General features: G+C 51.6%; 1 protein-coding gene, 1 long non-coding RNA gene and 1 pseudogene across 10 annotated transcripts; 2 read left to right on the plus strand and 1 right to left on the minus strand.

Moving 5' to 3' along the window:
- Positions 1–34,116: 34,116 nt before the first annotated feature.
- Positions 34,117–234,955, plus strand: LOC118154718 (uncharacterized). 9 transcript variants are annotated; one of them, XR_013519432.1, is made up of 3 exons: positions 35,885–35,998; positions 57,538–57,685; positions 83,881–84,223. XR_013519432.1 is itself a non-coding variant. In XM_078329196.1 (2 exons), exon 2 carries the CDS (start codon positions 40,680–40,682, stop codon positions 41,847–41,849), a length of 1,170 nt encoding a protein of 389 aa, XP_078185322.1. In that variant the 5' UTR covers positions 35,885–35,998; positions 37,070–40,679. The 9 variants fall into 9 exon arrangements, 1 of the variants encoding a protein (XP_078185322.1); XR_013519433.1 differs by lacking the exon at positions 83,881–84,223 and adding an exon at positions 59,376–60,244; XR_004744951.3 differs by lacking the exon at positions 83,881–84,223 and adding an exon at positions 58,288–59,030.
- Positions 180,989–187,333, plus strand: LOC144576843 (uncharacterized). The gene is made up of 2 exons (XR_013519438.1): positions 180,989–181,234; positions 182,025–187,333. It is a non-coding gene; the product is annotated as an uncharacterized LOC144576843 (long non-coding RNA).
- On the minus strand, positions 220,631–220,754 carry LOC118154844 (U4 spliceosomal RNA; annotated as a pseudogene).
- Positions 234,956–279,539: the final 44,584 nt, after the last annotated feature.

Below are 279,539 nucleotides of genomic sequence, written 5' to 3' on the forward strand. Positions count from 1 at the left end.
GTGTCATCTGTGCCTGCACAGTTCCTGCTGTTGTGGCACTCAGAACTTCATTTATATCTTCCTCAGGAATTCTGTCAACTACCAGATCGCGTTGTGATTAACCCTTTCCTCCTGAGCCAGCCTGAGTGAATACTGTGGGCTGTGACTGAGAACGGTGCCCCATTTAATCACTTTACTGTTTTTACGATGGCCCCTCACATGGGTGTGCTCTTTCCAGAGGAGGAAGTTGACGGGCTGACGGAGGTAGGCGAATGGCACTGGTTGATGTTGAATATGCTGAAGCTCTTATTGTGACCAGTATCTAAAATATTTACTCTGAAGTTATTTATATATTTGAGAACTTGTTCAATTGAAAACTGATGTTACAGTTTCATTGAGTAAATAAATCTGGTTATTGCCGGTCCACTGGTTCCAGCTAAATAGTTGGCCACAGATAGTCTGATGGTGACAGTCACCAGGAAGCACCTGTTTTAGAGAAGCCTGTCTCTGTGCGGCCGGCATTCGGCTCACGCAGGAGCGTCTCTGAGGGCTTCCCTGGACCTGGATTTGGCTGTGAGAACGGATGTACAGCTTACTGCGTGGGAACCGGAAATGTTTAAGGGCCCACTCTGGTGGGCACACAGTGAACGACTGGTGGGTCCCCGTGAGAACCATCTCAGCAGCCTGTCGATTATTCCTCCTCCACGAGGGACTTCATTCTGTTTCTTAAGAGAAAATCCTTTCCCATGGAAGGCAAGGATTCCTTAGGGAAATGCATTCTAGTTGACAGCTCCTCTGGCTTCCCAAGAGGAGGGGAGGAGGCAGATGGGTGTGAAGGCTTTAGTTCTAGGGCAGACTTTTTGAAGGCTCCGTAAGTTACTGTGGTGTCCAAGTCTGCTGTCACCCAAACTTGGAAAGGAATTGGGCATTTCTGGTTTTGCATATTTATCATAAAAGAAAATCCATCAAGTTTATCCCTGAAGAGGACTTATGTGACTTATCCCATTAGAAACCCGAGTCCCTCGGTGGGACCCACCAAGGAGAGAAATCCATTTTGCAAATTGTTTATGGCCTTGAGCCAGGAAGGGCATTGGCTATGGGTGTGCTTCCGTCCACGCATGGAAACGCAGCTGGGAGCTGCAATGCATCACATTGCTCAAGTGCAGTTGTGTGGAAGACGTGGACCGTCCACGAACAGAAACGCAGCTAGGAGCTGCAATGCATCACATTGCTCAAGTGCAGCCGTGTGGAAGACGTGGACCATCCACACACGGAAACGCAGCTGGGAGCTGCAATGCATCACATTGCTCAAGTGCAGTTGTGTGGAAGACGTGGACCGTCCACACACGGAAACGCAGCTGGGAGCTGCAATGCATCACATTGCTCAAGTGCAGCCGTGTGGAAGACGTGGACCGTCCACACACGGAAACGCAGCTGGGAGCTGCAATGCATCACATTGCTCAAGTGCAGTTGTGTGGAAGTCGTGCACGCTCCTTTCCACCTGGATTTTGTAAGGAATCAGTGGACAAATTTAATCTGATGAAGAAGGGCATCATAAGGTTAAGTTGGGGTTTCGGATACCTTCTTTTGAAAAACAGTCAGTATTAATTAATTTCCAGAAAGTGTGCCTGGTACTGAGGATACAGAAGCCAAAAAGACACATCCCTGGACACCGGGAGGTGGGGTGTGACCAGAAAGCCGCTGTCACAGCTGTGAACAGAAATGAAGCCTTCGTTCTGGGTGAATCTCATTGCATTCTGAGGGACCTGCAACCCCTTTCTCCCATTAAACTTTCTCTAAGGACTGTGATTCACTGATCAGCCATCCCATGTCCCATGTCCTCGGCTGTCATCCCTGGTGGCCCTCTGCCACTGCTGCCTGGAGAAGATGGGTCCTTGCTGCACCCACCTGTGGAGCGCCTTCTCTCCAGCACACCAGCCAATCTTAGATCTCCGGGATCCCAGACCAAATGGAGGCAGCCCTTGGACAGTCCCCGGAGAGAATCCCTCGCCAGTTTTCCTACTTGTAAGGCTCACGAACCCACACATGGAATCTGTCTGGTGAGCATAATACACACCGCAGCTGAAAACCTTCTGAAGATGCGACACATTGTTGTGGGTGATTGAGCTTCACATTGTTTTGCCAATTCTCGAACAAATGGCCGGCCTCGTTTGGAACTTGCTTCTCTTTGTGGTTTAATAAAGCAGCAATCACACACCATGCGAGATAATGGAATGGTTGAATGCAGACTTGAATTATTTTATTTTATGGAGTCTTAATTAGATTTGTCATGTGGAGCTCCCAAGTACCAAATGGTTGCTTGATTTAGTGGGACCTGTTGTGGGGAGCGAGAGAATTGTAATTCTCCCATTCACAGGGCAAAGGCTGTTCCGAAGTTTGGCATATATCAAGTTACCAAACACCTTCCTGACACCGTGGGAGACCCGTGCCTGGGCTCCTTCTTATTTCTTTGCTCTGTTTTTTTACAGTTGCCTTTGCCGGACTCCTGGAGAGGAACGGTTCACCTTTTCAAGTTTCCTTATGAAAGTCATCATTGTTTTCTGTCAACCTGAGCTGAGACCGTGACAGCACCATGGGGCTGCTTCGGGAAGGTGTGGAGGGTCTCGGCCCCACCCACGTCCTGAGTCCTCCTCACCTCCCACCTTCCCCAGCCACGCCCTCCTGGAGCCACCATCAGAAGCTGCCAGCCCAGGGCAGGAGCTTGTGGATCAAACCCAGTTCAGGGCAGGTTCTGTGGGTAACTGGCCGCTGAGAGCATCTAAAGAATTAGGTTCCTGCTCCCATAATGACACCATTCTCAGTTGCCAGCACCCCAATGTGCTTTTCAGAGTGGGAGGGAAAGGGTGGACTTGGAGCCAGAGCCCCAGGGAGGTGTTTTGCACGTAAACTGGCACGCTGGGGAGGCATGGAGATGGGCAGCCCAGTCTGGCCCTGATGCCCGAACCCATCCCTCTTGTTCAAGGGCCTTTCCTCGTCACCTCCGGCCCGTCACACAGGCTGTGAGCACATCTCTTCCTCCCCCCGGCCTTGGCTTAGTCCTTCTCTGCTGCTAAAACAAAATGCCACACACTGGGTGCTTACACACATCAGCAACGTTTGTTTCAGTCTAGAGCTGGGAGGTCCCAGGTGAAAGCACCAGCAGATCTGGTGTCTGGTGAAGGCCCCATTTCTCATAGATGGCACCTTCTTACTGTGTCCTCATGTGGTGGCACTGACAACCATGTTCCCTCAGAGCTCTTTCAAAAGGGGACAATCTCATTCTTGAGGCTCCTCCTCCATGGCCTAATCACCTCCTGATACCGTTACCTGAGGGGTGAGGACCTCACCCTGCGAACGCTGAGGGAACGCAAACCTTCAGCCCACAGTGTCTGGCCAGCGTCACCCTCTTCGGCTTCCCTTTGGTGGCTTGGCGCTTGGACTCACAAGTTCCCGTGACGATATCTTGCTCTCTGACTTCACCCTGACCATGGCCATCTGTCGTCCATGATGCTGCCAGCGCAGGATGGAGCACGTCCTAGTCAAGTGTCTCCAGAGGACCCTTAGGTATGGATGGTGTGTGCAGCTCAGGGACCCCAGAAGGGAAGTGGGGAGTGATTTGGGGGAGGGACAGTGACCCTCCAGGGGGAGTACTGTAAGCACAGAAGGCACATGGGCGTTAATCCTCTGGGGGAAGTTCTAGGGAAAAGAACTATACTGGTGAGGGAGCTGGGGTATTTGTACCCCCTGCCTGTTAGTCACTGGTCACGTGCTGCACTGAAACACATTCATTTATTCTCCATGAGCGCCTCAAAAGGCCCTGCTCTGTGTTAGGGGCACAAGCTCCCCTGTCCAGCCTGAGATGGACCTGGTGTTCTCAGCCCACGTGCAGAGCCAGGAGGGTCAACAGGTCAACACACAGGACTGCATCCCCCTCTGGCTCAGCTTCCCAACTTGGCTGATGCCCCAGTGTGTGCAAGGGGGTCTTGCTCCATCTTCCAGGGTACGGCTTGTGGTACCAGTGGGTGAGTGTGGGTCTCTGAAAAGTCCACTTTCACCACAAAGGGCCCTGAGTGGCTGCAGGCTCTGGGTTCAATCCCAAGCTTCTCCATCCCCAGTGGGACTGTCTTCTCACCACCATGGCCAGGTGTGGTGACACCGCCCACCTCTTAGGGTTCTGGGAGGCTTGAGCTATATTTGTGTCATGTGTAAAGTGATATAATGTACACACATTATTATTTTTGTTATTACTTTGAATTCTGAGCTGCCTGCCCTTTGAAAATTCAGCAAGAAGCGGCCTGTGGTTGTCAGCTTCCAATATGGCCCCCATCCCTCCATCCCTGAGTGGCTCACAGGGACGATCTGGTGACTGAGGGTGATGGGACGTCACTTCTATGACTACATTGCAGAAGACACCTCTCGGATGCCCTCTCACCTTCCTGCCTCCCTTATGCTCGGGAAAGACAATTGCCAAGGAGAAGACCACAGAGTAAGGACAGAAACCCTCCTGCAAACAATCATGTGAGTGACTTGGAAGTGGATTTTCCAGCTGAAGTTGAGCCCACTGCTGACAGCTTGATGGAAACTTCAGGAGGGAGGGAGGGAGGGAGGGAGGGAGGGAGGGAGGGATGGAGGGAGGGAGGGAGGGAGGGAGGGAAGGAGGGAAGGAGGGAGGGAAGGAGGGAGGGAGGGAAGGAGGGAGGGAGGGAGGGAAGGAGGGAAGGAGGGAGAGAGGAAGAGAGAAAGAAAGACAAAAAAGAGAGAGAAAGGGAGGGAAGGAAGGAGGGAGGGAGAGGGAAGGAGGGAGGAAGGAAGGAAGGAAGGAAGGAAGGAAGGAAGGAAGGAAGGAAGGAAGGAAGGAAGGAAGGAGTTATGCAGCAGTAGATACTGAGACACAGCTCCAACAATGATGGATTCCAGTTGTAACTCACCATCTCATAAGCACACAGTCTATTAGAAGGTCGAGCTGCCACAGGAGCATGTCATGCAGGCCCTGTCCTCATCCTCCTGTCCCTTGAAGCCTTGCCTCTGGATAATCACCCCCTCACCCCTCACTAGGGTCCTTCTGCACCAGCTGCCATTTTCCAGCATGCCCCCTCCTCAACCTTCTGCACCTTTGCTGGTCCCAGAGCTGAGATGCTGGTCTCTGTCTGACGGCCTTCCATGCCCCCTCTGAGCCCACTCCCTTCACCCAAGGAGAACTTCCAGGAGCCCCAGGCAGAGTTAGCAGCCTTGGCCTCTGAGATCCAACAGCACATTGTGCAGACTCAGCGGTACCAGGTCTTCCGTGGAGAAGACGGCACGTGAGTGTACTTTACATGGGCTCTTGTTACCCCTGGCTCCTGGTGTTTGTGTCTGTTCAGTCTTCAGGGAAGCAGATTCTTCCACAGTCGAGGCTCAGATGAGACCATAGCCCTGGCTGACATTTTGATTGGAACCTTGTGAGATGCAAAGCTAAGCTGTGACCCCGACCCACAGAATGTTGAGACCGTGAGTGCTGCTGAAGCCTGTGAGGGTGTATAGTTTATTACGCCAGATAGATAATTAATAACATGCCTTATCAAGGCGGCAAATATAGTGTTATCAAAGTAACAGCAGCCAGCACATGCTCCTTCAGCCCTTTGCATGTCACCCTCTGGTCCAGCTGAAGTGAGACAATTTTACACGGCTTGTCACAGTCACTAGGAGCAGGTGTCCCTGTACATCTGAGCTCAGACTCCGGAATCCCGTGTGTGGAGCCCTGTCCCTCAGTGGCAGGAACACCATGCTCATAACTGTCCTTCCCTATGGCTCCATGGTCCCGTGGGCACAACGTGCACGAGAACGCTGCTCACTTTGTGGGGTTGCTGAGAAGATGACCCGAGTTAAGTGCTTAGAGTATTGCTCGGAAGACAGCAGTGACTCGTTCAGTATCTGGTGAACAGTCTCCTTATTTCTGTAGTGTTACAGCATCTGTCGGGGAGGGTAAGGACTCTGGGAGCTGCCATTCTTAAATGTTGAGAAGGAAACCCAGAGACTCCTTGGGGTGCCGCAGATGCCCAGAGGGGAGGCAGAGGGAGCTGGTGTCTGTGCTCAGGGTCTGGACTGACAGAGGTCAAGGATGCTTCTCTCTTGGCTCTTGCTTCACGGCGCTCTTGGCTGGGGCAAACCCCTTCTTTCCCCGCAGCTGATGCCCGCAAGTCCAAGTGGGTGAGACCCAGAGGCTGATGGAACGCGGCTCTGTCCTCCTGTGGTTCCCAGGGGTGTCCCGTGCCCTCCTCCTGGAAATCAGATGCCCAGAAAACTGACTGGAGGAGCCACTGGCCACTGAATGAGGCAAGGACATTCTTTAGGCAGTGTAAGTAACTGAATTGCCTGTGAATGTTAGAGACAAGCTTATGTAAAAAGTTGGTACGAGAGCTGTAATGAAAATGATTACAAGGTATAACAAGAAGACAAAAGTCACAGAGCCAGAAATTAAGGACACTAAACAGAGAAACAAAGAGCAAAGCATCGGACTGCAAATGGCAGGGTTCGGAGCCGCTGTGTAAACAGTGTCGAGCCTCGGGAAAAGCCCCGGGCTGCCTGCTGGGAAAGCTTATTGCTAGAATGTGCTTAGCCCAGTGGAAACAGAAACATTCTCCACATTGATCCAGGGTGGGAAAGCCAACTGAGGAGCTGTGTCTCTGCCTGACATGCTGGCCCGGCCACTCAAAGTCACCCAAAACGTGAGCAGGAGGCTCGGGCAGGTCACACTGCCTATCTGTGCCATCAGAACACACGGCCTGCAGGCACCAGGGAAGCGGAGGTGACAGAGCCGTCTCCTTGCTGTCCTTATCGGTGCAATGGAGATCCCCCGCTGTGTCCAGTCTCCCACCCAGACTCCCCTACGGAAAGACCCTCCATCTTCCACCAAATGCAAACCCAGCCCAGCACCTGGAGGAGACCTGCCCTGGGAATCCCAGGTTCTGGCTCCGAGTCTAAGCACTGTGCTGTGTGAGCTTGGCTAGGTCACTGTGCCACTGTGGGCCTTGGCTTCCTTATCAGCAAGACTGAGGGGTTAAGTTCCATCAGTTTATTCAACGTGGAGCCTGGAACCTGAGGATATCATCTGCTCTGAGGCTCCCCCCTGGGGGATTTTGACTTCCAACTCCTGACCTCGATGGTGTGACAGCAACTTCGGCCCTGGATCCACTCTGAAGGAAGCACATTTTTCTCTCTCCCCTCAAATTATAGGCCTTACCATACCTCCCGAGTCACATTACAGAAGTTTCCCCTCAGCACAGCCATCTGACATTTTACATTTAGTCATTAGAAATACATCGTGCATGAGGTTCACTCTGACCTCCTGATCCTCTTCCACTCTCCTAGTGTCCAGTGGGTTAGGAAAGGTGCACAGCCATGAGGAGCACGAGGCCATGGGACTCCGTGACTTGGTCTGAGTAAGGCAATGCCTGGACTGTAACTCAGGACCTGCTACCAGAGGACTGGTGACCCAGCCCTGCCCTGCCCCTTGCAAGTCCAACCTGAGAACTAAAAATAAAATCCTAAGCACCCCAACCACAGAAAAGACCCTCAGCTTGGCCAAGGGGACCCCAGGAAAACCTTGACATTGAGTTCCCAGCCATGATGCGCCTCTTTATGCCCGCTTCCTTCTGTGGTTTAGACACAACAGCTGACCAGCGTTAGTGTTAAAATAGAGACAGTAGGACCGCTGGATGGGCCGGGCGCGGTGGCTCACACCTGTAATCCCAGCACTTTGGGAGGCCAAGGCAGGCGGATCCCCTGAGGTCAGGAGTTCAAGATCAGCCTGACCAACACGGCAAAACCCTGCCTCTACTAAAAATACAAACTTTAGCCAGGCATGGTGGTGGGTGCCTGTTGCCCCAGATACTCAGGAGGTTGAGGCAGGAGAACGGTTTGAACCCAGGAGGCAGAGGTTCCGGTGAGCTGAGATTGTGCCACTGCACTGCAGCCGGGTGATCGAGTGAGACCCCATCTTAGAAAAGAAGGCTGGTGGATGGACTGTTTGTGTCAAGATATCAAATTGTGCCCTACACTTAAAAGATAAACTCTGTTCTAACTGCCTCAAGGTTTTTTCACTTCTTCTCTAGCAGCTAAAGGTACAGCGGCCTTGAGATGAACAAGATTAAAGCAGGTGCAGGTCACCCGCTGCCAGACACTGCCTCTCTGACCCCCTCGTCCGCCGGACCACAGCTGTGATTGGACAAGAGACCCATTTCAGTAACGTTCTCCTAATGAGAGACCGCGGAGCAGGACTGAGGTCACAGAGGCCACCCACGGAGTGCCTTCCTGACCCTGCTTCACCTCTAGATGCACAGGGCTCAATCGTAATGCATTTCACCATGTCTGCAGCCCACAGTGAACATGCATGTGTGTTTGATGCTATTCGTCAGGACCCCTTTGGTGGATGCTCACGGCTCCTCCTGCAGCCTGTTGAGTGTGTGTGTTCAGCCAGTCTGTTCAGCATGAAGCTCCTGCCCCACCCCACCTCCTCCTTTGCAGTACCTGCTTTTGAGTCTCAGTGGGAGGCTACATTTCCCAGCCTGTCGGGATGGCCACCTTGCAGGCTGTACACCTTTATAAGAAATAAAGTCTTCTTTTTAACTATGTAAGTTTGTGATTGTTTGTTCAGTTGGCATGGATTTTGATGTTCGTGGGGTAGAGCCATTCCAGGGTCCTGGGGGTCTGGTCACACACTTCAGCTGCACTGGTTTCCAACAACGGGGCCCAGAATCGAGCCCCCTGCTCTCAGCCCTGGCACTCCAGGCTTGTGTTTAGCTGTGGAACTGCCCCGAAGGTCATCGCCGGCTGCCTCTCACCACCAGCTCAGGAATCTCAGGTTATCTTTGGTACAAGCAAACTCTGACACGCGGCATGCATGCCAGGAACTCATCTAAAAAGCGCCCTCTGGAGAAACTGCAGCATTGAGGGGAAGCAGGGCAGGGTGGGGGAGGAAGCCAGGCAGGGTAGGGGAAGAAGCCAGAGAGGGCGAGTTCAGAAGATCCAGCCTCAGCCTGGTCCTGTGGAGCTCTGGGGGCAGAATTGTACCTTGGAGCGTGTCCTGCCGCCAGGTTGGAAAGCGAGGCCACCACACCCCTGCACGTGTCCTCAGTGGCTGAATGTGGATGTGAGCTCCCAGATACGCACCTCCAGGAGTCCTCTGGAGTTCACAGGCACAGGGCACAGAAGCCAGGGGCTGGGGCCTCAGCGTGTAGAGTATGGGGCCACTGGGTGATGAGCCATCAGTACCTGCCACCTGGCTTCACTCTGGGCTGGACACCGATGCCAGGCCACAGGTCCTGCCTCCCTCCTGCTTCTCTTCGTTGACCTCGTAAACTTTATTAACCCAACACTCCCAGAGACCCTCACCACCGATTAAAAGTAGGTTTTCTTTGCTAGTGAAGAACCCCTAAAACTGTGAACTGAAGGCTAACTTGTCATAGCAAAATGCTCCAAAAGGCAAGGAATCAAACTACTTTTGTTTCTTGTCCACAACAGTGGCTGAACATAAGCCCGATCCGTAGCACAGCACCCTGCAAATCAACACTCGGCTTAATTCCGGCCATCACTGTGCACGAGTACTCACCTAACAGCTTTGTGACGGGACCGTGGTGCCAGTGACAGGAGGAAGCTCGGCTGGGAGCAGGCAGGGGTCCCATCCAAGAACTAGTGAGCCGAGGGGAGCGGGAGCCTGGCCCGGACCTCCAGTGCCCACACAGCCCCTTCCACCTAGAATTTTAATGAGCTCTCCTCAGACCTGAAACTCCATCTCTCCAGTGTCAGGGCCAGTCTTGTGTGAACTGCAGTGAGGGAATCTTCGAGGGCTTCTGCAGGGTGGCGTCTGAACTCTGCCGTGAGAAGTAGCAGTGACCAGGATATGGGAAGAGGTGCTTTCCAGGCTGGGGAATATATGTGACCTGTCACAGGAGAGGAGTGTTCCCTGGAACTCTGGTGCATGATTCTTCACCAGGGAGAGGTAGAACCATGGGAGACCCCAGCGCCTCAAGCCCCTGTGCTGGGGGGGGCCGTGTCCGATGTCCGAGGAACAGAGGAAAGCAATGTGACCAACAGGCAGAGAGACGATTATGCATGCAACTTCAGCTCAAAGATGGAGCCACCGCAAAGCAGAGTGCTGACAATAATTATGTTAATGATATCATGGGCTACATAACAGCTCCCACATGTTCTGGGAAGAAATTACACATCCAGGCAGGTTCAAGCCCTTAAAAGTTAATTATACCAAATCTGAGACCCTCAATATAGGGCCTTCGCGTGTTTAGAGAGGGCAATGGCAAACGCAGAAAGATTTTTAATCTGATGTCGACCCATCCTCGAAATTACTATACCTAAGAGACGCTGTCGTTCCCCTGTGGTAAACATCCTTGAGGTTAATTGCCCTTCAGTGAAGAGTCAATTAGAAAAGGAAGCTCTCATCTTCCTTGTACAACTAAGCAGATTAAAACAAACATTTCAGACCCCAGCCCGAGCCAGGTTTGCAAAATAACACAGTCTTCTATTTCAGTATTTGTTAAAAAGAATAACTGGAAATGCCATGTGGAGCTGGACCGCAGAATGGTCTGGGGCTTTCTGAGGCCCCCATGGTAGGTCTGCCCCCTCTACCCACAGCCTGGCACTGCCTGGTCTGAGTGTGGCCCTGGAGCCCTTCTGCCAACTTCACTCCCCACCTTTTTGGCCGGTGGTCTGGGGGTCCTTATTCTCCCCATGTCCTTGCCTTTGCCCCTTTCTTCCACACCCTCCCCACCTCTTTGGCCGGTGGTCTGGGGGTCCTTTTTCTCCCCACGTCCTTGCCTTTGCCCCTTTCTTCCACACCCTCTTGGCCAACTTCTTCATTTCCTTGGGTTTTGGAGGTACTGTGAGTCCCCCCAGGAGGCTGGCATCCTTGGCCGGCCATCATGACAGCTGGCTGCTGTTGGCTGCAGCCTTCCAGGCACCTGCATGTGCAGAGAAAGCCCTTTCCCTTGTTGAGAGATCTTTGTGGACTCTGCTGGAGTGGAAATGGAAGCCGTGGCATTTGAGGGCAGAGCCAGGCCATCGGGCAGCCGATGTATTTAGTACAAGCAGACCCTGAGATGCAGCATGCATGCAAGGAATTCATCTAAAGAGTGTCCTCTGGAGAACCAGCAATGTTGAGTGGAAGCAGGGGAGGGGGGGGGAAACTAGCGAGGGCGATTTCAGGAGGAGATGCAGCCTCAGCCTGGTCCTGTCAGTGTGAGGGGATGTGTGGTGTGACGTGAGGTTTCTGTGGGCTCTGTGAAGTATTTGTGAGGTAAGATGTCTGCTCACTGTGAAAATGGGTGGTGTGTGTAATTGTGTGTGTGGTGTGGTGTGTGAAGTGATTCTGTGTGAGGTGTGCGTGATTGTGTGTGGGGTGTGTAGGGTGTGTGTGGTGTGTTGGGTGTGTGTGGTGTGATTGTGTGTGGCGTGCATGTGTGGGATGTGTGGGATGTTTGTGGTATGTGTGATTGTGATGTGTGTGTATATGTAGTGTGATTGTGTGTCTTGTGTGAGGTGCATATGTGGTGTGATTGTGTGTGGTGTGTATGTTGTGTGTGGTAGGTGTGGTATGTGTGATTGTGTGTCATGTGTATGTGTGTGGTGTGTGTGATTGTGTGTGTCACGTGTGTGGTGTTTGTGGTGTGTATGATTGTGTGTGGTGTGATTGTGAGGTGTCTGATATGTGTAGTGTGTGATTGTGTGTGTGGTGTATGGGGTGTGTGTGATTGTGGTGTGATTGTGTGGTGTGTTATTGTGTGTGGTGTATGGAGTGTGTGTGATTGTGTGTGTGTGGTTTGTGTGATTGTGGTGTGTGTGTATGTGTAGAGTGTGTGGAGTGTTTGTGTGTGTGATTGTGATGTGTGTGTAGTGTGTGAGGTGTGTGATTGTGTGTGATGTGTATGTGTGGGGTGTGTGGGGTTTGTGTGGTGTGTGATTGTGTGTGGGGTGTGTGAAGTGTGTGTGACTGTGTGTGGGATGTGGTTGTATGTGGTGTGTGTGATTGCATGTGGTGTGTGTGCTTGTGTGTGTAGTGTGATTGTGTGTAGTGTGTGAGGTGTCTGATTGTGTGTGGTGTGTATGTGTGGGGTGTGTGGGGTTTGTGTGGTGTGTGATTGTGTGTGGGGGTGTGGTGTGTGGGATTGTGTGTGTGTGCACAGAAGACATCCTGTTCTCACACCCTGACACGCCCTGCCCTTGGGCTAAGGATGGCATGGAGCTGTGGCTGCCGTCCCCAGGGAGCTGACCATCGTTTTCACGCACTGTAGCTTTGCCCTGTTGGAGCATCTGAGAGTCTGGAGAGATGGAACAGCTCTATTGAAGTGTAGCCGACAGGTGCACACGTTTGAAGTGCACAGTTTGGGACATTTGACGTCTGCGTCGCTGTTCCCAGGTGAAGCCATCCGTCCAGTCGTGACCACGAGCGCTCTTCCTGCCGCCCACTCTCCCTGGTGCCCCTGGGGGATCCCCGCCCTGCCTCAGGTTGCCCTGCTCCTCCCGTCCCCTGTCCACAGGCAATGGCTGATCTGCTCCTCACATCACAGATTAGCTTTCATTTTCTCGAAATGTCTGTAAAGAGAAACGCAGCATGAGCACTTTGTTCTTTTCTTGATTTTAAAAGGTAGTACATACAGATGTTCTGTTCTAGCATGCAGTTCCATGCATATTGACACGTGACTCGCTGCCATCGATTGCCTCAGCAGGCCCAAGATGCCACCTGCCCCCAGGTCCTTTTTTTTTTTTTCTTTTGTTGAGACAGAGTCTTGCTCTGTTGCCCAGGCTGGAGTGCAGTGGTGCAATCTTGGCTCACTGCCACCTCAGCCTCCTGGGTTCGAGAGGTTGTCCTGCCTCAGACTGTCGAGTAGCTGGGATTACAGGCGCCCGCCACCACGCCTGGCTAATTTTTTGTATTTTTAGTTGAGACAGGGTTTCACCACGGTGGCCAGGCTGGTCTTGAATTCCCGACTTCAGGCAATCTGCCCGCCTCGGCCTCCTAAAGTGCTGGGATGACGGATGTGAGCCACTGTGCCTGGCCTTAGGTATTTCTTTATGGTCACACGCTACCACCCCCAAGGCCCCCCGCCATCTGTTCTCCTCCACCATAGTTCTAACTCTTGAAAATGAGAATGGCATGTAAATGGAATCACACAGTAGGCAGCCTTTATGACCAGCTTCTTTCACCAACTCGTGCCTGGGAGGGTCGTTCACAAGGTTGTGTGCTTCGATGGTCTGGTGTGGTTGGTAGTTGCACTGTGTGGATACATGAAGTGTGTGGGTCTTTCGCGCACTGAAGGGCGTCTCGGCTATGCCAGGGTTTGAAGTTGGGAATATGGTCAGACATTGTGACTTTACCTTGCGGGGCACTGGACATCTCAGTGCTCCTATAAATATTCTTGAGCTCTGTTCTGGAAGGGGTTAAACTGCAAAGAACGTTCAGTCCTTTCGGTTCTTTCCTAGTTGTACCTTGGAGCGCGTCCTGCTTCCAGGTTGGAAAGTGAGGCCGCCACACCCCTGCACGTGTCGTCAGTGGCTCACTGTGGACGTGAGCTCCCGGATATGCACTTCCAGGAGTTCTCTGGAGTTCATGGGCACAAAGCCTTTGGAAGCAAAGCACATGGAAGCCAGGGGCCGGGGCTAATCTAGGGCTACTCTTGCCCTTCCTGAGGCAAAACAGCCTTTCTGAGCGCTTACCCAGTGTCGACCAGCATGGCATCCATGCAGCCAGCGGGAGCAGGAGCTGCACCGTCCTAGGTGCCTGCACATTGCCTCCTCCAGTTCTTTTGGGGGACTCTCAAGGGTCTCCTCACACACATGCTCTGATGAGATCTCAGCTCCAAGCCCAAGGGGAGCCTCTGCACGTTCTCCAGAATGTTCTCTCTGTGCAGTGAGCTCCTCTCACGGATCTGCTTGCTCCTACCAGCTGCGTTGGCCTCTCCAGAATCCACCTCCAGCTCCCAGGCTGTGCGCGGGACACTCTCCAGAGCCGATTGGGGCAGCCCGGGGGATACCTTGTTTGCTCCCCAGCCTGCAGCGGTCACTGTCCTTTCTCACCTACTGTCCACTGTCCTGAAAACCATCATTTCACATATGTTGTCCAGGCTTACAGTTATTTCAGGAGGGAGGAGAAGCCCTGTCCCGGTCACTCCATAGTGAGAAGGATAAACTTGGCTTCTTCAACTGCACGTCGGGGAGAGGAAAGCCAGTCTCCACCCTCCACGGTAGACGTGACGAGTGGGTTCCTGTCACTCCGAGAGAGGAAATGAATCAACGCTGTCCCTTCTCTTCACTGTGCTGGGAACAGCAGCTCCTGCCCTGTGGCTCCCAGCTCTTCATTCTCCTTCATTGTGTGACTTATCATGGCTGTAATTTTATGTTTATTTCCCACATAAACTCTGGAATTAGCTTGTCAAGTTCCTGCTGTGATTTTATTAGGATCACATCAAGGTCTCTAAAAATTATTAATGCAGCAGGTCTTCTGAAAATGGAGTTCTTCTCCAAGAAGAAGATAAATCTCGCCACATACTCCTGTCTTCTTTTCTGCACTCGTGTACGATAGTAAAGTTTTCTTAATGTGGTGTTGCAAGTTTCATGTTAAATTTATTCCTAGAGTTTTTTTTTTTTTGGTCTTTTCTTCCTTCATGTATTTCTTGCAGGTTATCACCTGTCTTAGTCTGTTGGGGCTGCTCTAAGCGAGTACCATAGGCTTGGGGAGCTTGTGAACAAGGGAAACTTACTTCTCACGGTTCTGGAGGTTGCAAGCTTAAGAGCAAGTGTCTCGGCAAGTTCAGTGACCGGTGAGGGCCACTTTCCGTGGGCAGGTTCAGGGACTGGTGAGGGCTGCTTCCCGTGGGCAGGTTCAGGGACTGGTGAGGGCCACTTCCCATGGGCAGGTTCAGGGACTGGTGAGGGCCACTTCCCATGGGCAGGTTCAGGGACTGGTGAGGGCCGCTTCCCGTGGGCAGGTTCAGGGACCGGTGAGGGCCACTTTCCGTGGGCAGGTTCAGGGACTGGTGAGGGCCGCTTCCCGTGGGCAGGTTCAGGGACCGGCGAGGGCCGCTTCCTGTTTGTAGATGATGCTTTCTCCCAGCGTCCTCACATGGTGGAAGGCATGAGAGGTCAGGCACTTCCATTTGTGGGGGTCTTGCCCTGATGACCTAATCACCCCAGAAGCCCTAGCTCCTACTACCGTCACTTGGGAGTTAGGACGCATAACATATGCATTTTGTGGGAACACAAACTTTTAGACTTTATATGATTAGCATAAGAACCTGGTATCCAGGACTTGAACTCAGATCCGGAATAAGTAAACTTAATAAACATTTATAAAACTCTCCACTTTAAATACACAGAATATACACTCTTATCAGTACCACATCACACCTACTCACAGGTTTAAATGAAATATTGGAAAAAAAAAACCTCGTATGCTAATTTTGTGACCAGCTGTTTCAATTACATTTTCAGCCGTATTTGCAGGTCATGAGCAAATAATGAGACCCCGCCGGCTTTCTCCCATGTGGCTCCGTTTTCTTAAGGCATCCATTAGCACATCTTAAAAAATGTTAAATGGCGGTGCTGCTGTGGGTAACCTTGCACGTTCTGAGCTTTAAGGAAGGTATTTATTTTGTTTTCCTATGAAGAGTCATTCTGGTTTTAATTTGATATAAACACTTTTGATGCTCTTAGGAAATATCCAAAATTCTGTTGTTGTTATTACTACTACTGATATTAAGTGTTTGAGGCCAGGATGGATATTGCATTTTACAGAGGGGCTTTCACAGTCTCTGGCGTAGAGACTTCCCAGTCTACCTAGATCAAGCAGCTCCATTTTCCCAGGTGCTCCTTCGTGAAGCAGCCCCATTTTCCCAGGTGCTCCTTCATACAGCAGCCCCATTTTCCCAGATGCTCCTTCGTGAAGCAGCCCCATTTTCCCAGGTGCTCCTTCATACAGCAGCCCCATTTTCCCAGGTGCTCCTTCGTGCAGCAGCCCCATTTTCCCAGGTGCTCCTTCATACAGCAGCCCCATTTTCCCAGGTGCTCCTTCGTGCAGCAGCCCCATTTTCCCAGGTGCTCCTTCATACAGCAGCCCCATTTTCCCAGATGCTACTTTGTGCAGCGGCCCCATTTTCCCAGGTGCTCCTTCGTGCAGCAGCCCCATTTTCCCAGGTGCTCCTTCGTGCAGCAGTCCCATTTTCCCAGGTGCTCCTTCATGCAGCACCCCATTTTTCCAGGTGCTCCATCGTGCAGCAGCCCCATTTTCCCAGGTGCTCCTTCCTGCAGCAGCCCCATTTTCCCAGGTCCTCCTTCATGCAGCTCAGTGTCTCTGGACATACACAAGCACCAAGCAAGGGCAGACTCTGCAGAGTGGGAGGAAGAAGGTGGCTGCCTGGGGCCTCAGGACCGACACAGCGGGGAGTCTGTTGGCTTCTTATTACCTCCAGCCTGGACCTGAAAATAGCCACAAATCAAAGAGGCACTCTGAGTAAAAAGCATGAGGTCCCCAAAAAGGACCCTGAGCAGGGCAGCCTAACAAATAGTAAGAAACCTTTTTGGTGTTACCTGCCCCACTCTAGCCAAACACCAACAGAAAATCTGCACGTCCCCCCACCTCAGTTTTCAAGAGGCTGAGTGGGACATTGATTTTTCATGCCACCACCACACACCCTGTCTTGGAGCAGCAGGCAGCCTGCTCAGATTCCCCTGTGCCAGGTGTGTAAGGTGGTGAGGGGGCCAGCAGGGAGCTGACCTTCCATTTCCCTTCAGACGAAAGAGGAGACTTTCTAGTTTCTCTGCTGGGGTGCACTGGTGTGGCCCAGCTAGCAGCTGGCTGTTTATTCCTTGCCCAGCAGAAGCAGATGGTGCTTTGAGTCCCAGGCTACCCTGGGTAGTACTAGTGTCACCACTGCTGAGTCTCCAATCCCACCTGGAATCAAGACTGAACATGGCAGCACAGGCTGGGGCTAGGGAGCTGCCACCTTCCCCGACTCTGGGTGTCACGAGGTCTAGTCAGGACCTGCACCTCCACAACTGCTTAGCAGCAGTGACCCTGAGAAAAGTTGAGGGGGGTAATTGTCACTGCTGTACCTCATCCCCCACCCTGGTGTCAGTGGGTCCCATGGGGAGCTGAGCTTCTGCCCCCATCCCATAGCAACAAAGGAGGCTGAGTCAGCCATCTCCTCCCTGTTTCCTGGCAGCTGGGCCTAGTGGGGAGCTGATCTTAACCCCAATTCAGAGATATTAAGGCAGTGAGAGTCAGAAAAGCATCCGTGGGGCTGGCAGGGTCTGAAGAGCTGGCCTGCACATCTGCAGTGTGGCACCGTGATGGCACCATGAGTTGGAACTCCATCTCTGCTCGGGGGCCCTGCAGGAAGCTACACGCACCTGACCCTCACGCTACAGAAAGATTAAATAGGACCCAGAGTTTCATCATATGGTGTTCAAGATGTATAGGAGATAACAGACAATGACTTGTCTTATCAAGAACCAGGAAAATCACAACTTCAGTGAGAAAAGAAAACCGACAGACATCAGCAGTGAGACGAAGCGGATGCAGGAACCACTTGAAAAGGATTTTAAAGCAGACATGATAAAGATGCTTCAACTAACAGTTACAAATGCTCTTGAAATGATTTATTTTAAAATCTCAGCAAATAAGTAGCCATTACAAAAAGAACCAAAGAAGATCTTAGAACCAACAAATACAGTGAGTGAAATAGAAACCTTGCTGGATGGACTGGATTGTAGAATGGAAGTGACCAAGAATGGAGTTAGTGAACTTGAGAATAACCAACGGAATTAGCACAATCTGAACGAGAGAGGGAAGACAGAATAACGGCCTGGAACAAGGCCTGAGATGGCTGCGTGGCAGAAATGAGAAGGTTGACATTTCTGTCACTGGAGTCCCAGAAAAAACGGAGAGACAGAAGGGGACCAAAAAAGTTCTCCAGAGCACAATGGCTGAAAAGTCTCCAAATCTGAGGAAAAACAAACTTACAGATTCGTAAGCTGAACAGACCCTAAATAGATTAAACACAGATACATATATGCCACGAAAGGGTGGGAAAATACATACCATACAGCCATTCATTTAAAAAAAATCAGGAGCAGGCTGGGCATAGTGGCTCACACTGGTAATCCCAGCACTTTGTGAGGTAGAGGCAAGGTGGATCACCTGAGGTCAGGAGTTCGAGACCAACCTGGCCAACATGGTGAAACCCTGTCTCTACTAAAAATACAAAAATTAGCCAGGTATGGTGGCATGCGCCTGTAATTCCAGCTACTTGGGAGGCTGAGGCAGGAGAATCACTTGAACCCAGAAGGTGGAGGTTGCAGAGAGCTGAGACTACGCCATTGCACTCCAGCCAGGGCAACAATATAGAAACTCTGTTTCAAAAAAAAAAAAGAAATCAGGAGTAGCTCTATTAATGTCAGGTAAAGACTTGAGATCAGAGAAAATTACTGGAGAGAAAGAGAAACATTGCATATTGACAACAGGATTGATCCCCAGGAAGCCATGAAATCCTAAATGAGCATGCACCGAACACAGAGCCTCAGAACACATGGAACAAAGCAGTGAGAACCCAAGGCAGAAAGAAACCCTCAGGTAGGAGTTGGAGCCGTCAGTATTTCACATTTAATAGTTGAAAAAAACTGTTTGACAAAACAAAAAAACCAACCAGAACAACAGAGCCAACTGATGGTATCTGAGTGAACACCGCACTCATGAGCAGCAGAATACATTTGTTCTTCAAGCAACCCTGGAGCTTTAACCAAGAGAGACTGTGGCCAATGCCTTCAAGCAAACTGCAATGAGTTTAAAACAACGGAAACCATGCACAACATGTTCTCCTACTATAATGGATCCAGCTAGATATCAGCACAAACAGACAGCAGGAAAATCGCCAGACACTTAGAATTCAAACAAAAGGCTTCGAAATAATTCATGGGTCAAAGAGACAGTCTCAAAAGAAATTTTTAAGAATACATAGAACTGAAGGAAAATAAAAACACAACATATAAAAAATGTGGGATGCAGCTGAGAGTAATTTTATAAATGTATACACGCTTACATTAGAATAGAGGAAAATCTCAAGTCAATACTCTAATTTCCCATCTTAAGAAACAAGAAAAAAGGAACAGAATAAACCCCAAATGACCTGAAGAAACGAAATAATAAGCACAGAAATCACTGCAGCTGCAAAGAAGAAAGCAATTGAACAAAAAATCAGCGAGGCACACGTCTGGTTCTTCGAAAAAAATCAATAACATTGATAAATCTCTAGCAAGACTGACTTACGTAAAAAGAGAGAAGACGTGAATCACCAACGTCAGGCGGACCAAAACTTGACAACATAGAAGAAATGGACCCATTTTTCATAAACCCCGAACTATCAAACTCCACAAGATGAACTAGACATCCTGAGTAGTCCCAAAATCATTAAAAAATTAAATCTGTAGTTAAAAATCTCGCAGCGACTATTGACAAAGGTCCAAAGTGACTGAACAGAAGTGCAGTTGTCAACCATGGCGCTGAAGCCACGGGAATCTGTGGGCAGAACACGTGGCCCTCAACCTTAACGCTACACAGAACCCAACTCCAGTCGCATCGCACATCCTGACGCAAAATGTAAACCTGTAAAAGGTTCAGGAAAGAAAATAGGTGAAAATCTTTGGGACCCAGGACAGGCCAAGAATGCTTACACTTGAGGCTAAAAGCAAAAAGGAAAAATGTGATAAGTGAGATTTCATCAGAGTTAAAACTTTTTGCTCTGGGAAGAGCATGAAAACAGAAGCTACTGAGTGAAATGAAATGGACATAAATGACCTATCTGACAAAAGGCTTGTGTCTAGACTATATGAAAAACCCAGTTACAAAATGGGCAAAGAACCGGCACTAAAGACAGCAGATAAGCGCATGAAGAGATGTTGACTGTCATCAGCCACTGGGGAAGCGCAGATTAAAACATGGTAAAAATCATGACACACTCTCAGTACGGCTAAAACAACAACAGCCAATGCCAGCAACACCGGATGCTGGTGAGGACGCGGGGAAGCCGCGTCATGACCTGTTGCTGGTGAGAGTGGGGAAGGGTCCAGCCACTCTGGAAACCACATTGGCGCCTTCTTATGAAACTAATCATCCTGCCATTGTACAGGTCAGCATCTGCACACTTCAGTGCTCGTCTCAGAGAAATGAAAACGTACACTCACACAAAACCTGTGCATGAATATGCGTCACAGTATTATCCGCCATAGCCAAAAACTGGAAACAACCCAGATCTCCTCAAAGAGGGGAACTGTGGTATAACCGACAATGCTCAACATGAAAAGGAACTGAACTAGTGATTCACACACCAGCTCGGGTGAATCTGCAGAGAATTACACTCAGTGGAAAAAGCTTATTCCCAATGTATTATTACACTTAGGTAATTTTTAAAATTATTTATTTGTTCTTGTTGTTGTTTTTCGAGATGGAGTTTTGTTCTTGTTGCCCAGTCTGGAGTGCAATGGCCCAATCTCAGCTCACTGCAGCCTCCACCTTCCAGGTTCAAGCAATTCTCCTGCCTCAGCCTCCTGAGTAGCTGGGATTACAGGCATGTGCCACCACACCCAGTTAATTTTGTGTTTTTAAAAGAGACAGGGTTTCTCCATGTTGGTCAGGTTGATCTTAAACTCCTGACCTCAGGTGATTCGTCCACCTCAGTCTCCCAAAGCGCTGGGATTACAGGCGTGAGCCACTGCACCCAGCTTGTTTGGTTTTTGAGATAGAGTTTCACTCTTCTTGCCCAGGCTGGAGTGCAATGGCGTGATCTCGGCTCACTGCAACCTCTGCCTCCCAGGTTCAAGTGATTCTCCTGCCACAACCTCCCTAAATAGCTTGAGCTTGGGAGGCAGAGGTTATAGTGAGCTGAGATCGTGCCACTGCATTCCAACCAGGGACACAGAGTGAGACCCTGTCTCAAAACACAGAAAAAAAATAGAACATGCCCATCACAAGAATCCCTCATACTATCCTTTTTAAACCAGACTTGCTTCCTCTTTCCCACCCACCCATCCCATCCCTGACCCCTGGAAACCACCAACCTGCAGGTGGCACGATCTCATCTCACTATAACCTCTGCCTCCTGAGCTCAAGCTATCCTGCCTCGGCCACCCAAGTAGCTGGGACTACAGGTGCACACCACCATGCCTAGCTAAGTACCTGGGACTACAGGTGCACACCACCGTGCCTAGCTAAGTACCTGGGACTACAGGTGCACACCACCGTGCCTAGCTGAGTACCTGGGACTACAGCTGCACACCACCGTGCCTAGCTGAGTACCTGGGACTACAGGTGCACACCACCGTGCCTAGCTGAGTACCTGGGACTACAGGTGCACACCACCGTGCCTAGCTGAGTACCTGGGACTACAGGTGCACACCACCGTGCCTAGCTGAGTACCTGGGACTACAGCTGCACACCACCGTGCCTAGCTGAGTACCTGGGACTACAGGTGCACACCACCGTGCCTAGCTGAGTACCTGGGACTACAGGTGCACACCACCGTGCCTAGCTGAGTACCTGGGACTACAGGTGCACACCACCGTGCCTAGCTGAGTACCTGGGACTACAGGTGCACACCACCATGCCTAGCTGACTTCCTGTATTTTCTGTTATTGTTGTAGAGATGAGGTCTCACTGTGTTGCTCACCTGTGCCTTCCAAAGTGCTGGGATTATAGGCGTGAGCCACGATGGCTGGCAGCAGACATCCTCTTTATTTTGGCTGCATCGACATCACTCTACTTAGCTGTGGTATCGTATTGGAGTTTTGTAGGACGTTACCATGGGGGAAACTGAGTAAAGGGGCACGTGGGTTTTCTCTGTGTTAGTTCTTACTACTGCATGTGAATCTACATTTCTAGATTTAAAAGTTTAACTTAAAAAATCAAAAGAGCTAACCAAATGGCTTTTGTCCAATGACCTATTTAATTGGCAAATTGTGAATAGAGCTCCTTGTGTGGACCAGTCTTTCTTCTGCAAATGGGCCCTGCTGTTTACAGTGCGTCCATGCCGTCCACGTGCTGTTCCGTTCTCCTTGTTTGTTTGTAATTTTCACAGTGATATTTCTGACTGCGGTTGGTCCAAAGCTTCTCTTTGTGTCTATTAGCTTTATGTGCTAGTTATGCTGCGTTTATACAAAGTATTCAGGTCGTTACTTTTCTGTCTATTCTCTGCAGCCGTGCAGAGAGCATCAGGCTGGTCTGTTCCTTGAAGCCTAGATATATTTATCCTTGTATTTCTTGAAGTTTTTGCTTTAAACATTTTAATGTAATATTACTTGTCACAGAAAAATCTTAGATGGTTACTGTAGACTGTTCCTTTTCTTGTTGTGTGTTTTCTTGTGGTTTTGCCTTTCCCGCCGTTCCTGGTCTCTACTCGGAGCCCCTTTGTCCAGATGCAGCTCATGTCTGACTGTGGCCTGTTGATGAGTTTTGGATTTAAACCCTGGGAAGTGTTTCTTTTCTGTTAATAAATGAGTTTCCTCATTTGTAGGTATTGATATACATGTATTTTTTTTCTACTTCTGTCATCTTATTTTGTCTTTTTAAGGATCATTTGGTTTAGTATAAACTCTGCGTGTGCGTGTGTAAATTTAATAGCTTGCATGCTTATAGTTTAGCCTCTATTTCTTAATGAAAATGTTAGATTTTATATCATCTCTCCTATCTCCAAGAAACTTATTTTCTTATCCTTCCTCCTAACTTACCTCCTTTCCTTTAGCCTTCCAATTTGGTTTATGCTATGTGTTTAATTTCCCGTGATTACCTTTATATAATTACACGAAATACTAAAATTCCTAGTACAGGCTGTATTTCCCTTATCCAAAATGCTCGAGACCAGAAATGATTCGGTTTTCTTCTTCTTCTTTTTTTTTTTTTTAGATTTTAGAATATTTGCATATATATAATGAGATGTCTCGGGAATGGAGCCCAAATCTAAACATAAAATTTGTTTATGATTCCTGTATCTTATATGCAGAGCCTGAGAGCAATTCTATACAATGTGTCATATAATTTTGTGCATGAAACAAAGCTTGTGCACATTGAACCATTAGAAAGCAAAGGTGCCACTATCTCAGCCACTGTGTGGACAGTCTGTGGTTGTGGCATCACCGTCCTTCCTGACTCTGCATTTATGTGTTACTGATAAGCCGCCATTTTCTTACAGTTACTGACACATAAGTACTTAACAGTAAAAAATAACAGGCCATTAACACAGTGAGAAAACACCACGTTCAGGGTATCTCAGCAGCACGGCAACCCCTGCACCAGCTTCTAAACCACGGCAGCGGCAAACAGTGGCAGCTATGGCGCTGCACTTTGATTGAAAGGTTGCTGTGTGCAGTATTTCTTTCAGGTGAGAAGGAACATCAGCAGCAGTTGCAGGGCCAGGCCATGGGTCCTCCCGGGATGCGGAGGGATTCTTTTTTTTTTTAATTTTTTATTGCATTTTAGGTTTTGGGGTACATGAGCAGAGCATGCAAGACAGTTGCATAGGTACACACATGGCAGTGTGTTTTGCTTCCTTTCTCCCCTTCACCCACATTTGGCATTTCTCCCCAGGCTATCCCTCCCCACCTCCCCCTCCCACTGGCCCTCCCCTTTTCCCCCCAATAGACCCCAGTGTTTAGTACTCCCCTTTCTGTGTCCATGTGTTCTCATTTTTCATCAACCGCCTATGAGTGAGAATATGCGGTGTTTCATTTTCTGTTCTTGTGTCAGTTTGCTGAGGATGATGTTCTCCAGATTCATCCATGTCCCTACAAACGACACGAACTCATCATTTCTGATTGCTGCATAATATTCCATGGTGTATATGTGCCACATTTTTCCAATCCAGTCTATTATCAATGGGCATTCCAGGTCTTTGCTATTGTAAACAGTGCTGCAATGAACATTCGTGTACATGTGTCCTTATAGTAGAACGATTTATAGTCTTTTGGATATATACCCAGTAATGGGATTGCTGGGTCAAATGGGATTTCTATTTCTAAGGCCTTGAGGAATCGCCACACTGTCTTCCACAATGGTTGAACTAATTTACACTCCCACCAACAGTGTAAAAGTGTTCCTATTTCTCCACATCCTCTCCAGCATCTGTTGTCTCCAGATTTTTTAATGATCGCCATTCTAACTGGCGTGAGATGGTATCTCAATGTGGTTTTGATTTGCATCTCTCTGATGACCAGTGACGATGAGCATTTTTTCATATGATTGTTGGCCTCATATATGTCTTCTTTCGTAAAGTGTCTTCATATATGTTTCCTCCGCAGTCATCCACCTCAGTGACTTTCTTTCTGTCTTAGAAGTCTCTCTTGGATTGCATAAACTGCCATGATTTCTTGCTCTGTTATAAATTCCTGTTGCTCCACTCATTCAAACTTTGATTGAAAGGTTGCTGTATGATATGAAAGGTTGTCACTTGCGCGTGGTGTCTGCAGGCACTCTTTTTTCTTTTCTTTTTTTTGAGACGGAATGCAATGGCGCGATCTCGGCTCACCGCAACCTCCGCCTCCTGGGTTCAGGCAATTCTCCTGCCTCAGCCTCCCGAGTAGCTGGGATTACAGGCACGCGCCACCATGCCCAGCTAATTTTTTTGTAATTTTAGTAGAGACGGGGTTTCACCATGTTGACCAGGAGGGTCTCGATCTCTTGACCTCGTGATCCACCCGCCTCGGCCTCCCAAAGTGCTGGGATTACAGGCGTGGGCCACCGCGCCCGGCCTGCAGGCACTCTTTCTGCAGTGTTAACAAGGCCACCTTCATCACCACTATTATCACAGTCACCTTGACGCATGACTTTTCCCTGTTTCACCATTGGTCCATGAATGAACAACTGGAGCCCCACTGCCCATGTTAAAGACTCGGACATCCACTTCCTCCAGCTTGCCGATGGACGGTGATGGTACATTTTTGGAAGGTGTAAGGAGGTCACACAAGTTTTCTCACTTGACATATGGAATCCTTGTTGATCATCGTCACTGACCACAGTCACACTCTGGAGGCCGTGCCGGGCATAACTGTGTCTTTGGTCACTGTGTTGCAGGCTGGCAGCAGCATATAACAGCCTTCATGCTGAGTTCCTTGTGAAAGCCTTGCACAGCTCTGTTTATTCTTCATTAATCTGAGGATACCGTGATCATGTGGCTGAGTTAGTGAGGTCATGTTTGTGGGAAAGGACATGGCATATGCATGATTTTTTATAAGAATTTCAGGCCGGGCACGGTGGCTCAAGCCTGTAATCCCAGCACTTTGGGAGGCCAAGGCGGGTGGATCACGAGGTCGAGAGATCGAGACCATCCTGGTCAACATGGTGAAACCCCGTCTCTACTAAAAATACAAAAATTAGCTGGGCATGGTGGTTGGTGCATGCCTGTAATCCCAGCTACTAAGGAGGCTGAGGCAGGAGAATTGCCTGAACCCAGGAGGCGGAGGTTGTGGTGAGCCGAGATGGCGCCATTGCACTCCAGCCTGGGTAACAAGAGTGATACTCCGTCTCAAAAAAAAAAAAAAGAATTTCAGCGGAAGGATGGGCAGAACAGTTCTTAGGGAATAACATCTCTCAGTGATCCAGCCCAGCTTCCCTGACGTGAGCACGAGGCACCGCTACAGAGTGTTTCTGAAACCAGTCAGAAGACATGTTCCTGGTGATCCATGCGTTTTTGTTAGCAAAATAAAACACTGGTAAGAAACTCACTCCTTAAAAATAATGAGGACGCAAGTTTACGCGTATACACGCCTGCGGCATCGCACATCCCAGCAAAGCCATTGTGTGCTTCCTGTGGGAGCTGTCTCTTCCGCAGTGGTCCGTGTTTTTCTCAGCCAATAAACCAAAACAGTGATGTTTCGTAAACATTACAGACTTTTTCTGGGCATAAGATTTTCACTAGTGCAGACCTTGGCAAACTCGTCAGGTCATCAGTGAATTTTTTTTTTTTTTGGCACTTTGTGAATAGCTGAGGATTGATCACCATAAACCTTTAAAAATTTAGCGCTTGGCGGGACACAGTGGCTCAGTGGCTCACGCCTGTAATCCCAGCACTTTGGGAGGCCAAGGTGGGTGGATCGCAAGGTCAGGACTTCCAGACCAGCCTGAGCAACATGGTGAAATTCCATGTCTACTAAAATTAGCATATACAAATACAAAATACAAAATTAGCCAGGCATGGTGGCGAGTCCCTGTAATCCCAGGTACTTCAAAGGCTGAGGCAGCAGAACTGCTTGAACCCGGGAGGTGGAGGTTGCAGCGAGCCGAGATCATGCTACTGCACTCCAGCCTGGGCAACACAGTGAGACCCTATCACCAAATATATATAGCGCTGTGTCTTTTCTTAAATTCCTGCAACTTGCCTGTTGGCTGTAACTGTTGGACCCTCTGATTTCGGTTTATTGTGATAGGTCTCCGCTCGTTTCATAATCAGCATAGCATTAAGTGGCCTGTGTTTGTTGTGACGCTGGCAGATCCTCTTGGTGAATACACAGTGGAGATCTGTGTTGTTGGCTTTAGGCAGTGGGCTCCCATTTGTCACCAGGCTATGCCCATCAGCTCTGTCATAAAACTTTACTAGCCTAACCTTCTCTTTCTTCACGTCAGGTTTGCTGTCATCCCAACACCCACACTTTTCTCTAAGTCATCCCACACTTACGCCATGAACGTATTTCCCCAAGAGCTGGACTTCGTGCTGGAAATCGATGCCTCCTCTTTTCTTATCACTGCTACCCAAAGGGGAACCTGTAGCTCTTTTTAATATTTTCAGCAGATCTTTACACCATAAAGCAGAGAATGAGAAAAAAATATAGTGAGTCATGCAGGTAGGTTTTGGCCCACGTGGGGCATCTGGGGAAACTGCTGTTGGCATGTCTAGCCTGCACACATGCCACTTTCTGAATCTTGTGGACCTGCTTGTGTGGGGGAATCTGGGTGTGTGCAGAGAAGATATTTCGCCACTGAAGGAGGATGGAGGGTCTTCTTCCCCTTGGGAATGCTGAGTAAACTGTTGTGCACCTGGGTTTTGACTGTGACCCGTCACACGAAGCCGGTGTGAAATTTTACACTGTGGCGTGGTGTCGGTTGCAGACTTTGAAGCGTCTCAGATTCCAGATTTTCAGATTAAAGATGCCCAAACTGTACTTGCTACATCAGTTTAAGTATCTAGGAGGTGGTTTAAGTATCTGTTTCCTGCCTCATCTCCTGTTACTCTTTTTGTTATGTCATTATTTCTTCATTGATGAAATTAATTTTACTCTGTAAATAATCTTCAGGTAGAAGTTTAGTTCTGCGTCTAAATTCAGCGTATCATCATTATTTAATATCCCTTTTCTTTGTCTCCTGCTTGGCTGGAGTCTGTCAAGATGGTTTCTCAAATTGAGCTCAGTGGTGCCATTCCTGAAGCCGTGGGTGTGAGAGAATGCCTGTCTGTTTTCTGTACATTTGAACAACGCTTCAGGGAGATGCTCTGCAGACATGAGAAGACACAGATTTAGGCTCATCCGTCCTCTGCTGCCAACCGAATCTCCACTTGTTTCTTTCCTGGAGCTCATAGAATTATTTATTTTTGAAACCCTGTGATTTTACTAAAATATGTTTATTTTGTATAATTTTTTTCTTGACCTATGGCGTTCCCCTTCACCAAGCAGCGTCGTCTTCTTTTATTGTAGTTCTCTTCTGTTTGCATTTTTAATTGTTCAGTTCTCTTGCTCTGTTCTCTTCCCCGGGAACAGCACGTGCGAGCGTTCTTGCCTGTCTTCCGGATCTGCTCTTTCCTTTCTCGTCGTCAGAGTTTTCGTTGTGTTCGTCCCGCTCTTGCCCCTTTCTGGTGTTTAGCAGCATCTGTCCTTTGTTTTCTCCACTGAAGCTTTTACTTCTGTATCTTCCTAACTTTCTCTTCCGTTTCTTTGTCTGGGCTCCAGGCCTTATTTTTCCTCTCGAAGACGGATTTTTTGCATCTCTTCTTGCTGTATTTGTTTCAAAGGGGTTTTGAATTTCCTGTGGCGTCAGGGAGGAGAGGTTCTCACGGTCCCGGCACGTTTCTGCGGAGGCTTTTCATTGCCTTCCCGGATGGTCACATTCAATGTCAGACCAAGGCAGGCAGGTGCACGGGGTCCTGACATGTGGAGGAGCGCAGGCGCCCCGCCCACCAGGCCTCGGTGCTCTTAATGCTGCGTTTGCTGCCGGGCCCCTGCCTCTGGCGTCTCCCGGCTGTGGGGTGCCAGGCGTCCCTCCATAGTCATGGCTTTGATTGAATCTTTTGGATCTGGCTTCTTCTTTTCATTGAAAACTGTTTTTACTGAAACTACTCTCTTTGAGCCAACCAGTGACTTTCTCTCACCATTTCTGGCGATTTCTTCCAACTCTCATGGCCTTCCCTGTGTCCCCAGCCCCCACCGTCAGGACTGTGGGCTTCCTTGCACTCTCTCCTTTGTCCTGCTGGTACAGCCCTGAACCTCCACTAAAGACCACAGGTCTCCTCCCTGACTTCTGCAAACAGCCGTTCTTCCTTCTGGCCTGGATGCTGTTACCCCACATGGTTAGTATTGCGACTCTCTGCTCCCTACCCTCTCCTCCCTCCTCTCCTCCCTTCCCTCCCCTCCCCTCCCTCCTCTCCTCTGCTCCCTCCCCTCCCTCCTCTCTCCTGCTCTCTTCCCTCCCCTCCCTCCTCAGTTCCATTCCCTCTCCTCCCTCCTTTCCTCTGCTCTCTTCCCTCCCTCCCTCCTCTCCTCTGCTCCCTCCCCTCCTTCCTCTCTTATGCTCTCTTCCCTCCCCTCCCTCCTCAGTTCCATTCCCTCTCCTCCCTCCTCTCCTCTGCTCCCTCCCCTCCGTCCTCTCTCCTGCTCTCTTCCCTCCCCTCCCTCCTCAGTTCCATTCCCTCTCCTCCCTCCTTTCCTCTGCTCTCTTCCCTCCCTCCCTCCCTCCTCTCCTCTGTCTCCCTCTCACTTTCCCCTTACTTCGCTCTAGTCTGTGCCCCTGGGAGCCCACGTGTTCACTTCCCTGCACCTCAGGCCTGGACTCGGGTGACCCACACCCCTTGTCCCTCGCCCCTTCTTTCTAAACCAGAACTTCTTGTCATCCACCCAGACTGTGACCCAATCTGGCCTCACCTTTTCCTTTCTTTGCTTCTTTTTTCTTTGAGTTTCACTTTTGTTGCCCAGTCTGAAGTGCCATGGAGCAAACTTGGCTCACTGCAACCTCTGCCTCCCGGGTTCAAGTGATTCTCCTGCCTCAGCCTCCCAAGTAGCTGGGATTACAGGCCTCTGTCACCACGCCCAGTTAATTTTTGCATTTTTAGTAGAGACGAGGTTTCACCGTGTTGGCCAGGCTGGTCTCCAACTCCTGACCTCAGGTGATGCACCTGCCTCAGCCTCCCAAAGTGCTGGGATGAGGGGCCTGAGCTCCCCACCCCCTGCCCAGGCCGGACCTCGTATTTCCTGTTTGATTCTCTCGACAGAACCTCTGTGTGGGGCCTCAGAGTTGACCGACCACACCCCTGCTCCACCCTAACCTTGTGTCTGAGTCAACCGGTTGTGGTTCCGATGTGTTGAGGATTTTGTCACTGTGTTTATTCCACCACGCCCTGTCTTTCCTTTCACACAGTTCCCACTCCAGTCCAGGTCCAGCTGGCCCGGTGGCTCCTCCCCACTGCCTGGTCTTCCCCCGCCCCTCCCACGCAGGCTCCAAATCCCTCATGGTGGGTTCTTTCTCCTAAAACATGGCTGGGCTCCACCCCTACCCTTAGACTAAGTGAAGCCGCACGAGGCCACTTTCTCCACTCTGGGGTTGGCCCTGGCTGTTTCCTCCTCGCTTCCCACTCTGCTCCCCGCTGTAGGGCTCACAGCCCCTCCTCCTCCTGCTGCTGCTCCTGATCCATCCTGAGCTCTAGCCCTCCCCACCTGAGACACCTCCCTCTGCCTCCCCATCAGAGGCGGGCATCCGTCCAGAGCCGGCTTCACCACCCAGGCTTGAGTTACCTCTCTACCTGGCCACCTACGGAGAGGCTCCCAGATGACTCACTTGGCAAGTACTGACAGACACCCTGTGGTGTGAGGCGGCATTGTTAACCTTGTTAAACTCCACATTCTGCGTCTCATCTCTTCCACAGATGGTCAGTGTTCTAGGGTGGGGACCTGCCACTGCTTTTTCCATATTCACAGAAATTCCTTTCACATGAAATGTGAGAACAGCGGTGGAAGCAGCAGCTGGATGTGGCTGACGAGACACTTCGTGCTGCACTGAGAAACGGGGACCGGGGCTGAGTCCACATGTGCCGTTTGTGGGGACGAGGTGCCTTCCCCGGTTTGCCGCTCACTGTTTCAAATTCTGCAACTCGACGCTGTTGTGGGCACGAAGTGAACGCCGGCATGTGTGAGACGGCGCTTTGTAAAACAGAAGGCACAGACCGAGTTTAGAACAGGAAGAGTCTACGCTGGATTGACGCAATTACCAAAAATAAAATGAGCTAAGGGTGTCGGGGATGAGCCATGGAACTTTTAATAATCACCATATTTTAGGCCTGTGCCTTTCTGCTTTGCATTCAAATGGCATCCATTTAAGAACAAAGAAGTCAAAGGTTTTAATGAACCCACGTGGACGTAAAGGTCACGGTGACCTTAGGGGCCTTATGTCGCAAGAAGTCTGGGAAAAAAGCTAAATTTCTTTTTTCACGGCAACATGATTCTCTTTTGGTGTCTACTGAAATAGGAAAGTTACAGTGAGATCTCCTCCGTGTTCTGAGGGCTTTCTGCCTCTCCCCGACCAGCGCGAGCCACGTCCTCATCTCTGCCTGTCTCTTTCTGCTTCGCAGGCAAGGCTGCCCTAGAAGCTCCCTCTTCAGAAAGCCTTTCTGACCTGCCTCCTCCGGAGTGTTTGTTTGTGATGTTTAACCACAATCCACACCATGGTAATTAGCTGTGATGTTTATGGGGCTGGAGGAACTTCTAGGGCGCAGCCAGGCTGGGTTCCCCGGTCGCCTTCCCAGGGCTTCCTCAGGGCATAGTATGGGGCATGTGCTGAGCACTGCCTAGCTCCGTCCTTTGTCCTTAGTTTTTCTTTCTAATCAAATTCTCTGGGGAAGTACGTCGCCACAATGTCCAAGGTTTAGTATTCAAATGAGGCAGACCAGGTAAACATATCCTCTCCGACTGTACCGAAATGAGGGGCTGGGCATATCCCCCATCTGAAAACAGCTGGACCCTGCGTGGATCTGGGCTTGTATGCTGGGAGTAAAGCTATCTGCATCTTAGAATGTCCCCCTGTAAGGAACAAAAGTCCGGCAGCATCCAAATCCCCCCTCCTTCCCAATATACTGTGACAGAGCGTTTATGATGCCCTGCTGGTGATGACCAGATGCTTGAAGAGGACCAGGTCAGACGCTTTGCTGAAGAAGCCACGTAGACACGGACGCTGTGGCCCCAGGAGCTGGCGGCACGGCCTGGCAGCACCACAGAGTCCTGCCCGCCTGCCCCGTCACCAGTGCCCTTTCTCTTCTTGAGTCAAGCTTTCACTTACTGTCAGCTGGAGGGTCCACGCCACAGCTAAATCCCCAGCTAGATGGTGCTAACTCCAGATGCCGCGACCCCCAGTGCTGGACTCACCATGAAAATGTCCAGTTTCATTATTAGCAAAGGAAATCAATGGTCAGTGAAACCCAAACAAAGCTCAGGGCTCCATGTGGCACAGCCTCTGCCTCCTGGGTCCGATTCTGACACCTTCAGGGCTCCATGTGGCACAGCCTCTGCCTCCTGGGTCCGATTCTGACACCTTCAGGGCTCCATGTGGCACAGCCTCTGCCTCCTGGGTCCGATTCTGACACCTTCAGGGCTCCATGTGGCACAGCCTCTGCCTCCTGGATCCGATTCTGACACCTTCAGGGCTCCATGTGGCACAGCCTCTGCCTCCTGGGTCCGATTCTGACACCTTCAGGGCTCCATGTGGCACAGCCTCTGCCTCCTGGGTCCGATTCTGACACCTTCAGGGCTCCATGTGGCACAGCCTCTGCCTCCTGGATCCGATTCTGACACCTTCAGGGCTCCATGTGGCACAGCCTCTGCCTCCTGGATCCGATTCTGACACCTTCAGGGCTCCATGTGGCACAGCCTCTGCCTCCTGGATCCGATTCTGACACCTTCAGGGCTCCATGTGGCACAGCCTCTGCCTCCTGGATCCGATTCTGACACCTTCAGGGCTCCATGTGGCACAGCCTCTGCCTCCTGGATCCGATTCTGACACCTTCAGGGCTCCATGTGGCACAGCCTCTGCCTCCTGGATCCGATTCTGACACCTTCAGGGCTCCATGTGGCACAGCCTCTGCCTCCTGGATCCGATTCTGACACCTTCAGGGCTCCATGTGGCACAGCCTCTGCCTCCTGGGTCCGATTCTGACACCTTCAGGGCTCCATGTGGCACAGCCTCTGCCTCCTGGGTCCGATTCTGACACCTTCAGGGCTCCATGTGGCACAGCCTCTGCCTCCTGGGTCCGATTCTGACAGCTTCAGGGCTCCATGTGGCACAGCCTCTGCCTCCTGGATCCGATTCTGACACCTTCAGGGCTCCATGTGGCACAGCCTCTGCCTCCTGGGTCCGATTCTGACACCTTCAGGGCTCCATGTGGCACAGCCTCTGCCTCCTGGGTCCGATTCTGACACCTTCAGGGCTCCATGTGGCACAGCCTCTGCCTCCTGGGTCCGATTCTGACACCTTCAGGGCTCCATGTGGCACAGCCTCTGCCTCCTGGGTCCGATTCTGACACCTTCAGGGCTCCATGTGGCACAGCCTCTGCCTCCTGGGTCCGATTCTGACACCTGCAGGGCTCCATGTGGCACAGCCTCTGCCTCCTGGGTCCGATTCTGACACCTTCAGGGCTCCATGTGGCACAGCCTCTGCCTCCTGGGTCCGATTCTGACACCTTCAGGGCTCCATGTGGCACAGCCTCTGCCTCCTGGGTCCGATTCTGACACCTTCAGGGCTCCATGTGGCACAGCCTCTGCCTACTGGATCCGATTCTGACACCTTCAGGGCTCCATGTGGCACAGCCTCTGCCTACTGGATCCGATTCTGACACCTTCAGGGCTCCATGTGGCACAGCCTCTGCCTACTGGATCCGATTCTGACACCTTCAGGGCTCCATGTGGCACAGCCTCTGCCTACTGGATCCGATTCTGACACCTTCAGGGCTCCATGTGGCACAGTCTCTGCCTCCTGGATCCGATTCTGACACCTTCAGGGCTCCATGTGGCACAGCCTCTGCCTCCTGGATCCGATTCTGACACCTTCAGGGCTCCATGTGGCACAGCCTCTGCCTCCTGCATCCGATTCTGACACCTTCAGGGCTCCATGTGGCACAGCCTCTGCCTACTGGATCCGATTCTGACACCTTCAGGGCTCCATGTGGCACAGCCTCTGCCTCCTGGATCCGATTCTGACACCTTCAGGGCTCCATGTGGCACAGTCTCTGCCTCCTGGATCCGATTCTGACACCTTCAGGGCTCCATGTGGCACAGCCTCTGCCTCCTGGGTCCGATTCTGACACCTTCAGGGCTCCATGTGGCACAGCCTCTGCCTCCTGGGTCCGATTCTGACACCTTCAGGGCTCCATGTGGCACAGCCTCTGCCTCCTGGGTCCGATTCTGACACCTTCAGATACAATGTATCTCTCAGGAGTATTTTTAAAGGGGCGAGGAGGAGGTGGGTGTGGCCCTTCCTGAAGAAACCCTCCTGAAAGCGCTCCTGACTGGTTTTCTTGCTCCCTGAAGGCCGTCCTGTCGCGTCAGCTCCTCCACTTCCCGTGCCTTTCCCGAGGGACTCGGCTGACACCCAACACGCACCAAGGGACTTTCGTTGCTGCAGCGACGAGGACCCGTCATCTCATGTTCATCACTCAACACTCTTCTTACAAGCCTCAGGCTGTTACTTGGTCTCCGCAGAGCAGAACTTGAGAGAGAACCAAAAACAAAATCCCTCCTTGGTCCTGGGTTATTCACTGGTGGAGTCTGTGCCTCTGCTAAGATGACCTTTCCAAACACCTGCTCTGCGCCAGAGCGTGGGCCCTGTGTCCAGCACACTAGCAGGCCCTTTGGAAACGGACAGGCATCATCACTGTCTTTTCACAATAAAGAAAGGTGAGGCGCCAGGGGAGTCATTAACTGCCCCAGACACCCAGCCAGTTAGTGGGGAAGCCGCGGTCCACCCAGGAGCCTTCAGGTGACTGTGCCACTCTCCAGCCAGCCATGGACCGAAACACGAAGAGAGATGACGTCCACGGAGGGCTCGTCCTGTTTTCATTACAGTTTCTGCCAATCTAAATAACTGACACTCCTGACTACTGAAGTGAAGGCAAAGAGGTGGGATGAAAAATGGGGTGCTTCGAATCAAAATAACCCCCGACTTGTGTACATGTAACCCTTGTTTCCAACTTTCAGGCAGGTGGCAGGTTTGAGGCTGGGAAGCTGGACTCTCTCTGGACTGGGTGTTTCTGGGGACAGTGATTCTGAGAAAAGGCTCAAGCAGAGGGGTTTTAAAAAAACAAGTGAATCAGTGAGTTCTTCTCACAGCATCTCATGAAAGGAGGGTCCCCAGAGAAGGGGATGGGCTGGAGGCTGAGTGTAACCCACACATCACATCGGCGGCCCCCTGTGTGGTTTCACCTCATAAACAGCTTGTTTGGGAGGGTAGAGTGGCTCTCCCAGGGGAGCCCGGGGTTGCCCCTGAGTGAGCGAGGCCAGGATGACCTCTCCTACCCTTCCAGGGTCTCAGGGAGCTTCTGTGAACAGAGCTGGGGGGTCTGAGGTGGCTCTTGGTTTGCAGCTGGGTGTGGCTGACACAGCCAGGCCGGCTCTGCCTGGGGTAGCATCATTCAGGAATTTAAGGCCAGTGTCTGCCCCTGGGCGGGAGCAGGCCATCCCCATGCCAGCCCATCTTTCCTGTGTGGCTAAAGGAAGAGCATTGGGACCTGCAGGAGCCAGGGGATCCCTTCAGCCTTGCAGTCCCGGGGCAGGGGCTATGCATTTGCATCTATTGGCCTGGTCTCACCCCAGCATCCCAATGTCACCAGCGTTGAGCTGGCCTGTTGTCTCGGTTTGAGTTTTCTTAAAAGTAGGTCCTGAGACAGGACTTATGTACAGACAGTTTATTTGGGGAATCAGGAGACTGAGATAGGGAGGAAAGAAAAGACACACTGTGTGAACAAGGGAGAGGGGCTCTCCTGAGGACCCGCCGGCCCCTTCCAAAGACTGTGTGGGAGCCACCTGGAATTTGATTCCCAGAAGGATTAGGAGTCTGGGATGCTTAGTGTTCTGGGCCAGAGAAAGGCCCAGGCACAGGTCCAGGAAGGGCTGATGTGGATGGATGGGCTCCAGTGGCCTCCTGCTCCGATGGTGTCTGCCACCCTGCCTTCGCCACCAGACTCTGAGTTCTAGGTCATTTCATCCACAGGACCCAGATGTGGGCTTGGTCCAGTTTTTTTTTTTTTAATGAATGAATAAGCTCTTCTCATAGCTTCTCATGTAAGGAGGGCCTAAAGAAGGGAAAGAGCTGAAGATTGGGCCAGGAAGTCCAGATATGGGGTCCCCTTTAGTTCCAGGAAGAGGGAAGCCCCAGGGTTGAGAGGGAACAGAGCAGCCTGAGGGTGGCCAGGGAAGTGAGGGGTGGGGGTGTAGGGACCTGAGCCTCCTTGGCAACGACCAGGACAAAGTGGCCTTCTTGAGTGGTAGGGAACAGCATGGTGTGACCTTGCTCCAGCCCAGGCTGGAGACCACCCCCTCAGCTCCTGGTGAGTGTGATGGGGGGAGGTATCCTCTGTGATGTAAGAATGGCCAGGGCTGAAGCAGCACCCTGGAACTGCTCCCTGTCCCCAGGTTCTGTGTATCACTGTGGTGCCACGCCTGGCTGTGTGGCAGGATGGGAGGATAGTGGCTGGGCCTATATCGGGGCCACGGGAGCCCACTGGCTGTTTGTAACTGCACAGAAAGTATAGAGGTACGTCTTTTATGTGTTTGGGGGATGGTAACAGCGGGGAGGCCGGGGGCAGGAGAATACGTGGGCCACGCCTCCTTCTGCTCCTTCCTGTGTGACTTGGGGCACGTGAACTACTTCTCTGCGCCTTATGTCTCTCCTCTGTAAAATGAAGACAATCACCACACCACTGTCTTAGGATTACTATGAGAACCGAATGAGTTAACACCTGAAAGCTCCTGGACTAGGACTGAACTTCGGGTGTGCTCAGTAGTAGCTATGCTTATTGTGATCTGCAGAGAAACTCTAAATGATCTCATTTATACCTCCCGGCGGTCCTGCCGGCAGCCATTGCTGTCATCTGACGGGCAGTCAGGGTTCAGGCAGGAAAACCAAAAACATTCTAGGTATTTCCAACAGAGGGATTTAACATGGGGTGTTTGTTACACAGGAGAAGCTGAGCAGGGAGTGGCAAGGAAGGTCAAGTCCCCCAAGAGTGGCTGTCACAGTTGATGTGCCTGGGATCTACTGAGGAGGGTCCTGTGAGGACAGGGGTGGATGGGGAGGGTCTCAGAAGCCCCATGAGGTGGCCCTTGTGAAGGGGCAGGGCGAGAAGGAGGACGGGAAGAAGAATGTGTGGTTGCAGCACAGCTCTAAGAAAGTTTGGCCTGGCACGGGGGCCGGGCATGGAGGCTCATACCTGTAATCCCTTTGGGGTAAACACCCTGGGGGGCCAAGGTGGGTGGATCACCTGAGGTTAGGAGGTCAAGACCAGCCTGGTCAACATGGTGAAACCCCGTCTTTACTAAAAATACAAAAATTAGCTGGGCATGGCTGTAATTCCAGCTACTCGGGAGGTTGAGGCAGGAGAATTGCTTGAACCCAGAGGCAGATGCTGCAGTGAGCCGAGATTGCACCACTGCACCCTAGCCTGGGTAATAGAGCAAGACTCTATCTCAAAAAAAAAAAAAGAAAGAAAAGAGAGAGAGAAAGAGTTTCATTGGGGCAGTGGGGTCCTCTTTGGAGCTCTTCTCCCTGTCCTCCATCCTGCCATGTCACTCGGTGACATTGTCCCTGTCTGCTTCTCTGCTACAGCATCCAGCCCCCGGGGAGGGCAGTGAGGTGGTCCGCTTTGTTCCTTGTGGCACCTGCAGTCCCAGAATGCCTGCCCCCATCACAGAACCAGCACAGAGCAGACCCCACAGTGTGCAGCATGACTGAGAACGCGTCTCCCCTGGCTTGCAGTGTGGGGACTCAGGGCGGGGCGGGCCAGTGAGGTGGACTTGCTCTCAGATGTGAAGTCCTGGGTTTGGGTTCTGGCTCTGTCCCTTGTCAGGACCTGTCCCTTTCCAAGCTCCCGAGCCCCCGTTTGTAGAATGATGATGGTGCAATTGCCTCCAGGCTGCTGAGGATGGGAATCCCACCTGCAAGTCCCAACCGTGCCTGTGACGTCCTGTCCGCCCGTCCTGTCCACCCGTCCCAGGCACGCACCTGTCCACCCGTCCCAGAGGCGCACCTGGGTGACAGGGCCTGCGATGGAGTTTCTGGGATTCACCAGGTTCTTGAAACCCTGGGCAGCTATGACCTTCTGTGTGGGCGGCAGGGCCTGGCTTGCAAAGTTTTCTTCAGATTCACAAAGGCAGAGAACACACCCAGCGAGATGCCTCTACTCGCCACCCAAGACCCAGACACTCCTCCTCCCATGGGAGTTTCCTGCCCTGCCGGCTGCCTCCTACCTTCTCCTTTCTTCTTTCTTTCTTTGACTTACTTTGCGGGGGGAAAAAAAAACCTTGAAGGAAGGAAGGCCAGTGGAGGCTGCTCTACAAATGAGGCCTCGCTGCCCTGGCCCCCTGCCAAACACTGTGCCCTGGGCTGCCAGGACGTACCCCTGCAGCCTGGCCCTGGCAGTCAGAGCGTCTCATCTCTGCCTGCCTCACACTCCAGCCCCCTGCTCAGATGTGTCTAATGAGGGGTCTCTGGGGCACGCGGTTGGAGCCACTCTCTCCTTCCCCCGACTCCACACGCACACTTAGCTAAATCCAAAGGGAGCAAGTGGGGGGCCACTTGCTCACTCTCTCCAGGGTGCCGCCACAGCCTGGTATGAGGGTGCCAGGAGGATGCCACCGCCTTACTGTTCTCCTGCCCCAGGCAGCAGGCAGACAGGGCAGGAATCTTTGCTCAGTGTGTGGTCTGGTGACACACTTCCTTCCGTCCCTCAGGCTGGCCAGCGTCTTTGACCACCTGAAATTGTCCCTCTGCCAGCAGCATCTCCCCCAAGCCGCAGAGTGGTAGACGGCGCCGGGTAAGGGCTGCTGTGCGGTCTGTTCCTGCGTGTTGGCTCTTCACTTGCTTATTTTGTCATCTCCTGGGGCTGATGAGTTGCAGCAGGAACCAGAGGAAGAAGTGAGGAAGCACACCTCCACAGGCACACTCACACATATACACACACAGACACGCACACACCCTCAAACACACGCGCATAGACTCACATATATGTGCACACACGTGAGCACACCTCCACAGGCACACTCACACATATACACACACAGACGCGCACACACCCTCAAACACACGCGCACACTCACATATATGTACACACACGTGAGCACACCTCCACAGGCACACTCACACATACACACACACAGACACGTACACACCCTCAAACACACACACACTCACATATATGTACACACACGTGAGCACACCTCCACAGGCACACTCACACATATACACACACAGACACGTACACACCCTCAAACACACACACTCACATATATGTACACACACGTGAGCACACCTCCACAGGCACACTCACACATATACACACACAGACACGCACACACCCTCAAACACACACACACTCACATATATGTACACACACATGAGCACACCTCCACAGGCACGCTCACACATATACACACACAGATGTGCACACACCCTTAAACACATACACCTACACTCACATATATGTATACACACGTGAGCACACCTCCACATGCACACTCACACATATACACACACAGACACGCACACACCCTCAAACACACACACACTCACATATATGTACACACACGTGAGCACACCTCCACAGGCACACTCACACATATACACACACAGACGCGCACACACCCTCAAACACACACTCACATATATGTACACACACGTGAGCACACCTCCACAGGCACGCTCACACATATACACACACAGACGCACACACACCCTTAAACACATACACCTACACTCACATATATGTATACACACGTGAGCACACCTCCACAGGCACACTCACACATATACACACACAGACACGCACACACCCTCAAACACACACACACTCACATATATGTACACACACGTGAGCACACCTCCACATGCACACTCACACATATGCACACACCCTCAAGCACACACACACACTTACATATATGTATACACATGTGAGCACACCTCCACATGCACACTCACACATATGCACACACCCTCAAGCACACACACATACACTCACATATATGTATACACATGTGAGCCCAGCTCCACATGCACATTCACACGCATGTACACACAGGGCTGCACAGATGCTATAACTTAGGCACACACCTGAAATATGGAGAGGCTCTGGCTAAACATGATGGCTTAGAAGAGCGTGAGCCCTCCCTGCAGCTTGGGTACACACAGAACAGGAGCCCCGCTGTCCTTCACTCATGGAGCAGGAGCCCCACTGTCCTCCACACACAGAGCGGGAGCCCCGCTGTCCTCCACTCACGGAGCGGGAACCCCGCTGTCCTTCTTAGCAGCCCTTCAGGTTTCTAATTTTTGGGTGAAGGTTCAACCTTAGGCCTTTGGTGTGGGAAGCCCTTACCCCTTCAGTGGCACGTGGAGTCAGTCAGGCCACAGAGGTGAGATGACGACGGCTGTGTGCCATCAGCCGCCTCCTCTCCGCCTAATGCCAAGACCTCTGCAGCCCTGGGGATGCCATTGTGATTCCCTGGGTGGACAGGGCCACCCCAAAACCTCTCTCTTTCCCTGGAAATGGCTGCTGCCACACTGCAGCTTCTCGCCCACTCTGCAACGTCAGTTCCCAAGCTCTAGGGGGATGCAGCTCCCGAAGAAATGTGTCTGACGTGGGGGCGGGCTTCTAGAAGGGCCTTGGCCTGAGGGAGGCTCCTCTGTCTCCCAGCTTCTTCCTGGCACTCACAGATGGCCCCAGTTATGAAGGAACCCTGAGTGCACAGGCTGTTTGGACTCCCTGCCTCGGGGGACATGGGGCCCCTGGGAGGTGAAGCCTCCACATTTATTCTCGCATTTACCGTCTGCAGAGAGCTGACAAGCAAGGCTCGCCATTAGGGAAGGAGGGAGCCTCTGGGGGCTGCATGCCCTGCATGAAGGTGGCATCTGGAGAGAGGGCACCAGCAGAGTGATGAGGCTTGGCTGGGAAGCCATCCCTCCCTCCAGTGCCCTGCAGGGCTGTCTCTGATGACCACTGGGCAAGTTGATCTCAGCCAGGGCCCCTCAGGACACCAGGTAGCACCTTCAGAGGAGGTGACAGAGCGTATGAAGGACCCTGGTTAGAAGTGGGGGCAGAGGTAGAGAGACCTGGGGCTGGGAACAGCATAAGGCAGCATGGGAGAGTGACCTGTGGCCAGCATGGACGCCAAGCAGGACTGAGCCCCTCTGCGTGTGGAGAGGACGTCACTGCCAGGCTGCCATGGTGAGGAGGGAGTCAGAGGTGAATGCGCCGCAGGCCCCTTTCTCCCTGCTCTTCCCTGGTGTCCTCCACTCAAGCCAGGCATGTGGGCGTGGGACACCCACCTCACCAGGCAAAGCCAGGCAGGGCCAGGCATGTGGGCGTGGGACACCCACCTCACCAGGCAAAGCCAGGCAGGGCCAGGCATGTGGGCGTGGGACACCCACCTCACCAGGCAAAGCCAGGCAGGGCCAGGCATGTGGGCGTGGGACACCCACCTCACCAGGCAAAGCCAGGCAGGGCCAGGCATGTGGGCGTGGGACACCCACCTCACCAGGCAAAGCCAGGCAGGGCCAGGCATGTGGGCGTGGGACACCCACCTCACCAGGCAAAGCCAGGCAGGGCCAGGCATGTGGGCGTGGGACACCCACCTCACCAGGCAAAGCCAGGCAGGGCCAGGCATGTGGGCGTGGGACATCCACCTCACCAGGCAAAGCCAGGCAGGGCCAGGCATGTGGGCGTGGGACACCCACCTCACCAGGCAAAGCCAGGCAGGGCCAGGCATGTGGGCGTGGGACACCCACCTCACCAGGCAAAGCCAGGCAGGGCCAGGCGTGTGGGCGTGGGACACCCACCTCACCAGGCAAAGCCAGGCAGGGCCAGGCGTGTGGGCGTGGGACACCCACCTCACCAGGCAAAGCCAGGCAGGGCCAGGCGTGTGGGCGTGGGACACCCACCTCACCAGGCAAAGCCAGGCAGGGCCAGGCGTGTGGGCGTGGGACACCCACCTCACCAGGCAAAGCCAGGCAGGGCCAGGCGTGTGGGCGTGGGACACCCACCTCACCAGGCAAAGCCAGGCAGGGCCAGGCGTGTGGGCGTGGGACACCCACCTCACCAGGCAAAGCCAGGCAGGGCCAGGCGTGTGGGCGTGGGACACCCACCTCACCAGGCAAAGCCAGGCAGGGCCAGGCGTGTGGGCGTGGGACACCCACCTCACCAGGCAAAGCCAGGCAGGGCCAGGCGTGTGGGCGTGGGACACCCACCTCACCAGGCAAAGCCAGGCAGGGCCAGGCGTGTGGGCGTGGGACACCCACCTCACCAGGCAAAGCCAGGCAGGGCCAGGCGTGTGGGCGTGGGACACCCACCTCACCAGGCAAAGCCAGAAGGCGGCTGCTATGCAGGAGCAGGTAAGGGGTATGGAGCTACAGCCAGAGCTGGGTGGGAGGGCAGGCATGGGACCAGTGAGGATGAAGACCTCAGGGGTGGTGGCTCCTTGGTGGGTGCCCAGGTCCATGCCCAAGCCTGCTCCTGACCTGAGACTTAGGAACTGCAGCTAGCAGGGCTTTGCCTCTGATTTCTTGAGAGTTTCGACCGTGGAGGAATAGTTGGAAGATGATAAGGCAGGAGAAGTTGAGGGACCAGGACGCTTCCCCTCCCTCTGCCTCATGTGTCATCTGCAGCTGTAGCTGCATCTCCCACTGAGGGTCCTCTCGGGGCCCTGGTTCCAGTCCACTCAATGGTCCTGGCCCCCATCCTCTCAATGGTCCTGGCTCCTGTCCTCTCGGTGGTCCTGGCTCCCATCCTCTCGGAGGTCCTGGCCCCTGTTCTCTCGGTGGTCTTGGCTCCTGTCCTCTTGGTGGTCCTGGCTCCCATCCTCTCTGAGGTCCTGGCTCCCATCCTCTCTGAGGTCCTGGCTCCCGTCCTCTCAATGGTCCTGGCTCCGGTCCTCTCGGTGGTCCTGGCTCCCGTTCTCTCAATGGTCCTGGCTTCCGTCCTCTCGGTGGTCCTGGCTCCCGTCCTCTCGGTGGTTCTGGCCCCCATCCTCTCTGAGGTCCTGGCTCCCGTCCTCTCAATGGTCCTGGCTCCGGTCCTCTCGGTGGTCCTGGCTCCCGTCCTCTCAATGGTCCTGGCTCCTGTCCTCTCGGTAGTCCTGGCTCCCGTCCTCTCAATGGTCCTGGCTTCCATCCTCTCGGTGGTCCTGGCTCCCGTCCTCTCGGTGGTCCTGGCCCCCATCCTCTTGGAGGTCCTGGCCCCTGTTCTCTCGGTGGTCTTGGCTCCCGTCCTCTCAATGGTCCTGGCTTCCATCCTCTCGGTGGTTCTGGCTCCCATCCTCTCGGTGGTCCTGGCTCCCATCCTCTCGGTGGTCCTGGCCCCTGTTCTCTCGGTGGTCCTGGCTCCTGTCCTCTCAATGGTCCTGGCTCCGGTCCTCTCGGTGGTCCTGGCTTCCGTCCTCTCGGTGGTCCTGACTCCCGTCCTCTCGATGGCCCTGGCTCCTGTCCTCTCAATGGTCCTGGCTCTGGTCCTCTCGGTGGTCCTGGCCCCTGTTCTCTCGATGGTCCTGGCCTCTGTCCTCTCGATGGTCCTGGCTCCTGTCCTCTCAATGGTCCTGGCTCCGGTCCTCTCGGTGGTCCTGACTCCCGTCCTCTCGGTGGCCCTGGCTCCTGTCCTCTCAATGGTCCTGGCTCTGGTCCTCTCGGTGGTCCTGGCTCCCGTCCTCTCGGTGGTCCTGACTCCCGTCCTCTCGGTGGCCCTGGCTCCTGTCCTCTCAATGGTCCTGGCTCCGGTCCTCTCGGTGGTCCTGGCCCCTGTTCTCTTGATGGTCCTGGCCTCTGTCCTCTCGATGGCCCTGGCTCCTGTCCTCTCAATGGTCCTGGCTCCCGTCCTCTCGGTGGTCCTGGCCCCTGTTCTCTCGATGGTCCTGGCCTCTGTCCTCTCGATGGTCCTGGCTCCTGTCCTCTCAATGGTCCTGGCTCTGGTCCTCTTGGTGGTCCTGACTCCCGTCCTCTCGGTGGCCCTGGCTCCTGTCCTCTCAATGGTCCTGGCTCTGGTCCTCTCGGTGGTCCTGGCTCCCGTCCTCTCGGTGGTCCTGGCCCCTGTTCTCTCAGTGGTCCTGGCCTCTGTTGTCTCAGTGGTCCTGGCCCCTGTTCTCTCAGTGGTCCTGGCCTCTGTTGTCTCGGTGGTCCTGGCCCCTGTTCTCTCAGTGGTCCTGGCCTCTGTTGTCTCAGTGGTCCTGGCTCCTCCAGACAGAGTATGTCACAGCCTGGTTGTGGAGGCCCCTCCCTGCCTCGCTAAGCAGGACCACCAATGGCTTACCCCAGAGTGCTGCCTCAGAACCCCTTAGTCCTCACACACGCTGTTGCTCACCCACCCTGCGTCACCACCTTTGGTGCAAAGCACCCAAACTCAGCAGCAGAGCCTCCTGCAGGGGCCTCGTTGGGGCAGAAGGTGCGGTGAATGTGTCCTGGCATGTTCCGACCTTCGTTAGGAGGAGATTTGTTTTGGAGCTGCTCATTTGCAGAATGTGTCAAAATTCAGAGGTCAGATATTTACTGAAAACAAAACAGAATACTGAGTTCTGTGGGAAATAAAAACATGCCAACCTTGCTTTGCCATGAGAGCGGGTACCTGCCCTTGATGCCAGGGACTGTGTGCTGCAGACCCATGTTAGAGCCGGAACAAGCACGACTGTCCAGGGAGGGCCATGCGGTGTCTGGGCATGAGCCTGCTCTGAACACAGGTGTTTGCTGCCCAGCCCTGGACTTGGGAAGGAAACTGCTGCCTTAGAAAATGAGGTTGTCTGCCCATCGTGGTGGCTCACACCTGTAATCCCAGCACTTTGGGAGGCTGAGGTGGGAGGATTACGAAATCAGGAGTTCAAGACCAGCTTGGTCAACACGGTGAAACCGCTTCTACTAAAAATACAGAAAATCAGCTGGGGCCGGGCGCGGTGGGTCACGCCTGTAATCCCAGCACTTTGGGAGGCCGAGGCAGGTGGATCACAAGGTCAAGAGATCGAGACCATCCTGGTCAACATGGTGAAACCCCGTCTCTACTAAACATACAAAAAATTAGCTGGGCATGGTGGTGCGTGCCTGTGATCCCAGCTACTCGGGAGGCTGAGGCAGGAGAATTGCCTGAACCCAGGAGGCGGAGGTTGCAGTGAGCTGAGATCGCGCCATTGCACTCCAGCCTGGGTAACGAGAGCAAAACTCCATCTCAAAAAAAAAAAAAAATCAGCTGGGCACAGTGGTGCGCCTGTAATCCCAGCCACTTGGGAGGCTGAGGCAGGAGAATTGCTTGAACCCGGGTGGCGGAGGCTGCTGTGAGCTGATCTGCAGCAGTGCACTCCGGTCTGGGCAACAGGAGAGCTCTGCCTCAAAAAAAAAAAAAAAAAAAAAGAAAAGACAATGAGGTTGTCTATAAAAACTCAGAAGTGGAGAGGCTCTGACGCTCACATTTGCAGATGCTCACGGCCCACTGCGTGTCAGTGATGAGGGTGAGGCCCATTTCTTCATCTCAAGATAAATGTTCACCACAAAGGGAAGAGCGATGATGGGAGGAGACGCGTTCAATATTCATGCAAAAAAGGCAAAAGCAACGGAGTCCGAAAGATGCGCTTTTCTGACGGAGAGGATGCTCAGGGGATCGTGGTCTGTGGCTCTCGGGGTGGGGAAGACTCCCCTTTGGAGGCGTCCACATTGTTTTGAGGGGTCCATACTATTCCATGATGGTACTCAGCAGTTCCTTCCTTTCTGCCTCATGGTGCGGCGGTGACGATGGTGAAACTGCTCGCACCTTTGCTTCCTGGATCAAGGCGGTGGCCCCAGCGGCACAAGCAGTCCTTGAATTCTTCACCTTCATAATCAACATTTTAAAAAATTCTAATTTTACTTAAGGATGTGCTTGATAAGCAATAAAAACTCTTAATTGTATTACATATTCACTGTGTTTCTCAGGGTCTGTGTGACACGGGGGTTGGGCGCTCAGCCTTGGTGTTGCAGGCGGAGACAGTGGACTGGTGCCGAGAAGCACCTGTTAACCAGAACTTCGTTTGCTTGCTGTTTGTTTTGAGACAAGTTCTTCCTCCTTCACCCAGGCTGGAGTGCAGTGGCACATGGCCGACTGCAGCCTTGACGTCCCAGGCTCCCGTGATTCTGCCCCTTCAGCCTGCTCAGTAGCTGAGATTATAGGTGCTCACCACCGCACCTGGCTAATTTTAAAATTTTCATAGAAACAGGGTCTTGCTATGCTGTCCAGGCTGGTCTTGAACTCCTGGGCTCAAGCAGTCCTCCTGCCTCGGCCTCCCAAAGTGCTGAGAGAGCAAGTGTGAGCCACTTCGCCCAGCCCGCCTGTGGTTTTCAGGGAGCAGCATTCAGACTCGGGTGATATCTTCCCGAAATGGAGTGAAGGAGGGATGCTGAAGGCCAGCCGCTCTGACGGTGAAAGAAAAAACTGAACGGAGCGAGCCCATCACTCCGGGGAGGACAACTGACAGCGCTTGTCCCAATGATCACATTCAAGCGTTTTCAAGTGGAATTCAGGGTTTGGGGAAACGGGCATCCCCACTCGGGTCTGGCTCTGCAGCACTTTTGTGATAAATTGATGAAGATATTTGTGAGTGGGATTTTTAAAAAATATTGAAAAATAAATTGTATCAATATCCTTCAGAAAACCTGCATGAATTGGTGAAGAAATATTTTCTAATGACCCACGTATGACGTTATTCAATAATGTGTGAGTAAGAGAATTATTCAAAGTACAAGACAGACCAATGGCTTTTGCGTGAGAACAAAATATCCACTGATACAGTTTCAGACTCCACAGTTCGAGTACCTTTTTTAAAATTTTTTTTTATTTTTTATTTTGTTATTATTTTTTGAGACGGAGTTTCACTCTTGTTGCCCAGGCTGGAGTGCAATGGCGCGATCTCTGCTCACCGCAACCTCCGCCTCCTGGGTTCAGACAATTCTCCTGCCTCAGCCTCCTGAGTAGCTGGGACTACAGGCACGCGCCACCGTGCCCAGCTAATTTTTTGTATTTTTTTTTAGTAGAGACGGGGTTTCACCATGTTGACCAGGATGGTCTTGATCTCTTGACCTCGTGATCCACCCGCCTTGGCCTCCCAAAGTGCTGGGATTACAGGCTTGAGCCACTGTGCCCAGCCTTGAGTACCTTTAAGAAGCTCCACTTGTCAAGTTTGGGTGTAGTATCAAAGAAGAATGTCCGCAGTCATCTGAAAGAGCCATGAAAATCCTTCCGCCCCTTCCAGCTGCATGTCTGGGGAGGCTGCATTTCCTTTATTCCCTTTAACCAAAACAACAGACTGCAACAGATGGGTAGAAAAGCAGACATGAGCAACCAGCTGTGTTTTCCATCAGACCAGACATAAGAGGAATTGCAAAAATGTGAAACAATGCCATTCATCTCACCAAGTTATTATTTCAAGTACACTATTTTTAAATAAATATGCTATTTATGCTAACTTGGGGTGGGTTTGCTATTATTTTCACATGAATTAACAAATGTTTTTAACATCCTAAGTTTTAAGTTTTAATATGATAAATGTCAATAGGCGTGCGCCACACACACAAGACCTCCGGGATCTTCAGGCATTTTTGGGAGAGTGGAGGGTTCTGAGGGCCACAAGTCTGAGAAGCGCTGCTCAGCTGGTCACGCCCTCTCCCCGGGCCGCCAACTCTGCCTTCTGTGTTAAAGCTCTTCCTGGTCTAAGCCGGGTCCCCCGTCCCAGGAGACACCTGCAGTCAGGGCCTTGTGGCTGGTTGATTGATCATTCACTCTTTTTGGTGGCCTTTGCTGTGTGTCCTCTCCGTCAGGGCCTTGTGGCTGGTTGATTGATCATTCACTCTTTTTGGTGGCCTTTGCTGTGTGTCCTCTCCGTCAGGGCCTTGTGGCTGGTTGATTGATCATTCACTCTTTTTGGTGGCCTTCGCTGTGCGTCCTCTCCATCAGGGCCTGCGCTGCGCTGGTGGGTGGTCTTCATGGGCCTGGGAGTAGCCAGCACGTAAACTCACTGAGGGAATTAGGGAAGGGCGTGGACGTGGGCAGCCCCATCCACTTCCGACACAGGCTTAAGAAAACTTTGCTGCCCCACGCCCAAAGTCACCCACACCTTACCACAGACAGCGTGATCAACGCCATCTGTCTGCAAGAAGAACATCGTGGGCACATGATCGTCTCCAATACATTTGCAGTTGGATTTTGTCTGTGTCTTTAAAGAGGCGGCTCGGTGTTTATACCAGACAGGTCGAGCGGCTCTTGTTGCAGCAAGTGCCGTCATCATCTCTGCCAGGCTGCAGGGAAACAGGTGGTCTCTCGGGAAGACACGGGCACTTCGGCGGATGTAGAGGCAGAGAGCTCATCGCTCACAGCAGCAGTGAGCTGGTGGAAAATTGAGAAGAGTCCCGTAGAGGTGCGAGGCCAGGACAGCCCTTCTCTGCAAGCAGTGGGTGGGCCTACCATGATCCTGAAGACCCACTGTTGGGGTGGCCCCTGGGCCGCTTTCAACTCAGGGTTCTCTGAGATGTGGGGCAGAGTTGTGGTGTGGGGTCCCGTTGCTGGGCTGGACCCCCTGGGGAAGGTGTGGGTGTCAGAATGAGTCCTGCCAGGCTGGTCCTTGACACATGAGACCCAGGTGCAGAGCTGGCGGCTCTGCGGGAGGCTGGCAGGAACACATTAAGGTCCAGCCAGAACCGAGAAACTGGTCTGATGCTGCTTCAGGGCGCCCGAGGCAGGGGCCCAGGACGGGGCTTCCCTGCAAGGCCAGCGGGTCTGGGGCCAGTCCTGGCTCGGCCTGTTCCCTGTAGCCTGCCGTGTTCTCCAGCACCCAGGTTAGTGATGGGGTGGCAGCAGCAATCTCAGCAGGCGGACAGGGTGGGCTGGGCTCTGTTCTGCCACATGGAGGGGCCCCCGGTTGTGCCTGGGGGGAGCAGGGTGGTGGGGTGTCCTCCAGGTATGTGGTGGGCCTGGCGTTGATCTGTCTGCAGAAAGCACAGCGTAGCCAGAGACTCCCAGTCCTGGCCCTTCATGGGGACGCTTCATGGGGATCGTGGTTCTGCGTTGCGAGGGGAAGGAGTGAGGAAGGCAGCCAGGATGCATCGTGACATGGCCAGCAGCTGACGCTCAGCCCCCTGTGGGCGTCAGAGGAGCCTCTGTGAATCCGTCTGAAGATTGGGAGAAAGGGAGGTGTGCACGGGATCTGGTGAGCACCTGTGGCTGGCACCCTGTGGTGATATCTACGCGGAAGCCCCAGTGTGGGGAGAGAGGCTCACAGCAGGAGGGGCCTGGGGAGGCACTCGGACTGGGAACAGGGCCCCACTGGCCCAGGCAGCAGGAATTGGTTTTGGAGACCAGGCTGGCTCGGGACGTTGGAAGCGGTGCCTGCGAGGGTCTGCGGGGAGGACCTGTGGGGAGGGCCTGCGGGGAGGACCTGTGGGGAGGACCTGCGGGGAGGACCTGTGGGGAGGACCTGTGGGGAGGGCCTGTGGGGAGGACCTGTGGGGAGGGCCTGTGGGGAGGACCTGTGGGGAGGGTCTGTGGGGAGGACCTGTGGGGAGGACCTGTGGGGAGGGCCTGTGGGGAGGACCTGTGGGGAGGGTCTGTGGGGAGGACCTGTGGGGAGGACCTGTGGGGAGGGTCTGTGGGGAGGGCCTGTGGGGAGGACCTGTGGGGAGGACCTGTGGGGAGGGCCTGTGGGGAGGACCTGTGGGGAGGGCCTGTGGGGAGGGTCTGTGGGGAGGACCTGTGGGGAGGGTCTGTGGGGAGGACCTGTGGGGAGGGCCTGTGGGGAGGGCCTGTGGGGAGGACCTGTGGGGAGGGCCTGTGGGGAGGACCTGTGGGGAGGACCTGTGGGGAGGGCCTGTGGGGAGGACCTGTGGGGAGGGCCTGTGGGGAGGGTCTGTGGGGAGGACCTGTGGGGAGGGTCTGTGGGGAGGACCTGTGGGGAGGGCCTGTGGGGAGGACCTGTGGGGAGGGCCTGTGGGGAGGGTCTGTGGGGAGGACCTGTGGGGAGGGTCTGTGGAGAGGACCTGTGGGGAGGGCCTGTGGGGAGGACCTGTGGGGAGGGTCTGTGGGGAGGGCCTGTGGGGAGGGCCTGTGGGGAGGGCCTGTGGGGAGGGCCTGTGGGGAGGACCTGTGGGGAGGGCCTGTGGGGAGGACCTGTGGGAAGGACCTGTGGGGAGGGTCTGTGGGGAGGGCCTGTGGGGAGGGCCTGTGGGGAGGGTCTGTGGGGAGGACCTGTGGGGAGGGCCTGTGGGGAGGGCCTGTGGGGAGGACCTGTGGGGAGGACCTGTGGGGAGGGCCTGTGGGGAGGACCTGTGGGGAGGGCCTGTGGGGAGGACCTGTGGGAAGGACCTGTGGGGAGGGTCTGTGGGGAGGACCTGTGGGGAGGTGATGGGGCAGGGGGAGGGGTCAGAGTAGGTGCTGCTTCCAGAAATTGTTTCACCCTGTTTCTTCTCTGGTGGGGGAATCACACTTTCAGGAGCAGAGGCCGAGGCTGGGGGCCACGGAGGAGTTTGGCCAGGCTGCCTCTCCCACCCCTGAGTCAGGATGGGCTGGCAGCAGGGGCTGGGCTGGCAGGTGCGCTGAACCTCAGCAGACCCACCCTGCACCCCCATCTTCTACCCACTCCCCAGACCCTGAGTTCCAGCCCTGCCCAGAGGCCTGGGTGTCTGTAACAGCTGCGGCTTCTCCAAGCTCAGCCGCACTCTGCTGGGATGTTCTTCCCACGGGTGCGCAGCCTGGAGCAGCTGCTCTCATGACTACGATGTCCCCCTCCTCCTGCTCCTCCAGCCCACCCAGCTCTGCCTGGGTCCTGCCTCCTGCAGGCTGCCCTGCTCACGGGGCCCTCAAAGCAGGTGTGGGTTTGCTGAGTAAGGACAGGAGCGTCTCAGGATCTAGCCCACAAGTTCTCCTTGGCCCCTGGCCAGGCCCACATGGGTGATAGGGATCCACACAGGGTACCTGGGGCCCTGCTCATGCGCTGGCTGCTCACATGGACTGTGCTGACACTGATGACCCCAGAGCATCAATAAAGGTGCTGAAAGCTGACTTGGCCAGATGAGGACCAGCTCCACGGGGTGTTTGGGGCAGATGGGGAGGGGCTAAGACCCAGAATGAGACCTCAGTGGGAGCATGAGGGGGCTCCACTAGCCAGGGCAAATGCAGGGGCCGGCAGGGCGGGTGCCGCTATGGGACAGGCTGGGCTCTGGGCTCTGGAGCAAGTTCTGCCCTGGAAGAGGTCATGTGGATACATCCAGCCGCCTCCTGACACCAGGCAGGGCCCAGGCCTGTGGCACGTGCAGGCAGCGGGGTCTGCGAGAGGTGTGCTGGCAGGGCCTGGCTGTGGAAAGGGAGAATGGTGAGGAGGGGCTCCTGGGCACCCCCTCCCCACCCTGTCCCCTACCCTGCCTGACCCTGGTGGTCATGCCCCACACCATCCTCTTTCTAGTCCAGGGACAGCCACAGGCTCTTTGGCCCTGGAGGCTGTGGGGTGACGCAGATCACGGAATCAGAGGTTCGGATAGGCTCTGTTCATTTCTCGGGGGCTGCTGCCCATGCCGGGCAGAGCAAGTTTCAAGTCCCCCAGCCCCGATTCTCCAACCTTGGGAGCCAGAGGGGGACGGAGGAGTTGTCTGCAGAGGGCACAGCTAATCTGCTGCTTCTAGGGTCATGTGCAACCCATCCCCAGCCCACACCCGCTTCTCAAGCCCCCACTCACGTGCACCCTTGTGCTCATGCCCCCCCCGTGCACCCCCATCACATGCACACACCAGCCACACACAGGGAACACAATATTTAGTTAGTTTGTTTGTTGTTCTTACAAAACCAAAATGTGAAAGTTCTTGGCCCAAGAAGCAGCACCTTTTGCTCCCAGCAGATGAAGGGCAGGGAGCACCAGGCAAAGATGGGGCTGGGCCCCACCCCAGACAAGCCCCTCTCTGGCCCCCACTCAGCAGTCTGCTCTGGAAGGAGGAAGGCATTGGTCCTGAGGCCACAGCTTTAGAATCTCTCCTCACAGTTGCACTCCTTGCAAAGGAGTGGTGGGAGCCAGCCACTTGCCAGGGGTTTTCAGAGAGGGGGACGTTGGGTCCAGGGGATCACTTATCAACAGTGAGACCCGGTTCTCAGGGAGACTCTGTCCTTGTTGTCATGACCTGGTTCCTGGTCTCCACCTGGGCCAACCCCACCTAGTCCCTGCTGTGTCTTTCTCAGTTCCCTGGGCTGGGTCCAGGAAAGTCCCCAGGACACTGTGTCCTGCCCAGACCCAGGGGCTTCCCTCACAGTGGCGGCTGACAGCAGTGCTCCCTGGGCCCTGTGCACACAGCTGGTACCTCCCTCCATCCCTGAGTGTGCGCTGCCCCCTTCCCCCACCCCACTTCAGGAAGCCAGGATGGCCACTGGGTCCCCACACCTCGTCCAGGGGAGCCCTCTGCTACCCCTTCCCTACTGCCCCTCTGTCCCACCCCAGCCCTGGGCCGGGCTCTGTGCTGCACTTTCCAGGGCTTGGGAGCAGGGCTGCTTCCCCCCTGCACCCAGGACACTGCTGAGACTCTCTCTGAGTGGGAGGCCCTGAGAGTCAGGGGCTCCCCAATCCCACTGCCTGCTGCGCTCCCAGCCCCCGACGTCCTGGGCTGCCCAACCTCAAGGCTCAAGGTCAGGTGGATTTCCTCAGGCCTTGCCCCCCAGGGCCCGCTCTCTCCTCCTCCCTCCTGGCCTGGTTGCCTGAGGTCCCAGGAAGCTCCCTTCAAAGCACCCTTGTGATCTGAGACAGGACCCTTCAGTCCCAGCCGACATGGCCGACACCCAGTCCCTTGGTTGAATGCCCTGCAGTGGGTCAGAACCTCCAGCCCACCAGGCTGTGCTGGCCAGTCCACGTGGTCAGACTCATACCCATTCAGCCTGGTAGTTCTTCCGGGTCCCACGAGAGAGTCTCTGAGCACGTCGGAGGCCCCTTCTACATGAGCTCCCACTCTGTTCTGACTCCACAGTCTCTCATCCTTCTGATGACAACTCAGCGGGTTTCCCTCAACCGACTCCTTCCTGGAGACCCTGGATGTATCCAGCAATCACTGTGCAGAAGAGGGGCCCCCGGGCTCTCCAGATGGGGTGCAGGAGCCACTCAGCAGGAGCACTGGGCGAGGACGCAGGAAATACTCATCCAATTATTTGCCTAACGTTAACTTAGTTCATCATGAAAAAGTGGAATTAGTTTTATTTATTGGGTGCATGAAAGTCACAGCGAGCCAACTTTAAAAAACACGTGTAATATGTACAGCAACTATTTCTAGCACAATAAAGCCAATTATCTTTAAAAATAAAATCTAGTACTGGTTAGAGCATATCTCTAGCAACTGCTGTGTAGTTATTGCTGTCTATTTTTGAGCAATGAAAAGTCAGAACGATGCGAGTGGCTGGAGGTCACTTTCTTCATAAAATGCAGGTACTTGCAGGCGTTGACTTGTGGACGGCGTGCGCTTCTCAGATTGGAGGCTTGTTGTGTTGCTCTCCCAGGATGCAGAGCTGGGGCGGGGTTGCCGACCGGGCCTTTTGGGCTGTGCACACATTGGGTGTGACCCCCTCTGTCCTTCTCCTCCTGCACGGGGGTCAGCGCTGCATGAGGACAGGGTGTGTCACCCCCTCTGTCTTTCTCCTCCCGCACGGGGGTCAGGGCTGCAAGAGGACAGGATGTGTCACCCCCTCTGCCCCTCTCCTCCCGCACGGGGGTCAGCGCTGCAAGAGGACAGGGTGTGTCACCCCCTCTGCCCCTCTCTTCCCGCACGGGGGTCAGTGCTGCATGAGGACAGGGTGTGTCACCCCCTCTGTCCCTCTCCTCCCGCACGGGGGTCAGCGCTGCATGACAGGGTGTGTCACCCCCTTCCATATGGCTACTCTCGGGCCATCCCGCTCATCGATTCTTGCCCAGTGTTCTGTCTCCAGTTCTGTCCCCAACTCTGTCACTTGAATCCTCTTTGACCAGACCTCCTTCCTGCCTGTGGGTAAAGCCCCTGCCTCCCTGAGTGGCACCTGAGCCCTGGTTTACCACTGCTCCCCTGTGGACGAGCTGCCCAGGTGGGGACCAGCTCACCATGTCCTTCCATGGAAGGTTCTTATCTTCTGTGGTTCACTGTGCTCCCAGGCTCGTGTCTTTCAAGTCTCGCCTCAAACTTTGTGCCGGGGGCCTTCATAACCCCCTTCTGTCACCAGGCAGCACCATTTCGTCATTGGCCTTTTCACTCCCATCGTCCTGCTGCTCAGACCCACGGTTCTACAAGGCTTCTCTCTGTGTTTCAAACAAAGCCACTGCAGCTGCAAGGATTCTGTCGACTTTGTAAATAACGAAGCAATAAAAAGACCAAATGTAGTGTCTCAAATGACACATGTACCCCCCTTCCTCTCCCCCAATAATCACCATGTTAGTGTATGAGTTATGACAGGCTGACGATTGCCAGGTGTAAGCTACGTGCTTGACAGTTTCTATGTGTTAATTCGTGTAGTTCTAACAAGAACTGGTTTACCTTGGTACTGCTACTTTCATCTCCATTTTCCAGGTGGAAAAGCTGAGATCCAATAAGAATAATGACTTTGTCTAAAGCTACACAGATAACGAGGGTTAGATCCAAGACGCTAAGCCGTGACCACTATGGGTGTCTGAAACATGTCTGCATACCTGTGTTCCCCATTAGACCTTAAGTGCTTTGCAGACAAGATCGTGCCTAACTTGTCGGCATGTAATGCTGGTTGAATAAAATCAGAGCAATCGCCAGGGCTGATGGCTGCTGATGAGGTCGGGTGCTGAGTTCCAGCCTTGCTAGTTTCAGCCCGTGTAGGTGCAGACTCAGTTGGCATCTTAGTTCCACAAGGTGCATCTGCCAATTCTGACCCGCTCAGCCTGCACTAGGAGGCTCACCTCTGTCCGCAGAAGGACTGTACAAGTGTATAGCTCTGAGCTAGGGGTCTAGAGAAAGCACCTCCAGCACGCAGCCTCCCTCTGGTCTCATGGTGCAGCCAGGGTTCTGCCTCCATTTGCTGCCTTGTTATCCAGTTCTTAGAAGGGATTGGGCTCATGTGCCCCACAAAGACCTTACACAACCCTGCTTTCGGGGCTGGAGGCAGTCTCTTCTTACCCCAAGCCTGGGGACCTCTTTGGAGATGAATTTATTGGAATCTTGTACAGAATTCCATTTCTCATCGATTAGTGCTTAACTTGTAATAGGATTTAGGGCAGGGAGAGGTACTAGGAATCAACATGAAGTCCTTCACAGAGAGGAAACTCAGAGGGCTTCAGTTCCGTGGGACAACGGGAAGGAGTGGACGTAGTCCTAGTTTTCTGAGGGCTGGGACATGGCTTCTGTTCTTTTAGACATTCTCTATGACCTACATACTCTTAGATTTTTTGATTTTTGAGTGTGTATGTTAATATTTACAACTACGATTGTACAACAACTATGTAGTTTTATCAGCTGTTGCTCATGCCTATTGACACTATAGTATTTGGTGCATATATGTTCACAGTAACTATATTTCCTTATATTTCATTACTGGTTATATTGGATCTGTAATCCATAATACCCCTCTTTGATTCCTGACAGGGGTTTCACCTGACATTTCAATTACTTTCTTTTTTCTTTCTTATGTGTCTTCTGTAAATATTAAATTACTGTATCTTTTAGAATATCTGTTCTGAGAGCCTGTCTTTTGATTAGTGGTTAGTATAATTCATTCACATTTACTATACTTAACATTATATTCAGAATTATTTCATCCATATTATTTCACAATTTTTATTATCATATTCCATGTATGTTTCTTTTTTTCCTTCCTAACTTCCATTGAATAGACAATTTTTTTAGCTGATTTTGACATATTTTATTTTGATTCTTTTGGTGGTCATTCACAACTTCTTCAGATCTCTAGTTATGCTTATTCTCCCTGTCAATTTCCTAAATTTACCATTAGCTATCTCTTCCCTGTAAATAAGACAAGCACCTGAGGCTACTCTCCTGTTTCTCTGAGCTCTCCCTCACAGCCCAACCTCACTCCTATACCATGCTAGTATCACCTAGAATTTTGGCTGTAGATTGATGTGTATATTTTTGTTTTAGTCATTGCTCCATTTTTTACTCAGAATGTCTATTTGATTCTTTTTACAGATTCCAAACTTTTTTTTTTAATTCTCCATCTTTTCAGCCACTTAGTGCCTCTCTCCCCTCCTGGCTTTGATATCTTTAAAATTGATAATTTTAAGTCATTGGGTGCTAATTTCAATATCTGTATTATTTACAGATGTGCTTCTGTTGATGACTTTTTATCAATCATTAGTCATGTTTTCCTACTTCATATTCATGTCAGGTTTGATTATAAGAAAGTAATTGTGTACACAAAAATGATAGAAACTAAAGTTGTTGCTACTGTTTGAGAATTTCTGCCTCTCCCCACTTACCTTTCCTTTTTATAAGATAGGCACTAGGGGCTAATCACCTCAACCCAATTAAAGATTGAGCTGATTTGAGTCTGGCGTGTGACATGAGAAGCAGTGCACCTGTTTTCCGAGTCTGCTGACCGAAGCAGATGGTGGGTCTCCCTGGCAAGTGAGGCAGTGGGAGACCTCATCCCCTCTCTATTGGCTCCGCCCCTCTTGTACCACTCCAGAAGCTAGCAAGAAACCTATAGGAGAAAACAGCTCAGCGTTTTGAGCTCCTTTAGATTCTGATCTCTTAGGCCAGCTCACATTATTTTAAAAATACCCACTGACTTATCTTTCTCTCAAAAGATTCTCTCTGCCTAGGAAAAGCTTAAACCTTAGTCTTTGCCCAGATTCAGAAAATCACCCCTACCCCTGCCTCCCAGGAATAAAATGGTCAATGATTGCAGCTCAGCTGGGAAGGGCTCCTCCTGCTCTGGAATTTTTTTTTCTTTTGAGATGGAGTCTCTCTCTGTTGCCAGGCTGCAGTGCAGTGGCACAGTCTTGGCTCACTGCAACCTCTGCCTCTTGGGTTCAAGCAATTCCCCTGCCTCAGCCTCCCAAGTAACTGGGACTACAGGTGCCCACCACCACGCCCGGCTAATTTTTTTGTATTTTTTAGTAGAGATGGGTTTCACCATGTTGGCCAGGATGGTCTCAATCTCCTGACCTCATGATCCACCCGCCTTGGCCTCCCAAAGTGCTGGGATTACAGGTGTGAGCCACTGTGCCTTGGCCTCCCAAAGTGCTGGGATTACAGGTGTGAGCCACTGTGCCTTGGCCTCCCAAAGTGCTGGGATTACAGGTGTGAGCCACTGTGCCTTGGCCTCCCAAAGTGCTGGGATTACAGGTGTGAGCCACTGTGCCCAGCTGCCCAGCTCTGGAATTTTAATTTGTTTGGTTCTTCTAATTCCACAGCTAATCAATGGTTTACAACTGTAAAATTATAAATCTTTATAATTTATCAATTTTTTTCTAGTTGTTGTGTTCAGAGTAGTGAACTGTTTATGTTTACTCAAAACTACCTAGAAACTGAAACCCTTACGGTAGTTAGGGATAGCAGATAAACCAGTTTTTAGTTTCTGCCCAGTGCTGGAAAAAGGATTAAAGACACACCAGGAAAATTGTCCTCCCCACACCCTGTCTCTGGAGTCTCTTTTTCCCTACTCCAGACAATAATTTCTCCCAGTACTACCCCACCCCAGAAGCCCAAGTACCCAGAGTTCTTGATGTTTTATGGAGGGGGGCGGGGGGTTTTGTTTTTAATGGCTCCGCTAACTTCCTTCTGTTTTTGTGCATTGGTGAGATTGAGGCCAAATCAGTAGAACTCCATATTAATTCACCATTTGAATTACACTAAAAACCCAACTCCGACACATACTGCCCATATCACTTTGAGCAAAGCACTTCTCCTCTCCTTCACACAGCTTTAGACTCATGTCTGACCTGGTTCACACCCATTAGAATGGGAAGAAAGTGTGCAAATCACGGGAGCCCTCACTGTTAGGCAGTTATTCCTTCTTGCCTTTCACACACACGCAGTGGCTGGCAGGTGCCATCTGTATCTCTCTGAGTGTCTGATACTGTGATTTACCTTTTTGCCCATCTGTTTTGTTCCAGCTTGAAGCACAGTTCATGAGGAGTCCTTACCATCCTTACCACTATCTCTCAGCTGGATGCTTTCTTTCAACTGACCTCCCTTCCTTTCAGATCATCTCAGGCAGGCCCATGCTCTTCCTGTGACTGCCCAAACTGGAGCGTGATGCTGGTGAGTGGAGCTCATATGGAAGCTTCCAGAATGACTGCTGTTTGGCATCTCATTAGCTGCCACTTAATCCTGCCTTCCCTGGAAGCTTGATGAGTGTTAGAGACAGAATGCTTGTGCTTAGGTACTGCAAGGAAAAATCAGCATTCAGACAGAAAGTTTTCTTAGCAAGGCAGTTTTACTTTCTGCAGAAAGGGGACTGCTCATTAGCCATCTTGCTATGAGAGTACAATAAACAAAGGAAAGGCAGGCATATTTATTCTTTACTCATTGGGTTTTTACTGCTGTGTCTGATCTGTTAGTTGGAGCTACACTTAACAATTTAAACTGAACTTAATTGGCTGACAACTTAAAAAAATTTTTTTAATCAGTAAAGGCAATGGAGAACAAAAGAGGAAGTCTAAATAAGGAAGGGAGAGGAAGTTAATAATATAAATATCTTAGTAAAAGTACAAGGACATAGAATGCACTTATTCTTTCATATCTAACAGCTACATAAGAGAAAGCTTAATGAGGAGTTACTAGCAAAAAGTAAGAAAACTTTGAAGAAAGTCTTTTTAAAAGACTATTATTTCTAATATTTATTATTATTCTTCTTTAACAAGAAAAGAAACTTTGAAGAAGAACTTTTTACTTTCTACAATGAGTCAGTGCTGCTGGTGAAATTGCATCAAACCGAAGAGCCACCCGTCAGGAGGAAGATGTAGGGAGGCCCTGTCTTCACTTCCCATGAGCCATTTCTTGCCTAATGGGGACAGACAGCTCTGAGCTGCATAACAAAACCATGCATGGCTCACTCGACTGTTACTTCTCTTCATTTTATTTCTGGCCAGGCATGGTGGCACACACCTGTAATCCCAGCACTTTGGGAGGCTGGGGCTGGAGGATCACTGAGGCTGGAGGCTGAGGCCCAGAAGTTTGAGACCAGCCTGGACCACATGGCTAACCCTTGTCTCTACAAAAAATACAAAAATTATCCAGGCATGTTGCATGTGTGGTCCCAGCTATGCAGGAGGCTGAGGTAGGAGGCTGGCTTCAACTAGGGAGGTGGAGGTTGCAGTGAGCCATGATCAAGCCACTATACTCCAGGCTGTATGACAGAGCAAGACAGTCTCAAAAGGAAAAAAAGTGTTATTTCACTTTTACATGGATTCCTTTCCCAGGAAAACCACAGATTTCAGCCAATTCTATGAGAAAATAAGTCCCCAGTGCTCAAAAATAGGGAAAGCTAGCAGCCCGACCTGAAGAAAGACACAGACATGGTAGTAAGCAGCAGTGAAGGCAGTGCCAGGGAGACCTGGGCAGGAACGGCTGAGTTGCACTGATTTTGCCCTTAGCTTTTCCTGAAGCAGAGAACTTAATAATCATGTTTATATAATCACTGAATGGAGATACAGACATATACATGTCTCTGAAAACATTCGTAGACACGTTTTCCCTTTGAATTTTGCATTCAGTTAAATTACTCTTCTGGAATGGTCCATCAGGACAGACCCCTGTTAATGCATGGACCCAGCACCACTGAGAAGCCAGGGATGCCCGGGGCAGGCACAGCTCTTGAGACTCACTTCCTCATGGACAGAAGCAAAACCGTGACGGTGTCACACCCGACCTTCATGCAGGCTGCCTTCCCGCCTCACCCCACGTGCATGGGCAGTGATACGGATGACTTTCCTCCTCCATTCCTTTTTAGTGGAAAAAGAATCTGCCCAGGCATGGAGAAGACGAACAGACCCAGCATCTGTCCATTTCACAGGCATCGACTGAGCACCAGTCCTGTTCCAAGCACCGTGGCAGGTGCTGGCCCCATGGAGATGGACGAGGTCCATTTCCTATGCCGGGAGACCTCGCAGGATGTCAGGGAGGTGGGAGGTGACCCTGGAATTATAGGACCTCTGACAAGCATGGGGGTGGTCTTCACAGCAGGCTGAGGGAGAACAGAGGCCACTGCTTTTTGACGAAGAAGAAGAAAGCTGCTCCACGGAGATGACCCCTGAGCCAGCCCTGGGAGGAGGATGGAGTTGGAAGGTCCAAGCGGAGGAGGCAGTGTGTGCAAAGATCCTGACCAACAGGGTTTCCAGTTCAGTGAGTTACTGGTTTTTTGTAGGAGCCTGATAAGGTGTAAGTGACATTAGAGAAGTCAGAAGTCCCGTGTGAGTTTGAGGATGTCATGTGATCTTGAGTGACAGGAGCCCCATCCCAATGGGGAGGGATGAGTGATGGGTCCAGCATTGTTCCTGCCACCTGGCAACACAGTTGCCAATGACGAGGTGGAAATGTTGCCTCCATGTTCATGCCATCCTGTCTTTGCAGGGTTGTAACATTTAACCTTGCATACAAATGCAAACTTGCAAGAGTAAAACAGAGAATGGCCATATGCCCTGTACTCAGATTCACCAATATTTTCCCCCATTGGCTTTTCCATTCTAGATAGATAGATAAACAGATAAATAGACAATAGATAGATAGATAGATAGATAGATAGATGATAGACAGATGATAGAGATATGGAGATAGATAGAGATAGAGATGCCCACACACATATATAATTGTCCCTCTGTATCCACGGGGAGTTGGTTCCAGGAGCCCCGTGCATAGCAAAGTCCACACATGCTCAAGTCCCTTATATAAATGATGGAGTATTTGCATATAACATACACGATCTTCTTGCAGACTTTAAATCATCTCTAGATTACTTATAATACCAAGCACAATGCAAATGCTATGGAAATAGTTGTTATGCTGTATTGTTTGGGGAATAATGACAGGGAAAAACAGTCTGCTTGTGTTCAGTACAGATGCAACCATCCTTTTTTTAAAAAATATTTTTGATCCAGTTGGTTGAATCCATGGGTGAGGAACGCATGAATATGGAGGGTTGTCTGTATGTATACACACACACACACACACACACACGCACAGATATATTTTTCCCTGAACTATTTGAGAGTAAATTGCAGACATCATGTTCTTTCCCCTAAATATTTGTGGCATTCTCTGAAAATAGATATTCTCAACAAAAGTTACACAATCATATAATACACTTAAGTATTATATGCATAGAGCATAGAGTTCATAGTCTCATTTCATGAATTATCACTTTTTTTTTTGTCACCTAGGCTGGAGTGCAGTGGCACGGCTTCCCGAGTAGCTGGGATCACAGGCGTGTGCCATCACGCCCACCTAATTTTTGCATTTTTAGTAGAGACATGTTTCAGCATGTTGGCCAGGCTAGTCTTGAATTCCTGACTTCAAGGGATCCACCTGCCTTGACCTCCCAAAGTGCTGGGATTACAGGCGTGGGCCACCACGCCCAGCCCCAGTATTTCTTTTATAGCCATTTTTGCCCGTGCAGGATCACACATTGTATCTAATCTCTGCATTGACACACTGTCTGCCTCTTTGGCCTGTTTTCCTCTAGAAGTGTCTCGGCCTCTCTTTATCATCCCCGAGCACGATGGCTGTGAGGAGTGCAGGACAGTTCCTTTGCAGGATGCCCTGGGCTTGGATGGGGGTGATGCCTTCTGGGCAGGGACTCCCCAGGGGAGGGTGTGTACAGCAGGAAGCCGCTGATGTCCCCAGGCCTGCGCACTAGTTAGGGTGGTGCCCCCGGCTCTTCTGTGGATTCCTAGTCCCTCTTTCTGATTAATTAGACTTGAGAGACCATTGTTGAGACTCCCACGCCCCCTCAAACATCCCCCAGCCATTTCAGCAGCTGCGGAGCATTCCTGCTGGAATCTTTGCTCACTCTGCGGGTCGGGTCGTGCGGGTGTGACCCTAACTCCCTCATCCCTCCGTCTCCATGAGTTAGTCTGCACCCTACTGTGAGGAAGAGCTTCCGCCTGCCCGCCCCCCGCCCCGCCGCCCTCCCGCTGTGTATCTGTCCCCTTAGTTTTATATCAGCATGAGCTCATGGGTTCTTTGTTTGTTTGAAACAGAGTTTCGCTCTTGTTGCACAGGCTGGAGTGCAATGGTGCAATCTCAGCTCACTGCAACCTCCATCTCCCAGGTTCAAGAGATTCTCCTGTAACATCCTCCCAAGTAGCTGGGAGTACAGGCATGCACCACTGTGTCCAGCTAATTTTGTATTTTTTTTTTAACTAGAGATGGGGTTTCTCTATATTGGTCAGGTGGGTCTCAAAACTCTCATCTCAGGTGATCCTCTTGCCTTGGCCTCCCGAAGTGCTGGGATTACAGGCGTGAGCCGCCATGCCTGGCAGCTCATGGGTTCTCGATGTAGTCTGTGGGCTGTAATCTGCTACCACTGTGTTTATTGTGATGCTCAAACTGGTACACATTCAGCCACCAAAGGACTGTTTCCCTGGAGGCCTCCTGGGTACCACCCCATAGAGCCACAGGTCCCAGAGTCTGCAGGATGAGAGGCAGGCTGGCCAGCAGGTATGTAGGAGTTTGGATAAAATCGCAAAGCCACATTGTCAGGCAGAGGCACCTGGCTGTGCCTCCCTGGTGTGCCCCTTCTTTGCCCTGCAGGGCTGTTCCCCCAGGCTGGAGCAGCCAGGCTCCACTAGCTGTGGCTTTTCCCACCCTGTACCCTGCACATAGCTTCAAGGCTCCCCTAGGCCTGTTGGACAGCTCCTCCCTCCCCATCTCAGGACCCTCGGCCAGGACCCTCAGCCCTCCACCCCGCACTCCAATGGCCACCTCAGTGGTGGGTGGTGGGGGGCTCCTACCTGCCCTCACCCACACTCCCAGAGCTGCAAAAGGAGGGAAGCTGTTTGGGAAAGCCTTGGCAGCACATAACAAGAATCATAAAACTGTTTGTTCCATTTGACCTCGTGGCGACATTTCTGGGAAATCACGCTAAAAGAAAATTCCCCAAATGGCCAAAAGCCTGGCATGAAGAGGTTTACTGCAGACTTATACAGCTCACAAAGTAAATTACATGCCTGTTGTGAGGGGAAGGGCTAGGGAATCGATGGTGCCAGATGGACTGAATGTTAGATGTCGTCTCATAGAAGTCCCACGATTGTGAAGTAACAAGGAAAACGTTTGTGCTGTGCTGTTAAGTAGAAAACTGCAGAGCAGGAAACCCAGTGTCTGCTGTAAGCAGAGCTGTGGAAGACAAGGCAGATCGATTTTCTTCTCGGAATGGCTGGTGTCAGGATTCTCCTGGGTAGGGAAGTGTCTTTCTTTGCGTCGGGGTTCTTTGCACACCTGGTGTGGAGGCTCCTTGTCTACCACTGCTGGTGAAAATCTGAAAATCACACAGATGAAGGTGGTGTTCTCCGAGCTGGACCCATGCCCATGGCTGGTGGCGGGGACCCCAGGAGGGGCTGCCTCATCAGCCCTGAATCCGGCCCAGCGTGCCTGCTTCATGCTACATTTCCCCTGGAGGGCATGAGTGCGAGAAGCGCGTGGTATCCCCAGAGGGTCTCCAGGGGTCCTCACAGCAGCCACGGTCAGGGCATCCCGTGTGGAGGTGGAGACGGGCCGTTTATGTTTTCCTTGCACGGTTCACCGTGGGAGGCCAGACTTTTGTGTCTGGAAGCAAATTACAACAGCCGTGTTTTGATATTTATTACTAGGAATGTATCTGCGCTCACTATTCCTCATTCTCAGCTCTCGCCACACCTTTGCTGGGTTTGTACTGAAATGCACCTCCCAGGAAAGCTGCCGTTTTAGGTATTTCACGTCGCTAGCATCTGGGAACACAGGGCATACACAGGCGTATTTAAAAGGCAAAACTATTTTTCTGATTATAAACATACGGATTTCTCACAACTGAGGTAGGAACTCGTTCTGCCAAAAGTATTCAGAAGTCGTGGGCGGGGCCTTGCGTGGGCGGGGCCTTGCGTGGGCGGGGCCTTGCGTGGGCGGTACCACTGTGTGTTGAAGGATACAGCTGTTCCTGTGGGGTGGCTCATGCCGGGAATCCCAGCATTTAGATGGGGGATGCAGCAGGAGGCTTTTGCTTGAGCCCAGGAGTCCGAGAGGAGGATGGGCAACATAGGGAGACCCCCATCTCCTCAAAAACTTTTAAAAACAATTAGCTAGTGTGGTGGTGGGTGTCTATAGCCCCAGCCACTTGGGAGGCCGAGGCAGGAAGATGGTTTGAACCTGAGACTTCGAGGCTGCAGTGAGCCGTGATCACACCACTGCACTCCAGCCTGGCCGGGCAACAGAGTAAGATCCTGGCTCAGGAAAAAATATATATATATATGGCTGAGTTCAAAAGCAAGAAAAGGCAGTACCTGAGTGGCCTGAAACCCGAAGCAGGCTGGCAGGCGTGTGGGCTTGGCCCAGAGAGCAGAGCTCTGGTTCCGGCCTGTTTCTGGGGCTGGATGCCTCAGGCTGCTTCTGCCTCTGAAAGGAAAACAAGTCTCCCATGAAGGGAAAACACAAAGTCTCCCAGACTCTTCAGTGAGTCTGAGCTTCTACCACTCATGTGCCCTGGGAACCTCAAGTACAAAACTTATCCTAAAAGCCAGTCTCAGCCTGGGCCACTCTGGGGCCTCCAGCCGCAACAAACCTCACAGCTCTCCAGGGGCACTTCCCAGGCCAGGGGGCAGGGCTCCCACGGAGGGGGCTGTGACAGAACACATGCATCCATGAACACAGAACACAGAACACAGAACACATGCATCCATGAACACAGAACACAGAACACAGAACACATGCATCCATGAACACAGAACACAGAACACAGAACACAGAGCACATGCATCCATGAACACAGAACACAGAACACATGCATCCATGAACACAGAACACAGAACACATGCATCCATGAACACAGAACACAGAACACAGAAGCCGGGAAGGTGCTGCAGCTGTTTTTAGAGGCATACAACGACGGTGATGACACAGGTAAAAACATGGAATGCTCCAGCGCCAGGTGCGGGTCCATATGAACCTCATGAACCTCTTCTTACTGCATCCCCTTCTACTCTTTAAAAACGATAGCATAATATTTTCCCAGAGCTGTGCCATTTTTATATTATTTTTCATTAGCAGAAAGAGTCAATACTGCTTTTCAGAAAGGAAGAAAGGGTGGGTGCTGGGGTCGGGCTGAGCTGAGGATCGGGACGTGGTGAGAATGGGGCAGTCAGGACACCCTGGCATCTCACCCAGTGGCTCTGCTGCTCATGAGTTTTGCAGCAGTGCGGTCGTAGAAACCCTCTGGCCTTAGCTTTTCCTTGTGAGAAATGGGACAGACTGAGGCCACAGCCCCTCGGGAATGGCCAGAAGAGCCCCCGGAAGGCGCCTGGTCATCACTCTTGTCTTACTAATCAGCTGCGACTCGCCTGTGTCTCCCGAGTGACCCAAACCCAAACTGCTGCTCTCAGCGTTTAATGGGATTTGAACTCGACCAGAGCACCTACTCAGGTCCCCACCAGACACTGCAGCCTCCCAGGATGGGAACACAGTTCCTCTGCTCCTGGGGGACACTCAACTTGTGTGTTGTGACCAGATCATGGCCCTGGCTTTGCTGCAGGGGCGAGGCGCCGAGGAGGAAGGGTTCGATGGAGCCGCTGGGGCTCTGCGCCAGGAGCAGCAGCCCAGGGGTGTTATCTGAGCCAGCAGAGAGCAGATCAGCCACGGATCGAATGCACCTCAGTCTCTCTCCAAAGGCAGTGCCCTGAAATGACTGCACACATGCTGGGCCGGGCCGGGCCGCAGCCCTCGCCAGGAGGGAGAGTGTGCTGGCCTCCGTGAAAAGCGAAGCTGCCTGAGCTTCAGGGATACAGAGCTCGGGGTGCACTGTGGCTGTGGACAGTGTCCAGAGCCTCCCAGGCACAGACTGATGGGCCACCCCAGTGCTGGGCACACGGCAGGGGAGGGCCGGGCCAGGTAGAACAGTGCCCGGGTTTGAAGAGCTTTCCTGATCTTATTCATTCAGAAAACGCTGACAGGGCTCCCCTGGCTGGCCACATCCCCCCATTTGGTGAGAAGACACCCCTGGAGAAAAGCGACCTGCAGAGATGGCACAACAGTGTGGCATTGCCATCAGAGCACCCCGAATATCTCTGGAGCAGGCTTCCTGCCTTGGCTGTGGGCTCAGGGACCTTCCACCCCAGAATGGCTCCTGTGCACCCCGGAGTGTGCGCTCCAGAGAATCGCCCTGGGCAGCTCACAGCAGAAAGGCCTCCCATCTTCCCGGACCTGGGTCAATCAAGTCCGTCCAGTCCCCCTTTTCCTCGTGCGGCTTTGTTTCCAGGAGATGATCCCCTGCCAGCCTTGAACTCTGACTGCCTCAGGGATGGGGAGCCAGACCTGAGGCTTGCAAGAGAAAGTGATTACAGAGATGTTTTTCAGCCCAGACACGATCACGTGTGACTTCTGTCGCGTGATCCCAGAGGCACACACAACACAGCCCTGGGGTTCACTTGGCCTGTGGAGGGAGATGCTGAGAAGGGCTGTGTCCGCCGGTTAGGGCCAGTTACCCTCAGGATCCCCACTGTTGGCCCATCCGCTCATATCCCACCCATTTATTCAAACCCGGGCCACCCAAAGCTCCCGCTATTCCCTGAATAAACAAGGCAGGCATTAAGGGGTCAAGAAGGGGCGAGGAGACTTGTCCCCCTGCCCTGTTCAGCCCCCGCCAGGAGGAGTGGGGCTGATATGTCACAGCCAGGCCCTGAACATGGGAATCGGCCCCCGGCTGCTCCTCACATATCGTTTCTCACCACCGATCACCCTCATCCACATCAGTGAAGCTTTGGCCAAGCGGCTGTGTATGCCAGGGACGCGCTGGTGCCTGAACAGGGTGGGGGCCAGGGGCCACTGCTTTCATCTGGGCATGTCCCAGCCGCACAGGAACCCGGTACCCAGTGCTGCACAGGTGGCGTAGACAAGTGAGATCCGACTCCGCTGCTTGGGGGCCTGCTGGGAGAACTTGATTCTGAGCTGGGCCTGCAGTGATGGGGGCGCTTAATGAGGCTAATTAGCATCACTCCCCGGTACAGAGTATCTTTTTTGGTGACAGCTTTATTGAGATGTAATTCACACACCACACAATTCATCCATTTAAAGTGCACAATTCAGTGGCATTAACATATTCATAGTATCATACAGCTGCCACTGCCATCAGCGTCAGAACGTTTTTATCATCTCCCAGAAGAAACCCCAGACCCTTCAGCTGTGACCTTCCAACGTCCCGTCACTCCCCGACCCTAACCTAGACAATGACTAATTTACTTCCTGTCCCAATAGGTTTTCCTGTTGGGACTTTTCAGTGCAGACGCAGTCATACCCTCACACTCTGTGGTTCTTTGCATCTGGCTTCTTTCACTTAGCGTCAGGTGTTCAAGGTTCATGCACGCTGCAGCGCGCGTCAGTGCCTCGTTCTTTTTTACATGGCTGAACAATATTCCCAAGTATGTGGTCCATATATCATTTATTCATGATAAGTAGATGCATGCCGTGTTTTCACCTTTTGGCTACATGCCATGAATAATGGTATTACACTCCTGCATAGATTTTTGTGTGGGCATGTGTTTTCGCTTCTCTCGGGTGTACACCGAGGAGTGGGGTTTCTGGAGTGTGTGGTACTGTGTGCTTACCCTTCAGAAGACCTGTCCGACTGCTGCAAAGTGGCTGCAGTGTTTCACAGTCTTCTGGCAGCCACAAGAGTTCTGCTTTCTCCACGTCCCCCTTTGGTTCCAGGAGCTCTCGTGCCTGTGAAGTGGCATCTCATGGTGGTTTTGATGTTTGGGTCCTGATGGCGGATGACCTTGAGTGTTTTTCCACGGGCTTGTTGGCCCGTGGAGAGCCAGCTTCTGCCCTGGAGATGGCGGGAGCGTCCTGCGTTCCGCGGAGCGCGCTGTACTTCCTGTGTGGTGCCCACGGAGGCATTTATTTCTTTCTCCTGGGAATGGCATCTTCCTCCCCTTCCCTCCACCCCATCACAAATATTTGGGGCCAATGGGTTCCCCTTCTTCTTCACTCCCTCCACATCTGCACTGATTGGTCCAGGGGTGGTTGTCTAGAAGGCTGGCCAGACGTGAGCCTGGGAGAGGGGAGGAGAGAGGCGGCTCTCAGGGTGGCAGGGACATGGGGGGAGCTGAGCCAGGAGAGACATGAGGAGGGCAGAGCTGCGGCCCACGGCTGATCCTGAATCTCCAGGGCACCAGGAGGGGCCCACAGGGCCACAGGCTTGTGTGCCAGCCCTGGGGTTTCCCATAAACCCCTTCTTCTGCTTGTGTTTGGCTGAGTTTTCCACCCACCTACCCATACTGTCAAAAAGTCCACGTGACTCGAACCCTTGCCACTTCCTCTCGGAAGCAGGCCGGGGGGACCACACTTGTAGATGAGCCCACAGGGGGGCCCAAGGCCATGCCTATTTACAATTTGTGCCTCACACTTGACACCCTTACCTGCTGCTGGCCACTCAGAAGGCACATAAACAGCCCGAGGCCTCAATTCTTCTACAGCAGAGTCGGAGGCTCAGACAGGCCAGACAGAGGCTTGTCCCACAGACCCATGTGAGGGCCATCTCCATGTCAGACAGACACCTCAGCAGAGGACAGGCATACTGTAAGCACACATGGTGCTTCCCACGGGCCGGTGAGCAATTCTCCAGGGAAAATGAAGCATATGAGGGACAAGCGGAGGTCTCTGCCACTGAGTGCTAAGCACTCTAAGTGCACTGCAGATGCAGAAACCATTCACCAGGGAGAACCAGGGAGTTGGTGCAGCCAGGATCCAGCCCACATTCCAGGGCTGCCACTCTCCCGGCATCCTGGATTGAGGGCCATGGCAGCCAGGCTGCCCAGGAGGCTCAGGGTGGCTGCTAATTCAGCAGGGTGGCACGGGCTGCCACGAGCTCTTCAGAGCAGGCCCTGCTTTGGTGAACAGACAGAGCCCTGGGAATGCAGCAGAGAGCCCCTCACACATGGTATTATTTTATATGACTTTAATAAGGATCAAAATATGCCATGGAATTTAGGGGTTTGGCAGGGGTCTAAAGTTGGTTTTTAAGTACTTGTGGCTTGGCAAATCCATCGTGCGCTTTGAGAAGTTCTCTTCTAACCTGTGCTGTGCTCTGAGAAGGAGGAATGACACAGATGTTGCCCAGCGATTTTCACCAGTCCCACTAACATTTCAGTCTTCTCGAACTAAGGAGAACAGTGGGTTTGAGTCCCCCTGCTTGGCACCAGAACATGCACTTGACAACGCTAAGGAGGGTCCAGAGAGTGTTGGGCAAGTGTATCTCATGGCTTGGTGCCAGGACCGGAACTGTGGTCTGCGTGTGTAGGTGGCCATGGTCGTGGTGATGGTGGTGTGTGAGGCAGGGGCAGTCAGAGATGTGGCTGGGAAAAGGTGGCCGTGGGCGGTGTGGAGACGAGCCCTGATTCGTGTCCATCCTCCCTGGCCCTGTCCTGCCCTGATTCACATGGCCCTGGGCTGTGGGGGCAGTTCCTGAGTTCTCATTTATTGTACCTGGCCCTGTCCTGCCCCAGCTCACATGGCACTGGGCTCGGGGACAGGTCCTCATTCCTGTCCATTGGGCTCCTTTGTGCCCCAGCTCGTGGTCCTGGGCTATGGGGGCAGGCCCCGAGTTCTTGCCCATCTTCCTTGGCCCCAGATCGTGTGGTCTTCTCTAGGGTTAAGCTCTGAGTGTTTGGCAAGTGCGTATGCTGGCCACACTCCATCACGGGTGGCGGAGACCAGCCACGGAGCCACAGGGCAGGGAGAGAGAGGAGCAGACACAGGCTCTGCGAGCCCTGCCCCAGCACGGACCTTGAGCCCCGGGTGAGGCTCCATCCCCACTGGCTGGTCCAGAAGTCCGGAATGCTGCTTCTCAGGGTGTGCTGAGTCCTGCCCTCTCCACAGAGACAGTTTGTAATCCACTCATTTAAAAAAATAACTAAACACCTTTTTGCATTGAGATAATTGTAGATTCACATGCAGTTGCAGAAAAGTTACAGAGTGATCAGGGTGCCTCCACGATTTCCCCCAGAGGTACCGGCTTAGGTAACCATGGGACAAAGCCACAGCCTGGAGCTTGACCTCAGCGCCATTCACACCCCATGCTCAGATGTCACCGCTATCAGACGCAGTCGCCTGTGTGTGGGTTAGTTCTGTGTCCCTTTGCGTAGCCACCACCACAGTGAAAGCAGAGAACCATACATCCAGGATCCCTGCAGCTGCCCTGTGGAACCACGGTGGAACCACGGTGGCCCTCACCCCGGTGGAACCACGGTGGCCCTCACCACATTGGAACCACGGTGGCCCTCACCCCGGTGGAACCACGGTGGCCCTCACCACATTGGAACCACGGTGGCCCTCACCCCCGTGGAACCACGGTAGCCCTCACCCCAGTGGCCGCTAATCTCTCCACCTCCATCACGTTGTCGTCTCAAGATTGCTCTCCACGACATAACCTTTCAGACGACCTTCTTCACTTGGTATAACTCCCTGGAGGTCATCTGAGTTTCTGTGTCAACAGTGTTCCCTGTCATGAGCAGTGTTCCCTGTCATGAGCAGTGTTCCCTGTCATGAGCAGTGTTCCCTGTCATGAGCAGTGTTCCCTGTCATGAGCAGTGTTCCCTGGCAAAGGCATTCCACACTTCAATCATTTTCCTGTTGAAGGAAATTCGTGTTGTTTCCAGTTTTTGACTCATATGAAAGAAGACGACAGAAACATTCACGTGTGGGCTTCTGTGTGACTGCAGGTCTCCAGGTCTCTGGGATAACTGCCTGGGAGGACAGTCATCGGCTGAGTTCCATAGGAAGGGCACGTTCCGTTCAGGAAGAAGCCGCCATGCTCTTCCTGCGCAGCTCCACTGCCCCGCCCCCACAGCGGTGCATGACAGTCCTGCATCTCTGCATCCTCAGGCATTTTATGTAAACCGTTTTTCTTGTTTTAGCCATTCTCATAGGCATGCAGTGGACAATCTTCTTTTTCATAGAGATGGGAAAATAGTGTCCCTGAAAGTGGTCCAGATATGCTCAGAGGACCTCCCTGGCTGGAGGCGTCATGCAGGGACACATGTGGCATGCAGGATGCCCCCCACTCCCCGCTCTGCCTCCCCAGCGATTGCTCAGGCACCTGCTTTACTCGTTGTCTGTCTTGGGTTTGCTGGTGTCTGGCCTGGAAGCATGTCTTGCAATATAGGAGCTGCTGATCGCCCAGCTTGCATGCACACCCCCTACTCTGACACCCTTTGCCTGAGCTGCTGACCGCCCAGCTTGCATGCACACCCCCTACTCTGACACCCTTTGCCTGAGCTGCTGATCGCCCAGCTTGCATGCACACCCCCCTACTCTAACACACTTTGCCTGGAAGTCCTCCCCAGATCCTGACTGGCTGCTCTGCTTGGCCCCAGGTCTCCAGGACCATGGCCTAGCCTGAGGGAGGGCTTTTCCATCCATTCCAACAGACCCAGGCCCCAACTGTCCTTCACGGCAGAGCAGCTGCTGATTTCCTCCTTGCTGCTTGTAATCCAAGGTCTTGTAATCATGGCTTGTTCTCTGACTTTCCCAGCAGAATGAACTCCTTGAGGAGAGACGCTCCCAGCCCCCAGCACAAGCATGCCATGGGAGATGGGATCCATAGGTATTGGGGAGAATCTGGATCAATCAATGGATACATTGTGTAAGCCCTTGGATTTTCCTCACGTAGAGCAGCAGCCCCCAACCTTTTTGGCACTAGGGACTGGTCTCGTGGAAGATAACTTTCCATGTCCTTGCACTGAGGGAATGGTTTCGGGCTGATTCAGGTGCATTACATGTATTGTGCATCTTATTTCTATTATGATGACACTGTAGCATTTAATGAAATAATTATACAGCTCATCATCATGTAGAAGCAGTGGGAGCCCTGAGCTTGTTTTCCTGCAACTAGACGGTCCCATCTGGGGGTGTTGGGAGTCAGCAACAGATCATCAGGCATTAGATTCTCATCAGGAGCTCACAGCCTAGATCCCTGCCCTGCACAGTTCACAGTAGGGTTTGTGCTCCAGTGAGAATGGGATGCTGCCGCTGATGTGGCAGGAGGCGGAGCTCAGGTGGTAATGTGAGCAGCAGGGAGAGGCCGTAAAATACAGATGAAGCTTCCCTCCCTCACCCACCCCTCACCTTCCGCTGTGTGGCCCAGTTCCTGAAAGGCCAGACTGGTCCCAGTCCATGGCCCAGGGGTTGGGGACCCCTGATGTAGAGTACCAGTGTTGACTTCACCAAGAGACCAAAGTGTGTGGCCACAGTAGCTGATGTGAAAACTTCACGTTTCTAGAAAACATTCATTTCCCTGATTGTGTTTCCAGGGGCATTTGTCCCTGAAATTATAAGGCACGTGACATGGTACGGACGCTCCATCCCAGAGGCTAGCAACCGCTTTGGTCTTGGGACTTCATGAGGTTAAAAACTACCAAGGACCCCAAAGAGCTTTAGTTCCCATGGGTCATATCTAGCCATGTTTATCATATAAAAAATCAAGGCTAACCGTTAAGGCCAACCCGGGAGATGGCTTGTGACCAGGCTGAGGTCCAAAGCCACAGGGCGTTGTCCTTGGACCCACACCTGGGCTAACCTGGGGGAGGGTGCTGTCCCCGGCCCAGGTCTGCCCCTTCTCCTAATGCTCCAGGGTCCAGAGGGCCCCCGTCCCTTCCTCTTGGCGGCCTGCACGGCCCCTTTTCCTCCTACTCAGTGCTGAGCCATGCCATGTTAAGATGTGGCCAGTGTCGCCAGCTTAAATATTTAAAATAAAAAGAATGATCAGTATGTGTTTTCTCTACCAGAAATGAAATTGTGGCTGTTTAACACACCCTCTCCCAAACTTATCATCTGAACAACTTTCTTCCACACAATTAAGCATGCATTTCTACACCCACACACTCAGGCCCCGGAATCCAGTGCAGACATGTTTCTAGAAAACATTCGTTTCCCTGATTGTGTTTTCAGGGGCATTTGTCCCAGAGGCTAGCAACTGCTTTGCTGGTGGGACCTCATGGGGTTAAAAACTACCAAGGACCCCAGAGAGCTTTAGTTCCCATGGGTTATACCTAGCCATGTTTATCACGTGAAAAATTAAGGCTAACCATCTCAGAGATTTACTCACTGAAAATAGAAACAATAACATCACAAGTTAATGTAAATAACATGCTGGGGAAACACGCTATATTTTTTAATGTAAAATATTTAGTGGAAATAGTGAGGAGGTCGCTTTAAAATTTTACAAATCTGCTTAAGGTCCGGCTTAATGGATGGTAGCTGGAGTTTCATACCTGCGTCTCAGCCATCAGTTGAATGTTGTTTTGGTGGAAATACATGAAGAAAATCTGACAGGTGGCAGGGATTACAGGCACCCACCACCACACCCAGCTGATTTTTGTATTTTTAGTAGGAACGGGGTTTCACATGTTGGCCAGGCTGGTCTCCAACTCCTGACATCAAGTTATCTGCTCACCTTAGCCTCCCAAAGTGCTGGGATGACAGGCTTGAGCCACCGAGCCTGTGTTTTTAATTTTGAGGAAACGCCGCACTGTTTTCCACCATGCTCTACCATTTTGCGTTCTGAACAACAGCACGCAAGGTTTCTGGTTCCTCCACAACCCATCGATGCCTGCCTTGCTGTTGCTGTTGTCGGCGTCTGCACTGACTGACAGGAGGTTGGTTTGGATTCGCATTTCCCTGATGATCAGTGACACTGAGTCTGTCTATACCTGTCGGCCATTTGTGTGTCTTCTTCAGAGACATGTCTGTCCAAGCTCTTTGCCCATTTTTAAATTGGGTTGTTGGTGTTTTTGATATTGAGTTGTAGGAGCTTCGTACATGTTTTAGAATCCCACCTCTTATCAGAGCTGTGGTTTGCAAATATTTCCTTCCCTGCCCTAGGTCCCCTCTTCATTCTGTTGCTTGTTAGCTGTGTAGATGCCTTTACACTGGACACTCCACTTGTCTGTTCATGAAATCATTTCCAAGACTAATGCCAGGAAGACTTTCCTGTATGCCATTTTCTATGAGTTTTCTAGTTTCTGGTCCAAAAGACCAGAAATAAATCCACAGTATATGGTTGACTGATCTACAAGAGTGCCAGAAATACATATCAGGAAAGGATATTCTCTTGAGCAAACTGGATATCCACATGCAAAATAATAAAATTGGACCCTTATGCCAGACACAAAAATTGGCAGTTTCTTGAAGATTATTTACAATGCAGTCTGAATCCCACTGGCACGTTAGCATGAATGGGCCCTTTTGTCTCTGTCACGTTAAAATGCATAGTCCGGGTCTTTTACTTTCGCAGGATTTTATAACATCATATCTTGGTCATTTGGAAAAGAGTGACTCACTGAGTTATACAGGTTTTCCAATGTAGATGTGTTTCTTTATTCAATATCCAAAAAATGATATTTGCTAATATCTCTGCCCGTCTCACCGGGCAGTCTTCAGGTAACAGGAAACTACGAAGATTGTGGTGCTGAATACATGCCCTCCGACATTTTAATTGACACTCAGAAGTTCACATTGTAGCATTGGAAACAACTGCTGTCCATGGTTTTCTTTAAAATGGCCGGTTCACTTCATTCACTTTCAAGAAATCTGCCAAACGCGGAGCTCTGAATAGTTCGTAAGCCGCTCTTTCAAGTAAAAACAACGTTCCATGAAAAAAGTGGGTAGCTGAGCTCTTAGCTCAGTGACGTGGTGCTTTTCCTTAAGAGAACTATTGTACTTCAGCTCGTAGAAGGGTTTATGTGTACTTTCTACTTTGCTGAATATTAAAAAGGCATGTGCCTCAAGCATTGAGCTTTCATAAAAAATAATTTTTCTCTTTCACCCAGAACAGTCTTAAGTGAGAAAGAGGGTGTGTTCTTTGTCCTTCCCCGTGGGTGCCTGGCAGTGACGCACGCAGTGACTGCCGTGTGCTGTGGCTCCAGTGACGCACGCAGTGACTGCAGTGTGGTGTGGCTCCAGCCTTCATTCCAGGCTCAGCACTGTGGCTGTTTGGTACCTTGAATGCAAATGTGAATATGGTGAAGCAAATCGTGGTCTCTTAGCATTATGAAAACAGCTTTGGCCTCAGAGACTTCTGAGGTTTCAGGGACCCCCAGTGGCCTGACCATACTTTGAAAAATATTGATTTAGCCAAAACGTTATAGAATTAGCCTCATTTCTTTCTTTCCTTTTTGCTTTTAAATCTAATTTTTAACACAATACGATTTAAAGTAAGCTTACTGACAACTCTTTTGCATCAAATGATAGAAGTTAAAAATTGGTGATTTTTCACGTTAACTATAGTTTTATGATTTGCATATTTAACCAAATGAAGTTTCCAAAGCATCTGAAATAACTGTAATTTATGCAACTTTTTAGACACCTGAAAATAAATAATGAACGTATATTTAACAACCCTAATCTCAAAATCTAAATGCTCTAAAATTTAAAACATAACTACAAGTAGTTATGTCAATCTGCATTGAGCACTGACATGACAGCACAATTAGAAAATTCTACACACAAGCATTGAACACAAACTTTGTTTCATGCACAAAAGTATTAAACATATTGGACAAAACTACCTTCCGACTCTCTGGATAAGGTGTCTACAAAGCATAAATGAGTTTTGTGTTTAGACTTCAGTCCCATCTCCAAGTTATCCCATTATGTACAAGAAAATATTTCGAATTCTTAAAAAAAAAAAAAATTTCTCATCCCAGGCATTCTTAATAAGGGAGGTTCCACCTCTGTTTCATGTGCACACATGAACCCAACAAGCAGCCTGGGAAATAACCATGCACCTCTCCCTGGTCCTGTTCCACTCCTGTACCCCCTGCCAAGAGATGATCACCATCCTGACCTCAGTGTCTATCCTCACCCTGAGTTTCTAACCACTTTTATTATGAAGGTACATATTCTTCAACAAAATGTAATATTGTTAGGAACAGTTTCATAAGATTCCTCTTGTGCACTTAAAGTTTCTCTGAGCCTCTAATATATACCCAGGAGTGAGTTATTCTTCAGTGGGTAAAGGCATCTTCAAGTTTGCTAGACCCTGGCAATCCGTTGTACAAAGTAGTTGTGTCAGTCTGCATTCCCACCAGCAGTATGTAAGAGTTTTCTTTGCTCTACGTCTTCTGCAGCACTTGAAGTGATGAGATTTAAATTTGTTTGCTTTTGTGGGTGTAAAATGGAGTTTTATTACAGTATAATATGTATTTCTCTGACCTTGAGTGAGATGAATCAAATTTTTAAGTTTATTTACCATTGGAAATTCTCCCTCCATAAATCACCTTTCCGAATCATTGGTAATTTTTTCTGCTGTTTTTATTAATACTTTTTGTAGGAATTCTCGACATATGTTAGATTTTAACCCTTCAGCCATTTTGTGGGACACAGACATCTTCCATGCGGTGGTGTTTTAGTAATTTTGTTGTGGTGTCTTTTTGTGTTCAATTTGATCTTTTGATACAATCAGATTGATCATTTTTGTCCTTATGTTGAACCTCTGTTGTGTTAGGTCTTAATAAATCTTTCCCTACTCTGAGGTCACAAAATATCTATTTCTTTTTAAATAAAATTTTAAAATTCTTGCTTTCCACAGTTAAGTTTAATCCAGCCACATTTTTGTCTTTGGGGATTATGCAAGCAGAGATCTCATTTCATGTTATCTTTTCCACGTGGATAGCAAATTTCTCAGCATCATTTATTGAATTATTTCTTCACTCACCTGCAACGCTCTCCCTATCTTATATCAGGCTTCACAAATTTGGAGAACTCTTCCTAAAAGAATGTGGGTTCCATTGCTGGTGGATGGAGTGCTTGCTAAGGTTTGTGGGTCAAGGTGTTGATGTGGCTATCCAACTTCTCCGTATCCTCTATGACTTTCTGTCTACGTCTTCCATCCTTAGGTGAGAGGAACACTGATTTCTCCAACTGGATTTGTGGATTTATTTGACTTTTTAGTTCTGCCAGCTTTTGCTTCCGACATTTAAGTTTGCTGTATCCTCTTGGTGAATTAACTCTTTTATCTTTGTAAAATGTTTCTTTGTATTCCTGACAGTATTTCTTGCCCTGGAGTCGACTTCCATATTATTGTTTCCACTTCAGCTTACTTACAATTAGAGTTTACATAGTATATTGCTTTTAAGTCTGTTTACCTTTGATCTATCTGTGTCTTTATATTTAAAGTGCATACCTTTTTTTTTTGAGATGGCATCTCACTATGTTGCCCATGCTGGTCTTGAACTCCTGGGCTCAGGCAATCTGCCTGCCTCGGCCTCCCAGAGTGCTGGGATTACAGGTGTGAGCCACCACTCCTGGCCTAAAATGCATATCTTATAGACAGCTTGTTGTCGGGTTGTGTTCTTTTTATCTAGTCTGACAGTTTATACTTTTATTTGAAGTGTTTAGGTCATTTATATTTATTGTAATTGTCATATTTACTTTTACTAATGTTTTAACCCCCATAATATATTTTCATTATTTTTGTATTAAACAGCCAATTATCTTTTAAAGAATTTTAAAGGCAAGAAAATAAGTATTTTATATTTACCCACAAAGTTTCCATTTCAGGTGCCCATCACTTCTTTGTGTAGCTATGAATATTTACACTAGTATCAGCTTCTGCCAGATGCTTTCACACACACTGCATCATGTGGCTTCTGTCAATTGATGCCCATAGTTGTGGGCACAGGACACTGTCTCCAATTACAGAGGAGGCAGTTGAGGTTCAGAGCAATTATAGGAGTTGCCCAGTCTCTTGAAAGATCTGCAGTTGCAATCCAGGTCTGTTTACCCATTAATCACTGTTTGCATTCCTAGTGAAACTTATCAGAGATGAGGAAAAGAAGGAAGTACCTCCCATCAAGGAAGAAACCACCTGCCTTTGTAAGCCAGAGTGCAGTTATCCCTTAGAAAGCTGTGCTGGGGAAGAGGGCAGAGGCTCTTGGCATGACTGACTGAAGTGTCTGGAGAGATAGGAGAGGGAACAGTTCATCCAGGAAGCATGAGGTGGCCCAAGCCAAGGCAGACAGCACAGCAAAGGACAGCCAGAAACAAAGCCCACCCCTCACCCAGAGCAAGGAACTGGCAAAGTGAGAAGAGAGTTAGGTGACACATTGCAGAGTCCGTGGTACTCTCTGCTCAGTTTAGAGGGGTTCGCAGGGCAGCAGGGAGATGGGAGGAGGTATAGACAGTGCGGGTGCAAAGGGAGGGGGCTTGTTATTCCCCCATCCTGGACTGGAAAGTCCACTGACGGGCCAGGCCCTGCTCCACAGTTCTCCTGGCATCCGCTGCTGCTATCTGCTTTGAGGCCCCTGCAGGGCGGTCCTGAGAACCTGGCTCCAGGGACAGGCTCTGCCTGCATACCAGCCAAACAACCTGACAGACGGCTTCCCCTCCCTGCACCTCTGCTTCTGCCTCCCACCCAACACCCCCTTTCTCCCCAGAGAGATGGTGTAGGTTACTTAGGACTCGGAGAACTGAATGCAGACCCCAGGGGATACTGAGAGTAGGGAGACCGTGGCCTGAGTGCCAGTCTGTCCATGGGCAAATGTGAGTTCGAGTGACTGCCTTCACCTCCAGGAGCTCTGTCTCCTTGGTGCTGGAATGCAGATAGGGACAACCCCACTCAGGAGCTGTCCTAAGACTAGCAGAGAGGACCTGTGTGCAGATGCACATTTCTACAACCCTTACCTCAAATGGCGGGACCTTTATACCAGGTCAGAGTGTTCAACTCTCTCCCTTCTCTTCCCCTACACCATGTGACACCCTGCATTCCCTGTCTGAGCAAAATCTGTCTCTCAATCCCCCACCGCAGAAGTGAGCGGGGTCCTGTGGGCCTCTCAGGAAAGGTCTTCAGAAGGCCAACAGCCTCTAGCCTTGCAGAGGTGTCCACGAGTCTCTGAGGTCCTGTTGCACACTCAGGAGTCCTGGGACTTTTGGATTCAAACACCAAGGGCCTCTACCTCAAGCAGGGGGCTATGAAGCCCACACTCTGTCCTCTTGGTCCATGTGGTGTCAGGGCAGTGCCCAGGTGCTCCGTGCGGCTCACATGCCACCTGCATGAGGGAGCTGCTGGCGCTGTGGTGCCAGATGTGGCCTGAGGAGGGGGTGGCTGCAGCACAGGGAGGAAGGAGGAGCCCAGAGGAGGAGGATGGAGCCGGGTCAGCATCTGGACTCCCGGTGGGCTGAGTGGGGACAACAGGGGAGGGGCTTTTCTGCCTTCTACTTGGTCCCAGGTCCAGTCCTGGAGAGGCTCTTGATGGGCATGGGAGACAGGGCAGCCTCTGCGTGCTGCAGTTTTTGGGTCCTGTGGGCCCTGCCTTGGGCTCTGCCTTGGGCTCTGCCATGTCCATGTGGTCTCCGTATATGTGAGAGGTGTGCAGTCCCTGGAAATACCCAGCCATCCATGGCAGTGCCCTCTTCATGCACACTCCCGCTCACCTCCCAGGGCTATTAGCCCAGAGGGCCTGACCCCCCAACTCCCCCCTATGGGCAGTGTGAACTCCCCACACACTCCAAGCTGCTTCTGAGAGCAGAGGGGCACGAACAATCACTGGCCAGGTCAGCAGGTATGAGCAGGAACTGGTGACATTTAGGTCCCTATGGTCACCCAGCCCTGGGCTCAGTGGGAGACTAGGGCTGGCCTGCAGGACGCCTCGGGGCCCCCACCGGGGGCCTGTCCACATGGGTCGGGACAGGCGGCCCGGACCAGCAGCTCCCATCTCACAGCTCTAAGAAAGCAACTAAGTTTCCATTGCTCAACCTGCTGCTACCTGTCTGCTCACACTTTATGGGCCAAAGCCCTCCCTGTGGCCTTTCTAACTCCAAGGAAGCAGGACATTGCATTTGTTAATGCGCCAGGAGGAGGAGGAGGAAGCCAGAAGTACCAGTACACAGAGTCTGTGTCCACGCGGCACTCCCCCAGCTGATGCCGCCTTCCTCCATGGCAGCTATCGGAGGATGCCAAGTCCGCCTTTCCCGGATCTGCTGTGCGCCTGTTCCGTCACTCACATGGCTGCCATCGCGCTGCAGTGCACGTCCCGCTTGTCTCACTTCCCTCCATTAGTACCCTGTGCCCCACTAGCAACGAGAGAGGTGCTGCACACCATGGGCTCCACGCCCCTGTCTCCCCACGTACTGTACTCCGGCGTCTCCCTGCTTGCTGTCTCTCCATCCTCAATCGGGTAGACCCACCTTTCCATCTTGCCCGTCCCTGTCCCCCCCGGTCTGCAGGTGACAGGCTTCAGCTTATGCAGTCTCTCCCCTGCTTCTTGTCACACCCACAAAGTCAGGGGTGGCTGAGACACCCGTGCATCTCTGCTTCTGCCATCCGTGGGCCCACGTGTGTATGAACGTGCGGAGCGATCATGTGAACTGTGGAAGGAGCTGGACAGGCTCAGGTACACCCAGAAGTGCCGGGCAGGGCGTTCCTCCCCCCTTCCCCGCTTCTCATCACGGTACAGCCAGGGGGTGCAGGTGTCACCACCTCCCCAAGACTCATTTCCTCGTGGACAGCCAGAGAGGTGGTTTGTGGACACCATGTTAGGCCTCCCCCGGCTCCAAACAGCCTGTGCTCCTACGTCAGAATGCACAAGGCCAGGCGTGGGGAGAGCTGTGGGGCCAGAGGACCAGGCACGGGAACCCTGCCGCTTCACCCCACCTGTCCCCCCAAGCAGGCAGGACCAGGTGCTGCCGCCCCTCCTTTCTTCCTCTCTTTTCTTCCCTCTGTCCCCTCCTGTCTCCCCTCTCTTTCTCCCTGTTCTTCCCTCTCTCCCTCCCTCTTTCTCTCTCTCTTTTCCCCCAAGGCCTTGTGGTTGAACAGCACTCTTCCCGCGAAGGGTCATTCTAGCTTTGCTACGCTAACTCAGCTGGAACTTTGGAAGTTTGGGGATCTGTTCCTCCAAGATTCTCTCATTGACCTCTGACCTGCCTCCAGGGCTGCCAAAAACAGGTTCCGGCTGGTGAAGTGTGGAATTCAAGGACCTCAAGTCGGCCAGACTGGATCTGACCCCGGCTCCTTACAGACAGGCTCAGGCAAGGGACATGCTGTGTGAGAAACTCGGAAACCAGGTCGGAGGGAGCACAGGGGACTCCGGAGGAGAGAGGTGTTGAAAACACTGAGCATCTGCGAGGGGACGTGTGCTCTGCCTCCTGGTGTGGAGCCAGTCCTCTCTGCTCTTCTCCATCCCCTTCCCTTCCCTTCCCTCTTCCCTTCCCTTCTCTCTTCCCTTCCCTTCCCTTCTCTCTTCCCTTCCCTTCTCTCTTTCCTTCCTTTCTTCTTTCCCTTAACAAAGGAAATCCTTCTCCATAGGAAACTGAAGCCAATGCATTCGCACGGAGTTTGAGTTCCTAGCTGCGGTCCTCGCTGAAAACAACAGCGCGGTTCTCAGTGAGCTTTCTTTTGATGCCATTGTGGAGCCTTAGATCTGCTTCTAACCGCAGTGAATCACGTTACTCTTTATAACGGCTTGACGGAGACATACTCACGTACCGTACAATTCATGCCTGTAAAGCATACGATTCTGTGGCATTTGTACATTTACTAATGTAATAATTTATATATATACTAATATATAACAAATAATACGTTATAATATACTAATATGTAATATTATTTATATTATGTTATAAGTGGATAACAAATATATATACTATTATATAATATATACTTATATATACAGTAACATAATATATATTATTTTATACTAATATATATGCTAACATAATATATATTTTATGTTATAAATATGTAAAAATAGATAAATATATATTTTACAAATATACAAATGTATATAATATATACTAATATGCTAATTTACATATACTAATATATAATTATATAATATATACTAATATATAATTGTAATTACATACACTAATATGCTAATTTATATACTCTAATATATAATTATGTAGTATTAATTTATATATATACTTAAATTTAATATATATAAATTATATATAATTTTTTATATATATTATATATATTTATATTTATATATATTTATATTTATATATATTATATATATAATAATTATATATATTATATATATATAATAAATTATATATAATTAATTATATATTAGTATACATGTGTATACTAATATATAATTATATAATATATATGATATATGGTAGTGTATGATATATATTATGTATAGTTATATATAACTATGTAACTATAATATATAACTATATATGATATAAATTTTATATATACCTATACATTCTATGCTATATAATTTACATGTATTAGTATCTATAAATTGGTGTATTAGTAGCATATACTACTATGTTATAGTAACATATATATTAGCATATTTACAGAGTTGTGCAGTTGTCACCACAGTCAATTCTAGAACATTCTTACATGCTTAGAGGACCCCTGTGCCCATGATTAATAACGTGCCATTTCCCCTAACTCCTCAGCTCAGCCACTAAGTTATTTCTGTCTCTGTACAGTATATGGTCTCTCTGTGATCAAAGCTCTCAGTAGTTAGAATAACATTTCAAGGTTTATCACCGTTACCGCATGCGCAACACTTTAGTGATGTGTTGGGTTTGTGTATGCGCCACATTTATTTCTCCATTCATAAGTGGATGGGCATGTGGGCTGCTTCCACTTTCTGGCTATGGTGAACAGTGTTGCCATGACTATCCATGTGCAGGCTTCTGTGGACATGTTTTCCTTTCTCTTGGGTGTCTATGTAGGTATGGAATGGGCATGCCATCTAGTAGTGCTAGGCTTAGCCGTTTAAGAAACTGCTGAGCTGTTTTCCAACGTGGCTGCACCATTTTACATTTCCCCCATCAGTAGATGAGGGTTCTGATTTATTCACCTCCTTGCCAATGCTTATTGTTACCCATCTCTCCCATTACAGTTATCCTAGTGGGTATGAAGTGGCATCTTCCTGCTTTTGGTTTGCACTTCTCAGGTTACTCTTGAGCATTTGTGTATCTTCTTTGGAGAAATGGATATCAACTTTTTGCACATTTTTAAATTGAGTCATTTGTGTTTTTATTACTGAGTTGCAAAAGTTTTTTATATATTCTAGATGCAGGTCCTTTATCCAAAATACGATTTGCAAATATTTTCTCCTATTCTGTGGGCTGTCTTTTTATTTCCCTGACACACAAAATTTCTTGAAGAACAAGAGTTTTTAATTTTGTTGGAGTCCAATTTATGTTTTCTTTTGTTATTTATGTACTGTCAATGCCTGAGATTTTGAAAAGGATTGCCTTGAATCTGTAGGTCAGTTTGGGAAATATTGCCATTGTATCAGTTAGAAAGAATCAGCAGAATGTTTGTTTATTTGCAGGAATTAGCTCAGCAGCTGTGAAGACTGGCTAGGCAAGTTTGAAATGCAGGGTAGGTTGCTAGTGACAAGAGGATAGAACTTTTGGGCACAAATAGAAGCTGCTGTCCACAAGCAGAAGTTTTTCTTTTTCAGACAACTTTCCTGTTAAAGCTCGTCAACTGATTAGATCAGGGCTATTCATATTATCTGGTGTACTCTCCATTCGTTAAAGTCAACTGACTATGGAACTCAGTCATATCTACAAAATGCCTTCACAGCAACATTAAGGTTATTTTTAATTGAATATCTAGGGACTGTAGGTCAGCTGAGTTGACATGTAAGACTAACCACCTCTGCCATTTTGCCAATATTATGTCTTCTGATCCATGAACATGGTATATCTTTCCATTTATTTATTTATTTATTTCATTTCTTTCAATGGTTTTGTCTTATTCAGATTACAATGCATATCAGAGCATAAGTTTGGTACTTCTTTGATACATTTATTTCTAAGTGTGTATTCTTTTTTATTTATTGTATTTTAAATGGATTTGTTTGGTTAATTTCATTTGTAGATTGTTCATTGCTGATGTCTACAATTGATTTTTGTAAATTGATCTTTTACTCTGCAGCGTTACTGTGATATTAGTTCTGACAGATTTTAGTGGATTCCTTAGGATTTTCTATATGTTATGCCATTCTTAAATGTGTATGTAATATGTCAGCAATTTTTGAGCAACATGTAAACATAACACAAATCATTATGCCTTTCTTATAATGCCTTACAGTATATCATTACAATAAAATAAAATAATACATCACCCTTTACTAATAATTTTATTTTGTTTTAAAAGAAAATTCATGATATGGTATTAAAATGTAGGGTAATCTAAGTATCTAGGCACATAATAAATATATTACTTATTCAGTTATCAACTTCTAGTAGCTACTGCTCAATCTAATTCATCATCTTTTAACTTTTTCTTCTTTAAGGGGAAAGCTGCCACTTCTGCAAATTTTCCCCATCTTGAGAGAGTCTGTTTTATGACTGCCTCCTGTTCATCTCAAGGAAAGAGCCTGGCACCATGCACCTTGTTTTCACAGAAAGAGCCTGGCATGATGCACCTTGTTTTCACGGAAAGAGCCCGGCACCATGCACCTTGTTTTCACAGAAAGAGCCCGGCACCATGCACCTTGTTTTCACAGAAAGAGCCCGGCACCATGCACCTTGTTTTCATGGGTAGAATCTGCCTTTGTGAGTTTTGTGGGTCTCCTTGGCATCCTACAGGCCAGTGTGTGTGAGTTCGCATCTCCTATCCCCACGTGGTCAATAGTCCTTGAAGGCATCTCCTTGATGTTTTCTGTTCCTTTGCTTGTGTCCCGCTTCCCTCCTCCATTGCTCCTCCCCTGCAGGGCCTTCCTCCTGTCCTGGAGCTCCTGGGGCTCACACCTCTGTCCTCTCACCACAGTCACAGCTCTGGGTGATGCCCACATGCCAGGGGCCCACCTGGACCTCCAGCTCAGGTGCTTGCTCTGGGCTCTAGACCAGAACAACCAAATGATCTGGACATTTCTTCCTGAATGTCTAAAAGGCATTGCAGACTCACTTTGCCCAAACCCAACTTGCAAACTTCTCCTCCTAACCTACCCCGCCCCATCCAGTCTGCTCTACAAGCAGAAGCCTCGGGAGGTCACTCAGTGCCCCTCCTCCTTCTCCTTTGGTTTCATTCAACCTTCAGGCTTTGCCATTGTCCTACAGCAGCTCATGGTCTGCGACCTTCTGCCAGCCCCCGCCTCCTCGTTCGTCCATGGCCACCCACACCCAGCCTGAGTGATGGTATTGATGTCTTCACTAGGCTCCCGTGGCCCCGTCACCTCCCCCAGATCTTCTCCCTGCACTTCACTGTGGCCTTTCAGTCCATGGTGGATCCCATCACCCCCTTCTCTGGATGGAGACACAAATCCATGCATGGCCACCTGGGCTGGCCTGGGCCCAGCCTCCCGCCCAGAACCATGTCATACATTCCTCCATCTGCCCTCTGCCCTCTGGCCTCCCAGCCTCCTCTTTTCTCCTTGGAACCTGTGCCCTGCACCTATAAGGCCCTTGGGTAGCTTCTCCTCCTCTTTGCATGCTTCCCATGACCTTCGGGGACACCATTTCTTCTCAAGTCAAGTCCCCTTCCAGCCCTCCTGGCCCCATGGCCTCTGCTTCAAACCATTTCCCACAATGTGACTGCAGGAAGTTGGTGAACTTGAAGACACCCAGGCATGAATCAGATGAGTGTGAGGCCCCCGACCAATGCAGAATTCCAGTTTCCCCTTCTGTGTAGCCACTTGGTAGAAGAAGTGACGACGGCATCTGGGAGACATTTGTCAGTGGCCTCGAAGCCGAGGTGTGCACTGGCTCCTGCCCCACAGCAGAGTGAGGGGTGCCCCCATCCCCAAACCTGACAAGGCTTAGTATCTACCTAGCCATGGTGTGTGGGGACACGGAGTGGGGCTGCAACGTCCTGCCAGTAAGGCTCTGGTGAGAGCTTAGGCGAGGGGCCGCAGCTTGGGGCAGCCTCCCTGTGTGTGCGGGGCCCATGCGTGGGTGCATCCCAGTAAGTCCCAGAAGGAAGGGAGAGCCTCTGCAGCGATCACAGAGCCTGCCTGCAGCTGCAGGGTGCTGTGCGGGGTGGGCTTCTCCCACACCAAGATGCTCAGTGCTCAGTGTCCAGCCAAAGCAGGGGTGTGGCCCTGGCCACGTCTCTGTCGCTGTCCCTGCATGGTGCCCTGAGACCCTGCATGGAGCTGAAACTACACCCATGTCACTCAGCACAGGGAGCTAAGAGCCAGAGGCAACCATGAGTGGGCCAGGCACTTCCCCGCCACTGCTCTGACAAATGCCCAGAACCCAGTGACTTAGAAATGCAGCAGTTTATTCTCTTACCATTCTAGAGGCCATAAATTTGAAATGGGACTCACATGGTGAAAGTCGAGGTGGCTCCTTCAGGAGGTGTCCCTGGAGAATCTGCTCCTTGCCTCTGTCCACTTCTTTCTGGCAGCTTCCGTGCCTCCGGGCTTATGGCCACCTCACTCAGGTCCTTGCTCACGTCACAGGAGGTGGCTCCCCTCTGACCTCTGCCTCCCTCTCCTCAGAGCCCTGTGATGACTTTGGGTCCATCCAACAATCCAGGATAATCTCCCACTGCGATTCCTCAGAGCCCTGTGATCACTTTGGGTCCATCCAATGATCCAGGATAATCTCCCACTGTGATTCCTCAGAGCCCTGTGATGACTTTGGGTCCATCCAATGATCCAGGATAATCTCCCACTTCAGTTCCTCACAGCCCTGTGATGACTTTGGGTCCATCCAACCATCCAGGATAATCTCCCACTTCGGTTCCTCAGAGCCCTGTGATCACTTTGGGTCCATCCAACCATCCAGGATAATCTCCCACTTCGGTTCCTCAGAGCCCTGTGATCACTTTGGGTCCATCCAACCATCCAGGATAATCTCCCACTTCAGTACCTTAATTTAACCATACCTGATAGTCCCTTTAGCCACAAAGAGTCACATACTAAGGATCTAGGGATGAGGACGCAGACATCTTTTGGGGGCATTGTTCTGCCTCCCACAGCCTCCGTGCTGAGCCAGGCTGAGCACATGGAGGATACTCGGTAAATATTTGCAAGGTAAGTGAACCTGCCCCTCTCTCCAGCAAGCTGAGCTGAAGCAAATTTGAAATGGGATGGATGCAAAACTGCCAGAAATGATCAGTCAACTATTGCTGCGAGTTTCTGATATCCTGGGGCTAGGACGCTTTAAAGAATTCCTGGAAGTCAGCTCTTAACTCTGTGATCCTTACCTTCTTAGTGAAAGGCTGCAATAACACCCTCCAAAGAACAATTGAATTTACTGAGGGCCTCATGAAGTTAGATTTAGATTAGCAAAAATGCATTGATATTTTCTTAAACAAATTCTCGCTCTGCCACCCAAGCTGGAGTGCGGTGGCATGATCTCAGCTCACTGCAACCTCTGCCTCCCTGGTTTAAGCGATTCTCCAACCTCCTGAGTAGCTGGGACTACAGGTGTGTGCCACCACACCCGGCTAATTTTGTATTTTTAGGAGAAATAGGTTTTCACCATGTTGGCCAGGTTGGTCTTGAACTCCTGACTCAGGTGATCCACCCACCTCCACCTCCCAAAGTGCTGGGATTACAGGGGTGACCCACCATGCCTGGTCATGTACTCATTATTGATAGATGTCATGGAATTGTACTGGTTCCCTCAAAATGTCTGTCACTTGGAACCTCAGAATGTAACCTTATTTGGAACAAAAGTCACTGCAAATGTAATTAGGATAAGGATCCTGAGATGAGATCGAGCTGGATTATCTGGGTGGGCCCTGAGTGAAATGACTGGTGTCCTATGAAAAAGGGAGGGGCGGTCTGAGACACAGAGTCACCGAGGAGAAGGAGGTGAAGAGGGAGGCAGAGATTGGAGCAATGCCACCCCAAGCCAAGGAGACCTGGACTCCTAGAGCTGGAGTCCTGGAAGTAAGGATTCTCCCTTAAAGCTTGGGAGGGAGAGCTGCCCTCTCCACACTGCAGTTTCCAAACTGTGAAATAATACACTTCTGGGGTCCTAAGCGCCTGTTGGTGGTACTTTGTTACAGAGTTCAGGATACTGACACAATAGCCAGAGACTGAAGTATGGAGGAGGGGTGACCTCCATGTGAGCCCACCACACCCAAGGCCAAGGCACCGCTGATGATGCCCTGTGCACTCTCCCAGGAGCAGAAAGGTCTGTGCCACCCAAGAAAAAGGACAGGCTTCACTAAAACCAGGCCATCATGGTCACGGTGGAAATTGTTTGGATGATGTGACCCAACATTTCCATAAATCTCTAATGTCAGGTCCAGCCTCTTCGTCTGACTAATGAAAAGGTCGAGACACATATGGTTGCTTTTAAAAGGCTGATTCCTTTTGTTCCAACTGAATGCAGCAGAAAGACAAACACAGATCAAACACGATTTCACATACCTCGTTCCCTGTGCTCCCAAAGGGGGCCGTTTGTGTGTTTCACTTGGTTTTTTAAATTTGGGAATATAAAACCACATTCAAACAACAGAACAAATAATCAAAATAGACGTGGCTTCCAATGTTTAGTTATTTGTGGAGAAAGAGACTGAGAAGGGAAAGGCCTGGACAGAGAAAAGCAGAAAAGCAGGGGGGAGGGTGATATGGTTTGGCTGTGTCCCCGCCCAAATCTCATCTAAACTCTATGTAGTTCCCATAATCCCCATGTGTCACGGGAGGGACCCAGTGAGGTAATTGGACCATGGGGTACTCACCCTCATGCGGTTCTTGCGATAGTGAATTCTCATGAGATCTGATTGTTTTATAAGGGACTTTCCCCACTTTGCTCGGCACTTCTTCTTCCTGCCATCATGTGAAGAAGGACATGTTTGCTTCCCCTTCCGCCATAACTGTAAGTTTTCTGAGGCCCACTCAGCCCCAAGGAACTGCGAGTCCATTAAACATCTTTCCTTTATAAATTACCCAGTGGTGGGTATGTCTTTTATAGCAGCATGAGAATGGACTAATACAGAGAGTACTGCACGGGAACCAGGACGACTGGCGAGGGTGAGGGTCAGGCAGGGGAGTCGTTGCACAGAGTAGGGAGTGGAGGGAGAGGGAGGAAAGGAGGCTGGACCAGCAGGAGTGGGGAAGCAGACAGGAATGCTGAGAAGAAGCCCGGCCCCGCCCATCTGGCCAGACCCCTCCCATGCCAGGCTCACCTGCAGCCCGGTGCCCCAGGCTGCTCCCCACTGACCCCTGCAGGACCAGGGTGAGTAGTGACCGTGCCCCTCCCTCCAGACCACCAACACGGCCCACGCCTGGAGGCTGCACTGTGCACCATGGCTACTCTCTATTTTTACATCTCTCTTGCTTCTGGAAAACACAAACATACATTTTATTGAGGAGTAACCATGTATAGCTTTTTTTTTTTAAGTAAACCTTTTATTTGGAACAGTTTTAGATTTACAGAAAAGTTGTGAGGGCAGTGCTGAGCATTCCCCTCACGCCATTCCCGGGCTTTGCTGTCGCTCAGACTCGCAGCCACGTGCACGCGCTGCCGCTGACGAGTCAGCTTCCGTCTGCTGTTCTTAGCTAACGCCTGGGCGGTATTGACATGTCCCCAGTCTCTCCCGCGTCTCTCCTCTCTTGCAGGATTCCATCCAGGTTTCCGCGTCACGGTGGTCAGTGTGTCTGCAGGCTCTTCTTGGCTGCTGCAGTCTCTCAGACTTGACTCATTTTTGATAGCCATGAAAGTCTGAAGGATGGCTGTTTAGGAATTTCATAGGGTTTCCTGCGGCTTGAGCTCGTCTCATGCTTTTCTCATGACTGCTGAGATGATGTGGTTTTCTGGAGAAGACCACAGAGGTCAAGGGCCATTTTCATCCCATCACATCAAGGGTGCCCCGTCCCCATGACTCCTCCCTGTTGATGTTGGTCTTGATCACCCCACTGAAGTGTTTCCCAGGCTTCCTCTACCATAAAGTCACTCTCATTACCCTTCATGTCCAAGCTGTACTTATGGCAAGGCAGTCATTAGGCTCAGCCCACGCTTGGGGAATGGGGACCAGGGCTCCATTCGCTGAAGGGAAATCAGCTATGTAGAATACTTAGAACTCTTTTGCATAGATTTGCTTATTCTCCCTCATGTCCAGTTTTTTTTTTTTTTTTTTTTTTTTTTGAGACAGGGTCCTGCTCTGTCACCCAGGCTGGAGTGCAGCAGCATGATGGTTCCTCACTGCAACCTCAGCCTTCTGGGCCCAAGCAGTCCTCCTATCTCAGCTTCCTTAGTAGCTGGGACATGCCATTATTCCCGGCTCATATTCCTATTTTTTGTAGAGATGGGGGTCTCACTATGTTATCCAGGCTGGTTTTGAACTCCTGGGCTCAAGCGATCCACCTACCTCAGCTTCCCAAAGTGCTGGAATTACAGACGCGAGCCAATCCACCATGTGTGTGTGTTTAATCATCAGTGTGTATCAGTCTGGGCTCCTGGATGTTATCCTGTGGGCCATGACTCAGTACTACCTGATCTGTTTTGTGTGTGTGTGGTCCTGTATTTGGCCTTTGGGAGCTCTTTCAGTTGGCTCCTCCGTCCCTTTGACATGGCTCTAGCATTTTGCGTATTTTTCCTCTTTGGAGCACTTTCTCTCTTGTTGACACTAAAAGGTTCTCCAGGCTCATCTTGCGTATTCCCTGCCCCAGCACCAGGATCAGCTGTGTCTCCAAGGAGCCCTGGTTCTTTTAATTGGAGGTGGTGTTACATACTAAGATATGAACACTGGGTGTGCTCACTGCCACTGCAGTGTCATTGCCTTGGTGGCCTCAGCAGACAGAGCAAAGGGCAGTGGGCATGTCCAGTCATCCTGGGGGAAAAAGCTGCCCTGTCCCTGGAAATTAAATAAATGTGATAGCCTGACAAAATACCTGCAGAACCCAGGCATGTGGCAGGTGATCACAGAAGGAAGAGGGTTATTAGAGACCAGTCCCAGGAGTAACTGAGGTTAAATCAGCCTGACATGAAAGGTGGAAGATATTCTGAGTGACGTAAAATTAAGCGAGTGCGATTTCTTAGCCTTCTCCCGTCGTCGGCATTTGCACGTGGGTATGTGTGTGAAGGTGCCTGGGAATGTGCTGCTGTACTATTTGCGAGGTGCTGATGTGTCAAGGACACTCCCCCATGTCTTGAACCCTTTACACGATTCGTGATGGCGGTATACTAGTCCATGGAACCGGTGCAGCGGGTTTAACTGTCTCGTGTGAGGCATTTACGCTCTTCCCAGATTAGGCTCTGATCGTTGTGGGTGGTTGTTTTTGCCATTCTGCCTTATACCCCGAGGACTTTATCGTACTAAAGTTCTATCTGCTTTTTTTGGTTATCTTCTTAGCACATAGCTCTAAAAACAGCAACGCCAGGTCAAAAATATGCACCTTGTCTCTGCCCTTGGTCTCTATGGCCAAGTTTTCCCTGGATGCTGTATTTGTTTCCCTGTCTACAGGGCAGGAGAGTTCCCAGCACAGCTTCACGAGAAGGAATGCAGCCTTCCGGTGATTTCCAGCAATGGAATCGATTTTTAAAGTCTTATTCATTTTTGTGTGTGACTTTGCGTTTATTTAACTTTTTGTGACATTAAAATTGCTTTGGTACGTATAAGGCCACTCACTCGTGTTCTCTGTTCTTGTACTATTAGGAACTTTTTTCTTATTGCTTCAGAAAAGGGGGTCAATATGTTAAAGGTACAGAAATGAGAAATTTGAGAAAATATCTAGGCCGAGTGTTCACATATATTAAATGTTTTTGAAACAAGGCAAGAAAGACCATCTCATACAACAAAAGCCTTCCCATTAACTAATTCCCCTTTCATTTCAAAGTGAGGCAGGACGTAAAGGAAATAGGGACGAGTTAAACGGAAGCAAAAAGAGCAGTGACAGCACTAACAGCTGCATCCGACGTGGTCAGGTTCAACGCAGAGGAGGAGGTGTCCGCAACAGAGACCAGGCTTCCCAAGACCTCACGGCAAAGAACTCGTTTCTTCCTCCGATCTGCTGAGGACCAAATACTTTGCAAGATTAAACAGAAATGGCATAGCAGAGCTGAGGTGCCACCACAAAGTTTCCAAACACTGTGCTTATTCAACGGAACCCATGGAAGGCCCCAACAGGTGGTTCGTGGCCCAGGCCAGCCTGTGGACCACACTCCGCTGCTTTGGAGGAGAATGTGAGGTGCTCCCTTGAACTTAAAGCTGGGGAGACCCGGGACCCAGAATTCAGAGCACTGCGGTGGCTCGGGACCCAGAATGCAGAGCAGGGGGTGGTCCTGGATACAGAGTGCAGAGCCGGACCGTAGACACAGGTGACAATGCCACAGCTTCCAAAGTAGACCCAGTGAAGGGACCCTGGGAACATGGTGGGAATGGGTGGTGGCAAAAGCAGATTCACACTGGATGCCGTTGGGACGGCCGGTCAACCAAACCTCAGTGCTCTCAGCTCAGGACACCTTCCAGGTGAATTAGAGAGATCACTGTGAAGGGGGGGCACGAATCAACTGGAAGTCAGTACACGCAAGTGTCTCATCTCATCCTACTGTTGAAAAAACAGCAAGAAAATGATCCGTACTTTTGACTGCGTGAATGTAAAAATCATGCGTATCACAGCATAATAAACACCAAGAAAGTGAATCAGTGGAGAAAATCTCCCATCAGACACTCCAAGGTTCAGGAAGGCAGGACTCTGTCAGAAGACACACATGAGGCCAACAAACATATGAGAAAATGCTCATCATCACTGGTCATCAGAGAAATGCAAATCAAAACCACATTGAGATACCATCTCACGCCAGTTAGAATGGCGATCATTAAAAAATCTGGAGACAACAGATGCTGGAGAGGATGTGGAGAAAAAGGAACACTTTTACACTGCTGGTGGGAGTGTAAATTAGTTCAACCATTGTGGAAGACAGTGTGGCGATTCCTCAAGGCCTTAGAAATAGAAATTCCATTTGACCCAGCAATGCCATTACTGGGTATATATCCAAAAAAGACTATAAATCGTTCTACTATAAGGACACATGTACACGAATGTTCATTGCAGCACTGTTTACAGTAGCAAAGACCTGGAACCAACCCAAATGCCCATCGATGATAGACTGGACAGGGAAAATGTGGCACATATACACCATGGAATACTGTGCAGCCATCAAAAATGATGAGTTCGTGTCCTTTGTAGGGACATGGATGAATCTGGAGAACATCATTCTCAGCAAACTGACACAAGAACAAAAAATGAAATACCGCATGTTCTCACTCATAGGTGGGTGATGAACAATGAGAACACACGGACACAGGGAGGGAGCACTACACACTGGGGTCTGTTGGGGGGAATAGAGGAGGGGCAGTGTTGGGGGGAGGAGTTGGGGAGGGATAGCAGGGGGAGAAATGCCAGATGAGGGTGAAGGGGAGGAAGTCAGAAAATCACACTGGAACATGTGTACCTATGCAACTGTCTTGCATGTTCTGCACATGTACCCCAAAACCTAAAATGCAATAAAAAATAAAAAGGATACTGGGCAGCATCTTTCACCTAAAATGTCAGAATCTAGGCTGAGCATGGTGTTATCCCAGCACTTTGGGAGGCCGAGGCAGGTGGATCACCTGAGGTCAGGAGTTTGAGACCAGCCTGGCCAACATGGTGAAACCCTATTTCCACTAAAAATACAAAAATGAGCCGGGCATGGTGGCGGCCGCCTGTAATCCCAGCTACTTGGGAGACTAAGGCAGGTGAGTTGCTTGAACCCAGGAAGCAAAGGCTGCAGTGAGCCAAGATCGTGCCATTGCACTTCAACCTAAAAAACAAAGAACATAAGCGCCGGCCAGCAGGGGCAGGGGCAGCCCTGCCGCTCAGACATGCTCCTGTGCTCCCTGCTGCAGGTCTTCCCTGGGTCATTGCCCAGACTCACTCAGCCACTGAGCCAACCTTGCCAGTTCAGAGAAGAGGCTGCGCCTGGTGCCTGGTCAGACGGTGCAGCCCCCACGGATGTACCAGCACCCGCTCTCTCCCTCCCCGGCCTCACTGTCCCCACAGCACTGGTTCTGACCTCTCCCTTCCCGGCCTCACTGTCCCCACGGCTCTGGTTCTGACCTCTCCCTTCCCGGCCTCACTGTCCCCACGGCACTGGTTCTGAGCCAGCAATGTCGCTGGTTTGTCACCCACCTGTCTCTCCCCGAGGCATGGAGCTGCCCCAGCAGTCTGCTTGCACTACCTGTGAACAATGCTTCCCTGGTCCTGGGGGTGCCCAGCACAGGGTGTGTTTGTTGTGGGTACAAGCAGCACCCGAGCGCTCATCTGGGGTGCAGGCCTATGCTGGGTCACAGCCCACAGTCAGGAGCGCTGGCTCTCCTGTAGCTCACTCAGAAAGGAACCACAGGGCCGTGAAATCACGAGGCTGGGGAAGAGCAGCCTCTGCAATGCCAGCTGCTCCAGCCTCTGCATGCCCTTCCCTGCACTCACCCGGCATCAGCCCTGCAATCTTCCCACAGAGACTTTTCCCCAGGTTTTCTAGCCCTGGGAGCCAGATCCAGGAGACCACAGCAGAGCAGGTCCTCAGGTTGGCCCTTCTGCTCCCCTGGACAGGGGCAAAGGCCCCACTGGGCTGGCTTTTTGCAGGTGTTTTGTGTTCACCTTGGCGAGCATTCTGGGTACATTTGCTCACAGGCATAGCTGCCCCCTGTTGTGTTGCTAGACAGAGGAGTAGTACCTGCTGGCCATGCCATCTCTCCACAGGGACAGACCACAGAGCTGGTGCTGGAACCAGGCAGACTGAGTCTCGACGCTGCTTTCCCACCTTGAGGTGGTGTATGTGTGAATGTGTGTTTCTGTGTGCATGTGTGTATATGTGTGTGCCTATGTGTGAGTGTGCATGTGTGTATGTTTATCTGTGTATGTGTGTGATATGTATATATGTGTGTATGTGTGTGCATATGTGGGTATATGTGAGTGTGCATATGTGTGTATGCGTGGGTGCATGTGTATATGCGTGAGTGTGCAAGGGTGTTTTTGTGTATGCATATGTGTGCATGTGTGTATATGTGTGTGCATGTCTGTGTGTATGTGTATGAGTGTGTTTGTGTATGTGTATGTGTGTGCATGTGTGTATATGCATTTGTGTGCATGGGTGTATATGTGTATGTATGTGTGTGCATATGTGTGTATATGTATGAGTGTGCATGTGTGTGCATATGTGTGTATATGTGTGTGTGCATGTGTATGTTAAGGGTGCGTTTTGTGTATGCGTGATGTGCATGTGTGTATGTGAGTGTGCATAGGTGTGTGAGTGTGTATACATGTGTTTGTGTGTATGTATGTGTGTTTGTGTATGTGTGTATTTGTGTGAGTGTGCATGTGTGTGCTCATGTGTGTTTGTATGTATGTGTGTTTGTGCATATGTATATGTGTGTGAGTGTGCATGTGTGTGTGGCATGTGTGTACATGTGTCAGCATGCATATGTGTGTATGTGTGTTTGTGTATGCATGTGTATATGTGTGAGAGTGTGCATGTGTGTGTGTGTATGTGGAGGGGGGTGGGGGAATAACAGAAAACATTTGGAATGTGAGGGAAAAATCTTAAGAGTAGAAACATTTTTCCTAAAATCAAGAGCAGCCCCGACACCAAAGTCGAGAGGGGACGGGCATTGGTGGAAGGGGTCACTGGGCACAAATGTGAGCCCATCTTATGTCATTCTCTGATGACATGGGGACCTGGGCTGGGGGAGTCCCTGGGTCTGTCAGTGCTCCCTGCCCCAGTTACTACCCGGCCCTACAATGTTGGAATTTATGAACAGGGTTTCAGTGAGGGGCAAACAGCCAGTGTAAGATCTAAAACCCTCTGGGCTAGATGCTGGCTACAGGAGAGCTTGTTGAAGATGATTGCACCCTCTCAAGGGCCTTAGAACAACGCGGGCTCCACAAGCCCGGAAAGCCTAGAGGACCCGCTGTCTGGCTTTCCTTAAAGGATCAGTTTCATAAGCAAGGAGCTGACATTCTCTGACCAAGGGGTCACTGTCGTTCTCGTGAATGTCACATCTAATTCCATTATCCAGCATGTGGAAGGGTTTGACCCCGGCCAGTGGTTCCTCCAGTGAGGCTGAACTTGACCAGATGTGAGTGGGCGCTCCACCCACTTCCCTGTAAACACAGCAGATCGAATTTCAGAGCCCCGCTTTTACTTGTTAATTCTGTTTTTGATTTGTGGCTCTTAGTTACTTTCAGATGAATTTAATAACTGCTTTAAAAGGAGAACTGGAAACTCCGTACAAGGGGCTTTGTCTTGCCCCAGGCCATGCCAGGCCTTGGGGTTCTTCTTTCCAGAGCCATGGGTGTGTTTTGAACCACAGCTGCCTGCCTGGCCTGCCAAGTGGCGGTTCCGAGCTGACCCTCTCTCTCATTTTTCTGGGTATCACATAAGCGGCACAGCCATTCTCCAAGGCAGGGCTCAGCCGTTCGCGGTCACATTGAAGTGTTTCTGGCAGCACGCGGACTGGACATCCCTGGGCCCAGGGTCTTACTTTCTGAGACTTTTTCTTTTCAGGGAGAAGGAGACACAAGCACAGCCCACAGCTGCAAGCCCAAATCCTGGCTCCTGCACAGCAGGCACTGGCCTTGCCTGTGGGACGTTCAACCCACACCCTAGTTCCACCTGAGCTGGGCTGGTGGTCAGGGCCTGGGGTGAAAAACGGGCTCTAGTCACACCTCCTGGGTTCCCCACTTGCCCCTGACTCATCCCAGGCATCCTGTGCTGTCTGGGCCTCAGTCTCCTCATCTGCAAAACTGAGATCTCGCCACACGGAGACAACCCGTGCGTGGGTGGAGGTGGCAGTACCTGGCGGATCGAAAGCTTTTGATCAACATTAGCAGATAAAAACAAGAATGTTGATAGCAGTAATCGACACTTAGACACGCTGTATGGTGCCGGTACAGGGCTGCCCTTGACCGTAGCAGTAGACCCCTGAGTACATGGGCGATGCGTCCTGTTCTTCCCAAGGACATGGAGCTGGGCCAGGGTGACCACTCGTCCTGGGCCCCGGGTGGGCAGGCAGCAAGGCAGGTTCAGCGCTGAATGTTTGCAGCTGGGCCCAGCTGACTGTGGCCGCAGACCATCAGGCTTCTCTCGCTGCCTCCCCGAGGCGCAGGACTGAACTGATTCCTGGGGAGCTGCCTAAGGTGTGTGTCCCCAGGACATCAGGGCCTGTGAGACCAGGCGTCACAGTGCAATCATTTCCTCGGTTAGGGCATGCCACACAGCATCACCGGCAAGGGTGCGTGGGGGCCGAGGAAGGGAGCTGTCTCCACAGGAAGGGTGGCTTTTCTGGATGATGTTACGTTTTGTTTTCCACATAAATTAACAATAGAGGTGGGAGAGGATTCGGCTAGGTGAGATGATTCGCCGAGGTCACACAGATGTAATAGCAGGGCCAGGATTCGACAGGAATCTTTCTAGCCCTAAATCACATTTCGAAGACTTTAAGATGCCCTCAATTTACAGACAGATCCCTGAGGATTTTTCAGGAAAAAAACATACCCAAACAGAAACGTGACTACATGAACCACATACACTCTTAAAAGATCTGAAAAGAGGAAGAAAGGGACTGGTGCCTTCCAGCTGGGAAACTGGCATATATGTGCAGCATAGAGACATCCGTCTACACTAAGCCATCGCCCTTCTCCTGGTCCTGCCACTGCCTAGGACAGGTACTGAACGACCCCCAAGATCTCAGCTTAGCCAAAGTTACATTAATTAGAAGTGCTTGGGCAGGGAAGGGTAGAGGAAAGGACGTGAACTTGGATGGAGGAAGCAAGGGTTTTGTGGGGATTGTGCTAAGAGCAGTCAGCTGGGTGACCATCCATCCAAGTGACCATCCACCCAGGTGACCTTTCAGCCAGGTGAGCATTGATCCAGGGGACCTTGCATCCAGGTGATGATCCACCCAGGTGACCTTTCAGCCAGATGACCATTGATCCAGGGGACCATGCATCCAGGTGACTGTCCATCCAGGTGACCATTTATCCAAGTGACCATCCACCCAGGTGAACTTTCAGCCAGGTGAGCATTGATCCAGGGGACCTTGCATCCAGGTGATGATCCACCCAGGTGACCTTTCAGCCAGGTGACCATTGACCCAGGGGACCATGCATCCAGGTGACTATCCATCCAGGTGACCATCCATCCAGGTGACTGTCCAGCTGGGTGACCATCCATCCAGGTGACCATCAATCTAGGTGAACATCCATCCAGGTGACCATTGATCCAGGGGACCGTGCATCCAGGTGATTATCTATCTGGGTGACCATCCATCCAGGTGACTGTCCATTCAGATGACTGTCCGGCTGGGTAACCATCCATCCACATGAATGTCCAGCCAGGTGACTGTCCAGCTGGGTGACCATCCATGCATCTGTAAAGGCACATGAAATTGCTCACCTCATGGGATGTCCTGAGGACAGGCTGAAGCCATGGACATGGGAGGATGGAGCCTGAGCTGGCAGGGGTCACCTTGGGGTTTGCTTGCTGACTCTGGATTAGGAAAAATAAGCAAAAGCAAATGAAGCTGACACGCACTCAGGGGAGTCGGACTCCTTCCCCCCGGAGGGCTTGGCTGAGCAGGCCCGTAGAGTCAAAGGACGGACAAGGAGCCGCCGCTCTGCCGCAGCCTCCATGGCCATTCCTCTCCTTGCATCCCTTCCATCCTGTTCCCATTAGACGCTTTAAAGTGGCTCCAGAGTTGGGGTTCAGCTGTGAAACCACAGTTCCCAGCCCAGACCTCGCCCCATGCCGATGCCTTCTGGAAGGGAGAACGCACGGGCCCGCCAGGGTTTCCATTCAGATTGGACCCCTGCCCTGGTCTCAGTTCTCATCTAGGATTTCACAAAAGGAATCTGACCCCAAAGGAACTGCAGGCCAGACCCTCTCCATGTGAGGCTGCTCGTGACAGGGGTGCCGGCTTCGGGGAGGCGTGGAGGGGACCTGGGGCATGAGCTGATGGAGATCCCCATGTCAATGTGGCCGTGTTCAGAGCTGGCATGCCACAGAACAGCCTTGGACTTGGAGAGCAGAGCCTCGGGAGCACCCTGGTGAAGGCTAAGGGCTCTGAGCCTGGTCCAGGGCCGGGAGGAGTTGGAGATTGCCAAAGAGAACCGAGAGGGGCCTGCCGTGTCTGGGCTTCCTTCTGGTCCAGGGAATAAACTTTGATGAGCAGCCGACCCACGGTTATTGATTCAGAACTCAGCCTCTGCCCACGTGGGGTGGTGTCATTTCTGTTTTTTTTCCCCTCTATGTGGAGACAAGGAAAGGGCAGAACAATGTTAGAAAAATTCCAGGAAGTAATTCTCAATGTGAGTCCTTCGGAGAGGCATTTTCTTCCTCGTAGCCACTTCCTGCTCTCAGTGGAGGCCCCATCATGATCCCAGGGACTCACTCTGTCTTCAGTGCCTGCATCCGAGAACTACGACGGGGACAGAGCGCTGCAGGGACATCCGGGAGCTGTTCTTTCTGGGGATTGCCCTCAGCCAGGTGAAGCTGGCCGAAGTGAGCCTTGCCCCAGGCGATGCCCCTGCCCAGGGGGCAGCCCTTGGCCTGTGATGAACCCCAAGCCACCCCCACATTGGGCTGGGGCCACCCCACGCACTCACGCGGGATCTCGGAGGTCTCTGTCACCATGCCGCAGCAGGTCCTTGCCCCCTGCCCCACCCAGGCCCTGGTGTGACCAAAAGCTTCACAGACCTCTCGCCACAGAGTCTAGTTAAGATGAGGATCTGCCCCAGCAACCTCATCTCATTTTTTTTTATTCATTGATACAGAAGAGAATACTATTCAGAGGGCACGTGAAGCTTTAAACTGTGTTTCAAAGAAAAGAATAATCATCTCGTCAGCACCAACGAGGATTTCCACTCCAGAATGAGGCTGAGACGTGACGTCGTCCAAGTCCCTAATGTTACAGATGAGGAAACGGAGGCCGGGAGAGAGCGGATCGCTCCCGGGACACCTGGATTCTGGAGCCTGCCCTGCATACACGTGGGTGCTGGGGGGCTTGGACATGTTAGGGCTCCCCTGCAGGACAGGAAACGTGTGGCCTGGGAGAGGCCTGGAGCCTGCGACCCTGGACTCAGACCACAGAGGCAGGGTGACATCCCCACAGCCTGGCGGTGCTGACAGTGCCTGTGCACCCGTCTCATCTGTCATGGCTCTGCGGCGGACAGAGGCCCCTGCTCCCGGGACAGGCAGGCAGGACAGCAGTGCTGAGATGCCCGCTGCAGCACGCATAGAGGCCTGCAGCTGTCAGCAGCCCGTCAGCAGCTCCAGCTCGGAGGAGTGCAGCACCTGCCCACAGTCACGCAGCTGGAGGCCACTGGGGCAGGAATTTGGACTGGACTGCTGGCCTCCAAAGCCGGTAGCTGCACCCCACGCCATTCAGGTGGGCAGCTCTGGAGGGCTAACCATCCAACTGCCTGCTTGTTCCCCACAATAGCAGAGGGAGGCAGCCCCAGCCTCGAGGTGTAAGGGGAGTTCCATGCTCGACCACCACAGCTGACGGTGGTGGCCCGGGGGGTCCTTGCAGGCCTCTGTGTCCAGTGTTGGCTGCAGCAGAGGACACACCTGTCCCTGCAGGAGATGTGGTCAGTGATGGTGCATCTCTGTGGGCTGAGTGACCCAGCCCCACCAGGTGGTACCTGAGCCTGGGGGGTGACCCAGCTGCCCACGTCATCGGGCAGGCCCCAGAGAGGGCAGCAGTTTCATGTTACTGGCAGCACTCGGCCCAGCAGGGACAGCCACAGTCCAGTTGCGGTGACACTGCCTCCCAGGAGAAATTCCTGGACACTAGGGCCTTGCCGGCAGGGGAGGGGCACTGAAGGGCTGGCACACAGGGAAGGTGGCTGTGGTTCTCCTGACAGGGCCCTGGAGCAGGGGCTGCACATCAGAAAGGCAAGGCCTCCTGCTTCCCAGCTGGCAGAAGATGGGCAGGGACAGCGGGCAGCACAGGCCAGGGGCAGGTGGAGAAAGTGGGCACAGCAAAGTGGACAGATTGTGGCCCATGGATCTCATTCATGACAGGGAAAGGAGGGACACACATACGCTTCCAAGCTGGGGATCTCTTCTCAAGGGCGGGGATTGTGCGTCCAGAAAGCCTCCTGCCCTGGCCTAGAACTGCAGCCTGGAGATGTGTTGGCCTTGCAGGCCTCGCTGGGGGCCCAGAAAAGCAAGCGCAGGCTGTGGGCCCAGGACGAGGCTGCGTGAGGATGCCAGGCCTGCCTTCCAGGGCCAGCTGCCAGCCCTACAGAGGTACCTCTTGTCACACTGTGTTTTGTGTCCCTTAGGAAACACCCTGTCCTCTGCTGTACTTGTGGAAACTGCTTTCAGAGGATAGTAAAGGTGGCAGAGGTGAAATGGCACGAGGATTAACATGCTCCCCTGGATGAGACCCTGGCCCCCTTGGGACTCGGGAGGGGCAGTGCTGTGCCCGAGTCATCAGCTGTCAGGTGCGACATGGGGACCTCTAGGCCTCTGACTCCAGCTTCCTCTGCGGCTCTTCCAAGCTGTCCTGACTGGGGCCGCTGCCCACCTCCTCATTGCTCTTGCCCTCGGCATCAGGCCCCCGCTTGTGTAGCTGTGTTTGAGTGAGCGTGTGTGAGTGTGTGATCATGTGAGCAAGCATGCATGTGTGTGTGACTGTGTGCATGAGTGTGCATACATGTGTGAGCATGTGTGTGAGTGTGTGTGAGAGAGCTCACTACAGATGCCCGCCAGCTGAGCAGCATCCACAGTCACTTGCTTGGGTCTCATGTTTGGGTCCTGGAGGGGTCACATGCCCCACTGTGCACCTGCCTGGTGGACAGTCCTGGTGTGATGGGTCTTCCTCCTGGGTCCCTAAGCGACTGTGCCTCTGCCGCCTGTTCTATGCCAGGTGCTCTTCCAGCTGGCTCCACGGAGTTCTCCTCACCCTGCGTGGCAGCTCAGTGTTTCACCTTGTGTTCGCCTGCCTGGTGGACCTCCCTGGTGTGATGGGTCTTCCTCCTGGGTCCCGAAGCTGTGCCGCTTCTTGGGCAATTGCTCCTCGGCTCTTGCCCGTACTTTGCTCCACTGTGCCATGCTGGGCTGGGCCCTACACGCCCTGTCTCTCCTTAGCCAGCTGCTCCTGCAGACCCTGTGAAGAGGCAGCTGAGGAGACCGCCGGAAGAACACACCCCTGCCTACCTTGGCTTCTCTGAGCCTTTCCCCAGGAGTTCCTCTTGGCCGAGTCTAAGCCTCAGTGTGAGCCTCTGCGTCCCTGCTGTGCCAGAGGAGAACTTGTTGCCCTGAGAGTCCCGGGACCCAGGACTGGGCTCAGCCAGGCATCTTCTCCCCAGGAGCCAGGTGGGCATCTGCAGGTGTTTGCCCGCAGGGACTTGGCTAAAAGGAGCTATTGAGAGGTTGGGTTAATTGACGTCTTTCCACCCTTCCGTAGGAGTTTTCTGGAGTTAGGTGCTCTGTAGGAGGTCATGACACTCATTTTCCCCTTGTTAATGCATCCTTGGCTTAGCCTACCTGGGGAATGCGGGGTTGGCCTGGTTTCCCAACCATCCCTGGGAGTGTCTGGATCTGTGGTTTCTGTCCCCGCAGCCCAGCACTTCTATTCCTCCCTGTCCTGCCAATTGTGTGGACATCCGGTGCCTGTCTCCCACTGCCAGGAGAGGCTGATGCAGGCAGAGACAAGGGAGAGACCACAGGAGCCCCGAGTTTACAGCAGGTCAACAGCTGCAGGCACTTATAGCCAGGCGATCCTGCCGGCAGGTGCTGTGGAGAAACGTCTCTGCGGTTCTATCCCAAGTCCAGAGTCCAGATGGGACTGCAGGAGCCTTCCTAGGAGAGGCGCTTATTTACCCAGAGGCTCTGGAGTGGGTCAACAGATTGCCCCAGACAGGCTGATGGGGAGTGACTGGGCAGTGGGCACCAGGGGAGCCTGAGGAGGGAAGGGGCATCTCTGCCCTTTTGGGGCCATCTGGGTTGCCTCGTCACACGGACACTGAGCATGGAGGGCAGTCCTGGGAGGTGTGGGGAGCTGGAAATCAGGCTACAGTGCCCCCATGCATTCAAGACTCTCTAGCAACTGGGGCCTCTCCTGATGCTAATTACAGAGTGCCAGTGTCCTGCCCGCTCTGTGGGTCATCAGGTGACAAGGCCCTGCCAGTACCTGTGTGTGTGTGGACCGGCCCTTTGCATCTTGGTGGTGCCTGGTGTGGATGACTCCATGGACCGCTGCCTGAGTCCCAGATGGGGTCCCCTGCCTGGGGTCGCCAGCCTGGGTCTGGAGGAGGCCACTTGTCTGAGACCTGGATGGGGCCTCCTGAGTCTGGATGCAGCCTCCGGCCTGGGTCTGGATGAGGTCACCTGTTTGGGTCCTGGAGGGGGTCACATGCCTAGATCCTTGTTAGGTTCACCTGGCTGGTGGACAGCCCTGGTGTGGATGGGTCTTCTTCCTGGGTCCCAAAGCTGCCATGCCTCTGCTGCCTGTTCTATGCCGGGTGCTCTTTCAGCTGGCTCTGAGGAGTCCTCGCACCTGGGGTGGGAGCTGAGCATTTGACCTGGCTCCAAACTCAGCCCAGCAAAAGGCCTCTCAGACATGGGAGCCACCTGCTACAGGGACACTCCCGCCCCCCTCTCCAGGTCAACCGGGTCGATTGTTCACCCAGAGGGCAGTGCTGTGCCCAGGACTCGAGGGCCGACTGAATCTGCCCCTGCAGTGACAGTAAATCCGCAAGCCTGTCCCTCAGCCTGAGCAAGGAGCACTGGCAGTGTGTAAAGAAAGCCTCAGGCTGTCGGAGGGCGGCGCGCAGCTGTGGGAATGAGGAATGACGAGAGCCCACTTGCAGCTCGTGTGGGGAGGGTGCTCTCGAGGCGGGGGGGTGCCTCAGGCATGCCTGGCTGTGCCACAGGGATGGGAAATGAGTCCCATCTCAGCCCCGCCCACGCCCAGCTGTCATTCTGCCCCCACATCTGCACCGTGGCCATCCGTGCCTATACGTCAGTCTCCTGAGCTTGGCTGGTGTGAGTCTGACCCGAAAGGCAGGGCCTGGCTCTCTCTCTGCAGGAAGACGTCCAGTCTCTGAACCTGCAGCATCCAGCCCTTGGGTGCCGAGGCCTCAGTGTGGTCAAGCACGTGACGAATATGCGCAGAGTGGTGGGGGCGGCAGTCCACGGGGTGCAGCTGCTGGTGCTCAGGCACAGCAGCTGGCCGTGGGGCTGCCTTCCCCTTTGGGGCTCCCCATGGTCTCTGATGGTCAGCACTCCCTGCCCAGCAAGCACCTGGCCCACACCAGCCCTCCTCTGTCAGCCCCTTGGCTGGCCGGCCTGGCCTCCCCATCCTGCAGTGGGAAGGTGGAAGCCGAGTGGCCCCAGGTGTGGGCCAGGGCTGAGATTCCCAGGCCTCTATGCCAGGCCTGGAGTCAGGACACAGGCTGGACGATGAGGGAGGTGCCCACCCCACCTGGCTCAGTGTGCCCTGCAGTTAGTGAGTGCTTAGGGCATCATCTGACGGTGGGGTTTGTTTTCCCAGGCGCTGAGCTGAAATAGACGGCGAGGAGCGCACACAGCCCGAGGGCATGAGCCACAAGGAGGTTTCCTCGCGTCATTTTCCCCAGCCTAACCAGCCGCCTGCTGCTCACCAGCCACAGCCCAGGGTTCCCAGCCAGGTCTTGCAACTGGAAGGATGATTTCCATCTCTAATAAAAGGCTCATTTGCATGTGTGGGGGAGGTGGTGGGGCGAGGGGGCAGTGAGCCCGCTGTCCTGCCAGGGCACACCTAGAGCTGCCCCTCCGCTGAGCCTTCTCGGGAGTCCTGGAGTGAGCAGGCCAGCTTGTGCAACCACCTCACAGATGAGGAGACTGAGGCTGGGTGGGGGATGACTCCATTGTGAGGGGCGAGCCTGGCCCCTATGGGTAGCCGCGGTCTGCCAGGGCCTCCCAGGACACCCAGCCACCTACCCTGTGCAGGAGCACGCAGAGGCTGGGGTGGGCTTGGCTTGCACTGGAGCACAGGAAGTGCCCCGTTTACACACAGACCGGAGCCCAGCATCTTCCACACCAGGATCCCCAGCCCCTGGGCTCAGAAGTTGAATGTCTGGGCTGTGCTCTCCAGGGGTCTCTCTGAGAACCAGGTCAAAGTAGCTGCTTGTGGCCCAGCGTCCATCTAAAATAGGGGTGGGGGGTGGCCTGAGAGGTGAATTTCCCTGGGCTGGCGCGCAGGCTTGTCCCAGAGCCCCCAGTGCCTGGCACTCACGTAGGGTTCCCTGCCCGGGCCAGGAGAAAGCCGCTCTTGTGTGCAGCCTGGAGAGGACTGTCGTCACGTGACGGATGCTTGCAGCCATCGGGACCCTCGCAAAGCCGCAACTGGTGAGGCTCCCCTCCCACCAAAGGATGCAGAGCTGGAGGATTGCTCTGAAATTGTTCCCACTTCATCCAATAAGTAAGCGGGGGGCAGTAGCCAGGGGCAGGAGCAGCGGAATTACAATGTGGGGCCTGAGCCTCGCTCCCTCAGCGCCACAGCTGGAGCTGCAGGCAGCCGGTGCGGGTGGGGGTCCTGGAGGCCTTGCAAGGCCACACCCCTGCAGGGCCCTGAGGGCAGCCGCTCCTGTGGGTGGACGTCAGTATCGAGTCTGAGGCCTGCTTGCTGACTGCCCCGTTAATGCCAGGGCTGCCTCCGGCTCCCAGCTGGGAGCACATGGCTTCCACAGAATCCTCCGACTCTGCCGAGGCCAGCAGTGTGGGTCGACTCTAGAAAGCAGCAAAAGGCTGGCCAGCACAGCCTCTGGGTTGTCCTCTGACCTCAGGGGCACAGTCAGCAGGAACAGGCTGGCAGGGCAGGGCCCCTCTGGGCTGGTGGCCAAGTGTGGCCAGGAACATGGGGCAGGATGGCTGGGCCCTGAGCGGGTCAGTCATGGGAGCCGTGTAGGTGAGGACAGGGACTGGGTGGGGATCTCAGGGACACCCCTGATGCTGTGGCCCTAGGACCCATCCCTCCAGGTTCACCCTAGAATGTGACTTGGAGATGCAAGAGCATGTCTGCGGGTACAGCCCAGCAAGAGGAGCCTTGCTCCTTTCTCCGAAGGTGCCGGTGCATTAACAAAGGGGCCAGGTGCACCCCAAGAGGTACCAGAGCTGGCTCCAAGGAGGAGACTGCCGAGGGGCAAGACCTGGCGGGCAGCAGGCTGTGGTCCCTGTTCAAGGTCTGCCACCTGGGTCCCCACTGGCCAGTACAGTGAGGAGCCTGCAGCCCCGGCCACTGGGAGAGCCAGTGGCTGCCCCTGGGCCTCAGCCTGGGCCCCACTCTCTTCACTCCAAGCTGCGTCTCCTTGGTGAGGTTGCGTGGAGGCAGTGATATCTGCCAGTACTGCAGGCCTGTGTGGAGGTAGCAATGCATCTGGGTTCACTGGGTGGTTTCCTGGCTTTGCTCAATCTCTGATGCCCGCAGGAGGAGGGTGGGAGACAGACACTGGCCTGGGTAGGACTCAGGATGCCGTGTGGCTGCTTGGCCAGCCTGCGTTTGGGTCAGTGTGCCTCTGTGTGCTCAGACCTGGAACTGCACCTTTCTCGGGCACCCTGGGGTAGAAGGGCTCCCACCCAGACACGTGATCAGGCAGGGCAAGGGCTCAGGCGGCAGGACTGACCACTGGCCCTGATAGATGCTGGTGAGCTGGGCAGATACTCGGGGTCTTCCTCCCACTCTCCTTCCACCCTCCACCCTGAGGGCCACCCATCCAGTGCCTTGCTTCATCCCTCTCCCCTCCAGCCTCTGGAATGTGGCACCTGGTGACACAGACAAGCCCACCCTCAAAAGCACTGGGTCTTTCAAGCCAGGAGCTATGACCTCATCTGAGTCACGTGAACCTGGTCCCACCACAGGCTCTGAAAAATGGACATCAACAAAACCAGCAATGGAAAACCCTTTGACTCCTGCCCTCAAAATACCCAGAAAAGGAGACACGGTTTTTCCTTTGCAGCCAAGGCAGGCTTCTGAATGCTTCCCTGCAGGTGACAGCAGGGCACGGCGGGCAGGGAGCAGAGTCCCTGCTTCCACAGTGCTGCAGGCCCCTGGCCCTGGCTGCCACCACCACACCACGACCCAGGACTCATCACTCCTCCCCTTACCAGTGCCCAGCCCAGCCCACCTCTGTCAGCCACAGCAAGTGGGGAATGGAGGGTGCTGGGAGCCCTTCGCCTTCTCCTTCCTGCCGCACCCCAGCCCCGGCCTTGGCCCCGGCCCCAGCCCTGACAGCCAGAAAGTTCCGCCCTCCCTCCCTGTGGGCACTGCTGAACGGGGACACGCACGGGAATGAACACACTCTCACACACTCACACATGCCCACACACACTCGTGCACAGACACACACTGACACACATACTTACACTCAGCCACACACACACATACTTATATACATTCACACACATACTTGTATACACTCACAACCAAACACACACATACCGTTTACACACACAGATGCTTGTACACACTCATACCCACACACACTTGTATACACTCACACACATATTTATATGTGCTCACCCACACTCACACCCCCACACACATACTTATATACATTCACACACACACTTGTATACACTCACAACCAAACACACACATACCGTTTACACACACATTCACACACAGATGCTTGACACACTCATATCCACACACACTTGTATACACTCACACACATATTTATATGTGCTCACCCACACTCACCCCCACACACATACTTATATACATTCACACACACACTTGTATACACTCACAACCAAACACACACATACCGTTTACACACACAGATGCTTGTACACACTCATACCCACACACACTTGTATACACTCACACACATATTTATATGTGCTCACCCACACTCACACCCCCACACACATACTTATATACATTCACACACACACTTGTATACACTCACAACCAAACACACACATACCGTTTACACACACAGATGCTTGTACACACTCATACCCACACACACTTGTATACACTCACACACATTTATATGTGCTCACCCACACTCACACCCCCACACACATACTTATATACATTCACACACATACTTGTATACACTCACAACCAAACACACACATACCGTTTACACACACATTCACACACAGATGCTTGACACACTCATATCCACACACACTTGTATACACTCACACACATATTTATATGTGCTCACCCACACTCACACCCCCACACACATACTTATATACATTCACACACACACTTGTATACACTCACACACATATTTATATGTGCTCACCCACACTCACCCCCACACACATACTTATATACATTCACACACATACTTGTATACACTCACAACCAAACACACACATACCGTTTACACACACATTCACACACAGATGCTTGACACACTCATATCCACACACACTTGTATACACTCACACACATATTTATATGTGCTCACCCACACTCACACCCCCACACACATACTTATATACACACACTCACACTTACATGCTTGAATACACACACAGTTGCATGTGCATATGCAGACACATGCACATGCAGACACACATATACACTCACGGCTACACACATATTTACACAATACTTATATACACTTATATCCACTCACTTATATACACACCCACACACTTACAGACTTATATACACTCACACATGCTTATACACTCACACCCACACACATTTACGTGCACATGTGCACAACTGCAGACACCCACTCACACATACACTCAGGCAGACACACTTACACATGTGCACTGACACACTGATGCACACACACACCCTCACATACACACATTCACTCACACACATGTCCCTACTCAGATACACACACGCTCACGTATGCTTCACACACACACCCATATGCTCGCATACACATCAACACCCGCATTCACACACAAATATACACATCCACCCTCACATCTAAGAACAGTCAACTTTAGGAACAGCGCCGATTACATCCCTATTTAGGAGAAATTTCCTAAAGAAAACATAATCAACAAAAATGCAATTCTACCGCCGGGAAGATGGCTGTTTACCTCATTACAGGAAGCAATTTAGCTCCTCGTCAACTCAAACTACTCTGCTGCAGAATGTAATATTGCTTCCCTTCATGTAAGCCAGAGACCCGTTACAGTTACCTCCTAAAACAAAGGACTGTACGTCCACCGAAGGTGACCCTGAGATGCCACTTGCTGAAGCTCAGAAGGGCTGCCTGCCGCATCGCAATCTGTAGCTGACAAGCTTTGAGCAGCTTCAGGTCTGGCCTCCGCCGTGGGCCGCCGTGCTGGGTCTGGCTCCCTTCCACCGCGGGGACCTCCCAGGGCGAGGACCGAATCTTGGCATGTTGTGTCTGCAGCCAAGTGCTGGGCCTGTCACATGGGAAATGCTGTTGAATATTTGTAGAACGAATTTTAGAATTTTCACAACTGTTGTAGCGGAAACCTCAGTAACGAAGGGTGGAGGAAACTAGAGGACCGAGGTGACATGGTTTCCAAACAAGTGTTATCAACGGTGACTGTCCTAGAAAACGAAACACTCCCCTACCTCATAACCCAGGGGTTCCACCAAAAACCCCTGGGCAAGAATGTTCTAGAAGCTGTCTTCATAACAACCATACACAGAATATAGGCCGGGTACTCCTCCACAGACAGAGGAAGGCGAACGCCCGTGGAATCCCCATACAGCAGGGAACTACTCGGCAGCAGAAAGAAGCAGACTGCTGATATGTGCAAAAAAGTGAGTGAACCCGGAAAACACTGTGCCGGCTTCAGAAAGCCTCCTCGGGGGGGTATCCTGTGTGATTCTGTGTGATCCTAGAGGTGTGAAGCTCTGGGACAGGCACAGCTCATCTACGATGAACACACGCAGGGCAGTGTTTGCCTCCGGGGGTATGGTCTGACCAGGAAGGGGTCTGAGAGAATGTTCCGGAGTGGAGGCATGTGCTGTGTCTCCAGAGGGTTTTGGGTTAGGTGGGCACATGGATTGGCTGAAACTCATCGGATGACCCACTTATGGGTAGCGGCGAAGACGGTGCTCAGAGGAAAACTTAACAGCTGTCCACATTCCGTGTTAAAAAAAGAGGGTAGGTCTCAAACCAACAGCCTAACTGTACACCTTCAGGAGCTGGAAAGAGAAAAGTAAGCTCAACAAGAGCTTCGCCAAAGGACAGGGATAATGAAGTGCATTAGAGCGAAGCCAGGCTGTGGGAAGTAAAGCGGAATTTGGTTCTTTCAAAAGATCAAGAAAATTGACAAACCTCTAGCTGGGCTGACGGAGAAAGAAGGAAATCTATTGATCTCAGTGAGTGCGGAACTCGCAGAAAAGCCCATCGCCAATGGCTGAGCTCTAGTTAATCATGCAAACACACTTGGGGAGAAAGGCACCGATGTCTCCCACATACTTCGAATGGGTAGAGTGGAAGATGTATTGACGAACGCATAGAGAGATGGACAGATGGAGCGGCCGGTGATGACCACGGGGAGAAGGACAGGGAGAGTCCGGGTGATGGCTAGGGGTGTCGGCTGCAAAATGTTGTCACGTTTTCTGTCTATTTGAACACTTCCACCATAAAATATCTGCAAACGTGATTGTCAGTAGATCTCACCACGCCCGGCACCCTCACAGCTCTCAAAGTCTCTTTCTGCAATGCAAGAACCGAGTTGTGCCTATCTGCCCATTCAACACTCACATTTGAGTGTCTACACCGTGGACATGGCACTGGTCTAGGTTTCAGCCACATCAGTAAAGAGAACACGGTCTCCATGCCCTGCAGCGGGGAGAGAGCCAATGAGTCAGTGACCAGGTTATGTGGCAACTTGGGTGGTGGTGCTGCAGAGAACTGGCATGCCTGTTTAGACACCGCAAAGGAGGAGGAGGCTGGTGGGCACTCACGCTCGGAGCCCTCCCAGGAGGTGTCTTGGGGGTCTCTCCCTATGCTGTAGGGGATGCAGCTGTCACGGAGGAATGACCCCAAGGCAGAATGCGCAGCAAGACAGGCCGATTCTGCACTGCAGAAGGTGGCAGCACTGCTGTGACCATGGCTGGGTGCGGGGTGCTCAAGGCATGTTTTGGGAGCTTTGCTGGGAGAACTGAGGTCTGGCTCTCTGAGTGATGTGGGCAGGCTGTGCCGGATGCTGGGGAGGCACACGGCCTCTGGCATCTTAGACTTCACTTAGGACCTGGCACTTGGAGGGGAAAGCGGAAGCTGCAGGCATACAGCAGAGCATGAGGGCCAGCGGGTGGCTGCCTTAGTAACAAGGTCCTTCAAAAATCACTGCTTTCCAAACAAAATGAATTCCACGGAGCCATCTGCCTGACTCATGAGGTAAGCAGGCCCTGGAAATGAAGATATTCTGAAACCTGTGTGTAGTGACGGCTGCCACTCGGTAAAGTCACTAAAATCACATGCATGCGTGTGCACGCACAGGCGCCGGGAAGGGCCTGGGTTCTAATCTGACCTCCTCCACTTTCGTGGAACCTCAATTTCATCAGTTTTACACACAGGAAAGACTCGCCCACAGACAGCACGCCGAGGTGCAGCCGGAGATCTGCCTGCACACGCCGAGCTGGGCAGAGCCTGGACCGGGCGGAAGGTGGCTGACTCTGGCCTGGCCACTGCATCTCACCCAGACCAGCCCCACGGCCTTGTGAGCATGCGTGTCCCAGCTCCAGGAGAAGGGCACTGGCATTTGGTCGGAAACCCGGGTTGTGCTTTCTTCCTGGCAATATTACCTGAGTCACCCTGGGTCTCTGATTTACCTGAGTCACCCTGGGTCTCTGATTTGTCGTGTTTAGACATAAATTCTCTCCAAGGGGTTCCTGCAGATGCCACCAAATCCTGCCTGGGAGGCCACATCACCAGCAGCTCCCTACACCTGGCCACAGCCCTGCAGGAGGTGGGTGCCTTTCAGCGTGTCTGTCTACCTGGGATTCTTACAGCAGGAGCCAGGAAGGTCCACATCCCCATCATTACAATGGGATGACCAGCCATCCCAGTTTGATCGATACTAGTGAGCCCTCCTGGCATGGCGGGAGATTCAGTTTTAAAACCAAGACAGTCCCAGGTACTCCTAATAAGGGTGCCCGTGACCACTGTCACATCTTTTACGCTTTGTAAAGGAGCAGGGTGCTGTGAGCAAAGGCCTCTCTTCATGTCATGAGTGCCATGGATGGCGACATGAAACTCTCCAGGGTGCAGACATGGGGGCTGGGAGGTTCTCATGCTACCCCCTTTCTTGGCACTGAGGCTGATGAATACCAGGACTGAGGAGGCTGCTCCCTACGCCCAGTACTGCCTCGTCTCAGGCTACAGAACGCCGCTTTCTGCACCCGGACCCTCATTCTGGGCGCGGCTTCTGCTCTTCTTCAGTGCGCACCCAGAGGAGAAGCCCCTCGCCTGGTGGCCTTGCTAAGGGCTCTCTGCTCCCTGAACCTGCTCTGGACCATGACCCAGGCTCTGCCCAGCAGCTGCCCCCTCCCCACAGCCTTTGCTCCCAGCAAACCTGCCCACTCTCTGGGCTCACAGTGGCCACATGCCATTCCACTGCTGGGGAGCCGCGGGACGGGACTCCCACTGGAAGTCTGATGGCAACATGTGTCTGCCTCCCCCAGAGCAGACGAATGGAACGTCCTAGGGAGCAGCTTTCAACGCCCCATCCTTCAGCAGAGGGTGAGGAACAGACCTCTCCTCCTGCTCCTGGGAGGATGAGACAGCAAGGCCCTTCCTGTCCACAGTGACAGCCAGATTAGCTTAGTGGATGCTGACACTCTGGGTGCTGGGCTTACCTGGCCACCAAGACCCAGTGTTAAAAAGAAAACAAGAAAAACAACAGAACGAGGCTTGGAAGACTGGCCGTGGGTGAGGATGTGGAAGCTGGGGTGGGATGTGGAAGCTGGGGGGGATTTGGAAGCTGGGGGGGAATGTGGAAGCTGGGGGGGATGTGGAAGCTGGGGTGGGAGGATGTGGAAGCTAAGGGGGGATGTGGAAGCTAAGGGGGGATGTGGAAGCTGGGGTGGGGGGATGTAGAAGCTGGGATGGGAGATTTGGAAGCTGAGGGGGGATGTGGAAGCCGGGGTGGGGGGATGTGGAAACTGGGGGGGATGTGGAAACTGGGGGGGATTTGGAAGCTGGGGTGGGGGGGATGTGGAAACTGGGGGGATATGGAAACTGGGGTGGGGGGATGTGGAAGCTGGGATGGGGGATATGGAAGCTCAGGTGGGGGATGTGGAAGCTGAGGGGGGATGTGGAAGCTGAGGGGGGATGTGGAAGCTGGGGTGGGGGGATGTGGAAACTGGGGGGATGTGGAAACTGGGGGGATGTGGAAGCTGGGGTGGGGGATGTGGAAGCTGGGGGGATATGGAAGCTGGGGTGGGGGGATGTGGAAGCTGGGGTGGGGGGATGTGGAAGCTCAGGTGGGGGATGTGGAAGCTGAGGGGGGATGTGGAAGCTGGGGGGATGTGGAAACTGGGGGCGATGTGGAAGCTGGGGGGGATGTGGAAGCTGGGGTAGCGGGGGAGATTCACTTTTTTACATTTTGTTTTCCACTTTTCTTTATAGTTTGTATTAGACAATATTTTATTGAGGGATATTTTATGTCTCCTCAAATTCATCCTTTTCAAGTGTACAGCTCAGGGATTTTTGGTAACTACCATGGTATAGCTGTCACCCTAACTCGATTTGAGGACGTCCCCCCAGTCAGTGTCCCCTCCTCCCATTCTGAGCTAATCTCCAGGCCTGCACCCAGTCCCGCAGTCTTCAGACTACTGCCTTTCCCAGACCTTTCCTTTACACAGAATCATAGGCTACGCAGCCCCCTGGATCCATCTTCCTGCACCTGCATCTCTTATGACTGGAGCCCCCTCGATCGGCTACAGCAGCCCAGGTCCAGCCGCTCACCAGGTGATGGCATTTGCGAGGCTCCCTGTCATGGGCTGGCATCCACAGTGCCGCGAGGTCTCTACACAGATCTAAGTTTCCTTTCCTCTTGGGTAGAATCTCTACTTCTGTAGTCTGAAAATTTCACATACAAAGTTCAAGAAATAGTGTTTGTAAAGCAGGGAGTATCTGAGACAGGTCTCAATTCATTTAGAAAGTTAATTCTAAGGTTAAGAACATGCTTGTGACACAGCCTCAGCAGGTCCTGACAACGTGCACCCGAGGTGGTCCAGGCACAGCTTGGTTTTATGCATTTTAGGGAGACATGAGGCCTCAGTCAACGTGTGTAAGATGTACATTGGTTTAGCCCAGAAATGTGGGGCAACTGAAAGCCGGGAAGGGGCTCCAGGTCATGGGTAGATAAAAGGCAAACACTTGCTTTTTTGTTTTTTTTTTTTTTTGAGTTTCTGATCAGCCTCCCCAAAGGAAGCAATCCGATATGCCTTTATCTCTGTGAGCAGAGATGGCTTTGAATAGAATGGACTTGCCCTAAGCAGTTCCCAGCTTGACCTTACCCTTTGATTTAGTGATTTCGGGTCCTGAGATTTATTTCCCTTTCACGGGGTTGAGGAGAGAGAAGAACATGCCTCCGGAGGAAGAACGAATGGCCCCCAAACCAAATGGGGGTCTGACAGGCAGGTGTAAGGCACAGCTGAGAAGTTCTTCTGGGAGAAGTTCTTTGCAGGGTGTGTGCAGAGACCCTCTTAGAGTCAGGTGGAAAGAAAGAACAAACTGACAGCAAATGAGAGCAGCACATCCAGCCCTGGCACTGGACCTTGAGATGGCATCATTTGTACACATGGAGGCCCGGAATTCCTGCAGCGTGATGCCGATGGACACAGATGGAGGAAGGCCCAGGGTGGTGACCCCTGGAGCAGGGGAAAGAGGGAAATGAGCGGATAGCCCCCCCAAACCTCATGTGGATATCCACGCACTCACACATGCACCTGCTGCTTCCATCTATTCATTCTTGCCCTGTGTTAAATTTCATGTTTGTGGGGAATTTGGTCCACAGCCATATTTATTTACCACTGTATTTGACCCTGTGTGGCTTTACATGTCAATACATAAGCAAATATAAACAAGCATATATACCCACATGTATAATTTACACATAATAATAGATATATAAAAATGTGTGTGTTGTACACATGAATGAGTGTACAAGATATACATATACACACACAGATATACGCATATGCATGGAAAGGGACTGGAAAACTATAGCCGTCGTTTTTCTGGGCAGGAGGATCATATTTGGGTTCAGTGTAGTCATGTTTATCTATGTACCAGTTTCCATCTCCGCACAAACAGAAATCCTTACACCTGCTGTGTGTCCAGGGACGTCAGGCACAGGCAGTGCTGTTGCTTACAGGCTGGGCAGAGGCTCCCTGGCCTGGGGCCGTACAGGGGGTGCCTCCAGGGAGGCAGGCTGAGGCTGTGGGACTTGTCACAGGACAAGAAACCCTGGGGACTGCAGGGTCACAGTCAAAAGGCACATCAGAAGCCTCTGATGCGGAGAGGACTTGAAGCGTCTCTGCCCACCCGTGAGGCCCATGAGACTCAGAACTGAGAGTCTGGCCACCTGGAAGCCAGGACCGGCCCTGGCCGGAAGTGGTGGACCCAGGTCAGCCTCCTGATGGCTGCCCACCTGTGCTTCCCTGTTGCTGAAACAGTAGCTTAGAGGAGGAAAGGGGGCTCTGAGAGCCCTCGTGGCTCCCGAGCTCTCAAGGCCGGGGACTCGGGGGGCAGCATTGGTGCTGGGTCATCGAGGCTGGCACCACCACGTTCTGCTTTCACCCTTCTCTGAGGTGTGTTGGCGGGCACAGGGTCATTTCCCTGCCCAAGGGCTCTTCACCGTCACCACGTTCGGGGCTGACATTGTAATGAGCTTGCTTTTGGCTGCCTCAGTGGTAACAGCGGGAAGTGTTTATGGAGCCCCTCCGTCCCTGTCCTGTCCCAGGGGCCTCCCACACACTAACACACTTGGTCTGCCCAGGCTGCAGAGGGTGGGAGGCTCCCCCCTCCTTCCCCCTCCTTCCCCTTCCGTATAGATCAGGTGTGTCTGTCCTCAGGTGCTCACCTCCTCAGCACGCTGACCCATCCCAGCCCCAGAGCTTCGAGCCCGATGGGCTCCTTCATGGCTCCCTTGGCTGATGGGGATGAGGTGTACAATTCAGACCCGATTCTGGCCAAAGAGATGTGGGTGTCAGGAGGGGCCAAACAGCGAAACCCAGGAAGATCTCCTAGTTAAAGCTTCAGGTACCTGCGATGAGCCGTGACAGTGCCGCTGCGTCCAACTCCATGAGCTCATGAGAAAACAAAAGGGTAACTGGCTGACCTTTGCCGCAGCTGGAGAAGCAACTCAATATTCTCAACACTGATAAGTAAAGGGTGAAAGTGAACCCGTTACCAAACTCTCCGTGCAAACCGTCCCTCAGGGCAGCTAAGTCGGTATGAAAGGAGGTTTGCTTTGGGGAGGTGTTCCAGCTGATAGACAGAGGAGCAAGGAGGGAGTTAGGATATTGTTGTTTTACAGCCCCCAAGGAAGCCACGAACCAAGGCAACCAATCAGCAGCCGCTACTCACATCGCAGAGACTCCAGCTGGAAGCCAGCAGCTTGACTCCCCAAAATACCTGGCGGAGCTTGCTGGCAGCCTTCAGGAATGACAGGGACAGAAGCAAAAGTGGAATGCCACTCTTGGGATGTATTCAGCAAAAATCAGAAAATGAAAAATGATTCCATTTCTTAACGACCACCACCACAGAAACAAACAAGTAATAAAACATTTTATTTTATTTTTTAAATTGCATTTTAGGTTTTGGGGTACATGTGAAGAACATGCAAGATTACTGCATAGGTACACATGTGGCAGTGTGATGTGCTGCCTTCCTCCCCATCACCTATATCTGGCATTTCTCCCCATGCTATCTCTCCCCAACTCCCCACCCCCCGCTGTCCCTCCCCTATTCCCCCCAACAGACCCCAGTGTGTAGTGCTTGCCTCCCTGTGTTCATGTGTTCTCATTGTTCAACACCCGCCTATGAGTGAGAACATGCAGTGTTTGATTTTCTGCTCTTGTGTCAGTTTGCTGAGAATGATGGTTTCCAGGTTCATCCATGTCCCTACAAAGGACATGAACTCATCGTTTTTGATTGCTGCATAATATTCCATGGTGTATATGTGCCACTTTTTTCCTGTCCAGTCTATCATCGATGGGCATTTGGGTTGGTTCCAGGTCTTTGCTATTGTAAACAGTGCTGCAATGAACATTCGTATGCATGTGTCCTTATAGTAGAACGATTTATAGTCCTTTGGATATATACCCAGTAGTGGGATTGCTGGGTCAAACGGAATTTCTATTTCTAGGTCCTTGAGGAATCGCCACACTGTCTTCCACAATGGTCGAACAAGTAATAAAACATTTTAAAAGTTCATGCAAAAAAGATGTGGAAGGGGACCTGAGCCTAAAACGTATACACCATCAGGTCATGATATACAGCCCCCATCCCATCACAACGCACAGCCCTTAGCTGCATCCTGATTCACATTTGTTTAAACCTATAAAACAAATGATAGACAATCCTGAACAGGTGAACACCGATATGAAGGCTGCGTGTGCATTTTCCACAGGTGTGGGAGGTGGGTGGGGCAAGAGGAGAGAGGAGAGGAGAGTGGGCAGCCCGAGGGAGCACCACCCACACCCCAAGGTGGGACCCAGCGCCCATTCCCAGTTCTCTCCACTTCTGTCCATGTTTGCAATTTTCCATCATAAAAAGCTTCTTCTTTCTGTCCTGTTCTGTATGTTTGTCTCATAGGTCTCCTGGGCAATCGTCCTGCCTGGAGCTGTGGCTGTGGTCTTGCTCCCAGGTCTAGGGTGCAGCGGAGCCATGGGGAAAGGTAAGGCGGGATGGAGAAAGGGTTCGGGGTTCCAGTGCATGCTGGAGCTACACCCCTGAACTGGCACAGCCCTCCCGGGACCCTCCTCTGGGAGTTGGGGGATTGCTTCTAATGAACCATGATGGAGCATGCCTTGTGTGCCCAGCCTTCGTAAGCTCCTTGAGGGCACAGACGCTGTCTGGTTCATATCTGTACCTCTGATATGCCCCGCTGGGTGCCTGGCCCAGTACCCGGTGCTCAGCAGACCCTAGAGTTGTCAGAAAGAAGGCGACTTGTGCCACGGTAGCAGCAGGTGGAGGCCAGGCTTGTGTCCAGTGTTCAGGAAACTTGGAGGCCTCCAGATGTGTAGCCACAGTGCCATTTTGCTTTCTTCCTATTTCTTGAGCCTAAAGCACAATTGTTGGGATCCCCAAAACCCGCTGCTTAGGGAAAAGCCCTCATCCAAATTTCTGCTAAGCAGGAGAAAAGCCAACCTCCCTGATCTACTCTGGGCTGTGACAGGGCTAGGCCTCCAGGTCAGCTGAATAGTGACAGGGTGAGACCCTGGGCTGGTCACTTCATGTGTGACAACTGGCCAGCCGGCCCGCACAGTGTCACGTGGGCCGACCGTGGCTGTTTAGAAAGCCCTGGTGGGTTTTATGTCTTCATGGAAGCAAACCTTTGATGATACACAGAGCAGGTTTCTAGTCTGTTTCTACTCGGAGTGCATAGGGAAGCTCCCTCACCCCAAACTCCATGAGCTGCTTTCTCAGCGTGTTCAGGGGGATGGGATCCCCAGTGAGCACCCAGACCCCTAAAGGTGATGGGAATCCCCCCACAGATAGAGGTACCTTCCTGAAAGACATGAGAGCCAGGCAGAGTGGGGTGGAGCCTGAGAGACCCAAGAATCCCCCGCTTTGGAGGGTGTGTTTGCCCTTCCTCTAGGCCTAGGCTACAGTTTCTAAAAGAAGGCATTGAGGGACTGAGTCTGGACACCATGACTGCAGTGTGGAGCCCAGGAGAAAGTAACAAGCAATAGGCTGGATTTCTTATTTAATTATCCCCACATTTTATATATGAGAGAGCTGAGGTTTACAGAACTAAGGACTGCTCAGAGAGACTGAGGCAGGAGCTGGAAACCGGGACTCATGTCCTTCAGATGCCATTGCCAGGGTACTCCTGCATTTCACTCAGCTTGGTCCCAGAGCCCGTTTCCCTGGAGACTGCAAAGCAGCCTCAGGCTCCATGCTGGGTCCCAGCTGGGTCCCACTCGGACCTCAGCAGAGCCCGTGACCACCATCCTCTCAGCTCCTCATCCCCTGGAATGGCCTGCAAAGCAGCCTCAGGCTCCATGCTGGGTCCCAGCTGGGTCCCACGCGGACCTCGGCAGAGCCCGTGACCACCACCCTCTCAGCCCTTCATCCCCTGGAATGCAGATATTCGCGTGTTTGGCACACTCCTGATTTTACACAACCCCAGGTTCTCAGTGCCTGCACGGGGTTGGCACACTCCTGATTTTACACAACCCCAGGTTCTCAGTGCCTGCACGGGGTTGGCACACTCCTGATTTTACACAACCCCAGGTTCTCAGTGCCTGCACGGGGTTGGCACACTCCTGATTTTACACAACCCCAGGTTCTCAGTGCCTGCACGGGGTTGGCACACTCCTGATCTTACACAACCCCAGGTTCTCGGTGCCTGCACGGGGTTGGCACACTCCTGATTTTACACAACCCCAGGTTCTCGGTGCCTGCACGGGGTTGGCACACTCCTGATTTTACACAACCCCAGGTTCTCGGTGCCTGCACGGGGTTGGCACACTCCTGATTTTACACAACCCCAGGTTCTCGGTACCTGCACGGGGTTGGCACACTCCTGATTTTACACAACCCCAGGTTCTCGGTGCCTGCACGGGGTTGGCACACTCCTGATTTTACACAACCCCAGGTTCTCGGTGCCTGCACGGGGTTGGCACACTCCTGATTTTACACAACCCCAGGTTCTCGGTGCCTGCACGGGGTTGGCACACTCCTGATTTTACACAACCCCAGGTTCTCAGTGCCTGCACGGGGTTGGCACACTCCTGATTTTACACAACCCCAGGTTCTCAGTGCCTGCACGGGGTTGGGACACTCCTGATTTTACACAACCCCAGGTTCTCGGTGCCTGCACGGGGTTGGCACACTCCTGATTTTACACAACCCCAGGTTCTCGGTGCCTGCACGGGGTTGGCACACTCCTGATTTTACACAACCCCAGGTTCTCGGTGCCTGCACGGGGTTGGCACACTCCTGATTTTACACAACCCCAGGTTCTCGGTGCCTGCACGGGGTTGGCACACTCCTGATTTTACACAACCCCAGGTTCTCGGTGCCTGCACGGGGTTGGCACACTCCTGATTTTACACAACCCCAGGTTCTCGGTGCCTGCACGGGGTTGGCACACTCCTGATTTTACACAACCCCAGGTTCTCGGTGCCTGCACGGGGTTGGCACACTCCTGATTTTACACAACCCCAGGTTCTCGGTGCCTGCACGGGGTTGGGACACTCCTGATTTTACACAACCCCAGGTTCTCAGTGCCTGCACGGGGTTGGGACCGTCACAGGAGTCTTCCTAAGCAGCACTCGTGGCCATGGCTGAGTTCCCTGAACCTACAGAGAGGGCCTTGTCTCTTGTTCACATCACGTGATGTGTGTGTGTGTGTGTGTGTGTGTGGGTGTGTAGGACCACACCCAACCAGACAGACCTGTGCCTAAAACACTGAAGACTGACTCCCTGACGCCATCATTTATTCACAATATTCACGGAGCACCTGTCGGGCGCTGACCATTCCGGTCACGGGCTCCAGTGGAGAATTACGCTGAGCTGGTGCGCTCGCGTCTCCTGTCCCACCTCGGTGGGGTGAGCACCCCGGGGCCGCTAGCTCCGTTCATCCCCTGCGCTCTTCCCCGCTCCACCCTCCGTCCCTGGCCAGTGAGCTCAGGGCGCTCGAATGGGCCACTGAGCAGCAGAGGCCAAAGCTTCGGAAGCACAAGCTGCAGAGCGGTCAGTAGGCTCCGTGCCCCACGGCTGAGCACATTCGTCCTGGGTGACAGAACAGTCGCCGCCATGTCACCATACAGCTTAGTTCACGTTTTCTAAGAGTTTGGTTTCTCTGTCCGAGTCGGGAATGGCAACTTTAACTCTGCCAGTAGAAACAGGAATCTTGGGAAAAGATGATAAAACTCATCTATTGTGACGTATTAGACAGCCTGGACTATATAAATGACAATGAAAAACAGACTCAACCAAAGGCAAGGAAACAGAACGGACTGATGGAAACTAGGAGCTGGGCCAGGAGTCCATTGTGTGGGCAGTGGCTGGGTTTCTCTGGGTTGTGGCTCTGTTTTGTGGACTGTGATGGGGCAGCCAGCAGGCTTGGCTTCCACTGCAGGGCTGGTGTCCCTCCTACAGTCCTTTCTGAATGTCCTTGCATTTGTCCTGATACAAGACTAACCAGTCCCTCACTGGCCCTTCGTCCTTTTGAGGCCTGAGAACACCCGTGGTGGTCAGTGTGGCCCCGTTTCTCCAGTCACTGATGCTGATGGTGTCATTCTGATTATAGGAATGGGGACTAGAGCGAGGGTGGCCTGAGGGCAGAGGCACCCACAGACACTGGCCCGGGGTGCTGACCGGCCATTCCTGGAGCTATGAGCACCCTGTACACAGAGGCTGTGCCCTGACTCCGCGACAAGTTGCAGGGCTGGAGGCATTTATCCAGCCTGGGGGTGGACAACCCCATGTTCAGACGCCAGCCAAGCTGTGCGTGCGCCAAGGACACCCTGAGGGCAGAGTCTCAACTCCGGCAAAGGGTCTGCTGCGGAGCCTGAAAGCAGGCGTGGACACTGTGTGTGTGTTGCTGCACACCTTGCCCCTCACCCCCTGCAGGGCCCGTCTTTCTGGCCCCGTCACCCAGCCCTGGCTGCCAGCACAGCCCCGCTCAGACCCTCACCCCTCAATCCTGGGGCCTTGGAGGTGGGACTGGGCCAGGGCAGCCTCTCCCATCTTCCTGCTCAGCTGGAGGAGCTCCTGGCACCTGTGTTCAGCTCCAGCAAGTGGGAGGTGAAGCTCTGTAGGTGGCCATGGGCCTCCTAGGCTGCTGGGAGCAGCTGCCTCCTGCATCTCCGGGGCAGTTCTGCTAGCCGGGCTCAGAGAAGGGGCTGTCTCAGGGCCAGAGCAGAGACACTGCCTTCTGAGCAGGGACTAGGGAAGACACACAGCAAGCTTCTCTTTCAAACAAACAAACGACTCTATTTCTCTTTCATTCTCTATCACAACTGCAAAGCAGACAGCAACAGTAATGGACCAGCAACCGCCAGGTTCAGCCAGCCCTCAGCTCTGGGGTTTTCTCCATCTGCTGAGCCATTTGCCCCTCCCTCATGGCATCCGAGGACACTCCCGGACACAGGGCGGACCTAGATCCAGACCTGGAATCTTGGGGTTGGCTGAGGCGGGAGGGCCACCCGCAGGTCCTGCAGGAAGATGGATGGGAAGGAGCTCGGGAAGCTGTCTCGGTGACAGAGACCCGGCCCCTCTCGTCCCCTGTGCTCTGCCAGCAGCAGCCTTCCCTGGGGTCCAAACCCCTTCCCTGCACCCCGATGGCTGCTCCTAGCTGTGTGGGCTGCCTGCTGCTTCCCAGCTCCCTGCTCTCCCAGCTCCCCTCTGTGGGACCCTTTCCCAAATATCCGTTCACACCTGCAGAATGAGCATGGCCTTTGGGTGGGCCTAGTCCATCGACACTCACTTGGCCGGTCTCTTTTGCAGCCTCTCAGACGTTAGCACTTGTCCTTGCCTGGCATCTCCCTGGGCAGGGTCAGGCCAGTGATTCTGCTGGGAATGTCACACTCATTCCCAGGCTCTCCCTGCAGCACTGCCTGGACCGCCCAGGGCCTTGAGGCTCATTCACATGCCTGCAGCCACCCTTGAGAGGCCCGGGATGCCCGCCTCCCCACCTGGACACCTCCCCTTGGAAGGGAAGCCCAGGGCATGGGCTTGGTGCTCCCAGGCTGTCCTGGCTGCCTCTGCTGTGTCCCTGGGTTGTGGGAGGTCTTCTTGCCCAGAGAGGAGCCTGGGAATGTTCCGGGGCACTGGCCCATTGACATCAGCTGTCACTCATCCCAGGATCTGCTTTTTACGAGTGAAGCCCAAGGGTAGAGAGGGGCAGTGGGCTGCCCTGGTACCCATGAGCACAGTGTGGCCTTGTCCTGGGGAGAGGCTGCTGCGGGCACCTCCTCAGGACTTCCGTGGCCGTGGCTACCACAGTGGGTCCGGCAGGCCCCAGGGTCCGCTCTGAAGCCCTCCTCTGCAGGCCCCACTCTCCACGGACTCCAAGGTTCCCCACAGACAACTTCCTCCCCACTCCTGTGTCCTCTCCCTGGGGAGCCGTCCTGTGCCAGGACTCAGGCAGGAGAGGAGGTGCCCACAGTGACGCTGTGTCTGCTGCTCAGTTGCTGGTGTGGCTCAGCCCAGCCCTCAGGCCTGGGACGGAGGCCGTGGACATGAGAGCCAAAAGTGAGTGAAACCGAGAACATGTCCCCAGCACCCCCCGCCAGGCCCAGGGACGTGAGCTCCTTCTCCATCCAGGTAGCCACCTCGTCCCTGGCCAGGCCGCTTCACTGTGACCTCAGGTCATCCTCACCACAGCCATGGCAGAAGGGTCAGCTCCCGACTAGGAAACTGAGGCTCAGCCAGGTAACAAGCCTGCGGGTGGGAGGTGGCATCTGAAGGGCCGCGCGATGCCGCCCCAAGCTCCCAGCCACTGCACTCTGCAGCATGCAGAGGATGGGCCTCTGGAAGGTGCCCCTCCCCGCCAGGGCAGCCCCTCCAGACAGGGCAGGTACGTGACCACAGTCACTTCACACCTTCAAAGCCCGGGCTGTAGACGTCAGCCAGGGTCACGCAGGCCAGAGAGGAGGGGGCAGTTGGCCCACACGGCTGGGTCATCGGGTCCTTCTGTGTGAGGAGGGGTCTCTAAGGGCAGGGGGAGCACGGAGCAGGCCCCCTTGTGGTCTTGGGAGCAGAGCTGGGGCCTTCGTCTCTGTGCTGCCTCCATAACCTGGTACAGAAACACCAGGTTAACCCCGAATTGACCAAGCTCATCTTGGCTGCCAGAACCCAAGCCTGGCTGGAGCGTGGCCAGGGCCTCTCCCACCCTTCTGGGCCAGCATGTGCTTCCTGCGTGAGTATGAACAGAGCAGGGAAGGCCAGCCTTCCTGCACTGTGCAGCGTGGGGGAGGAGGGGAGGCTGAGCTGAGGGACGCAGCACCCAGAGGCCAGGAGACGGGCTTCGGGCCTCTCTCCTCCAGCAGAAGCAGGTGGTGGACACGGTAGGACCAGCTCTTCCCCGGGTGAGGCGCCTCTGCCCGGCTGGATGGGGTCTGTGGGGCTGCATGAAGAGCCCCTTGGCCCACCGCCACCTGGCCCAGGCTGACCCCCGGTGTCTGCCCTGCCTGGGAGCAGTGCTGGTGTTTTTTCTTGTTTTTTTTTTTGTTGTTGTTGTTTGTTTGACACAGAGTCTCGCTCTGTCCCCAGGCTGCAGTGCAGTGGCACAGTCTCAGCTCATTGCAACCTCTGCATCCTGGGTTCAAGTGATTCTCCTGCCTCACCCTCCCAAGCAGCTGGGATTACAGGCATGTGCCACAACGCCTGGCTAATTTTTTGTATTTTTAGTAGAGACGGGGTTTCACCATGTTGACCAGGATGGTCTCGATCTCCTGACCTCGTGATCCACCCACCCTGGCCTCCCAAAGTGCTGGCATTACAGGTGTGAGCCGCCATACCCTTGTTTAGAGCAACTCATGGGTGAAGCATTTTTAAAGGGAGAAGAAACTTGCTGAATGATGGACAAAAGAAATAAAAAATAAACACCATCTGAGTGATCTAGGGAAGAAATCGCCAAAGTCATGGACACTGTTTAATGCCTGAGCTCTAACCTCACCCAGAGCCGGAGAGGGAAGGGTGTGAGGGAGGGACAGCGGGTGGGCTGGGCAGGTTTCCACCCTTGGTTTCCAAACAGGGGCCGGCCAACCATCTGGGAAAGGAGAGAGGAGCCTGGGGAAGCAGCCCAGGTCTGTGCATGGAACTCCCAGAGCGCACCGGCACTGCTGGCATGGGGCACTCCGTGGGTCCTGGGGCACCAAAGCCCTGGTTCCAGTGGCAGGAGCCGGCTGTCCAGCTCTGGTCACGCTGCTGTGTGAGCCTGAGCACATGGCTGCACCTCTCTGAGCTCCTGAGAGGTTGAGGTGAGGCTAAGAGTCTGGAGCAGAGCCGATGTCCCCAGATGTCCTGAACGCAGCACAGTGTTGAGTCCGGAAGCCATCCCGGGGCCCGGCTGGCACGAGGAGGCCCCAGAAACCCTCTCCCCAGCTTATAGCTCAGGAAAGATTGGGCCATCATTCTTATTCAAGTGTTACTGTGCCCCTAATAATGGGGCTTCCTCACCCTCCCAACAGGTGACGTACACCCTGTGCTGCTGCGGTGGGGGGGGTGACCCCCACCCTCCTTCCGAGAAGCTCACTGCGCCTCAGCCTGCAGTGTACGGTTCTCAGGAGCAGCCTCGGGAACCACAGGAGGAGGCGTGTGCTTAGGCGTCATGTGTGAAGTGAGCAGGAAATGCATCTGCCACTGCAATACCCTGCACTTTGGAGAGAATTCCTGCTTCCTCCCAATCACCTCGCCACCTCCTGGCCAGGGAGAGAGCGCATCAGCCTTGCTCTGAAAACACAGCATTATGGAAGCAGGAGGAAGTGTGGCCAAAAGGCCCCGGACATCAGTGCACATTTCGGGTCAGATCCTGAGCACCCCCATGCGTTCTCTGTGCTCTACGTGTCTGGCTGGTGAGGACAGCGGCCCACACCTTCCCTGCTGCTCCGTTCCGCCCTCCATGGCATCGATCTGGGCTGTGTTGTGGGGCCTGGTGGACCTGCCCTCGCTCCTTGTAACGGTCCTCACAGAGCGCAGAGGGAGGGGTCCTAGGAGCCGTCTCCCCACCCTGTCCTCATCACACTGGCATCGACTTGCAGGTCCCCCAGCGTGTCTGTGTTGGGAGCAACCGAGGCATCAATCATCGGTGACCTCATCCTACACTCAGTAAAATGTGCATTATGACTCTTTCCCCTCCCAAGCCTCTCCAGGGACCCGGGCTGATTGCAGCTGCTCATTCCAGCCCAAGTGGGGGCAGGGAAGGGGGGGCTCTCAGAAAGCCAGCATGTGTCAGACACTGCCCAGCACGTTTCCTCTGCCAGGATCCCAGGCTCCCCCCAGCCCCTGGCTGCGCCACCTCCAAGGAGACCTTCCCACTGCCCTGTCCGAGCAGATGTCGCCTGGGCGTTGCACACAGCTGCCGTTTGTCTCCCCTGTCTTAGCTCTCCTGCCCTACGTAGTGCACGTCTCGTTAATGTGCACCTGCTCTTTCTCCACCATCCGTGCTCAGCCCTCCTAAGCGTCCACTGGTGCCTGTTGAGTGAACCAACCAAGGAAGGCACCGAGCGGTGAGCCAGGCACTCAGCACACATTGTTTTGTGTTCATGACAACATTCCTTAAACAAGTATAATTATCTCCATTTTATAGATGAGAAAAATTAGATTCAGAGAAATTAATAGCCCAAAGCTAGAATTTCGAATCCAAGTATTGCTGTGTCTAAGACATTTTATCAGCAGACACAGCACAAGAAGGGAATGTTTCTCAAATGGTCGACCCAGGTTAGCTTAAGGAGCGACTCTCCCGCGGGAGGCCAGGGTGGCACTGGGACGAAGGACGCAGTTACCCTCCCATTAACTCTCACAACACCTGCTCTGGCCTCCTTTGACCTCTCCTAATACAACTTCTTACGGACTTGTATTCTCACGACTTCTGATATTTCTGGGTCTCCAGCTAGATCTCGGTTGCTGAGGGCAGCAGTCTCATCTGAATAATGCTCATATTCCCCTTACAGAAGGGGAATGTCCCTGCCCCACACAATTCTGTTCTGAGATAAGTGTGTGTGTGTGTGTGTGTGTGTGTGTGTGTGTGTGTGTGGAAATTCCTTATTGACATGTCTTACTCCATAATAGAATGTGAGCTCCTGGTGGTCAAGGGTCATTTGAGTCGTTCTTTTTCTCCTGAAGTTAGCATAGGCCTGGCTTGTAGTAAGGTCTTGATAAGTGGTGAATGGATGGACAAATCGATGGATGGATGGATGGGTGGATGGATGGATGGATGGATGGATGGATGGATGGATGGATAGATGGGTGGATGAAGGAGTGAATAGATGGGTGGACAAATGGATGTACAGATAGATGAACAGGTGGGCGGTTGCATAAATAAGTGGGTAGTGGATGGGTGGATTGGTGTGTGGGTGGGTGGGTGGGTAAGGATTAGTGAGTGGATGAATGGATGGGATAAATGGATAGATAGGTGAATGGATGGATGGACAAATGGAATAGATGGAGAGATGAATGGATAGATGGTTGCATAAATAAATGGGTAGTGGGTGGGTGGATTGATGCATAGGTGGATGGGTGAATGGATGGATGAATGAGTGAAACAAACAAAAGGATGGGTGAGTGGATGGATGGATGGATGGATGGATGGATGGATGGATGGATGGATGCAAAAATAAATGGATGGGTGAACTGATGTATGGGTGGGTGTGTGGATAAATATGTGGATGGATGGATGAATGAATGACAGGTTGGGTGGGTGGATGGATGGATGGATAGATGGATGGATGGATGGATGCAAAAACAAATGGATGGGTGAACTGATGTATGGGTGGGTGTGTGGATAAATATGTGGATGGATGGATAAATGGATGGATGAATGAATGACAGGTTGGGTGAGTAGATGGATGGGTAGATGGATGGATGGATGGATGGGATGGATAGATGATGGGTAATGTTTGGGTGGAAGGATGAATGGACAAATGGATGGATGAGTAGATTAATGGATAGATGATTGCATAAATAAATGGGTAGTGGATGGGTGGACTGATGCGTGGATGGATGGGTGGATGGATGAGTGGATGGATGGATGGGTGGATGGATGGACAGGTGGATAGATGGGTGGATGGATGGGTGGACTGATGTGTGGATGGATGGGTGGATGAATGGGTGGATGGATGGATGGGTGGATGAATGGGTGGATGGATGGGTGGATGGATGAGTGGATGGATGGATGGGTGGATGAATGGGTGGATGGATGGGTGGATGGATGAGTGGATGGATGGATGGGTGGATGGATGGACAGGTGGATAGATGGGTGGATGGATGGGTGGACTGATACATGGATGGATGGATGGATGGATGGATGGATGGATGGATGGATGAGTGGATGGATGGATGGGTGGATGGATGGACAGGTGGATGGATGGGTGGACTGATACGTGGATGGATGGGTGGACTGATGCATGGATGGATGGGTGGACAGATGGGTGGATGGATGGGTGGATGGATGGACAGGTGGATGGACAGGTGGACTGATACATGGATGGATGGGTGGACTGATGCGTGGATGGATGGGTGGACTGATATGTGGATGGATGGGTGGACTGATGCGTGGATGGATGGGTGGACTGATACGTGGATGGATGGGTGGACTGATGCGTGGATGGATGGGTGGATGGATGGGTGGATGGATGGGTGGATGGATGGACACGTGGATGGACGGGTGGACTGATACATGGATGGATGGGTGGACTGCTGCGTGGATGGATGAGTGGATGGATGGGTGGATGGATGGACAGGTGGATGGATGGACAGGTGGATGGATGGGTGGACTGATACATGGATGGATGGGTGGACTGATGCGTGGATGGATGGGTGGATGGATGGATGGGGGGATAGATGGGTGGATGGATGGATGGATGGATGGATGGATGGATGGATGGATAGATGGGTGGATGGATGGATGGATAGATGGGTGGATGGATGGGTGGATAGTACGGGGATGGACAGTAAATGAGTGAATGGAAGAGTTGGTGGATGGACAGACGAATGGATAGGTGGATGCGCGAATGGTGGGTGGATGAATGGATGAGCAGGTGTATGGGTGAGTGAGTGAATGGATGGGCAAGTGCATGAATGAGTGGGTGAAAGAATGAAAGTCAGGCATGCTCAGGTGTTGATTATGGTCTCTTCTAAAGGATTTTTTGAGAGTCACTTGTGTGTGTAAGTATCTGTGAATGTAGCCAGTTACCATCACCAAGTGGAGGATGTCCCCCAGCTGCAGTCAGAGAGCTACAACAATGGAAGGAGGGTCGGAGAGATAGGATATTGCTGGCCTCAGGCATGGATAAAGGGGCCACAAGCCAAGAAATGTAGGTGGCCTCTAGACACTGGAAAAGATAAAGAAATACATTCACCCTTACAGCCTACAGAAGGAACACGGCCCTGCCCCTGCAGACACCTTGATTTTAGCCCAGTGGGCCTGAGCTGGAGCTCTGACCAACAGAGCTGTGAAGCAGTCACTGTGTGTTGTGTTAAGCCACTAAATGTGTGGCAATTTTCTGTAGCAGAAATAGAAAATGACTGTGGGGGATTAGCTGTTCAACAGAGAAGTGGGCAAAGTGCTTGAGGAATGTCTCTGCATGGAGCCCAGGAAAGCAGCCCTTCCTCTCAAAAGGCCTGGACCCAGCCTGCTTGGTCAGCGAGTGGACTTGCCCTGGGAGTCCTCAGCATGGCTCCGTTAGCCTCCTTCCAGAGGACACAAGGCCATGGCACTGAAGCCACCCTGCGCTCACTCGCATCCACGTGCTTTGTTCTTCACAGCGGACGGAAATAGGGTTGTCGTTTATGAAATGGTGCCAGTCAGTGGGTGCACAATCTGCCCAGGAACCAGGGCGCTGGGAGCTGGTGCCTTTTTGCAGAAGGAGAGACCAGGACCCACAAAGCTCACTTGATGAGCCCAAGAGCGGAGGACCCAGACAGGGACCCCTGTTGGTAGCCTCCAAAGCCTGGGCTCCTGGGCATGGCTGGAGTGAGGTTTCCTGCCATGTGGCCTTATTTCAGAGCCACTGGTGCGCTGGCAAGTCGGGGGGATGCCCCCAGCCTGGAATCACACGGCCTCTGCTCTGATGCTTTGAAAACATGCTTCCTCCATTCTCCTGTGTAAAGCTGATGTTTTTCATTCCTCATTCCTCACACCTAATATCTAAGTGCTTCCAAGCAAAAGCACACTTCTGTCCACAGGGCACGTGTGACTGAAACAGCTGCTATATTTAACAAAAAAACACATCCTGTTACCATGACAACTTGCATCTAAAATTAGAAACGCCACATACCACGGGGTAGATGCCATGAAACGGGCTGCTCCCGTCGCTCTCATCGATTCTCCAAGCTAGGGCTGGGTGCTCCTGGCCTGTACCACATCCTGCAGTGGATTCATATCGTATGGACTCCATGTGTGTAGACAAAATCTCTCTCCCATTTCCTTAGACCCCAGCCAGCCCTGTGCATGGGTGGCTCCCGGCGCTCTAGTTCCCAACTGTCTGTCTGTTGAGCTGGGGTCGCCTCTTGGGAAGCATGGACAGAGGCATCTGGAGGGGAGGTAGTCAGGGGCCCAGGACTGGAGCGCCAGTCGAGTGTCCCTGGTGACACAGCAGTCCCCTCCCTGACCACCCCTCTCCGCAACTCTCAGATGAGCAGAGCTTTGCTGGCATTTCAGAGGCCTCGGCCCTCAGCCAATTCCCACTTCTCAGGATCAACTCCCCCAGCACTGCCCACTCAGGCCTGACCATCCCACCAATGGGAGGCTGCTCGGGGCCCTGGACCCTTGTGGCTCCCCCTACCAAGTCTCCAGCCAGGCAGCCTCAAGGGCAATCTTCTTGCCTCACAGACATGCATGACCCCTTCCCCCCTCCCATTCTGCAAGGTGCTGCCTGGCTACCCCTCTTTCCTGTCCCCTGGATGCCAGCCCTGCCCTAGGAGGAGACTGTGCACAGACCCCGACTCCAGCCCGTCTGCACCTCTGCCATGCGTGCTTCTGAAACAAGCGAGGCTCAGATGCCTAAACCCTGCTTGGCATGAGGCCCTCACTACCCCGTGAGCTACTCGGTTGAGATCCTGGGTGTCCAGCCGCAGAAGGGCGCTCTCCTGGCTGTGTAGTTGCCATTGTCACTAATATGGTTTGGACCTGTGTCCCTGCTCAGATCTCAGGTGAAATTGTAATCCCCAGTGTTGGAGGTGAGGCCTGGTGGGAGGTGACTGTATCATGACTCAGCACCATCCCCTTGGAACTGTTGGTTGTGTGAGTTCTCACCGGATGTGGTTGTTTAAAAGTGTGTGGTACTCCCCCCCCGCCGCCGCCCGCTGTCTCTCTTCCTCCTGCTTCAGCCACGTGAGACCTGCCTGCGTCCCCTTCATCTTCCGCCATGACTGTAAGTTTCCTGAGGCCTCCCAGCCAAGCTTCCTGTACAGCCTGCATCACTATGAGTCAATTGCACCTCTTTTCCTTATAAATTACCTAGTCTCAGGTATTTCTTTATAGCAGCACAAGAGCAGACTAATAGAGCGCACAGTAGCATTGATTGTACGTGCTTATGCGTGGTTCTGTGAGTTTTAATGGACATAGAGATTTGTGTCACCAGCACCACAATCGGGACGCACCACATTCCATCAGCACGAGCCCTCCTGCTGCCCCGTGTAGCCACACCCTCCTGCACCCAAACTCCCAGGCTGCTGACCTGTTTTCTATCCCCACAGTGGTGTCTCTTCAAGAATGGAGCAGAACTGAGCCCCACAGTACAGAGCTGCCTTCTCTCAGAGTGACACCCTGAGACCCACCCCAGGTTGTCGCCTGTATCAAGTTCGTTCTTTTTTATTGCTGGGAAGTGGTCCGTGACACGGATGTGCCATTGTTTAGCTATTCCACTGTTAAAGCGCATTTGGGCTTTTCCAGTTTTTGGTGATTATGACTAGAGTTGCTATAAACATCCATGTTCAGGTTTTTATTTATCTAGAGGAAATGCCCAGGGCCCCAGACTGCTGAGTCATATAGTGGAGTGTGGCTGAGTTTTTAGGGCACAGCCAAGCCCCTCTTCAAGAGGTTGCCCCCCTTCTGCACTCCCCCCAGACACATCCTCATCTGCACATGTGCTGTTTGACCACACTGTTCAGTAGATGGGTTTGGCTGTGCTGGTAGGGCCGTCACCCAGTTTTTAAAGGACAGCACTGTTTTCCCACCCCTAATGGAAGCTCATTTGTAGCTAACTCTTTGTAAGCAAGAAACTAGCTTCTGTTAGGGATGGAAAGACAGCACTGTCCTTTAAAAACTGGGTGACAGCCAAACAGTTAGCTGGCTGGGCACAGTGTGTAATGCCTGTAATCCCAGCACTTTGGGAGACTGAGGCAAGCCAACCACCTGAGGTCAGGTGTTCGAGACCAGCCTGGCAACATGGTGAAACCTTGTGTCTACTAAAAATTCAAAAACTAGCTGAGCATGGTAGTGCACCCCTGTAATCCCAGTTACTCAGGAGGCTGAGGCAGGAGAATCACCTGAACCCAGGAGATGGAGGTTGCAGTGAGCAGAGATTGCATCAGTGAACTCCAGATGAGGTGACACAGTGAGACTCCATTTCAAAAAAAAAAAAAAAGAGTTAGCTGAAGTTTCCAAGGTCTGTGTTTTGCAGGGGAACTCTACAGGCTGCTCCAACACATCCTGCCAGGATTCACTTTACAGTCTTGTGAAGACATTTCGCTGGGGTCTACAACCATAGGTAATAATACAGCTCACCTGTTACCCAGCACTTAGGAGTAGGCTGGCACCTGCACAGCCATGCTGACTCCCCAGCCCTGTGAGGTGGGTGATGGCACAGGCCTCGCTTTGCTGCCAAGAGGCTTGCCTGCCAGGGACACACAGCACAGAGAAATTTTCATAAAGCTAATGAGCTCTAATATGCAGGTCCCCTCCAATGAGAAAAAAATTATTATGAGGAATTTGTAATTTTTGCCAACTGAAAAGCCTCTATCTGTCCAACAAAAGTGAAATTAATCCAGAATATCAGTCCAAAGTATTTAAGAATATTCACTACCCAAGAAAGCATAAAAAGCATTACTATTTTACAGGTCATATGTGAAAGAAATATGATAGCAATTTTCCTAAATTTGACAAGAATCCTAAAATTTCTCTTGTCATCGCCAATAATGGGCTGCCGTGTTAAAATGAACTTTTCTAAGCTTTCAGCAGTGAGAGAAAGGTCGCTCACGCTGGAGGAGGCTGGATTGTCTTTCCATTTTCTTCACAGCAATGATGCTGTGTACTTGTGTGACGAGACCGTCAGAAACGATACAGACAAAACTGAAGGGAAATGTACGACAGGCTGGTGATCATCATGTGACTGATGCTGCTATTTCTCTGCATCGTGTGATGCTCGTGGTGCTTGTCAGCTTTCAAAGTGTCGTAATTGGTTGCAATTTTCTTCTCATTCCAAATAACTCTTCACTTTGATGCTTAAATGTGTGTTCACCATTTTTCTCTTTTTCTTGCAGGTCTCCAAGTTTGTGGAGTCTTCAAGCCCCACACAGCTGGGTCCACTGCACGGGGCGGCGGGGTGTCAGCGACCAGCTGTGAATGTCTTTGCAGCTTCTCCTGTGGGTGGAGATCAGGGTGGCCGAAGGTGCAGGCCGGCAACACAGCCTCAGGGGCTTGTCCTCTGGGGACAGCCTGCAGGGGATTCCGAGTGTGGGCCAGGGAAGCAGGAGCGGCTCCTGGCAGATGGGCTGGTGAGAATCTCCTGTGAGTGGGAGGAGAGAGGGTGGGGTCTGTTTCCAGAGCCCCCACAAACTTCCACTTCATTTCACTGCCCTTGTGCCCCTGCAGTTGAGCTGGATACAGGCCCTTCATCCTAGAGAAGAGACACCGCATTGCACTGGGAGCCTGTGGCAGAACCGCACACCATGAAGATGGGACTCTGCAGCGTCTTCATGGGCCCCTTCCTAGACATGACTTCCACTCTTCCATCCTCGTTCACAGGCATATGGTCTGATTGTCACGCCCCGGCCTCCCAGCAGATCGTGGTCCGAGTGCAAGATGGTGATAACCAAATCTGCTTCCGTTTGGGTTAACTGGTTTATTGTCTATTGTCACCCAATCCACAAGCAGGTGGCTCTCACTGTGCATTTCACAAGTTTTTCACCTGGGCTGGTGCACCAGGGAGCACGTGCCATGGTTATTATCTAATGCTGTATAACTGTCATCCAACTCCTGATGCTAATAGCAATGACAACCTTTCTTTTGTTCACGAGTCTGCAATTGAAGCAGAGCTGGGTGGGACAGTTCCTCCCCGTGCCCTGGACACCAGCGGGGAGGGTTTATGGGCTGGGTGTGAAGTGGCTTGAATGCTCACTCGTGTCTGGTGGCTGAGGCTGACTGTGGGCAGGGACCTTGGTGGAACTGTCCGCCAGAGCACCTGGGCTCCCTCACAGTATGGTGACTTGGTGTTGGAAACAGACGTTCGGTGCCGCAAAGAAAAATCAGCACTGAGACAGGCGATCTCTCAGCAAAGCAATTTTTACTTCCTGGACTGCAGGAAGGGGACCCTCCCTAGCCATCTCGCCAGGGAGTACAACGAATAAAGGAAAAGAAGATATATTTATCCGTGATGCGTCTGGGGTCGTCCTTACTGCTGTGTCTGATCTCTGTTGGCTGGAGCCAGACCTCACGATCTAAACTAAAATCTGATTGGCTGACAACTTAAAACCTTTTTAAACAGGTAAAAGCAGTGGAGAGCTGGAATATGCCTGCGAGCACGTCCAGCACAGATATTCTGGTTAAAGCACAAGGACATAGAATGTGCTACATGCCTGTAATCACGGCATGTCTAACAGCAGCACAGGATAGGACTTCACAAAGAGATATTAGTGCACGTCTTATTTATTCTTTAACAAAAAGGTAAACCTTAAAGAGACTTTTCTACTTCCCATACTTGGTTACAAGGTTAAGGTCCCAACACAAAGAAAGCCCAAGAGGCTGTGTCATCTTGCATGTCGTGGCCGTGGAAGTCATATGGTGCCACTTCTGAATGGGGTGGCCATCGGGTCTCATGAGTTCCACGAGCGGAAGAAAGAGGTTCACTTCCCGCGGGGAGCGGCAAGTTCTGGATGCGTGTGCAGGATGGGAGCAGTGCTGTGGGGCACCCCAGCTGCCATGTGCTGTGTGTATCAGGCACTCTAAGATGCCCCAGTGAGGTGATTTATGGTCAGGACACATGAATTAGACAAAACTTTTTTTTTTTTTTTTTTGCATGGTGAAGATGTTTGATGGGGTGTTGGTGAGAGCAAGTCAAAATTACGTTAAAGGTACTTTCTCAGGGAACATCAACCCTGAGAGGTAAGATCCCGTTCTTACCTCTGAGTGGTGCAGACCTACCCAGATGCTGGACTCTGTTGAGAACCTCTGTTTCCACAGAACATATGGGTCCCACTCACTCCCAGCAGCCCGATGGGAAAGGCAGCTGGTTCCAAGATCATCTCCCATGTGAGTAGCAGAGGCCAGTGTTTTCGGGGGAACACAAGCTTGCCTGCTCTCATGAGTCCTTGGTGCAGAATTAGAATTTATGCTGTGTTCCCTGGAGGGCATCCATCCCACTGCTTTTCCCCCAATAGTCTCTCCTTCTCCACCCATCCTCCAACTTAAGCAGGTGGTCAGCAGCGCCAGGCCCATTGCCCCCCAGAGGGTCATGACTGTGAAAACAGAAATCTCATCCCCTGCAGGAATTTATGGATTTTGTTTCCAAAATCCCAAGCCCTAGGTTTGAGTGGGAGAGTGAGAATCTGAAGTACAGAGTATCTTAGCCAGAAGCATGAAGGGGAAAATACCTTCCAGCAAGGGAGACAGAGCATCTCCTTGGCTAGGGGAGCCAATGAGAGCAGGGAGCCTTGAAGGTCCTGGAGGAAGGGGGCTTCCACCCGGTGAAGCAGAGACTGACTGTGGCCACTCTCCTCACCATGTCCTGCGGCTCCTGGACCTCCACTAGACTGCCCTTCCGGCATCCCCACGGTCAGGTGTGGTCATCTGATGAGACAGGTGAGCAGTAGTGAAGTGTGCTACCGCAGGTCAGGTGAACAGGCCTGCTTTTACACCTGTGAGAGGCCGCCTCTGAGATGCCCGGCAATCCCCACCTCCTGGCGTTCACACCTCCTTGAGTATGGAGGGGACTTCACTTGCTTCCAGAGCACAGAACACTGCAGAAGCAATGAGATGGGGCATAAAAGACGGTGACCTCTGTCCCACTCTTCCTGTCCTGTCCCAGCATCCTCCATCTCTCCCTCACTTTAATGAGGCCAGCTGCCATGCTGTGCACGACACCAGGCAGAGGCCTGCAGGGCAAGGGACAGAGCAGGGGCTGGAGCCAATGGTCATCTAGGGACAAAGACTCTCAGCCTGAGAGTCTGTGAGAATCTGAATTCAACGAACAGCCACGAGTGAGCTGAGACCTAGACCCCCCTCCAGTTGAACCTTTGGATGAAACCCAGAGCTTGACTCCACCCTCCGAGAATACAAGGCAGAGGCGCTCAGCTGAGCTGTGTGCCGATTTCCAGCCCACAGAAACTGTGAATCATAACTGTTTGCTGTTGGAAACCATTAAGCTGTAGGGGTGGTTTGTTCTGCATCAATAGACGACCGTCCCTTGTTTCCCATCCGCCGGCTGAGTGCAGCATCCTCCACTGACCCAGGGGAGGGCAGAAGGGCAGAAGGAGGGCTTCCATGACCAGAAGCACCTGCCGTGTGGGGCAGCCGGGAGGCAACAGTCGACTCTGTGGAGACTGAAATGAGTGGTTGCTGTTGTCCCTACCCGTCGCTTCCCTGAGATGGCTGTGTGCTCCGTCGCTTCCCTGAGATGGCTGTGTGCTCCGTCGCTTCCCTGAGATGGCTGTGTGCTCCGTCGCTTCCCTGAGATGGCTGTGTGCTCCCTCTAGGTGGAAAAGCTGCGTCGTGTACGAATAAATTAGGCTGCACGTGATAAAATCCCCGGAAAACACTGGCATAAACCAGTAAGTGTGTTTTTCTCACGGGGCAGGTGGTTTGAAGTCAGTGCTGGTTGGTGCTGGCCCAGCAGCTGCACATCGTGGGCGGCTCTGGGGGTCACATTCATGGGGCCTCTACTGCTCCTCCAGGCTTTGTGTCCACTCCCGAAGGGCAGTGCCAGCTGCGTGGCCATTTCCATGAGGAAATAAAAAGCTTTCTCAGATGTCCCTGGCAGGCTTCCAGTGTTTCTCCTTGGCCAGAGCTTGTCACCTGGCAGACCCTGGCTGTTTCCCCGGGTGGGAGGAGTCCCTCCTCAGCTCACCCGCCGGCTCACCGCAGCGTCTCCAGCTTGCCTCATGCCCCTCTTTCTGCTGACGTTTTATCCTTCTCCGAGCTGCAGAGCAGGGTCTGGACTGGAAACCCGATTTCCAGCCGGGCTCAGTCCTCAGCTGTGTTTGTGGCTTCGGCCACTTTTTTTCTTCTCTCCTACAGGGGATTCCATTCCGAGGACTGGCTAGCTACAGAATTTGGAAATTTAAAGATCTGTGGATAAAAGGAGGCCTGGAAAGGAAGGGAAAAGCAGCGGAATAGAAGAGAGATGTTTAAAACCTGGATTGTTTCTCAGAAAGGAGAGTTGAGTTTGAATGCGATCCATCGATTTTCCTCAAAGCTGCCCATGAGGAATGCCTAGTGGTGATATTGACAGTGCAGTCCCACTGAGGGGCTCCTGGAAAAAGGGGCTGTCGGGTGACAGAGGTGGAGAGACGGTGGTGCCACAGGAAGGACCGCAAGCAGGATGAGATGGGGCAGGCTCTGCAGGTTGTGCCCTTTAGAGCAACTGGAATTTCTTTGGTCAAAAGATGTGTTTGTAGTGAGGGAGAATCTGGCCGAGGACACTTCTGCTTGTGTGCGTTTCTTTTAGGCTTAAGATCAGCTCCCAGGGCACAGGCAGTGGGGAGCAGCTGGCCCTTCCTTGGAGGACGGCCTCAAGCACCATCGGACCCAGCAGACAATCACAGCCTCACGCCTCCAAGCACAGCCTCCCGCCACCTCCTGGAACCTGGAGTTTTTGTCTTACTTACACGTGATACCAGCTTCCTGGGCAGCCCCGTCCTCCACATTTTCTGGATTTGTGTGGCACACTTTGCTTTCTACAGTGGTTTTGCACATGGTGTCACTTGCCCTTCATTGTAGCTCCTGTGAAGGGTGAAGGGTGAAGGGTGAAGGGTGACAGCTTCCTCTGGAGGCCCTCTGTGACTTGCCCATCTGGGCCTGGTGAAGGAGCCCTGTGGATCCCGGGCACAGAGGGCCTGTTGGTCCAGCTCACAAGTCAAGGGGCAAGAAAGGAACTCTGCACCTCTGTGACATTCTTCCCGGGTCCCGGGCAAGGTCATCCCAGGAGTGCTGAGGTCACAGCTCACAGAAGTGACCCCACAGGTAAAGTCGGCAGGCGTAGTCACCTACACTTTGTGACACCAGGGACCATTGATGGAGTCCAGTGGGGACCTCCTCAACCACACATGTCCTGGAGGACGTGGGCGCCGCCTATCCAGAGACAGCTACAGAACGGCCTTTACCAATTAGCATATGAAGTAGAAATGTTTCACTGACCACTCTTCCTCCCCACCGGCACTGCACTTCCTTCAATGCTCCAATTGCAGAAAAGGGTCCACTCTGTAGGGTTAGGGAGTGCCCAGATGTGGAAACAAAGGACCCCTGCCCCTTTCCGCTGCTGCCTGGGGGCACGGCAGGCTCTGCCAGAAACTCAGCCTGCAGCTGCAGGCGCGCGGGAGGAGGTTTGACGTTCACCAGCCTTTCGAGGGTAGGTGGTAACCCACACAATCTTGAGCTGTGCAAATGTGAGGGACAAAGCACGCAGCTGCATGGAACCTAAGGTGATCTCGCCATCAGAAAAGGGGTCTCCGTGCCCTGCAGAGGGGCCCTAAGCATCACACGCCACTCACCCAAGCTGGGAAGAAAGGGCAGCTATTAACCCTTTTCTAGATGAGGAAACTGAGGCTCAGGGATGCGAAGTGGCTCAGAAGCATTCATCCATGAGGTTCAGAGCCAGCAGCCTGGCCCAGGGCTTCCCAATTTCAAGGGTAACCTCTTTGCAGGCTCCAGGCCTGCCATCCTAAGTGGGGAGTGGGGACTGGGGACGGCAGCTCTTTCTGCCCTCTGGCCTGGTGCCACTTCCCTGGAACAGATCTTTCTCCTGCTGGCATCCTCTTGCCCACCCGCCTCACTTCCACAGGCTCCCCAAGGGTCACACAGGGCCACAGGCCCATGGGACCTCACAGCATGCCAGTCAACATTCAGCCTTCATTCTTGACTTGGCCAAAGGGAGGGAGACCCTAGAAAGGGTTCTTGTAATGGGAAACAGATGAGCAGACGCCCCTCCATCACTGCTGTGATGGGAGCACTGCCCAGGCGTGTCTTCCCAGAGCAACTTGGCCAATGTCCCCCAACCCCATCTCTCTGTCTCTCAGCCCCCTCACCCCAAATTGCAGACGTCTAGGCTGACTGACGGTTTATTTCAACCGAGCTCAGGAGTCACGTGTTCCACAGCAGCAGATGCTCAGCACCTTGTCATCCCACACTGCAGATTCAAGTTCCTCTCACACTTACTGAGCGCCTTCTGTATGCTGGGTCAGCACCTTCACTCTTGCCCAGCACCCCAGGGCAGTCAGTCCCTTCCAGACACACAGTATCCCTTCATGGCAGGGTGCGTTCACTCTGCCTCTCTTCTCCCCGGATGAGTTTTCAGGGTGTTTCCTTGCAGGCATCCCCGTGGGAAGCAGGTTTGAATGAGGGGTGCAGAGGACGGTGCATGGGGGAGGCGTGTTGGAGCGTCCACTCCTAGGGAGCTTGGCTTTATCCCCAGTTGTCTCTGGCTTGGGTAAAGGGACAGGGTTTCAAAGCAGCCTTTACCTCTGGCTGCTCCCTGCCTCTAGGATGAAGATGGTTTGCCAACCGCTGGCCTCTGCAGGTGACCCTCCCAGGTGTGGAGCAGAGAGGCTGGTGGCTGGCGGGCCTGTGACCACCAGGCCACCAAAAAGCATTACTGGTGTCCAGATGTCTTTCTCTTCACACATCCTGGAGCTGTTTGAGGCCAGGGCTGTATCAGAGTCACTTGGGCACACTCACACCCAGCGCAGTGCCCTGGGGACCTCGACAGCATCCAGGACCTTTTGTCGGAGAAGCCGGCGGTCATGGTCATGGGCAGTGGAGAGTGTCGTCTGACTCTGGGCCGTGCTTGAATTCTCTTGTCCGTTTGCGCTGTGACCAGCTTAGCACAGAAGCACATGCTGTGATTCTAAGAGGGAAAACGAGGGTGTTCTCAGTCACGCTGAGGGCTGCAGGGCTCAGGGGAGGAGGCTCCTTCCCACCGGGCAGCGGTTCCCTGCAGTGGCCGATTCCTGACCTTCAGGTGGCCAGCTGCCCTGCCTCCCCCTCCTCCTGGCTTTCCATCAGTTTCCCATCTGCTCCCACAGACTCATCTGCTGGGGACAGCCAGTTCAATAGGAAGAAAAGAAAGGCAGATGCTGTTGGTGACGCTTTTTTGGCAGTCTCCAGAGAAAACTGGAGTCTGGACTCATGAGAAACACTGTGCACAATGGAAGACGCAGGCGTCCACTCACCTGGGTCAGCACTCAGGGAAGCCTGGGCGCCTCCCATGAGATGGCGTGCACTCAGGTGCATGGTGGGTGGGGGCTGCGTTGGGCCCAGTCTTTCTCCAGGTGCTTGAGGAGGGTGCGTCCATATTTTCATGTTGGTTTAACTTCGTGCTGCCTATTGGCAAAGATAAACCAAAGAAGACCATGGAAAATGTGGTCAGTGGGGAAGGAAGCTTTCCGTGGAAAATGTGGTCAGTGGGGAAGGAAGCTTTCCGTGGAAAATGTGGTCAGTGGGGGAGGAAGCTTTCCGTGGAAAATGTGGTCAGTGGGGAAGGAAGCTTTCCAGATGAATCAGAATCCATTCATTTCACCCCCACACCTTTGGTCACTGAATATTCGTGAGATACAGGTGTGGTAGTGGGGGTGAAAATCTGTCCCCCCACACTCTTTTGCTGCAGTGATGTGGCAGGTGTGGCATCTTCATATCCCTCAGGAGCCCCCAGAGTGACTGCAGACCTAGCCTGAGGCACCAGTGCCAACCAGCCCGTGAGGGAGAAGCTCATCCTCTTCAGCTTGACCTCCCTTCCTCTGCTCCTCCGTGCGAAGGTGCCCGTGCCTGCAGGGCTGAGGGAGGTTGGTTTCAGGACCCCACCTGTTCTGGATGAAGCCTGAAGATCCACAGGTCTCTGGGGAGGCCCTGGCTGGGCCCCATGCCTGGCCGCTTTCCAGCATCTCTGCAGGGAACTGAGGCAGGGAGGCCTGGGTTCCGCGTCTCCTGCCCACTGGCTGCTGTGTTCAGTTTCACAGGTTCACCCTCGGGCCTCTGTGTCTGCGAGGGAACTCGGTTAGCAGCTGTCCAGGCCTCGGGCTCCTGGCCTGCCTTGCTGCTCCCACCTCAGTGAGCGCTTGTTCTGATGCTGGAACGGCAAGGCCTGCCTCAGAGCCATGTTTCTTGAGGTTATTTGAACACTGGGGTTTACTGTGAAAGACACACTCTGAAAACAGGCCTGGAATAGGATGGTAAGCTTCACACTGCTCCAGGACTGGCGGGCTATGTGGTTGCACCATGGCCACGAGCACAGCTTTTGGGTGCTGGAGAAGGTGCCACTGAGAGACAGATGCAGTGCCTGGCATAGGGCACCCTCAACCTGCTTCACCTGCAGCTCAGGAGGCAACGCGGCAGTTCCAGAACAAGCACAGGCATGGTCCCTGCCTGGTGCTCCTCCCAGGGGCAGGAGACCCCTCTTCTGGGCCAACCTCAGGCACGACGTGGCCTTCACTGCTCCGGGAGTGACTGGCTAGAAGCAGCTTTGGAGCTAAAAAGACCCAGAATTGTAGAGCACAAGGTTCTCCAGAAATCCCTCTCCCCTGTCATGGACTGGGAAACTGAGGCAGGGAAGCGGGAGCACAGAGGCAGAGTTCGTGACTGACCATTTGCTCTGCAAATTCTGAATCCTCAGCAGTGTGATTCTTAAAGCTTTATTGAGGTATAATTTACATGCCATAAAATTCACCCACCATGAGCAAACATACAATTGCATGTTTTTCGGTGAACTTACAGGTTTGTGAAGCCCTCACCACACTCCAGGTTTAGAACATTTTCATCGCCCCAAAGTCCTCTGGAGCCTGCTTGCTGTCAGCCCCAGTTCCACCCTCAGCCCCAGGCACTGCTGGCGTGTGCTCTCTCTCTCTCTCCTGGTGGCTCTTTTCATGGGCAAGAGGTGAATATTCAAACCTAAGTGGGTTCCAGGCCAGCACTGTGGGCATTTGACCTGTGAGCACTGGCACCCATGCTCAGAAGGGCTCTGTGCTTGGGGTCCCCGCCCCTGCAGCCCCTGCTGGTCGCTTTTTCTTTAGTGTGTGTTTTGCAAGCACAATCCGATGAGGCCCAGCTGCAGGTTCCAGGCGGGGAGCCTGGGCTCACAGACGGTCCCACCTCCCGCCCCTTCCCACCGACGTCCTTGGTCCACACTCCATCCCCCGCCCTCTCCTCCAGGGCCACTGCCCGCCTCCCATGAAGCAGTGACTGGGTCTCTTTGGCCAGGGGCAGCCTGCCTTCCTGAGTCACTCTCCATCCTGGTGGCAGCCTGGGCCCAGTGTGGTGAGGGTCACGGTCAGGTCTGGCGCAGCACAGTGTCTTGGGTGGAGCCAGGAGATGGCTGTCTCCCATCCTGGGCTAGACAGTGCCTCACACATCCTCAATCCAGGTACCAGAGCCCTGGCTCTGAGGTTCAGCCATTTGGTAATGTTGTGCCCCAGGTGCTAGGGAGAGAGGTGCATGGGGCTGGTGCTGACTGCACACGTGCCATGCTGTGGAGTGGGGCCCAGGGCGCCTGTGGGGTCTGTGCTCCCCAAGCGTCTCATGCCACCAAGGGAGCGTGACCTTCAGCATCAAATAACCCTGTGGCTTCTGGCCGCATCCACCTGCACCCTCCCTTTTTCCTGCACATCTGAGGGCAGCTCACTGCACCCGAGCACTTTCGGGACCACGAGGCAGCTCCCGCCACCCTCCTCCCCTCGAGGCCTCTGTGATGCCTCTTGACTCTCAGCTCCATCCTCCCAGCCAAGCATTGCTGTTGCTCATCCCAAACACCATTCATTCATGAGAAGATCCATCTGTGAGCGCTGGAATCCTCACGTGTCCAGCGGGAGCAGAGAAGAGCAGGCACACGAGAGCCTCGTCTTTTCCTTGTCACATCAGGAAATCTCTGAATTCAGATTTCTAATGTCAGACGACAGTGAATCTGGGTTCATGTCTAATGCGAGTAGCTCTTACTATGGGCTGTTTTCATGAACCTGGGGTTTGGGAGGGTTGTGGCCACCGTCTCCAGGCAAAGACCATGAGGAAGGTGAGTGGGTGAGGGCCAGGCTGCGGCTCCAACGCAGCCCATGGGCAGGTGGAAGGCTCCAGTTTATGTAGCAGGAAGTACATGTCCTTCCCTCCGCCAACACAGTAGCTGACTTCCGTTTCCTAAGGGCTACAGGGTTCTGCCAAGCAGCAGATAAATCACCTGTAACACCAGCGATGGAACGAGGAGGGATGAGAAACCACAGGGGCAGCCAGCTTGGTGCCAGGAGACGCCGCCGCCTGCCACGGCCAGGGGACTCCGTACCACGCACACCCCTGCCAGCTGGGGCTGGGCTCTGCAGAGGTCTGGTCTGCATGGGGGCCCTGGCATGGCCCCTTGGAGTGAAGCATAGAAGCAGAGGCAGAGTGCAGGGTCCCGGTTGACAGCTGTCACTATCTGGATTTGGACAGACGGCACGCCGGGTCACTGCCGGGGCCGTCAGGAGACGCATTGGATCACTGGTCACTGCAGCACTGTCCGCGTCATTCCAAGAGACCCAGCCCACGGTGGAGGGTGAGCATGGAAATCAGCCTTTTGCAATCACTTGGTCCGTCCGTCTCAGACACAAAACCCAGAGTGAGCATCATCCTCCCATGACACCCTGGCCTGGCATTCGCAGCGAGGCAGCAGACATTATAATCCCGTTCGAGACGGCCTTAGCAGTCTCACTGAATTCAGTTCCCACCCAAAGATAGCCTGGAGCAGAACTGCCCCCTCCAGGAGGGGAGCTGGGCCACTGGCTTCTGAGAGACTAAGAGCAGGGCACCTGGGCTCCCTGCCACCTGGGCTTCCTCAGTCATGTCACTTGGTTCCTCGGGGTCACAGCTGCAGAGGTAGGAGATAGAACCCCATCTGCAGCTGCCCTCGGAAAGCGGCCAGAGCTCAGCGCTCACCACCCTAACCCCCACCCCTGTCCAGGAGTCTCAGGTGGAAGTTGTTCTCTTTCACTTGACACGTGTTGGGAGACTCAGATTCCCTCGCAGGTGGAAAAGTGCTTTCTCAACCTTCAGCCCCACCTGTGAGAGCTGACCTCATCAGCATTTCCTGGGCTATAAATAGACCTGAAACACAATGAAGGGACCCAGTTTAGAGAAAACAGCCATGGACCTTATGTCACCTGAAAAATGCTTTGGTAGGGCAAATGCTGTTCTGAACTCTGTCCACCTTACAAGTGTGGACACCCCCATGATGCTCTCCTAGAGCGCACATTTGAAGCGAGGGGTCATCCCATACTGTTTTCATCAGTGTCCCCTGAGAAGCAGCAGTGAGCCTGCAGGACTTAGTCAACTGCAGGTGTGAAATGGGACATGAACTCCTGGAACTACCTTTTTCATAAAAATATCTTCTTAAGGTATAAGTTTTCTCAGTTTCTAAAAACAGCTGTCTTTTGCGGCTATAAAGAAGGACCCACATAATTACATGTGACTTTGTGTTATTGATTAAATCTATGACAGACTGATCACAAACATTCAACTGCATTAATCTATGTCAGAAATTTGAGAACCACCCCCTCCCCAGGCAGTTTTCAGAACCTGGTTCCCCCCACAGCAAAGGGCCAATGGGGTCAGCCAATTGGTGTCAACAACTGGATGTGGCCCAGTCAGCAGGGCCCAGCCCCGCCCCCCCAAAGAGCCATGTGAACCCTGCTCATGGTCCTGGGGAATGTTGAACCCAATGTGGCCAGATATTCTGGTTTATCAAGAGAAACCAGGATTTCCAGATTATTAAATGTGTACAATCCATCTAAACTCTAAAAAATAATGCTCAGCCAGTCAAAATGTCTCTAAAATTTAGATTCAGCAGGCAATCTGCCTGTTTGTGACTCCTAGACATTATACAACCAAGATCCCTAGGCTTCCTGCTGCATCCTGTACCCTGGTCACCTAGGGAACTTTCATGCTGACTGTCCCCTCCTCTCTTACTCTGAAGCTTATTCTCCTGTACACTTTCCAGAATTCCATGAACATTCACAGACCAGACAATCTCCAGATTATCTTCTCCAGATGGCCAGGAGGGACAGAGGGATCAAACCATCCCTGACTGCTTGAGATTCATGGCTGCCTCCAGAAACAAGGAGAGACACCATACAGCAGACACCTGGGGCTTCCAGAAGCAGTCAAGAGGATGTCATTTCACAGAGGCAGGGTAAACCAGAAAATACTGCTTTGTTAGTGTAATTGGTAGGAGTGAGACAGCAACATTTTTCCTATTGAAAAATGTCATCTGCAGGGGCTCAAGGAAATCACAGTCAGAGTGTGGGGCCTGCGGTCAAACCACCTGAGTTTAAAGCTCCCCCATGAAGCTTACTAGCTATATAAACAAATCTACCTTCATTTATTTGACAATATTAATATTTATGATATTATTGTTAGGATAAATCGGCATGTCAGGTTTTCAGAACACTGTCTGGCAATGAAACCCTCAATCAAGTTTGTTTGCTGTGATCGTTATTGCTCTATCGCAGGCCATCCGAGAAGATGAAAAACCATCAAACGTGGAGGAGAAGGAAGCTGGGGTCTCAGCCCCTTGCCTCCCGGGGCTGCAGGGGTTGGTTTGTTTCTGTCAGGCGTCAGAACTTCCGGTATAACAGGTGTTTCCTCACCCTAAGCGTGAATGGCTGAGAGGAGCCGTCCATGCCTTCAGGGTAAAGTCAAAGGGACATCTCCCAACGATGCTCAACACGGCCCTGACCTGGGACCGTCCAGTAGACTGTGTTTGCATTAATGCCTCTTCCAGGACCCATGGGACAGGGAGAGGCACTGGCACGGAGGGAGGGCACAACTGTCACAGAGTCTCCAAGGCAGGGAGTCCCCACAGGAGTGTAAAATGAGGACCTTAAGGGGCCAGGCTGAAAGCAAAACTTGGGGTCCTCAAAGCAGCAATGACACCCACAGCTCCGTGTAGGCTGGTTTGCTGTGGGTGTCTGCAGGCTGCTGCAGAGGAGGGGGGCTGTGACCCCGGGCTGAGCCAGGATGCCATTACAGGTGGGATGGTGCCAAGGGGGCACAGGGCTAAGTCCCCAGGGCCGGCACATGAATGGCCTAGGCTAGCCCGCGCAGACCTCGGCTTTCTAGTCCAGCCTAAGTGATCAGTGTTAGTCTCCCGGAACCACTATAGCCAAGTGCCACAAAGCGGGGGGCTCTTAAAACTACAGAAGTGGAGTTTTTTATAGTTCTGGGGGACACGAGTCAGACATGAAGGTATCTCCAAGGTTAGTTCTTGCAGAAGCTCTAGGGAGCCTGCGCCATGCCTCTCTCTGGCTCCCGGTGGCTGCCGGCATTCTGGCTTGTGGACACGTCCCCCCGGTCTCTGCCCACCTTGTCACACCCATGTCTTGTCTCTCCTCTCCTTATGAGGACACTGGTTACTAGATTCAGGACCCACCCTAAATCCAGGATGATTCCATCTCAAGATCCTTAACTAATTACATCTGCAGGACAGGGTCCTGCAGGCTTCCAAATAAGCTCACATTCTGAGGGGCTGGGAGGACATGATTTGCGGGAGAATGCTGTTCACCTCGCTAGCTACTCGGGGTCCTCAGGAGGGATTCTCAGCCACTGCAGGAGTGCTGGCACGATGAAGGTGGTGGCTTTGGGAGATTAATTCTGCTGTGTGGGGAGCCAAGTTTGGGGTGAACGGGTCCCATGGAACTGGAAGCAGGGAGAGAAGAGGAGGCTGGGTACGAGGTGCCATCGACCGACCCGACATGGAAGCAGAGGGAGGCGGGAGAAGGAAACCTCCCAAGGGGCAGGAAGGTATGCCTGGGACCCTTGCAACACCAGGGACATGACCAGTGAGTCTTGGGTTTCAGGTGTGCTGTGCACAGAACCAGGTGGGAATGGGGGAAGTTGGAAGCCAGTGTGAGCTCTGACGTGGGCAAGAAAAGAAGGGAAGAGTGGCAGAGGAGGAACAGAGGTGAGACCTGCATTCTGGGTCCAGGGCTGATCTCCCTACAATTTCAGTTTTCTCAGCTGTTCGTGACGGGAAGCGTTCCCTGTTCCTTCCACCTCCCGAGCCCCCAGGAATGCTGCCACCCGGACACCCTAAAAAGAGAGGACCCATCTTCGGAGGCTCCCAGCCCAAGAAAAGACACTGGGTTTTGTGCTTGAGCAGAAGGGAAAAACTGCCTTCAGAAGAGCAGTTGAACCCATCAGCCACATGACTCTGAAGCCAGGTCGCCCTTCGGAGGCAGTGGGAAGGACGTCACGTGGAGGCTCCCTGGAAAGCGGGTAGGTGCAGAGCCCCCCACGGGCTTCTGCGACAGCGCGCTGACCGTGTGCAGGACTGACTCGTCAGTCTCATTTCTAGACCCCAAACCACAAAACCCTCCTGAAATAGGCGCCGTGTGAATAAAGCCAGAAAATCAAATTCCCAGAAGGAGAGCGTGCACTTATTTCCTTCAGCACCGTCACGGTCACGGGGGCAGCATGGAGAACCCACTGCTGCTCCCTAAACAGCACCCTTTGATTGCCACACAGAAAGCGCTGGCGAGAGGGGAACGCAGCTTTCTAGATCGAGATAATTAGCCTTGTTAATTTTTCAGAAATGCACGGGGGGCTGTGAGGATGGGGAAGCGACTGGAGATCTTCTTCACTCAGCTCTGCCGGGGGGACGTGTCCTGTCCCCAGTTTTAAAGCCACCAGAGCCTCAGCCTCCACGTTGACCACAAGCCACAGCTCTTTCATCACGGGAGGGCACTTTTCTTTATTGCATCGTGGCTGACAAGTTTGCAAGCAGCTTGATTTAAATGCTTTAGTGAAACCCTAGAAGATGAGACACAAAATCAGCCCAGGCAGCTGAGGCAAGGCCCCTGGTGGCAGCTGGGTTACAGTGTCATGGTTTTAAGGGGGCCCTGGACCCATTCCCCTTCCGTGCGGCCTTCCCTGAGCTGGAATTGGCCGCAGTAGCAGCGGTGGCAGGGACGTGCCTCAGGAGCCGGCAGACAGCCTGGAGGCCCCACGCCTGCCACTGCCACATTCGGTCATGACCTGTTATTCCAGGTCCACACCTTTAGAATTTGGAGTGAATGAAATTGCTGTGAGATTCACTTACAAAAGAACCAACAGCGCTTGGTTCTAGCAGGGAGGGCAAGACAGCCCGGGGCACAAAAGAAACACAATGAATCACAGAGCCACCACCCAAGGCCAGTGGGGCCAGGTGCCCACCCAAGGAGGGATCCCTCAGGGTCAGGGCGACCAGCGAGCAGAGGGCTCCAGCCCAGAGTCCAGCCGGAGCTTTCCTTGCTGAGTGACTTGGGGGCTCATCTCTTCTCCAGAGAATTCAGCTCCTCTCCTCTGTCTCCACGTTTTCCATTTCATCGTCTTTCCATCTGACCTCCTGGAAGATTTCATCAACTTTCTCCACCAAGACTTCTTTGCTTCAATTTCACAGCCCTGGCAAGCGCATCTTTCCAGGGGCTGCTGTTGCTCTCAGCTGCGTCCTTGCAAGGCACCTGTTCTGGGTCCGGGACGGCTCCACCCTCCTGTTCCACAGAGGATGGGAATTCTGGCTTCAGGGTTTTCGTCCCGCTCCCTGTATTGCGTTCATTTCCTGCAGGGTCAGAGCTGCATTTTTCTGCCTCTTTCCTTTGTGTGGTGGGTTTTCTGAAGTACAGGCATGGACAACCTTGGATCTCTCGGTATTTTGAAGAAGGAGGCAAAGGAAACACCAGCTGAGGCAGGGAGGAGACTGGTGGGGGGCTGGAAAGAGGACCTTGGGGACAGCTTTGCTCAGGGACCTCAACAGCCACACAGGCTGCCTTGGGTCTCCCTGCTCATTCCGTAAATATCGATCTGCAGGCACAACGTCCTCAATGACCTGTTAAAATTTTTTTATGGAATAGCTGCCCCCTTCTTGTTTGGCTCCCAGTGGGAGTTCTGTGTCCCCGGGTGAGGGCAGGTTGCAGATGGAGACAAGTCCCTGAGCAGCCGAGCTCAGCCCCCACCCCAGCCCACACTGCCTTGCCTGAGGCCGCACCTGCCTGCCAGGGGCTCCACGTGGATTCCCTTTTGCTGCCTTGATGCCATGCACAGGAGGAGAGAAGCCTGGTGCCCCAAGCCTGGCTGCCTTTGTCTGCTTCCTCCTGGTCTCAGCTAAGTATCCAGAAGTCCTGGGGAGCATTTTTGGGTTCTCACTCAGGCCAGAGAAACGTCTGCCTGCACCTGGGAGAGGTGGGAGCAAACGGGAAGCATGCATCGGGTGCAGGAAGGAGTGTGCAGGCCCCTGTCTGGACTACCCTGGCCCAAGTCTCCTCTTGGGAGCTGAGACTCCACCCAGGGTTTGTGCTACCGTGGGGATGGGTTCCCTTCAAGCATTGCTAGGACTGAGGTTCAAATTCGATCTAGGGTCCTGACAGTGTGGAGCCCAGGGAATGCCCAGGCATCCCTGGGCCTCAGTTTCCTGAGTCTAAGTTGAGGGTGAGGACAGCAGGTGAGAGGGTGATGTGCTTGGAGGCCTTTCTGGGGTGTCCGGCTCTGAACGAATACTTACTGAGAAAATGAATGGGGGCATGGCAGCTGCTGGTCGAGCTGAGCCAGAGTGAGCGTGGTGCTTCTTATAGGAGGTTTCCATGCACTTCTGTGGATGGGTTTACATGGATTATTTCACAGCCTTAGAGGCAGCTAACAGATGCCCAGATCTGCTGGGAGCCTGCCTGGATCATGAACACGAGCTTGACGGGCTGTGTGAGCCTTGAGGGGTGCGGTGCCAGAAGGAGAGCTTGGACGTGGAGCCGGCCCTAGAGAGCCACCATCAGCAGGGCTCAAGCTGCCCTAGGAGGGGATCCATGACCAGGCGAGTCCCAGTTGAGGAGCCTGGGCCCAGAGGAGAGATGGAATTGCCCCTGAGGTCCTGGTGCCATGAAGATTTGGACTCGCCCCCGACCCCAGAACCTAAGCCCCTACTGACTAGACTAGGCAAGCAGCCCCCCTTGTGCTCTAAACCAGGTGGTCTGGGGCAAGCCACGCCCTCTCGGGCCTCGGACTCCCCATGCAGGAACAGGCAGGTCTGAGGTCCTGCTCCTTCCTGGCAGTACCGGCAGAGGCTTCAGTGATGCTGGGGCTTGGTGCAGTCCTCAGCATGAAGCAGGCCCTGATGGGTCATGCCTGCTGCCTGGGCTGTGACCTGAGACGGCCTGGACCCTGCCTGCTCCCAGGAGTGGAGGTGAAACCCAGGCACCTCCCCAGCCTCCCGCCAGCATTCCCCCGGGCCTGGGCACCACCCCGTGAATGGGCTCACCCATGCTGAAAATCGGCCTCAGGCTGCTGGGTAATGGGATCCACGCTTGGCTGCAGGCCTGCGCTGTGACTTGAAGTCAGTCGACGTGGAACACATTTCCCATGTCGAGGCTGGGCCTGACCTCCCTTCTCACCGCAAAGGAGGAAGAAAATTGCTTCTTTGATGGTATTTGTGATAGACTGGAAAGCGCACAGTGGAGTGAGCCGGGAGGCATTGTCTGGGCTCCCATCCCAGCCACCGTCAGCACCCATCTTGGGAGAGAAAGGGGAGTGACCGCCCCATTTCCCCACCTCCCTGTGCTCCAACCCAAGCCCTCCGACCCCTGTGGCATGGTACTAGAGGGTAGAGGCGGTGGCGTCTCCATGTCCCAGGGGCTCCTGGTCAAGCCCGGTCTTTATGTCAGGCACTGAGGTGACAGGACAGGTGGGACCCTCAGAGCAGATGGATGCAGGAGCGGGTGGGTCTGTTTGGCTGAGGGCCTGCGTCCCCATGCCCCAGGGACTCATCCGCAGCACACGGTGTTGGGCTGAGTCTGTACCATCTGCCAGGGACTGGGCCATGGAGGCAGCAAAGGCAGGTTCCAAGCATTCCTCCTGGGGCCCAGCTGCCAGGCCCTGCCCTGGCCACACAGCATCCATATCAGCTGGGATCTTGGGGACAGGCCCCCCCGGAGGCAGGACCCCTGTCCCAGGCCTGCTCTCCTGGAACGGCTGAAGCCGGCTCCTGCAGGTGATCTCAGCAATACCCCCAGACCTCACATCAAAGCAGCCTTTGCTGCCCCTGCCCTTTCTTAGAGCCCTGTTTTGAGTTCACACCATCTTGAGGCCAAGTGCAGACAAGAGGAGACGCTCATCAGCCTCGTGCTGGCCGGTTCTGCTTATGGCCTTGCCTCCCCAGGCCTTTCTCTCTGACCATTCTTCTCACTGGTCTGGAGGCGGCAGCTGACACCTTATGCCCCTCACACAGCCCCTCAGACACTGCCTCTGGGCCCTCAGATCAGCTCTACCCCAGGATCCCCCGCACCCCACCCCTGTTGATGCTGGAGCAACAGATGCCCTGGACCACATGTGACCCTGTGTGCCACAGGAGGGGGTCATCTGGCCAGCAGAATGTGGTGCCCGTGGACAGACTCCTCCCCTCGGCTCTGCAGCACTTCTCAGGGGACAGTCTCTCCCAGGAGGCTGGGCAGCCTTGTACTCACTGGGGACCAGCTCCATCACCTGCCTGAGTGTGGCTGCCTCCCTCCCTGCGTCCGGGCCTGCTCCCCTCCCTCAAAATTAGCACCAAAGCCTGATGCTTGGGTTTGGCTTTCTGGAGGGCACAGGCTTTCTCCATGATGAAGAGTCCAAACGCCAAGTAGCCCAGCAGAGGGGCTCTCTGGAACTAACCCCGAGGCCTACTGCTTCCCCCCCAGGGAAGGGAGTCCACTCAGCGAATCCCAACCCAGGGGTAAGGAGGAGACAACACGCCTTAAAAGTCCCCTGAAAGGTGGTGAGACCCAAGGCCGTGCTGGTGACCGGGAAGGGGTCACCGGAACAGTAAGCACGCTTGCCTTTGCCTTTTCTCTTCCCGCTGGAGCAGGGGCCCAGCTGTGGCAAGACATCCATCACGTGCCCTCGGGAAGCCCGGGATACCTGACTGCAGCTGGACCAGCACCTGGGGTGGGTGGCACGAGGCTGAGTTGGGGCCCAGGGTTGGGGGGTGGGGTCCTGTGTCAAAAGCCAGGTGGACGTCTATCAAGGTGTGTGTGTGACAGGGTCACACACAGGAAGGAAATCCAGGTAAAGATAAAGGCAGAAGTCAGAGGGGTGCATCCACAAGCCAAGGAATGCGCAGGCCTGCCGCGGAGGGGAGAAAGGAACGCACCCTCACAGCCTCTAGAGGGAGCCAGCTCTGCCCACGCCTCCGCCTCAGACTTCCAGCCCCGTGAACTGCGAGAGATTTAATTTCCGTTGTTTAATTTGCTCCCGTTCGTGGTGAGCTGTTCCAGCAGCTCTAGGAATGAACGCACATTTGCAGAGAAGCGCAAGCCGCGTGGGTCAGAGACTCTGTTTCGGTGGCTCTACCGCTGTTGAGCACAGGCATTGATTTATCGCTTGATAAAACGTTTCGAGTTTGCAGTGACTCCGTTCAGCACAACGAGCGTTAAAAAGTACAAAATTAAAAATGTTCCTGTTTTTAATGCAGCATCGTATGGCATGTGTCTCTCAGCCATGCTGCATGTGTGTGAGCTGCATGAGATGTTTATTGACATGTAGCATTCACTGTGGGGCCGTGGTGACAATCCTGAACGTATAAAAAGCAGAAGACACGAATGTGCTGAAAATGTATCAGCATCTACCCTAAAAACTTAGTTGTTATTCATAAAAAACCGTGACCAACAATCACAATGTAACACATGCAGATACAGAAGGCACATTTACATATATTCTATGAAGCATGAGTTTTTATTTAGCTCAATTCATTCTTGCTCTAAATTAATTTTGCTCACTTCAAATTCTGAGCTTCCGTGTGCACACACGAAGAACGAGGCCAGAGCTGCTCACGTGAGGGTTCCGGTAACAGAAGGGGGACTTTGCAGACCTTCCAAGAGGCCAGCTCTTCAGTCACTCGACCAGCATCACGTGATGCCGCAAACAGCGCACCCACTATGTTAATTCCAATAAAGGGTTCCAATTTGCCAAATTTAATTCATGGAATCAATGTAGGGCCTTGAGGAATGTATCCTCTTGAAAGCGAAGCATCTGATATTACTGTCGATGCAGTTCAGTCATACCATGCAACACTGAGTTACGTTAGTTGTTTTGCAGTGTTACAACACAGAGTTGTGGAAAGCAGCCTGCGGTAATGTTCACTGAGCTAGGAGGCCTCGGGACACGTCTCAGCCCGTTCTGTGCTGCCATTGCAGAACATGCAGACTGGGTAATTTTCAGAGGACAGGGATTTATGTCTTACAGTTCCAGAGGCTGGGAGGTCCAAGGGATTGGTACCTGGTGAGGACCTTCTTGCTACATCATCCCTCAGTGGAAACTGGAACAAAAGAGCATGTGCGTGTGTGTGTGTGTGTGTGTGTGTGTGTGTGAGAGAGAGAGAGAGAGAGAGAAGGGAAGAGAGTCAGCTTCATCCTTTCAGCAGGAGCCCACTCTCTCAATAACAGCATTAATTCATTTGTGAGGGCAGTGTCCTTGTGATGTAACCTAGCACATGAACTTCAGGTAACACATTCAAACCACAGCATGATGGAAACCAGGAGTAGGTTATGGTGAAAATATAATTCATAATTTTGTGAAACAAGCTATGAGAGTCTACCAGCTGAAATAGAAGTCACGGCCATCCAGTTCTTAAATTATGTATATTTATATATATAGCGTGTGTGTGTGTGTGTGTGTGTGTGTGTGTAGGGAGAGAGAGAGGGGGAAAGAGAGAGTCAATCCTTCATATCTTCATATCTTCCAATGTGGAACCTGCAGACATGGAGGTCTGGAGTATCCTTCAACTCTGGTATCTACCAGAGACAGAGGGACTAGAACCAGTCCCCTGTGGATACTGAGGAATGACCAGGTATATATAAGCATGTATGCATGCGTTTACTCAAGGCTCTCCAAAGAAACAGAAACAACAGTAGACAGATAGATGATAGATAGATAGATAGATGATAGATAGATAGATAGATAGATGATAGATAGATGATAGATATGCGTGTGTGTATGTGTGTGTGTGTGTGTGTGTGTGTAGGAGAGAGGAAGAGAGATTTATTATGGAATTAGCTCAAGTGATTATGGAGGCTGAGAAGCATTATACTCTGTGTCTGCAAGCTGGAGACACAGGAAAGTTGCGGATGTAATTTATGCTGAGAAAGAAGGCCTGCGAGCTAGGGCAGTGATGTTAACCTCTGCAAGGGCAGGGAAGATTAAACGAGCTTTCCTAGACCAAGCAATGAGGCAGGAGGACAGGGGCAAATTTCTCCTTCCTCCACTTTTTGTTCTATTCAGGCTCTCAGCAGATTGGATAATGCCCGCCCACACTGGGGAGGGAAATCTACTGTACTGAATTCACCGATTCAAATGCTAATCCCATCTGGACACACCCTCAGACACACCCAGAAACAGTGTTTAATCCAGACACGCTGTGACCCATTCAAATTGACACAAAGACACACACACACACACATACTCACAGATGGAATGATTGTTTCACGGTTACACTGATGTATAAATATACATATGGTAGAAACACATCTCTTATTACCCATCATAAATTTAATTTTAGGAATATGTGAGCTCTGCAAATGTCCTGCAATGCTGTCAATGATACATTATCAAACACATCTTGAAACCTTTGCTTGAAGTGTTAACTAATTGGAGTGTCAGAGAACTGAAGCTTTTGAAGACTCAAACTAGTACAATTATTGAAAACAAAGCCATAAATAGGAAGGCACCGAAACTTACTTACAGAAAGAGAAAGACTTTACTTTCGATCATGATGAAGTAGCTTCTATTTCTCTGATTCTCCTGCCAAAAACAATCATAAAAGCTGAAAAAATTATTTTTCTAATTAACTAATTTAAGATACGGAGGAGAAACTATATCAGGAAGAAATTGGAAGGGATATAATTATTGAAATATGGGAGAGGAAACTGGAAATGTTAAACTCTTCAGGGGAAAAGAATGCCTTCCTCTATAATTTTTTACTCACAGACAAGAAAATCAGACTCACTGGTGATTCAGATATCAGAGTTAGCAGATAACATTTTAAAAATAACTATGATTAATATGTTAAGTGCCAGGGAGAGATACACAAAATGGAAGACAGAGAGTTTCAACAGGGATTACAAATCTATAAAAGTCAAACAGACATTCTAGAACAGAAAAACACACTATCCAAATGAGAAAGCCATTCAATGGGTTTCAAAATAGCCTGGACACTGCCGAGAACAGAGTTGGTAGATTGAAGATAAATTAGTAGAAAATATCCAAGATGAAACAGAGAAATAAAAGAGAAAAAGGAAAGAGCCAAACAGAACGTGAACAATGTGGAACAATAGTGAAGGTCTAATGGCAGTCGGAAAATAATGCAATGATATTTTCAAATAAAAGAGTAGAGGGGGATCCTGCCAACCTAGAAATCTATATTTAGAAAAAATGAACCCCAAAACAACACCACTTTCAGACAAACAAAGGCAAAGAGAATGAATCGCCATCAGTCCGCACGTCAAGAAGGAAGTGCTTCAGATTGCAGAGAAACAATTCTAACTGGACATTGGGATGGCAAAAGGAACACGCAGCTGGAGAAAGAGAAAACACGTGTACAAATATGACAGAAGTTAGCTGTGCAAAGCAACAATAGCAACTATGTTTGCTAAGCTTGTAAAATACATGCTGTGGTTTGGCTGTGTCCCTACCCAAATCTTATCTTGAATTGTAGCTCCCATAACCCACCCATGTCATGGGAGGCATCCGGTGGGAGGTAATTGAATCGTAGGGCGGGTTTTCCCATGCTGTTCTCCTGATAGTAAGTCTTACGAGATCCCGTGGTTTTATAAAGGGCGATTCTCCTGCACATGCTCTCCAGGATGCCATCACATAAGACATATCTTTGCTCCTCCTTCACCTTCCATGAGTGTGAGGCCTCCCCAGCCATGTGGAACTGTGAGTTCATTAAACCTCTTTTTCTTTATAAATTTCCCAGTCTTGGGTATTTCTCCATAGCAGTATGAAAATGGGCTAATACAATACATAGTAGCAAAAAGACAGAGAGGAATTAATGGAATTAAATTCCTTCTTTTGTCAGATCTGGTACCAAGACGCAGATTTAAAAAAACAAGTGAGACTTGCAAAAGATGTACTGGGGATATACCCGTGAAGGGCAGAGGGGAGGGGAGGGGGATGAGGAGGTAGAACCCTCAGACCATCATGCTGATCTGACACCCGTGAAGGGCAGAGGGGAGGGGAGGGGGATGGGGAGGTGGAACCCTCAGACCATCATGCTGATCTGACACCCGTGAAGGGCAGAGGGGAGGGGAGGGGGATGGGGAGGTGGAACCCTCAGACCATCATGCTGATCTGGCGCCCGTGAAAGAAGAGAAAAAAGGATGAAGCACTGGCAGGAAGGGCCTTGGACTGTGGTCTCAGCCAGGCTGCAAGGGAGCACCAGGCAAAGGTCACCTGTCAAAGGAACCCTGTGGGCAGGAACGACCTATCGTTACACTCCTACCATGCTCCATCAGTAACTGGGAACAGCCTGGGGAGGGGACAACAGCCTTGGCGTGACGCTGTGGCATGTCTGCAGGTGTACAGCTAGAACCTATACCCAGCTGCTTTCCTGGCAGTGGGTTCCCTGAGCAGCCCGAGAACCCTCAGAGCACCATGGCCGCCATGCTTGTGTGGCTCTGAGTGTGATCTAATAAACCAAGGTTGCATATTGCCATCTCTAGGCGACATCTTAAAGAAAAATACAAAAATGCATACTTAAATATCCAATAAAATGCAATAACTAAAAAAGCACTTTATTAATTTAAAAAAATTAATAAAGAGAGCAAAACAGATGGGACAAATGGAAAGCCAATGATTAGACTTCATTGATAATTATGTTAAATGTAAATGGAATAAAACCAAAGAAGAAACTGAACACGTTAACGTGGTGAACGCTCCAGCCATGTATAAGGTTTAATTCTGAAATCGTATGGCTTTGCTATAGTATATCTCCATTTGCGGGAAAAATCCTTCGAGGGACCACCTATTTTTAATTGGATAAATTTATACTCGGTACCAGAACGGAATTAACTTGAGAAGTCTTACAGTTTTGCATGATCTAAATATGGTGAGAGATTCGAAAGAACCATAAATAGACACAATTTATTTGACAAGTTTTATCTTATCTTTGCCAAAAAAATGTACTCTGAATGGAGGCATAAAGATAGTATCTGTGGAAACATTTGGCCTGAAATATTTACACATTTATATATGAAAAATAGAATTCAGATGATCCTCCGTTTAGCAGAAACTAAGCTGCACTGGCTTGCCACCCAGCTTCATCAGAGAGAAGGTTTTCCCGCACATACGGAGGGCAGCAGGGAAGAGCCCACTGCAGGTGCCTCTCATTTCAAATTTATTAGTGATAAAGCAAAAATTTAAAGAAGATTGTAATTTTATGAAGCGATTAAAAGGATGAAGGTAAAATATGAATTTCGTGAAAAGAGAAATGACTAAGCAGCAGGTTAAAGTATAAGGATACATATGGAGAATAGTCCGCCTGGCTGTTTCTCCAGCATTCGGAGAGCCAATATGAAGATTATTTTGCTTTCATGAACACAAAAATACGTTATTTTTAACAAGGATTTTATTTTCGAGATTCATTTATTCATAGAGGTGTTTTATAGATTCAGTAATGTCATCAATTTGTTGGTCAATAGAAACATATTTCAAAAATTGCATGTTTTTAATCATGTCTAATGTCCTCTTTATGCTGAGGACTGTCCTGTTTGAACAGTGGTTACCGTCCCTCCTGTCCCTGGAGACCCAGCGGCCAGGAGCCGCCAGAGTGGCTGAAGCAGATGTAGCTGAGCCGACGCATCCATCTCAGCAGCAGCGCCATGGCATTAGAGAAAGCAAGTGGAAATGAAGTCGGGGTGACTGAGGCAGGTGTGCCCCAGGCCCGGCAGCAGAGCAGGCTGGACTAAGATCCCTTCTTGGAAAGCTCTGGTCAGGATGCAGACTGCACTGACTCCAGCCCCCAAGAGTTTCTGCAGTTGGAACAGCTCGTGCAGCCAGGCAGGATGACACGGTGTCACAAAGGCTGCCATGGTCGTGGCCAGAAAGCCCCGAAGTGACATATGGGGTCTTGTTTGTAAGTGCTGCAAGACGTTTCTTCATTATCAAAACCCGGCACCTCAAGGTATTTGTAAAGAAGGCGAGTCAAAGGTAACGAGAGCATCACTGGAGTCCGTGCTTCCAAAGATCAAAGTCCACCTTCTCACCCGCAACGTCCTCTGGTATTTGAAAAGGTTGGTCACCCCGCTTGGAATTTCAAGCAGCAGCTGATTGGGTTTTCAGCATTTTCTACCTTTACCCTTTGCAAGCTGTCTGGATGCAAATGTCAAGACTGAAATGCCCAATAACGTGGGTCTCTGGATCCAACAAACAGGAACTTTGTGAGATACTCTTAAATTCTGACTTGAATTAAAGTGATGGATGGGTCCTCTCAACACAAACATGTGCTTCTTCCTCTCTTCTCTTTCCCCTCCTAATAAACATCTCAGGCATAGGGGAAGAGGAAAAACACCCTGATGTTACTTACTGCTCCCGTGAATAGTCTTTGGCTGTGCGAGCTTGTGTTTATGCCACAACAGCAGAGCCACTGCTGTTAAAAACAGCCTAAGAACATCAGTCAGGGTCCAAGCGTGGATCCTGCAATCCAGCTACTTCAATCTAGCTGCCGTGCTTCCATTCTCGTGTTCTAAAACCGTTATATACCTTAGTGCTGTCTGTAGGGGGTTCAGGCTCTTGACTCCGTCACACAAAAGAATTTGAGAGCAAGTTCAAAGTAAGAGTAGGCAAAGAAGTGCACTGCGGCCGGGCGGGTGGCTCACGCCTGTAATCCCAGCACTCTGGGAGGCCGAGGCGGGTGGATCACGAGGTCAAGAGATCGAGACCGTCCTGGTCAACATGGTGAAACCCCGTCTCTACTAAAGATACAAGAAATTAGCTGGGCGTGGTGGCGCGTGCCTGTAATCCCAGCTACTCCGGAGGCTGAGGCAGGAGAATTGCATGAACCCAGGAGGCGGAGGTTGCGGTGAGCCGAGATGGCGCCATTGCACTCCAGCCTGGGTAACAAGAGCAAAACTCCGTCAAAAAAAAAAAAAGTGCATTGCAAAGCAAAGATGCACTCTGACAGGCAGGGCGGGCTGCTCAGAGGGAGGGCAGCAGCCAGGGACTTGGGAGAGAGGCGGGGCAGGCTGCTCAGAGGGAGGGCAGCAGCCAGGGACTTGGAAGAAATTCCCTTTTTGGGAGCTGCGTGTGAATATTCACAAAACACCGGTGAGGTCAGGTCTGCCGATGCAGCCCTGCGGTCGGCATGTGTTCTCAGCAGCCACATGCTCTAACAGGCATCCCACGCATCACCAGCATGTGAAATCACACCCGAGGATGTGCTTTTTACTACTAAAATGAAGAAAAGCTCACTCTAAGCCAAACCTTGAGCCTAGCTGCCCATGAGGGACCCTGGACGAGTCCCTGGCCACCCCGCAGAAGGCAAGAATTTGTAGCTAATAGCTTCTTGGGCCCTTGGTGGTGATTGGCTGGAGACTGAGGAAGCTGCATCAGGGATATGGGGCTTTTGTTCTCTTTCCTGGGCAGGGGATGAGGAGTTGGGAACCATCTGGCGGGCGGCTGGTACCCTGCAGGAGCGCTTACCTGGCAAAAGCGTCCGGCGCTGACGAATGCAGGTGCAGGGAGGAGAACCTGCCAGACTTCCCACAAGGGGACCCGTCAGGATGGCCTCCTACCCTCACTCCCACCTCATCAGTCATGTCGGGAACTTAATCCTACAGAGCTCCTACTGAAAGCACCTGAGGCCACGTCTCTGTGTCCCTAGTGCTGGTGACACAGGCATTGGAGGGAATACTTGATGTCCAGCATGAGGGTGGCCTCAGGAGACCGATCCCCTCCTCGGCCCCGACGGCCAGGGTGCCGCGACCTGCGTCTGCGTGGCCTTTGTCTCATGGAACCAGGCCGCGTTTCTCGAGGGCTTCCGAGTCTTGGACAAGTGGATGATTTTCTAAAAGAGAAAGTCGTCGTTGTAATTTTGGGATTTCAACAGTTGCGGATGTAGGGACAGTGTAAGAACGCGCCCGCAGGCCCTGGCCCTGAAGCACAGTGTCAAAGGCAGGTCTGGGGCTGAGAGGCTGGGGCCGTACCAGGCTCCGATTCTCAGAGCAGCGCTTTCTCACCCTGCCCCAGAGTCTGGGGGCAGTGCCGCAAGTCCCAGCCTAAAATTCACTTTATCTGCCAGTGGCAGGAAGCTGAGAGCCTCCATTTCCTGGTCTAGAAAGCGAAGGAGGGAACCGGGTGACCTCTGAAGTCCCTCCCAGGAGGCAGCACCCTGAGAAGTCCAGGAGGCGAGGGGCAGGCTCACTCTGCCACACCCCCAGCTTTCCCCGATTTGAGAGGCAGAACCGAGGAATCAGTGGGTCTGGCCATGCCTCAAGTGCGCTGGATGCAGGAGGAGGGAACGATGATAGAAGAACATCCTGGAGAAGGGGAGGAAGAGGACGCAGAGCGAGCATCTAATCACATGTCTGTCCAACAGAGGCTCCCAAGAGCAGGCCAGTGCCCTCCAGGCTGGTGGCAAGACCTGAGGGTAGGATTGTGCCCCACCGACTTTCCCCCTTGGCACCCAGCGCCCTGCCCACATCTTGTTTTATAAACATCCCTTTACATCCTAAAGGGAGACTAGAAAGCCTGAAGTTCATGGAAGTCAGACCAGTGTAGTCATGGGCTCAGGGACTGCTGGATGCAAAGGGGACGGGGAAGCTCTGGGCACTCTTCCTCCCGGGCACGGAACCCTCCAGGCCCGGCTGACTCCTGCTGAAGCTCCACTGGCCACCTGCAGACGGGGGCTCCGACGCTGTCACCCGTGACCGGCGCTCCGCACACATTCTCGCGGAGATGACTGGCCGCGCCGCTCAGGCAGCTCACAGCTTCTGTCGAATGCCCACTCCCCAGGGAGAAGGGCAGGGTTTGGATCTTGCCCTTGCTGGCCTGGAGAGTGTGTGAGCCGCGAGGCAGAATTCCAACAGACTGCAGGCCAGCCAGTGCTCATTGTTAATCCCAACTAGTATCATTCTGTATCCTCATGCACAGCAGGGGAGGATACAGTATGGAGGTTTTTTCAAAGGCACAAAGCCCCAGGAGGCAGCCCAGACACCAACTCACGCTCGCTGACTGCTCCCTTCACGGATGAAGAGGAGCTGACGGAAGCCTCCCCCTCCTTCGTGCAGCATGCTGCCTACTGGAGGCATAGGACTGAACAGCTGTGAACCTGGAGCGGGCAATGTCTCTGTGCCTCAGTTTCCCCGCCTGTAAAACATGGAAGTGGAAGCAGAGCCCCCCATTCTTGCTCATGCACTCCCACGCTTCCGGACAATACTGAGTGATCTGCAGATAATAACAGCATAATTTGAGCCTCATTGATTTTCTAAAATGGGAAGCTTTTAACCGAGAAGTACTCTTTTCAGGAAGCGTACCTTACTCATTCTATTCCACGCTGGAACTCCAACCGCATTCTACTGATCAGTATTGCATAATACCGCTTTCTCTCTTGAAAAGAAAAAGGCCTGTAGAGAGCAGAACTTAAGTATCGCAGAGGACAACAAGAGGCATTTTTTGTGATTAGCCACTTAACTCGAAGGATTAGGACCCAGGCATAATACTGCACAGGAAGGGAGCATTGCCTAATTAAAAACTCTTTCATAAACTGCAGCATTAAAACAGCCATGGCCAGAGAGCTCGGGAGTGCTGCCATGGCGGAGCTATTATTGGCCTAAGATGCTTCTCGGAAATGCAATTCTGAGTTCATAAACCCGGCGAGGACCCGCACTCCCTGTTCCCGGCGGTTTTTGAAGCACTGTGAGACTCCAGTTACTCAGGACGTGCTTGTTCCCACAGCACGTGTGGTTGCCAGGCTCTTGACAGGAATGGGTGTGGACGCAGAGGGAGCCCCCACAGATGAGGTGGGGAGAATGGGTGAGAGATGGGCTGCACATGTGGCGCTCGGGGCCCCAGGAGCCCAGGAGGCCAACCACCCGAAACAGAGGAGGAGGAGTGAGGCCAAGGGGTGCTCAGAGGGTCACTGGAGGCCATGGGACATGGTCTCTGACCACATGCCCAGACCTCTCATCGTGCCCACGTGCCCCTGGAGCCAGGGCAGCTGTGGTTCACCTTCCCACCCCCCGACAGCAGCAGTCCTGCCTCTTCTTCCTCTCAAGAGGGCTCCAGGCTGCTTCGTGGAAGGAAAAGAATTGCCCCTGTGACAGTCCCTGCACCCAGGAAAGGCCCTCATGGCACAGATGTCGGGGTTATATTTCCTCCCCAGCCCCTCTGCCCTCCTAGGAAGCGAGCCCAGGTCAGCATACCTGGCCAGGACTTCATTAGAGGAGTGGGAGTCACAGCTGCTCCTGGACCCACCCAGGCCCTGCAGGGTCCCCCCCAACATGAGCATCCTCCCATCCCTGTGCCGCCCGCCCCCAGCTGGGCTCTGCTTTATCCTGACATTGCAGCCTAACACTCGCACAGTGCTGGGATGGAACCACAGGCTTTTAATTAGGAGTTTCCCGGAATGTCTGCACTTACGTAACCATAACCCCAAAAATGGGCCTGGCCTCTTTCATTTCTCTAAATAAACCCTTTTATTGACTTTTAATTTCCCTGCTACAGAAAAGTGCCAAGTCATCAGTGTACAGCATACCGGATTTGCACAGCACCTGTCTCACCACCTGCAGATGGACAGACAGGGTGGTACTGGCACTCCCAGGCCTCCCAGGGCAGGAGCCCTCCCAAGCCTCCACCTTCCCTCCTCCTTACAGGACACGTCAGGATGATTTGAAATTTGCATGAATTTGAAAATTTGAAATTCATATAAAGTTTTGTATGAATTTGAAGATTTGAAGTTTGTAGGAAGTTTGTGTGAATTTGAAGATTTGAAGTTTGTAGGAAGTTTACATGAATTTGAAGATTAGAAATTTGTACAAAGTTTGCATGAATTTGAAGATTCAAAGTTTGTATGAAGTTTGAATGACTTTGAATATCTGAAATTCATATGAATGTGAAGATTTGAAGTTTCTATGAAGTTTGTATGAAGATTTGAAGTTTGTATGAATTTTGTATGAACTTGAAGATTGGAAGTTTGTAGGAAGTTCGTATGAATTTGAAGACAAAATTTGTACAAAGTTTGCATGAATTTGAAGATTCTAAGTCTGTATGAAGTTTGAATGAATCTGAGGATCTGAAGTTTGTATAAATGTGAAGACTTGAAGTTCGCATGAAGTTTGTATGAATGTGAAGACTTGAAGTTCGCATGAAGTTTGTATGAATGTGAAGACTTGAAGTTCGCATGAAGTTTGTATGAATGTGAAGGGTCGAGGTTTGCGTGAATGGGAGTGGCATGCACTCTCCTGGCCTGACATCTTCACTCACCATCGCGCCGGTGAGAGGCATGCTGGGAGTGTGTGCATGCCGTGAGTGCACTCAGGTCTGGGTACGTGTTCCTGCCGGCTGGGTGTCGTTCCTGGGATGCGGAGCGTGAGGGCTAGGCTGGCCTCCAACATAGCCGCGCCACCGTAGGCTCCCCCACTGGGGAAGGGTCCACTGCTCCACCCTAGGCCGGCCCTGGTCAGCGCAGGCCACTGTCTCTGAGCCTTTCCACCATGCTGTGGGCTGACGACTGGCAAAGCTGAGCACCTCCATGTCCACTGGCCACTGTGTGGCCTCTTCCAGCCACAGCCTGTTTGGTCTGTTGCTTTTCTCCCGTTCAGCTTTCTGATGTGTCCTCACTGATGTTCAGGGGTCCTTAAATATGCTGGTGTGAGTCGTGGGTTGTGTGCACCGCAAGGACACTCTGTCCTTTAAAACTACTATTTTGGCAGGGTGCGGTGGCTCAAGCCTGTAATCCCAGCACTTTGGGAGGCCGAGGCGGGTGGATCACGAGTTCAAGAGATCGAGACCATCCTGGTCAACATGGTGAAACCCCGTCTCTACTAGAAATGCAGAAAATTAGCTGGGCATGGTGGCACGTGCCTGTAATCCCAGCTACTCGGGAGGCTGAGGCAGGAGAATTGCCTGAACCCAGGAGGCGGAGGTGGTGGTGAGCCGAGATCGTGCCATTGCACTGCAGCCTGGGTGACAAGAGCAAAACTCCATCTCAAAAAAAAAAAAAACCTACTATTTTGTTGTTTTTCCATTTTTCCTCAATGTCGTTTGTATCTTTTTCTCGCCTTTGCTTTATACAGTATATTGATTTTTCTTTTCTGAAATTGTTCCTTTCTATAGACTCCTTAATTATACATTTCTTTACTCTCCTTTCAGAGGTTATCTTAGGCTTAGAGGTTTTCAAAGTGTATCCTTTGCTTATAAAATTCTAAAGTAAATGTTATAAAATAAAATAAATATAAATATATTTTATATAGTATATATTTACATACAAATCTATGAGATCTAATTTTATTATGTACATTTTATATAACATGCAGTATAATTTTATAGGTTTATATAATAAAAACAAAACTCGGAAATAATTTTAATATACGGCAAGGGCCTAAGAATATTTAGACTCCATTTGTTTGCATGCTACTGTTGCCTTGTATTTTAATTCTACATTTAATTTTAAATCTCACTGGACATGATTATTGTTGTTCTAAATACTAAATATTCATTTAGATTGACCCATGTATATTTACCTTTTTTCTCATTATTCCTTCCTTCATTTCAAATATTCAACTTGGGATTGTTTTCCTTCTACGAAAAGAACCCCTTGGACTGGATGTAGTGGCTCATGCCTGTAATCCCAGCACTTTGGGAGACCGAGGTGGGCGGATCATTTGAAGTCAGGAGTTGAAGATCAGCCTGGCCAACATGGCAAAACCGTGTCTCTACTAAAAGTACGAAAATTAGCCTGGTGTGGTGGTGCATACCTATAATTCCAGCTACTCGAGAGGTTGAGACAGGAGAATCGCTTGAACCCGAGAGGCAGAGGTTGCAGTGAACCAAGATCATGCCACTGTACTCCAGCCTGGGTGACAGAGTGAGACTCAGTCTCAAAAAAAGTTAATTATAAATAAAGTAATAAATAATCCCCTGTACATTACCTTTAGTTCTGTTTTAGTTGCAAATTTTCTCAGACTTCATTTGAAAACACCTATTGAACCTTTAGGTTTAGAAGGTATTTTCACTGGGCATAGAATTCTGAGTTGGCAGTTACTTTCTTTTAGCGCCTGAAAGACATCATTCAATTGTCTTCTGACTTCTGTTCTTTTCTGTTGATGAGGTAGCTGTCAGGTTTGTTTCTTTGTGAATAATGTATCTTTCCCAACTCCAACCCCAGTTTCTTTTTGTCTCTCAATTTTTGTTGTGGTAAGATACATGCAACCATAAAATTTTCCATATTAATCACTTTAAGTATACGATTCCATGGTATTAAATACATTCAAAATGTGTGCCGCCATCACCACCATCGCCTCCAGAAATTTCCCACCTTCCCGAACTGAAACTCTGTCCCCATTAAACACTCCCTCCCCATTCCCCTTCCCCAGTCCCTGGCAACTCCCAGTCTACTTTCCTTAATACTTCCTTCAAATACTTTGAATACCTTCTTCAAATGCTTTCATGCAGTATTTGTCTTTTTGCGACGGGTTTGCTTTTCCTTAGCATAATGTCCTCAAGACTCACCCACAGTGTAGCACGCGTGAGAGTTTCCTTCCTCTTTCGGGCTGAATCACATCGCACTGTATGTATATGCTGCATTTTGCCTATCCATTCATCTGTTGATGAATACTCGAGTTCCTTCCACGGTTTTGCACTTGTGAATAGGATTGCTATGAAAGTCAATCTTCAAATATCTTTTTGAGACCCTGCTTTCAGTTCTTTTGGGAGTATACCCAGAAAAGGAATTTCTGGATCATATGCACAAGTATTTTTAATTCTCTGAGGAATTGCTGTACTGTTTGGTGTAGTGACTACACCGTTTTACATTCCCACCAACAGCTACAAGGGTTCCCATTTCTCCACGTCTTTCCTGACACGTGTTCTTTCTTTCCGTTTTTCCTCTTTTCCGTAGGTGCTGTCTTAGTGGATGTGAGGTGACCCAACCTTCCTTTAATATTTTTTTTTCCTTGTTTCTTTGTAGTTTTCCTACAATATGCCTAGCTGTGGCTTTCTTTTTATTTATTCTACTTGGAGTTTGTAACATTTGCTGGTTCTGTGGCTTGATGCATGCAGTGTTTTAGAAAATGCTCAGCCAGTATATCCTTGACATGTCTGTATGTTCTGTCCTGTTCTCTCTTTTCCTCTCTCTCTCTCTGTCTGACTCCAAATGCATACACATTTGACTTTTATTTTCCCATCTGCAATGTGCCTTTTATGTTCTTATTCTGTACAAATCATCCTGTTTCCTCTCAGTCCCTCATTTTGGCTATTTTCTTTTCTTTTTTTTTTTTGGAGATGGAGTCTTGCTCTGTCACCAGGCGCCAGGCTGGAGTAAGTGTCATGATCCTGGCTCACTGTAACCTCCACCTCCCGGGTTCAAGCAATTCTCCTGCCTCAGCCTCCCAAGTAGCTGGGACTACAGGCGTGCACCTCTACACCCAGCTAATTTTTGTTTTTTGTTTTTTTGAGACGGAGTTTCACTCTTGTCACCCAGGCTGGAGTGCAATGGCGCGATCTCGGCTCACCGCAATCTCCGCCTCCTGGGTTCAGGCAATTCTCCTGCCTCAGCCTCTTGAGTAGCTGGGATTACAGGCACGCGCCACTCTGCCCAGCTGATTTTTTGTATCTTTAGTAGAGACAGGGTTTCACCATTTTGACCAGGATGGTCTCGATCTCTTGACCTCGTGATCCGCCCATGTTAGCCCCCTAAAATGCTGGAATTACAGGCGTGAGCCACCGCACTCAGCCCATTTTGGCTATTTTCTATTGACTCATCTTCCAGCTCATTAATATGCTCTTTCATTGTATCTGATTTGCCTTTAAATCCATCTGATGACTTCTGGTTGTAATAGTTCCTGATTTTCTCCATAATTTTCAGCTCTTTCTTAAAATTTTTTGTGTTGTCAGCTATTTTTAAGCATGTTTATGAGCTATTTTAAAGTCCGTAGTAACTTCCATATCTGTTTCTTCTTTGGATGTGTTTCTACCCTCTGTTTTTCCCCCCTAGTTTTTGGTCATTTGCTGTGGTCTCTAGCATGTCTGGTAATTTTGATTGAACAGTTGATAATGTGCACAAATATTTGAGGCAAAGAAAAGTTTGAGGTTCTGACATCTCTCTCTCCAAAGAGGATTGACTTTTGTTTCTGGTAGCTAGTTAAGGGGAAGGAGTAGCTCATTTAACCCCACCTGGAGGTGAGCTGTCTGGTCGTTGAGAAGGCTGATTATCAACTCCAGGTGAAGACTGGAGTTTCTGCTGGGCCGTGCTCTCTGATGGGAGTTTCACTCCATTTGCTGAGGACAGCCCCCCTGACGTGGCTGACACTTCTCAGGCGATTCACTCCACTTGCCAGTCCTTCAGGCCAAAGCTCACGAATGCCTCCAGGCAGGAAGAAGAGACCAATGTGAGACTCATTTCTCCTGGTTTTTCCTCTCGCCAGGATCCTGACTCCTGGATTAGTCTTTGCCTTGGTAGTTCTCTGATGCCTTTAAACCAATTTTTAGAGCACATTTAATCCAGATTTTTAGGATTCATTAGTGACAATGGTTAACATGGTTCACCATTCTAAAAAGTAGATGTCTTCCCTTAGATGTTTTAATACAGGTGAGTGACAGGCGTGGACTTCATTTCTTCTTCCTTTCTTCCCAAATTAGTGGAGTCCTAGACCATGAATGGTATTTGCTGACCACTCATGAAAAGCCCATTCTATGCAAGGTCCTGGAGGTGAAGTACCCGACTCATTCCTGGCCTGTTCCCTGTGGGGCTTTTGGATGATCAGGAAGAGGAATGAATGCTTTCCAACAATTTAAAGACATTTTTAGATGGCATAATTTTGTCCTGCTAAAAAGGAAACAATAAACCCAATTATAGCCAAGAACAAAAAATCCAAGTGGTAATGTAAGCACTGAGCCCAGTTGCTGCCACGCAGCGGGCACTCAGGTACGTAGCATCGCCTGTGGCTTCTTGAAGCACCTTCCTGGCCCCCTGCAGAGCTTCTGATTTTTGTCTTTTGTGTTTTTACCTTTGGAAGTTCTCTGAAAGATTCTCTGACGTTCTCTGAAAGGTTGGGACTTGCGTTTATTTTAACCCATTCAACCAAGAGCCGCAGAGAGTGAAACGTGAGCTTTAACCAAGAACAAAGACAGAGCAAAGTCTACATGCCCCAAACCCTACTCTGCGCTCTGCACTTGGAGAAGAGCCGTAAGAAACCACTTCATCCAGAAGCCCAGAGAGCGCCACCGGACCCACGCCTTCTCTCTTTCTCTCCTTCTCATCTCGAAATCTAGCAATGACTACACAAAATGGAATGTGCAGGAATGTTTCTTTCACAGATAAATTTCAAAGAGAAAGGATAGAAGATGGAAATCCACAGACAGAAAGAGAGTTAAAAACATCCATCAATCACACTGTGTCAACCGTATTTGGATTCTGACTCAAACAAAATGTACAAAGGACAAACTGACCTTTGTGAGGCCATTGAAAACTTGAACACTGATAATATTTGATAATATTAAGGATTTTTAAAGTAGTAAGGACATAACCATTAACGTGCCAAAAAATATGAGCCTTTACCTTTTAGAAATACCTGCAGAAACATGTACAAAAGTATTTTATAACGTCTAGGGTCTATTTCTAAAAAAAAATATGGGGAAAGGGGAAGTGAGGGATTTATTTATCTATTTATTTATTTATTGAGAAAGAGCCTTTCTCTGTTGCCCAGGCTGCAGTGCAATGGCACAATTTTGGCTCACTGCACCCTCTGCCTCTCGAGATCAAACAATTCTTCTGCCCCAGCCTCCCAAGTAGCTGGGGTGACAGGCACCCACCACCTCGCCCACCTAGTTTCTATATTTTTAATAGAGACAGGGTTTCAGCCTGTTGGCCAGGCTGAGGGAATTTAGATTTTTAAAAATGTGTATATTGTTTTAGGATGGTACTCGCGGGGTGTTAGGTGCGTAAAAATACACTGCAGCATTCTACATGTTCTGTGTATGTTTAAAATTCTACATCATAAGAAGTTGAACATATGCCCGGAGTAACTATACATGTTTAAGATTTCTGTCTTTGAATCGACTGCTGCTTGGCCTCCTTTTCTCTTCTTTCACTCCTTCCATTTCCCGAGTAAACAGTTAACTTCCGTGCTAACTCTCCACGGTGAGCCATGCGCTTGCTGGCGCTACCTCAGACCATCAAAGTCCTCATTTCATTCATCTCTTTTCTCATTAAGAAAATGAGCCCCGCTTCTCCACAGGTTCCCCAACACCTCAGAAGTCCAGGAAGACACGGTGATGATTCACAGGTTTTGCCAAAGGGATAAGATTTCATGGAGTCTCCAAATGATCACGGTAGCATCCCAGCCATTAGGGATATGAAGCCAACCACCGAAGCTGGCAGAGAAGCCCCCATCTTTGGAGGAGCAGCAAGAAAACATACACTCTATGTCTAGAATTAGAATCCGTGCTGGAGCACTGGATTCTATACATCAACCCGAGTCCCAGCCCCCACCCCCCACTCACTGGAGACACCACAGCGTGCGTTCAGCCTCAGCTCAGATGCTCACTAGCCTGGAGACCGGAACGTGCCTACGTCCCTGAGCACCAGCCTCTTCATCTAGAACGTGAAGCTCACATTCTTCTCCTGCCTCCATCCCCAAAGCAAGCTAAGCTCAGAGGAGCCAAGCCCGGGAAAGCATTTAGAAAACGGACCCATGGAACGGTTCTTCCACTGCAGGTCAGATTCTTCAACCAGTTCTTTGACTGAACCATTTGTTAACTAATGTAGGAAGCAGAAAAGTTCCTCTTCCAAGTTTCCTTTCTTGCTAAAGAATAAACCGCACGTGTCCGGTGGGTCCGGTGGCGCTGTCTGGGCTTCTGGATGAAGTGGTTTCTTACGGCTCTTCTCCAAGTGCAGAGTGTAGAGTGGGGTTTGGGGCATGTAGACTCTGCCCTGTCTTTGTTCTTGGTTAAAGCTCACCTTTCACTCTCTGCGGCTGTCGGTAGAATGGGTTGAAATAAACACAAGTCCCAACCTTGAAGATTTTAAAGACGCTTCAAAGCCTTGCTTTTTGCTAATAACTCCTTGCTACGACCTAGCCTGTGTAGCCGTGAGACATGCCACGACCCCAGGCACGCGGCACATTCTACGTCCTTGCACTCTAGCCAAGATATCTGTGCTACACGTGCTCAGGCGTGTCCCAGCTCCCAGCCTATGCCCCTTCCTTATTTACCCTTCCTCTTTTCCTTCTGTTCTCTGTTGCTTCTACCTGTTTGGAAAAGTTTTAAGTTGTTAGCCCATCAAGTTTCAGTCTAGATTGTGAAGTCTGGCTCCAACCAACGGAGATCAGACGCAGCGGTAAGGACGACCCGAAATGCATCAAAGATAAATGTGTCTAATTTCCCGTGCCCGCTGGCTCTCATAGCAGGACGGCTGACAGGGGCACCCTTTCTTGCGGAGAGTCCCTTTGTCTCTGTGCCGGTTTCTCTTTGCAGCACCGAGCATGTTTCCAGTAGCTAATATGACGTTTTGCCTTTTGGTTTTATTATGTTTCAGTGCAAATATCCAGAGACAAACTCTTCAGCTGAACACGTCTGAGTAGTAAACTGTGCAAGTGCTTCTGTATTTTTCTCTCTCCTGGTGATGGCACCTCCCTCCCAGTCGACTGCCATCTACACTCAACTCTAACCAGACTCAGCTAAGAGGAGAATGAACAAAAGCACACCTCCTCCCTGAGGCCAGTCACCTCCTGGCTGGGCAATCGGCTCTGCAGCAGTTCCTATGCCAGTGGGGCACTAATCACACTGTAAAAGGGGCACTAAAATACCCCAAATCATTTATTCCATCCCCCTCTGCCCTGTGAAAATAACCTGGTGGGAAGAAGCATGAAGAGAGGTGCTTGAATTTTGCTGGACCCTAACTGCCCACTGCTCATCACCACCTCCCCAGTGCAATACCCGTGGAGGAGCCTTAGGTGCTAGGACTGTGGGTCGGCGCTCCCCCGGAGGGATTTCTGTTTCCCACGGTGTGGTCGCTGAGCTGGAGGCATTTAGCTCCCCACCGGCACCTCGGATGGATTCTTGGGAGTGAGACCCCCAGCCGCAGCCCCGCTCTGACATGCATCTGCCACTTTCCAGGCTATGTAAACCCGTTTATGTCTACACCACCCTGGAACCATCCTCAGGGCTGGGTAGCATGTGACAGTGGCTGGGGGGACCTCCTCTGGGAAGGCACAGCTGTCTGGAGGGAGGGGCAGCCCTGGATGAGCCCCTGAGCTCAGCAGCCGAGGCTTCTAGAACTGGGCAACTCGCCCTTTCTGGCAAAAGAAAAATGATAAACTTTCAAGTTATCTGGAAGTAAGTTCCCTTCTTCCTTGTGAGATGACTGAGGGGTGGAGGCTGAAATTCTGCCTGGGGCTGGGCTGGTCTTTTTAGTGGAGGGCCAGACACTGGCCTTCAGGCTGAGCAGATGAGCTGCAGGGAAGGCTCATCTGGTGGGAACCCGGCCAGGCGGATGGAGAGCAGAGCCAGAGAGGCCACCAGCTCGACCTGGAAAACGGCTTCTCCTCCAGGACAAGTCATGCTGCAGCCTGCACAGAGCTCTGGAGCTGCAGAGAGGGAGCTCGCTCTGTGCATCCATGCGCACACGTCCATGTCGCCATATATACATGAATGTGAATGGTGGAGAGTCACTGCTCACCATGGGATGAAAAGCAATTTTTAGAAAGCATCTGTTCTGTGTTCTCAGTAAGATTCAGGAAACTCTAAGAGCGAGATAACTAAGTGACAGACGAGAATGGAAATGGAACTGGCTGAGGAGCGGCAGGAAGAAACGTGCAGGCTGCTGGGCGAGGCACCGCAGTTAAACGGGGAGGAAGTTCCACCTGAGCGAAGCCGTGAACTTGGCTTCAAGACCCCGCGCTCTGCAGAACCCTGCTGGGGACGGAGAGGACAACCCCAGACACCATCATGGGGGGCAGAGGGGAAGGACAAAGCGCAAGATGGAAACGCCCCACAGTGGCGAAGATGGTGCCGGAGAACCACACGTGGAGTCCGGGAGTGGTCCCCACCCAAGACAGCGTGGGAGGGAAGGGAGCAAATCCCAGCCACAGCCAGGCAGGCGGGAGAAGCCTCGGAGCTGAAGCAAGCCCTGTTTATGAGCAAAGGTCAGGCCACCGCCTGGGGAAACGGTAAAATGACGTGTACACATTGCACACTGCCACCTCCAGAAGCCCAAAACTACTGAGCATCATAAATGGCAGACAGCTACGTTTCCACCCCGCAGGAAGAGCTGATTGCTAGTCAGGTTCCAGTCTTTGTCTTAAATACATGGCTGTAGAAGATAACATCTCCTTAACCGGCGCCCCAGCCCCTGCCCCTTCCGCCCTCCCCCACCTGAAATGCTCTTCCTGTTAGAAATAACGGATTCCACAGTTTTGAAGTTGTGCCCCACGTCCTGCCGACCACTGAAGATTCCCGGATGCGAACCCCGCACCCCTGCTGCTCGGTCCCTGCTGCCTCTACACACCCGTGTCATTGTCACACTTGCAGATGTCACACTTGGGGACAGTACGTTTGAGGAACTGGCTGTATCTTCTCTCATCCTCCCTTCTTTACCCGGGATGCCGCTCTGTCCCCATTCTGCTGCCTGGTGAGCTCCTTCTTACCCTCACAGGCCCCTCTGAGGACACCTCCTCCAGGAAGCCCTGCCTGATCTCTGACTTGTGCTCACTTATGAGTCTGACTCTCAGGAGGCCCCACATACAGGGGTGTCGCTCTCACTGCCTCCCTAGGGCCTTGTACTCGGTGCCTTCACTGAATTTGACAGGGTTTCCAGTTCCTAGCACCTTAGCACACAGCATGCCCTTCCTCGCTCCCTGCCTCTGTTGCCAGCAGCCACCTGGGGGGGCCTTCAGTGCCCTAGAAGCAGCCAAAACGTGTTACCGCAAATTCTTAACAAGACTCAGGAGGAGCAAACGTGGTTGTCCAGTGGCTTGACGAGCCGGTGCCTTGTTCTTGGAGTGTCCGTGTCCTGGTTATTCCCCGGGAATCACGCCGTCGCTGCAATCCGCAGGGAGCTGCCGTCGTGCGGGAGATGGCGACCAGCACTTCGGAAATGAAATGGGAACACAGGCTCCTGCATGCAGCCGGGAGCGGGAACAAGGACAGCCTTGTCCCACAAAAGGAAAAGAAGCTGAAGACGCTGAAGAATGAAAAAATGAATAAACTGGAGTCAGGCTTCCCAAGAGAGGGACAGATTCACCGCTGGTTGGCGCTGGCCGGCAGAGGCCACGCACCTGTGTGGCAGCTGCAAAGCTCCAGCACATGGTTCCGGGTGGATTTTGAAAAGATCCAAGCACGTGAAGTACCACGAGTGCTGGGGTGACTGAGGCGTGAAGAGGTGCGTCTTAGCCAACGTGCCTCCTCCTCACTGCCACTGCAAGTGATGGCTCCAGCCAGGCCCCACTGCCTCCAGGATGCCCCACACAGGTGCTGTCCTCTGAGGGCCAGCCCTAGGGAGCCTCCCAGGACATGCCTGGCACAGCTCCAGCTGCCCACAGAGGCCCCTGAGACCCACCTTCGTGCCAGCAGCTCCAGTGCCCCATAGCTTGTCTACTCACTCCAAGGAGGCCAGAGACCTCCCTGGGGGACACCAAGGTGCGGTGGTGAGAATCACTGGCCAAGCACATGTGGCCAGCAAGCTGCAGCCACCTCTGCCTCAGGTTCACTGGATACAACTGTGCTGACGGGCAGAGGACAGGGAGGGTGGGGTCTCTGGAGACGGCAGACCATGGTGGACACCACCCACTGCCAATGGTCAGTTCTGACAATGAGCCACATGTGTGACCAGGTCTCTTCACGGCCCAGGATTTGGAGGCACTTTTCAGGCCTCCCAGGAGCTTTCTGGGCTTCTCTGAGTGAGGGGCTACGGCCTCTAGGCATCCTCACTGTGTCAGAGGGAGCTGAGGGTCCTCCCGGGGCACAGCATGGAGCAAAAGGCCCTGGTCAGGAGCCAGAGCTGTGGCAGCCAGGATCCCAGTGCCAAGGACACCTCCCTCACAGTCTGCCCCTGCCTCCCTCCTTGTAAAACAAAGGCTGAGTTTTCAGAGTCCCCAACATACGATGCTCCTTTTCGCTCCATCCAGGTTTAGAAGGGAAAGAACTGGGTGTCGCCCAGTCTTGTAGGCAGATCCTGGCAGGAGTGGATGGAAGCACCAGGCCCCAGTCGTTTGCCCACAGCTTCCCAGAGCCCACGCTTCCTGAACCAGTGAGGAGAAGCAGGGAGAACAGGCACTGCCTGTCCAGGCTGTGGGGCCCAGGACTCCGGACACCCCAGCCCAGTGTGCCTGAGGCCGCCAGCTCCTACGGGTGCTCAGCGAGCAAAGAGGTTTCCGGGGATCTCCTGCCTGGACCTCACTCTCACACTCACATGGAGAATCCCCTTTCGGAATGAATGAGTGGCCTGAGCCGCTGGCGTGCTGTCGGAAAGTGTGAGAGGCAGCTCTCAATCCACTGAGAGGCTGGGGTTAAGGACGGACCCTGAAAAACCGCAGGGCCATCTGTGATCTGTGCTCTTTCCAAAGAGGATTTCCAGGGCATCCATATTGTAAGAGGAAAAGGGGTCAGTGGGGGGGAAGCGGGAGGGCATGATCACGTGACTGATCCCCCCGCGTTGCATGTGAAGAGGAGCAGGTAAAGGAAAGGTGAGTGACGCATTTGTCTGGTGCTCAGCAAATCAGCACTTTCCGTGAGACGCAGGAAGCACAGCGGGGCCACTCTGCAGACCCCTGGCCTCCTCCCCGAGCTCTCTGCTTTAGAACAAGATAAGGCCAAGCATAGTGGTTCATGCCTGTAATCACAGCACTTTGGGAGGCCGAGGGGGGAGGATCACAAGGTTAAGAGTTCAAGACCAGCCTGGCCAAGACGGTGAAACCCTGTCTCTGCTAAAAATACAAAAAAAAAAAAAAAAATTATCCAGGTGTGGTGGTGGGTGCCTGTAATCCCAGCTCCTCGGGAGGCTGAGGCAGAGAATCATTTGAACACGGGAGGCAGAGGTTGCAGTGAGCCGAGATCGTGCCATTGCACTCCAGCCTGGCAACAGAGTGAGACTGTCTCAAAAAAAACAAAAAAAAAGAACAGGAGGGAAGGCAGTTTCTCACATGACAAAGCTTCCAGCTTCATTGTTCCCTTGGGCACAGGAAACTTGGGTCCTGAGATACGCTGTGATATACATTAAAAAGCAAAACACATCATGACATACCCAAGTCTTCCGGATCGGCAGAGGGGAGGACGAAAATGGGCCAATCTGGAGACAAGGCTTCAAGGATGCAGAGAGCCAGACACAGGGGGTGCTAAGAGACTGCACTCCATGGCCAACTTCTGATACTACCTCTCCATGCCCCACTCACACATCAAAGCAAGTCAGATAGCATGGGGCACGTGGGGAGAGTGGGGGCAGGTGGGGAGAGTGGGGGCAGAGAGGGGGCAGGTGGGGAGAGGGGGCAAGTGGGGAGAGTGGGGGCAGAGAGGGGGCAGGTGGGCAGAGTGGGGGCAGGTGGGGAGAGTGGGGGCAGAGGGGGCAGGTGGGGAGAGTGGGGACAGAGATGGGGCAGGTGGGCAGAGCGGTGGCAGGTGGGGAGAGCGGGGACAGGTGGGGAGAGAGGGGGCAGGTGGGGAGAGTGGGGGCAAGTGGGGAGAGCTGGGACAGTGGGGAGAGAGGGGACAGGTCAGGAGAGCGGGGGCAGGTGGGGAGAGCAGGGGCAGGTGGGGAGAGCGGGGGCAGGTGGGGAGAGAGGGGGCAGGAGGGCAGAGTGGGAGCAGGTGGGGAGAAAGGGGGCAGGTGGGGAGAGCGGGGGCAGGTGGGGAGAGAGGGGGCAGGTGGGGAGAGAGGGGGCAGGTGGGCACAGCAGGGTCTGGTGGACAGAACAGGGGCAGGTGCTGCACGGTGGGTCCACTGCCCAGCCCAAGCCAAAATCTGTGTCATAGAAGGAGATAAACTCAGTGTTCAGCCTGGCTGGTGCCCATCCTCCCTCCAGCCCTGAGTGGGGATATGCCCCCTCAGGAGTGCTGCGAGGGGCAGGTGTAGGTCCAGGCACGTTGGCATCCCATTGGCCCATCCTCGATCCTTGTCTGAGCAGCAGGGAGAACATGAGAGAGCCAATGGAATAAAGCCAAGGCAGACAGTTCCCACTACTGTGGGATGGAAGGTGCTCCTGGAAGGGACTTGGAAAGGTGTCCTCCCCTCGTGCCACCTCCAGACTGGGTTGTCCCTGAGGCCAGGCCCCAGTCCACAGCTCCCAGAGGCACTGCTGGACTTTCCAAGGAATGCCCAGAGAGGGCCCCATATCCATTCACTTCCCTCCGGCACCTGTGAAGCTCCCGCAGGTCATCGTGGACATGAGTGGCTTTGAAAGCCAGAGCGAAAGACTCAGCTGGAAGGTTCACCAGGACTCCGGGGCTGGCAGCTCACCGCAGCTCGGCGCGGCTTGAAATCCCGGCCGGCTTTGATAAACACCCTGGACTTCTTCAAACACGCTGCCAGGTGCGGGAGCATTCAGCCCTCCCCACACCACCCTGCACTTATCTTTGAAAAGTTAGTCTTTGTTTTTGAAGTCACACATTAGGAAAAAATTACACAATCCAGAAATCCTCCAAAGCTCCACCACGTAGAAATGACCGCTGCTGGTCCTGGCTTGGCATCCCCCCATCTATCAGATTGGAACTGGGAGAGCGAGGTACTTCCCATGGATCCTGAGCCGGCAGCAAGGTGGGGCAGGGGACGGGCAGCTCTGGGTGCAGCGGTCACATGGACAACTGGGCAAGGACAGGCGGGCACCCTTCTTTCTTTCCCACGCACAATCCCAGGCGGTGACACTTCGGGGACACAGGAAAGGGACGTTCATCCCTCTAAATGCAAGTTTACCCTGTACACATGCACACTTTGTTCTGAAATCAACTTTCTCCTCAACACTACGTTACCGACATAGTTTGCTCTCAACAAGCAGACATGTAGCCCTCTGCTTTTGATTCGTGTGTGACCTTCCAGTGTGGATCATAGCTCATGTTGCCAATCTCCATTAATGAGCGGTTAGAGACGTCGTGCTTTTCCCTTTCCCTTTGTTGAATAAATGGTTTCCTACGAACCTTCGTGCCTTCCTCATTTAACCTTGTGCGATGATCTCCCGTGGCTTCCGAACTGTGTTTCGATGGTTCCGACGTGAGCCGCTGCTAAACGCACAGGACGACTCGCCAGTACGGGTCCCTTCATCTTTCCTACGTCTCCTTCCAGCAGCGAAGGCGTAAACTCGCACTGTCGTACCTGCGTTTCCTGTCCGGGATCCGCGGCTGCTTCGCTTTCCTTTTCCTGTGCCCTGCCTGCTCTCTGGCAACTTCTTTCTACTGGGATTTTCGTCCCATTATCTGTAAGTATCCTTTGCATAATAGGCCTTGTCAATCATGTGTGTGAAAAACACCTTCCCAGTTTTTAAACTTGATTTTCATCCCGGCTGTAGGCGTTTTTTTTTTTTTCTTTTGTACAGCTATTTTACATTTTTGTGTAGTTAGAGTTATCAATATTTTTCAGTGTGATTTCTGGAGCTGGGAACACACCACGAAAGGCCTCCAAGCCTTTTCAGATCGTTCGATTCCGGAATATTCACATTTTAGTTTTTGCTATTTAATTCTTTGATGGGTGTGAATTTATAAGGGAGACCTGTGGGGATCGCTCCCGCGTGAGGCCCCTGGGAAATGGGCCTCACCATACGGTGAGCTTGAGCCCGGACACAGATCCCCAGTTGGGGGAGTCGAGCTGAGGGAAAGCAGGAACCGAGAGAGGGACTATGTTATTCAAAATAATCAACAGACATTACTTTATGGATATGAGGACTTGGGAGGCAATGTGTCCACTTTCGGCTCCTTATGGTTTATTGCTTGATTGTGTTCATTTTGGACCCTTGTTACCTTCATTGTAAAATATTACCTTAAGTATTTACACTTGATAACTTACCATAACTTACTGGGTGTAACTGTAACTTACTTACCATGGCTTACAGGGCGTGACTGTAACTTACTTACCTTGACCTATTGGGCATAACCTACTTACTGGGCTTAACTTACTTACTGGGCGTAACTTAGTGGGCGTAACTTGCTTACTGTAACTTTAGTACGTTGATCTGGCGTAAACAACTTTAACTTGAAAAGTATATAATGAAACACATTGCAGAAATAAAATTGCTGCATGGGCATAGCGCATGTAGCCCTCCGGACCTCGCTCTTTTCTGTCTCCTTTTTTTCTGGCGCAGGCTCTCTTCCAGGTTTGGGACCCTTTCGCTGGATGAGATTCCTGGGCTCACGTTCAGTTCACAACAAATTTACTTAGTTTTAAAGACACAGGATTCAAACTGTGTCCTTTCTCCACGTGCCAAGCCATTTGTCTCAAAACATTTTTCTGAAAAATAGACTCAGTCCTCGTCATGGGTCTGAAGAGCCCCTCCCCCTGGAGCGGGTCCACCTGTCCGTCCAGCCTGCCCCGAGCATGTGGCGTGCGACGGCAGGAGCTTTAAAGACAGTTTAAGTCCTCATGGTGTTACCTCCTTGACGTGGCTCCTCCTTAGAATTTTCCTGTTTGAAGTTTATGATTTTCACTTTTCCATTTTAAGGGAAAAGGAATCTTTGCATTTTTACAATAAGCATCATCTTATCTTGTCATTAGAGAAATAGATAAGTACAGAAGTAAATAATTCAGGATACAAAGTCCCTTCTAACCCTCTGTCTACCTCAGGGAACCAGCCGAGCCACCATCCCTGCCTCCCAGGACTCCTGGAGCCCATGGACCCTGGACACTATCTAAAGGCCCTTTCTGTTCTACACCCATTCACGGAGGCATCTGCCTTCCTTCAACACTAACTCTGCTCCCCCACCCCAGACCCACCCTGTGTCCTGGAGCCCAGGGCCTTGCATCCCAGCTGTGCATCTGCGTAGAGGCTCATAAGGTGGCCGCCACCTCCCTCCTCCCTGCCTGGGCACTGCTCCCACCCCGGAGTCCAGGCTGGCCTTGGCAACTCACTTGGTTGATGGCAAGTGGTAGCAGCAGCTGGGCAGTGACCAGGCTCCAGCCATTCCCTATCCGAGACAGTCGCACCTGCCATCTCTGGCCGCTGCCCGGCGTGTCGTGCCGTCTGTGGATGGCTCCCTCTGGGGCAGGGGCACTCGGCTTGTCAGGGTCTCGTGTTTGGCCCTGACCCAGTGATCTTGCAGGAAACCAGCAAAAGCCATTTCCAGCTGGGAGACGTTTCCCTCAATGCACATCACAGCACCTGGAGGCAGCTTCCCCGTGACTGTGTAAAACACGGGCATAGAGCAAACTTGCTGGAAGCACAGAGATCACATGAACTTAAGGGTTTTATCGAGATCCCAGCTCATTAGGTGTTCATCAGGGCTCCCTGAGAAGGCACCAAGCCACATGAGGGAAAGCCTCCTTCACAATCTGCCCTTCACACAGTTTTTTTGAGACAAAATCTCACTCTGTTGCCCAGGCTGGAGAATAGGGGTGCAATCACAACTCACTGCGGCCTCTACCTCCCAGGCACAAGTGATCCTCCTGCCTCAGCCTCCAGAGTAGCTGGGACTACAGGCATACTCCACTATGCTTGGCTAATTATTTTTAAATATTTTGTAAAGGCGAAGTCTCACTACATTGCCCTGGCTGGTCTTGAACTCCTGGGCTCAAGGGATCCTCCTGCCCTCGGCCTCCCAAAGTGCTGGGATTACAAGCGTTAGCCACCACACCTGGCCCCTTAACTCTTCCCTGTCATCTGGAGCAGAGCCTGTGGGACTTCAGCATGCTCAGGTGCCCCAGGAACTGTGTTGAAATAGGAATTCTGACCCAGGAGCCATGAGTGGGGCCCGAGGGGCTACATTTCTCACAAGCCCCCAAGTGGTACTGATGCTGCTGGTTCCTGGCCCACACGTGAGCAAGCCGGGACCTAGAGGTGCCTTTGCCCGGGGTGCAGCAGGGGTGTGCGCCATGCACACTTCCCGGACAGCGGCCTGATGAGACTGCCTCTCTCCTGCCTCCTCCCTCCCCTGCTTCCCACCCCTTCTTCTCTCCTCTCTCCATCCCATCTGAACTCTTGGCTCCATTGAGAGGTGCTCTCTCTAAAGGACTCCCGATGTTGAGTTGAGGGTGGTCCTGGGGCCAGGCTGACCCCTCTGACCTGTGGGGCAGGGAGTCATGAGAATGTGGGTCCTGGTCCCAGCTCTGGCTCCAAGTGGGTGCAGATTCCTGCAGGTCACCTGTGCTTGCAGGGCTCCCGGATGGGACTCTCTGACTGATCTCTTAGGAGAGCTGCAACCATCCAGCCACGCACCTAGAAACACCCCATAAAGCCTCACGCAAATACAGAATGAATTCTGAAGTGTGGCAATTAGCGGGTTCACGATGGAAGCCCCCTTTCAGGTGTTAATAGGGTGACTGCAGGCTCAATCTGTGGCCCAGGAGGACACCCTCAGCTCAGCCGTTCAGGAGAAGGACACTAGCCAGGCCCCTCATGACCCTCGCTCTTGTCAACAAAGGCAGGAGCTTCTCAGCGGAGGGTGGATCTGCACTTCTCCAGGTCCCCAAGTCCCAGAAGCTGAGCTGGGCTTGGAAGGAATGAAAGCACAGGGGCAGCATGGCCGGTCACGGGCTGCTTCCCCAGCTCCCCTCTGAGCCCAAAGCTCCCCTGGAGCTCTTCTGAGGGCCTCTGAGCAGAGCGCGGCACTCACCTCTGTGGGGTCTGTGCACAGATACCTGGGGAGCCTGGGGGCGGGGGCGGGAAGTGCCGTGAGGTTGTAATAGGGCCAGACAGAGCCTTCGGCTAAGCCAAGCTGGCAACCGTGGCCACTTTGAACAAGAATGAAGGAATTTCTGATGTTAGGAAAAAGTGAAGCAGCTTTAGAATTTGGAAGCGCAGCGGCTTTTCTCAGATCTGCTGGCAGCGAAAGCGTGATGTGGGCAGACTGAACTATTAATGGACATTCTCCTTAAGCAGAAAAGAATTTCCACGTCACAGCAGAGGCACCTTCCCTCTGCCCCGTGATGCTTTGGCTTCCAAGCGTTCAATCCCTTCTGTTCCAATGGTCCCTTCTGCGCTCCCAAGAACCCCCCAAAATAAGGCATGCCCACGGGCCACCGGGGACACCTCTACTGGAAGGCCAGCCTTGGCTTTGGACATATTCAGCGCGGGTGCACCACACACTCCAGCTACCCATTCTCCTGCCACCTGTGTCCTTGGCTGTCCAAACACGAGCTCCCCATTCTGCAGTCAAGATGGAGGCAGAGAAATGGTAAGTGAAAATTGAAAACAATTGTAAATGATTTTCTGAATGAATGTGAAGGGCTCTCAATCCTTAAAACCAGATGGACCTGGTCTCGCCATGGTGTCTTCAGGCCGTCCAGGGCCCGGGGCTGCCGTCCCTGCTGCATCTCAAGGGAAGGCTGGGCTAGCCGGGACCCTGCTGAAGCCACCAGTCATCCCCACAGGTCCAGGCAACAGACATCTTCAGCTGCTGGAGGAGCCCTGCCATCCCGGGAGGAGGGTGTCAGATCTGCCTCCCACACCCGCAGAGCATCCTTCCCAGGCGCTGAAGGCACCTGCTTGCCCAGCACCTCTCCAAACCTGCGTCCCTGAGGGAGCCCTTTAAACACAGCCTCTCCCACGCTCCTGCCCCTGTCCATGGCCCTGCATGTTCCGCTCAGGCTCAGCCTGAAGGCCCCTTCTCATAGGCTTTCTCTGGCCAACTTTTTAAAGAGTAGCCTCCCTCTGCTGCGTTCGTCACCACCAGCCCCTTTCCAGGTTGGCTTCCTTCCTGGCACAGCTGTTCCTGGAATTCAGTATTAATCATTTACCTGCTTTCCACATGCCCACGTGCTTCCTGCATTTTTAAAGCAGGTATGCTGAAGCCTGGAGCATTTTAAATAGCCAGGCACGAATGCACAGGCCACTGATTCGCCCGCATTCCCCATCCTTTGCCCCGTGCTGCCTCACAGTAAGGCAGTGCTCGGTTTGGAGACTCCTAGGCTACACCTGGAGCACAGGCCTTGTGGTCTGACCTCACTGTTATCTCCCTCCCTCAGGCAATAGGCTGCCCACCAGCCTGGACACCTGCCTGGACACCCGCCGCCCTGCCCGAAGCGTCTCAGCAGTTCTTCCATCTTTCTGGCTCGGTCAGTTCATGGTGACTGGGGAAAGCCGGGTTAAGTTTGCTCCCCATTGGGACCAATGCCTCCTCCAAGGGGACCTTGTCTGGCCACCAGGAAGAGCTGTCTGCCTTCCCTGCTGGCCATCACAGCCCAGCTCCTGCTGGAAGTGTGTTCCATAGAAGTTGAGATCGTCTTGCTGGTTATTTTTCCCCTGCAGCACCTCTGAAGGGCTGACTCTTAATCTGTTTACACATGACGCCTCTCTCAGGCATGTCAGTCAGGGTTTCCGGAGGGGGCGCTGGCCATTTTCAGAGCATGAAGGGCTCTGAAATCCACAGATCCTCACCAACAAGAACTGTGAAGGGCTAAGGTCACACCAGAAAGAGAACATTTGGCAAAACAGTGCTAACATTCTCAAAACAAACTTACCTGTTGGTGAATGCACCTGTCACCATAACAACCGAACAGCACGAGAACAGACCGTCAGCTCACAGCGATATTACTGCAGGGTCCAGCTAATGCCGTTCCAGAGGTAGATTTTCCATTTTCAGTTATAATAAAAACTTTTTTAAACTAATTTAAAATTCAGCATGAGCGCACAATCAGGCGCACATCTCCACACACGGGACCTGCAGCCCCAGGTGCATGAAGCCCACACGTCTGCGTGCGGCTCCGACGTGGACCCAGTGCCAGGCACATGCAGGCTCAAGGGAGGTGGAATCACAGGCACAGGCTGCAGTTAGTGGCCGGGGGGGCTGACCTGGCCCCGTCTGATCCTTTGCAGGCAGGCTGACCTGAGCCCCATCCCGTCATTGGCCAGCACGCTGACCTGAACCCCAAATCCCTTGGGTCCTTGACCTCTCACCACCTCCCTCCTGCCAAGACCCAGCCCAGGGAACATCTGACCATCTGATTTCTCTGCTTTTACTCCTGGGTGGCTAAACGAAACTAAGAAAAACATCACATAAATGACCCCATAGCAAAAGCATGGTGTTCAGCCCTCCTGGCCCCTGCTAGCCGGAGGCCCCAGTCCTGCCTGCTCAGAAGTACCCTGTCCTACTACAGAGAACATGAAAACATGGAGCTTGGCCTGAGAGGCGAAAGCTCCTTCTCTTCCCTTCCCTTTCTGTCCCTGCCTCGACCGAGCACCGCCCTCTGCCTCCTGCGTGCAGGGCCAGTGCCCTTCTCTACCCACCCACATCCGCCCGCCCACTGTGGGCCTTGGCCTCTCTCCTACGGCTTCCGTCCGGCCCTCAGGCACCGTCACAACCATCCAGGGCAGCTGGACTCCATGCAGGATGCCCACACTGCCCACCCAGGGCAGGCGAGCTGCCCCCGATCCCTGCGTAGAAGAGCAGGGAGCTCCTGGCTTTGCCCTGGGTCCTGGGAAGTGTTGATCCATGTAGCGGCCCCCACAAAGCTCCATTGTTCCCCCAAACAATGACAATCAGAGTTCAGGCCAGGCAGGGCTCCTGACAGAGATCTCCATGGGTCCTTTCTCTGTTTCCCAAGGAGCCACACTCTCACTATCCCTCCAATGGCACCGGTCCCTCCTCCCCATCCCTCATTCCCTTCAGGACTAACCCTGGGGGGTCCTGCCTGGCCAGGCTCCTCCCCTGTGGCAGGAACCCCAGGCTCAGTCCTGGGGAGCTGCTCCTTTTCAGAGGTGGAAACTTTTCTGGCACATTCCACTCAGCGGATGCCTCTGTGAGAAGGGCCGGTCCTTTTAACCCTTCCCACCCCCCGCCACCTTGAGACATGACCCCGGCTCCTCTAGAGGTGACGATTCAATCAGAAAAACTACTTCAGCTCCAGTGAGGTGCTGGGGTCAGCTCGGGGGCCCCCGCGGGTCCTCCACACTCAGCAGAGGCATGTTCTGAAAGCTGACGAGCGCCCTGCACTGACCACAGTGTCCGGCTCATGGTATAAGTCGTGTGGGCCAAGGAGGCATCACACAGCGTGGAACCCAGCGAGCGGGTGGCACTTCCTTCCAGCAGCCCGGGAAGGACAACCCAGGCCGCCAGAAACACGTGTGCGGTCTTGAGATGGGAGAGCACTGAGGGGACCTCAGGGGAGGCCTGGCGGAGGACCCGGCTGCCTGCAGGAAGGTCTTAGAGCTCAGAAGGCTGCCAGAGAGGGGCTGTGACTTTCCCATCAGGGAACCACTGTCCCATGGGGTGGGCAATACTGTCCCCTCCTGGTCATGGCTCTCCGTTCCAGAGCTGGCAACCAGCACATGCCACAGTCTGCATCCAGATGAAGAGTGGCGGGGTCACAGCTTCTGCTGTGGCTGACTCTGGCTTGCACACCCAGGCTCTGTTTCTTCATCTATAGACAGGGACAATTCACCCCATAGCCCCTCCCGTGTTGGCTGGTGAAGCCAGTGCCCAGGCCTGGTGCCAGTCCCCAGGGAAGGAGTGGTCCTCCAGCTGTGCCAGGCAGAACTGCCCAGGGTCTGCAGGGGCAAAGCGGTGGAGTTCAGAGTCCAAGAGATGGATCTGCCTGGAGGAGAGGGGTCCGTCTTCCAGAAACCTGGAGGGAAAGGAGGAGAAGCTCTGTCTAGGGGCAGTGGCCACGTGTCAGAGCCTCTCTTGGAACCTGAGAAACAGGTGGTTTAAAGAACTTCTCCCTAAGTTCCACTCCAGAAAGCAGCAGCAGGAACAGAGTCTGATCAGCCGCAGCGTCACACTGCCCGCCTGTGTGAGCTCACCCACACCACACAGCTGCCCACACACGTCCTCTGCCTTCTCTGGTATCTGATGACTTTTCTGGAGAGGAGCCATGTCCAAAGCTGGGCTGCCTGGCACGCCTGGCCCAAGGCTGGGGCAGTACCCTCTCCCTCCCTCTCATCCTCATCCATGCATAGCCATGGTCCAATGCTTGGGCCTTTCCTGGCACCTCTTACCCTTGGCTCCAGCCCCTTCTTCCCATGGTTTGGTTTGGCGCACTTTGCCCTTCCTCTAAATTCAGCGTGAGGCTCGCCTCTCCTGGGAAGCCTTCCATGGCATTTCCAGTCCGGTTTCATGGCTGCACCTTTGGAAGTCTCTGTCCCCATGTTGAAATGACCCAATCCTTGTCTTCTCGATAATTTATACCTTGAGAGGAGGAACTCAGGGGCTTCAGCTCTCTGCAGCCAGCACTGAGCACACAGTGGGCATTTGATCCTGGCCATGATGGAAGAGGGAAAATCAGACCCACCTCCCAGGGAACCAGGAGCGGGCGGCCATGATCAGAGAGATGGACGCTGGGAGGTCATCCCAACAAACAGCCTCAGTGCCAGGCAGAGCTTCCAGGGACAGATGTGTGGATTCTGCTTTGATCCCGAGAAGGAGGAGAGGAGGAGGAAGCAGAGGTCTGACGGCATCATCACCTTAGAAAGGCCATTGGAGAGAGGGTGGGGCAGAGAGTTCCCAGGCAGAAGAGGGAGGGGAGGTAAGACAGGGGCTGTCCCAGCCAAGGCCAGGGCGCTGCTGTGGTCAGATCTGCTTCGGGCGAGGGCAAGGGAAGTCACAGAGAGTTGTGACACTTTGTGACCACCATCATTAACTCCAGGCAGTGGCTCTGACAGGACAGACACACATGACAGCACGCTGTGCTCAGGAAGAAGAAAGCACACAGGGTCCCCGGAACACACTGGGAGGGAGCCGGTCAGCTTCTGTGTGACTGTCCTCAGCACCGGATCACCCAGCGTCACAGGGTCAGGCTGCTGTCACCCCGTGCGGAGGGGAAGAGCACAGCGCCTGGCCTTAGAGCTGGCAAGCTGCAGGGCTACTGTGTGGGCCTGTGCCCTTGACACTGAAGCCCAAGCCCTTGTCCCGAGGAGTGGACCCTGGGTGCAAGGAGACCGTATGCAGTTGCCCAGCCCTGGCTCTCTGCCATCCGCCAGCACAGGAGCATCTCAGGTAGTCCCGGAGCTCTGGCCAACTGATGCTTCAGCATCTAGAATATACCAAGTCGTATTTGAACAGCAGATTTCCCAGCCAGCTGGAACAGATGGACCCACCCCTTTCTGCCTCCCCAGCTTCCTCAAGGTCAAGAAACATCCCACACTGCTCCATTTCACTCTCACGAACCTGCAGCCTAGTGTGAGAATCAGCCCCAGACAGGAGCAGGTAAGACTGGGACTAAGACCATGAGACTCCAGGGCGAACAGGAGAATCTGGAACTGAGGAACTCCTGGGCAAGCACGGGCCCTACCTCAGAAGAAAAGCTGGGGTCTACACTGGCAGTGGGAAAGGGAGGCTCTGGCTGGAAGGCCGAGGGCTGAGAGCAGAGGTAAAAAAGCCACCATGCTGGGAGGGAAGGGGCAGCTCCAGAAGGCAAGGATCCCTGCAGGTGGCAGGCCCAGGAGATGCAAGAGGACAGTAGTTGCCGGCCACAGGACAAGCTGGGCAAAGGATCCCAGGGCTTTGGAGGGAGCCTGAGATGTCCCAGACAGCAGGACTCGAGGGCACCTTAGGGATGCCAGGCCCGTCGCACAGAGAAGACTGAAGGCAATCGAGAGAAAGAGGCCATCACTGGTCATCGTCTGTTCTTAACAACCACACAGAGGGCATCAGGTGGGCACCAGGAGAAGATAAAGCCTGGATGCAAGGAAGGCTGTCGGGGGCTGCAGGAAGGCGAGACGGGGATTTAAGGCACAGCCCCCTTCTGCTCAGAGAACCAGGGAGCCAGGGCATCAGCAGGGAGTGAGGGGCAGGTGGGGTGAATCCAGAGGGAAACCTAGTCACCGCGGAGCACCCAGGGGAGCAGGCAGGGCGTCCTTTGCAGCCCAGGGCTGCAGCCGGGATTGTGTGCCCTGCTCCCTGGGTCCCAGCCAACATGTTTTGCGTTTTCTCTGGCAGTGGGCAGCGGTCTGAAGCATAGTTATAAGGGGAAGTGTGGGACACTGGTGGAGAAGGGAGCGTTGGGCATGGCTGGTGCTGAGGTTTGGACCTGTGTCCTGTGTCCCTGCCCAAATCCCGTGTGGAACTGTAATCCCCGGTGTTGGAGGGGGAGCCTGGTGGAAGGTGATGGATCGTGGTGGTGGCGTTCCCCCTGGGTGCTGTTCTCATGACAGTGCATGAGTCCCCACAAGACCTGGCTGTTTAAAAATGTGTGGTACCTCCCTTCCCTGTCTCCCTTCCTCCCACTCCTGCCGTGTGAAGTGCCAGCTTCCCCTTCACCTTCAGCAGAGCACATGCCACCATGCTCCTTGTACAGTCTGCAGAAGCTCGAGCCAATTAAACCTCTTTCCTTAGAAATCACCCAGTCCCAAGTATTCCTTTATAGCAGCGTGATAATGGACTAATGCAGGTGGGGAGGGTGTGCTGGGTATGAGGGGAGGAGAATTGGATTTGGGACGTGACGTGGGGGTGGGGCACTAGCAGAGAAGGGAGCATTGGGTTGGTCTTCCATTGGTAATTTGCTAAGCCCCTGCACAAATCCCTTGGGGAAGGGGCTGAGGGTCACATCCCAGAGTGAGGCAGGGGATACAGAGGTGTGCTATGGGCAGCAGGCGGGATAAAGCGTGGGGGAAGGAGAGACCTTGAGACATGGATGGACAAGACCTTGCAAAGACTCCATAGGTCCAAGCGTGACTTCCCTTCGCCTTCCTGCAGGAGCATACCCAGCTTCTCCTTGGGAATGGCCACCGCCCTGTCTGCTGGACGTGGCTCTGCGTGGACCCAAGAAGTTCCTTTGATTTTGTCACGTTTACCTGGAGGTGTTTTGACTCGGTGGCAGATACTTTGCCCGTTTGCCACAGAGCAGATGGTTACTCGGAGTTCACAGGGTTGTTATAAACTTGTGACAGAACCCGATGATGAGCCAGAGGTAGAGCAGTTATTGAGAGGAACGTCTCAGGACTAGGAGAGAAATACAAACACATTTTTTCTATTTAAAATTAATATTACAGCAGACATAACACAAAATAAAGCCAAAAAACGGAAGCAAAAGTTGTTTAGATTAAAAAGCTACGAAACTGAAGCTTGCAGTAAAAGTCGTTATAGATAAAAAACTGAACGAACGGCCATGATTGTTAACTTTACAAACTATAAAAAGTGAACCAGGCAGGAAATGCAACTGACGGGAGGCAGAAATACACATGTCAAATTTAAGATTCCTACTGACAGAAGAAAAATGTATCTTTTTAAAATCTGGATCTGTGCAAATTATTTGAGAAATGTGGCTTTGTAGAAGTGACGGCCACAAAAGAAAGCTCATGAGAGCGGAAAATTCACTTGTTGAAATTCCGGGTGAGGAAGAAACAGGAAAACAAAAGCCCACAGGAAAGTGGATGAGTCCGTTATCGCCAGAAATGGAAACGGAAACCGTCCGGTTCGCTGCTCTGTGCAGAAAATGACAAGAACGAAACTGGATTCACGGACTGCACCTCTCCTTGACGAATGTCAACAGTTGGTTTGATTCTGATTAATGCGATGGGTCACGAACTTGGAGTCAAAAACTCTCGGGGTGAAAACACCCGTGGGTAGGAATGGCAGAGCCAAGCAGCCTCATGGCGGAGGGCTGCAGTCAGGGGACCAGCCTCCCGCGGGCCTCGGGCGGGCCGCTCGTGCCAGGCCGTCCCCTCCCGGGGAGTCCGGTAGTGCGTGCCTGTCAAGCACAGCCCACCACAGCCCTTGGATGAGATCTGATACTCGGACTGCGAGGAGGACTTTCTTCCATCTGGACACAAGAATCCGGACTTGAACCTTCCAGTACTCACCGTGACAGCCAGGTGGAGACACCGGTTTGAGAACGAAGCTGACCCGGTTTGGATGTCTGTTCCCTCGAATCTCACGTTGAAATGTGATCCCCAGTGTGGGAGGTGGGGCCTGCCGAGGTGACCGGATCTCAGGCGTGGGTCTCTCACGAAGTGTTTAGCGCCACCCGCTTGGTGGGGAGTGGGCTCTCCCTCAGTGCGTTCCTGCACCATCTGGTTAAGTGTGCTGCCCCCGCCTTCCCTCTCACTCTGGCTCCTGCCACGTGAGGCCCCTGCTCCCTTCCACCTTCTGCCATGGTTGGAAGCTTCCTGGGCCCTTGCCAGAAGCAGATCCCCAGACCAGGTTTGCTGTACACTCTGCAGAACTGTGAGCCAATTAAACCTCTTTTCTTCATAAATTGTCCAGTCTCAGGTATTTCTTTATACGATGTAAAAACAGACTGACACAAAAGCCAATCCACATTGAGATGGCGAGGAGAGAGTAAGACAGAGAGAAAGGAAGACAGAAATGACTGACTGTGTCTCACGGGCTCTTGGCTCCAGCCGGTTCCTGCATTTGCCCGGTGGAGAAGCCAGTCAGAGTCTGGAGCATGCAGGAGTTGACTTCTTAACCAGTGATGGAGCTGGGGTCAGAGTGGAAGCTTGGGAAGATGCAGGGCGAACAGCAGAGATGAAGATTCGGGAGATGGCATGTCCTGGGGAAAGCCGAGATTGGCCACGACCATGCGCATGTTTGCTTGGGGAAGGATGAGTCCATATTTGGAGGAAGCTGAGGGGCCTGGGGCTAGGACGATGCATGTGGGACCCACACGGGCTTCAAAGTCATCTTCAGCGGTGTCTGGACTTGGGTGGAAAATTTGGTGAGCCAGGCTCCAACGTTCCTGCGGCCCGTGGAGAGGGCCCGGGGGAGGTGGTCAAGAGCTCCACAGATGGCAACAAAAGGAGGAAAGGCTGGCACGCTCAGATGTGGGGAGCCTCAGAACCAAGAAAGGCCACTCAGAGCCCCAGCTGTCAGAGCTCCACCAAGGCCAAATCCATCTGCCCAGTGTTGAGCGTCCAACTGTGCCCCACCAAAATTCATGTGCTGAAGTCCCAGCCTCCTACCCCTCAGGACATGATCTGGAAATCGAGTCACTGCCAGTGTTAGGAGTTAAGGTCACGCTGGAACATGGCGGGCTGGAGTCCTCCTAGAAGAGAGACATCTGCACACGGGCAAATGCCTGTGAAGGCGAAGGCCCGGATCAAGGGGGTGCCTCTGCAGGCCCAGGAACACCATGACTTCGGCCAACCCCGGAGGCTGTAGAGAGGCCTGGAGCCGTGGCGGCCTCTCAGCCCCGAAAGGCACAGCCCTGCTGATTCTGTAGCCATGGCCTTCGGGACTCCGGCACCATGGCACAGCACCCTGCGGTGGCTTAAAGCACCCAGTGCATGGCACTCTGTGACGGCAGCACGGGGCACTCACACAGCTGGGAACCAACTACTCCACTCTGAGGCATGTTCCCGTGAGAAATGAGTGCAGGCGCCCACGCAAGGACACATCCGTGAATGCTCACAACAGCCTCGTGCATTGGAACCCCACACTGGAAGCAATCCAAATGTCCTTACCACATTGTTTATCCAAATGCACAAACAAACCGCAGTGTATTCACACGATGAATTCCACTCAGCAACAAAAAAGAACGCCTGTAATCCCAGCACTTTCGAAGGCCAAGGCAGGCAGATCACCTGAGGTCAGGAGTTCAAGACCAGCCTGGTCAACATGGAGAAACCCCATCTCTACTAAGAATACAAAAATTGGCTGGGCATGGTGGCAGGTGCCTGTAATCCCAGCTACTCAGGAGGAAGGGGGGCGAATCTCTTGAAGGTGGGAGGTAGAGGTCGCTGTGAGCTGAGATCACGCCACCACTGTACTCCAGCCTTGGCAACAACAGCAAAACTCCATCTCAAAACAAAACAAAAGAATGGATTACCGACTACTGATACACACGACATAGATGAATCTCAGAAAACAGTATGCCGAGTGAGAGGCTGGACACCAGAAGATGACAAGCTGTAGACCTCAAGGAAATCCTAGAGCCGGGAAAACGCACAGCAAGGACTGGGGATCCGACGGGCAGCGTGTGCAGAGGAGAAGCGGCAGCACAGCACATCTGGAGGCTGAGAGCACTGGGCGTCCGTGGCATGGCGACGCACTCATGGAATCTTCCACCAAAGCCGTGTCCAACCTGCTGGATGTACTCGAACCTGAAGAACGCTGCTTTAGGTTTTTAAAACAGAAATACAATCAGAAGAGTTTGCTGGAGGCAGTGACCGGGGGTCCACAGTGTGGTCCACCCCGTTTTCTGTCCCATAACAAGGGTGGGGTTCCGGGGACAGCCGGTCGGTCAGAGGTTGAGAATAAGCAGGAGGTGTCCTGGGGAGAGGCAAGCTTCAGAGCCCGTCCTTCCTCCCTCCGTGGCTTCAGTGGTTACCATTGAGCACTGACTACAGCCAGGCAACCTGCCAGGCACACACGTCCACGAGGGAACAAAACCTCAGCCTGTGCCTGCGTGCCAGGCGGGAGCAGAGGGGGCAGCATCGAGGGAAACCTAGAACTAATCCTCCGACAGTCATACGGGCTAGGAAGGAATGTAAAACTGGGGGTGGGAAGAGGTGACCAGAGGGGTGCCACGTCAGCTGGGTCCTTCAGGAGAGGCTCTAGGATGAGGTGACATCCAAGTGGAATCCTGAAGACAAAGGGAACTGAGATGCACCAAGAGCATGGGGAAGCAAACCCAGGCAGGACAGCCGGAGCAGGCCCTGATGAGGTGCATACACATCTTATGGGGACACAGAGAGGAAGGAGGGAGATAGTACCTGATGGGGGGCACCCACCTGCTCAGCACAGGGAGGAAGAAGCTGAGGACCCGGCACAAGGGCTGGGCCAGCATTGGGAAGGACTCTGGGTCTTTCTCTGGGTGAGATGGGAAGACTCTGGGGGCTGTGATAGGAGGGTCACTGCACCCCCTGGAGCTTCCCAGGTCCCTGGCCAGGACAGGAGAGTAGGGGATGGAAAGAGGGTCAGTGGTAATTGTTGCAAGCCGGGCAGGAGGTGCCGGTGGCCTAGCCAGTGGAGCCGGCCTCCCGGTGAGTGACCAGGGCCGTTGTATGGGTCCCGAGCTCAGGGTTAATGCTCTGGGTTCACCCTCTCACAGTTAATGCTTTAATTTTGGATGGAAGGATGGTGCCTGAGCCGGAGGCTGTGGCCTCGACTTCAGCCATGTCCAGCCTCAGGCCTCCATTTCCTCACTCACCCCACAGCCACTTCCAGGCGCCTTGGGTGGCATCTTGGCAAAGTAAACCTCTTGTCCACTCCCATCCAGATGCCCAGTGGGGCCTGCGGCAGGCAGGTGGCAACCACCTGGGGCCACCTGCCCGGAGAGGGTGGTGGTGTAGGTGTGGGAGGAAAGCTGACTTTCTGGCTCTGGGGAGGGGCCGGGGAATGGTGGGGAGGGCCGGGGAATGGTGGGGAGGGGCCGGGGAATGGTGGGGAGGGGCCGGGGAATGGTGAGGAGGGGCCGGGGAATGGTGGGGAGGGGCCGGGGAATGGCACTGTGTGGGGAGCAGTCAGTGGGGACAAGCGCCTGGCCTGGCTGGCAGGGCACGATGGGTGGTTTCCTTGCTGACGGGATGCCCCTCCAGGGCTGTGGCGCAGCCCGGGCTGGACTCGCATCTCCTCCGCATTCCCACGACTGCCACATGGGAGCCCCCATCACCGTGGCATCCGGTGACCATCCTGGGAACCCTGCGGCCGTGCCCCAGGCCCACTCAGTCTCTCTGCGTCCCCCTGCCTGGGCCCTTGGCCTGTGAGGACCCACCCACTTGAGATCTCCTTCGAGGTTCTTCCCATGTGGGGTCGAGGCAGGGCTTGGGCCGTAGGCTCTTTCTCCTCTGTCCTCGGGCAGAGCGGAGGCATCATCCCCAGCAGCTCCCACCACAGGCTGCTCAGCCCTGGACAACTGTCCCCGGGTTGCATGTCTGAGATGGTTTCATCATCGTGAAGGGCTATGAGGGGACCCCTGAGAGGGGCTTTCTCAGTGCCTCCTGGAGCCGGGGCCTCCGGGGGATCCTGTCTTCTGCTCTCCCATTGCACAGTTCTTATTCTCCATGCCTGCACTGGTCTCCTCCTCTGGGCCTGTGTCTCCTGCACGTCCCTGGGCTGGTGGTGCGGTGGAGGTTTGCTCCTGACAGCCATTAAGCCGCAGGATTTGGGCAAGGGCTGGGCCAGGCCTGGGAAGGTTGAAATGGGTTCAGCGCCCAGCTTTCCACAAGGACCCAAAAATCCCAGTGAGGCTGCCAGCACCTCCGGGCCCTGGGCCGCCCTCCATGCCCTCCCTGTCTCCCCTGGGAATGCCAGACCCAGTAGGAAGAGGAAGCGCTCGCTAAGCATCTCTGCACAAGGATGTCCGTGTGTGTTATTTTACTTAACAAGCTGAGCATGCTTCATTTCTGGCAGGACTGCCCAGAAAATTCATCACTTGGAACAACTCTCATCTTCATTTAATGGAAAATAAAAGACAGCCCAACCACGGGCCATAACATCGGACAAATGTCATGTGAAGTGAAGGGAGACAGAGGGAGGTTTTGTTATTTTTGCTTCTTGCAACCGGAAGTCTGCCAGCTACCTTCTCCTTCATGGAAAAACTCCTCCTTATGCCAGAGAAAACCCAGGCATCAGAAGGGAGTTTCTCTAGGGAAAGGTGCATCTGAGAGCCGGAGCTCACTGCGTCTCCCGAGAGCCCGCGCTACACGCTGCCGCCTGGCCCTGAGCTGCCCCAGAGCCACCGGCTGCATGGGCTCCGTGCTGATCTCCAGCTGGTTTTGAAAAACAATGTTACTCTCTCCATGGGCACATGGCAATGTGTTCTAATCGAAGCCAACTCAGGCTGTGGCCGCAGGGCCCGGGGTGCAGAAGGAAGCCGTGGTCCCGCTCCTCTGTAGAATCCAGGGGAGGGAAACTCGAGGGCTGCAAGTTGATATTTTGAGAGCCTGCGCTTCTCTGAGGACACCAAAATGTTAATGGCACTGCAGAGAGTGTTTGTTGGGGGTGACGAGAGGTCAGACAACCCTGGGCTTCGAGCAGGGGTGTCCTGGCGGGTGGGACAGAAGCACTGGGCTCTGTGGTCTCCGGGCCACTTCACTGTGCCATTCGGAGCACGTGTCTGCAGGGGACATGAGGGGCAAGCATGGAAGGGCGCCGCAGGACCGAGGGTCATCCCCACCCCTCACCATGAGGGCAGGTCAGGCCTGGGCAGAGAAGGGGTTGGCTACATGTGGCCACTCAGGGCCCGCCATCGAGGGTAGCCATCTGGAACTCAGAGCTTCCAAGAGCACCCTGGGCCACCGTCCCAATCGCTGGAAGAACGGATGGTCTCGGGGAGGAACCTGGGAGGGCCTTCTAGGCCAGGGGTGGAGGAATCCCCAGTGGCTCCCTCACACTCTCTTGGCCAGAACTGAGCCACCCAGGTCCCCAGTGGAAGGGCAGCACAGTGCAGCCGAGTGTTATGGGGCCAGCAGCGGCTGCCACCATCATTTTCCCAGAGCAGGCCTTGGGAGGGGAGAGGGAGGGGTGCAGGAGCTCCCCCACATAGGAGGGCCAGACAGGAGAACCGAGGACACCGGCCCGGTGAAAGAGACGAGCACTGAGCATCTTCAGATATCTGAAAATCGTTAGTGCTCGGACTGCTGTGAATCCAAAGGGAAGTGGAGAAAATGGGCAATGTTTGCCAAGAGCTATTTTGGGTTTCCACAAGAAATAGCAGCAAGCCAAGATCTCCTGGGGTGGAACGGCTTCGCAAGGCCAGGATCTTGCCGTCCTGGACGGCCGTTGAGCCTCCAGGGGTGCTGTGGGGACGGAACCCACCGGCCACAAAGTGGTTTCAACCTTCCCGGGTGAAAATGCTGCAAAGCAGAAGCTCTCCCCCATCCAAACTTCGCTTTAAAAATATATTTCCACATTTTCCTCTTTTCTTTTCTAAATCTGTTCTCTACTGTCCTTTTCTAAGATCCGGGAATCCATCATCCTTCTCTGCTCGGAATACAGAGGCTGCAGGCCTGGGTCCAGCCTGCCGAAGGCTTGAACTCTGCCTCAGCACAGCCACACACGCAGTTCCTTTCATTCCAAGTTTCTTCACCAGAACAAAACGTTGATGGGGAAAGGGGGGGTCAGTCGAAAGCCACCTACCTACCTTCCGAGTGGACGAGAGAGATTACAAAGCCGTGATGCCAAGCCACTATGAACTTTAAAAAAGTACCATTTTTTTATAATGACTGAGAAATATTTTCCCACACTGCTCCCGTCTGCGAATTGAGGGAGGGAGGTGGTGAGCGTGAGGGCGGGTGCGCCTGAGACCGCCCGGTGGACAGTGTGGGCTAAGAGCAGCTGAGGGCTGGGCCGCGGCAACAGCCTTCAAGAAGGACGGAGCTGCAGGCCTGCAGCGGAGGCCGCTGCCCAGACGTGGACTGGTCACCCCCCTCCCGCAAGGCCAGGGGTGTGCTTCCAAGTGGGGAGGGGCGCTCAGCCTGCAGCTCGCAGGCCCACTGGCCTGGCATTGACCACTGGCACTCACCACATGGCAGAGGCACCTGAAGGACAGAAAGAGCCCCGGGAAGCAAGGCCATTCCCGTGGGAGCTCAGCCTGGAACTCCAGTCCCTGTGGCCTGGTCAGCGCCCTCCCCTCCTGGGGCCTACACCAGCTTCTTCATCCGAGAAGTGAAATGGTTGCAATGCTTGTCCCCACCACGTAGGGTTGACCTCTGGTCAAATGTAAGAGCGTGGGCAGAGCTGGGCCTCTGGCGTGTGGTTAAGAGTCCGTCTGCAAGCTGGAATTAGGAGTATTGAACACATCCATCATGTGGGGTCACCTCCAGCTCTAGCTGTGCAGGCCGTGCCTGCATCTCACTGCCAGACGCCGAGGGGCTAATCCAGGGTATTTCACTCCTTGGGTAAGTGTATCCTTAAAACCAACTCTAAAGTCTCCTAGTTCTAAAGAAAACCACAGACTCCTGAGCAGGCTGTCTGCAGATGGGTCAAGAAAGAGCCAACCACAACATGAACTCGCTTCTGGCAGCCAGGCACCATCTTCCCTGGGCACTTGACCCCAAGCCCACCTGGCAGGGACCTGGGCTCCCAGCACTGGCCCAGCACATGCAGAGCTCATGGGGAGCATTGCACCTGTCAGGTGGCAGGGCCAGGTTGTGCTGTTGAGGCCAATGGAGGGTTCCTGCCTTTGCAAGCAGGGCCAGGCAGCTGCAGGGTGCCCTGTGCGGGGCCCAGCCAGACCTTCCTGCATCCCCCAGCAGCATTTGCTAGAACAGAGCTGCTGGACTAATGAGTTTTAGGGTGCTTATCTCTCACACCATGGAGGATATGTTCCTGAGTGTGTGTTTAAATCCACACATTCCAAAGGGCAGCCAGGGCTGTCGATCCAAGCCTCGCACTCCTCAAACCATTGTTTTATGCCTCACTGTTTCCCAAGCCATTTCCTATTTTCCTGCTGATATCATGAAAACATAACATTTTTCTGCACATGCTAAGTGCCTGGAATGGCAGCCAGCTGGTCTCAAGCTGAAGAGGCCCATTAGAGGATCAATGGCCCACAGGAAATGGGCCAGAGGGGCTCCTCCATGGCTGCTGCAGCTGATAATAGGCTCTGCACATGCTCCGTGACACATGCCTCCTGAGGCCCTAAGAACCCAGCCGCTGACCGCTCTGCACATGCTCCGTGACACATGCCTCCTGAGGCCCTAAGAACCCAGCCGCTGACCGCTCTGCACATGCTCCGTGACACATGCCTCCTGAGGCCCTAAGAAACCAGCCACTGACCACTCTGCACATGCTCCGTGACACATGCCTCCTGAGGCCCTAAGAAACCAGCCACTGACCACTCTGCACATGCTCCGTGACACATGCCTCCTGAGGCCCTAAGAACCCAGCCACTGACCACTCTGCACATGCTCCGTGACACATGCCTCCTGAGGCCCTAAGAACCCAGCCGCTGACCGCTCTGCACATGCTCCGTGACACATGCCTCCTGAGGCCCTAAGAAACCAGCCGCTGACCGCTCTGCACATGCTCCATGACACATGCCTCCTGGGGGCCCTAAGAAACCAGCCACTGACCACTCTGCACATGCTCCGTGACACATGCCTCCTGAGGCCCTAAGAACCCAGCCGCTGACCGCTCTGCACATGCTCCGTGACACATGCCTCCTGAGGCCCTAAGAAACCAGCCACTGACCACTCTGCACATGCTCCGTGACACATGCCTCCTGAGGCCCTAAGAAACCAGCCGCTGACCGCTCTGCACATGCTCCATGACACATGCCTCCTGGGGGCTCTAAGAAACCAGCCACTGACCTCTCTGCACATGCTCCGTGACACATGCCTCCTGGGGGCCCTAAGAAACCAGCCACTGACCTCTCTGCACATGCTCCGTGACACATGCCTCCTGAGGCCCTAAGAACCCAGCCGCTGACCGCTCTGCACATGCTCCATGACACATGCCTCCTGGGGGCTCTAAGAAACCAGCCACTGACCTCTCTGCACATGCTCCGTGACACATGCCTCCTGGGGGCCCTAAGAAACCAGCCACTGACCTCTCTGCACATGCTCCATGACACATGCCTCCTGAGGCCCTAAGAAACCAGCCGCTGACTGCTCTGCACATGCTCCGTGACACATACCTCCTGGGGGCCTAAGAAACCAGCCACTGACCACTCTGCACATGCTCCGTGACACATGCTCCGTGACACATGCCTCCTGGGGGTCCTAAGAAACCAGCCACTGACCACTCTGCACATGCTCCGTGACACATGCCTCCTGGGGGCTCTAAGAAACCAGCCACTGACCGCTCTGCACATGCTCCGTGACACATGCCTCCTGGGGGCTCTAAGAAACCAGCCACTGACCGCTCTGCACATGCTCCGTGACACATGCCTCCTGGGGGCCCTAAGAAACCAGCCACTGACCACTCTGCACATGCTCCGTGACACATGCCTCCTGGGGGCTCTAAGACACCAGCCACTGACCACTCTGCACATGCTCCGTGACACATGCCTCCTGGGGGCCCTAAGAAACCAGCCGCTGACCGCTCTGCACATGCTCTGTGACACATGCCTCCTGGGGGCCCTAAGAAACCAGCCACTGACCGCTCTGCACATGCTCCGTGACACATACCTCCTGGGGGCCCTAAGAAACCAGCCGCTGACCCTTCCCAGCTGGGAGGAACGTGGGGAAAGGTTAGACCCAGGGATGGGAGATAATGGCCTGGCCAGACCTGGCCCATGAACCCAGCCTTCCTTGCCAGCTTTGCAGGGCAGCCCGGGGGGCTCACATGCTGACTGCAGGACTCGCTGCTCCATCGAGGGAACTTTCACTCTGAGATACAGGCCACTGAGGGTGGTAGACGATTCCCTGCAGTTCTCAGTGGATGCAGATGGTGACTAGTGGTCTCTGTGGGAGGCGCCACAGTTCTGCAAGCTCCTGTGATGTGGACGTGGCTGGTCTGGGGAGGAGGTTGTAGGCTGCTCAGTTATCCTTAGTGAAAACAGTCGCTCTGGGCACAAAGCTCTGTCACGTACAAACTCACTGTCATCCCATGAGAGAGGCAGAGAACTCTCCATATTACAATTTGAGAAAATGAATAGGGAAGTAAGTAACTGAAAATTCACAAACTGGGTCATTTATTCACTCAACAAACATCTCTTGAGCCCTGCTGATATGGTTGGCTGTGTCCCCACCCAAATCTCATCTTGAATACCCATGTGTTGTGGGAGGGACCCAGTGGAAGGTAACTGAATCACATGCTGTCCTCATGATAGTGAATAAGTCTCATGAGGTCTGATAGTTTTGAAAAGGGGAGCACAAGCTCTCTCCTTTTGCCTGCTGCCATCCATGTAAGACATGACTTGCTCCTTCTGCCTTCCACCATGACCGCATGGCCTCCCCAGCAGTGTGGAACTGTCAGTTCATTAAACCTTTTTCCCGTATGAATTACCCAGTCTTCGGTATGTCCTTATCAGCAGCATGAAAATGGATTCATATACCTGCTATATGTCAGGCATTGGGATGGGAGCTGAGCAAAAGTAGATGTGGCTGATAGGTCAGTGGAAGGCAGAAGCTAAGCCCTCGGATACCAGTTCAACTGCTGAGCACAGTGGGGCTAAGAAGGGGCAGTGCTGAGCTTCTGTGGTATGAGCACCTGAGCGTGGACCAGGAGCATGTCCTAGACCCTGATAAGCATCATCATGACTCTGGCTGAGCACAGAGCTCCCTGCCCTGTATGCCCTGAGTTAGCTCATCTGGATTGGGACTCAGGCATTTGCATTTGAAGAACACCAGGCAATTCTGATCATCAGGGAAATTTGGTACCTGCAGTGGCACTGTGGTTCCCAGAGTCCCCAGAGGAGATCTTACTAAATGGCTCTGAAGTATACCCAGGCATTCTTGGTTCTGAAAGCGCCCAGGTGACTCTAGTGTGTGTCAGAGCCAAGGACCATTGTGGTTGTGCAGAATGCAATGGGTCTGGGCAGCCAGAGGAGGTGTCCTCAGGAAGTGGTGGCAGGTTAGCCCTCGGGGCAGTGGTGATGACGGTGAGTGTTCTTACACATATGTTCTCCTTAGAAGCTTCCAAATAGCCTTGTTTGCTTTCTCTATGGCCCGTGGAGTCCAGGATCCTGGATGGACCCATTTGACACCCAGCATAGCTGGGGATAAAGGAAAGGAAATTCTCCATCCAGCCCGTGGGCAGCGAGAATAGCACTGGAACCCAGGACTCCTGGCTCCTCGTCCAGGGTGGTGATCAGGGACAGGTTGTGTGGATTTTGGGCTCCTCCTCGCTGTGACTCTGAGAAGGGCTGTGTGGCTGGCCCAAGGGAACCCCATGGCTCCAGAGCCCCAGTTGCCATCAGCCACTGTTCTCCCTGGACTACTCCAGACCCAAATATCCCTTCCCCAGCTGGATGTCATCAGAAAGGAGCACCCACTGCCTGCTCTAAGAGGGCTTTCAGGGGCACCCAGAGAAATCCACAAAAGCAACAGAGTGGCTCCTTCCTGAGGGACTCTCCAGGTCCTTCTGGTTGTGAGGCTGAGGGCTGAGGCCTGAGGAACAGCAGCTGACCTCAAGCTGAGGAGGGAAGGCAGGACTCACGGCCCCAGGCAACACAGGCACACGCCGAGGCACAGTTGCCTGGGAGCCGTGGATGCTCAGAGGGAGACCCGTGTCACTTGCTCATCTGGCATCAGACTTCTGCTCCATGGCTGACCCATCACAGTCTCTGCCAGCTCCTGGAAGCCTAAACATCCCAGGCCCTCCGGCAAACAGGTGGAAAATCAGCTCTGGGAGAAAGTGAGGGCTTTCCTCGTGAGTGCCACACACTGGAGGAAGACGGCTTGGGAACTTCAGAGATATTGTCTCTTAAGTTTAGCAAGAATCTTTCTTAAAAATACAGAAATGGTAGATAAAATTGAAGCTCAGATCATGATCACTTAGCTGTGGATCAGAAAATCCTGTGATTCGAATGATGAAGAGTTTGATTTCTCTGTTACCCCATCTTTGTATCCCTAGGATGAAATGCACTTGATCATAGCAAATGATTTTTTAATGTGCTGTTTGGTTCCATTTGCTTAGTACACCGTCAATAATTTTCACATCCATGTTTATCAGAGATATTGTCCTGTACTTTTCTCTTGTTGTGTCCTCATCTGGTTTTAGAATTAAGGTAATGATGTCCTCACAAAATGGGCTTGTAGGTATTCCCTCCTCTTCAGTTTTCTGGAATAGTTTGAGGAGAACTGGTATTCTTCTTCAAAAGCTTAGCAGGATTCAGCAGTGAAGCCACCAGGCCCTGGGCTTTTATTTAAAGTAAAGGTTGTTATTACTGATTTAATTTCCTCACTCATTATCAGTCTGTTCTAATTTTCTATTGTTTTTTATAATTTAACCTTGGTAGCTTATATGTGACTAGAAATGTATTTATTTATTCTGAGTTATCAAACTTGTTGACTCAGCCTGGGCAATATAGCAAGACCCTGTCTCTACAAAAAATAAAATATTAGCAGGTTGTGGTGGTGCACTCCCATAGTCCCAGCTACCCGGGAGACTGAGGGAGGAGGGTGACTTGAGGCTAAGAGTTCAAGATTACAGTGAGCTATGATCCAGCTCACTGCATGCCAGCCTGGTGACCGAGTGGGACCCTTTCTAAAAAATAAATTGTTGGTGTGCTTATTCATAATCATTTTTATCATCCTTTGTACTTCTGTGGTGTCAGCATAATGTCTCTTTTTTCATCTCTGATTTTATTTATTTGAGTCTTCTTTTATTTTCTTAACCTAGCAAAAGCCTTGTCAATTTTGTTTATCCTTTAAATAGCTAAATCTTTGTTTTATTGATGTTAACAATTTTTTAAACCTCTTTCATTTATTTCTACTCTGAACTTTATTATTCCCTTCCTTCTACAAATTTTGGGTTAATTTTTTCTTATGTTTCTAGTTTCTTGAAGTGTATCATTAGGTTGTTTATTGGAAATCTTTCTTCTTTTTTATACAGTCATTTATTGCTACAAACTCTCCTCTTAGAACTGCTTTAGCTGCATCTCACAGGTTTTGGCATTTCCATTCTCATTTGTCTCAAGGAATTTTTAATTTCTCTTTTAATTTCTTCATTGACCTATTGATTGCTTAGGAGCATGTTGATTAGTTTCCATGTATTTATAAAGTTTCCAGAGTTTTTCTTATTGCTAATTTCTAGTTGTATACCATTGTGGCATACTTGAAAAGTATACAAAAAGTATGCAAAAGTATACAAGAAAAGATACTGGACATGATCTCTGTCTTCTTAAATTTCTTACACTAGTGTTGTAGCCTAATGTGATCTATCCAGGAAAATGCTCCAAGTGAAGTTGAGAAGAATGTGTATTCTGCAGCTGTTGGGTGGAACGTTCCTTAAATAGCTGTGAGGTACGTTTGATCTACGGTTCAGTTTAAGTCCAATGTTCCCTTGTTGACTTTTTGACTAAATAATCTATCCATTGTCGAAAGTAGGTGCTGACATCCCCTACTAGTATTGTATTGGAGTCTATCTCTCCCTTTAAATCTAATAACATTTGCTTTATGTATCTGGGTGCTCTGGTGGTGGGTGCATATGTAATTATAATTTTTATATCTTCTTGATGAATTGATCCCTGTATAGCAAATAAGGCTTCCTGTCACAGGAGTCATTAGATAACGACCTATTTGTTTCCTTATACAGTTTTTCACTTAAAATTTATTTGATCTGATATAAGTATGGCTATCCTTACTTGATCTTGGGTTCTGTTTGCATGAAAAATCTTTTTCTATGTCTTTATTCTCAGTCTGTTTGTCTTTGACAGTGAGGTGAGTATCTTGTAGGCAACATATAGTTGGGTCTTGTTTTTTTCTTTTTTAATTTTGACTACTCTGTATATTTTAATTAGATAATTTAATCCATTTACATTGAAAGATATTACTTATAGATATGAACTATTCCTGCCATTCTGTTAGAATTCCCTGGTTGCTTTGTTCCTTTCTTCCTCTCTTGTTGTTCACCTCTGTGGTTTGGTAGTTCTATAGGATGTTAAACTTTGTTTCCTTTCTCTCTCTCATTTTTGTATCTGCTCTAATTTCTTTGTTTGGGTTATCATGGGGCTGACATAAAGGGTCTTGTATGTTATAATACATTATTTTAAGCTTATAGCAATTTAACTTTGGTTACATGAAAATATTCTAGATTTTTCCCTTTTTCAAAAAAAAATCTATGTTTGTGTTGCTGTAATCTACTTTTGTATATATTGTGGGTTCCTTATTCATTAATTGCAGCTCTCGTAATTTTGACTTGAAAACTTCATAATAGGCAAAGCGGGAAATAATGGATAGGAAGCAGGACTAGACTGCAGCTCCCACTGAGACAGACAGAACAGCATGTGGAGACTCTCTTTGTGACTTTTGCTCCAGAACTGCTGCAGGAATATACCAGGAAAGCTAAGAGAATCCACAGACCCCTGAGGGAAATGGATTGCTCCTGTAGGACCCAGGATACAGCCCAAATACTGAGAGTGTCCCAGCTGTGAAAGTGACAAAGGGGGATTGTCCTCTCCAGAACACACACCCTCACTGGAGAACCTGAAGATCTAGATCATGGGAGAAGGATTTGACCTTACCTGGACCTGAGTCAATTTAGAGAGCCAAAGGAAATACAGGGGTAGAGGAAGCAGCAGTAGAAGCCCTGTGGGCTCTCTGGGCCCCCAGCAGTCATTTCAGACTGGTTTCACAGGAGTTTTGGGGGAGGGCTGCCAAAGAAATTGGGAAAAGACCGCAGAGAGAGAGAAACCTCCAGGTGAACTTTATAACAATTCCAACCAAATGTGAAGTCCCCTGGCCAGGACCTGGGGAAAGCATAAATTCAGCATGCAGACTCAACGGATGGGAACGCACAAAATCCCTGCTTGCTTTCTCAGCTGGGAGGTTGGTAACCTGGGGCAAGTTCTCAGCCCTGCTCACCCACTACCTAGAAACCAACTCAGTACTGTTGGAGGGGTGGGCGTGGTGGAAGTGAGACTGGCCTTTTGGTCTGTGTGGGAGCTGAGTGAGGCCTATAACTGCTGGTTTCCCCTGACAACCTGCATGACACAGCAGCCATAATCCTCCTGGGAACATAACTTCATTGACCTGGGAACTACACCCCATCCTCCACCGCAGCTGCAGCAAGTCCCACCCAAAGAGAGTCTGAGTTCAGACACCTCATCTTGCCCCCACCTAATGGTCCTTCCTTACCCACCCTGGTAGCTGAAGACAAAGGGCATATTCTCTTGAGAGTTCTAGGACACGTCCACTGCCTGATCCTCCCCTACACACCACAGCTGATGTTCTCTTGAAAGTGCCACCTCCTGGCAGGAGGTCCACCGGCACATAATTAGTGCATTAAACAACCAAAACTAAGGACCCTCACAGAGTCCATTTTACTCCCCTGCCACCTCCACCAGAGCAGGTTCTGATATCCATGGCTGAGAGGTATAAAGATGGTTCATATCATAGAACTCTGTGCAGACAACCCTCAGTACCAGCTTGGAGCCTGGTAGCCCTGCAGGGCGGCTAGATCCAGAAGGGAGATAACATCACTACAGCTTGGCTCTCAGGAAGCCACATCCCTAGGAAAAGGGGGAGAGTACTACATCAAGGGAACACCCCATGGGACAAAAGAATCAGAACAGTAGCCTTGATCCCCAGATCTTCCCTCTGACATAGCCTACCCAAATGATAAGGAACCACAAAAACAATTCTGGTAATATGACAAAACAAGGTTCTTTCACACTTCTGAAACATCACACTAACTCACCAGCAATGAATCCAAACCAAGAAAAAAATCCCTGATTTACCCAAAAAAAGAATTCAGAAGGTTGATTATCAAGCTAATGAGGAGACACCAGAGAAAAGTGAAGTCCAACTTAAGGAAATCCAAAAAAGATACAAAAACTGAGGGAGGAAGTCTTCAGAGAAATAGCACAAATAAAAAACAACCACAACTTCAGGAAATGGGGACACACCGAGAAATGCAAAATGCTCTGCAAAGTCTCAGCAATTGAATTGAACAAGCAGAAGAAGGAACTTCAGAGCTCAAAAATAAGGTTTTCAAATTCACCTAATCCAACAAGGATAAAGAAAAAAAATTTTTAAAAATGAGCAAAGTCTTAAAGAAGTTTAGGATTATGTTAACTGACCAAACCCAAGAAGAATTGGTGTTACTGAGGAAGAAGAGAAATCTAAAAGTTTGGAAAAAGTATTTAGAGAAATAATCAAAGAGAACTTCCCCAGTCTTGCTAGAGACCAAGACATTCAAAGACAAGAAGCTCAAAGAACACCTGGGAAATTCATCACAAAAGATCATCACTTAGGCACATTGTCATCAGGTTATCTACAATCAGGATGAGGGAAAGAGTTTTAAGAGCTGGGAGGCAAAAGCACCAGGTAACCTATAGAGGAAAATCTATCCGATTAACAGCAGATTTAACAGCCGAAAGCCTACAAGCGGGAAGGGATTGGGGCCTTACCTTCAAACTTCTTTAACAAAACAATTATCAGCCAAGAATTTTGTATCCAGTGAAACTAAGCTTCATTAATGAAGGAAAGACACAGTCTTTTTCAGATAAACAAATGTTGAGAGAATTCACCAGCATTAAGAAGCCAGCATTACAAGAACTGCTAAAAGGAGGTTTAAATCTTGAATCAAATTCTGGAAATATATAAAGTCAGAACCTCTTTAAAGCATGAATCTCACAGACATAGAAAAAAAAACAACTAAGGAATACAGGCAGCAAATAGCACAATGAATAATGCTTTATATCTCAATACTAACGTCGAATGTAAATGGCCTAAATGCTCCAGAATCTACAAGGAACTCAAACAAATTAGAAAAAAAAATCCCTTCAAAAATGGGCTAAGAACATGAATGGACAATTCTCAAAAAGATGTACATAAATGACCTACAGACATATGAAAAAATGCTCAGCATCACTAATGATCAGAAAAGTGCATCTCAAAACCACAATGTGATACCATTTTACTCCCACAAGAATGGCCATCATAAAAAAAATAACAGATGTTGGCACGAATGCAGCGAAAAGGGAGCACATCTACACTGCGCATTGGAAGGTGACCAAGTACAGCTGCTATGGAAAACAACGTGGTGGTTCCTTAAACAACTGAAAGGAGAACTACCATTTGATCCAGCAATTCCACTACTACCTATCTGGAAAGAAAGAAGTCATTATATTAAAAAGATACATGCACATACATATTTATAGCAGCACAATTTGTAACTGCAAAAATGTGGAACCAGCCCAAATGCCCATCAGTCAACAAGTGGATAAAGAAACTGTGGGGCCGGGCGTGGTGGCTCACGCCTGTAATCCCAGCACTTTGGGAGGCTGAGGCGGGTGGATCATGAGGTCAAGAGATCAAGACCATCCTGGTCAACATGGTGAAACCCCATCTCTACTAAAAATACAAAAAATTAGCTGGGCATGGTGGCACGTGCCTGTAATCCCAGCTACTCAGGAGGCTGAGGCAGGAGAATTGCCTGAACCCAGGAGGCAGAGGTTGCGGTGAGCCGAGATCGCGCCATTGCACTCCAGCCTGGGTAACAAGAGCGAAACTCCATCTCAAAAAAAAAAAAAAAAAAAGAAACTGTGGTATATATACACAATTGAATACTACTCAGCCATAAAAAGGAATGAATTAACGGCATTTGCAGCAACCTTGATGGGATTGAAGACTTTTTTTTTTTTTTTGAGATGGAGTTTCACTCTTGTTGCCCAGGCTGGAGTGCAATGGCACAATCTCAGCTCACTGCAACCTCCATCTCCCAGATTCAAGTGATTCTTCTGCCTCCGCCTCCCAAGTAGTGGGGATTATAGTCATGCACCACCATGCCTGGCTAATTCTGTATTTTCAATAGAGATGAGGTTTCACCATGTTGGCCAGATTGGTCTCAAACTCCTGACCTCAGGTGATCCACTCACCTCGGCCTCGCAAGATGCTGAGATTACAGACATAAGCCACCATGCCGAGCCCAGGAGACTATTATTCTAAGTGAAGTAACTCAGGAACAGAAAGCCAAGCATCATATGTTCTCACTCATAAGTGGGAGCTAAGCTATGGGGATGCAAAGGCATACATAAGATACAGTGGAGTTTAGGTACTAAGGGGAAAGGGATGGGAAGTGGGTGAAGACACAAGACTATGAATTGGGTTCATTGTATCATTCAGATAGTGGGTGCAGCAAAAGCTCACAAATCACCAGTGAAGAACTTACTCATGTAACTAAACACCACCTGTTCCCCAAAAACTTATGGGGCTTTATAATTGCAGACTGATAGATTTACATAGCACCGTTACAGCACTGGGGTATTCTGAGTATGATTATGAATATATTTATAGAAGTGAGTTTTGTGCTTTCAAGTTTTTTCAAAATAGTAATTATTATCCTTTTGTTTCCAGTTATAGCATTGTCTTAAGCATTTCTTTTAAGGCCAGTCTAGTGGTGATAAATTTTCTGAGCTTTTGCTTGTCTGAGAAGGTCTTTATATCTCCTGCATTCCTAAAGGATAGCTTTGCTGGATATAGTATTTTTGTCTGACAGGCTTTTTTCTCTGTCTTTCAGCATTTTGAATGTCTCATTCTCTCCTGCCCTGAAAGGTTTCCAGTAAAGAATCTTGATAATCTTAAAAGGATTCCCTTATAAGTGACTTGATGCTTTTCTCTTGTGGCTTTTACAATTCTCTGTCTTTAACTTTAGAGAGTTTGATTATCATATTGTGACCAAATTGCAGATGATGGGCTCAGGTCACTTCCTGATAGGATGTGTTCTTCCAGGCCCATGGTCTTCATTCACCCAAGAATGGGGGAGAGGACCCCACTGGGAGCAGTGAGATTGTTTAAGTAAATATTGGAACCCAAAGAGTTTTGCAGAAAGTGATTTATTTAGGCAGAGAGAGAGGAAAGGGAGAAAGAAATAGAGAGAGAGAGACAGAGAGACAAAGAGAGACAGAGAGAGAGAGAGAGATAGCTCCCACACTGTGGTGAGAGGGGATCTAGAAATGGAGTCTGCCCAGATGTGGGAAAAGGGGACTTTTAACCTGGGTGTTATTCCTGCCCCATTCAAGTTTTCTGTCCTATGAAACGAGTTTCTTTAAACTTCCGACGGAGTGATTGATCTTTGATTTCTGACGTCTGATTTATTGTTTGGCCCATAGTCCTCCCATAGCTTCTGCAGGCTTTTCTAAACAAAGGGAGCTCACCTGGGCAGTCTATCTTCCTGTGTGCATCAAAGTTAAGCAAAGACTTCTAAGCTCCCAGATGGAGAGGTAGATGGAGGTGCTGGGAAGTCCATGCCTCTTTGTGGACCCAAAAAGAGAATACGTCCCCCCAATATGCCTCTGAGAGAGTCATTTTGGGCTGAATTTTTGAATCTAGATGTCCATATACCTCCCGATATGTGAGAAGTTTTTAGCTATTATTTTGTTAAATAAATTTTCTGTACCTTTCTTCATTCTTTTTCTCTGACATTCTTATAACATGAATATGTGTTTGCTTAATTTTTGTTTCATGAGTCCTGTAGGCTTTCTTCATTCTTTTTTATTCTTACTTATTTGTGTTCCCTCTGACTCGATTGTTTCAAATGCCTGGTTTTTCAGTTCAGAAATTCTTTCATCTTCTTGATCTGGTCTCTTGTTGAAAATCCCAATCATATTTTTAATTTTGTTTATTGAATTATTCAGCTCCAAGATTTTTATTTGGTTATTTTTATGTTATCTTTATTTTTGTTGAATTTCGCATTCCAATCATGAAATCGTAAAAACTATTTTATTAATTTGTCTGTGTTCCCTTGTATCTCACTGAGTTTTGTTAGAATCATTATTTTACATTCTTTTTAACCATTTCACAATTGTCCTTATCTTTGGAGTCTGTTTCTACATTGATATTTGTGCATCTGGTGGAATGGTCATTTTTTTTTTATGGAGTAGGTTTCATAGGAAAAGCCATTTTCCTATAGATGTGTCCTAGGTCATTGGCTTTGGTTCTGGGTGGACTCAGCGGTGTAGTCTTCGTATTGTTTCTTCAGGTGTAATCTTCATCATCAAGGTCTGAGTACCTCAGTGGCATAGGTTATGGGAGTTTGTGATGGTAGTGGTGTGGTTTTGCTGGGGGAGGGTGTGGAGCCGGTTGTTGGGCTCGGCACATGTAGGTATGGAGGGCCAAAAAGCTGTTCATTGGGTTATCTGGAAGCAAGGAAAGTTGACTGCCACCAGCTGAGTTAAATGCCAAACTCAGGCATACATGAGCATGGCTGGCCAGCAACTATGTATGTACTGCCTCTTTAGGGAAACGGGGCTGCTGGTGGACTGGATACTGGGCCAGGTACATGTGGATGCAGTAGGGCTGGGTGGCTTTTCAGCAAGCTACCCATCAGGGCAAGGTCACCACAGGACTGGCTGTTGGTCTATGCACAGACATGCATAACCTCAGAGGGATGACTGGCTAGGCATTTCAGGTGCACGTAGGTGAGGGGGCCAGTCTGCTGTTAGATGGCTGCCCCACTGTGCAGACCCACATGCTCCCTATGGGGGAGGTGGGGGGATGGTGTGCCACACGGGTTCAGATGCTGGGGTCTCGGTCGTTCTGTCTGGGCTAGGATCTGGGCAGTTGGGGTCAAGATGCCGCAGGCACCTATGTGAATGTGGTAGAATGACAGCAGGGCCTGAAGGATGGGCACGGTTGCTTGCAACTCACCCCCGGGACAGGGCACACCCTGTTAGTGGGTTCACTTTCAAAATGGTGTTGAGTTGTAGCAGCTTAGGTAACAGGGTAGGGGCCACCTGTGCAGGCCCCTACTCAGGAAATACAGCTATAAAAAGTCCCAGATACTCTCCAAACTGCATTTGGGGCCTATGAGGACTGGGAGCCCTTCCTGGGAAGGATGGCTGCTGTTTGTGACAGCAATGGGGATGGCTGTGCATCCTCTTTTCACATAAGAAGAAATCTGCCCTGACTCTGAGCCAGTCCCGGGTGGGGGCACAGCATGGCAGACGCGGGATGCCTTGCTCTCGTCTACGGTGCTATCCTGGGCTTCCGTGCTGCACAGACTGCACCATGCCCCTGGTGCTCTCCGGTGGACCTCCTCAGTTACGCTGGATGAAATACATACAGTGGCTTATTTTTTGCTTTGGTAATTTTTGTGTCTGTCATAGGACAGGGGATGCTGCAGGTAACTCTGGTCAGCCATCTTGCTGACATCCTCTGAAAAATCTTTTTTTTTTTTTTCCTATTACATTTTTGGAATTTCGATTAGGTTTGCATTGGTTTTATAAGTTAATTTAGGGTGAACTGATACGTCTATGACAAGGAGTCTTTCCCTCCTATGACATGGCATCGTCCTCAATTTTTCCTGTCCTATTGTCTGTCAGCAAAACGGTATGACTTTCTCCATAAAGCAATTCTCAGACATATTTCTGAGGACATATTTGTGTAGGGATTTGGAACACAATCTTTTTGTATTATAATTTTTTAATTGATGTCTACTGGTGCATGGGCAAGATTTGGATTTTCACACAGAAAGCTCATGTCAGCTACACCACGGAACTCAGATTAATTTCATACTTGGTAAACCATTAGCACAAATGCTTTTGAAAAATACAATCCGATTGGGAATCCTAGTAGCAAAATAGATAAAAGTGTCAAGCAGGTCTCTCATGCTGCCTTACTTCTTTACCATCCTCCCGAGGAACAGGGCACTCCTTGCTGGCCCAGCTCCTTCCAGCTCACTGTGAGGATGAGAATCCTGCAGCCTTCTCCCCCAGTCAGGCAGAGCCTGGTTCCACCTAAAGAGAGCTTGGGACCTCAGCACCTGCAGATCGGAGGCCCTCCTGCTCCAATCCACCATCACGCAGGGGAGGGAAGGGAGTCCTGGGGAAGTCACGTGCCTTCCCCATGTTGCCCAGCAGTATAACCCAGAGCTTTGGTTTCCGGGCATGACACAAGCTTGCCTTCCAGGATGGTCTCATTTATAGGCATCCCTGTCAACCAGGAACAATCTGTTCAGAAAAGTTACTTTTTTCTTTTTTTACTACTTCTTGGTCCTGAAAATTAATGCTGTCTCTTTTCTGATTTTTACCTCAGGCTTGTCTTCATCTAAGAATCAGTCCAGAGCTACATTCCCAGCTGTCTATCAGTGTAGTCTGATTTTTCCCTTGAAGAAAGAGGTCCTTTTGCAAATGTTGTTCTTTGATCCTATGATAATTTTACCATTTTCCATGACTACGTGTCCCCCGTTCTGAACAGGCTTTGGGTGGCAAGGGGGATCTTAGGTTCCCTTGACAACCGAAGCTCACACTGATGCCATTGAGTTTGATGTGAACCACGTTGGTACCCAAGCTGCATATCCTGCTGTGGCAGGCTCACAGCTGGCTCTGTTTCTCTTGTCTTAGAAAGGAAATTGGCAAAGGCTGACTGCTTTATCCCAGTGTCCATGAAAGGCGTTTATTCCCAGATTTCCACTGCCCTTGTGTTTTGTTATCAGACCTGAGGCCATTTCTCCACCCCTTCTGCTGACTGGCCTGTGAGCTGGGACCTCTCCAAGGTACAGGTGCATCCAGTATTAGGGAAGCCAGGCATGTGTGTGTGTGCACCTTGCACAGGTACCCATGGTGCTAGGCAATGCCTCTGCACTGACCCACATTAGTCCAGGTCTACACGTATCTCTCTGCAGAGAGTTCCAGGAGAGTGGGGTGAATCCCACATTCATTACTGACCCCAGAGCCTTGAAGCTCATCTGCAGTGTCAAACTCCTTTACATGCCCCCCCTATGTGTAGCCCCTCGCTTTGCTGTGTCTCTGAGGGAAAACGCAGGCTCCCATGGGGGCAGCTGAGCCTGCTCTATCCCCTTCAGCTCATCCAGAACTGAACCCTGAGCCTCGCTCTGGGTGGACTCAGGAACATTCATAGTAATGGAGCACCAACATCAGCATGACCCACTGTTGGGAACAAAACCCGGTGCTGCAAAGAAAAATGGACGCTGAGACAAAGGATCTCTCAGCAAGGCAAATTAATTTCTGCAGAAAGAGTGCTGCTCGCAGTGGAGCGATGGCAAGAGCACCCTACATAAAGGAGGGAAGGAGTTTTTGTTTCTAACGCAGCTGGTCCCTGCTACTGTGTCCTGTCCAACTGGCTGGAGTTGGACCACACAATTTAAGCTGAGCCCGGCTGGCTAACTTGAACAGTGCAGGAATGCAGTTGTACCCACGGAGAGTGCAGTTCCAGGGGATGGAGCCACTGAGATGGGAGGGGCAATCTATGGAGTCAGTAGCAGATGTGGTATGTGGTCTCTATAGACAAGGACTGGTGGGAATTTTGTTTAGCAGGACAGGGGGTACAGAGAGGAAGGAAGTCCTGCCTTGAAAGCAGAGAACGAAGAGCCAGGACACTGAGCAAGTTGACGCTTTGAAGAGGAACTCTTTACATCTCACACCCACCTCCTGGGCCTCAGCAGAGGGGCCATGCCAGCTGCAGCATCTCCACCTTTCACAAAAGATGCTTTTACAGAAATGCTGATGGAGATTAGGTCAGAGACCCAGACTCAGCTCACAGCAGACAGGCAAAGAGGACAGGAACTGATCCCTGGGTCTACAGCTCACGAAGGAGATGAGGCCAGGAGGGGGTGAGGCAACCCAACCCCATGTCATACCAGCTCCTGCCAGTGTGGCAAGGGTGGGAGGCACCTGTCCCTTATGCACTGACTGCCTGGATCACAGGTGGTCCTGTTGCCGGTCCTTGCATATTAGAGCCCTGGGGCTGACATAAGAAAGTCCCATAAACTGCGCATCTCACATAATAGAAATGTGTTGCCTCACAGAGCTGGAGGTGCCACAGGCAGGGCTGTCCTTCTGAGGCTGTCAGGAAGACTCTTACCAGTCCCTGTCCTAGCTTCTGGCAGTTTCCTGGTCCCTTTTGGCATTCCTGGCTTATGAACACATCACCCAGGATTCTGCCTTTATCATTACATGGCATTCACCCTGTGTGTATAGCTCTGTGTCCAAATGTTTCTTTTTTTTTTTTTTTTTGAGAAGGAGTTTCGCTCTTGTTACCCAGGCTGGAGTGCAATGGCGCGATCTCGGCTCACCGCAACCTCTGCCTCCTGTGTTCAGGCAATTCTCCTGCCTCAGCCTCCTGAGTAGCTGGGATTACAGGCACGCACCACCATGCCCAGCTAATTTTTTGTATTTTTTTGAGTAGAGACAGGGTTTCACCATGTTGACCAGGATGGTCTTGATCTCTTGACCTCATGATCCACCTGCCTCGGCCTCTCAAAGTGCTGGGATTACAAGCTTGAGCCACTGCGCCCGGCTCAAATGTTTTTTTCCATGAGATCATGAACACATCACCCAGAATTCTGCCTTTATCTTTACACGGCATTCACCCTGTGTGTATAGCTCTGTGTCCAAATGTTTCTTTCCATGAGATCATTAGTCATATTAGATGAGGGAGCACCCTAATGACCTCATCTCAACTTTGTGAAATTGTCAGAATCCAAATGGAGTCACTTGTGTGAAGCCCTGACAAATGGATGTGGGCAGGACACGAAGGGAGCGTTCTCATGCACGTATGCCTGAAGACAAGAACAGTCAAAAATACTCTGCAGAAAACACAGCCTTGAACAAAGGCCACTGCAACCACACAGAGAAAAATCTTCTGAAAGGACATCTGGCCAACAACTCCTGCCCACCCTTGTTATTGATCCTTGGAGCCATGGATAATTGTTTTAAAACAGCGAAACCTCCTCATTCTTCCTCTCTGAAAACACCCACCATGTTCCTATTGCAATACTTACTCCTGAATAAATATCATTTTCGTTTAGAGATCCTCTCTGCCTGACAACTCGATCATCTGCAAAGATTCTATTTCCAAAAAAGGTCACATTCACAGATACCAGAGGTCAGGACATATAAATCTGGGGAAAAGGGAAACAATTTAAACCACGATGGGCTATAAAATGGGGATGGCTGTTTGGGATCACAGGTGTCATTCCACCCTAGTGCTGAGAGCTGGGTGGACACAGGCTGAGTCTCCACAGGGCTGGCTCTTCCCATGACTGGCCCTATATGCCAGGAGGTGGTGTGACCTGGACCCCGGCCTGCAGTTCTAGAGCGCCCACCCTGTGGTTTCAGGAGCCCAGGAGCCTCAGGCTGGTCCCAGCCCTTGTTGGCTGGATTTCCTGCGTCACTGAAGCCGGGGGATTTCCTGACACTCTGTGGTCAGCTCCAGTTTTCATGCTCACGACCTTGCAGTTAAGGAGGAAAGAGGAAAGTCCAGCTTCTCACCTTCTCCATTCATGTACCGTGTCGTTGACGTAACATGAGACGTTGGTTTCGTCTAGTTACTGCATGAGGACTGAGACATCTCACTTTCGGTTCTCGCTACTCCCTAGCCAATCCTGTGTGCTCCAAGATCCAGGATCACTGCAAAGGAAGAGGAGCCAAGGTTCATGCCTGAGTGGAAGGGCTTAGCTCCAGGCAAGGAAGGAGAGCCCTAGGGTGGCTTGAGTTGGGAGCCCAGCCAAGAGCACCGTGGCCTTGAACAAGTGAAGCTTTCTGCATGCAGGGGTCATAGAGGTGGGCAGGGCCAAGACAAGGATGTGAACCGGGAGGTTTGCACTGTGCAGAATGGGCAGGGCAGCTGGTGAAAAGAGTGGCAGGGGCCAGTTGTAAATTACCCTTCTAACGTCCACCCGTCATGTTCCAGAGGAGGATGGGATACCAGAGAGAGGAACTGACTTTCTGGGGCATAAAGCCAGGTCGGGCTAGGGCCCAACCAGAAGCAGTTCTACCATGGAGTCTCATGGCACACAGAGGCCAGCACCTACTCATCTTACTCAGTAGCTGGTCAAAGGCATCACCTCCAGGGGCATCTCTTCTGAAGGGCCTCACCTCCAGGGACACCAACTCCAGTGGGGAGATACCTTCAGGGACCTCAACTCCGATGGGGAGCATCATCTCCAAGGGGACATTATCTCCAATGATCACCACCTCCAGCATCATCACCTCCAGGGGGACGCCACCTACAAGGAACACCACTTCCAGGGGACAGCACCTCCAAGGGGACATCATCTCCAGGGGACAGCACCCAGAATCATCTCCAAGGAACAACACCTCTGGTGGACATCACCCCCAGTGGACAGCACCTGCAGTGGACAGCACCCCCAGTGGACAGCACCCGCAGTGGACAGCACCCCCAGTGGACATCACCCCCAGTGGACAGCACCTGCAGTGGACAGCACCCCCAGTGGACAGCACCTCCAGTGGACAGCACTTGCAGTAAACAGCGCCTCTGGCAGGGGACATCATGTGTAGTGAACATCACCTCCAGGGGAACATCATCTCTAAGGAACACCACCTCCAGGGGAACATCATCTCTAAGGAACACCACATCCAGGGAGAATCATCTCCAAGGAATATCACTTCCAGGGACATCAACTCCAGGATGACATCACCTTCAGAGCCATCAACTCCAAGGGGGCATCACTCCAGAGGGACATCATCACCAAAGGACATCATCTCCATGGGACATCAACCAGGCAGAAAACACGTCCATGAAACACCACTTCCATGGACGTCAAGCCCAGGGAAGATCACTTCCGGGGACATCCACTCCGGGGGAGCCATCACTTCTAGGGTGCATCAACTCCAACAGGACATCACCTTTGTAGGTATATCACCCACAGGGAGCATCGCCTCCAGGGGATATCAACTCTGAGAGATGGGGGGCGTCACCTCCAGGAGTCATCACCTCCTGGAATGTCACCTCCAGATCATTAACTTGGGTGGCAGGGAGTCATCACTTCCAGGGGTCTTGCTAGGGTCATTGCACCTGACACAGACCAGGTGCTGCAATCCTCTGCAACATTTGGGCAAAATGTCCCTTTTCCTTCCAATGTCAGTAACTATCTCATATTTCACTTCTTATAAGTACACTTAGTCTTACAATAAAACTGTACTATTGTTCTTGACCCTGAATACTGCTCCTTTCGTATCCTTTGAAAGTTCCATCCTCTCTGTAAGAAATGTGTATGCAGAGCTGGGTAAATGGGAAGGAGGATGGACCGGTTCCCTGCCTTTCACAGGTGGTTCTGTTTGGTTCCCTCTCTGTGTCCCAGCACCTCCTCCCGCTGCTTCTCCCTGGCACTTTTCTCGCTCCCTGAGTCCTTTCATTTCCCCATCTGTTTCCTCTGCCTTGCATCTCCCCCTGTAATCCCAGTTGACAAGCCTCTTTCAGCATCAGCAGCAGGAGCGGTGAATGTGCCTTTGTTTGCCTTTCTTGAATCGTAACCGAGGAGACATCTGGACACAGCTGGAGAGAGTAAATGATGGATGCTCTTGTCAGTGCTGATAGGGAGAAAACAAGGGGGAGAGTAATGAACTCAGCTCTTCTGTCTCCCCATCAAAATTGGCTCCCTGTAAACCTGCATGGTGTGGTATGCCTCAGACTGACCCAAGAAAGGAACGTCAGGATGAATCCCGCGGAAAGGAAGGATATTTCCCTGCCTGTCTCTGCACCCCCACCCTTGGAGGTGCCTCCGTGCACCGTGTCCTAGGATGTGAGTCGATGCTGAGGTTTACAATGCACGGCTACATGACGACCCACCTCAAGTGACCACGACCAGAGCAAGCACAGTCTTTGGAAGCACGTACTGAGCTCAAGCACTCCAGTGTGGAAGGGATTAGTTCGGCACGTAGTTAGGGTTTGATGGTGGAGAAGAGACAGCGGACACAGAGGTTGTTCTGGAAGGAGGTCAGCGCATTGCTGGTGGTGCCCGCGGCTCTCGCCTCCCGACAGTTGTTCCGCAACCCCATTTCTTGTTCCCTCCCAGAGATGGCCCATTGGGTCAGGAGGGAGGAACAGATCCCAATACTTAGGGAGAGTAGGTTGTTCTGGTAATTTCAGCTGATCAACGATAACGCTTTATAGACGATCTTGAAAATCTGAATCCGCGGTATCACACTCATCCTCCAGCCTTCCTTGTGCGAGGGTTGGGCCTATGACACCGACATCCTTATGCCAAAAAAGACCGAGGCAGTGAACTACAGGAAGACTTCTGGCAAAGATATTTCCTCCTAATAAAAATGATGGATGCGAGGGGAGAGTTCCCAGTGCTATTTTTCTCCCTTTGTTTGGATGTGGAATGGAGACGTGATTCCTAGACCACTGTGGTGTGGGCATAAGGCTGACAGTTTTCATAGCAGAAGAAAGATAAAGAGACAGAGCCTGATGGCACTACTGAGCTGAAAGAAGAATCCCGAGACCACTTAACTTCGGAATTCTTGTCAACGATAAATATCCTGAGAATTCAAATCATGTCGGTGGATTTCCTGTTACTTGAAGGTGTAAAGATCCTAAGTGATGCGTCCTTTATAAAATAAATTTCCACACATCAAGTACTACCAGTGACAAAGAACGGTACCATCAGAGGTCTGTGGGAAGCCAGAACTCCATCTGGCAATACCAAGGCAAACTCTGCATTTCCCCTGCGAAAGAAGTGACACAGAAAATCAGCTAAGACAGAAGATTTTAAAAAGATGCAAAGTTTCCTTAGCATAATGCAAAAAGAATTATGAATTCCCACTGAAAATCACCTGCCACACAAACACCCAGGAAAATCCCAAACCGAATGATGAAAGAAAACCCAAATATGCCAACAGTGAAATGACACGGGCATCAGAGTCATCTGACAAAGTGCTCTAAAGCGGCCATTACGGATATATTCAACAAGCACATACAAGTATGCTTGAATAACTAAAAAATAGTTTTGGAAAACAGAATATAAAGTCCCAGCAATAAAATATGAGATCCAAAAGTGGGGTGTGGTGGCTCACACCTGTAATCCCAGCACTTTGGGAGGCCGAGGCCGGTGGATCACGAGATCAAGAGATCAAGACCATCCAGGTCAACATGGTGAAACCCCATCTCTACTAAAAATACAAAAAATTAGCTGGGCATGGTGGTGCGTGCCTGTAATCCCAGCTACTCAGGAGGCTGAGGCAGGAGAATTGCCTGAACCCAGTAGGTGGAGGTTGCAGTGAGTCGAGATCGCGCCATTGCACTCCAGCCTGGGTAACAAGAGCTAAACTCCGTCTCAAAAAAAAAAAAAAAAGGAAAATGAGATCCAAAAGCTGGGTGTTGTGGCTCACGCCTGTAACTCTAGCGCTTCGAGAGGCTGTGGCCCACACATCACTTGAGCTCTGTAGTTTGACGCCATTCTGGACAACACGATGTAACCCCATCTGTACAAAAATACAAAAATCAGCTGAATATGGCGGCACAGGCCTGTAGTCCCAGCTACCTGGGGATGCTGAGGCAGGAGGATTGCTTGAACCCAAGGGGTCAAGGCTGCAGTGAGCTTAGATCATGCCACTGAACCCCAGCCTGGGTGACGAAGCGAGGCCATGTCTCAAAAAACAAAATTTTTTTAAAATAACCAAATGAAAATTTTAGAACTTAAAAACATAAAATAACTAAAATGTTACAAAAATAAGTAGATATACCCAATAGAAAATTGGAGGAGACAGGAAGGAAAAATAAATTAACTAGAAGATAGGATAATAGTAATTACCTAATCCGAACAACAGGAAAAAGAATGGAATAAAAAAATTAGTAGACCCTCAAGGACCTATGAGACTATAACTAAAGATCTAACGTTTGTGCCACTGAAGTCCCCAGAAAGGGAGGACGAAGATGGTGGGACTAAAAAAGGTACTTGAAGAAATAGTTCCCCAGATTTCCTAACTTAGCAAAAGATGGCACTATACAGTCAGGAGGCTGAAATCATGCCAAAATGAATACACTCAAAATAATTCAAACAAAGACACATCACAGCCAAATTTATAAACTCAAGACAAAGAAAAAGATGTTCAAGTTTATAGACAGAATAAAAGTATCGCCTATAGGAGAAAACAATTCAAGGGAATTCGTCATCAGAAACCATGAGGACCAAAAAAAAAAGAAAGAGAGAGAGAGAGAGAGAGAGAGACAAAACATTTTTATATACTGAAAGAAAAGAACTACCAATCTAGAGTCCTGTATTTGGTAAAAGTAACCTACAGAGATGAAAGGGAAATCAAGGCATCACAGAAGAAGGGCCAACGAGAGAACGTACCAGCAGCAGATGCATCTAAAAGAACAACTAAACTGAATTTTCTAAACGGAAACAAAAACAAGAGAAGGGAATGTGGAGATCAAGAATGAAGAACGAATAGACAAGCAAAATAAAAAATGGGAGTAAATACATCAGACTCTCTTTTTCGTCTTGAGCTTTCTAAATTATGCTTGGCAATTTGAGAAAAAGATTCTAAATCTCTGTTATGGTTCTAAATGGATCCAGACAGAATACTTCAGGAAACTACATTGTAAGTGAGAGGTTAAAGTGTTTTAAAGAGAGATGAGGCTTCTCTGTTTCCTGGAAATGATGACAGTAGATTGTAACATTATGTATACATAATGTAATGCCCAAAGCATCCTCTAAAAAAGCTATACAAAAAGTTACACTTAAAAACACTACAGATAAATCAAAATTGAATACTAAAAATGTTTAAGTAACCCATGGAAATACAAGAAAAAGAAAACAGAGAAGCAAATCAGGACAGAAAACAAAAATGGAAATCATAGCCTTCACATATCAATTATTACATTAAATGTAAATGGTCTCAATACAGAACTTGAAAGAATGGTTAAAAAGCCATGACCCAACTATAAGAGGACTATAAAAATGTACATTTATATAGTAATATAGAAAAGTTGAAAATAAAATAATAAAAACCATGTATCGTCTAAACATTCACGAAAGGTAAGGAGGAGCAACTACATAAATTTTAAAGTGGACTTTACAGCAAACAAACGTCAAAAGACAGAGAGGGAGAGACATCAACAACGATAAAAGGTCGGGTCGGGCGCGGGGGCTCACGCCTGTAATCCCAGCACTTTGGGAGGCCGAGGCGGGTGGATCACAAGGTCAAGAGATCGAGACCATCCTGGTCAACATGGTGAAACCCCGTCTCTACTAAAAATACAAAAAATTAGCTGGGCATGGTGGCGCGTGCCTGTAATCCCAGCTACTCAGGAGGCTGAGGCAGAATTGCCTGAACCCAGGAGGCGGAGGTTGCGGTGAGCCGAGATCGCGCCATTGCACTCCAGCCTGGGTAACAAGAGCGAAACTCCGTCTCAAAAAAAAATAATAATAATAAAATAAGATGTAACTGATATTTGCAGAACGCTCCACTCAGCCACAGCAGAACACACTTGCTTTGCAGGTGCCCAAGGGTCACACAGTAAGAACAGACTATATCCTGTGCCACAAAACACATCCCACCAGAAGTAAGAGAATTGATCATGGAGAACGGTTCTCTTACCACAGTGGCAGGAAACTAAAGACCAGAAGAAACACAAAGTTAACAGGAAACTCTCCGAATAATTGAAAACCAAACAGCACGCACACTCAAAAATAGTTCATAGGTCCAAAAGGGAGTCTCGGGGGAAATATTAAAATATATATATTTTGAAGGAAATAAAGCTGAAAATGCAACATATCACAATTGCTGTGACGGAGCCATGGCCGTGGCAGAGGGGAGCTCATGCTGCTGAATGCATCCATTAGAAAGGAAGCGAAGTGTTCAATTAAAGCCTAACCTCCCCTGAGGAACCTGCAAAACTAAACCCAATAAAACAGGAAGAAAGAAAACAATGAAGACATAAATTCAGTCAAATTGAAAACAGAAAAGCGGAGAGAAAATCAAAGAGCTGTCTGGAGAGAGGGAGCTTAGATGAGCCTCCGGGAAGACTGCCTGCCGCGTACAGAAGAAAGGCTCCCCAAGGTGTTCCTTCCTCATTCCCAAAGCCCATGAATATACTGCTTTACGCGGAAGGGGAATTGGGTTTGCTGATGGAATTAAGGTTGCCGACAGACGGCAGTATCTGGGATCATCCAGGTGGGTCCAATGCAATCATTAAGTGTCCTCGCAGCTGGAAGAGGAAATCAGAAGAGTCAGCCAGTGAAGTGCATTGTGAGAAAGAGGTAGCCTGAGGTTGCTGGTTTTGAAGATGGGAGGAGGGCAGCATGATGCACGCAATACGGGGACTTCCAGAAGCTGGAAAATCGAGGCGACACGCTCCCCCAGAACATCTAAAGAGAAGTCCACCCTGCTGACACTGTGATCTTAGCCCAGTGAGGTGCAGGGTAGGTTTCTGACCTACGTCACTGTGATATAATAAATGTGTGGGGTTTCTTTTCTTTATTATTTTATTTTTTTTAGCAATAATCACGCCTCGGATGAACCTCATGGGCTACGATGCTGCCCCTGCACAAAGCTATGTGTGGGGTTTCTTAAAGTCGCTAAGTTTGTGGTCACTTGTCATAGTAGAAAACGGAAAACATATTCTGCAATTATACATGCGATGGAAAAAAGTGTATAGAAAATGTTATCGGCTGGTAAGTTGAATCTACACAAATGAGTAAAAAATAGCGACTATTGGGAAATTATTTAATAATTTTTTTCTTAAATATCTTTATAATGCAATTGACAATTTAGAGAAGAAAATAATGATAGAGTGTGGGGTTTATGATGCAAGTGGAAGTAAGGTGAAGGACGATGACGGCACAGAAGATGACACGGAGGAGTGGGAACGTTCTGTAAGAATCAGTGTGTGCGTAAACTGGCACGATGCTTATCTGAAAGTAGAATGCGGCCATTTAAACAGTTTAGATAAACCCTAGAGCAACTACTGAACAGCCAGTTAACTCAAATGAAAGCAAAACAAAGAGCGGAAAAGGGAAAGAAGACGAAAAACAAATGACATAAAGTACGACGGTCACGTAACACAGGCCTCAGCAGGCTCCGCTTAGTGCTGCTGTTGGATGGGACCAGGTTCACCTACATCCACGGGTGCTGGCAACGGACAGTATTCCAGGTCATATTTGCCATCAGTGCATTCCGCGATTTCAACCTGTCTCCCTTGCTAATAACTGGTTTTTTGTTTGTTTGTTTCTTGAGGCCATGAACATTTTCTTTTCTTTTTCTTTCTTTTTTTTCTATTTTTTGAGATGGAGTCTCATCTCCGTCACCCAGGCTGGAGTTCAGTGGCTCAATCTCGGCTCACTGCAACCTCCACCTCCCAGGTTCAAGTGATTTTCCTGCCTCAGCCTCCTGAGTAGCTGGAATTACAGGTGTACGTCACCACGCCCAGATAATTCTTGTATTTTTAGTAGAGACACGGTTTCTCCGTGTTGGCCAGGCTCATCTCGAACTCCTGAACTTAGGTGATCCACCCGCCTCGGCCTCCCAAAGTGCTGGGATTACAGGCGTGAGCCACACTCCCAGCCAAAGATTTCTTACTCACCTTACACACCAGGCAAAGAGAAAAGGCTCAATAAACACTGACTGGAAATCAAACAAATATGGGGAGAAGGAAGATAAACCCAGGAAAAGTGACACACCTTAGAAATCAACTCTGTTTGGAAAAAACGTATTAAACATGGTAAGAAAAGAGAAATAAAATCCCGTTAGCTTTTAAGTAAAAAACTTCACTCAACAGCTAATGAAAGAAACTGGAAAGAGGTTTTGCGGGCGGAGCGTGGTGGCTCAGCCTGTAATCCCAGCACTGTGGGAGGCCGAGGCGGGTGGATCACGAGGTCAGCAGATCAAGACCATCCTGGTCAACATGGTGAAACCCCGTCTCTACTAAAGATACAAAAAATTAGCTGGGCATGGTGGCGCGTGCCTGTAATCCCAGCTACTCAGGAGGCTGAGGCAGGAGAATTGCCTGAACCCAGGAGGTGGAGGTTGTGGTGAGCTGAGATCGCGCCATTGCACTCCAGCCTGGGTAACAAGAGCGAAACGCCATCTCAAAAAAAAAAAAAAAAAAAAAGAGAGGTTTTGCAAGGCTCCTCGGACCTGATCCAGCCCCCTGGTGGCCTGGCTGAGCCTTCGTACCGCTGCTCCTGGGCTGGAACCTGAGGGAACGTAGCCTCAGCCCAGAGGTGGCCCCAAGGGGAGCAGCACAAAGGCCATCTGTGCCAAGTGCAGGGTAAGGGCAAGAGGATTGAAGACCATGTCCTCGCCCTGCTCCGGAGGCGGGCACACGGGGCGAGGAGCCAGTGCTGCGGCCACGGAGGGTGTGGGGTGCTCAGAGGAAGAGGCCTGAGGGGCAGGCCGAGGTCTAGAAGATAAGATGAGACCCAGAGCGCTTTGAGGACTTCCCAGGGTCACCTAGGGAAGAGCCAAGACCCTCTCCTCTGCGGTCTCCTGCCTCTTCCTTAAGTGAGCTTCCCTGGGTCCTCCCATATTCATAAGTTGAAACCCAACCTCAAGGTGATGGTGTTGGGGGGAGGGGCCTCAGGAGGTGGTGGGATCAGGGTGAAGCCCCCCTGCTGGGATGGACTCTGCAGAGCCGGCTTACTGTCTTCCCACCATGTGGGAATGATGGCACCAGAGTCAAAGCCCCAAACCTGACCAAGCTGGCAGCCTGACCTTGGACTTCCAGCCACCAGGCTGATAAATGAATGCCTGGTGTTCTCATTGTCATGGCGGTCAAAGGTCATGGCGGATGGGGCTGACTGGGACCTCCAGCTCTGGCACACAGCCTCACCCGGGACACCTGTCACTCAGATGGAGAATCCTGGACACGCAGCCTCACCCGGGACACCTGTCACTCAGATGGAGAAGCCTGGACATGCAGCCTCACCCGGGACACCTGTCACTCAGATGGAGAATCCTGGACATGCAGCCTCACCTGGGACACCTGTCACTCCAGTGGAGAATCCTGGACATGCAGCCTCACCCGGGACACCTGTCACTCAGATGGAGAATCCTGGACATGCAGCCTCACCCGGGACACCTGTCACTCAGATGGAGAATCCTGGACATGCAGCCTCACCTGGGACACCTGTCACTCCAGTGGAGAATCCTGGACATGCAGCCTCACCTGGGACACCTGTCACTCAGATGGAGAATCCTGGACATGCAGCCTCACCTGGGACACCTGTCACTCAGATGGAGAAGCCTGGACATGCAGCCTCACCTGGGACACCTGTCACTCAGATGGAGAATCCTGGACATGCAGCCTCACCTGGGACACCTGTCACTCAGATGGAGAAGCCTGGACATGCAGCCTCACCTGGGACACCTGTCACTCCAGTGGAGAATCCTGGACATGCAGCCTCACCTGGGACACCTGTCACTCAGATGGAGAATCCTGGACATGCAGCCTCACCTGGGACACCTGTCACTCAGATGGAGAATCCTGGACATGCAGCCTCACCTGGGACACCTGTCACTCAGATGGAGAATCCTGGACACGCAGCCTCACCTGGGACACCTGTCACTCAGATGGAGAATCCTGGACACACAGCCTCACCTGGGACACCTGTCACTCCAGTGGAGAATCCTGAATATGCAGCCTCACCTGGGACACCTGTCACTCCAGTGGAGAATCCTGAATATGCAGCCTCACCTGGGACACCTGTCACTCCAGTGGAGAATCCTGAATATGCAGCCTCACCCGGGACACCTGTCACTCAGATGGAGAATCCTGGACACGCAGCCTCACCCGGGACACCTGTCACTCGGATGGAGAATCCTGGACACACAGCCTCACCTGGGACACCTGTCACTCAGATGGAGAATCCTGGACACACAACCTCACCTGGGACACCTGTCACTCCAGTGGAGAATCCTGGACACGCAACCTCACCTGGGACACCTGTCACTCCAGTGGAGAATCCTGGACATGCAGCCTCACCTGGGACACCTGTCACTCAGATGGAGAATCCTGGACACGCAGCCTCACCTGGGACACCCGTCACTCAGACGGAGGAGCCTGGACACACAACCTCACCCGGGACACCTGTCACTCAGATGGAGAATCCTGGACACGCAGCCTCACCTGGGACACCTGTCACTCAGATGGAGAATCCTGGACATGCAGCCTCACCCGGGACACCTGTCACTCGGATGGAGAATCCTGGACATGCAGCCTCACCCGGGACACCTGTCACTCGGATGGAGAATCCTGGACATGCAGCCTCACCCGGGACACCTGTCACTCGGATGGAGAATCCTGGACATGCAGCCTCACCCGGGACACCTGTCACTCGGATGGAGAATCCTGGACATGCAGCCTCACCCGGGACACCTGTCACTCGGATGGAGAATCCTGGACATGCAGCCTCACCCGGGACACCTGTCACTCGGACGGAGAATCCTGGACATGCAACCTCACCTGGGACATCTGTCACTCGAACGGAGAATCCTGGAGTTGCATCTTTCCCTCACATCTCAGATCCAATCTGCCCAGAATCCTGCCGCCTTGCCCTCACCGTGCTTACCTGACGCTCACCTGGAGGGATGACTTGGTCCAGCCAGCCCCTGCCTCCTGCCCATCACACCCCAGGCACAGACCTGAGCCCCAGGAGCAGCCTGGCTTTCAGCCACGCAGTCTCCAGGCCCCTCTCCCTCAGAACCCACTCAGCTCTCACAGGGGCACCCCACATCTTGAACTAAGCAGAGCCTCACCCTTCCATCCTTTCTTAACAGACATCCCGGGGGGCAGCTGTTGGGAATAAGACTCTGGCCTTTCCCCGATTCCAGAAGAAGAGGAAGACACCGTCCACGAGTCTTCCCCTCAAAGAATGTTTCTAGCTAGAACCTCCTCCATTGGGGAGCAGAGAAATGCGTCTCAGCAAAGGCGAGTCACGTTCAAGTGACCCAACCTTCCAGCAAGCCCACTTCTGAAGATCCAGAACCATGGCAAGATGCTCTACTCTATAACTGTTATTTTCCTCTTGCATTAGTATTATTATTATTTGAAATAGGGTCTTGCTCTGCCTCCCAGATAGGAGCACAGTGGCACAGTCACAGCTCACCACAGCCTTTGACTTCCTGGGCTCCAGCAGTTCTCCCACCTTCGCCTCCTGAGTAGCTGGGACAACAGGTGCGCAACACTGTACACAGATAATTTTTAAACATGTTTTTGTAGAGATAAGGTCTTTCTATGTTGCCCAGGCTGGTCTCAAACTTGTGGGTTCAAGAGATCCTCTCATCTCAGCCTCCCAAAGTGCTGGGATTATAGGAAGGAGCCACTGTGGCACCCGGCCTGGTTTTTTTTTTTTTTTCCTTTTTAGTTTTATTGCTATTAAGTGATTATTCAATGGCTAAAGGGGAAGCTGCTTATATTATAATTCCCAGATGATGTTCTACAGCCTCAGAGTATCTAAATAATTCATGTGAGTTACTTACATTTCATCCTATTTATAACTAGCGTAATTACAGTATCTTTATCATTACTGATAAACTCACTAAAATAACCAGAAACACAGCCAGAATTCTGACTTCTAAAATAAATTTGATTTTTTTCTCTTTTAGTTCTATTCCTATTATGTAAGTGATTACACAATATCTCAAATGGAGGCTTAATAAGATTATGATTTTTAGGACAGTGTTTTATAAATGTACATTATATAATGTGTGAATCTTATTACTAAATTGTCACATCTTATTTGATTTCCAGACAGTGCAAGGAGAATATTTTTGTCACTGTGATTTAAAGAGTGTCTCCTATTGATCTAGAAACCCAATTTCCATCTCTCTCATGAGCTAATATTGAATTTCCTCTCATTTGGTTTCACTGCTGTGGTTAAGCGATTGCAGAATTGCTCGGATGAAGCTGGAGAGAATTCCAGTTTTTAGCAGTGAGTTATAAATGAAGCTCATTTGGAAGACGATTTCCTGGGTGTGCTATTTCCTTCTGTTGGACAGCACAGGGGAAGGACAGGAGGACCACACCATGTGCCGGGCTTTCGGGGTGGCTTCGGGTGTGGCTGGCTGGGAACTTCAGAGAGGGTTTCAATGAGCCGCCTCGAACCTGGAGAGGTGTGAAAGCAAGGTTTCTTCTGTGGCCCACGAGACAGGTTCACTCTAGTTATAAGACCAATATGTTCAACTCACTTAATTTTCATTACAAAAGAGTTTGGGAAGCAGTGTTAGAACAGAGCAGCCTCCCCTCTGCTGCATCAGGTAGTGAGGGCGCCGTCTCTCTGCCTCGTCTCCCCGGCAACCTTGCAGCCAGAGTGAACTTTCAAAACCATGAATGAGAGCACGTGACCTCCCCGCTCACAGCACCCCCAAGGCCTCCATCCACCTGAGCCTCAGGTCTGTGCTCCCTCCTGCCCATCCACCCGCCTCTGCCTGGACCCTCCCCTCTGGCCACGGAATTCCTCCTGTCCCATCACCGTCTTCCTCTCACTCCTGCCTCTTTGCACGGGCTCTTCACCCTGCCCAGAAGGCTTTTCCAGCAGCTGTGTGAGCTGCCTCCTCCTTGCCATTTGGATTCGGACTCAGGTCCCCCAGAGGCACCCTCTCCTAGCAGCTGCAGCTATGTGGTGCGCTCCCTGCCTGCCTCCCCATCGACCTCCCTCCCTGCTTCACGGCATTCGGGTCCGGAGTCATTCATGTCCCACACACTCTCCATGTGCTGTCTGCATGGCCCTCCACAATGCAACGTCTCGGGGCAGAGGTTCTCTCTTCCCCACGGACCCCTCTTGCCTAGCACATGACAGTCACTCACCAAGGATTTGGGGAATGAGGGAATGAACAAGGGAACCAGGGTAAGGGCCCTGAGCTCTCAGACCTGCCCACACCCGAGCGTGGCTCTCCAAGTCTCCTGCGCGGCCTCTCAGCCTGGGATCTGTGGAGCCCACCATGGGCCCTGTTGCTCCCCTTGCTGGCATATTCCCTGAGGGCTCTGACTGTCTTGGCTTCCACGCCAGCCTCTCGTCTGGGTTCTGTCCACGGCAGTGAGTCCCGTGTCCCATTGTTGATAGAGGTCATGCACTCTGTTGGAGAAGCTAAGGTTGTAGGAAGAGGCCGGGAGGCAGGAAAGAGACGGGCTCTGCCCATGGTGTGTGTGTGACACAGCAGGATCGGTGCTTCTGTGTTGAAGGAAAAGCTGCTGGACCTCGTGGACCTGGGTCACTCCAGTGGCGTGGACGGTGGAGGCAGCAATGTGCAAACCCATCCCCAGGTGTGATCCCTGGTTTTTGTGGGGTCCACAACTCACAAAACAGAGTTCCACGTAAATCCCACTCCATCTTCTGGCTCATCCCAGCGAACCCTCTATGGCTGCCCTCCAGGCGGACTTACATTCAGAGATGGAGAGACTGAGCCCCAAAGTCCTGCTCTAAGGAGGGCGCTGACCATCCAGGACCGAATCTCGGGTCTGAGGCTTCCCAGCTGTGTGCCTCTGATATCCAGCCCTTCAACCTGCCATGTCCCTGCCTATAACACAGAGGACAGTCACTGCACAGGTTATATGAAATGACGGCACAGGGTGAGCCCGTGGGGTGACTTTTTAACTCACCACCTGCTAAGTTAATGACATTGATTCTAAGAGCTCTGCCCCCAAATCCCAATCGCTTTCCAGTCTCTGAAAACTGTTGTGCCTGGGTTTGATCTGCTGACTGCTTCACACCGCTCAGAGTGTGAGGGCTCTTCATGGAGGGAAAGGTAAGCGTCACTCACTGAGAGGGGCTGTCCCCAGTGGGCCCAGCTGGGACCAGGTGTGTGCAGGTCTGAGGCACACGACTGTCCCATTCAAGAGACAGATCAGCCGGGCGTGGTGGCTCAAGCCTGTAATCCCAGCACTTTGGGAGGCCCAGGTGGGCAGATCACCTGAAGTCAGGAGTTCAAGACCAGACTGGCCAATATGGGAAACCCCGTCTCTACTAAAAAAACAAAAATTAGCTGGGTGTGGTAGCAGGAACCTGTAATCCCAGCTACTCAGGAGGCTGCATGAAGCAGGAGAATCACTTGAACTCAGGTGGCAGACAGTGCAGTGAGCTGAGATCACACCACTGCCCTCCAGCCTAGGTGACACAGCATGACTCTGTCTCAAAAAGAAAAAAAAGAGACAGATCAGGACATTGGTGGGTGCAGGCTGAGGAGGGGCTAAGCAGCAGTGCCTGGAGTGTGGATGAAAAGGGAAGCCCTGGGGTGGAGGCGGGGAAGGGTGGGGACGCCTCAGGCTCACTGAAGCAGAGAGTGTGACCCCCTTGGCGCTCCTAGGAGAATTCTTCCTGGAGTTGGAGAAGCAGTTTGGAGATGTTGGAGCTCACCTGGAAGAATAAGTGTGAGAGGAAAACCAAGGTGTCATTGGAAATAAAAGCCCCTGGGGACACCTCTGCTGTGATGGCAGCTGGGACTCCAGAGGGCTCCCCAGGCCGGCCCCGGTCTGCGCCCCCACGCGAGGAACTGGTCTCATCTGGGACCGCCGTTATGGGAGCCGGAGCGCCTTCTCACCCTCAGTGCTGGTACCTTCCTGCCTCACTCCTGGTCATCAGCGAGGAGCGGAGCTTTGCCAAGAATATGAGTTTGTTGATTTGACCTTACAACACTTAGAGGAGCAAAACGTGAATTTCCAGGCATCGTGATCAGGTTTCAAAACACCAAGCCTGATATGAGTCTATCTCTTTCAAAATACATGTCGGTGTTTCTGCTGTGGCTGAGATGGGATAACAGGAACTAGAGTCACCCGCCTGTCTGAATCAACAAAAAAATAGACACAACATAGGAAAGAACACTTGTCAGGACTCTGGACATGAGGAAGGAAAGGACGTTATTGTTGAGAAACAGAAAACAGAGGTGAGCTGAGCCCGTCACAGCCAGGTCACAGCCCTGCTGACTGCCTGGAGAGGGCCCAGCCCACGGGGCTCCCTGGCTGAGAAGGCAGAGTTGCACCTGGGGAGGAGGCTGCAGGATGACAGAGGAGAGCTGCGCAGAGGGCAACGCCAGGTTCCACCAGGGACCCGCTCTACAGTTCAGCAGCGCAGGGATCAGAGCAGGTGTGAGAAAACTAATGTTTACGGGACAGCAAGACTGCCTGGCACCCAACACAGCACGATTCACAGTGTCTGGGTCCAACCAAACCTGTCCAGGCATGCCAGGAAGAAGGGAAACGTGAGCGCTCATGATGAGAAGAGTCCACTGAACCTGACCCTGGTGGGCACGAATCCGAGGGTCGGGATTCCAGAGCACTGTGGTAGCTGTACGACTTTGCTCTGTTGCCAAAAAGATTCAACCTCTGTGAGTTGTGAAGAGATTTGTTCTGTGCTAAGTGTGAGTGGCCAACGGCTGGCAACACGGCACCAGGAGGTCCGAGAACATGCACCAAGCTGGTCAGGATACGGCTCAGTTTTACACATTGTAGGGAGACATGAGGCATCAATCAAGACGTGTAAGACGTGCGCTGATTTGGTCCTGAGAGGAGCAATACCTGAAAGCAGGGCCTTCCAGGTCACAGGCAGATTCCAAGAGTTTCTGACTGGCAGTCGGTTGACAGTTATCAGCTAGAGACCTGGAATCCGCGGAAAGTCATGTCTGCGTGAAGACGGGGGTTGCGGAGACCAAGGTCGTGTCATGCAGATGAAGCCTCCAGGTAGCCGGTTCGGAACTCTCGTCAGACCTAAAAAGGTGCCAGCCTGTTGGTTTTCTCTCCTGATCAGGGAAAAGACCTAGAAAAGAATGGGAATTCTCTACAGAATGCAGACTTTCCCCATGAGAAACAGCTTTGCAGGGCCATTTCGAAATATGTCAGAGAAATATATTTTGGGGTAAAATGCTTCCATTTCTTCCAGGGCCTGCAATCTGTCCAGTGATGCTGTTCTAGAATCCGGCTGCTATCTTATTGCTACAGAGTCTGTTTCCTCTCAAGAGCTTAAATCTGAAGGTCTCTGTTTTCAGGTTAATGCTGCTCAGCTGTGCCTGAATTCCAAAGGGAGGAGGGTAGCAGGAGGCATGCCTGACCCCCACCTTCCTATCACAGCCTAACTAGCTTTTCACGTTAACCTGGGAATGCTGCTGGCCAAGAGGGGACAGGGTCCATTCATCGTGTGGGGGACTTAGAATTTTATATGTTGTTTACAGCTCCATATGTCCAAGGGGTGAGGGGAAAGATGGTTCCATTAAATAGAGAATTAAAGACACTAAAAAGACCCAAATCACAGTTCTAGAGATGAAAACTGCCAGGTCTGACATGAAAAGTACAGAGAACGAGATCGACAGAAGATTTAAGGTTGCAGGTGAAAAGATACTGCACCTAAAGGCAGCGACAGAAACCACCCACAATGAAACACACAGACCTTTATAAGACTAGAAAATAAACGAAGGAGTGTATGCTGTGTGACCGAACTGATAGAAAACTCTTAGATGTGCAGCCTACTGTATCGTGACAGAAAGATGGCCAGGATGGGAGAAAGAGGTGTTAGAAAAGCATGAGGCGGCTTCCTGGGGCGGCGGCCATGGTCGTCATCCTCAGTGCCGTGAGGCTGCACAGAGGTAAACACACATCAAATTTACCAAACTGTACAATGCCAAAATATGTGGCTTATTCCTGTCAATTATAGCTCCAGGTGGGAAGTAGAAAAGTTCCTCTTTAAAGTTTCCTTTCTTGTTAAAGAGTAAATCATAAGCGTGCTAATATCTCTTTGTGAAGCCCTATCCTGTGCTGCTGTTAGACCTGCCATGCTTACAGGCACGTAGTATATCCCATGTCCTTGTACTTTAACCAAGATATCTGTGCTGGACGTGCTCACAGGCAGGTCCCAGCTCTCCATTGCTTTTACCTGCTTAGAAAAGTTTTCAGTTGTTAGCCAATCGGGTTGTAGTTTAGATTGTGAGGTCTGGCTCCAGCCAGCAGAGATCAGGCACAGCAGTAAGGACGACCCCAGATGCATAAGGGATAAATGTGTCTGTTTTCCTTTGCTCATTGCTCTCTCGTGGCACGACGGCTAGCGAGGGTCCCCTTCCTGCAGCCCAGGAAGTAAAAATTGCGTTGCTGAGAGATCCCTTGTCTCAGTGCTGATTTTTCTTTGGGGCACCGAATGTCTGTGTCCAACGCTCCATGATTCCGTGATACAGAGGGGGGAGAACAAATGAAACATAGCACACACTGGGAGGACTATCAGCAAATACCAACAATACTCCTGTCTAGATGGTTCATTGCCAGTGGTTTTCACCTTCCTTCTTTCTGCTGTCTGATTTTCTAACCTGGGCTTCGTGGATCTGCATTGCTTTTCCTAACAGGTGTCCACTACTGAGTGATGAACAGTCACACGCCTCGCATCTTAACACTCGTTTGATTAGCTCACCGTGTTGCAGTGGTGAACCCCAGCTGGGCTCTCTGCTTAGGGTCTCGCAGGTCCCAAATCAGGAAGTGGCAGCGCTGCCTTGGGTGAGGAGCGTTTGGGGCAGAGTCCCTGTCCGTCTCGTTCGTGACGTTGGCCATTTGTTGCTTTGCGTCTGTTTCGCTGAGGGCCGGTTTCTTGCTTGCTGCCAGCGGGGGCTGCTTCTGATCTGTGGAGGCTGCCTGAAGCCTCTTGGCTTGCGGTCCCCTCCGCCAGGTGCTAAGGCAAACCGAACGTGGCCTGCAAAGGACTCTAATTCTATGTTTGAGTCCTTGTGAATGAACTGTAAGCTGGCTTGAGTCGGACAAGATTGAAAACCTGACTTAGGATGTGCCTGTAACAATAGCCGAGTCTTGGCCAATCCCAGCAGCCATCAGCCGCTCACGGGCTGCTAAGTGTTCAAACCGTGTTCAAATAAGGCAAATGCCGAGCTGTAGCCAACCCAGCTGTTTTGCACCGCACTGCAGATTCTGTACATTTCCCTTTGCCTGTGAATCTTCTTCCACCACATGGCTGCAGTCTCTGGGCATCTGCTGTAACGCTGGGGCTGCCTGACTGGCAAATCATTCATTGCCCCATTACACTCTTTTCAATTTAATGCGGCTGAAGATTTTCTCTCATTACAGGCCACAGTGCAGCTTCCTCCAGGTCACAGGAGCACAAGTCTCTGACCCTGAGTCCCTCCTTTCCCCTGTCTCTGATGCCTCAAATCAGCGGTGAAGGGCTCAGGTGATTTCAATCAGCACCCAAATAACTGTCCTTTTGGTGAAATGGAAGCCAGCTGATTAGTGACTCTAATTGCATTTGTGAAAATCGTCATTGCCACCTAATGTATTACGCAGGTCCTGCCCACAACCCAGGGGAGGAAATTATCCAAGGCAGGTACACCAGGGGGTGGAAATCTTTGGGCCGTTTTAGAATTCTGCCTACCATAAATGTGTAAAAAGATTAAACTCTCTGCAAGAGAAAAGGAAGGTCACTCTGAGCTGCATTTTTGCTCAGGAACAGAGAACTCACTGAAAGCCGCAGGCAGAGTGTGGAAAGGGAGAGAGTAGAGAGAACAGCCCATCACTGCAAAGCGCTCTTCCTGCTCAGAGGAGACAGGTCTCCTCTATCTTAATGGCAGCTGTGATGTGACAAGCACAAGAGAAGAGCAGCCCCCTCTCTCACATGCACTGATTTCCAGGAGTGGGGCCATGGGCCGGGGGCCCTGCTGCTCCTGCACCCCCCAACTGTGGCCCCTGTGGCCCCTGTGGGTTGGGTGACCTGCTGGGCCAGAAACCAACTGTCAGGGAGCTGTGACTCCTGGCACACGTGCAATGTCTGGGAATGACCGTAGACTTGTTCAGCCCAGGCTCTGGACTCTCAAAACACAAATCCTCCTAAAAGCCAGCACCCTTCAGTGCCTCACACTGTAACTTTGCCCTATCACCATTTATTAAGAGAGCAATGCATCTGCCCTGCACACCCTGAAGGGACAATTTCCACCTCACCAGCAAGGGGACATCAGCGTGTCCTCCCCCAGGGCCCTACCGGAGCACCCACCAAGAGCCCCCACGTGCCCCTGGGGAGAGGGACCTTCGGGAACTCGTCACCTCTCACTGTTCCCCTCTGCTGCACCCCGGCCACTCCCAGGGCCCATCACGGGGACCCAGCAGTCCTGAAATGTGAATTCAGTTCTTCAAACTTCCTGCAATACTGACTTCAGAAGGATGATTCACGGTCCCTGAATTCCCAGTGATTAAATACTTCCGCTGTAGAGTGTTTGCAGCTCCCAAAGTGTTTCCTACCTGAAATCAAAACAAGTGGGGCCCAAAGCATGGGCTCTGATGCTTCCAAATGCCTGCTCCCTGGCATTCCAACCAGACACAGAACCCACCAAAAGCACGATCTTCCCGGGCAGTGTGCCCGCGGGGTTCCCCTAGCTCACAGAGCCTGCAACTCCAGGACCTGCTTGGAGACCCAGAAGGCAGTCCTGGCGCCAGCTCCAGCTCTCCCACCTCCATCTGGACCACCCTCCTGGCAACCTCGAGTCCCGGGGATCATGGACCATCTTATTCCTCTTCACAGGTCCCGGCCCTGTCTGTGCCCAGCACAGTACATCTTCGTGGGATAAATGACAGGAGTAATGAAAACACTGTCACAGCCTGAAGGTCACTGAAACGGCCAGGGTCGGGAGGAGAAGCAGGTGAGCACATGATGTGTGGAGGGAGGGCAGCCAGGGCTGAGGAGCATCTGGCGTGGACCCTGGGGAACCCGGTCTCCCTCCTGCCCAGTGCCCTGCCCCACACCAGGGTCTTGCACTCGAGGGTCCAGGGTCTCAAGCACCATGATCCTGTGTGGGAAGCACACTGTTCTTGTGTTCAAGGGAATCTTTTGCATGTGTGTTTAATGCGTATCTCTCTAATTCAGTCTCTTGTTTTCTTTCCCCCTAAACCCAGTGGGTGGTGAGATTGTATCGCTGTTTGTTCTGGTGGACTGAACATTTTCTTTCCTTGTTCTACATTTTTCAGATTTCTGGGGATTGTTTTCCACCTCTCTACGTTATCTGGGCTCTGGCCAAGAGAAACACACACTCTGCCTGGGCCTGAGGGCGGAGTGAGGAAGCCGGGGCTCAACTTTTGGCTGAATTTAGCTTCTCTTGGGCAGATTTCTCTCCGTTAATCATAACCAAGCGGAGCTGCTGGGAATGGTGCAGTCTGACTTCCCTCGATCCAGCCGCCTGCGTGAACAAGGACTTCCATCCCAGAGAGATTTCCTGGAGCGAATGTCAATCGTCTCCCTCAACAGCCGAGCGGCCACAGCAAACAAACAAAAACAAGCAACAACACAAGGAACAGTGACAGCGGCACAGAGGCGGGTGCTCAGCGCAGGGCTTTCCGCAGGTCCCACACCGAGGAGGTGGAGAAACACACAAGGCTCCCTCCGGCCAGATCCCTGCATTCCAAGATAGCCAGAGCAGGGCAGCGGGACACTGCACAGCTATGGGCACCTGAGCCTGGAGGGCACCCCACCACCGCCCGGGAAAGCCGCGAAGCCTCACGGCACTGGGGTGGACAAGGTGTTCCCTGAACTTGGTTAGTTCCTTTTTTTTTTTTTTTTTTTTTTTTGAGATGGAGTTTCGCCCTTGTTACCCAGGCTGGAGTGCAATGGCGCCATCTCGGCTCACCCAACCTCCGCCTCCTGGGTTCAGGCAATTCTCCTGCCTTAGCCTCCCGAGTAGCTGGGATTACAGGCACGCGCCACCGTGCCCAGCTAATTTTTTGTATTTTTAGTAGAGATGGGGTTTCACCATGTTGACCAGGATGGTCTCGATCTCTTGACCTCGTGATCCACCCGCCTCAGCCTCCCAAAGTGCTGGGATTATAGGCGTGAGCCACCGCACCCGGCCGGTTAGTTCTTGGTGATGGGCATAGGTGAGTGACCCCCCACCTTCTGCACTTGTCTCTATGTGTCAGATACTTGGTTATTGAGGAAAAAATGGAAGCCTTGAGTCTTTGGATCCAGATCTGGCCCCGGACCAGACCATCCTCTTCTTTACTGAGTCAAAGCTAAGTCACCGTTGACCCGAAGGATAGGAATGAGCAGGAACGTTTCAGACCAGCAGGTGCTCGCCGGTGACCTGCAGTAACGTCTTCGGATGGAGGTAGCGGGTGTGCACCTGCGGGCTCCGTCTCGAGGGCCCGTCCTGCGGGGCGCATCCAGGAAGGATGGCCAAGGAACTGCAGGGAGCCGAGGGCTGGGCATGACCACAGACCACCGTGGCTTTCCTGGGTCCATCATTCGACCACTATTTCCAAGAGCCTGTCCTTGTCCGGGCACTGTGTGCCGGTATTCCAAAGAGGGGCTGTGGCCTGGGGTCTGAGTGTGGGAGAGCGGCTGAGTAGAAGGTTTTAATCAGGGTTTTCCATCACACGAACTGTGAGACTTGCAGGCAGAGAGCTTCCCGTCTCCTGAAGGATTGAAACAAGAGCTGGGGGTTAATTGGAAGATGGTGGGAGGTGGCTCTGCTCTCCCGAGAGCCCACGATCTCCAGTCTGGGCCACTGGGTCCTCTGAGGTCCAGGCAGGACATCCCTGAGCCAAGCTCTGTTTCTCATACTCTATGGAGAACTGTTGGATGGGCAGATGGTGACAAGGGCTGGCAGGAAGACCACCACATGCCGGTGGGGCTGCCCTCAGACTAGAGCCTTACCTGACGAGCAGGTGCTGCTGGTAACACCTGGAACCCCCGCCAACCTTCCTGGCACTCGGAATCAATGCCCTCTCACCTGAGTCACTCTGAGGTGCATGTCCCTGTGCTGAGCCTCAGTATCCTCAGCTGCAAAAAGGACAGATAGACAAGAGGAACTGTAGGGTCCTCTGCCCCCAGCTCTGTGACTCCGTGAGTAACACACATGTATGACACAAACACAATAGGCCCGATACTGCTGCACCAGCCATGTGGCACACAAACCTGCCTCTCTGGCATCCCAGGGCTTCCTGACAATGCCCCTCCATGTGCAACCAGGAACAGAGAGGGTCAGGAGCTGGGTGGGGCAGGGCCCTGGGGACCAGCAGAGGCTCGGTCCTCCATGGATTGTGGGAACAGCAGAGTGTGGCACCTGACAGAGGGGCTCCTGCCACTGCGCCTGTCCCTTATAGTCCAGCTCCTCTCTCCCTGGTTGCCAGCCCTGGATCAGGGGCATCTAAAGTAGAATGGACACCCAGTACCCGGTCACATTTACTGTCCAACTTGCCAGAGCAAGCTGTTTGCCTGGGAGTCCCTCCCCACTTTGCAAGCCTCCCCAGAGCTGGGCAGATGGCCCCACCCAGGACCCCAACCCCACTAGGGGTGGCAGCCACACAGGTTCACAGCAGCACCTGCAGGAGGCTAGGAAAGTGCCTTGTGCAGTCGTCAGGGCTGAGTAGGGAGGTGGCGCTCGAATAAAGATGATTTTACAAGAAGATTTCTAGGATGATTCGCCCACCAGCTGCCCCACCAGCTGTAAAAATCCACTGCAATGCTAAACAAAAGTATTTGCCCACGATAGAACAGACACTGCCCTCCGCTCTGCTGGTACAGTCATCAGGAGAGACGCCCTGTCGTGAGCAGGGAGAACACAGGAACGAGGGGGATTTAAGAAGGCTGTGTCCAGACTGGGGGCCCACCGTGGTGGTGCCCAGTGTCAGCGCAATGGACGCAGACAGTGCTGCAAGTGTCCAGTTCCTTCCCTCAGGCGCATGGAGACTGAGCCCCTCCACAGCAGTCTCTGCAGACTGCACCGCTGGCTGCTAACCCTGACCACAGGGCCATGCAAAGGAGAGGCGCGTGTGGCTTCTGGGAGAAAGCGCTGAGGAGCTGGAGCTCTCCCTCCAGCTGTCTCTTTCCAAAGGAAGGGGTGGAGGAGACACAGCCTGAGGTGGCCGGGCCCTTGCCATAAGGAGCGTTCACGTGGGGACAGAAGCCTGGGAGCCTCAGCTGGACCAGCAGTAGACTGTGTGCCTGCAAATACCACACTTCAAGCCGAGCCACTGGGAGCTGGGGAGCACGCATTACTCCAGCTGGTTACTGCGCATGCACCTGGCCTAGCCTGGGTTAGCTCCCAGGCTGGTGATGAGCTGGTGGCTCTGGACAGGCCTGGCTCCAGGAGCCAAGGTTTGTGCTTCTAAAACGTGAGGTAGTGATGCCTAGGCCATGGAACAGCTGTAAAAACCAAATGAGAAAATATCTCCAAGGAGCCTGAGGCTTCCAAAACATGCCGCATACCAGTGAGCAAAGATGCACACAGCAATACAGAAGCTTTTAAAGTGCACGGATCGGGAGTCAGATGAGACCACCTACGCGCAGGGCTGAGGCTGGGTGGGGGGAGTCAGACGAGACCACCTACGCGCAGGGCTGAGGCTGGGTGGGGGGGAGTCAGACGAGACCACCTACATGCAGGGCTGAGGCTCGGTGTGGGGAGTCAGACGAGACCATTTACGCGCAGGGCTGAGGCTGGGTTGGGGGGGAGTCAGACGAGACCACCTACGCGCAGGGCTGAGGCTGGGTGGGGGGGAGTCAGATGAGACCACCTACGTGCAGGGCTGAGGCTCGGTGTGGGGAGTCAGACGAGACCACCTATGCGCAGGGCTGAGGCTTGGGGGGGGGGAGTCAGACGAGACCACCTATGTGCAGGGCTGAGGCTGGGTGGGGGGGGAGTCAGACGAGACCACCTATGCGCAGGGCTGAGGCTCGGTGTGGCTGGATACGTTTGTCTTTGTTAATCTGAGCCCCAACTTTTCTTATCTGCAAATGGAGACAGAGATGTACCTTCTCCAGAGGTAAAGCTCTGGATGCTATGCAGCCGCACGGTACCTGATTGCTGAGTAAGCGTGAGGCTGGTGAGGGAGACACTTCCAACATGGCAGCCTGAGGAGCTCCATGGCCCGCTCTGTGGTCTCACTCCCCGGAGAAGCGGGTGAAAATTACTTTTAAAATACACACTCACCATTTAAAGTCTCTGGAAATTGTCATAATGCTATACTGTGAATGAAGAGACTCACTTAAGATCATCTACGACACTTGGTAAGAAAGGCAAGATTCTGTGTATCTGAACCAAGACACTCTCTCCCTCCACCATCCCAACTTGATAAGATGCAATTTTCACTTCAGACAGGTCCAGCCAAGAACACAAGGCTCCTTCTCCCCCCGGCACTGCGCTGAGGCCTGTCTTACTGGGAGGGGTAGGATGACTGCACTGCTCCCACTATTCCCAGCTAACTGTTGCTGAGACTAAGTTCTAGGTGAAGGTGGTGAAAGGCGGGGTCCTCTTCATAGAACAGAGGCTTTGTCTTGAGTTTAGGATCACTGAAATATTGGCGCCTCTATTACTCTTGCCCATCTCATGGGGCAGGAGTTTTATCCTGGGAGAGGCACACTGAGGAGACCTGAACCTGCTGCTCCCCCATCTATAGAGTGCTCAGCTCCTAGGGTGGCTGTATTTTTTAGAGAAAAGTTTGCTGTTTTATGCACACAGGCTGCCCTACCTCAAGGATTTCGTCCAGGGAAAGAAGCAAGCTGAAGAACAAAGAGCTACGAGTCTCTCTTTAAAAGAATTGAATTCATGTGAAACAGACTATGGAGAAGGGTGCTCTCAAAAACAGCAGAGACTGTGTCAAAGGCAATTGAGAGAAGACTGATAGGCCCATTAGAGAGATAGGCGAAACTGTAGAGCTGGGAAGAGCAGTCCTGGTGTCAGAAAAGTTTAAACACTGCCAACAGAAATTATTCCTTCAAAGGAGCTGGAATTTAATTGGAGCAGTCTGGGGAGGAATTTATGCTCCCAAGGCATTGTTGACAAAATAGGGCAATTGGCCTGCAAGAAGCGATTCTTAACAGCAGGGTGTGGTCAGGGAAAGGGACAGCGCAAGCCAGCCTTGGCAAAGCCACTGACATCTCAAGGTGAACGTTTGCATGCTCAAGGCTGCACACCACGGGGAAGAACATGGGAGGCGTCACACTGCGGGAAAGAAACAGATTCTCTCTAAAATAATCCACTCAGTCACCAAACAAATAAACAGCATAGGCCCTGGAGAGGAGCAAGGGGTAAAAACAATACCCTGATACGGTGTAACATATGGCATCAAAACTGCAGTTTTTAACAGAAAACACATGGCATAGAGAGAAACAGGGAAGCATGACCTATACACCAGAAAATAAGGAGGCCTGTGAGAGTGACCACAGGTGGAATTTAACAAAGGCTGCAAGGTCATCATCACAAATATACTGAGATAACTGAGGGAGCTGAGTAAAGGAGAAGAGAAAGTTGGGAGAACAATGTTGCATCAAAGAGAGAATGTCAATAAATAGAATTTTTTTTAAAAAAAAGAGCCACATGGAAATTTTGAAAATAAAAGTAGAAAAATTGATATTAAAAAATTCAGTAGAGGGTAGATTTAAACGAGGAGAAGAAAAAATTCACAAACTTGAAGAAGAGCAACCTATGGAGATTATGCAATATGAAGAACAGAGAAAAAAGAATAGAGTAAAACGAACAAATCCTCAGAGAAATGTATATATAAGACCATTAGGGGCTGGGCACAGTGGCTCACGCCTGTAATCCCAGCACTTTGGGAGGCCGAGGTGGGTGGATCATGAGGTCAAGAGATTGAGACCATCCTGGTCAACATGATAAAACCCCATCTCTACTAAAAATACAAAAAATTAGCTGGGCATGGTGGCATGTGCCTGTAATCCCAACTACTCAGGAGGCTGAGGCAGGAGAATTGCCTGAACCCAGGAGGCGGAGGTTGCGGTGAGCCGAGATCGCGCCATTGCACTCCAGCCTGGGTAACAAGAGCGAAACTCCATCTCAGAAAAAAAGAAAACAGGACCATTAGGTGCACCAACATATGTGTAATTAGAGTAACAGAAACTGGGGGTAGGGCAGAGGCAGGGGAAGGAGAGACAGAGAAAAAGAGGAACAGAAAAAATAATCAAAGAAATAATAACAAAAAGCATCCCGAATATATTGACAAACGTCAATCTGAGCCCAGCAAACTGCAGGCAGAAGAAACATAAAGAGATCCACAAATGAACACGTGACAGTAAAAAATGCTGACTGCCAGAGGAAAGAACAGTCTGTCACTCACCACTTCTAAAGGAACCCAGTAGGATTAACAGCTGACTTCTCATCAGAAACAGTGGAGGACTGAAGGGGATAGAATAATATACTAAAAGTTCTCAAGGAACAGAAATTAAATAGGCAGCAAAGCTATCTCTCAAAAATTAATGAAATAAGGACATTCCCAAACAAGCAAAACTGGGGGAATTTACTGGTAGAAATTCCCAAGAAATACTAAAGAAAGTTCTTCAGGCTGAAAGCAGGTGATCCCAGTTGGTAAATCAAATTCACATTAAAAAAAAAAAAGCACCAGTAAGTACAATTATGTAACTATAAAGGACAGCAAAATGCCTGCTACTTCTCCTTCCTTATCTTAAATGATTTTAAAAGTTATTGTATATTCCTCTTGATGGCTTTCTTTAAAAAGACGAGAAAAGCTATTGTATAAAACAGCATGTATATGATGTATTTTGGGGTGTATGACATATGGAAATGTAATGTACTTGTTAATAACAGGACAAAAGAGGTGGGTGGGAACGAAGCTGTACTGGGCTATACAACTTACTCTGGAGAGTAGCTTGAATCCATAGGAACAGTGAAGAGGACCAGAAATGGTAAATGAGAAGATGACACAACAGAAGCTGGAAATACATACTTGCTCTCCGTCCCTCTAGTTTTATTAAGAGACATACGATTATACAAGACAAAAGCAACAATGTGTATTGTTGGGTTAGTAACATTTATAGATGTAATCTGCATGAAAGTAATACCACAAGAAAAAGAAAAATAGAATATATATGCTTGATGTTTTGGCCAGGCACAGTGGCTCTCTCCAGTAATACCAGCACTTTAGGAGGTTGAGGCATGTGAGTCACTGGAGCCCAGGAATGTGAGACCAGCCTGGGCAACATGGCAAAACTCCATCTCAAAAAATACAAAAATTAGCTGGGCATGATGGCACACACCTGTGGTCCCAGCTACGTGGGAGACTGATGTGGGAGGATCACTTGAACTCATATAGTCAAGGCTGCAGTGGGCCATGATTGAGCCACTGCACTCCAGCCTGGGTGGCAGAATGAGACCCTGTCTAAGAGACAGAGAGAGAGAGAGAGAGAGGTTTCTACATCTAATTGGAATTAAACTACTGTAAATTTGAAGGTGATTCTGATAAGATGTATATGGTAAAACAGCAACCACTAAGAAAGCAACATTTAAAAATATAGCGAAAAGAATGATTAAAAATTTAAATGATACATTGTGGGGGTCCGGCACATCTGCCAGGGGGCTTCCGTCCAGCGGAGAGCCTCGGCCCCACTCAAGTGTCCTTAACCTGGAAGAGGGAGTGCGCGGAAGAAAAGATAGATAGAGAGCGGAGTCTGGAGGACTGCCAGGCAATGCCGGAGCAGCAAGTGCCAAGACAGCAAATTTATTTGTGCAAACTACAGGTTATATACCTTTCAGTGTTTGAGGAGTGACGTACATTCCATTGTATCTTGAAATAAAATCAAGAACAAAAAATCACAAGAAAAGGGGTACAGAAAGTATGACTCTTAATCAAAGGGTGTACAGCAAAGGGACAATAAAGTTTTCAAAAAGGGGGTCATAAATCTAAACATGTGTTTTTCTAAAATCAGTTAAGCAAGCAGGTAAGATTGTTAACAAGGTACAGCTGGACCTTTCCAAATGTCATTCTAACCTTGCCTATTCATATAGGATCATATGCAAACAATACGATTGAGTTAGCAGAGGTAAATGAAGTCATACAGTTATTGTGCAGAGAAGGAACTAGGAGGCACACAATGTCTACCCATACAATGTCTCATTAGACCACAGGCCTGAGCTCAGCCATCCTGTTGCAAATGTCAGAGGCAAAGATAGATGTTTATAAAATCAGTGCAACCAGACTTCCTCCTTTCCCTTAGCTCAACAGCCTCCAGGAGAGGAGAAACGTGTATGGGCTCAAGCTCAAGATGGCGAGGGTCCTGTCAAGGGCCCTTCGCAGGAGTGATCCCCACAATACATTAGGAAATAATCACATATATAAAGTCACATATCAAAAATCAAAATGGTAGACATAAATCCAATGTGTTAATTACAACAGTAGATTTCAATGGATTAAACAACTCATTCAAAAGGCAGAGATGGTCAGATGATTACAAAAAGAAAAAAGAGATCTAGCAACAATATGCTGTCGATATAGGGCACTCTTTAGGTCAAGGATATAGACTGAAAGTAAAAGGTGGGAAAAAAACATATTATGCAAACAGCACCACAAGATAATTAGAGTGGCTATACCCATATCAGACAAAATCGACTTTGAAGCAATAGTGTTTCTAGGGATAAATAGTAACAATAAAAGTCTCAATCCATTAAGAATATACAACAACTGTTGCAGAGGCTCACGCCTGTAATCCCAGCACTTTGGGAGGCTGAGGCAGGCAGATCACCTGAGGTCAGGAGTTCAAGACCAGCCTGCCCAACATGGCAAAAACCCCATCCCTAAAAAAAAAAAAAAATACAAAATTTAACTGGGCGTGGTGGTGGGTGGGTGCCTGTAATCCCAGCTACTCAGGAGGCTGACGCAGAGAGAATTGCTTGAACCTAGAGGCAGAGGTTGCAGTGAGCCAAGATTGTGCCATTGCACTCTAGGCTGGGCAACAGAGTGAGACTCCATTTCAAAAAAAAAAAGCAGAAAAAAAAAAAGAAGATACAACAATTATACACATATATGCACCTAACACTATACCACTAAAATACACAAAGCAAAAAGTTATAGGAATGAAGAGCGAATTAGACAATTCAACAATAATACTTGGATTTTTCAGTATCCTCACTTCCAACAAGAGATACAAACAGCCAGGTAGAAGATTAACAAGGAAATAGGTTTTAACGGCACAATAAACCAACTAGATGTAGCAGACTTCAATGTGACACTGCAGCCAACAACAGTACACTATAAATTCTTCCCGACTGCACATGAACGCTTTTTAGGAGCGATCACATGCTAAGCCATAAAAGAAAAGTGTGGAAAAATAGCATATTCTATGACCCTGATGTAACTGAAGGCAAGAATGGAAAGGAAACTTACAAAACTTGCAAACATGTATGAATTAAACAAACACTTTGAAACAACTAAAGAGTAAAGAAATCAAAAAGTAAATTATAAGGCCGGGCGCGGTGGCTCAGCCTGTGATCCCAGCACTTTGGGAGGCCGAGGCGGGTGGATCACGAGGTCAACAGATCGAGACCATCCTGGTAAACAAGGTGAAACCCCGTCTCTAAAAAATACAAAAATTAGCTGGGCATGGTGGCGCGTGCCTGTGATCCCAGCTACTCGGGAGGCTGAGGCAGGAGAATCGCCTGAACCCAGGAGGCGGAGGCTGCGGTGAGCCGAGATCGCGCCATTGCACTCCAGCCTGGGTAACAAGAGCGAAACTCCGTCTCAAAAAAAAAAAAAAAAGAAAGAAAGAAAATAGCGTGACACTTCCTCAAACACTTAAACAGAATTACCATATGATGCAGCAATTTCACTCCTAGGTAAGTACCCCAGAGAAATGAGAGCTTGTTTATGCAAAAACTCACATATTAGTGTTCACAGCAGCATTATTTATAATAGCCAAAAGGTGGAAACAGCAATGCCTCTCCACCGATAAATGGATAAACAAAGTGTGATATACCCATATAATTAATGGAGTGCTATCCAGCCGTGGAAAGAAGTGCTAACCCAACACCGATGAACCTGGAAAACATCATGCTAAGTGAAAAAAACCCTCTCACAGAGAAATACCCGTAAGTAGATTAGCAGTTGCTTAGTGAGGGGAGGGGAGGTAGGGAGGCTGACAGCTAAAGGGCACGGGATTTCTTTCTGAGTTGATGAAATGGTCTAGAAATGGACGATGGCTGATGCTATGCTTTGAATGCTTGTCTGCTCCACGACTCTTGTTGAAAGTTAACTGCCAGTTTAATGGCTTGGGTGGGGAGGCTTTTAAAAGGTGATTAGGCATGAAGCATGTCCCCTCATGAATGAGTTTAATGACTTAAAAGGTATTTCAGGAGTGGGCTCACTCCTGGCTCTTCCACTCTTCTGTCATGCGAGGAAGAGTGTTTCTTTTTTCTAGAAGGTGCAGTGTTCAAGGCATATCCCGGAAGCACAGACTGGGGCCCTCAGCACACATCACGGCTGATAGCGCCTTGATACTGAACTTTACAGCCCCCAGAACTGAAAGCCGGTAAATTTCTGTTCATTATAAATTACCCAGCCCGTGGTATTTTGTTACCGCAGCACAAAAAGGTGAAGACGGTTGCATTTATCTCTGAATGTATTAAAAACCACTGAGTTGGACACGTAATAAAACATACAGAAAGAGCCCTCATGCCTGTAATCCGAGCACTTTGGGAGGCTGAGGTGGGCAGATCACCTGAGATCAGGAGCCAAGACCAGCCTGGCTGATGTGGTGAAACCCCATCTCTACTTAAAATGCAAAATTAGCTGGGCGTGGTGGCACATGTCTGTAATTCCAGCTACCTGGGAGGCTGAGGCAGAAGAATCACTTGAACCCAGGATGCAGAGGTTGCAGTGAACCAAGATTGTGCCATTGCACCCCAGCCTGGGCAACAAGAGTGAAAAAGAAAGAAAGAGAGAGAGAGAAGGAAGAAAGGAGAGGGAGGGAGGGAGGGAGGGAGGGAGGGAGGGAGGGAGGGAGGGAAGAAATAAAAGAGTTAGCCTAATGAGCAGAGCAACACATACATGAAAAAATAACATGCCAGAAGAATTTTTAAAGCTGATTGAGATTCCCACAATGAAACAGGGGAGAACGGAAAGTTACTGTGGAAACATGAGATCAGCCTGGGTACCAAACAACAAAACCCACCAGGTGCTACGTATTAGCCGGAATTTGGCTCCAGAATTCTGACCATGCAGAACATGCCCAGCGCCACCTCATCCGGAGTCTGGATCATCCTGGCTTCACAGGACACCCGTTGTACAGGTGTGCCCATTCACCCAGCCCACTGGACGGATGGATTCCCACAGACGTCGGACCTGGCCTCATGCTGGATGTGTCTGCCTGGCCCCAAATGCCTGCTGAAAGGACCCTGACCCTGACTCCTGCCTTGTCTCACCTTCCCTAGGGTCAGAATTCTGTGCCTCAAATACTCAAAGTGTAGTTTTCTCCAGCGGGCTCCGGCAGGATGATCAGAGCCCCTACCTCTCTCACCATTAGCAGACCCTGGTAGGGATCCCCCCTGGTCCATCTCTGTCCCCACATGACCTTGGAGCTCCTTCCCCAAGCAGGAGTGGGAAATGGCAGGATCTGGGCACCCGCCCTTCTCAGTAAGGGCTTGATCAGATGCACATCACACACTCACTTGGATGACTTACAGCAAGTTTTGCAGCCTGCCTTGAGTTTATTTTGGCTCAGATCATCATATTAACTTGCAAATAATAGCAATGGAGGACACAGGCTTGGGCTGGGGCCAGCCCCCCACTGATGTCCCCACGGCGGACACTGGAAAAACAAGTCTTCATCTCTCCCAGGTCAAAGCATTAAAGCATGAGCAGGTGGATCCTAACAGGAGTCGTGGGTGGGAGCCTTTGGGGATTTGCTGCTGGTGACATCCCAAGGTTAGGGGCAGGATCCAGGGTCCAGGAGAAGCTGTCTGTCCTGTGTTCCAAGCCAGCATGGGCTCTGCTGAAGCAGATGGGAGGGCAAGATGGCTGCTGTCCAGCCGCACTGGGTGGGGCTGCCCTCTCCAGGGTGCTGGCCAGCAGGGAGCAGGCGGCGCACACAGCCCAGAGAGTGGGGCCGCAGCTTCCCACCCGGAATACAAAAGGAAAGGTCTGATGCTGATGCAGCTGCCTTCAGATGGACAGAGGCCAAAACAACAGTCTTAGGATGCAAAGTCACTTCCAGCCCCGGTCATTCAACAGCCACGTCTACAATAAATAATTTGCGGATTAAACGAATGTTACTGTTAGAAAAATGAACTAGAAGAGAAAGCTAAATCTGCACGAGAAGCGTGGGAGAAAGTGGCACTTCTGGGGAAGATGGAGGATTTGACACCGAGAACCAGCATGAATGAGCCTTGTGATTTCAGTGAATCGTAGTGGAAAGCAGACGTTGGAATTCATTGAGCGTGATGACAGGGCTGTGGAAGAAGATGACAGGCTGACACCTGGGCAGCTGAAATGCAGACAGTCCTTTGCAGCCCACGGCGAGGCCTCCAGTCTCTGTTGACTCAAGGTGTCTCTCTAGGTCAGAGCTTTTAGACTTCGCAGTTGATCCGGAAAGCCTCAGAATGGAGAAATGTTGCTGAGTTCTCGTTTAATGTTTTAAGAAAGCAGTGGCACATGTTTGATTGTTGCTCATAAAATAAATACTCAATATTTTTAAAGATATTCCTGGCTGGGCATGGTGGCTCATGCTGGTAATCCCAGGACTTGTGGAGGCCGAAGCGGGTGGATCACCTGAGGTCCAGAGTTCGAGAACAGCCTGGCCAACGTGGCGAAACCCTGTCTCCACTAAAGATACAAAAATCAGCCAGGCATGGTGGCGGGCACCTGTAATCTCAGCTACTTGGGAGACTGAGGCAGGACTTGGGAGACTAAAGCAGGAGAATTGCTTGAACCTGGAAGGCAGAGGTTTCAGTAAAGCCAAGATCGTGCCATTGCACTCCAGCTTGGATGACAAAAGTGAAACTCTGTCTCAAAAAAAAAAGCATATTCCTGATCCATCACACAGTCAGCCCTCACATGAGGAAACTGGTCAAAACAGTTTCTACAACAGTCCTTGGCTTAGGGTCCAGGGCCCCTCACAATTACACACAAATATGAGTGTTGAAGACACTGGAGCACAGCGTGTGTCAGCACCGTCTCCACAGGAAGCGTGACTCCAGCTAGTCGGCAACATTCTCGATGACCCCTGTGTACTTGAAACACAGTCTGGCCAGAACAGAACTACGTGCACCGTATTTTGTACTAAGTTCTTCATTGTCCACGTTGAATGTGACAGGTTAAGACACAGACATTTCAGAGTAACGCTGACCCACAGAAGGACCGGTCCTGTGCTCCAGGATGTCATTTTAGGCACCAAGGACCACAGACACGGTGGCAGTTCCTGAAGATTGCAATATTATATTTTTACTATGCCTTTTCTGTGTTGACATATGTTTACATACACAAATACTTAGCATTGTGTCACAGGTGACTACAGTACTGGGTACAGTCACATCTGTGCAGGGCTGCAGCCTAGGCTCCACCAGGCAGCTTTGGTGTGCCATGGGCTAAACCACCCAGGGGAGCTGTGAGCACACGCTGTGACGTTTGCGTGATGGTGAAACTGCCTAACATTGCATTCTGCAGAACGCTTTCTCATCATTAAGTGGGCATGACTACAGTCTTCTCATTCACAGCTCTTCCTACGCCCGCCAAGCAAGGCTGAACCCGTTCGGGCACCAGCCGGACCTAGCTGCCCAGGATGTATGTCAGAGGGTCAGGTGAGTGAAAGGATAAGGAGAGAGAATTTCTGAACGATCTCTAGAAATTCTCGGACACGTGACGGCATGGCTGTACTCCCATCGTCATTTTTTCTCTGTAAACTCTCAGAATGTCTGGATTCTTTCAAAGAACGGTTCATCTCCAGTGACCAAGGTGCATTACCTGAGTCATCCCTGCTAAGTTCTGCTAATGACCACCTTTCTCTAACAGCACCTGAAATCAATATTTTATAGTGTGTTGGATTTGTGGGTAAGTTGGTAGCTAGAAGGAAGAAAAAAATTTATGTTTTTGTTTTAAAAACATGCCAAAGTCTCCTGAAGCTTTACTGCTATATGATGATGTATGAGTGAGAACTTTGGGTTGGACATAACCGAATGATCTGAGATCATTTAACAGAAAAGTGAATGTACACAGGGGATCCTGGGACGGCCTTATGTACCAGGGCTGGGACGCAGACCAGGGACGGATGGAAGCAGAGAAGGGAGAATGCCGCTCTCGGTTTCAAGCCACGTCCTCGCCCTGTATCACCTTCATCCACTTCACCCACAGCCACCTATGCCACACAGTGGACGTGTCTTTAGTTCCACCACTCACGCAGAACAGGACTTCGCTTTCTCAGCTTTGTTTTCAATTCCAAGGGGAGACCGTGGTCCTGGAAGACACCAGTTGGCCCCACTGAGTGAGGTTTATCCCAGGAGGGATTAGTAAAAAGACTGTCTACAAAAGTGTGGGCCTGGGGCAAGGAAACTACAGGGATCAGCAGCATTTCCTGAGGCCAGCAACTGTGAGGCTGTTTGCCCCCCTCACCAAAGGAGTGAGGGCAGAGAGCTACATGGGAGGCTGCCCTGGGGAGCCAGGACCCTCACTGGGGGCTGTAGCCAGCAAAAGAAAACTAGCTGGAATGAAGCCAGGAGTAAGTACCCCGCCCTGGCGCTTTTCTCTGCCCCTCTGATCCCCTGCTGAGATTCCCAAGGAGGCAGGGTGTGGGCTGATGGGGCTCGGCCAGGCCAGCAGGTGCAGGGCGCAGATCACAGTAGAGAACTGGATCATAAGCTGCAGGGAGTACCAGAAGTGTGTGCACAGAAGGGCTCTGATTGGCTCAGCATGGACCATGTGCCCATCTCTGAGCCAATCAGAAAGATGGGGGAGGAGCCTGTGCCAATATGGCAGCCCTGCAGTGAATGTGGCTGTTGGGTGTCTTAGTGCGTCTGTGTTGCTGTAAGAAAATACTACAGACTGAAAGATAGAACATTATTTTTCACAGTTCTGGAGGCTAGGAAGTCCAGGACCAGGGAAGTTCTGGTGTCTGGGGAGGGCTGCTGTCTGCGGTCTTGTTGCTGCATTGTCCAGAGGGGAGAACTGCTGTGTCCTCACGTGGCAGAAGAGACAGAAGCCCTCAAGCCCTTCCATAAGGCACTAATCCATTCAGGAGGGCCTGGTCCGCTCCTGACCAACACTGCTGCACTGGGGATTTTCAACATGAATTTTGAGGGGACACACATCATTCAAACCACAGCAGTGGGAGTAGGGAGCACTCAGGGAAGGTGCCTAGATAAAGTAAATTGGTCTTCAGTTCCACCATCCCAGCCTCACTCCATCGCCCCACCTCCCGTCCTGAGCTCCATCCCAGCCTCACTCCTTCTCCCTGCCTCCTGTCCTCAGCTCCATCCCAGCCTCACTCCATCTCCTCACCTCCCATCCTCAGCTCCACCATCCCAGCCTCACTCCATCACCCCACCTCCCGTCCTGAGCTCCATCCCAGCCTCACTCCTTCTCCCTGCCTCCTGTCCTCAGCTCCATCCCAGCCACACTCCATCTCCCTCCCTCCCATCCTCAGCTCCATCCCAGCCTCACTCCTTTTCCCTGCCTCCTGTCCTCAGCTCCACCATCCCAGCCTCACTCCTCCCTGCCTCCCATCTTCTGTTTCTCCCTCCTCCCCAAGATGAGAGCCTTGCAAGTTTCCTGCCACCTCTTCTGGATCACCCTCTCATCAGCCCCCAACACCAGATTTGTCACTAAGATCTGTCTCCTCTACCTCCTCCACAGCTCTCCAGCCTGGGTCCTCTTCCTTGTCCCAGTGGGCCATTTCAGGATTTGGATCCTCTTGTACTCTGCCTTGCTCTGTCAACAACCCCGCCAGCTTCTATGGCCATGCCTCCTCCTGCTTTCCTCCGTCTCTGTGGCTGTCCCTTCTCACTTTCTCTACGAGTCCCCTTTTCTCCTTCACCAACATTCTCTCCTTGGCCATTGCCTCTTCTCCCACTGTGGCCCTTTTGATAATGTCACATCTATTTTATGTTGGAAATATATGAGCCACCAACTCCCAAATCAGGAGCCCTCTTCCATGTTGAATATGGCTACAGGCACCATCCTGAGACACCTCAAATTTCACAGGTCCTTTGTGGAACACAAAGTCTCCCACAGCCCTGACTCCTTCAGGAAGCAGCTCAGGTAAAGACACACCATCCACCCAGTTGCCCAAACCAGAAACCCAGAACCCAGTTTCCCTGCCTCTCCTCCACCCCTGCATCCATGCTGGCCCAACATAGAGGACAATGACCACAGAGCACATGAGTGAGAAGGGAGCCTGAGCTCTGTGCAGGTGCAGGAGGGCTTTACTCCATGCTCATAGGTTCTGGAGCCAGGGCCAGCAACTTTACTTGTGATAGATTGGGGGAGGAATTGTAAAATAAAAACACACCGTCCCTTATTCACAAAACAGCCATTTTATGGCTCATATATTTTAGCGATAAAATAGGTGTGACATTATCAAAAGAGGGCCATGGTGGGAGAAGAGATGATGGCCAAGGAGCATTGGTGAGGGAGGAAAAGGGACCCCACAGAGAGGGTGAAAAGGGACAGCCTACCCCTGGCTTTCAGTGCCCTGTAGAGCATCTTGCCTTCATCCTCTCTCCCTTATCCCCACCATCCATCACTGACCCAGTCCACATCACATCCTCCCTCTCCAGGATGCCTGCTAGACCTCTGCTCCAACCCACTCACCTATTCCCAGGCACTGAAGAGTCCTCTCCAAGCACAGACCATGCCGAGAACAGGGAGCCCAGCACAGAACTGACCTGTAGGCTGCCCTGTCTGTGCTCCTAGTCTACTGGGACCTAGAGACAAAGAGGACAAAGACCACAAAGACCACAGAGCACATGAGTGAGGAGGGAGCCTGAGCTCTGTGCAGGTGCAGGAGGGCTCTACTCCATGCTCACAGCTTCTGGAGCCAGGGCCAGCAACTTTATCTGTGATAGGTGGGGGAGGAATTGTAAAATGAAAGCACGAAGTCTCTTGTTCACAAAACAGGGATAACTGCTCTTAACAGTGTTAAAAAAGAAAGCTTTTTATTTTCCTCTGTTAACTCTAATAGTTTACCATTGTTATTTGCTATTTAAGGCTATTCTAAGTAAAACAATTTTCAAATTTTAATTTTTTTTTAATCAACCAAGTATGAGAATTTATTGGTTAGAAAATAAGATGCACGTATTCAATATAGTACTGAAAGTTCTAGCCAGAGCAATCAGGCAAGAAAAAGAAATAAAGGGTATTCAAATAGAAAAGGTGGAAGACAAATTGTCTCTATTTGCAGATGACATGATAGTATACCTAGAAGACCCCATCGCCTCAGCCCAAAAACTCCTGAAACTGATAAGCAACTTCAGCAAAGTCTCAGGATATAAAATCAGTGTGCAAATATCACAAGCATTCCTATACACCAATAACAGACTTAAAGAAAGCCAAATCAAGAATGAACTGCCATTCACAATTGCTACAAAGAGAATAAAATACCTTGGAATACAACTCACAAGGAACGTAAGGGACCTCTTCAAGGAGAACTACAAACCACTGCTCAACGAAATCAGAGAGGACACAAACAGATGGAGAAACATTCCATGTTCGTGGTTAGGAAGAATTAACATCGTGAAAATGGCTATACTGCCCAAAGTAATTTACAGAATCAACGCTATCCCCATCAAGCTACCATTGACTTTCTTCACAGAACTGGACAAAAACACCATGAAATTCATATGGAACAAAAGAGAGCCCGCATAGCCAAGTCAATCCTAAACAAAAAGAACATGGCGGGAGGCATCACACTACCGGACTTCAAACTATACTACAAGGATACAGTAATCAAAACAGCATGGTACTGGTACCAAAACAGACATATAGACCAATGGAACAGAACAGAGGCATCGAAGGCAACACAACATATCTACTACCATACAGTCTTTGATAAACCTGACAAAAACAAGCAATGGGGAAAGGATTCCCTGTTTAATAAATGGTGTTGGGAAAACTGGCTAGCCATGTGCAGAAAGCAGAAACTGGACCCCTTACACTAAAATTAACTCCAGATGGATTAAAGACTTAAACATAAGACCTGGCACCATAAAAACCCTAGAAGAAAATCTAGGCAAAACCATTCAGGACATAGGAGTAGGCAAGGACTTCATGACCAAAACACCAAAAGCATTGGCAACAAAAGCCAAAATGGACAAATGGGACCTAATGAAACCCCACAGCTTCTGCACAGCAAAAGAAACAGTCACTAGAGTGAATCAGCAACCAACAGAATGGGAAAAAATTTTTGCAGTTTACCCATCTGACAAAGGGCTGATATCCAGAATTTACAAAGAACTAAAACAGATTTACAAGAAAAAAAAAACAAACAAGGTCATTCAAAAATGGGCAAAGGATATGAACAGACACTTTACAAAAGAAGACATATATGAGGCGAACAATCATATGAAAAAATGCTCATCATCACTGGTCATTAGAGAGATGCAAATCAAAACCACATTGAGATACCATCTCACGCCAGTTAGAATGGCGATCATTAAAAAATCTGGAGACAACAGATGCTGGAGAGGATGTGGAGAAATAGGAACACTTTTACACTGTTGCTGGGAGTGTAAATTAGTTCAACCATTGTGGAAGACAGTGTGGCGATTTCTCAAGGCCTTAGAAATAGAAATTCCATTTGACCCAGCAATCCCATTACTGGGTATATATCCAAAGGACTATAAATCGTTCTACTATAATGACACATGCACACGAATGTTCATTGCAGCACTGTTTACAATAGCAAAGACCTGGAACCAACCCAAATGCCCATCGATGATAGACTGGATTGGGAAAATGTGGCACATATACACCATGGAATATTATGCAGCAATCAAAAATAATGAGTTTGTGTCATTTGTAGGGACATGGATGAAGCTGGAGAATATCATTCTCAGCAAACTGACACAAGAACAGAAAATGAAATACTGCATATTCTCACTCATAGGCGGGTGATGAAGAATGGGAACACATGGACACAGGGAAGGGAGTACTAAACACTGGGGTCTATTGGGGGGAATAGGGGAAGGATAGCGGGGGCGGGGCTGGGGAGGGATAGCATGGGGAGAAATGCCAAATGTGGGTGAAGGGGAGGAAGGCAGTGAAACACACTGCCATGTGTGTACCTATGTAACTGTCTTGCATGTTCTGCACATGTGCCCCAAAACCTAAAATGCAGTTAAAAATAAAAATAAAATAAAATAATAAAATAAAACACAAAACCAAGAAAAAAAATCAACCTTAGCTGAGATGACATCTAATCTAAAGAGAAATTTATGCAGACTTTAAATGTCAATACCTTCTTCAATTCCAGAAGCAAGTGGTTGCAAGTTCTGACTGAGGCAGTTTTCACTTGTAGGTACCTGGCAATGAAACTGTCTTCATCACATAAATAAATTTTTGCCCCAATTACTTGTCATTGAAGCATCAATAATTGAGTAAACCCTACCCTGTGAACTTGCTCATCACTTACATTGCTACCTTTCTCTTAAGGTAAAAAATCTATAGGGCACTAATCTTGTAGGAGAGGAGTTTTAAGGCAAGTATATTTTCTTTTTTCATTTATTGCATTTTAGGTTTTGGGGTACATGTGCAGAACATGCAAGATAGTTGCATATGTATACAAGTGGCAGTGTGATTTGTTGCCTTCCTCCCCTTCACCCACATCTGGCATTTCTCTCCATGCTATCCCTCCCCAGCTCCCCCCTGCCACTGTCCCTCCCCTATTTCCCCCAACAGATCCCAGTGTGTGATGCTCCCCTCCCTGTGTCCATGTGTTCTCATTGTTCATCACCCACCTATGAGAGAGAATATGCGGTATTTCATTTTCTGTTCTCGTGTCAGTTTGCTGAGAATGATGTTCTCCAGATTCATTCATGTCCCTACAAAGGACATGAACTCATCATTTTTGATTGCTGCATAATATTCCATGGTGTATATGTGCCACATTTTCCCAGTCCAGTCTATCATTGATGGGCATTTTGGTTGATTCCAGGTCTTTGCTATTGTAAACAGTGCTGCAATGAACATTCGTGTGCATGTGTCCTTATAGTAGAACGATTTATAGTCCTTTGGATATATACCCAGTAATGGGATTGCTGGGTCAAATGGAATTTCTATTTCTAGGTCCTTGAGGAATCGCCACACTGTCTTCCACAATGGTTGAACTAATTTACACTCCCAGCAACAGTGTAAAAGTGTTCCTATTTCTCCACATCCTCTCCAGCATCTGTTGTCTCCAGATTTTTTAATAATCGCCATTCTAACTGGCGTGAGATGGTATCTCAATGTGGTTTTGATTTGCATTTCTCTAATGACCAGGATGATGAGCATTTTTTCATATGTTTTTTGGCCTCATGTATGTCTTCTTTTGTAAAGTGTCTGTTCATATCCTTTGCCCATTTTTTAATGGGCTCGTTTGTTTTTTTCTTGTAAATCTGTTTTAGTTCTTTGTAAATTCTGGATTATCAGCCCTTTCTCAGATGGGTAAACTGCAAAAATTTTTTCCCATTCTGTTGGTTGCCGATTCACACTAGAGACTGTTTCTTTTGCTGTGCAGAAGCTGAGGAGTTTGATTAGGTCCCATTTGTCTATTTTGGCTTTTGTTGCCAATGCTTTTGGTGTTTTGTTCATGAAGTCCTTGCCTACTCCTATGTCCTGGATGGTTTTGCCTAGATTTTCTTCTAGGGTTTTTATGGTGCCAGGTCTTATGTTTAAGTCTTTAATCCATCTGGAGTTAATTTTAGTGTAAGGGGTCAGGAAGGGGTCCAGTTTCTGCTTTCTGCACATGGCTAGCCAGTTTTCCCAACACCATTTATTAAACAGGGAATCCTTTCCCCATTTCTTGTTTTTGTCAGGTTTATCAAAGATTGTATGGTAGTAGATATGTTGTGTTGCCTCCGATGCCTCTGTTCTGTTCCATTGGTCTATATCTCTGTTTTGGTACCAGTACCATGCTGTTTTGATTACTGTATCCTTGTAGTATAGTTTGAAATCCGGTAGTGTGATGCCCCCGCTGTGTTATTTTTGCTTAGAATTGACTTGGCTATGCGGGCTCTCTTTTGGTTCCATATGAAGTTCCTGGTGTTTTCTTCCAGTTCTGTGAAGAAGGTTATTTGTAGCTTGATGGGGATAGTGTTGAGTCTGTAAATTACTTTGGGCAGTATAGCCATTTTCACGATATTGATTCTTCCTAACCATGAACATGGAATGTTTCTCCATCTGTTTGTGTCCTCTCTTATTTCGTTGAGCAGTAGTTTGTAGTTCTCCTTGAAGAGGTCCCTTATGTTCCTTGTCAGTTGTATTTCTAGGTATTTTATTCTCTTTGTAGCAATTGTGAATGGCAGTTCATTCTTGATTTGGCTTTAAGTCTGTTATTGGTGGATAGGAATGCTTGTGATTTCTGGACATTGATTTTATATCCTGAGACTTTGCTGAAGTTGCTTACCAGTTTCAGGATTTTTTGGGCTGAGACGATGGGGTCTTCTAGATATGCTATCATGTCGTCTGCAAATAGAGACAATTTGGCTTCCTTCTTTCCTATTTGAATACCCTTTATTTCTTTTTCTTTCCTGATTGCTCTGGCTAGAACTTCCAGTACTATATTGAATAGGAGTGGTGGGAGAGGGCATCCTTGTCTAGTGCCGGATTTCAAAGGGAATGCTTCCAGTTTTTGCCCATTTTGTATGATATTGGCTGTTGGTTTGTCATAAATAGCTTTTATTATTTTGAGATACATTCCATCAATACCGAGTTTATTGAGGATTTTTAGCATAAAGGGCTGTTGAGTTTTGTCAAAGGCCTTCTCTGCATCAATTGAGATAATCATGTGGTTTTTGTTTTTGGTTCTGTTTATATGTTGAATTATGTGTATAGACTTGCATATGTTGAACCAGCCTTGCATCCCTGGGATGAATCCCACTTGATCATGGTTGGATAAGCTTTTTGATGTGCTGTTGCAATCAGCTTGCCAGTATTTTATTGAAGATTTTTGCCTCTATGTTCATCACGGATATTGGCCTGAAGTTTTCTTTTCTTGTTGAGTCTCTTCCAGGTTTTGGTATCAGGATGATGTTGGTCTCATAAAATGATTTGGGGAAGGATTCCCTCTTTTGGGATTATTTGGAATAGTTTCAGAAGGAATGGTACCAGCTCCTCTTTGTGTGTCTGGTAGAATTCAGCTGTGAATCCACCTGGACCTGGGCTTTTTTTGTGTGGTAGGCTCTTAATTGCTGCCTCAACTTCAGACCTTGTTATTGGTCTATTCATAGTTTCAGCTTCCTCCTGGTTTAGGCTTGGGAGGACACAGGAGTCCAGGAATTTATCCATTTCTTCCAGGTTTACTAGTTTATGTGCATAGAATTGTTTGTAATATTCTCTGATGATGGTTTGAATTTCTGTGGGATCTGTGGTGATTCCTCCTTTATCGTTTTTTATTGCATCTATTTGGTTGTTCTCTCTTTTCTTTTTTATCAGTCTGGCTAGTGGTCTGTCTATTTTGTTGATCTTTTCAAAAAACCAGCTCTTGGATTTACTGATTTTTTGAAGGGTTTTTCATGTCTCTATCTCCTTCAGTTCTGCTCTGATCTTTATTATTTCTTGTCTTCTGCTAGGTTTTGAGTTTTTTTGATCTTGCTCCTCTAGCTCTTTCAATTTTGATGATAGGGTGTCAATTTTGGATCTCTCCACTCTTCTCACGTGGGCACTTATTGCTATATATTTTCCTCTAGAGACTGCTTTAAATGTGTCCCAGAGATTCTGGTATGTTTTGTCTTCATTCTCGTTGGTTTCAAAGAACTTTTTTATTTCTGCCTTCATTTCGTTGTTTATCCAGTCAACATTCAAGAGCCAGTTGTTCAGTTTTCATAAAGCTGTGTGGTTCTGAGTTAGTTTCTGAATTCTGAGTTCTAACTTGATTGCACTATGGTCTGAGAGACTGTTTGTTATGATTTCAGTTGTTTTGCATTTGCTGAGGAGTGATTTACTTCCAATTATGTGGTCAATTTTAGAGTAGGTGTGATGTGGTGCTGAGAAGAATGTATATTCTGTGGATTTGGGGTGGAGAGTTCTGTAAATGTCTATCAGGTTTGCTTGTTCCAGTTCTGAGTTGAAGCCCTGGATATCCTTGTTAATCTCTCTAATATTGACAGTGGAGTGTTAAAGTCTCCCACTATTATTGTGTGGGAGTCTAAGTCTCTTTGTAAGTTATTAAGAACTTGCCTTATATATCTGGGTGCTCCTGTATTGGGTCCATATATATTTAGGATCATTAGCTCTTCTTGTTGTGTTGATCCTTTTACCATTATGTAATGTCCTTTGTCTCTTTTGATATTTGTTGCTTTAAAGTCTATTTTATCAGACATGAGAATTGCAACTCCTGCTTTTTTTTTTTTTTTTTTGCTCTCCATTTGCTTGGTAAATCTTCCTCCCTCCCTTTATTTTGAGGCTTTGTGTATCCTTGGATGTGAGATGGGTTTCCTGGATACAGCACACTGATGGGTTTTGCCTTTTTATCCAATTTGCCAGTCTGTGTCTTTCGATTGGTGTATTTAGCCCATTTACATTTAGGGTTAATATTGTTATGTGTGTATTTGATACTGCCATTTTGGTGCTAGCTGACTGTTTTACCCATTAGTTGATGCAGATTCTTCATTTTGTTGATGCTCTTTAGCATTTGGTATGTTTTTGGAATGGCTGGTACTGGTTCTTCCTTTCTATGTTTAGTGCCTCTTTCAGGAGCTCTTGTAAAGCAGGCCTGGTGGTGACAGAATCTCTGAGTACTTGCTTGTTTACAAAGGATTTTATTTTTTCTTCACTTGTGAAGCTCAGTTTGCCTGGATATGAAATTCTGGGTTGAAAGTTCTTTTCTTTAAGGATGTTGAATATTGGCCCCCACTCTCTTCTGGCTCGTAGGGTTTCTGCTGAGAGATCTGCTAAGAGTCTGATGGGCTTCCCTTTGTGGGTGACCTGACCTTTGTCTCTGGCTGCCCTTAGTATTTTCTCCTTCATTTCAACCCTGGTGAATCTGATGATTATGTGCCTTGGGGTTGCTCTTCTTGAGGAATATCTTTGTGGTGGTCTCTGTATTTCCTGGACTTGAATATTGGCCTGCCTTGCTAGGTTAGGAAAGTTTTCCTGAATAATATCCTGAAGAGTATTTTCCAGCTTGGATTCTTTCTCTTTGCCACATTCAGGTACACCTCTCAAATGTAGATTAGGTCTCTTCACATAGTCCCACATTTCTTGGAGACTTTGTTCATTCCTTTTTGCACTTTTTTCCCTAATCTTGCCTTCTCATTTTATTTCATTGAGTTGATCTTTGACCTCTGATATCCTTTCTTCTGCTTGGTCCATTTGGCTGTTGAGACTTGTGCATGCTTCGCGAAGTTCTTTTGTTGTGTTTTTCAGCTCCTTCAATTCACTCATATTCCTCTCTAAGTTGTCCATTCTTGTTATCATTTCCTCAAATTTTTTTCAAGGTTCTTAGTTTCTTTGCATTGAGTTAGAACACGTTCTTTTAGCTCACAGAAGTTTCTTATTACCCACCTTCTGAAGTCTGATTCTGTGATTTCATCACACTCATTCTCCATCCAGCTTTGTTCCCTTGCTGGTGAGGGGTTGTGATCCCTTGCAGGAGGTGAGGTGTTCTGGTTTCAGGTGTTTTCCTTCTTTTTATGCTGGTTTCTTCCCATCTTTGTGGATTTATCCACCTGTCGTCTGAGTAGTTGCTGATTTTCCAATTGGGTCTCTGAGTGGACATTCAGATTGTTGATGATGAAGTCTTTCTGTTTCTTACTTTTCCTTCTAACAGTCTGGCCCCACTGCTGTAGGACTGCTGAGGTCCACTCCAGCCCCTGCTTGCCTGGGGAACACCCGTAGCAGCTGCAGAACAGTCAGAGTTGCTACCAGTTTCTTCTTCTGCTGTCTTTGTCCCAGAATGATGCCCGCCAAATGTCAGTCTGATCAGTCCTTTGTGAGGTGACTCTTTGGATATACAGGGGTCAGGGGGCTGCTTGAGGAGACAGTCTGTACTTTATAGGAGCTCAAGTGCTGAGCTGTGAGCTCTGTTGTTCATTCAGGGCTGCTAGGCAGGTACATTTAAGTCTGCTGCAGCAGAACTCATAAGGCCCCTCTTTTCCCTCAGGTGCTCTGTCCCGGGGAGTTAGGGCTTTACTTATGAGTATCCATTGCACTGTCCTGCCCAGCAAGGAGGAAGTCTAGTCACTGCCTGCCTGCAGGGGCTATGCTGAGCTGCTCTGGGCTCCTCCCTGCTTCCATGGGCTCCACCCTGCTGTCATGGGCTCCACCCTGCTGCCGTGTGTAATTTCCTGTAGTCCTGTTTATATGGGTGTGGTTAGAACTGCCACGGAGATGGTGGCCCACCTCCATAATGGCGGACTCTCTCTGTTATGGTGGGTTGCCTCAGCAATGGCGGGTTGCCTCAGCAACGGCAGGCTGCATCAGCAATGGCAGAGTACCTCCGTAGGCGTGGAGTGCCTCTGTAATGGTGAATGCCCCTCTCCCACCGAGTTTCACCACCCTGGGTTCAGCTGTGCTTGCTGTGAAACTCTCAACCCCAAGCGTTTCCAATTGCTGTTTTGTTTGTTTTTGTGGGGGTGGGACCCACTGACCCTGATCATCTGGCTCCCTGCCTCAGAGTCCCCCTTTTTTTTTAAGTGTAGCAGTTGACTCTCTCCCAGGTGTTTCAGTCACCTGCTGAAAGGGTGCCAGGATCTGTGTGATTTCCCATGCAGTGACCCACTACCCCAGCTGAAAAGACGTCACTGCCCAGGAATCCCCTGGCCTAGCTTACTGTTTACATCCCGTTTAATCAGATGAATGTGCTAATCTGCCTTTGCAAATCTCAAATTGCTGGTTTAACAGGGCAACCAGACCAGTGTGTTTTGTACGGAGTGCTGCTGCACTGCGGCGCTGGCTGAAACAGCCATGCTGGCCGAAACAGCCATGCCGGCCAAAACAGCCACACTGGTGGCCTGTGGGGCTCCCACACCCGGGAATCCCTTGGTCTGTGGGCAACAAAGATCCATCTGGAAATGCAGCGTCCAGTCACCCTCTGCGCTTTCACTGGGAGCTGCAATCCTGAGTTGCTCCTATAGCGCCATCTTCTCCTCTCCCCTCAAATTTTAATTTTTTAGCTGAATTTTACTGCTCATCTTTATATTGTGCAGTGCCAATTTTAAATACAGCTGTAAGAGCATTAGATCCCATGCAGAAACACAGACATTACACAATTTCTATTTTGTAGCTCAAACATGTATGTATATTTAATTTTTACCAGAGCAGTGGAAATGCTGTGCAAAACTAAATCAAGGGTCTTTATTTCACTTCTCGATACTGACAATGATACTGCCTTCTCGGCACTGCCTTCAACTTACTGGTGAATATGGGAGAACAGAAAGAAGGAACTGTGGCTTTTCCTGTCTTCCCCCTTCCTTCCATGCATTGTTTTCAGTGTAAATGCTTGGCCAATACAGGAAGATAGAGTTAAAAAAAAAGTGCATTGGGGTCCTTGGTTGCTGGTGTTATTCACAAGGCCACTGCCTTCTTTCTGCGTTTGAAGTGGACCTCATATGGACAGTGTGGCTTTCCCATAGACTCAGTGGCAGACACACACAATGACCTGCTCCTGGCCTTGAGTCCTGCTGGTCTCCCATGCATCCTAGTGTCACTGGAATTCTGTGCTCATGGCGTCACCGATGCTGTGCATGAATGGAGAGGCAAGGAATGGCAGACATGCACATCCTGCAAACCTCCCATGCTCCTGCTCCTGCTGTGCAGTCCTTCCAAAACACAAGTTCAAAGGTAAAAGTATCAAGATTCAGGGAAGACCTGGCTGAGCATTAAGACAAGCACAGAGCCTTTCTAAGTGCAGGGCCCCATAAAATTGCATAGGCTGCACACCTGTGAAGGGAGGAAAGAGGCTAAAACAGGCTCCGTGGAAGGAAATGGGAACTTGTTTGGCTCCTAGTTCAAGCAAACCAACTGTGAAAACACATCTCTGGATAATTAGGGATTATAAAGATAAAGGACGTCATCTTAATCTGGTTAGGAGTGAAGGACAGTCCTATACGTAGGGGTTACGGGGGGAAACGCCTGACCAAGGCACTTGTAAGTCAAATGACAAGATGTTTGGGATTTGACGTATTTTAGAAAAACCCAGCGAGGCAATAACTGACACAAGATGGCAAAACAATGAAAATGTTTCAATCCACGAGGTTCATCATTTTCCTCTATTTTTAAAGAAGTTTTTTTTTAATGTTCTATAACAGAAAGAAGGAAGGAAGAAAAATAACATATGGATATGTGTGTATGTGTGTGTGTACATTTATTTATTTATTACGTATCCCTTAAATATTTTCTTTCAGTTTATAAGAAATTATATTTTCGACACTGAATAAATTACCCTATTTTGCATAAATTACCAAGCAGTGGATGAAGAGTGACCTATGATCCACACAAGAGGACTTTGGCATGGAAATCACTTTTGACCTCAGCTTCATATCACTTCTTTTCATTTCTTCAAGCAATATGGAAAATTTTCTAGCACATAAGACACATTATAATGTTCTTTCTTGAAGATGTAACTCTACACGTTTCAGTGGCTAATTAGTCCAGTTTTTATTTAGGAATAAATTAAAGAAAATCCTATTTTTATTAGAAATTCTATCACTAAAATTATGTGTGATAAATTGATTCTTCACCTGACTCTTTAGGGGAAAAAACACATTTTTAGATCATATTTTTTCTTAAAATGAAAGAAAGTTTAGACACAAGAGTAGATTGGATTTGCCTAAATGTGGCCTCAGATTAATAAAACCAAAAGGGAAAAAGTTTACTATTTTTGCTTTTGTTATTGACAAGTGTCCATTATATTTTGAAAAGCATCCATACTTGATGAAGTGCTGGAGGGGTGGGAGAGTAACCCAGGCCTCCAGATTCCAGGCCAACAGCTTCCCTCTGGATTCATTTCCTCTCCTGGGCCCTCTTCCTCCTCCTCCTTTTCATACCCAACTGGCTGTCCCCAGGCCTGAAGCCACCACACCCTGCTATTGGGAGGCCCTGAGGACCAATGGCCATCCTGGAGGTCACTCAGCCCTCAGTACTCAAAGTTCTTGCCAGAGCAATCAGGCAAGAAAAAGAAATCGGGCCAGTGGTGGGAGTGAGCATGTCTGCCCCTCCCTCTGCCATCCAGCCTCAGCTTCAGAGGCATGGGCATCCCCTGGGGCACACAGCCCCTTCCAGCATCCCTTCAGTTCCCTCCTGGGATCCCTCTTCCTTTCATCAGTGGGAAACTGGGAGAAGGAATCATCCCTACCAAGAAAACTGGAATGGCTTTGATAATGTTAGAAGCAAATTTTCCATGCCACAGAAGAAATAGCACTTGAACATAAATATTCTTAGCAAGGCAATTTTTACTTCTAAAGAAGTATGCATCTTGCGGATGGAGCAATGGCAAGAGCACACCTGGACAAGGGAGGGAAAGGGTTCTTATCCCTGATGCAGGTAGCCTCTACTGCTGCATTGTTCCCCTACCGGCTGGGGTTGGACTGCACAGTCTAAGTTAATTCCAACTGGCTATTTTAAAGAGAGCAGGGGTACGAGCCAGAGTGGTGGGGTGAGCAGTTTTGGTGGGAAAGATGGTTACAGAAGAGGTGACTAAAGGTGAGGACTCTGGTCAGAGCAGGTGACCAGCGGTGACTCAGGACAGAGCAGGTGGCCAGGGAAACAGATGTGAATTACTGATTAGAGCCGTGGGAAGGTCGTTTACTGAAACTAGAGGCAAGGAGACGAGGAGAACAAGGAAGTTAACCTTTAGAATGGAGAACAAAGAACATGGAAACTGAACCTACTGGCTTATTAATACTTTGAAGAGAAATTGGAGCTTGCTGCATTCAACAGTATCTGCGTAAACTGGAACAGAGAGCCAGGATGCCTGCTCTGTGAGAAAAGGGAAATGCAGAGACCACCCATGGCACAGCTCACAAGTGGAGCAAGGACTGTTGAGGCCTCTGCAGTGATGGGCATTTCCTGTCCACGTCCACTTTGCAATAAAGTCATGATGCTTCTACCAAGCAGGTCATGAAATGAAAGAAACAGTGTTCCTCTGAAGTCTACGGTGGCACTTCTTACAGCACCTAGAAAGCCAGTCTCCTAGCACTCAGGAGGTGCTCACACTGCACCTGGGGCTGTTTGGAGGAGGTGCTGCCCCTGCCTGCCAGCCCCCAGAGTCAGGAAGGGTGGCCCTGAGGGAGCTGCCTGCATTCTGCTCTTTTTATCGGCCCCCAGCTCACAACTGAATTTCCAGGACTAGGAGCTGATGCTATATTTATGGGCTTTGCTCCTGATGAAGTTGAACCCTAAGGCTTCCAACCCCCAAAGAGGTTAGATCCTAAGAGGGCCACCAGCAGGGGCAGGCCAAGAACGCCTCTCCTTCCTTCTCTTGCACTGGGGAGCATGTAGGCACTTCCCGTGACTGCAGGTTCCTGCTAGTCAGCCACTTCATCACAGGCCAGGTGAGAAGAGCAAGATGCAGGTGTCAAGTGCACATCATCTTGGAAACCATGTTCATGAGTGCACAGCAGAGTGCTACCCGGATGGGGGAAGGACTGCGAAAGAACAATAGTGCTCACAAGAAGGCACAGCAAGTGTTTTTCTGAGCTTACAGCATGCCAGGCCTGCCTCCTTCTCTCCACGTGTAAAAGGGTGTGGAGGAGGCATGTGATGGAGGTGTGTGATGAAACAGTGTGATGGTGAGGTGTGGAGGGGTGTGATGGAGGGGTGTGATGGAGGGGTGTGATGGAGGGGTGTGGAGGGGTGTGGAGGGGTGTGATGGAGGGGTGTGGAGGGGTGTGATGGAGGGGTGTGGAGGGGTGTGATGGAGGGGTGTGATGGAGGGGTGTGATGGAGAAGTATGGTGGGGGGTGTGGAGTGTGATGGAGGGATGATGAGTGTGATGGAGGAATGTGATGAAGAAATGTAGAGGGGTGGGATGGAGGGGTGTGATGGAGGAGCGTGACGGAGATTGGTGGAGGAGTGTGGAGGGGTGTAATAGGGGATTCAAAGGAGAGGTATGATGGAGGAATGTACAGGGTGTGATGGAGGGGTGTGGAGGGGTGTGATGGAGGGGCATGAGGGACAGGTGTGGTGGGGTGTGATGGAGGGGTGTGATGGAGGGGTGTGGAGGGGTGTGATGGAGGGGTGTGAGGGACAGGTATGGTGGGGTATGATGGAGGGGTGTGATGGAGGGGTGTGGAGGGGTGTGATGGAGGGGTATGGAGGGGTGTGATGGAGGGGTGTGGAGGGGTGTGATGGAGGGGCGTGAGGGACAGGTGTGGTGGGGTGTGATGGAGGGGTGTGGTGGGGTGTGATGGAGGGGCATGAGGGACAGGTGTGGAGGGGTGTGATGGAGGGGCGTGAGGGACGGGTGTGGTGGGGTGTGATGGAGGGGTGTGGAGGGGTGTGATGGAGGGGTGTGGAGGGGTGTGATGGAGGGGCATGAGGGACAGGTGTGGAGGGGTGTGATGGAGGGGTGTGATGGAGGGGTGTGATGGAGGGGTGTGGAGGGGTGTGATGGAGGGGTGTGGAGGGGTGTGATGGAGGGGCGTGAGGGACAGGTGTGGTGGGGTGTGATGGAGGGGTGTGGTGGGGTGTGATGGAGGGGCGTGAGGGACAGGTGTGGTGGGGTGTGATGGAGGGGTGTGGAGGGGTGTGATGGAGGGGCGTGAGGGACAGGTGTGGAGGGCTGTGAGGGACAGGTGTGGAGGGGTGTGATGAAGGGGCATGAGGGACAGGTGTGGAGGGGTGTGATGGAGGGGCGTGAAGGACAGGTGTGGAGGGCTGTGAGGGACAGGTGTGGAGGGGTGTGATGAAGGGGCATGAGGGACAGGTGTGGTGGGGTGTGATGGAGGGGCGTGAGGGACAGGTGTGGAGGGTTGTGAGGGACAGGTGTGGAGGGGTGTGATGAAGGGGCGTGAGGGACAGGTGTGGAGGGGTGTGATGGAGGGGCATGAGGGACGGGTGTGGAGGGGTGTGATGGAGGGGCGTGAGGGACAGGTGTGGAGGGGTGTGAGGGACAGGTGTGGAGGGGTGTGATGGAGGGCTGTAATAGTTCCTTTCACAATTGCCAGGATGAAACAGAAAACGGCACCACTAGAGCTGCCAGGTACCTGGAAAATTGTTGATAAATAGTTACTTTTATTCTGGGCAAAGCAAGTCTCCAACACAACAAGGTCAGTTAAAATAAGGCGGGTGGACACAGAACTGAAGCAATGAGCCACTGGCCACCCTGCCTATCCCTGAGGGTAGAGAATGCAACACTTGAGCAAGTGAGAGGCTGAATGGACAAATGTACAGTGTCCAGCCCAGAGGTAAACTCAGAATGCCAACACATGACCTTCAGCATCCAGCACACAAAACCCATCATCACCCACAGTCACCAGCCCAGAAGGCCCACCCATCAGTACAGTCTCCAGCCTGGCAAGTCCACCCATCATCTACACTCAGCATCCCAGAAAGCCCACCCAATATCCACAGTAAGCAGCCTGGGAAGCCGACTTATCATCCACAGTCGCCAGCCCAGGAAGCCCACCCACCATCTACATTCACTAGCTTGGGGAGTTTACCCATCATCCAGTCAACAGCCGGGAAGCCTACCCATCTCCCACAGTCACCAGCCCAGGTAGCCCACCTATTCTACAGTCAGTAGCTTGGGAAGCCCACCCATCATCCAATCACCAGCCTGGGCAGCCCCACTCATCAACTACAGTTACAGCCTGGGAAGCCCACCCATCGTCTACAGGCCCCAGCGTGGGGCCAGCGTGCCGTGAATACGGCCCCTGCCAGCTCTATGGACAGCCTTAGAAGGCAAGCAATGACTTCGGTAACATTCGGCCCCCAGAGGGCGAGACTTGATTAATAACGTTATTTTTAATTTTAGCCTCTGCTTCTAACTTAGGTCCAACCCAAAATGGCCAGATATACTCCTCTAATCTATCTCATAGTAGCCCCCATTCTAGTAAGCCCCCTGCAGCTCCCCCAGCCAAAGGCCTTGTGATGGTTAATACTGAATGTCCACTTGCTTGGCTGGAAGGACACAAAGCGGGTTCCTTGGTGTGTCTGTGTGAGTGTTGCCGGGGAGACTACCTGAGTCAGTGGATGGGAGAGGCAGGCCCACCCTCAGTCTGGGTGGGCACAGTCTAATCGGCTCCCGGCGAGGTTAGAATAAAGCAGGCGGGGGACAGTGGAACAAGCAGACTGGCTGAGTCTTCTGGCCTCCATCTTTCTCCCGTGCTGGGTGCTTCCTGCCCTTGAACATCAGACTCCGAGCTCTTCCGCTGCTGGACTCCTGGACTTACACAGTGGTTTGCGGGGCTCTCGGGCCGCCAGCCAGACTGCAGACGGCACTGTCGGCTTCCCTGCGTTTAGGTTTCGGGACCCGGACTGGCCTCCTTGCTTCTCTGCTTGCAGACAGACTATTGTGGGACTCCACCTTGTGATCGTGTGAGTCCATACTCCTTAATAAACTCCCCTTCGTATCCATCTACATATACTGTTAGTTCTGTCCCTGTGGAGAACCTTGACTAACACAGGCCTCTAGCCAGGGCACGCCTGAGCCTCCCCGTTTTCCTACCATGAAGCTTCCCAGTCCTCTGCTCATCTTTATCTCTGCCAAATGCAGGGGGCAATGGCTGCCTCCCCCGCCCCAGCAAGCTCTGAGTAGGTAACCTGTGCTTTTCTCACTGGGTGGTCTTTTCTTCCACAGGGAAAACAAAACCCATGTGTGTGGGCTGGAGGTGGGGAAGTCGCCCCGGCAGCCCAGCAAAGCTGAGTGACACTGATGGGGGGGTGCAGAAGCTTGTCAGATCACGAGGCATTGCTGATACGGAGAAGTGGCCTGGCTAGAAGGTCAAAGCGGCCACCGCATTCCCTGCAGCCGAAGGCTAATCCAGAGCGAGGCCCTAACGCTCTTCAATTCCATGAAGGTAAAGATGGAGGAGAAACCTGCCGGTGCAAAGCCCGAAGGAAGCAGAGAGTGGCTCCCGAGGCTGAAGGAGAGAAACCATCCTCATCACTAAAGGGGCTCGGTGAGGCCGCGAGTGCGACGGACATGCTGCAGAGACCCGGCTGAGGTCACGGAGGCAGGCGCCTGCACTACACAGCGGATTTTCAGTGCACAAGAAACACCTTTCTACTGGGAAAGGATGCCATCTAGGACTTTCATAGCTAGAGAGGAGAAGTCAGAGGGGCCGTCAAAGCTTCAAAGGGCAAGCTGACTCTCTTGTGAGGGGCGAATGCAGCTGGTGACTTCAGATTGAAGCCAACACTTGTTTTCATTCTGAAAAATCCTAGGACCCTTAAAAATCATGCTGAATTGCCAGGCGCGGTGGCTCAAGCCTGTAATCCCAGCACTTTGGGAGGCCGAGGCGGGTAGATCACGAGGTCAAGAGATCGAGACCATCCTGGTCAACATGGTGAAACCCCGTCTCTACTAAAAATACAAAAAATTAGCTGGGCACAGTGGCGCGTGCCTGTAATCCCAGCTACTCAGGAGGCTGAGGCAGGAGAATTGCCTGAACCCGGAAGGCGGAGGTTGCGGTGAGCCGAGATCACGCCATTGCACTCCAGCCTGGGTAACAAGAGTGAAACTCTGTCTCAAAAAAAAGAAAAAAATCATGCTGAATTGACTGTGCCGTGCTCTACAAATGGAACAACGATGGCTGGGTGGCGCTGGCTCACATCTGCAATCCCAGCACTTCGGGAGGCAGAGGCACAAGGATCGCTAAGCCCCCGAGTGGGAGGCTGCAGTGAGCTACAATCACTGCCTGCGTGACAGAGTGAGACCTCGTCCCCAAAATAATAACAGTAATAAATGAAATGAGAAAGGCTGGACGACAGCAGATCTCTTTACACACGATTCACTACATATTTTAGTATGTTGTGACCTAGTGCTCAGAAAAAAAGATTCCTCTGAAATTGTTACTGCCTGCTGACAACGCACCTGGCCCCCAAGCTCTGATGGAGAGGCCTCAGGAGATTCATGTGGTTTTCACAGCTGCTGACACAACGTCCACTCTTCGGCCCATGAACCAAGGGGTAATCTGACTTTCAAGTCTCATTGCTGAAGAAACGCATTTTGTGTGGCTATAGCTGACATAGACAGAGGTTCCTCTGACGGATCTGGGCAAAGCCAGTTGAAAACCTTCTGGGAAGGATTCGCCACTCTGGACGCCAGGAAGAACGTGTTTGACTCGTGGGAGGAAGTCAAAATATCAACATTAACAAGAGTTTAAAAGAAGTTGATTCCAACCCTCCTGGATAACTTTGAGGGGTTCGAGACCAGTGGGGGAAGCAACTGCGGATGTGGTGGAAACGGCAGGGGAGCTGGAATGAGGAGACGGGGCGGGACTGCTGCAGCCTCAGGAGAACACGTCAGTGAGCGAGGAACGGCCTCTCGAGGATCACTGGAGAAAGCGGTTGTGTGACATGGAAGCTGCTCCCGGTGAAGGTGTTGTGGACGTTGTTGAAATGGCAACAAAGGATTCCAAGTATGACATAAACTTCATTGGCAAAGCAGTGGCAGGGGCTGGGAGGATTTGCTCTGACTTTAAAGGAAGTTCTACTGTGGACAAAACGCTATCAAGTAGAGTCTCAAGCCAGAGAAATCTTTCATGAAAGGAAGTGTCAGCAGACGCAGCTAAGTTCACTGTCCTCTTCTTTGAAGAAATGGCCGCGGCCACCCCAACCTTCGGCAGCCGCCACCCTGAGCAGTCTGAGCCACCCGCTCAGAAAAACCCTCCAGCGGCGAAACGATTACAGCTTGCGGGACGCTCAGATGATCGCTGGCATCTGTTAGCAATGAAGTATTTCTACAGTGAGGTGTACGCATTGTTTTGTAGGATAGGACACTGCACACTGAGTACACTACATGGCATGAATTGACTTTCACGTGCCCTGGAAAACCATGTGTGCAGCCTGCTGTTTCACACTATCCACTTTGCTGCTGTGCTCCAGAACTGACCCACGGCCACTCAGAGCTGTGTCCACTCCGTGTCCACAGGACCGGGCTTGTGCGCTAAAGTACGTTTCTCATCCTGAATGGGTGCGGCCGTTCCGTGCAAGCCTGCTGTGTGCGGTGTGTGGCACCTTAGGCAGAGGGAATCTGGTGCCGCCGTTGCACAGCAGGGTGGCTCCTGAGGCCACCACATGGAAGGACAACCCCTTGAGTCCCCCAGAGGACAGAGGAGGGGCAGTGCTTCCCGTGGGCGTCCTTGGTCCTCCTGGCTCAGAGGGCTCCTAGGTCCTACAGCCACATTCCTGAAAGGTGTCTGAAGGGCCAAAGCACTCACGAGAAGTCTGGTTTTCTAGAGAAAGCCCATCCCAGGGAGCCCAGCGTCCTGAGCACACAGGTCACTCCAGGAACACAGAACTACAGGAGGCCAGGCAAAGGGGGCAAGAGGAGGAGGTGTGGGGGCTATCGCAGAGAAATTCAGACTTTAGAGAACATGGCAGTGCGGGGTCCAGACGCACCCGGGGCTGCAGTCCAGACCGAAAGGGTCCCTGAGAGCCCACCACGGACAAAATGATCCCACGGCCCCTGCCCTCCCTGGGCCGCTCTGCGTGTCTCAGGACAGGGTAGCTCCAGATGCTTTTGGACCGAGGCTGTGGGTGAAGGCCTGTTTTTCTGTAAGGCCAGACATCAGGCGTGAGCCTGCCTGGCACGTGAGGCTGGACACTGCCCCGTTGAAAAGGGGGCAGCCCGTCCCTGGAAACAGCCAGGACTCCCGCATGAGGAGGCTGGACTCCCGCTGCCCCCAACGCAGATTTCACTTGATTTTAATTAAGTAAGAGCAGCATGAGCCCCGCCCATATTTGACTTGATTTTAATTAAAAGTAAGAGCAGCATGAGCCCCACCCATATTTGACTTGATTTTAATTAAAAGTAAGAGCAGCATGAGCCCCACCCATATTTGACTTGATTTTAATTAAAAGTAAGAGCAGCACGAGCCCCGCCCATATTTGGACTGTAGTTGGTCATCTTAGTCAATCCACACAACACCCTTTCAGGTTGGACATGTGCCTGTTTCACAGATGTGGAAACTGAGGCCCAGAGCTCACGTGGCAGCGAGTCTGTGATGGAAATCAAGAGCGCGTGTTTGTCTGACCCAGCTCACCTCACCTCTGCTTGGTGAGCCACCCTGAGGCTCTGAGGCTTCCCAGGGTCACAAGTGAATGGACCCGACACAGGGCAGCTGGTCATATGTGGGCTCCTTCCCCACGAAGGAAACTTTCTCTAGAAAGGCAGACGTCCCCATCATCCAGGGCTCCTAGGTCCTGGGGACTTCCGGGTGATGCGCTCCTGGGTTCCTCAGCAACCTCGAACATTTGCACCGGGATTCTCGGTGGCTGAGGTGGAGCAGGGTGCCCCTACGTGTGTGTGGGGGGGGATGGTATGTGTGTACACGCATGCGTGTGGGGGGTGGTGTGTGTGTACACGTGTGCGCACGTGGGGGTAATATGTGTGTACACGCGTGCGTGTGTGGGGATGGTATGTGTGTACACGCATGCGTGTGGGGGGTGGTGTGTGTGTACACGTGTGCGTGTGGGGGGTGGTGTGTGTGTACACGTGTGCACACGTGGGGGTAGTATGTGTGTACACGCGTGCGTGTGTGGGGATGGTATGTGTGTACACGCATGCGTGTTGGGGGTGGTGTGTGTGTACACGTGTGCGCACGTGGGGGTAGTATGTGTGTACACGTGTGCGCGCGTGGGGGTAGTATGTGTGTACACGTGTGTGCGTGGGGGGTGTGTACACGTGTGCAAGGCCATCAGTGCTTGCTGTCTTCTGCACTGATCAATGTGGAGGACGCACTCTTCACGGGATGCTGCCGCGTCTGGGGGTTTTCCCGGCAAACCTGAGGTCAGTTGGATTTCCTTGCTCTTCTGTTTTTCGTGGTTCTGTCAATGAACTGGGGTACAAACCCCATCAGAGGGAGAGTTTCCAAGTGAAGGGGAAAGAACGTCAATTATACCTATTATATGTATATTCAGAAAGTCTTCGCAGAGTGGAAAATGTGTCCTGGATTTGCCATTTCTTCCCATTTCCTGCAATTTCCTTCCCCACGTCAAGCTCGTCTAAAGGCCGTCTCCCCCTTCTCACAGACGGGTCCTCCTCTGGTGGCAGCTGCCGGTTTGTAACCAGGCCTTGCTGAAGCAGAATCACTCTGGGCTGAGAGGAGTAGGGGAGATCCCAAGTGAAGGGGGCAGGCCCGGGACAGAGGTCAGAAGGCGTTCGGATCTACCAAGGGATGAGGCCAATCATCTCTAAAGAATAAGAAGGGGTAAGGGGAGGGGAGGGGAAGGGTGGGGAGGGGAGGGGAAGGGTAGGGAGGGGACAGGAGGGGAGGGGAGGGGAAGGGTAGGGAGGGGACAGGAGGGGAGGGGAGGGGAAGGGTAGGGAGGGGACAGGAGGGGAGGGAGGGGAAGGGTAGAGAGGGGACTGGAGGGGAGGGGAGGGGAAGAGAGGGGAAGGGTAGGCAGGGGACAGGAGGGGAGGGGAGGGGAAGGGTAGGGAGGGGACAGGAGGGGAGGGGAGGGGAAGGGTAGAGAGGGGACTGGAGGGGAGGGGAGGGGAAGAGAGGGGAAGGGTAGGGAGGGGACAGGAGGGGTGGGGAGGGGAAGGGTAGGGAGGGGACTGGAGGGGAGGGGAGGGGAAGAGAGGGGAAGGGTAGGGAGGGGACAGGAGGAAAGGGGAGGGGAAGGGTAGGGAGGGGACAGAAGGGGAGGGGAGGGAGGAGCCCAGGCCAGGAGAAGAGGCCTGGACTGTCCAGCTGGGCCTCCTCCTGGCCCTCAGGGAAAGCCTCTGCCTCTGCTCCCTGGGCCTGAATTATGAGGTCTCCACTCTCCTTGGACCTGCTCTGGGGCCTGCGGGGCCCATCAGGGTCGGTGCCACAGACGGACCGTGCGTGCTCTGCCACATGGCCAGCACCTGCAGTGTTGCCAGGAAAACCCAGCAGTGGGCATTCTCCACTGAGTTCCCACAGCCCAGGGCAGCAGCAGGCAGGGGGGCCCTGGCCAAGGTGCATGCACGCCTATCACCTGTGCTCTCCAGAAGCCCACCCCACAGAAGCCTTGAACCCGAGGCCTCCCAGGTGCCCCCACACTCCAGGCCTGGCCTCAGTACCCCTGAGACTTCCTCCCGAGCCCCTCCACCCCGGGGCTAACCCAATCCCGTCTCCCCAGGACAGCCTCTGGCAGAGGCCAAGGAAACCTGACTTCATAAAGTCGCTTTCTTACCCTCGAACACGATGTCACACCTTAGCTCCCTCCCCTCACCCACAGGCCCTAAGAAAGCCCCCAGCTCCTGAGAACAGCTCTCCACGGCTCACAGGTTCCCTCTTCCACTTTATCGCCAGGCGTGGGTGAGGGTGAGTCAGTGCGTCACCCTCACAAAACAGAGACGGAAACCCAGCATTGGGACCACACATGATGGCCGGTGACCCGTGTCAGCTCCCACAGCCATGTCCTCACACTCCATGCTGAGGGCTTGCTAAGGACATGGCCAGTTCAGGACGGGGTGGCCTGTGCGGCCGGGTCTCCGCCAGGTCTGGGCGCAGCTGCCTGTAATGGAATTCACCCTCCTCCTGCTCATCTGGCATCCGTCTGCCTGTCCCCACTCACAGCAGGTGGGAGGCCGACAGCAGGGACACAGTGGCCGATCCTTCCATCCCACGAAGGGCAGGCTCCCGACCAAACCCGGAGACAGCAGGGATGGGAGGTGGCACTTCTCTCTCCAGGTCCGAGCACCATCTTGCGGGGCAGCAGAGGGGCCGAGGAGGGACAGACGGACACCCACTGCTAAGGAGGAAGCCAGCCCAGGACCCAAGTCCCTGCTCCAGCCACCACGTGGGCCTTCAGTGGCACAGAGGGCAGCTCTGGAGCCGCCAATGCCCTGCCCTCCTTGGGCTGTTCCCTCTGAATGATTTGTTTCTCCTGGTTTGTCCCATGCCTCCCACACCTGTTAAAAATCACCCCTCCCTCCTCACTCTCTGCCCCTCTGTGACCTTCACGGCCCCTTGAATTATTCAGCTAGCCACTTCTGTCTCCTTCCAGAAGGCTCCTCGGGGGCAGGGGCGTCCTCACGGCTGCATTCTCTGCTGCTCTTACAGCTCCCAGGACGATTCCTGACCCGCAGTGGGCGTGCGGTGCCAGGTGAGAGAAGGACTAACCGAACGCAGCCTCAAGGCTCCTACAGAAACAGTGCGCAGCTGGGGTGGGGTTGGGGTGGGGTTGGGGTGGGCTTGGGGTGGGGTTCGGGTGGGGTTGGGGTGGGGTTGGGGTGGGGTTGGGGTGGGCTTAGGGTGGGGTTGGGGTGGGGTTGGGGTGGGGTTCGGGTGGGGTTGGGGTGGGGTTGGGGTGGGGTTAGGGTGGGGTTGGGGTGGGGTTCGGGTGGGGTTGGGGTGGGATTGGGGTGGGCTTGGGGTGGGGTTGGGGTGGGCTTAGGGTGGGGTTAGGGTGGGGTTGGGGTGGGGTTGGGGTGGGGTTGGGGTGGGCTTAGGGTGGGGTTCGGGTGGGGTTGGGGTGGGCTTAGGGTGGAGTTGGGGTGGGGTTGGGGTGGGGTTGGGGTGGGCTTAGGGTGGGGTTGGGGTGGGGTTGGGGTGGGCTTAGGGTGGGGTTGGGGTGGGCTTAGGGTGGGGTTGGGGTGAGGTTGGGGTGGGGTTCGGGTGGGGTTCGGGTGGGGTTGGGGTGGGCTTAGGGTGGGGTTGGGGTGGGGTTGGGGTGGGGTTCGGGTGGGGTTGGGGTGGGGTTCGGGTGGGGTTCGGGTGGGCTTGGGGTGGGGTTGGGGTGGGGTTCGGGTGGGCTTAGGGTGGGGTTGGGGTGGGGTTGGGGTGGGCTTAGGGTGGGGTTGGGGTGGGGTTCGGGTGGGGTTCGGGTGGGGTTGGGGTGGGCTTAGGGTGGGGTTCGGGTGGGGTTGGGGTGGGGTTGGGGTGGGGTTGGGGTGGGCTTAGGGTGGGGTTGGGGTGGGCTTAGGGTGGGGTTGGGGTGGGGTTGGGGTGGGCTTAGGGTGGGGTTGGGGTGGGGTTGGGGTGGGGTTCGGGTGGGGTTCGGGTGGGGTTGGGGTGGGCTTAGGGTGGGGTTCGGGTGGGGTTGGGGTGGGGTTGGGGTGGGGTTGGGGTGGGCTTGGGGTGGGGTTCGGGTGGGGTTGGGGTGGGGTTTGGGTGGGGTTGGGGTGGGGTTCGGTTGGGCTTAGGGTCGGGTTGGGGTGGGGTTGGGGTGGGGTTGGGGTGGGCTTGGGGTGGGGTTGGGGTGGGGTTGGGGTGGGGTTGGGGTGGGCTTAGGGTGGGGTTGGGGTGGGGTTAAGGTGGGGTTGGGGTGGTTCTTCCTGCAGTAATTCCTGGGACCCTGTGCGGCCCCATCCCAAGAGGCTCACAAGCTCTGCAACCTGACGCCCACACAAAACCATCCCTGAGGCCACCTGCCTCCCGGAAGGGCTCCTCCACCTGCAGCCTCTCTCCACACTTCACCCCTCCCTGGACACATCTTCCAGGAACTGAGTTCTCCTGCCATTTGGAAAGAGAATGTGGAGAGAGACAGGGCCTCTAGGGAGGGAGGTTGGCTGCCCAGCTCTGCCCCAGAGACTCCAGGAGGCCAGTGTCCTTGCCCACACCAGTCCTTCCCCATCAGGACAGCCTCAGTCCAAGGCCTGAAGTTAAGGTGCAGTATCTTGAGTGCCCCAGCACCTGTGAGATGGGGACCCCCTCACCAGCTCCCAGGGTGCTCCCCCATTCCCAGGGTGCTCCCCTCATTCATATGTTGAAACCTTGGCCCCAGCATAATGGGATTTGGAGGTGGGGCCTTTGGGAGGTGGTCAGGGTTCAGTGGGGTCACAGGCTGGGGCGCCATGATGGGACGGGGACAGCAGAACGCCGCTTCCTCTCTCTCCAACCCTGCGTGAGGGATTAGCAGGAAGGCTGGGCTGTGGCCAGGAAGAGGGCCTTCTGAAGGAACAGAGTCACCCCCGGCACCTGACCTGGGACTGCTGTCCTGCAGAGCTGAGAACGGAATGGCCTTCACGATGCCCCGTCAGTGGCAGTTTGTACAGCAGCCCGGACTGACACGTGGACAGGGTCCCCTGTCATGTGGACTGGGCATGCTGCCTGCTCAGCCCGCAGTAGCCACAGAATTATGCCGGCAAGCCTCAGCGTCCCCTGCCCCGGCTGTGAGGACCTGTGACTAACGGACCGCCGTCCTCCCCTCTGTCCAGCGCCAGGGCCCTGTGCTTGCCACGCTCATCACCCTCGGGGCTCCTCCCTCACCCATGGTGGGAGGAAGGCCGCTCAGACCCTGCCTCTGGGCGTAGCGGGCTGCACGTTGGAGATGGCACCGTCCTCCCGTTTGAAGACTGAGCCTGTTGATTGTCTGAGACGAGCCAGACGATGGACTGATGAGGCCGACCTTTGCTGAGCAGCTGGAGCTGCCGGGCTGAGGCCCATCCTGGGGCAGATCCTGGAGGCTGAGGCCCAGGGACAGGAGCATCCGAGGGGAGAAAATCCAAAGGCTTCGGCGGCCAGACAGAGCCAGCTTGGGGCTGGAGCCACAGACTATTTTTAAAGTGTTTTCTCCTGAGCTAAAAATTGAGAACGGGAGTCCTTAAATAGCACCCCGCGTGCCAGAATGAGTTGTGCCTCCGTCTCCTTAACTTCCCTGGAGGCCAGTATCCAACTGCTCCCCACAGTTTCTGGGAGGAAGCAATCCTGAAGGTAACGTGAGGGCGGCGGCTTCAGGGGAGGGGCTCCCCGGCCTTTTGTGTGAAGGCCACAGAGGCTGCGGTTGTTTATGGGTCTTGCCTGCAGAGTCAGCCCCAGCCAAGCCATTATTGAAAGAAACCCTTGCCGATGCGGACGGACACAGTCCCCAGAAGGAGGAGGCGCGGGGTCGGCTGAGGGCCTGGCCACTGGCTCCCCGTTTAATCCTCGGGCAGCCCCTGGGCATCTCCCCAGGCGGGCAGGTTTCTCCTGTCCTTCCTCGGGTGTCCTGGGCAAGACCTGGAGATGGCTGTCCAGGAAGCAGCGTCTTCCACGCAGCCACGGGGTTCTGTGGACCAAGCAACCAAGCGCCCGAGCCGCTGTCCCACAGGACTGGGTGATTATCTGTCAATCGATCACCAATCAATCATCAATTAACCAATATCATTTGCACATCAGTAGGATGGCTTGAAGCCAGGGACAGCTCAGGGCAGGTCGCAGCCGGCCGGGGCCACTGCGTGAGTCTTGTGGGCGCCTCCTCAGGCCCAGCCCTGCCATCTCCCACTTTCGCCTGGGGAAGGATGACACCTGGCTGGGTCACTGTGGGGACAGGGCAGGACCAGGGGTCTGGCCGCCTGCAGGTGGCCTGTTGCATTTTACGTGGGCCCTGAGCTCCCGGGACACAGCGAGGTTCAAGGAGCTCCCCCACCTTTGCATTCCAGAAAGGACTTCCTGCAAAGAACCCTCCCACAGGTGACTCATGGGCTCCTGCTGCCCCATGACAAGGCCACACACAGACCCTCAAGATGCCCTTTCTTTGCCTTATAACTGATGAGCTGACCTGCTGACCAGTAGGGGTACTGATGTGCAGGAGCAAAAGGCTCAGGAACAAAGCTCCACCGGGTTCAGCATTTCTCCTTCCTCAGGCCCCAGACTCTGCCCCTACCCCGCCCGGCCTGGGCCACAGCCCTTCCTCAGGACCCCTCCCTGAGCACCGGGGATTGGACCCTGCCACCCTTCCCCTCCGCCTCCCACGCCAGCTTCTTCCCAGCGGGTCCCAACTCCTGAGAGGCCAACACCCTCAGGGCCAGAGCCCTGCCCTGCTGCAGCGCCCCCTCCCCACAGCGACAGGTGCTTTCCCTCCCTGGCGGGCATCCTTTGGAACAGTCGGCCTCTGCCAAATCCAGGTCTGTCTGTTTGACACGCTCCAGAGCCACTGGAGAAAGCCACACTTTGAGCGTTTGAGGGATGCAATTCTGACCCCAGAGCGCCAGGCAGTGCTGGGAGCCAAGGCTGGGTTCCCGTGGGAGGTGTTCAAGGCCAGGCAGACAGACCCAGTATGAGGCCGGATCAGACATTAGTGAAGTTCTGTGGACACTGACGGGATGGAGCTCCAGCTCCCTCTGGGTGAGGCCTCATGGAGCCAGGCTCAGCCAGGTCTGGGGCAGCGTGAGAATGGGGCACTGCCAGTCTTTGCTCAGGTCCATCCTCACCTCCCTCCTCACCTCCCTCCTTCCCTCCCTCCTTCCCTCTCTCCTTCCTTTTCTGCTTTCCTCCATTTTTCTGTTCTCCCTTCCTCCCTCCCTCCTTCCCTCCCTCCCTTCCTCCCTCCTTTCCTTCCTTCCTTCCTTCCTTTTCCCCTCAATTAAAAGCAGTTGCTTTTGTGTATGTGTGAGAGAGTCTCACTCTGTCCCCAGGCTGGAGTGCGGTGGCATGATCTCGGCTTACTGCAACCTCCATCTCCCAGGTTCAAGCAATTCTCCTGTCTCAGCCTCCTGAGTAGCTGGGCGTACAGGTGCCCACCACCACACTCAGCTAATTTTTGTATTTTAGTAGAAACAGCGTTTCACCATGTTGGCCAGGGTGGTCTCGATCTCTCGGCCTTGTGATCCACCCACCTCGGCCGCCCAAAGTGCTGGGATTGCAGGCTTGAGCCACGGCGCCCGACCTAAATGAGCTTCTCCTACTGTGCTGCTAAGTGTCCTGGACGTCCCCTTGTCCTTATGCCTACTTCTGCCCTGCACTGGCTGGTTATCTTTGGGTAACTTGGATTCTGTGCTGAAAGGCAGTTTGGCTCCTCAGCTGGCCAACCCCACAGTCTGCCTTCCTGCTGACTAGGGCCAGGCAGCCTGGGAGCCCTCAGCACCACCACCCAGGCTCAGAGGGGCTCAAGGCAGGCAGGGACCTGCAGGTCAAGGCCACAGGGGCCCCAGGACAGAGAGGAGTACTCACAGACCACGCCCAACCTGCACCGTCCCTGACAGGTACGCAGAGACAGTCTTTCTCCCACATGTGGATGTCTTTCTTGGAGAGTGACGTGTGCCCTCTAGACAGGACAATGAGTTCTCAGTGGACGGAGGCAGCGCCACCTCTGGGAAAAGTCAGAGGCTGGGCATTGCCATTACCACTCCACGAGGCTCACTTTCTTATGCCAGAGCTCCTTGGTCCCCAGGCTCAGCACTCCCAAAGGGCCGGGATAACAGGCACAATCCCAGCACCTGGGGAGGCCGAGGCGGGTGGATCACTTGAGGTCAGGAGTTTGAAACCAGCCTGACCAACATGGTGAAACTCCGTCTCTACTAAAAATACAAAAAATTAGCCAGGCGTGGTGGCACACACCTGTAATCCCAGCTACTCAGGAGACTGAGGCAGGAGAATTGCTTGAACCCGGGAGGCAGAGGTTGCGGTGAGCCTAGATGGTGCCACTGCACTCCAGCCTGGGCAATGAGAGTGAAACTCCGTCTCAAAAAAAATAAAATAACCATCAGATCTCATGAGATGGATTCACTGTCACGAGAAAAGCATGGGAAAGATCCACTCCCATGATTCCGTTACCTCCCACCAGGTCCCTTCCACAACACGTGGTGCTTATGGGAGCTTCAATTCAAGATGAGGCTGGGGTGGGGACACCATTATACCACAGCAGGTGTAATGGACGGTCCTGATCTTACGTAGACCTAGGCTAATGTGTGCATTATTTTTTTAAAAGTCTTAAAAGTTAAAAAAAAAGTAACAGAAAAAGGCTTATAGAATAAGGATGTGAAGAAAATACAGCTGTTAACATGCATTTTAAGGGAAATGTTATAAAAGGCTCAGAAAGTAAAAAAAAAAAATCAAAAAAGTATAAAGTAAAAGAGGTAGATAAGCTAAGGCTAACTGACTGCAGGAAGAAAATGGTAACACGAGTGGAGTTTAGCCTGCGTGTTCGGTGTCTGTAAAGTCTACAGCAGCGCCCGGCAGTGACCCTGGCCCTCACGTTCACGCCCCACTCACTCACTGACGCCCCGACCTCACGATGCAGTTCTCAGGCTGTACCCGCCATCACGCAAGGCATGACTGTGCCGACACGCTCCCGCCTGGGCGGAGCTCAAGGGCATTAGACTGAATTTTTAAAGTTCAACTCCAAAGTCACATGTGGCACAATTCCATTTATACAGCATTCTCAGAATGATGAAATCACAGAGCTCCAGAACAGCTTCGGGGTTGTCGGGTTGGGGGCAGGGGGGCAAGGGGAGGAGGCTGGGCAGTGACAGGGGACAGTGTCGGGTTAGGGATGGGGCAAGGGGAGGAGTCTGGGGAGCGACGGGGACAGCGTTGAGTTGCGGGGACAAGGGGAGGAGGCTGGGGAGCCACAGGGACAGCGTTGGGTTGGGGGATCCACACTGACATCAGCGTGGCAGCCGCCACAGGTGGCAAAATTCCATAAAACCACATGGAAAAACAGGCGAGTATAAG

Source organism: Callithrix jacchus, chromosome 6 (assembly GCF_049354715.1).
Source record: "Callithrix jacchus isolate 240 chromosome 6, calJac240_pri, whole genome shotgun sequence".
Taxonomy (NCBI): domain Eukaryota; kingdom Metazoa; phylum Chordata; class Mammalia; order Primates; family Cebidae; genus Callithrix; species Callithrix jacchus.

Bases quoted from the DNA above. Each gene is read 5' to 3' on its own strand.
- LOC118154718 (XM_078329196.1), top strand. From the start codon at position 40,680: ATGGTGAGGAGGGAGTCAGAGGTGAATGCGCCGCAGGCCCCTTTCTCC.